At 40.6% G+C, this 243,078-nt stretch overlaps 2 protein-coding genes and 1 long non-coding RNA gene across 3 annotated transcripts; 1 reads left to right on the top strand and 2 right to left on the bottom strand.

Annotated features, from left to right (window-relative positions):
* Positions 1–15,521: 15,521 nt before the first annotated feature.
* zdhhc9 (zDHHC palmitoyltransferase 9) lies at positions 15,522–137,208 on the top strand. The gene is made up of 9 exons (XM_073058252.1): positions 15,522–16,011; positions 92,777–92,937; positions 111,563–111,721; positions 112,684–112,821; positions 120,804–120,852; positions 126,936–127,038; positions 127,791–127,894; positions 130,909–130,996; positions 135,474–137,208. Exons 1-9 carry the CDS (start codon positions 15,833–15,835, stop codon positions 135,693–135,695), a joined length of 1,203 nt encoding a protein of 400 aa, XP_072914353.1. The 5' UTR covers positions 15,522–15,832; the 3' UTR covers positions 135,696–137,208.
* Positions 137,209–151,126: 13,918 nt separating this feature from the next.
* On the bottom strand, positions 151,127–207,463 carry sash3 (SAM and SH3 domain containing 3). Its single transcript, XM_073058250.1, has 8 exons — positions 207,315–207,463; positions 173,601–173,696; positions 172,571–172,717; positions 168,848–168,989; positions 167,060–167,217; positions 161,597–161,803; positions 156,790–156,943; positions 151,127–154,513 (listed from the first exon to the last, which is right to left on the bottom strand). The coding sequence occupies exons 1-8, from the start codon at positions 207,369–207,371 to the stop codon at positions 154,335–154,337; spliced, it is 1,140 nt and encodes a 379-aa protein (XP_072914351.1). The 5' UTR covers positions 207,372–207,463; the 3' UTR covers positions 151,127–154,334.
* A 4,723-nt stretch (positions 207,464–212,186) lies between these two features.
* LOC140734378 (uncharacterized) lies at positions 212,187–227,996 on the bottom strand. The gene is made up of 3 exons (XR_012100531.1): positions 227,899–227,996; positions 221,659–221,743; positions 212,187–212,588 (listed from the first exon to the last, which is right to left on the bottom strand). It is a non-coding gene; the product is annotated as an uncharacterized lncRNA (long non-coding RNA).
* Between the last annotated feature and the right edge of the window lie 15,082 nt (positions 227,997–243,078).

Here is a 243,078-nt window from a genome sequence, read left to right as displayed (position 1 = left end):
TAGACAACACAAATTCAGTTTTGATTCCAGGACGGAAGCGGGCCCTTTAGCCTTCCTAACTTTATTTCCAGTTTTCCCCACAGTCCCTCCGCATGATAACGGAGCAACTTATTAGTGCTCAATTAACCTACGTCATTGGCAATTGTGAGGAGACCAGAGCAGGCATGGAATCAAAGGGAGAACATATGACTTCCACACATAAAACACAAGGGGTGAAAACAGAATTGAACTCTGGTTGCTGGAGGCATGAGGCAGCAGCTCCGCTGACTCTGCAACGTCGCCAGATTTGCCATCCCTAATTTGTCATTGTGCATTCAGATTACTATCAACCACTTGCTAGCCTATGTACTTGGAAGCACAGTGTAGCCCTGTAATAGTTCAGGTAACAGAAATTTGCCCTTTCACAAATCATACAAAAAATATAGAATATATAACATGGCAGAATAAAAATTCACTCATCAAATTTATGCAGACAATTAATAAATGAAAGAAACAACAAATTTTCTCGCTTTTCCATATGTTCAACTTGTATTTCTTGGTGCATGTGGCTTGTGAGAATTCAATTAGCACAGCAGGTTCAGTTTGCTTCCGCCATCTAGTAGGGTTTTTAATATAATTTTCCATATTCACTTGCTTGATGGTGCAAAATACATCACACCACTTGCTGTTCCTCACCCCATTTCCTGACCAGTCAGATCTTCTTGCAATTCATTATGATCTGCTTCACTGTCAATGGGATCCCTAATTAATAGTAAGAGAAAGGAAAATGGAGAAAATTTGGAAATTGAGGTTCAATGGGACTTGGGAACGAGTTCAGGATTTCCTGTGGGTTAACTTGCAAGTGAGATGAAAGAAGGCAAATGGAATGTTTGCATTTATTTCAAGGGTATCAAAGCCAGAATGTATAGAGCTGGTTGGACTGCATTTTGATTCTTGTGAGAAATATTACTACATAAGGAAAGATGCGATGGCCTTGAAGAGTGGCCAGTGATTTCCAGAGTGAAAAGGTTTATGTTTGACCATTTGATATCTCCTCTTCTGTACCCAAAGTAATCACACGAATAGGGGAGGGTCTCATTGTAACCTGCTGGTTATTTGTATAGCACAACATTGTGGGCCGAAGGGCCTGTGAATGTGCTATAGATCTCTGTGTTCTATTTTCCTTCAAAATATCTGAAAAAGAGCAGCAGGTTCAAATTCCCATAATAAACCTGAATAACCTTATAAAGGAATTTCATTGGATATAAAACTTAATTCTTTATAGACCCGAAGTATCCTCTTTATTGCTATCTGTAGATGCTGCCTGACCTGCTGAATTCCTCCAGCATTTTTATGCATTATTTTACAAGGGTTTGATGCTGAAGAAAAAGTTAGTTCAGCAGTTAAAACTTTGGTGCTTGAAACATCTGCAGTGGGAACAATAAAGAGCAACAGAGACAAAACTAACATAAGTGCTGAAGTTGTGACAGCATTGAGAGCTTAAACACTTTATATTTATTGCAGTGATCTGCCTTTTGATGATCACATGTTGTTGGAGCACGAGCAAGCTTCAGAAAAAAAGTCATTGTTTTAGAAACACTGCCTTTCCTATTTCAACCAACAACGAAACTCCTGTCATTAGACATCATATATTGATCAGGTTGTGTCAACCCTAAGCCTTTTTCAAGGATCATCACCTTGTGGTGGACTGGCTTGTCAGTTCCTGAGATCCCTAAGGGCGATGCCTTCTGGAGCTTAGCACCTGGTAGGGTCACCCATGGCAGTAAGGACAAGTTCCAGACAAAGAGCAATACAACCAAGACCTGGAGCTGGTGGAAGCTGATGAGATATCACAATGGAAGTGAAAGAAGAGGAAGGCTGCAGCAGTGAAAGGTCCCCAGTCCCACTAGGCCCAGGCCCCAATCTGTAAAAGAGCATGCGGTGGCCGTCCATGCATCAGCCTCACCATGTTAAATAAAGTCATACACAGGCATTCTCCATTAAGGGAACAACCCCTTAGGAGAACATCATACTCGACTTGAGTGATTGCACTACTACCTCTATCCTTAGTGCTAATGATCCCACCCCTGAATGTAGTCTAAAGGTCAGATATTCACTGCATGATGCCATGAGCTCCTACAAGGAAAGATGCACCACAATTAACCAACAAATCTTAGAAAATTTGTGTTTTTGTTCTAAATTGGAAGTGTTGACAGAATTATGGGTTGTTACCTTGCTTATCTACTTTATTGACACGTTCAAAAACTACCTTGATGCTAGTATTCATAAACTAGGCTACTTGCTGTTTTTGTTTCAACAGTGTACTTTTTTCTATTTCACTTTTGCTTTAGAAAATGTAGTCACTTTAAAATGCAACATTCTTCACAGATTTCCCAAACTGCCAAACAACACAATTAGCACTGGCAGCTTGCTAATCAAATTTAAATGAGACCCAAACATCAAACAAAACAAACAGTATTTTGCTTATGTGGAGCAGAAGTAGCAGTCAATTTGTATTCCTCTTCTTTGTCAATCCCTTAGACTGTAGAATAACTTGCTTTCACTCCATTTGTTTATGTTTGGAAGAGACTGATGTGACCCATATGAAAACTGTGGACTCTTCCACGGGGTAAACGGTGGGTGGTGAGCTCCTCCTGCCAAATGCACAGTGATTTTCTTTGTTCCCAATGTATGGACTTGAGGTTTTTGATATCAACTGTTTCTTTGCTACTCTGAATGGTCAGGGCCAAGGATTCTCAAGAACTAGTGGTGATGTTGCACTTTATTAAGGAAAGTGAGCAAATTCCTTACTTCTATCCTTTGTCAACCTTGTAATCTCTTCCCATAACAGAGCTTGGAATATATTGTGTTGGGGCACTGGTGTTGGGCATAAGAATTACATGACCCAATGGAATGGAGTGTAATTAGGGCATCAGTGAGAGGGATATTCACCTGAGAGACAATACTGATATTGGCTCACTTATTCTTAAATTGAATTTGAAGACTTTTTTGCAGACAGCATAGGTAGTATCTACCCAGTGCTGTAGGAAGACTGGGAACCGAAAAACAGGAAGCCAGGGATCACTACTGCCTAGCAGATGATCAGTTTAGTGTGTGGTTGTAGAGACCAACCTGTTTTGCCTACTCAATATATCACACATGTGAAAGTTGGTCTTATGATACTTGTATAGTATTAATTCTTTAATGTGTCAGATAATTTCTGAAACTGCAGCAAGATCTTCAGTGAATAGAACTTTAAAATGTGCACTTGGAAAGCTACTGATAAATTGTTTCAAAATTAGATGCCCACCCTGACTTTGTCAGATGGATAATGGCATATTCAACAACTTTTATTTATAAAGTAATTCCAAATGCTTCATGATTCCTGATAAACTGGGTTCAAATATAAAGGATTTCACAAAATGATTTAGATAGCTGTCACTACTGATAGGGCAAATAGCAAGTAAAGGCTACTGCAGGCAGAATCACTGATTCTGGCACATCTAAGAAGTCCAAGAGTGAAGAAAGAAAATAAAATGAAGTCAAATGAATATCAGGTCTCAACGAGCTAAAGCTGTTTCATCTTCAACCTTAAACCTTGTGAATTTATGAAAGTCGGCAGCAATGGCAAGAACTGTCGATCAGGAATTTATTTTTTGTCATTCATTTGGTTGCATTACAGGGAAGTAATTGACTTGCCTCACGCCACATCCCTTGAGATCAATGGTACTCAACCTGAACATGCCATGACAATATTCCCTGTTATATTCTCCCTATCCTTTCTACTCGGCTTGCCTGAACAAAAGACCTATCCTTGACACCTTAAGCTGATGTGTAATTACTGCCAGAGGAAAATACTCCCTGACCTCAATTGAACCTTTTACCTTACTCTACCCTATATCAGGATGTACACAGTTTCTAAGAGTCATTCTCCTCATTTGTCATTTACCACTCCCATCACTTTTGGAGATCTGAATCATGATGTTCTTTGTTTTACAGACATTGGCAACTCGAGCAAATGGCCATTCTTTATTAACGAACTTTGGTGGTATTGTTTAACTTTATCTTGAGCCAAAGGATTAAATTATTTTCGAGCAAATGCATGGGCATTCACACACAAACGCCCTCCAGCACAAGAATAATGTTCTCTACAGATCAAAAGTACTGAGATTAGTTATCATGGCTAATTTCTGTTCCATGTACTATCAATTCAATTAATATAAAAATGAAATTGACAGGGGGATTATGCTTCTCTCCCCCCACCCCACCCTTAGCATTGTACTGGACAAAATCTTCATCCATTCATTGACTATATTTCTCCAAATGTTTTCCTGCAATTAGAACTCACCATGTGTTGGAAAATTAATGTGAGAGTTGCATGAGATTTATATCAATTGCTTGCTATAGTCGAAAATTTCACTTACCTCTGAATACTGAACTGTGATCAAAATGATTTAGTTTAATTTCTTGGTGGTCTGATCTATACACAGCTATTAAGATTACAAAGTCAAAAGTACTAAGACTAATAAATACTGGAGATACTTAGCAAGTTAGACAGTATCTATGGACAGAGAAACAAAGTCAATAATTCAGGTTGATGATATTTTATCAGAATCTATAACATTTACTCTAAGCAACACACACAGAGTGCTGGAGGAACTTGGTAGGCCAAGCAGCAACTATGGAAAAGAGTACAGGCGACTTTTCAGGCTGAGACCCTTCAGCCTGGCCTGCTGAGTTCCTCCAGCATTTTGTTTGTGATGCTTGGATTTATAGTATCTGCAGATTCTCATGTTTGTGAACGTTAACTCTATTTGTCTCTATACAGATGCTGAGTGACCTCCGGCATTTTCAGTTTTTTCAGATTTTTAGCATCTGCAATCTTTTTACTGCTAAGATGTAATAGTGAGTTCTTCCAAGTTTTATTGAATGCTATTCACTTAATTTAAGATTCACATTATGAATAACAAAAGATATTCCAAGGGTGGTTTATGACAGAGAGCTTTGAACAAAGTGTTTTACCAGTTAGTTCATGTGGCAAATTATTTAACAGCTACAGTAATACCAATACCAAAACTGTGAATCTCTGTGTTGTGATTAACTTGCCTGAGACTAAGTACTCCTTTTCTCTCATATCAAGAGATCCATTTGATCATTGATAACTTTGAGGAACTAAGAACTTCCATTTTATTAAATCCTCCTATATATAAACAATGTTTTATTTTCCAGTGGCATTTAGTTTCATCTTTAAATATTGAGTTGACAGTGCACCTTTCCCACTTAAGGGGAATAACTTTAAAACAAAATTTCAGTTTGCATATGAACTTTGCCCACAATGGGGTCATCTTCATTCAAGAAATGGGAGTGATAATTGGTTTATATTTGTCTCAGAATGTCACATTAGATACGCAGAGGGTTGTTGTTTCCTTCCATACAGATGCTGCATGACCTACTGAGTATCAACAGCAGTTTCTGTCATTTCAGATTTCCAGCATCTGCATGTTTTAAAATATATTTGTGGGCTAAGTTCTTCTTCTTTCTCCTCAAGGAGCAGTTTTTACAGACAGACAGACAGACATACATACTTCATTGATATATGGAAATAATAATAACACTGATCAGGTGCAACTACAATAGTCTTTGCAATTAAGAAGTCTGTTAACTTGCAATTTGCACTTGTGCATGAGGAAGTTGACTCATCAAGAACATTAATGCTTAGGAAAAAAAGCTGAGGTAAAGGAAGAACGTGCATTAGTGACTTCTCAGACACCAGCGATATAATGTCCAAATCTATCATTATTATAAACCATTTGAATAGATAATTGTACTCTATTTACTGAAGTTTTTTTGGTCTTTTGTGAAGCTAGAATAGATTTGGTCTAATTGCAAAATCTGAAAGCTATTTATAAAATTAATTAGGAGTTTCAACAGTGCATGCTTTTATAGAGAAGTTGACACAGCCCATCTGACTCATTGTAATGGACCAGTCTTAACTACTCCCTTGTTGATTGGAAAAAAGTGAATGTAGCTGGTGGAAGAATTTTCTATCGTGCTGCTCTCTCTTAGACTATTATTATTAAGAACACGTTAATTGAAAATGAGTATTAATATCATAAAGCAGTTCAAAAGCAAGTTTATGTTGGAACACGGAAGATAAACAGCAAATTCACTTCCTGAAGCAACAAGTCTACAGTGGATGCCATTTCATCGGCTCTTCACACAAACCTGGAACATCTGGACAACAAAGATGCATACATCAGGATGCTCTTCATTGATTACAGTGCAGCATTTAATACCACCATCTCCTCAAAACTAATCAATAGACTCCAAGACTGATTGACAAGAGCCTCAACATCCCTTTATGTAATTGAATCCTGGATTTCCTCACTTGCTGACCCCAACCGGTTCGGATTGGCAAAAATATCTCCTCCACAATCTCCATCTGCACAGGAGTACCACAGGGATGTGTGCTTAGCCCCCTGCTCTACTTGCTTTACATCTAGAACTGTGTGGCTAAGTACAGCTCCAAAACCATATATAAGTTTGCTGATGACGCCACTATTGTGGGCCATATCAAAGGTGGTGATCAGTATACAGGAGGGAGATGAAAATTTGGCTGAGTGGTGTAATAATAACAACCCCTCACTCAAGGTTAGTAATACCATGGATCTGAATGTAGACTTCAGGAGAGGGAAACTAGAGGTCCATGACCCAGTACTCATCAGAGGATTGGAGGTGGAGACTGTCAGTAACTTTAAATTCCTGGGTGTAATTATCTCAGAGGACCTGTCCTGGAACCATCATATAAATATAATTGCAAAGAAAGCCCCTACCTCCTCAGGAGTCTGCGGAGAATCGGCATGTCATGAAAACCTTGGCAAATGTCTATAGATGTGTGGTGGAAAGTGCTGATTAGCTGCATTACAGCCTAGTATGGGAACACTAATGCCTTTGAGTGAAAAGTCCTACAAGAGGTAGTAGATTCAGCCCAGTACATCACAGGTAATGCCCTCCCAACTATTGAGTACATATACTTGAAACGTTCCCGTAGAAAAGCAGCTTTCATCATCAATGATCCTCATGATCCAGGCCATCAAGTAGAAGGTACAAGGGCCTCGGGACTTACACCACCAGGCTCAAGAACAGTTACTATCCTCAACCATCAGGTTCTTGAACAAAAGTGGATAACTACACTCATTCTATTTCTGGTGTTCCTACAACCAATGGTCTCACTTTAAGAACTCTTGTTATTTCTTCCTCTTATTATTTATTGCTATTTATTTATATCTGCATTTACATAGTTTGTTGTTCATTGATCCTGTTTATAATTACTGTTTTATAGATTTTCAGGAAAAAGAAATCTCAGGTTTGTATGTGGTAACATGTATGGTTTTGTTGAGTGCCATTGAATCGTCATTGACTAATGGCAACCCTATGGATTGTATAGTTGTCCATAGGGTGTCTGTGGCAAGATACAGAAGAGATTGCCAGGCCTTTCTTCTGTACAGAGACTGCAGCTGCGCAGGTTGGGACCCAGCCAGATTCAAACTCAGGACCATCTACCTGAAAGTCCAGTGCTGATGCCACTACACCACCAGCCGACCCAAATTCAGAGGACATGTATGTATAAATTTTACCTTGAACTTTGCAATGGTTATCAGAACCAACCAAATATGGATTACAGTCAGATGAGTCACATTCTCAAAGACCAAACTTAATTACAAGCCAGGGATAAAAACATAATAAATAGAAGCCTTGTGTCACACAAATGTTGTTAATTTTTAAAGAAATATACATTATTTCTGTTTTTGCACTATTTTTAATCTATTCAATATATACCGGTATATATATACACACACACACACACACACACAACTATAGTTATTTATTTATTTATCTTTCTATATTATCATGTATTGCATTGAACAGCTAAGTTAACAATTTTCACAACATATGCCGGTGATAGTAAACCTTACTCTGATTCTGTTGCTGATCATGGCTAAACTCTTGCATTGGAACCATTTTTTCTCCAAATGCCATATTCTTTGACTGTTCTAATCTTCAAAAAACAATTGGTTGCTTCCTTGAATATGCATAGTGATTAAGCCTCCACATCCATACTGGGCTGTGATCTTCAAAGATTCCCTGTTGTCTGAGTGAGGAATTTCTCATTTTCATGCTACATGGCCAACTTTTTGTTTTCAGGTTGTGATCACTGGTTCTGGACTAGACAGGCAGGAAAACTATCTACTGTGTATCTACCGTGCCATGCCCCTTAAGGTTATGGTATGTTTCAATGACATATGAAGAAATACTGGATATGATCCAGTAATTTTTTTCCATCAATCTTGAAGTGGGACAAATTATTTGATCTCCCTGTGGTGGTCCCATTTAAATGGAATGGCAAGGAACTCCTTTGGTAGTTTACTTTTAACGAAAATAGAAACATCGAGCATTTTTAAAGCTGACACCATGTGCTCAATGGGTGCTAGTGGTTTTCTGAGGCCTAATCAAATTATTATATTGAAGAATCTTGAATTTCAACCAGTATACCTGGTGACTAATTGCAACATGTAACTCTCCCAGTCAGTAGAAAGTATGCATGACTGTAACTGTGTGAAAGCAATGTAAATTGTTTTTTAATTTTTCATCATGAGCGGAATGGATGACAGTGACATCAATGTTGATTTAAAGTCAAAATATGTGACACTATGAAAATCATGCCATCTTCATTACTAGAATGATTTTTATTTATACAACCTTTATGCTACAAATATTATTACAAACTATGAGAAGAAATTACCCTGGAATACTGTCCCTCAAATGGTAATGCTCCATATGCACATAGAAAAATTAATAATGCAATGTTCTGCACCGAGGACAAGTTGCATTGTATGATCATATTTATCATATCTAACCATTAGGATTTAGGGTCATCACGATACCAATATTCCAATTTCAAATAGAGTCTAGCACTACTACAACTCTTACCATTTTGTACACCTCTTATCGAATAGGCATTAACCTTGTGTTCCGAAAGCAGTGAAATTGAATGATTCAAGATTATGCTGAGCTGTGGTCTCCATCGAGGTTGTGGCACAGGCTTAGTTGATTTTTAGGTTTTTTTAATGTTTGTAGGGATGGTTTTTGGACCAGAGAGGGTAGTTAGGGACCAAGTTAGGGTTTAGGAACAGACATGTGGAGGAATTAGAGGATGGGCTGGAGTCTAAGGCTTTGTGCCACATTCAAAGGTCAGCGACATGGTTATGGTCGGGTGTCTGGCTGGCAGACCAGTGAGGATGAGGGGTGGAATTGTTGGTGTGTTCTGGGATCAAAGTTCCACACAGACAGGAGAAATGAGGGCCAGTGACCCTCGGATACGCGAATTGCGAGACTGTAGTTTGAGGCCTAGTGTTCAGGGTCCTGTCATTGGTGAATCTGGAGCTTGAGTGTTGTATTTTGGGTCCTCATTGATTGTCATTGGTGAGTCCTGGGTCAATACTGAGCATCCAGATCAAAGCCCGAAGGTTCAGAAGTCGAGGTGTGATGGCCAGAACCTTGAATCTCCAAGTCTCTGCAAGTCCACAGGGAAGTTGAAGACTGAATGTCTGTGAATCCACAGGTCTGCTGGAGACTGGTGTGAAGGAGGAACGGGGTTTGTTTTGTTATTGTAGCTTTGTTAATTGGTATTTCTGATTTGTTGTGCTCCTTGTTAATCTGCCCTGAAGGGTGAGCTTGTTATGATTGCACAAGAATATGTGGCAACACTTAAGGGCTCCCCACCCCCATGCTTGTCATGACAGCGCCCTGATGACTCCACCAGGAGTTAAGGGGGTGCGTGCACACACACACACACACACACACACACACACACACACACACACACACACACACACACACACACGTGCACATCCTCAGGTTGGTTGTTAACACAAACAAGGTATTAAATCTATATAGGTCATAGTAGTAGAGGTATTTGAATGTGATATGGCACTGATGAAAGGCAACAAACCAGAACAGTGGTCACTCAAACATTATCCCTGTCTCCACGTCTGGATCCCTCACGAAGACAGATAACTACCACGGTATCAGCTTGACCTGCATCTTAGCAAAGCTATACATTCAGATGATCTTGAACAGGATTCGTATCACCATTGACCCTAAGCTAAGATTCAATCAGAATGGTTTTTGGCAGAAGTGCACAACAGTAATGCAAATACTTGCTCTCCGTAGAATCATCGAGGAAGTCAAGAAGAACAACCTACAGCTGTGCTTACTTTCATCGATTTTCACAAAGCTTTTGACTCCATTCACCGACGTAAAATGCTGAAGATCCTGAAAGCTTACAGAGGGCCAGACCATCTACTGAGAGCAATAGAGTCCAGCTATACTGAGACCACGGCAAAAGTTGTATCACCAGACAGAGAAACAGCAGTGTTCAAGCTCCTGGCTGGTGTGCTTCAAGGAGACACTCTGGCACCCTACATCTTTATAATGGTCCTTGATTACTCTCTACGTCAAGCTACCAAAGATCATGACAAGCTTGGTTTACCATAAAACCAGGATGAACCAAAAGGGTCAGACCAGTTATGCTCACAGATCTCGATTTTGCAGATGACATAGTCCTGCTCTCTGACCAGATGGAGGAAGCACAGCAGCTACTGACAAAAGTGGAAATTGAATGCAACAAAGTTGGACTTCACCTAAATGCTAAAAAGAGAGAGTACATGGCATTCAACTGCAACGAAGGTACTCTCAAGACCATAAAGAATGATACCATTAAGAAAATCTTAGACCTTAAGTACCTTGGGTCAAGAATGATGAGTTTGGAGAAGGACGTAAATACAGGGAAGGCGCTGGCATGGAGGCCTATGAATGACATGAGGGAAATCTGGAGGACGAACCTGACCAGAGGGCTCAAAGGAGGATCTTCATAGCAGTCATAGAGTCCATTCTGATGTACGGATGCGAGACGTGGACACTCACCAGGACCATGTGAAGGTCACTAGATGGTTGCTATATATGAATGCTCCGGATGGCTCTGATGTGAGTTGGCAACAGTACATGACGAACGTCGAGCTTTATGATGACCTACTGATGCACACTACTAAAATCGAGGCGAGAAGACTGCAACTAGCGGGGCACTGTCTACGACACCCTGAGCTACCTGCCAGCTTAGTCATCACATGGGAGCCCAAGCGTGGGAGGGTGAACCCCAGGTGCCCTCCCAAGACTATGGTCAACACATTCCTAGAAGATAGTGGTGCAGCTAATGTAGATGAACTGAACACACTGATGAGGGAGAGGGAGGAATGGAGAGTCCGTCATCATGCCCGACGCCAGCCCCCTAGGCCTGAGTCGACATAGTAGTAGTACTTGAATGTGGCTCTGTATTTTATCTGAACATGGCCATTGCCGATGGTATTTTTTTTTTCTCTTCATATTTTGCCAACAAACACACTTTCAGTCCATCTCTGTGTAACTTGGATCTTGGACTTCTTGACAGAAAGACTACAGTCAGTCTGTGTTGACAGCAACATCTTTAGCTCCATCATGCTGAGCTCCAGCGAAGCCCAGGGCCAAGTGCTCAGCCCCCTGGTGACACATCACTGTACTACTAGTTCTAGCTCAAGCTGAATCATGAAGTTTGCTGATGATGAAACAGTGGTTGGCGTCATCAACAACGATGATGAGATGACGTACAGAGAGGAGACAGAGCAGTTGGTAGAATGGTGCGAGCACAGCAGCTTGAATTTCAATGTGGATAAGACTAAAGTGATGATTGTGGACTAGGCAGGTACAGGCTCACCACTCATCACTGCACACACATGGCTCCTCCATGGAGACACAAGCACCAAGTTTCTCAAAGTGCACATAACAGACAATCTTAGCTTGTCCCTGAACACCACCTCTTTAGTCAAGAACGCACAGCAGCATCTCTGTGTGACCTGAGGAGATTGAGGCCAGCAAAGCCCCCCCCCCCCCACCCACCCCCATTCTAACCAATTTTTACAGGACCACCCTTGAAAGTATCCTGACCAGCTGCATCACTATCTGGTACAGGAACTGCAAGGCATCTGACTGCAGAACCTTGCAAAGGTTTGTGAAGTCTGCTGAGAGGATCATTGGGATCTCTCTTCCACCCATCCAAGATATTTATCAGCAGTGCAGGGTATGCAGGATCACTATTGGATACCAAAGGTTGAAGAGGTACAGTAAATCCAATGCATGCTGGTTGTCTCCAACTGCATACTGCACATCTATCAAACTGTGATTGAGACATGCTTTAAGCACAGTCATAGAGAATTTGCTGCCATGAATCTGATACAATTTTAGTTGGGTATGGTGAAAATACTTTAGATGGATATAAATCATCTGTGCGTGCTCTTTTTGCCAAATGCTAAGCCTGTTTATCTGCTTATATATCATGTGCTTATGTAAATGTCAGACACAATTTGGCGTGTATCGTGCAGTTTGACAACTTTGATTAAACTTACTGTATATACCAAAGTAATCAAAATTAGAAATTCCCATTCTGTATAAATTGATACTCCTTTTACTCTTTATGTCAAATTTACTTAAAGCACCAGCAAGATAGGAACAATTACACAGAACTGATTCCAGAATTAAAAGGAAGCAAATTTCACTCAAAATCTCAAAATATCAATATCAAGACTACCAGGATGTTGTACCCTTACAACAGGATTAGAACATTGTAAGCAATGGATAAAATTATCTTGTAGTATTTCTGGTTACTAATGACTTGTAGTTTACATAAAGAAACAAGTTATATTTTGCTTTTGAGAGGATACATACACTGGAAACAAACAGAAAAAGGACCTGCATTGACAGGAATTTAATGCTAACTATGACCAAATGTTTGTTTTAAGGAATAGTCCTCAAAACAAAACTTAAAATTCATCTGGCCCAGATGGTGTCACTGGCCCTGGCCTCAGGTCCTGTCCAGATCAGCTGGCAGGGGTATTTGCATACATTTTTAGCCTTTTGCTTCTATTTGTGGTTCCCACCTGCTTTAAGAAGACCACTGTTATCCTGGTACCTAAGAAAAACAAGATAACATGCCTTGCCAACTGCCATCGAGTAGCTTTGATATCTGTCATGAAGTGCTTTGAGAGGCTGGTCATGGCACACATTAACTCCAGCTTTCCAGACAACCTTGACCCACTGCAAATAACTTAGTACCAAAACAGGTCTATGGTCGACATTATCTCCCTAGTCCTACACGCATGTCTAGAGCATTTGGACAGTAAAGACACCTACATCAAACTATTTATTGACTATAGCTCTGCCTTCAATATTATAATTCCAAACACATTCACGACCAGACTCTGGACCCTGGGAGTCAACGCCTAACCCTGCAGATTGATCCTTGTCTTCTTGACTAACAGTCTGCAATCAGCTCTGCCTCTGCCACAATTACGCTAAAGACTGATGCTCCACAATGCTGCATCCTCAACCTGCTACTCTACTGCCTGTATATTTGTGGCTCTGTGTCTGGATTATGCCAGTTTGCAGATGATACTACCGTAGTGGGTTGTATTGCAAATAACAATGAGTTGGAGTACAGGAAGGAGCTTAGTATCAGGGTGTACGACAACAACTTTTACATCAATGCCAGCAAGACAAGAGAGCTGGTTATTGACTTCATTAAGGGGAGTGGGGCTAGAGTGTGTGGGTGGGTGGGGTGATCTACAGGCTTCTGTCTACATCAATGGGTATTGCAATTGAGAACTTCAGATTCCTGGGAGTGAACAGCACCAACAGCCTGTCCTGGCCCAATCATTTAGATACCATGGCCAAGAAAGCTCATCAACACCTCTACTTCCTCAGAAGGCTAAAGAAATTGGCATGTACCTGTCAAACCTTACCAATGTTTATTGTTATACGTACCATAAAAAGCATCCTACTGGATGCATAACAGCTTGGTATAACAACTGATTTGCATGTGATTGCAAGATACTGCAGAGTTGTGGACGTGGTTCAGCATATCACAGAACTCTTGTCTATAATTCTCACTGCCCCAGTAAAGCAGCCAGGATTATCAACAGCCCTGGAAATTCCCTCTTCTATTGGAAGGAAGATACAAAAGCCCTGAAGCAGCTACCTCCAGGCTCAAGGACAGCTTCTACCCTTCTGTTATAAGACTATTAAATGGTTCTTTTGTACAATAAGAGGAACTCTTGACCTCACAATCTACCTCGTTCATAAAAAAATCAATTGAAAAAACAATCTACCTCGTTATGATCTTGCACATTGTTGTTTACGTCCACTGCATGTTCTCTACACTTTATTTTGCATTGTTATTGTTTACCTTATTTGACCTCAATGCATTGTGTTATGATTTGATCTGTGTTAACAGTAGGCAGGACCAGCTTGTCACTGTATCTCAGTACATATGACCATCATAAACCAATTCCAATTCAATTGATAGAAAATTGGAAAGGGAATTCTGGAACTTCTGATTCTTATTAGAATTTAGTTGAAATTATTTCCCCAAAGCTGCAACATTACCTAATTCAGCTAGCCATAACTATGAGTAACAACGGATTGAGGGGGTAAAAGGACAATTGCGGTCTGAGGTTATCAGTAGCTAAATGATTGATGGTTCCTGGACTGTTTGTGGAAATAAAATGACAGGTGTAAGATAGAATTCGCGTTATAATTTCAATACCAATTCTTGGATATATCGAGAGTGGTTGGATTACGAGGGAGAATAAAGGCAGCTTGAATTGTTAATTTCAGAAACCTACAGTTAAGCAGACAAATTGTTGGTTTCACGCAGATTTCTGACGTCTGATCTCCCTTGATGCGTGTTTTTTTCAACTAACTTTTCTAGAAATTATAAATGCAAAATATAACCAAATTTAAATAATTAAAGCCCTGTATGACTGACGGAGATGCCATAACTTCATCCCGACAATAAATTATCCCCCATGCCTCAGTGCCAGAGCATTAATTGGCCATTACTTTTTTTGGCAACTAATAAATGGTTTCAAAATATACAATTTGCGTCACTTCAGACAAGCTTTTAATGCTACATTTAATTCATAGCTACTGTGCAAATGTGAAAACTTTACGTCATTCAATGGATTCAATGATTAATTCATTTGAAATATTGTTACAGCGAAGATAATGCCTGCATGGTGCAATTCAAACGTCTATTTTATTTCCATGTTTATTCTTAAACTTAACTGGTTCCTTTGACATTTATGTGATTCGTTTTTAACAGTGCTATTTTTAATAAACTTGATGCAGGACTTCTGATTCTGGCTGTGTTAATCCGAACCCAGTAGCTAATAATACCCTAATATTAATAGTCTATCATTCCGCTTCCCTGCCTGCTCCCATCCCCTGTCTGCGCATGACCTGGTTAAAGACGAATTTCTACCAGTCACTGGAGCTTCGAACGATTCGGCAAAACATGAATGGGTAGCGACTCGAAAAGCTGAAGAGGCGTGCGCGCTCACGTCAAGTCGAAGCCATGTATGTGCACGCGGTGAAGGAACCAGCACGGCAGCGGGCACACGCACAACCCTCAGTTGCAAACGGGGGTGGGAAAGGGCGTGGACGGCGGAGGTCTCGCCGAGCTTTCTGCGAGTGGTTCTATTGCTCAGCGATGGAGTAGCGCAGACAGGGAGAGACACACACGGTGCTGGCAGTGATAAGTAGAGTTGCAGGCAGCGTTCGCGGACGAACAAACATTGCAAACCCGCGGACAAAGACAACCTACCTTGCAAGGTGGGTTGCAGCCAGCACATTGCGCGTAGCCATCAAGATCTGGGACTTCAAAATAGCAAATTTATAAGGGATTTTACATATTTTGTTAAACAATATGATCGAAGGAATACATGCGACGAAGGGCGAAAAGAAGCCGACGCGGAAATGGCAGAAACTGCCCGGCAGAAACACGTTCTGTTGCGATGGCAGGATTATGATGGCCCGGCAGAAAGGAGTTTTCTACCTCACCGTCTTCCTCATCGTGGGAACCAGCGCGTTGTTCTTCGCGTTTGAGTAAGTAACAATGACAGATAAATCCAATTGCTGCTTGAAGGCGTTGGAAAGATTATAACGATTTGCACCTTTGAAAGTTGCAGGAATCAGATTATTATTTAAGCTGTAAAATCGTTTATATTTGAGAGGGGAAATTGTATTTAGGGAGTAGCTTCAATCAGTATGCCATTTCACGTTGACCACTTAGCCGCGTGTAGCTTGCGTCTGATCTCCATGAATTTTATATCGTGTGCATACAGAGCATCCTCCGTCCTACTTGCATTGACAACCTGTCATATCTCAGGTTTTGGACGAAAACTACGTAAATAACGAATCTTTAGGGTATTTGGTTCAAGAAGTTAATTATATTTCATTTTTAATGCCTATTGTAAAATTTCACCTGGTAATGCGGTGACCTTGGCTGCAATGGAGTCTTCGCGATGTTTAAAAATATACAAGAGGCACTTGTGCACTCGGTTTCGCAAAGTGTTATTTTAGTTTAATGAAATAATTAAGCCTCAAGGAACACAAAAGGATACAATGTGTATTGGGATTGGAGGACAGAAGGAGAGTTGAAGTAATGCTGATCGTGCTGACGTTTGCGATGAAATGATGCGTTTTAATTTGATTTCCTTCTTGCTGTCGCATTTGGCAAATGCAGATAAGATGGCTTTCTGACTCCTTCAATTTGAAGGAGTTACCTTATAATCGTTTCTTACAAAGCAATAATTATGTGTCTTTCATTTTAAACTTTTAAAACCGTTTCCTCAGTGTTTTAACTATCTACATTATGGTTTAAAAATACAGCTGGGGGTGTGCTGGAAGTCTTTGAATTTATTCTTGGACTATCCCAATTAATCTGGCAGGGCGATAATGAATACCTGACAATTGGCTTTCGTTTTTTAGATATGGGAGTAGGGACATGTCTGCATTTCAGAGTCAGGAATCGCGTCCTTTCTTAACCCTCTCTTCTCCCCCGCCCCACACACAGATAAGGAGCAGTGCAGTTATCTATAGAGGAGCCAGTGGGATTTTCATGAAATATTTCGTAGCTACAAAGCCTAATAACATTTGAAGGGACGGTTGATTTATTAATTGAATGTCGTCGTCTGTGAAATTCGACCAGGTGTTTTCAGGATGGACGAAAGTATTTCTAATATTTGAATTTTTTTTTAAAAAAATGCAACAGGTTCAGATGGGACCAACTTGTGAATCCTGTTGCTTGTTTTGCCAAGAGTACATAAACAGCGTGGTGGTGGAATTATACCAATGTGTTTATTTTATTCATTTGCTTTTTGACTATTACTCAAATTATTGCTGAAAGTGTATATTTTTGTTTTGAAAAATAAAGGTCTGCATTTGATATAAGAAACTTAAGCCAAATTGAGTGATTCTGACTTTCATTGCAATAGTATCCTAGTCTTGATTTCTGTGGATGATGAATGGAATGAAATTATGCATATCTTGATATTTCCCACACCATCAGATTTAGGGACAGTTATTACCTCACAACCATCAGACTCTGGAACCAGAGTGGATATCATCATTCAGCTTCACTGGGAGCATCATTGAACTGCTCCCACAATCTATAGACTCACTAACTCATTTTCAGGTACTCTACAACTCATTTTCTTGACATTAATTGCTCATTTATTATTCTTGTGTTTTTTCTCTCATTTTGTATTTGCACAATTTGTTGTCTTTTACACATTTCTTTCTGTCCCTCCTAATGGGAGCAGTCTTTCATTGACTCTATTGAGTTTCTTGTACCTACTGTGAATTCCCACAAGAAAATGAATCTCAGGCCTGTATATGGTGACATATATATTGTGATAATAAATTTACTTTGAACTTTCCATATGTGGGTCCTAGTACTCATGCTTCTGTGTTACAAAGAAAGCGTAACAGCAGCTATATCTCATTAGGAATTTGAGGAGATTTGGTATGCCACCAAAGATACTGGCAGATTTCTACAGATGTTCCATGGAGAATATTCTCACTGGCTGCATCACTGTCTAATATCGGGAGGGGGGGGGGGGGTGACTACTGCAAAGGTTCAGAGTAAACTGCAGAGAGTTGTAAAGCTAGTCAACTCCATCATGGAGACCAGCCCTTTGGAGCATCCAGGACATCTGCAAGGAGTGGTGCCTCAAAAACACAGGGTCTATCATTAAGGAACTCCATCACTCAGAACGTGCCCTCTTTTCATTGCTACCATCAGGGAGGAGGTACTGGAGCCTGAAGGCACATACTCAACAATTCAGGAATAGCCTCTTCCCCTCTGCCGTCAGATTTCTGAATGTACATTAAACCCATGAACACTACTCATGTTTTTCCCCCTTTTTTGCACTACTTATTTAACTTTTTAAATATATGTACTTCAACTTACAGTGTCTATTAACTACCACAATGTACTGATGCCACTTAACAACAAATTTCATGACATATGCCAGTGATATTAAACCTGATTCTGATTTATAGTTTCTTTTTTGAATAACACATAACAAAAATACGCGAATTGCCAAAGAACTTGAGGATAAACATTGAAAGGTACATCAGCATAGATGAAGTGTGGAGCATTTCCTTTGGGATTGTCAAAATGAAGTGCAACATAGACCTGCTTTTGATGCGTTTGGTGCTGCTACATACACATCTTGAGGGAAGGAATTTAGCCGAAACAAATACGCATTTTGTTTTGTCTGTCTAAAGAGTTAAGAAAACATAAAAACGGGGCCACATAGTGAATATTTTGTTCCTGCCTACATTTGCCAAATAGTAAAAAAGGGAACTAATTTGGACTTGCTCCCAGAGTTGCTTGGAGTGATCGTTCACATTAATTTTTGCATTGCTATTGTGGACTGTAATGTAATACATTTAATAGACTAATAATCAAATATTCTGGGCCTTATGTACATTGATATATTGCTTGAGAAGCATTTGCACCAAGATGCTGTGGAAAGCATTTGTTTAAATTGAGATGAGATAGGTGAGAGGTTATATGCTTGATTAGTATTTATTCAATGGTAGGACTTGTGAATGATGGATAAGTAGGATCTTTAGCTTTGATTACGGTTTTAGTCAGAATTCGATTAACTCCTTTTGCTTAATTGTCATTATGTGCAATATGTTTCTTGGAAAATCCATGGAGAATATTATTTTTCTACTTCCTGTGCATTGTAGTTCCAGTAGACATTATGAAACTGCCTTAACCCCTGTAATTCAGCTGTAAAAGAAAACTATTGTAGTGTATTAACATATCCAATGTAGAGTGTACTGTAAATAGCTTATTTCTTTTTGTTGAGTGAGCTTTAAATTTCGCATTTATGCAGTCTTCTTCATAGAAACATAGAAAATAGGTGCAGGAGTAGGCCATTCGGCCCTTCGAGCCTGCACCGCCATTCAATATGATCATGGCTGATCATCCAACTCAGAACCCTGTACCTGCTTTCTCTCCATACCCCCGATCCCTTTAGCCACAAGGGCCATATCTAACTTCCTCTTAAATATAGCCAGTGAACCGGCCTCAACTATTTCCTGTGGCAGAGAATTCCACAGATTCAGCACTCTCTGTGTGAAGAAGTTTTTCCTTATGTCAGTCCTAAAAGGCTTCCTCTTTATCCTTAAACTGTGACCCCTCGTTCTGGACTTCCCCAACATCGGAAACAATCTTCCTGCATCTAGCCTGTCCAATCCCTTTAGAATTTTATACGTTTCAATAAGATCCCTCCTCAATCTTCTAAATTCCAGTGAGTATAAGCCTAGTCAATCCAGTCTTTCTTCATATGAAAGTCCTGCCATCCCAGGAATCAATCTGGTGAACCTTCTTTGTACTCCCTGTACTGCAAGAATGTCTTTCCTCAGATTAGGGGACCAAAACTGCACACAATATTCTAGGTGCGGTCTCACCAAGGCCTTGTACAACTGCAGTAGAACCTCCCTGCTCCTGTACTCAAATCCTTTTGCCATGAATGCCAACATACCATTTGCCTTTTTCACCGCCTGCTGTACCTTGCGCGTGTACTCATATGCCTTGCGCGTTACATGCTTGAGCGTTCGTGGCTTTCCACATCGAACGATCCCTCGCAGCGTCAATGATATCTCGCACATTTAGATCTGTTAGTTCACAGTGTCCATATATTTTCTTCTTTGCCTTCATCTTCCGTGTTTCCCAGGCATACGGCCTTGTAATGTAAGGCATTCTATTTCTCCCTTTCTGATGACATGGCCCAGGAATTTCCTCTCATTTAATGTTCTCATTAAAAATCTTTTTGTATGGGCACGTTGGAGTACTGTCTCATTATTACCCTATCTCTATATTATATTTTCAGCATTCTTCTAAGAAACCATTTTTCTGTTGCTTCTAAGTTTTTTTTTGGAATTCTGGTGTTATAGTCCATGTTTCGGAAGCATACAGCAAGATTGACCAGATGTAACATCTTAGTAGTCTAAGCCTTGCTGTCATAGAAATGTCTCTGTTGGTCAAAATGGGTTTCATTTTTTTGGAAGTTGGTTTTGGCAGTGGTAATTCTTTTTATTTCTACTTCTAGCATCTTGTGATATAAAGCTAGCAAGGTAATTAAAGCTGGTCTTTTGTTCAGTCTCTTGGTTATTGGTGTACAGTTGGCAGTTGGGAGTATCCTACTGTTTCGATATTACCATACATTTGGTTTTTTTTACACTTGATGGTTAGACCAAAATCTGCACTAGTTTGTACTACTTTGTCTTGGAGGATCTGTAGGTCTTCTGCAGCACTTGCTATCAGGGTGGTATTGTCTGCATATTTTATATTGTTGATGTTAACACCTCCAATTTTTATCCCATCTAGGTCCTTTGTTTCTATAGTGAAATGATTCTCAGATATTAAATAATTCTGGTGAGGCAATGCATCCCTGTCTAACTCCTCTTTGAATTTTAGTCCAACTGCTTATACAGTATTATCATCAATTTTTACCATTGCTGTTTGGTTCCAATATCAATTTTGAAGCAGTTGTTGGTCCCTTCCGTCAATGTTTAGGGAGAATTTGAAATAGTTTTTCATGTAGCACTTTGTCGAATGCTTTAGTGAAATCAGTAAAACATAAAAAGACATCATTTTGATATTCAATTGCCCTTTCTGAAAGCATTCATATTATGAAAATTGTGTTCCTAGTTCCTCTATCTCAATAAACCTATTTTGCAGTTTAGAAATTTCTGGCCTTGTTTTTAATTCGACTCAGAACAATTCTCAACAAAATCTTTATTATGCGACTCATAACACTGATTGTTCTATAATTTTTGCAGTCAATAGTTCCAGGAATTTTTGGCAGAGTTATAAATACTGATTTCAAGAGATCGTCAGGCAATACACCAGACTCATATATGCCATTAAACAGTTCAAAAAGAATATCTAAGCCCAGATCTTCTAGGGCTTGTATCATTGCCGCTGAAATTTCATCAGGTCCAGTGGCTTTACCACGTTTCATGCTTTTCATTGCTTTAGTTATTTCTTCTTTGGTAATAAGTGGGGCAGAATGAGGGTGCTTAATATCTGGGGGTTCCCCTCTATTATCTTCAAAAAGCTGCTCTATATACTGAATCCACCTCTCACATACTTTATCTGGATCTGTTAGGATGGATCCGTCTGCTGATCTTATGCATCCTGTAGTGGAGGTTTTCTTAATTCCAGTAATTTCCTTAATTTTCCTGTGCATTTCTTTGCTGTTGTTAATATGGCCTTTTACTTAATTGCATTTTTGATTCAGCCATTCCTCCTTTGCAATATTGCACAATTGTCTGGTCTGTCTGTCTAGCTCTCTGTTTTGTACTTCATTATTCTTCTCTAACCACCTTTTTTCCATCAGATCTAGAATTTCTTGGGTTATCCATCCCTTGTTGGTGTGTTGGATTTCTTGTACTGGGATTATCTCCTCTGCTGATTGCTGTATAGCATACAGTCGGTCCTCCTTATCTGTGGGGGATTGGTTCCGGGACCCCTGCAGATAGCAAAAAATGTGGATGCTCAAGTCCCTTATATAAAATGGCGTAGTATTTGCATATAACCTACGCAATCCTCCCGTATACTTTAAATCATCTCTAGATTACTTATATAATACCTAATACAATGTAAATGCTATGTACATAGTTGTTGTACCTTATTGTTTACGGAATAATGACAAGAAAAAAAGTCTAAACATGTTCAGTACAGACGCAACCATTGTAGCTCCTCTGGGAACACTGATGCTGCCTTGGCATCAGCCGATCCCGATTCTCTTGTGATCTTTAAGTTCTTGAGACTGTAGTGCTTTACATAGCTAGCCAGCCTTCCCTTACTAGCCTTAAACTCTTCCCTCTTGCCCACAACACAAGTAGCGAACGAACAATGCTCAACTTCCGGGTTTTCCCGATCCACGGATGGTTGAATCGGCACATGCGGAACCCACGGATAAGGAAGGCCAACTGTATTTAAATCTGTCCCAAATAGGTGTTGTTATGTTTTCATTGAGGTGTTCTTCTACAGCTGTTTTGAATTGTTGCTTAAGTATGCTATATTTTTTAAGTTCTCCCAAAATATGCTGCTTTCTCTTTTTTCCACATTTCATTTTCTTTAATTTTGTTTTGATGGTAGTTTTTACTGGATGGTGGTCTGAACCACAGTCTGCTCCTGGATAGGCTTTAGAATTTGTGATATTATTTCTAAAGCGTTCATTGATAGTAATGAAATCTATTTTAATTCCTTGTTCTATCTCCAGGGCTAATCCAAGTACACAATCTACGTGGATGGTTTTTATACCAGGTATTGGTGATCACTTGGTTGTTTCTGACACCCCAATCAGTAAACCTTTCTCCGTTTTCATTTTTCTCCCCTAATCCAAAAGGTCATATGATGTTATCAACCCTTTCCTGTCCAACTTTGGAGTTAAAATCTCCCATGACTAGTTTTATATCCTGAGATTTACACTGCTCATAAGCACTATCGAGATCTTCATAAAACTTGTTGATATCCTCTTCATTCACATCATTTGTTGGCACATAGGCTTGTATTATGCTAATGTTTAAAGGGTTACCCCTTAATTTAACTAAAAGCAGCTGGTCGGATATCGCCCAGTATCCCATTTTGATACTTGTTTGTTTAAAATGATTCCAACTCCATTCATATGCTGTTGACCTCCAGAATACATTATCAGAGAACTATTCTTAGTGAATTTGCCACTGTCGGTCCATCTAATTTCTGACGGGCCTAAGATATCAACTCCCAACCTTTTCATTTAATTTAATGTGTTGTCCAACTTTCCTTTCTGGTGAAGTGTATGGATGTTCCATGTTGCCACCCTTAGCTTTTCCCTATTGCTTACGGTCTCTGGATGACGGTCTGGTGTCACCTGCAGCCCATGACTACCCCTCCCGAGCGAGGTGTTGTTCTGACGATTAGAATCAACCCCATTCACGCTGTTGTCTGGTTTCCTTCTTTTGTTTCTTTCCATGATTGACTAGGCAGAGATTTCAACCGTGGTTTGCCGTTGCCTTCTGTTGCTGCAGTGCTCATCTAACCAGAGCATTTGACCTCTACTGGTGTCCCAATCGGGAGTCGTACACTAGACGTCGCCCAACCTTTGCTGTTGTTGTACAAAGATAATTCTCCACATATTTATGCAGTATGGGTGGGGGGAAGCCTACATTTGCAACTTGTCAGTAGATGCGTAGTTTAGGATTGTAGAGCAATGTGGGAACAAAGTGCGCTATTTTTTTGTGCAGACAATTTGGGCAGAAATTTGAATTACTGAGTAACTAAGAAGTTAACAGCATAAAACAAAATACTATTTTAATTACTAACTGTATCACCCATTCCAAAAGAGGTGCATCTAGAGTTGTTTAGAAAAGTAAAGGCAAACATTGCTGAACCATTGGCTGCAAAATTCCTGCTCTGCCAGATCCCAGGCAGCATGAAGATGCTTCATGGTTGTAACTGCTACACTCTTACTGATGCACCATCAATAACTCTCGGAGACGGGAGGCGAACGATAGGCTTTTATTAGCTGCAAGAGACCACGATTAGTAGCAAGAGACCACCACACAACATCCTGGAGACTGAGGGAGGAGCAGTGCCTCCAACCGCCTTTATACAGGGGTCTGTGGGAGGAGCCACTGGAGCAGTCAGCAGAGGGGCATGTCCAGACAAGTATATGTAGTTTACCACACTTACACAAAAATATAAGGAAGAGATGGTCATCAGCATCATAAACCCGAATTACAGAATGTTAACAATGAATGTTAACAGTAAAGTAGTGTTTTGATAAAGTGAGTGCAAATGAAAATAACTGAGGATAAATGAGGATTACCATAGATGTATTTGTTTTACAAGTGGAAGAGGATCTTTAGTTATATGGATGGAGTGAAGAAACCAGGATTGTTGTGGTTGGAACAGAGGGAGATGTTTGGCAAAAAATGAAAAGTGACATAGTTAAGGTCTGGACTGGGGTACTTGGGCTAATAGCCAAGAAAGATTGAATTGTCTATTTAAAAGTAAGCTGGATTCGTATCGGAAAGAGAAGTCATTTGCAGAGTTGTGGGGAAAGCATTGGGAGCATCTGTGTCGATTTTACATGGAGTCAGTTTGAACTCGACTGGTGATTGGCCACCTTCCTTGTGGTAATCTTTCTGTGATTCTGTGAATTTTGAATTCTCTGTTTGTTACTTACTGGTAAATATTGAAACATTGACAATAGGATCCTGCTGTATAGAATTGATGTTACCTACAAAGGAGGCAAGCAAAATGGAAGGTAGGTTCAGAGGAAAGAAAGTTAGTCAAATAATATTGATCTTAATTTGATTTACATGCCAGTAGACCTTAAACTGTAATGTTAATGTGTGCATGCATTTAACCATCATCCTAAAGTGTAGTTAAGGCCTGTGACGGGTAATTGAAAAGCTAAAAGCTAAAGCAAATTGAGATATAAGATAAGCAAGCAATAAGATGAGCAAATTGTGGTATTGTAAATTGTACTGTATCTAAAAATGTTTCATCAGCTACAGTCCTGCACCTTTCCACTTCTATGTTGTGTGGGAATGGGAGGAGTCTTTTATTGTTGTAAATGCCCACATATAATTGCTAGGTTATACTTGTCTGATGCACAACCAATCTGCAATGGTTGCTCAAAGTTTAAGGGCAGATCGGAGGCATTGGTTAAAGAAATGTTGGTGACAAAAGAAAGAATTAAGATAGGATCAGTATAAATGGGTGTTGATGGTTGGGTATGTGCTTTTTGGGACCATATGTGCTCTCTCTCTCACTAATTTTTGCTCTGAAATGTACAGGATCCTGGGATTTTTAACATTGATAATTGAAGAATTGTGTCCCATGCTGGGACTACATTTTTAAAAAAATGTGAAACCTGTCAGGGATGAGGGACTTGGGTAGATTTACTATTAAGGTTGGAGAATGAGAGGAGATCAGGTAGAGGTATTAAAATTAAAGAAAGGTTTGGGACAGAGAAACTCTATGCATTTGCAGAAAAGTCAAGAACCAGGGGATATAGAATGTATGTGATTAGCAAAATAAATAAAAGTGAGATGAGAAAAATCTATTTTATACAGCAAACTCTGCTTGATTTTTGAAAGAAACTGGAGCTGTCATGCTTTCAAAATATTTGTATAAAATTTGTGCTTTTCACTTAGCTGGACTTTGTGTAGGTAATTTTTTGGATAAACCTGGGTGAAAGTTTACAGGACAGGCTATTATCAAGACCAAAAAAAAATCAGAAATATTGAAATTTAATGCTTTGTACTCGTACCAACTAGTTCAGTATAGTATTCTGAGAGTATAAGGTTACATGAATGATAGAGAACATATTAAGGAGTAGAGTGATTATGAAGAGGCAAGCAGACTTGAGGATAGAATTGAAACATTTAAAAAATAGATTAACATGTATTTTGGAGATGTTCCCAACCTGGGGTCCACCGACTCCTTGGTTAATGGTAAGGGCCCATGGCATAACAAAGTTGGGAACCCTTGGCTCATTTGTATCCATAGTGAAGTGATAGAGTATATAAAGGAAAAATTAATAAAACATGTAGCAAAGACCAATTGGTATGTGTATGCATAGGGAGTTATATAACAATATCTTAAAAAGCATAGAAAAAGAAGTCTGAGATGTTGGTGGCTGGGAGTAATGCAAAGAACATCAAAAGATGAGAAAATAGATGTATTTTAGCTCTAATATTTTTTTAAACAATTAAAGGGGATGGTTAGAAGCGATGTGAACCTCATGTACGAAAATATGTAAAGTCTGCAGAGAGAGATATAGATAGGTTAAGTGAGTGGGTAAGGGTCTGGCAGATGGAGTACAATGTTGGTAAATGTGAGGACATTCACTTTAGAAGGAAAAATGAAAACAGATTATTATTTAAATGGTAAAAGATTGCAGAATACTGCTGTGCAGAGAGACTTGGGAGTGCTTGTGCATGAATCATAAAAGATTGGTTTGCAGGTGCAGCAGGCTATCAAGAAGGCAAATGGAATGTTGTCCTTCGTTGCTAGAGGAATTGAATTTAAGAGCAGGGAGGTTATGTTGCAACTATACAGGGTATTGGTGAGATCACATCTGGAGTACTGTGTGCATTTCTGGTTTCCTTATTTGAAGGATATACTGGATGTGGAGGAGGTGCAGAGGAGGTTCACCAGGTTGATTCCAGAGATGAGGGGGTTAGACGATGAGGAGAAATTGAATTGCTTGGGACTGTAATTGCTGAAATTCAGAAGAATGAGAGATCTTATAGAAACATAAAATTATGAAAGGGATAGATAAGATAGAGGCAGGAAAGTTGTTTCCACTGATAGGTGAGACTAGAACTAGGGGACATAGCCTCAAGATTTGGGGGAGTAGATTTGGGATGGAGATGAGGAGAAACTGCTTTTCTCAGAGAGTGGTGAATCTGTGGAATTCTCTGCCCAATTAAACAGTGGAGGCTACCTCAGTAAATATATTTAAGACAAGATTGGCTAGATTTTTGCATAGTAGGGGAATTAAGAGTTATGGGGAAAAGGCAGGTAGGTGGAAGTGAGTCCATGGCCAGATCAGCCATGATCTTATTGAATGGTGGAGAGGGCTCAGTGGGTTAGATGGCCTACTCCTGCTCCTATCTCTTATGTTTAAATTCAATGGTAATATTCTTAATGAGTGGAAAAATTATATGGTATTGATACAAATTTTGAATATGTGTACAGTATCTTATAGTAAAGGAAGGGCATTGTTGGATATCCTAAGGAAATTACTACACAATGATGAAGATTTGTGAAATTTAAATTAAACAAAATGACAATAGTGAGTAGATTTCTGATCCTAAGAGTGACATCTCTAGAACCAGTTGATGTTCAAACCAAGATTTTAAAGAAGGTTGATGTGTTGTCTTTAAATCCATTGTACAGGATATATCCTGTGTTTTTTAAAAAAAAAAAAAACACACACACACACACACACACACACACTCACACACTCACTCACTCACTCACTCACTCTCTCACTCTCTCACTCTCTCACTCTCTCACTCTCTCACTCTCTCACTCTCTCACTCTCTCACTCTCTCACTCTCTCACTCTCTCACTCTCTCACTCTCTCACTCTCTCACTCTCACTCTCACTCTTTCTAAGGCCACTGCCCCGAGTTGTTTTTAAAATTCTGCCCAATTATCTTCCCATACCTTTCAACAAACTATATTCTGGTAACCATGGGTATAATCTGCTAGGTTGCTTTTCAATCCACCAAATTGTTTATAATCTCAAAAATATTTCTGAACTCTCACCTTCCACATCAATCTTCAAGTGTAGAAATTGTGTCTAATTTCTGCAAGTTTGATTCAGTAAAATGTAGCAACAAAGTAAGTAATTGTCATTGTAGTGAAGCTTGTACTATTTCTACATTTTCTGCCTTCCTCCAGTTTGGAAAACTACGTAACTTCACAGCTCTTTTTTTCTGTTCTGAAGCCTACTTCTGCTTGCTCCTGCAGTTTACTCCTTAGCCAATTATTTATCTATAGAGCTACAGGGTTATTTATTCAATTTTTAAAAATTTTAATTACACTAATACATGTTGCTTAATCAAGCACCTCTTGGAAAAACCACTTTACTCACTCCTCACTTTGACTTTTTGCCATCATAGTCTTTTTTTAAAAAAAGGTTTTGTTTTTACTGTATTGATTTCTACTTGATTGTTAATTTTCTCTTGGATTATGAGGCTTGCAAACATTAAATGGATATAAAGCTCTTGGTTCTTTTAAGTTTACCTTTTACTGTTACCGCCAGATCACCCATTTAGTCCCTAAATATGACTTTCTCTTATGATCCTTTTTTACCATTAATGTGCCTTAAAATAAAAACCATTAGATTACTTTGTTAGAGTCTTGATATAGTATTCTACAATAGCTTCATTATTGTCACTGCCATGGTCTATGGCATTTTGAATAGTTTCCTGTTTTTGTGCATCATAAGCTAATTTTTCAGGTTTTTTTTTAGGTTGCTTTTGAGATTTTTTGTTGAACTTGTTTCTTACTAGTTTTCATACCAATGTGTAAATATGAGGAGAAAGAAAAATCTAAAGCTTCAGTTTCACTGTTCTGGAATTAAAGAATGGTGCTATTTCTTGCTGATTCTAGTGGTACTTGAGAGAAAATGTATGTGGGTCATTGGATTCTTCATTTTGAAGGTCTAATTGTAACAAGTAAGAGATTTCATGTTGTTAGTTGCATTATGTGAGGTTAATTTATGTGCTTGTTATCTCCTTTTATCTTGCCTCTTGAATTGTACGTATAATCAAGGTTGAACTGTTATTGCAGGTATTTTTATAATCTCTAAAGTACTTGTTGACAAGTCCATTGACTTTTGATGGCAACCTGCCAGCTTCATTAATAATTGCCCAATGAACAGTACAAATTGGAAGCTTTGGAGGTTATGGCATTACTTGTAAACAGGCTATAACAATCACCAGTACTGTGTAACATAATGTTTTAATAAGGAATACAACTTGAGGACATTATTATTTTATATGGAGTACAAAGTACCTAGTTAGGATGCTCTTTCTTTTTGGAGAAAAATGCATTTAGAAAATGTCAGGGGCAAATTTTTGCATCTAAATGATTTTGATAGGGTGTCTCCTCAAAACAAGAAGAAAGTCTTCATCTACAAGTGACCAGAGGAGAAGAGAGAATGGATTGGTCAAGAGATGAGTTTAAAACCCAAAGATTTTCTCTTTAGGCTAGATTGCTAATGTTGAATGGGGAATTGCATTGCAAACAATACATTAGTGGTTTTAATTCTGTACAATCTTAAAATTCATATCTGTGGAAATGCAAGTGATTGCTTGATTTAATTTTTAATGTAGAATTTGAAGGGTATTGTGAATTGTTCAGAGGGTGGAAGATATTGTTCAACAGGGAAGTGAAGTGGAAGGATGGTTAAAGCAGATTTAATTGTTCAGGTTTTGAGATAATTCAAAACATTCAGGAAATTAATAATGTCTAAAGTTCTTGCTAAAGGCATGTTACACAGAAATATCAGTGGTGTACTTGTATATTAAAAATCAGCTCTCTTGAAAATCTGTTATTTTTGTGATTTAGCCTTTCATTTATCTTTATCATGCCTCCACACCCTCCAACTCGTGCAATATGCTCCCACTTTGGCTATTGATGGATAATAAATCCATGCCCATTGATAAGCAAAATTCAGGCATGTTTGGCTAAAGCTATCAACTTTTTTTGTTTCTGTTTTTTCGTAATTGATCTGCTCTGTTTATTTTTCATATAGATACTTCAACATCATTGCGCCCTCTTCTTGATGAAAATGGTTCATTGGTTTCACTGACAACTCAACAATTAGTAGATAGGGTTTCATCACATTTGGTGTTATCACTAAACCTTTCTTAATTTCTTCTCTAAGAAGTTCCTTTCCACTTCTTTTCATGTGGATATAAATGCAAGTTGATGTAAGAAATTTGGCAAAATTTCAAACGTAGAATATATGTCAAATCTGAAAAGGCAAAAGAATAGCAGATTTATGGTATTTGTAATAGGTTGTTATTACTTGAGAGAGATTTTTTAAAAAGTTAAATTGTAAAACTTTGTCGGTACAAACTCCTTACAGATAGTGATGGGAATTGAACCTAGTCAGTAATTGCTGGCATTGTAAAGCGACTGTGCAATCTGGGGTGCTTCTGCGCAGTGTTTATGAAGAATTGCGACCACAAACATAACTGTTTATTTCCCTCCAAAGAAGCTGTCTGACCTGCTGAGTTCCTCAAGCATTTTGTACATGATGCTGAAGATTTCTAGCATCTGAGAAATCTCTGGTGTTTGTGAATGTCTGAACCAGGAATGTGTGTAGGCCATTCAGTACCTTGATGCTACTTCACTATTCAATAAGATGATCATTTACCTATTTGTGACCTTAACTCTGCATTCCCACCTGTCTGTGGTAACTTTTTATCTCCTTGCTTATCAACAATCTGTTTACTAATGTACTAATAATTTTTAAAGCCCTACTTCCACTAGCTGCTGAGGAAGAAGTTTCAAAGATTAATAACCTTTTAAGAGAAAGCTTGCCTCATCTATCTTAAATGGCAACCATTTATTTTCAAACATTGTGTTCCCGTTCTGAATTTTCCCACAAAAAATTCACATCCTTCTGTCAACACCTTTTCGGATCTTGTACATTTTAGTCAAGTCACTTCTTCACTCTTCCAAAAATCCAGCCTGTCCAAACTTTCCTCATAAATCAACTCCTTTTTTTAGATATAGGTCTAGTAGCCTTTCTCTAAACCCCTTACTGTGCACTGATATTCTTTGTTAAAATAAGGAGACCAGTATTATCAATGATACTTCACATGTAATCTCACCAATGCCCTATACTGTAACTGAAGCATAATCTCCTGAATTTTGTAATTAGTTCCTCTTGTAGTAAGTAATACCACCCCATTATCTTTCCTATTTAATTGTTGTATCAGCATTTACCTCTGCATAACCATTTAATCTACTGTATCACCTAGTAGTCTCCTGTGTACTCCATCCTGTTATATTACACACATGGCCTTTTTGAGTTTGTTTATTATCATCTGATTGTACATATATACAGCCAAATGATACAGCATTCTTCCAACCATGGTGCACCCACAATATGTGTATCATGCACAGCACATAAACAAAATATTATAATAATTAAGTTAGTAAAATATAATACAATGCATGTGACATGCGCAGCATAGGTAAACAGTACAGTAACAGCTCACTGTCCTAGTGACGAGACCTTGCTGATGGCAAGGTATTCACTAGTGTCACAGCTTGGGGGAAGAAGCTGTTACCCAGCCTGTCAGTGCTAGTCCTGATGCTCCTGTACCACCTCCATGAAGATAGAAGGTCAAAGTGATTGTGGAATGGTTGGTAGGGATCCTCAGCAAAGCTTACGGCCCGATGTAAACACCATAAACACAAAGTAAATGTCATAAATAGAGGAGAGGGAGACCCCAATGATTCTTGTGCATGCATTAAACATTATGCATGTGTTTTGGGTAATAATTTCTAAGCAGAAGAAAACACTAGTGCTGAGCCCTGATTTGATAAATCTTCCCTTTTTTTAAAGTGAGCGTTTGAAGTTTGCAATACAGTGTATTTTTGTATTTTGTTCTATTGCATTAATTTGTGATGCTTAGGAGATATCATGGGTGAGATGAAGCTCTGTTTAACTAGCTTAATGTTACAATATCCATGGAAACTATCTTGAGCAATATAAAGTCTAAAGAAGAACATTGCAGCCCCAAACAGATCTGGGTTCACAATCAGTCTTCCTGAGAATTTGTCTGTTATGTGGATTATATATTTACTTTCATTGCCATTGCATGATTGTATGTGAGGTGAAGAGTGTTTCTCTTCTGTCATCCTTTTCTGCACAGATATTTTTGTTACTGATAATTTGAAAACCCAAGAATTCCACAGACCTCATAAATTGCTAATGAACTTGCCGCATATTGCAGTGTAATTTTTTCTGAAAATGTTAATTAATCAGTTACTAATTGTTACTGATTGCTTTACACAGCCTTGTTTGCTTGCTAATTTGCCTTTTTTTTGAGAAGCCGAAAATTTGTGTTGGAGTCTAATTTCCTAACTGCATTATTTAAAACAAAATTGAAGCTGGATACTGTAATAACATGAAAGCTTGGGCAATTTTACTACAGTCACCTCATGGGCCTGAGGCTGTTGCCTGCAAATGAACAATGGGCATGTGGTTACACCCATGAGCCCATTGATACTGCCAGTGGCTATCTGCCAGCCAAATATAAATAGTCAAATGCTCAGAGAGCCCATCTCACCAGCCCGCCGTGTGGACCGAGTGTCAGCAAGGCCACCCGTATTGCACCAAAGATGCCTCATTCCTAACATTCCCCTGAAACCTTAGATAGCTGGCAAAAAGCCTTGGCCCTGTGTTGCAGGCTGTGTCAACAGATTGAAATGTCGCTGATATCCAGAAATATTTTTTAAAAATAAGCTTAAAAATTAAAGCGTTAACTAAAACACTTTAAGGATATTAAAACTAAAGTTATTTTGAAAACTGGTCTTACTTGCTTTTTTTTCTCTGCAGCTGAACAATTACTGTTAAAAGTTGATGTTGAAATGGGAGTGCAGGGCAGTGAAGAAATGGTACAGGATACAGGAGAGAGGGTTCCAGATTCCTGTGGTGTTCAACTCAGTTTTGTGGAAGGAGGGAATTGTACAGGTTGGCAGATTACATCTCATGGAAAGTTAGTTTACGTGGTGGGGGGTGGAGGTGGGAGAGGGCACTTAAGCTCATTTAGTGGGTTATGGATGAGGCATAAGGTGATTGCACTGTTAAAGAGAAATAAAGATTCAATGATACTGTAAGTATGTTTTTCCATTGTACCTGTGCCTACAAAGTCACTGGAGTGAAGTACTGGTAGACATGAAGCAGTCTCTTTATTTGACAAAATGAGACACAGCAGGCATCATAATTGAGATCCTTTCAGAGGAAGAAGGTCTACTTGACCCAACACGACAGAACACAACATTTTATATGCTAAAGATCAAATGGCAGTTCAGGACAAATTCATATTTACAATTCTCCCTTTGAACTACTGTACACACAAACTTCGCACCTCCTGCTTCACACCTACACGACTGACACCTAAATGACACCTAAATAACAAATTTAATTAGCATTGTCTGGTCTTCATACTAACTATTGTATCTTCCAATTAACTGTGGTTCATGCTGTTAGGAACGTATTGTTCAGAGCTGCATTTTAGAGTTAAATTTACGGTTTGTATTTGCATCTGAAGTCATTTGAAGGAGTTAATTGCTTTATGTGCTAAACCCGAAATTGCTCTAACAGTCCCTCCTCTTGGCCCTCCTGGTCAAAAATAAATTTGTACCCGGAAAGGCAGGCCTTAAGGAGGATCAACTCAAATTGGGCAACAGAAATGCCCTGCCTTAGAATTCCTCCCAGTAACTCTGTGTAACTACATTTACCCTATCACCTGTAATGGCTGGTTGTGTAGTGTAGTGGCATCAGCACTTGACTTGAAGGCAGATGGTCCTGAGTTCAAACCCAGCTGGGTCCCAACCTGGGCAGTAGCAATATTTGCGTGGAAGAATATTTGCCTGTATTTTGCCATGAAAAGGTCATGACGAGTCAGACTCGACTGAACAACACCAACATCTGTAATGGCTACTTACAAGATGCTAAGCAGAGAGATTGTTTCAGGGGAACCAGCTAGCTAAATGTATCAAGATCATAGGCCCTCTCATCGATGTTCGGGAGGGGTTAGGATGGTTTCTATTTGACCTCTCCCCAGTGGCACCCTCTTCCGAACAGTCCACTCGATTGCTGGCCTGACTGCTGAAAGGGCCAAGCTTACTTGTATTCACCTCCTGTTCAGGCTGGGGGTGACTACCCGCCGATGCCATGAGCAATCTTTCTCAGTCTGCCAAACATCAAAGTTGTGGAACCTGATGTCTCTGCTGCAACTCGGATCCCTCTCCATCTATTTCCCCTAAGATCTTTTCTATTCAATGCTATACAGCTAATCATCTACCTTCAGCAACCAGTCTCCATTACAGAGTACCATTACACTTTAACATGCTATTCATGGGTTTCTGTCAGGCTCTCTGTGTCTCGTGCCTTTGCATTTGCTGTGGTCAGCTCTGGAGCAAATGCTGTGGCTGGTACTCATTTCTTGGGTTCTCTCTAATTACATGGTTACTGGATACACTTGATCTCCTGCTCTGTCTGTGGGGGCAACAAGAAGGTGAGTGGTACAATTTAACCTGAGTCCCGTATTTCCACCGGCTGCCTCGCCGAGTCAGCACACACACACAAGTGTCATCTATCTAAAAGTACCATCTGTGGTCCTATCCGTGTGGGAGCACAGCCTGCCTTTTCAGGCAGCACTCTTACCATGCCTTGCTTACCCGGCTGTGGGAGGACTATCTCCTTTCCCGCCGGCTCTCTCTGATCAGCAATGTGCTGCTGTTGTTTTGTTCAGTCAAATTGGTTCCAAAACTCGTTCACATCTCTTTGTAATCTTACTAAATTGGCAGTTGTCGTTTCTTTCTGTACATTTGTAATTTCTGTTGCTTGTTCTTCTGCTGCCCTCTTCGCACTGATGTCCGGCCACTCGTTCCCTTTCTGTACCTTACTATCCCCTTTCTGGTGAGCCTTTACTGTAATCACCTCAGGCAGCTGCACAATTTCTAACAGCTCCTGACTACTTGGCCCCTCCCCTTGGGACCTCCCGACATAATTCCCACACATCGCTCTGTCTCCCTTCCTGTTTGGGGCTGCTGTCTCTCTGTGGGCCATGTTAGCTGCTTTGCAGGTCACTCATGTTCACTGTCCCTGTCTTGACCATGTTATTTCTCCTTTTCCTGAGTCTATGGTAGCACCTGCCTTACTCAGTGTGTCTATTTCCAGGACAGTACCTTCATTAACCATATAACAATTACAGCACGGAAACAGACCATCTCGGCCCTTCTAGTCCATGCCGATGCTTACACTCACCTAGTCCCACTGACCCGCACTCAGCCCATAACCCTCCATTCCTTTCCTATCCATATACCTATCCAATTTTACTTTAAATGACAATACCAAACCTGCCTCTACCACTTCTACTGGAAGCTCATTCCACACAGCTACCACTATCTGAGTAAAGAAATTCCCCCTCGTGTTACCCTTAAACTTTTGCCCCCTAACTCTCAAATCATGTCCTCTTGTTTGAATCTTCCCTACTCTCAATGGAAAAAGCCTATCCACGTCAACTCTATCTATCCCCCTCATAATTTTAAATACCTCTATCAAGTCCCCCCTCAACCTTCTACACGCCAAAGAATAAAGACCTAACTTGTTCAACCTTTCCCTGTAACTTAGGTGCTGAAACCCAGGTAACATTCTAGTAAATCTTCTCTGTACTCTCTCTATTTTGTTGATATCGTTCCTATAATTCGGTGACCAGAACTGTACACAATACACAATACTGTACACAGTACTCATTGTTTGGGCACACTCAAAAATCTACAGGTAGCTGCACTTCCTCAATCTCAAGTACCTGCGGCTGACTTCTCTCCAGCTCCTGCCCTGGGAATGTAAATCACCCCCCCCAGTCAGGGCAAGGGTAGATCAGCTATCGATACTGGCTACCCTGTGTCCACTAACATTTTGCATTGCCGGACCCCAGTAAACCTCTTGTGTACATCTGTGGATGACCACCACTGGTAATAGAGGCTGCTGTCAGCCATTTGTCTGACCTCACCAGCTCTATAATGTGGTCAGCAGTCAAATTGGAAAGAGCGGGTACTGCTGTGGATTCTGCCTGCTTTGGTGAGTGATTTTCACACCTTCCTCGTTTCTCCGAACACTGCCTCCAACCATGGCCTGAGAAGCCACAGCTGTAACAAATCATCTCCTTTACCCTCCCACGTCTGTTCCAGTAGTTCCTTGCTAAGTGCCCCAGCTGCTGGCACACAAGCAAGTTCTCGTGGTGTCATGGCAGCTACATTGACTATAGCCTCTTTACAACTTCTCTTCCCCTTCTCATCAATCTCACTGACCCATGGAGTAGGTCGATCCCACTACAATCCCCAAATCTAAAACTTCCTGCTGGGGTGAGCTCAGGCCTTCCTTCATCATTTTCTGGAAGACTGGATCATCCCTCCCTGGACTATCCAACCCTGAAAACTCCTCATTCACTCGATATTTATGTTCGATATTTTCCATAGCTGGCTCTTCAACTCTGTGAATCACTGCCTTTATCACTCCCCAGTTACTCTCACCTTTCCCCAGTCGCTGCCTCGCTTTCCCTTTAAAAAAGCGATGTCTCTCTTCATTTCTGGCATTCCTTGTAGTTGCCCACATACCATCCTGCACCTCCTGGGCCATACTCTCCCACATATTCCTGGGACACTTCACTTTTACCTACACATGTATATCTTTAGGATGCATCTGGTGAATTTTCAATAATTTCCTCCAGCTTGTGCCAGAATTTTGAATTCTCTCATGTGACTTTAAGTGCGGGCAAAATGCTGTGCTTCTCCCCGGGGGGCGAAGGTTGGAGTCAGGGTCAAGGGCTAGCTCGGATCATCAGGGTACTTGGCCTGACTTTGCCTGACCTCAGTAGGTATCATCCTGACAGATATATCTGGGTAAAGCCTCTTCCTGAAATATCTCCACACCACTTCCCACACAATGCAAAACGTATGTGACAGATACAAGTTAAACAGTACAGACTTAACACCAGAGAGTATGTACTCTGCAATCTGTCACTTATTTGCATCTAAACTCATGATGCCTGCTGTATTCCTTTGCATCTGTTACACCAAGGCACGCACACACTCGCAAGTGCGTATGCTAAAATACAGTTCCCAGAATGAACTGCCCATATACACGCCCCCACTGGCATCCCGAACCTTCAATAACCACCCTTCACAACTGGTGGCCGTCTCACCGTATTAATGCACAAAGTTTAGTCTCTTACATAAAGACACATGCAACTTTTATATCTGCCGTTCGGCTCTCTGCTGTGTTCATGATACCTAGCAATCCCATTGTCACAGGTCCAAGTGTGAGTGCTAATTTTAAAAATACTCACCCACTTAGACCGCTGAGATTGATGGCCACACGATGGGTCACAAAGGCATCCCGGAAAAACCCAAATGTTGTGTAAGCAAAGTCACTGGAGAGAAGTACTGGTAGGTATGAAGCAGTCTTTTTATTCGTGAAAAGGAGACAAAGCAGGCATCATATTTGAGACCCTTTTGGTGGAAGAAGATCTGCTTGACCCAACAATACATGACATCTTATATGCAATATGCACCCTCACAACAGAAACCCAAATAACAAATTTAATCAGCATTGTCTGGTCTTCCAATTAACCGTGGTTCATGTTCTTAGGAATCTATTGTTCAGAGCTGCATTTTTGATATAATCCTCTGATCATATTTGTATTTGAAGACTGGTGGTTGAAATTATTTGCTATATGTGCTAACCCCAAAGAAACACTCTTAACACATGAATATGACAATAAACTTTATTTGATTTTATATGCATGTGCTGCAAACCCAAGGCGTGTGTTAAGTAAGGTCAGTGAATTACAGATGCAATTAACCACTTTGAATAATGATGATGTGGTACTTTGGAAACTACGTATAGGAATATGTTCTTAATATTCTTCAGTACAGACATTCCTTGAGTTAAAAAGGCATGTGTTCCTGGAAAATGTTCTATTAACTGATCTTTAGGTGGTGAATACATCATGGGTATTTTTGGCACAGTATTCCCTGGGCATAGATGCTGTTTGTTGCGGTGAAAAATATCTTTGTAAATCAAAGATACGCACAAAGATTTGTAGCCCAAATTCAGATTTGTAAATCAAAGATATGTAACCTAAAGAGTTTTATTAGTGAAAATTCATACATTAATCTTCTGTAAATTGATTAATAATTGTATAAGATGTTCAGAAAAACTAGGGGAGGAAAGGAGAAGGATTGACTGCGTTGATTAAGGCAAATGTGGCGGTGAGACGACGGCTGTGGAGGCGGTTGTATATTTAAAGCAGAGGTCGACAGATTCTTGATTAGACAGGGTGTTGAAGGTTATGGGGTGAATGCTGGACATCGGGGGTTCAGAGGGATAGTAAATCTGCCACGATGGAATGGTGGAGCAGACTGGATGAGCTGAGCAGTCTAATTCTGTTCCTGTAGTCTTGTGATCTAAATCAGAGATGAGCCTGAAGAGAAGAAATATTACATAGTTAAGGAGGCAGAGGGAATGGCTGAGGTAGTAAATATTGTCATGACAGAAGAAAATGTTGGAATCCCAGCAAAGGAAGATGGAGTTGAGATTCTGAATGGCTAAATATTGAGAATAAGCAGCTGCAATTTAAGTGGACCAAGCACCTGGGAAGCATCCTAGATAATCATGTGGAGGCACTGGTCTGAATCTTCCAAACCTCCATAGATTGAGAAATGGTGTCACAAGACAAGAAAATTGCAGATATCCTGAAAAGGATATGGAAGAAACCTGAAAAGCCATTTTACTCTAGGAGGAGAAAGTTCCAGAATAGTAGTCAGGGACAAATTAGCAATTGCTTGGACAAGTACAGATTGATTAGGGAGAAACCACTTTAACTTGTTAAAGGGAAATCATGTAAAACTATTTTTGTGTCTTTTAATACCAAGTGGGTTTCAAATTAACTGATGGATCCCTAACATTTCAAAAGGCATTGAATTGAAGTGTTACACAACAGGCTGTTTATGGAAGTCGAACCTCTTGGAATAAAATGGGCCTGTAGAGGCATAGTTTGAAAATTGGCTAAGTAAAATGAAACAAAATGGCAGAGAAAGATTTCTTGGACTGGAGAGGACTGTGAGTTTCCCAGGGGTTGGCACTAGGATCACTACTTGATTAGTGACATGGAACTGGGTTATTTGGATGCTATTTCCATATTTGCAGCTATTACAAATCTTGGGAAGGTAGTGAACTGTGAGGAGAATAGTAATAAAATCAAGGAGATATGGACGGCTGGTGGGGTAGGTGGATAGTCTTTAAGACTGAGAAATGCAACACCTACATAATTTGTTGAAAATGGTAGAAGGCCTTGTGAGACCTAGGGCTTTATAAAGAGGCATTGAGTATAAAAAGCAATAAAGTCAAGATAAGCCCTCATGAAGCACTGGTTTGGCCACAAGTTCAGCACACCACACTGCAGGAGAGATGAGAAGGTTTTGGCTGTGAGTGCAGAAGAGGGCTGCCAGAATGATTTTTGAGATGAGGGTATTTAATTTTCAGGGTAAACTGTAGAAGCCATGGAAGAGAGGAGATCTGATGGAACTATTTAAAATTATGAAGCATGGATAGAGAGTGACTTCCCATTGGCAGATGGGTCAGAAGCCAGGGAATGAGGAAATAAAATGATTGACAAAACCAAACTTAACCTAAGAATCAACTTCCGTGTGCATCCAGTGGTTTGAGTCCAAGAATGCAAAGGGAGTAGTGGAGGCAGATTCAACTGTGGTGTTCAAGAGAAAGCTGCTGGATTTAGTATTGGAGGAAAGAGTAGGGGAGTGGAGTGAACTGGGATTGTTTCTGCATGTAACTAATAAGATGGATTAGCCTCCTTCCACGCTGTAAACTTCCTAAAATTTTGTGAATGGATTCCTTAGGGTGGAAGATGTGAGCATTTATTTGTTTTCTCTGTACGCACTGGACTCCATCATTTGGCCAAATTTGGTTACACTTGTGCAAAGTCCAAGCAGTAATTTGACTAGGTAAATTCTGAGGATTCCCTGTTTTGACTGCTATCATCTACCAGCAAATGTAATTTTTCTAGTATACTGTATATTAGATTCAATCGCTCATCCGATGTCTGTCAGAATGGAGATAAAATCTTCTGCCAACAAAGGTACACAAATCATCTAATTTAGGACTTCTGTGGGAATAATTTGGCATAATAGAAATGTTTTTCAGTCATTTGTCTCTTGCTGTTCCCTGAATTGTAAATAATGACAAACACCTGGTAAATGATTTATGATGCGTCAGGCTTTAAATTTCCATTGAAATTCTGGTGAGCCCTTGGCTGTTTAAAGATGTGGCTATTTGCTTAATGAACGGAGCAGCCCCGGTGAGGAAAGTAGTTGCTCACGTAGAGCACTGCCTACGTAGTGAACTCTCACTCAGCATCGGCAATACCCAAGAGCTGATTTTTGACTTCAGGAGGAGGACCCTGGAGGTCCATGAGCCAGTCCTCATTAGGGGGTGGAGAAGGACAGTAACTTTAAATTCCTTGGCATTATCGTTTTGGAGGATCTGTCCTGGGGCCAGCATGCAAGTGCCTTTACAAAGAAAGCACGGCTGCACCTCCACTTTCTTAGAAAGTTGCGTATATCTGGCATGTCTACTAAAACTTTGACAAACACCTGGAGATGCACAATGGAGAGTATCCTAGCCCGTTGCTCTCAGAACGGAAGATCCTGTTAAAAGTTGTGCATACAGCCCAGTCCACGTAGAGTAAAGCCCTCCCACCACTGAGTACATGGAGTGCTGACATAAGGAAGTAGCATTCGTCTTCAAAGACCCTGCTTTCTACTCACTTCTGTCATCAGGAAGGAGGTACAAGACCCTTGGGTCCCATAACTCCAGGATCAGGAATAGTTATTCCCCTTTAACCATCGCCTCTTGGATCAGTGTGGATAACTTCACTCACCTCAACACTGAACAGATTCCACAACCTATGGACTCATTTTCAAGGACTTTACAACTCGTGTTCTCAGTGTTATTTATTGACCAATATATTTATTATTATTGTAAGTTTTGTTTTACCTTTGCACAGCCTGACTTTGGCACGTTGCTTGTTTGTCAGTCTTTGTGTGTAGTTTTTCATTGATTCTATTATATTTCTTCATTCTACTGTGAATGCTTGTAAGAAAATGAATCACAGGGTAGCATATGTGACATGTGTATATATATTTTGATAATTAATTTACTTTGAATGTTGAGGAAGTCATTTCAATTGCTATCATTGCAAATCACTGCCTTGTCTGAAGCTATTGAATGGATTATTAACCTTAACATTGAATTATGCCTGCACCCCACTTATACACACTGAGTGGGTGCCTTATTCGGTTCAGCACCCCCTTGTTATGTGCGGTAACTTGAGTTACTGTTGCCTTATGTTAGCTTGAACCAATTTGACAAATTTCCTCTGTCTTTCATTAACAAGTTAATTTGCTCACAGGACTATCTTTTTTTTCTTTTTCTCACCATTCTCTGTAAACTCTAGAGACTGTTGTACGTGAAAATCCCAGGAGATCAGCAATTTCTGGGATACTCAAACCACCCTGTCTGGCACCAGGAATCATTCTACAGTCAAGGTCATGGAGATCAGTTTTTCCCCGTATTGATGTTTGGTTGGATAAAGAACTGAACCTCTTGACTTTAAGAAATAGGAGCAGAATTAGGCCACTCAGCCCATCGATCATGGTTGATTTACCTCACAACTCTATTCTCTTTCCTTCTCCCTGTAACCTTTGCCCTGACTAACCAAAAACCTAACAACACTGCTTTAAATATACTCAACGATAGCTTCTATAGCAGTCTGTGGCAAGGAACTTCACAGATTCACCACCCTCTAGCTAACGGAATTCCCTCATCTCAGCCTAGATGGGCATCCCTCTATTCTTAGGCTCTGTCCACTGGTTCTAGGCTTGCCCTCTGTAGGAAACATCCTCTCTACAGCCACTCTGTGTAGCCTTTCAAAATTCAATAAGTTTCAATGAGATCTCCCCTCACTCTTATAAACTCCAGTGAGTACAAAGCGTGAGCCATCAAATGCTCCTTATACATTAACACTTTGATTCCGGAAATAATTCTTGTGAACCTCCTCTTGATCCTCTCCAATGCCAGCACATCTTTTAGATAAGGGGCCCAAAACTATTCTCAATGCTCCAATTGCAGCCTGACCAGTGCTTTATCAAGCCTGTGCATTACATCCTTGCTCTTGTATTCTCATCCTCTTGAAATGAAAGTTAACATTTGCCTTCCTCACCATCAACTTAACCTTTAAGGGATCTTGCCACAGGACTCCCAAGTCCTTCTGCACCTCTGATATGTGAATTTTCTCTCCATTTAGAAAATAGTCTACATCTTTATTTTTCTATCAAAGTAATTGGCCATACACTTCCCTACACTATATTCCATCTGTCATTTCTTTGCCCATTCTCCCAAACTGCCCAAGTCCTTCTGCAGATTTCTTGCTTCCTCAACACTACCTGCCCCACCACCTATCTTTGTATCGTCCGCAAACTTGGTCACAAAGCCATCAATTCCGTCATCCAAATCTCTGACGTATAATGTGAAAAGAAGTGGTCCCAATACCGTCTTTTGCTGAACACCAGCAGCCAACTAGAAAAGGCCCCTTTTATTCCCACTCATTGCCTCCTGCCAGTCAGCCAATCATCTATCCATGCTAGTATCTCTCCTGTAATCATATAATCATATATAAGGCCTTCTGAAAATCCAGCGAAGCAACATACACTCACTCTCCTTTGTCTATCCTGCCTGTTATTACCTCAAAGATTTCTAACAGTTTTATCAGGCGAGATTTCCCCTTAAGGAAACCATGGCTACTTTGGCTTACTTTATCATGAGCCTCCAAGTACTCTGAAACCTCATCCTTAATAATGGGCTCCAACATCTTCCTAACCACTGAAATTAGGCTAACTGACCTAATTTCCTTTCTTCTGTCTTCCTCCCTTAAAGAATAAAATGACATTTTCAATTTTACAATCCTGCAGAACTATTCCAGAATCCAGTCATTCTTGAAGAATCATTACTAATGCCTCCACAATCTCTTCAGCCATCCCTTTCAGAACCCTGGAGTGTAGTCCATCTGGTCCGGGTGACTTGCCTAACTTCAGATTTCTCAGCTTCCCAAGCATCTTCAAAGTAATTACAACTACACTCACTTCTGCCCCCGACACTCTTGATCTTCTGTCATATTGCTAGTGTCTTCCACAGTGAAGACTGATGCAAAATTATTATTAAGTTCTAAACACAGTGTAACTCTTGCTTTGGCTAGTGGCTTAATCTAGGGGCAGACAGCCCTCGGCCTGGCCAAACTTAAGAAATCTTGCCTGGGTGGATGCTGCGCGATGTGTCCCTTGTTACAAATCAGTACACACAAATAACAAACAGTACACAATATGAAATTTAAACAATTTAGCTTTATAATTCTTAATTTGACCATATGGTTAGTAAAGAAACAAAAAAGAAAAGGGCCCATTCTTATGAAACAGTCTAATGCACAAAGTTGGAGCTCACAGTTCAGTCCACTGGTTTCCTGTCGACCTCCTCTGAGCATAGCCGATCCTTGGACCCTCACTCCTAGTCCACTCCGTCCGGCGGTCTACCAACTCTCTCCATTCTCATCTTCTCTCCTCATCTCTCTCCGGCAAAAGACCGCAAAATCCCTGCTCCCAGACCCACAAGAAAGAACGGTCATTAAATAGCCCCACATTCCAAAGCCCCATTATCTCTAGTTATAACCCAAACATTGCTGCTACAGAGAAACCATTACATTAGCAGTGAAACCTTATAGCACGCTACACAAGAAATTCTGTAGGAACTGGAAATCCAAAGCAACACACATAAAATATTGGAGGAACTCAGCAGGTCATGCAGTATCTATGGAAATGAATAAGTAGTGAATGGTTTGGGCTAAGAAAGGAGGAAGACATCAAAATGAAAATGGCGAACAAACTTATTAAGTTTATGCCCCAGAAAACTTATCTCTTTGTCTCCCAGAAGGAACTATTTAACACTAGGATGTTTAGCACCAACTTGAAGATTTGGATAATTCTCCAAAGATGATTCTAAGATTATGTTTGGTACTTATCTTCTGTATATTGATATGAAATGTGGGCTATGTGATATCTTAATGCTATCTTCTGCTTAACATGGTAACTCCAAGCAGTCAATGCCAATTGCCCTTTCCCTAGCTGCATTTATGAGAAGAACCCAAAATTTTAACTGCACAGCACCACTCATATCTAGTCCACATCTACTTAAAAGAAGGTGTATTGTGGCTGGGGTGAGCAGGGGAGTGGTTAAGGAAGTGAATCTGATATTTAGTGATACAACATGGAGTAGGTCCTTCTGTCCCTTCAAGCCACACTGTCCCAGCAGCCTCCAACAACCTGATTAACCTTAACCTAGTCATAAGACAATTTACAATGACCAGTTAACCTCTCCAGTATGTCTTTGGTCTGTGGAGAAAACCAGGGGAAATCCCTGCGTTCCACAGGGTGGATATACCGAGGCTCCTTACAGAACAGCACCGGAATTGCACTCTGAACTCCAGGACACCCGGAGATGTAATAGCATCACGCTAACCTCTGTGTTACTGTGGCGCCCAAATTTGACATTTGGCAAATTAATGGCATAACATACACGCAAGTGGGTTACAATGATTAATGGTACTGCATTGTAGGCTGAAGGTGTACTCAAAGGCTCGCATACAATTAGTTTTTCTCTTTTTAACAAGCCCTTCTTTTGAGGTCGTTAAGTACCCTCTCTCTTTGCAGTCTGACATTCACTTTCTCTGTCATACTTATTTGTACGGATTGGCTCCATTTTGGAGTAGCTGGTTTAGATGAATCACTTGAAGACAACAATAGAAGTGTTCAACACCTGCCACACCATTCCCTGAAGACAACAGTGGCAGGCACCCAACGTTTATGGAAATGTACTCAGCTGAAGAAATCAATTTTTCCTAAATAGTTGTAAATAGTTGATGATCCTTTAAGGGAGCTTGGATGGGGATTGCCTCCTGCCACTGAGCAGGCCTGTAGCTGTATAAGATAGTGTGTTCTGCAACTTTAATCGTTTTTTGATCAATCACAACCTTTTTTTGAAATTTTTATTTCCATTTCTAAATTCCTATAGGCCAGCCTTCGGGAGAAAAATCAACAAAAAATACGACCTAGTAATTATTGCAGTGTACGACTTAAACAGCAAAAACAACCACTTCTGAACTATACAGGGAAAGCTAGTTATTGGGAATTAAAATTTCACTCTACATTTAAAGTTTGGGTTTAAACCTACTCAGTTTGACTTGGGTAAAAGGGTTACCAACTGAAGGAAGGTGAAAATTATTATAAGAATTTAATGCCCTCTTTCAGTTTTGCGTAACTAGAGCAACACACAAAGTGCTCCAGGAACTCAGCAGTTCAGACAGCATCAAATGGACGTTTGATGTCTTATCAGGACTGGAAAGGAAGGTGGAAAAAGGTATGAGAAGGGAAGGAGTACAAGCTGGCAGGTGATAGGTGAAACAGGTGAGGGTGAAGGTGAATGCTTGGGTGAGGAGGGCATGAAGCAAGAAACTGGGAGGTGATAGGTGAACGAGGAGAAGGTCTGAAGATGAAAGAGTTTGATAGGAGAGGACAGTGGACCATGGATGAAAGGGTAGGAGGAAGGGCACCAGAGAGAGGTAATGGGCAGATAAGGAGAAGACAAAAGGTAAGGGGGAACCAGAATGGGGAATGGAAAAGGAGTAGGAGGAGGGGGTAAGAAATTACCGGAAGTTAGAGAAATTGATGTTCATGTCATCAGGTTGTAGGCTATCCAGACGAAATATGAGGTCTCATTATGATGATAGAGGAGGCCATGGACTAACATTTTGGATATTGGAATGGGAATGGGAAGTCAAACTGAAATGGATGGCCACCAGGAAATGCCACTTTTTGTTATGAATGAGCAAAGGTGCTTGAGAAAATGGTTCCCCAGTTTACGTCGAGCCTCCTTGATGTAGAGGAGGCTGTGCCTGGAGCAGCAGATAGAGTAATTGAATATCTAGAGCTTCATTTTACTTAGATTAATCATTGTATTTATGAATAATTCATTCAAGCAATGTGTCTTTTCCCTTGGTGGTATGGTGTAAATAAATGAAGTAAGAGTAAATTGCTAAAGTTTGTGGCAGCTTACTGAGAGCTATGTCTCGTGGTTAATCATTATCCCTGTGTTACACCTTAATAAATGTTTTAATTAAATGCTCTTGAAATCCTATTCTGGTGATTTGATGACTTTCAGTACCGACTCCAGTGTGGTTCTGCAGTTCTTTTTTTAACTTGTATTTGCAATGCTGTGAAGGCAGATCATTCTGCCCATTGGGTCAATGCCACTTCTAGGGAACAATTCCATTTTTACTGATATCCCTCGATATTTCTAGATATCCTGCAATTTATTCTCGTATATGCCATCATCTTCCCTATGATCCTTTTCACCATTAGCCTACACCAAGGCGGCATTTACAGTGGAAATTAACTCATCAGCTCAACTTTGCAATGCAGAGCAAGAAGCAGAAGCCCATGGGGTTACTCAGCACAAACTCCAAATAGGTGGCATTTGAAGTCCACATTGAACCTGACTTTTAATTTGCTGAAAATGAATGTGTGCATGTGGAACTTAGAAATGGATGTGTTACAGGGATCGTTTCAGCTTGAGAAAATTTAATATTATTTGATTTCCTCAGCACAATGTTTTTTTATTATATTGATTGATGTAGATATAAAATTATTCATACTGATCCTTTTTGGAAAAAAATGAAGCTCTTAATCAATATTCTAAGCGACTGTCGTTACATGCATTGATGTCTGACACGTACATTATTTTATATCTGTCAAATTAACTTTTACTTTATCCTTTCTAAGACAAAGTATTATGAAATCTTTGTAGGAGAATGCCTTTTGTAATTCAGCTGCAACATTGATGGAATCTGCTCTATTTAGACTATAGGTCGGCAACCCGCGGCTCCGGAGCTGCATGCGGCTCTTTCATCTCTGTGCTGCGGCTCCCTGTGGCTTTGGAAAATAAATGATGAGTATTTAATTAAAATGTATTTTATGTTAGTTCGTTAGTTTTTGAAATGTAATTCTAAATTTGAAGATTATGGTGATCTTGTACAATCTAAATAAAACGTGTTTTTTGTCGCTATTAATATACGTCACCACTGCCAATGCCTGACACCCGCCAGTGCGCGATTTCTTTAATTTTTCGATCCAAGGTAGGCTAACTATGGAGAATTCTAAAAAAGGAAAAGTGACTGAAGAAAACAGAACGTTTAATGATACGTGGGCAGATTCATTTGCTTTCACTGCTGACGAGACTGGTTTACCGGTATGCTTAATATGCAATGAGAAACTAGCAAACAACAAAAAGTCAAATGTCGCAAGACATTTCCAGAATAAACACGCAGCCTTTGCTCAAAAATATCCGGATGGAGATGAGAGAAAAAAAGCCGTTTCGGAACTGATGCGGAAGGTTGATCTGAGCAAAAATCATTTCAAGAAGTGGATGAAGTCTGGAAAATCAACTACATATGCTAGTTTTGTTGCCGCTCAGGAAATAGTCAGGCACGGGAAGCAGTTTACAGATGGTGAATATATAAAATAATCTTTCATTAAGATTTCAGAACATCTATTCACGGACTTTAAAAACAAGAGTGAAATTGTGCAGAAAATCAGGGATATGCCCCTCTCTGCAAAGACTGTCAAAGACAGAACCATAAAAATGGCAGAAGACATCACAAGACAGCAAATTAAAGACATCAATTCAGCTGTGGCCTACTCGATTGCCTGTGACGAGTCTAAAGACAAAGGTGATATTGAACAAATAGCGCTGTTCTGCCGGTATGTAAGCTCTGCCGGGCCACAGGAAGAAATGATTGAGTTGATACCTCTAAAAGGCCAAACATGGGGGGAGGACATCTGTGAGGCTGTCTTGAATTGTTTAAGAGCCAAAGGAATAAAGACCACCCACCTGGTGTCAGTAGCTACTGATGGGGCACCAAGTATGACAGGAGCGCACAAGGGGTTTGTGGCTTTACTGCAGAAGTCGCTGGACAGAAAGCTGCTGACTTTTCACTGCATCTTGCACCAAGAGGCACTGTGCGCTCAAACATTTCCTCCGGAATGCACAGAAGTAATGGATGTTGTCATTCAGATTGTCAATAAAATAATGGCAAAAAGTTTAAATCACCGTCAATTCCGTTTGTTACTGGATGAGCTGGAAAGCGCATATTCTGATCTCCTGCTGCACAACAAAGTCCGGTGGCTGTCCAGAGGGGAGGTGCTGAAACGCTTTGTCGCGTGTCTGGAAGAAGTGAAAACTTTCCTGGGCAGCAAAGGGCTCACCTTTCCTGAGCTGGAACAGCCAGAGTGGCTGGAAAAGCTACACTTCATGGTAGACATGACAGCGCACCTGAACACGCTGAACACAGCTCTTCAGGGGAAAGGACGCACAGCCCTGCACATGTTGGAGGATGTTTTGGCATTCGAGCACAAGTTGACAGTGCTTGCCAGAGATTTACAGAAAGGCACATTGTCTCACTTCCCCAATTTGAGAGTTCAAACAAGCTCACGACATGATAAATTCGGAGTATTTACATTCTGCAATCATCGCAATGCAAACATCATTTGGGAAACGCTTCTGTGAGTTCAGAGAGGAAAAAAACACATTATCCTTCCTGGTCACTCCCCTAAGCATCGATCCATCCCTACTGAATACGACTGCATTGGCAGGTGTGAGTCAACCTGATCTTGAGATGGAACTGGCCGACATAGCCGACAAAGACATATGGGTGTCCAAGTTTAGACGCTTGACAGCAGACCTTGAAGATGTTGCCTGTCAGAAGGCCGTTCTTGCTCAGAATCACAAATGGAGTGATATTGAAAACCTCCCCAAACCGGACAAACTTGTGTTTGAAACATGGAATGCTATCCCCGACATTTATGTAAACATTAAAAAGTATTGCGCTTGGAGTCCTGTCGATCTTTGGATCCACATATGTATGTGAGCAGGTATTCTCCAACATGAACTTTATTAAAAACAAACATCGCGCACGCCTCACAGATGACAGCTTGCGATCCTGTGTAAAGATGAAGGTGACGTCATACAGCCCTGATGTGCAGATGCTGTGCGCTGAGGTCCAGGAGCAGAAATCCCATTAACCAAGTATGATAAATATTTTAATTGCCTATTATTTTACGTATATTCATATTTTTTCATTGTTCAGTGAAATAGTCCTTTTATTTTTCAGGTTGACAGCTGGCTGACGTTATTTTTGGTTTGCTGCTGGTGGACAATTTAAGTTCGGCGTTTTTCATAAATACAAGAAGGACTCAAATAGACATTGAGTATTTTACTTAAAAGTAACCTTCAACCCAACGTCTTTTTTTCGGAGTTCAAAATGTTTTTGTTGCATGTAGAAATGTAATTTCGTTTTCTCTGCAGGAGTTCATCGATTTCATAAATGCAACACATTATAGTTTGTTTATACGTAGCATAAAGACAAAAAAAAAAGTTGTATGCAGTGTTATTTCATTTTAAATGTCAAACAGGTTCTGTGGCTCCCAGTGTTTTCTTTTCTGTGGGAAACAGGTCCAAATGGCTCTTTCAGTGGTAAAGGTTGCCGACCCCTGATTTAGACCGTGGTATTCCTTGAAGTTATGTAGCGCATTGTTCATGTTGAAAGTAGGTTGTACTTGCATGTCTTGCATTTTAGAATTGTGGTAGGAAACCAGGTGGGTTTGTTAGGGAGTATTCTGGATCTAGCAGATATTAATTTAAACAAGAACTACTCTTCAGTTCTTAATGTGGATTGTAAACTGCAAGCAGTAATTTGAAGTTGAAAGCCCACAGACTAAGAGATATGGTTTACAAAATAGTGACCATGAGACGTATGCATTTGCACGAGTCAAACAGTAAGACAATGGAGTTACATTGGCCTGTATCAAACCAGGCAACAAAGGCCAAGTTATTTACACCATTGTAACTTGTTCAAGCTGACAGTCCAGACTGATGACGTCACTTAGCATATCAAACATGGTCACAGTTATAGGCAATCAATAGTTTTTTGTGTATTCAGGATATTTTTGTGCAGCCCTAACAACATTAATTTTAGGTGTCTGGCTCTCTGTCTTAAGAAACTTTTGATGTTTGAACATTCAGAGGTATCTCTCACTGTAGATCTGTAATTCAAATGATGCACTGTCAGCCCAAAATATTGAAATTGTGTTGGATAACTTGCAGTTATCTTTGATCTTTAGGGTATAAAAATGTGATGTACCTTTTGAGTTTGTGATCCTCTTCTGAGAGTGTTTCCAGAATGAAGCCTGCTTGTTATGATGAATAAAGACTTCTCGATCACCAGCTTCAGTATCTCCCTGGTGGCTTTGATCACAGTCAACAGGCTAGTAACCTAAAGGCACACTAGTGAATCTGCAGATGCTGGAAATAAATAAAAACACAAAATGCTGGCAGAACTCAGCAGGCCAGACAGCATCTATGGGAGGAGATAGTGATGACGTTTGGGGCTGAAACCCTTCATCAGGAGTGAAGTAACATGGGATGGTGGAGAGGGGATAAGAAGTGGGGGGAGGGATAAAGTAGAGAGCTAGGAAGTGATAGGCTGGAGGGAAATGGGCTAGGGGGAAGGTGGAGAATTATGGGAAATAAAAGAGAAAGAAAGGTAGGGCTGGGGGGAGAGATTATAGTGAGGGGGGAAAAAGAGAGAGAAAGAGAACCAGACTAAAATAATAGATAGGGATGGGGTGGGGGGGGGGCAGGGGTATCAACAGAGGTCTGTGAATTGAATGTTCATGCCGGCAGGTAGGAGGCTACCTAGGCGGGAGATAAGGTATTGCTCCATCGACCTGCATGTGGCTTCATCTTGACGGTAGAGGAGGCCATGGACAGACATATCGGAGTGGGAGTGGTCTGTGGAATTGAAGTGTGTGGCCACAGGGAGATCCCGCCACTGCTGGAGGACTTTGCGCCGGTGCTCAGCGAAATGGTCTCCCAGTCTGCGGCGGGTCTCCCCAATGTATAAATGGCCACATCGGGAGCACCGGATACAGTATATCACCCCAGTTGACTCGCAGGTGAAGTGGTGCCTCACCTGAAAGGACTGTCTGGGGCCTGGGATGGTGGTGAGGGAAGAAGTGTGGGGGCAGGTGTAGCACTTCTTCCGTTTGCAGGGATGAGTGCCTGGAGAGAGGTCAGTGGGGAGGGATGGGGGGGATGAATGGACAAGGGAGTTGCATAGGGAGCGATCCCTGTGGAAAGCCTAGAGTGGGGGGAGAGGAAGATGTGGCTGGTAGTGGGATCACGTAGTAGGTGGTGGAAGTTACGGAGGATTATACGTTGGATCTGTAGGCTGGTAGGGTGATAGGTGAGGACCAGGGGGACTCTATCCCTGGTGGGCTGGTGGGGGGATGGGGTGAGGGCAGAGGTGCGCGAAATACGGGAGACACGATGGAGGGCAGAGTTGATAGTGGACGAAGGGAAGCCCCTTTCTTTAAAAAAGGAAGACATCTCCTTTGTCCTAGAATGAAAGGCCTCATCCTGAGAGCAGATGCGGCAGAGGCGGAGGAATTGAGAGAAAGGGATAGCATTTTTGCAGGAGACAGGGTGGGAGGAGGAATAGTCTAGGTAGCTGTGGGAGTTAGTAGGTTTGTAGTAGACATTGGTGGATAGGCTGTCTCCAGAGATAGAAACAGAAAGATCTAGAAAGGGGAGGGAGGTGTCGGAAATAGACCAGGTGAATTTGAGGGCGGGGTGAAAGTTGGAGGCGAAGTTAATGAAGTCGACGAGCTCAGCATGTGTGCAGGAAGCAGCACCGATGCAGTCGTCGATATAATGAAAGAAAAAAGGAGGACAGATACCGGTGTAGGCTTGGAACATAGATTGCTCCACATGGCCGACAAAAAGGCAGGCGTAGCTAGGACCCATGCGGGTGCCCATGGCTACACCTTTAGTTTGGAGGAAGTGGGAGGAGCCAAAGGAGAAATTGTTAAGGGTGAGGACTAATTCCGCGAGGCGGAGAAGAGTGGTGGTAGAAGGTGACTGGCTGGGTCTGGAATCCAGGAAGAAACGGAGAGCTTGGAGACCTTCCTGGTGGGGGATCGAGGTATTTAGGGACTGGATGTCCATGGTGAAAATGAGGCGGTGGGGGCCAGGGAACTTGAAATCTTTGAAGAGATGTAAAGCATGGGAAGTATCACGGACATAGGTGGGAAGGGATTGAACAAGGGGAGATAAAACAGAGTCGAGATAGGCAGAAATGAGTTCAGTGGGTCGATGGAGCAATACCTTATCTCCCGCCTAGGTAGCCTCCTGCCTGCCGGCATGATCATACAACTCACAGACCTCCATTGATACCCCTGCCCCCCCTTACCCCCATCCCTATCTATTATTTTAGTCTGGTTCTCTTTCTCTCTCTTTTTTCCCCCCTCACTATAATCTCCCCCCAGCCCTACCTTTCTTTCTCTTTTATTTCCCATAATTCTCCACCTTCCCCCTAGCCCATTTGCCTCCAGCGAATCACTTCCCAGCTCTCTACTTCATCCCTCCCCCCACTTCTTATCCCCCCTCGACCATCCCATGTTACTTCACTCCTGATGAAGGGTTTCGGCCCGAAACGTTGTCACTACCTCCTCCCGTAGATGCTGTCTGGCCTGCTGAGTTCTGCCAGCATTTTGTGTTTTTATTTTTAGTAACCTAAAGCCTGGTTTTTCTTTATGTGTATGAGAGTTTATGAAGAAATATAGAATTAATGATGTGACGGTTTAGCAATTTGCATTTTCCATCCTATATTCTCTTTCTAAGCATCTGTCTTTCTGAAAAGCTGTTCTTTAAGCAGTGATTACAGGGGCACGTAGTCAAAAGATGTATTGGACGTTGATATGAACATATGAATGTTGATGGACACCCCAATCTGTTATCTATTTTTCCCATTCTTGTACACATTTCTGTTAAGAATATGTGGATTGTATTGATAAGATTCCAAGCTATATTTTTTCCATAATCTTTTAACACTGAGTTCCTCAACTGCCTGATATTAGCCAATGGGACATCGGTAATGAATTTTCTTGGTTTAAAAAAAATAATTAAATGTCCTGGTACACCTAATGTTTGCCACCCCATTTGAATTCTTTTCTTTAAATGTAATACTCATTTATTAGACTTGTTACAAGATTTTCAGAATATAGAGTAATACTACTTGAAAATGGGTCCTTTGAACCAAGCTGTCCTGGTCAACCAAGGCGCCATCAAACTAGTCCTATTTGCCTGTTTGTGACCCATGTAACTTTAACCCCTCCTATTCATGTACTTGGCCAAATGTCCTTTAAGTATTATTATTGTACCTGCCTCAACCACTCCCTGTGACTGCTTATTCAGTAAGCGCATCATTCTTTGTGAAGAGCCGCCTCCCAGGTCCCTTTTAAATCAATCATGTCTTAATACCTCTTGTTTTTATTCCCCTTACTCAGAAAAAAGACTCTGCATTCACCTTCTCTACACCCCTCATGATTAAATTCACTATTGTCAGATTTCTGTTTGTAATGGAGTGCTGATACAAGTGGGTCAGTCCAAGTTATAATTATGGTCTGAAAGCTAACTTTAAAATGTTTCATTTCAACAGTGAAATGTTAAGAAGTAAGAATATAGCAAAATTTTGTTATATTGCATCCTGATGTTCAAATTAAAATGTAATTGTTTGGATTACTTTAAGCACTCTACTTTTGTGTGACTGAACTGCCCGGATGGGTTAAGCAGTTTGGTGTTTCAGCCTAACCTGAGTCTTTCCTGGTCTGTAGGTTGTTCACTGAACTAGGGATACTTGCCCACTGAGTCAAATAGGCGGGTTTGAAATGTTAGGAATTTTCTCTGGAGGTGTGCAATACTAATGTGTTACATCTGCTTTTACCTCCTACAGTATATGTTGACAAGAAGTATCTTCTACAGGTTTTTCTCCTTTGTGGTTGAAGAGACTTGCCTTTTAATCACTTCTAAAGTTAACTTCTGAAGTTAAGTTAGTAAGCATGGGAGTAGCTGCATGTGCTTTTTACAGAATATTTCTGTGGCTTGAAAATATCTATGTTGTTTGAATAATGCTGCAAAGCTTCTATTAATTATTTGTTACTGTTCACTTAAGCAAGTAACATGCATAAAGCTACAAGCAAAGCATTCCTTTTATTAAAGTTCAAAATATATTATCAAAGTACTTGTATATCAGCAAATACTACCTTGAGAATCATTTTCTTGCAGTCATTCATTGTAGGACGGAGAAATACAATAGCATCAATGAAACACTACATGCAAACAAAGAGTTATGAACAGTCAGTGCAAACTGCAAATAATACTGAGACCGTGATTTGTGGAATCCTTGAAAGTGACAACATAGGTTATGGAGTGGGCCCATAGGTGTGGAATCGGTTCAGAGTTGAGGTGAGTTAAGTTATCCACGTCACTGCAGGAGCCTGATGATTGAAGGGTAATTCCTGAACCTGGTGGTGTGGGAACTAAGGCTCCTGCACCTCCATCCCAATGGCAGCAGTGAGAAGAGGGCATGGCCTGGATGGTGGTGTCTTTGATGGATGCTGTGTTCTTGTGGTGGTGCTCCTTGTAGATGTACTCAATAGTGGGAACGGCTTTGCCTGTGATAGACTGAGCTGTGCCACCACCTTTTGTAGGCTTCACTGTTCTTGGGCATTTTTATTTCCATATGAGACTGTGATGCAACAAGTCGGGATACTCCCCACTGTGAATCTCTACAAGTTTGTGACATGCCACATCTGCACAAACTTCTAAGAAAGTAGAGGTGCTGTTGTGCCTTCTTTGTACTGGCACTTGCATGTTGGTCCCAGGACAGGTTCCCGAATATGCCAAGGAATTTAAAGTTACCACCCTCCCCACCTCCATTTTCTGATGAAACTCGTGGCTCCCTGGTTTCTTCCTCCTGTGAAGTTGATTAAAGGCAGTCAAATAACATCAGTAATTGGCACAACAAAGTCTTATGTCAGCTAACTGTCAACCAATATTTAATGTTCAAATTTCGAAGTAAACTTATTATCAAAGTACTTGTATGTTACCATATACAACTCTGAGATTCATTTTCTTGCGGGCATGCTCAGTAAATCAATAACCAGAATCAATGAAAGACAGACAACCTGTGTGCAAAAGATAACAAACTGTGCAAATATAAAAGTAAAGAAATAATCACAATAAATAAATAAGCAATAAATATCGAGAACATGAGATGAAAAGTTGTTGAAAGTGAGTCCATAGGTTGTGGGAATATTTCAATAATGGAGGCAATTGAGGTTGAGTGAAGTTATCCCCTCTGGCTCAAGAGCCTGATGGTTGAGGAGTAATAACTGTTCCTGAAACTGGTGGTGTGAGTCCTGAGGCTCCTGTACCACCTTCCTGATGGTAGCATCAAGAAGAGGGTATGATATGAGTGGTGATGATGGATGCTGCTTTCCTGCAACAACACTCCATGTAGATGTGCTTGACGGTTGGGAGGGCTTTACCCCCGATAGACTGGTCGTATCTGCTACTACTTGTAGGTTTTTGGACATTGGTGTTTCCATACCAGTCTGAGGTGCTGCCATATTCTTCACCACACATCTATTGAATTTGCTGAAGTTTTAGATGTCATGACAAATGTTTGAAAACTTCTAAGGAAGTAGAGGTGCTGCTGTGCTTTCTTCGTAATTGCACTTACGTGCTGGCCCAGGACAGGTCCTCTGAAATAATAACACCTCGGAATTATATCCAGTAACATGGAGATGTGATGTAAAGATTTTTACTCCTCGTGTATGTGAAGGATGTAAGAAATAAAGTCAATTCAATTTAAAATTGCTGACCCGCCCCGCTCCTGATTTCACCCCCCCCCCCCCAATGGGGACTGGTTTATGGACCTCTGTATTCCTTCTACTGAAGTCAATAATTAGCTCTTTGGTCATTGAGTGACAGATTGTTGTTATGGGAGTAAAAGGCAAGGTGAGGCACCTTGGTAAGGTCTTTCAGCATTTGTTAAACTGCTGACATTCTGACCATTTGCTTGCAAAGCTGATTCTTTACCACTTCATTCCTGACCTTTGTAGGCAGATGCTTTCCTCATCTTGTCATCAGGGCTCTGCTTAATGGAGAGGACTGAGTGAGACCCTGGGTGGTATTGCAACCTGTGGGCCTGTCTAGGATTTTGGATTGGGGAGGGATAAAACACCAAGAAAGAAGAGAGTAAAGATTTTTCTCACAATAATCATGACATAGTTGGATGGAAGCTACTGGTTGAATGACAAAAGTCAGGAAGCTGGAGCTTGAAAGCACAGAGACTTTTTATCCTGGGACAGAGAACAAAAGGAAATGGTGTTGAACCAAAGCTCAAACAAGAGTTGCCTTATTGCGTAAATTGGTTCAGTGTTTTCTTTGTTCTTTCACAAAAACAAATTTCAGTTGTGTATTTTACAATGTGTAGTAGAACTCCATTAATGGGCATGCATGGTCAGGATTTTGATGCTGTGGGACTAGCAAATTTTCCTGACTATTCAGTGTTATTGCTCTTCATACAATAGCACACATTTAATTCTTTCTAATTCACCTTTTTAAAAAAAAAAGTTACAGAAGTGGAATAATTTTCCCATAAACTTGGTACTTTTCAAGGGACTGTGGGAAACAACTATGTAAGTTTCAAAAGAAAATGCATTCAACCCCCAGATAACAGATGTTGAGCCATTAAGATGTCTGAATATTTTGGAGTTCAGAATCAGGTTAGATATCACCAGTATATGCCATGAAATTTATTGCTATGTGGCAGCATTACATTGGAATACGTAATAAAATCTATAAATTACAATACAGTATATAAACATCAATTTAATAAGTAGTGCAGACAGAGAGGGGGAAATACCGAGCAAGTGTTCATGGATTCATTGTCCATTCAGAAATCTGATGATGGTGGGGAAGAGCCTCTTCTTGAAATTTTGAGTGTGTGTCTTCCGGCTTCTGTACCACCACCTAGATGGTAGCAATGAGCAGAGGGTATGTCCTGGGTGATGGGAGACCTTAATGATGGGTGCCACCTTTTTGAGGCATGGTCTTTTGATGGTGTTCTGGATGCTAGGGAGGCTAGTGCCCGTGAGGGAACTGGCTGAGTTTGCAGCTTTGTCTGATACTGTGCACTGCCCCCCCCACCCCACCACTTACCAGATGTGATGCAACCAGTTAGAATGCTTTCAAAGTAAATAAATTATCTAAGTATTTACTGTATACGTCACCATATACAGCCCCGAGATTCATTTTCTTCTGGCCATCCACAGTAAATACAATAAACTCAACAGAATCAATTTAAGACTGAACTCAACAAGACAGACTAACAACCAGTGTGTAAAAGACAGCAAACTGCAAATACAAAAAGAAAGAAAAAAATAATAATAGTAATAAATAAACAATAAATATTGAGAACAAGAGATGGAGTGTCTTGGAAAGTGAATCCATAGTTCAGTGTGAGTGAACTTGAGTGAAGTTATCCCCTGTGGTTCATGAGCCTGATGGTTGAGGGTAGTGACTGTTCATGAACCTGATCGTGTGAGCCCTGAAGCTCCTGTACCTTCTTCCTAATGACAGGAGCGAGAAGAGAGCATGGCTTGGATGAAAGATCCTTCATATGGAAGCTGCTTTCCTGCAGTAGTACTCCACATAGATGTGTAGGAGAGGGCTTTACCCGTGATGGACTGGGCTGTATCCACTACTTTTGTAGGCTTTTCTGTTCAAGAGCATATTGGTGTTTCCATACCAGGCTATGATACAGCCAGTCAATATACCCCAACACACATCTATAGAAGCTGACATCTAAACCTTTGCAAACTTCAAAGAAAGTAAAGGTGCTGCTGTTTTCTTCATAATGGAACTTGCATGCTGGACCCTGGACAGATCCTCTGAAATGATAACACCAAGGAATTTAATGTTGCTGACTCTGTCTACTTCTGATTCCCTGATGAGGACTGGCTCATGGAGCTCCAGTTTTCTCCTCCTGAAGTCAATAATCAGTTCCTTGGACTTGCTCACATTGAATGAGAGGTTTAAAATCAGCCAGATTTTATATTTCCTCCTATGTGCTGATTTATCATCACCTGATTCAGCCAATGACAGTGCTGTTGTCAGCAAACTTGTAAATGGCATTGGAGCTGTGCTTAGCCTCCCAGTCATAAGCATAAAGTGAGTAGGGCAGAGGATTAAGTGCACAGCTTTGTGGTGTACCTGTGCTGACGGAGATCATGGAGGAGATGTTGTCAAGCTGAACTGACTAGGGTCTCCGAGTGAGAAAATCAAGGATCCAGTGGCACAAGTAGGAATTGAGGCCCGGACTTTGAAGCCTATTAATTATTTTGAGGCAATGATAGTATTGTATGGCGAGCTGTAGTCAATGAACAGCATCCTAATGTATACACCTTTGCTATCTAGTTGTTCCAGGACTGAGTGAAGAGCCAAAGAAATGGCATCTGCTGATGTGACAGTAGGTAAATTGGAGTTGATCCAAGTCGCTTCTTGGGCATGGGTTGATATGTTTCATTGCCAAGCAACAGTGGATGTGCTGTAAGAGCTACTGGATGGTAGTAATTGAGGCAGGTTACACTTTCTTCTTAGTCACTGGTATCATTGAAACCTGCTTGAAGCAGGAGAGTACCTCAGACTGCTGATGCAAGAGGTTAAAAATATTGGTGAACACAGCAAGATCAACACTGGTCTTTAGTACTTGGCCAGGTACCTTGTCTGGGCCAGATGCTTTCCGTGGAGTTACCCTCCTGAAGGATTCTCTTGCGTCAGTGTTAGAGACTGAAATCACAGTACCATTATGAGCTGTGGGAGTTTGTGAATGTTCCTCCATGTTTAGCTGGTCAAAGCGAGCATAAAGGCATTGGCTCATCTGGGAGCAAAACCTTGTTGTCACTTATTTCCTCCATCTCCAAAGGGATCCTACCACTAAACACATCTTTATCCACAACCCACTTTTCTCTTTGCAGGGATCTCTCTCTTCTGTGATTCCCTAGTCCTTCCCACTAACCTCCCTCCTGGAACTTATACTGCTTGTGGCCATAGTGCTAAATACCTGCCCATTTACTTCCTCCCTCACCTCCAGTCAGGACCCCAAACAGTCCTTCCAGGTGAGGCAGCACTTCACCTGCAAATCTGTTGAAATCTTCTCTTGTATCTGGTGCTCCCAATGTGGCTTCCTCTACATTGAGGAAACCTGTTGTTATCTGGGGGACTGCTTTGTCAATCACATTTGCTCTATCTGCCAAGCATTTTAAATCTGCTCCATCTTCTCAGTGGCCAAACATTTTAAATCCGCTTCCCCTTCCCATTCCAATATGTCAGTCCCTGGCCTCCTTTTGTGCCACAATGAGCCAAACTCAGGGTGGAGAAGCAGCACCCTGTGTTCTGTCTGTGTAGCCTCCAACCTGACAGCATGAAGATTCCCTTCTCCTCTCCTCTTCTATTCCGCACTCTGGCCTCTTGCCTGCCAATCACCTCCCCCTGGAGCCCCTCCATCTTCCCTTTCTCCCATGGTCCAGTCTCCTCTCCTATCAGATTCCAGCTTTTTACTTTTCCCACCCACCTGGCTTCACTTATCGTCTTCCTTCCCCTCCCCCCACCATTTTATTTGAGCATCTTCCCACTTCTTTTCCAGTCCTGAAGAAGGGTCTTAGACCAAAACGCTGACTGTTTATTCATTTCCATGGATGCTGCCTGACTCGTTGGGTTCCTCCTGCATTTTGGGTTTGTCACTTTGTAGGAGGTGATAACATTCAAGCCCGGTCACATCTGCTGAGCGTTCTTCAGTGATTCAGGTTTGGTCTGGAATTGCCACTTCACATGTGAGGTGGCTTTCTGGAGCTCATACCTGGATGTCTTGTATATTTTATTTGGTCGCCAGATCTGAATGCTACTCATCATGCAGTCTGCAAATTGTGGATCTCATGGTTCATCCAAAGCTTCTGGTTGGGGAAGACTCAGAATGATTTTGTTGGGACACACTCGTAAATGACTGTTTTTATAAAGTCATGACAATTATGATACATTTGTTCACATCCTCTGAGTCCTTGAGCATGGGCCAGTCCACCACCTCAAAGCAGTTCTGTAGCTGCTTCGCCTGCAACCACCTCTTTGTTGCCCTTATCCCTGGAGCCTTACTTTTTAACCTTTGATAGATTATTGGAGGTTTACTGTAATTGGAAATATTGCAATCTTAATTTTGCCTAAATTGAACAACAGAGCTAAGAGGAAGTTTAATAGTCCATATTAGTTTCCTAATGTAATGTGGCTTTAGTGCTTTCACACAGGAAGGAAGAAAATATTGTATGATTCTTCAAAAAACACAAAATGCTGGCAGAACTCAGCAGGCCAGACAGCATCTATGGGAGGAGGTAGTGACGACGTTTCAGGCAGAAACCGTTTTGGCCCGAAACGTCATCACTACCTCCTCCCATAGATGCTGTCTGGCCTGCTGAGTTCTGCCAGCATTTTGTGTTTTTTTAAATTTATTTCCAGCATCTGCAGATTCACTCGTGTTGTATGATTCTTTGTTACATTTGGGCGTAGTAATCTTCATTGTTGTTTTGCACATACAACCATTGTTAATATAAGCTATCAGATATAAAATTTAATGTAACTAAAAATGATAGTTTCACATTAGTAGATACTTCACGACCATTCTCAAAGGAAGCAAAATTACTGGTGAATTTTAGTTGAAAGTAGGGTACCAGTTATTCTTTTCATGATGGCATAGATGATACAGAAATGTCTTCCTTCCTGTGCAAAAGCACAGAAGGCATCTGAGCTGTCATCATTCCTTCTAAACTCCGCTGATCATTTTTGTTTTTTGGAGGCAAATAGGGACTCCGGTGCATGATGTTAGGAATGCAAACTTCGATATTTTGGGAAACGGATTTGCAATTCACTTGAGTGCCAAAGAAACCAGATGGTTGTCATTAGGTGTGAAGGTTTACTGCTGATGTCATGTCATCAGTATGTGTGAAGGTTTGTCACATGAGAAAGTATAATTTGAAGATGTCATTTATCTAAATTTATGGTAGGTAAAGTATTTACACAGTTCTATGGTTACTGTAGATTTGATTGATTAATGGATTTTACTAACTCCTGAGATCTTTGCAGCAAACCTTTATGCATCCACTCCAGACTATTCTGGTTATTACCATTTCCTTAAGGTGTGTGACATCTATTTAATTGATTCTCCATTCCTTCTCGCTGGACTGCCTGGTAGGATGAGAGGAGGATGGAATTGTAATCAGATCACCCAGCCTCTTAGGCCCCTTTTCCCTGAAAGGCAAGGGGTCCTGTTCAGTTTGTGAGCCAGAACATTGCCTGTGCTAAGCAGTCTTCTTCCCTTTGGGAAGAGCCCAGACTGAGAAACACCCCCACCCTTCACTTCCTGCCTTTTGGTTCTTGTAGAAGTTGTGGAGTAGTACTGATAGCCTCCCTCTCCTCCAAGCTTTCCTATAGAAAGTCTTCATTTGTTCTAATAGCCTGTTGAATATTGTCTGGTGTTGACGGTCTGGGGCAGCTCGGTGCAAAATGTAGACATGGACAATCAAGATGGCAGGAAACAAGTGGAGCCAATGGTGCCGCAGGATGAATTAACTCACCCCACTGTCTGCTAACAACACAAATGTCCCACCAGAAAGATGTTCCTGATCTTTGATTGAAAACTACTCCTTCAAGCCATGTTCCAGTAATTACTTCAGCATCCTGTTTATTTCTCTACCTCTGGCAACTGGCCTCTCAAAGCTTCACCCAGGTTCAATTCCCACCACTGCCCGTGAGGAGTTTGTATGTTCTCCTGGTGACCGCATGGTTTCTGCTGAGTGCTTCGGTTTCCTCTCATAGTAGGTTAATTGGTCATTGTAAATTGTCCCATGATTAGGTTAGGATTAAGTCCGAGGATTGCTGGATGGCACGGCTTGATCGGCTGGATGGGCCAATTATGCAACACATGTCAATAAATAAATAAAAACTTCGAACAGTCATTCAGCAGTTTTTAACCCAGCAGGCTGCAAACATCATTACTTCACTTCAGCTGGGTAAAGTGAGCTTGAAACTCTGCAGAAACTCTAGTCCAAGAAGAATTCTTTTAGACGGAAACATGGTGGAGGATCTGGCAACTAAAACTGCTTTAAGACATTTTGTGATCCTTACGTCCATGTGTGACGATAGCAGTATTCTATGTAGAGGCAGAGATCAGTTGCTCTCAATGAGCAGCACCACTCTTACCGTAAACAATCAAACTCTCCTAGAAACGTTATGAAAGTATGTTATGAACGTACGTTAAGAACGGTATGAAACACCTAGAAAGTAGTAAAATGGATTCAACAGTGGCTGGATGGGAGATGCCAGAGAGTGGTGTATAACTGTTTGTCAGGTTGGAGGCCAGTGACTAGTGGTGTGCCTCAGGGATCTGTACTGGGCCCAATGTTGTTTGTCATATACATTAATGATCTGGATGATGAGTGGTAAATTGGATAAGTATGCAGATGATACTAAGATAGGTGGTGTTGTGGATAATGAAGTAGTTTTTCAAAGCTTGCAGAGAGATTTAGGCCAGTTGGAAGAGTGGGTTGAAAGATGGCAGATGAGTTTAATGCTGATAAATGTGAGGTGCTACATTTTGGTAGTGTTACGTACCTCGTAACTGGGTTACTTACCAGCAAAGATAGAGAGGTCCGTTGAAGTCTGATGGTACTATTTTTAACAGTGTTTATTGATAAAAATACACAAAAATAATATCAATGCAAACATACAGATAATATACATCGTCGATACTAAATCTAAAAGCGCGGGTATAATAATACTCAATAAGAAATAGCTCTATCGTTGTCTAGGGGATAATGTATTGTCCGATGGAAATATAAAAGTCACTTTAGTTCATTCAAGCTGCAGGCTGCAGCCTTTGGTTGGAGTCAAGAGAGAGAGTTTAAAACTTGCCCATTCCTTTTATGATGTCAATCCTTCGAGAGTTGTTGGGGCTGATTTCTCCTTTGTTTTAGCTAAAGCCGTTCTTCCGTGGTAAGGCCCACCAATTCCAAGGCAAATGGAAAAGGACGCACGTGGGCTTTCCACCGGCTTTCACTATTACGCTGTTACAGGAGATCTAGCGTTTCTTCTGGTGCGTCTAGGGACTGTTCCCCAGACCCTCTTTTATCCTGACTCACAGGGTCTCAGATGTCAATCAGGGTGGAATGATGCCATCCCCCAACCAGCCCACGTTGCCTGAGGGCTTCCACGAAGCACAGTACTCAATACACAATTCCGTCTCCAAGAGACAATGACCTTTTCCGTGGCTTTGTATCGCTGAGGGCCAGGACATTCCAAACGTCTCTCTCTCATTTCCTGGGTCTCCTGACCTGACTTAATAGCGATCTTGTGATTCTCAAAAAGGAGGGGAGGCACAGGCGTAACAGTAGGAATAATCAAAATAGGACATACATGGTAAATGTTAGGAATGCAGGAATTGAGGAATGCAGTAGAGCAGAGTGATCTAGGAATAATGGTGTATAGTTCTCTGAAGGTGGAATCTCATGTGGATAGCGTGGTGAAGAAAGCTTTTGGTATGTTGGCCTTTATAAATCAGAGCATTGAGTATAGGGGTTGGGATGTAATGTTAAAATTGTACAAGGCATTAGTGAGGCCAAATTTGGAGAGGAAAGGAATGGAGGGTTATGGGCTGAGTGCCAGTCAGTGGGACTAGATGAGAGTAAGCGTTCAGCATGGACTAGAAGGGCGGAGATGGCCTGTTTCCATGCTGCAATTGTTATATAGTTATGTGGTTACAACGTTATAGAAGTTTATTTTCACCCTGTAACTTGCTGATAGATTTTGCAATTGCAAGTTATTTTTCATTTATTGGAATGTCATATTCAGTGCTGTTTCAGATGCCAGACCAGCTTATTACGTACACAACCTGAAAATCAACATTCTGCTGATGAATGGAACATATAATAATACTTCCTTCTCTGCACAGTCATTTATTAAATTAATGCCTCAGGGAGCTGATGTCCTTTAACAAAAAGGAATCAGATTTCAGAAACTTAAGCAGGAAGTGTATCTGCTACTATATTATACATATACAGAGAACCAGTTCTCTTTCCATAAATGCATCATGAAAAGTGAAGAAGCAGGAGTGGAATCATAATGAGAATACAATGTAATATTTGAAAGAAGAAAGTAGTGGAAAATTAAGGAATTTAAAGCCTTATCACTGGATCCAGTGATGCATAGCACAGGGCTTAAAATTACCAAGATACAGAAATAGTCTATATTTGTCATACATTTTTGCTGATCTTATAAAATTCCCTAGATTTCAGAATAATGGACCAGAAGGTCAAAGATGTAGCAATCCCATTCAAGAAGAGTAAAGTGCAAAGCAAACAAAAGTTACTTAACCTCCTGACATCAGGAAATTGTTGGAATCTATTACGAACATCTTCACGTTATTAAGGAATGTTGTATTTGACAAATCTAATACCTCCTTTACTAAGGATAAAATCAATAGGGTGGGTGAGTGTGGCATACCGCATTTCAAAAGACATTTGATAGGATGTCAGATGTTATACAATGTGAAGTAGGTGGAAGATTAAAGGACAGAAATGTGTAATTTATAACAAAGTTATTACATGTCAGAAAACAAGTTAAAGGTTTAATTGTTCTTAATTAATCCAGAAATATTTCCTTACAATTTTGGGGAAAAAGGAAGGATAAATGGCGATTATATATTTTTCTCTGTATTTTGCTTTTAAATCTTTTAAGTGGAATCCGACATTAAAATTAACCAGAAGCTTGGCTAACATGGAAAATAAAAATGTGCATTACATAGTTCATAATGTCCTTTGAATGTGACTGTACAAGCTCCTGACAGTGCCTTCACGATTATAGCCTAGTTCTCTACCTTGGACTGCACTCCTTTCCACAGATGCTGCCTGGCCTGCTGAGTTCCTCCAGCATTTTGTGTGTGTCGCTTAGCTCTGTACCTAATCCACAGTTTATCATTTAGACTAGAGGAAAATTATTCTATTAGACTATTCTCTCTGAGAAACATCAGGTACTCGGTTTTACTCCTAAAAAATAAACATTATTAACTCTTGAAGGTCAATAATGGTAGAGTATCACAAAAGAGTCTATATCAATTTGAAATTTCTTTTAGCAAGTGTCACTTAATTATAAAGATTGTATAATTTGCAACCTTGTTCTTCATAAATGAACTTGAAGTATTTTAATAATCTGTGTGATAAGTAGATCATTAAACAAATTGTTCTATTGCCTGGCATTAAGTGCTGCAGTTAAGCAACAAATGATCAACTGGTGCTATAATCTTGTTGGCCAGACCATTGGGATCAAGGACGACTTGCTTCCACTCTGGTTTTTTAGGTTCTGAGATGGCTTGTGTTGTCAATGTGGGAACTGCAGGCTATTTTACAGATGTCGTTGATGTGGTGGTGGTTAGTTTGTGAGATGGTACATGCCTTCTGTACCCTGTGCATGGTCTTGAGGTTTTTAAAATAACCCTGAATGTATGTACTTCAGTTTGAGTGGTTATGAGCCAGAGGTTCCCAGAAGAAAGTGGGGAAGTTGCATTTCTTAAGGAGACAGGAAAAAAAGGATCAAGCATGTTTTCAAACTGTTCCCATGACTTAGCTCAGAATTAAGTATCTGCTTTGGGAGTCTGGTGTCAGGCATGTTAACAGTGTGGCCAAACCAAACAATCTGACTAAATATAACTTGATCCATAACATGTTTGTTGGCTTGAGAGAGCATACTGATGTTTGTTTACATATTCTTCAATGAAATGAAAGATTTTGGAGACAGCATTGTTATAGTATCGTCTTAGAGCCTGGTTTATAGTGGTCAAATCTCGGAAGATATCAGAAAGCAGGCAACCTTAAGTTCCAAACGTACACTTTACCTCATTGACCAAAAGCTGGGAAGGCACATTAAAGGCAGTGATGAATTTAGTAACACAAACATGAGAAAATCCACAGATGCTGGAAGCCCCCACATTCTTAGTCTGAATCCTTCCCTCTTCCTTTCCGAGATGAAGGGTCTCGGCCCAAAACGTTAACTATATACACATCTTCATAGATGCTGCCTGGCCTGCTGAGTTCCTCCAGCATTTAAGGTGCGTGCGATGTATTTAGTAATCAGTGCTATAATGACAGTCCCTATTTAGACCAAATCACCATTAAGGTTGATGTCAGCCTTTGATTAACCAGCCTCATCGCCATTGACTGTCTACACATACCACTGCCTCGGAGAAGCAGCTAACATAATCAATAACCCCTTCCACCTTGATCATCCTGTTTTTCCCTTTTCTGCTGGGCAGATCATACAGAAACCCGAGAGCATGAACCACCAGACTTGGACAGCTGTTATCCCAACGTTATTTGACTCATGAATGGACCACTCATAAACTATCATCCATTCCACCATTTATCTGTCTACTTGCGCTGCACTTCCTCTGCAACCACAACACTATATTCTGCAGTTGGTTTAAGATGGTGCTGGTGAACCTCAGTGACTTCTGGCTAGTGGCTAATGAAACAAGGACAGCAAGAAACTACTTTGTAAACCATACTTGTCCTGGCAAAAGATCATCGCAAGTAATAGCCTGCAACTTCCCTTTGGACTTGGAGGCAACTTGATATGGCAGAACGAGGCAAGGCGAGGCGGCAAGCCCGTTGCCAGAAATGTGGAAGAGCATGTAAGTTGGGCACAGGCAAAATTGAAGCTGTGGGATTCAGGTCCTAGAACATATTGATGTGGTTGAATACAATGTTCAGATGGAGATTTACAGGCTGAATCGAGGCAGTGAAGTCCGGCGTGTCCAAGCAGCAGAAACCGTTGTTAGGGTGAAGAGTTAAGCACCAGGTCAAATTGAAAAGGTCAGGGCCCAAGGCCAGGTATGGGCCAGTTAAGATTGCTGCACTACAAGGTTTACTCAACTTTGCGTTGAACTTTGGGACTCTCTTGTGGACTTCAGTTCAGAAACACTATTTGCTTGCGGTTACTGTTTGCATGATTTTTTTTCTTTGCACATTGAGTGTTTGTCTTTTTTTCTGGGTTATTTTATTCTTTTATTTTTATGGGCATGGTGTGGATTTTATTCTCTGCATATTGGGTGTTTTTTATTGGGGGAGTTCTGATTCATGGGGGTCTTTGTGTCATGGCTGAATATATAACATATATAACAATCACAGCACGGAAACAGGCCATCTCGGCCCTCCTAGTCTGTGCCGAACTCTTAATCTCACCTAGTCCCACCTACCCGCACTCAGCCCATAACCCTCCACTCCTTTCCTGTCCATATACCTATCCAATTTTACCTTAAATGACACAACTGAACTGGCCTCTACTATTTCTACAGGAAGCTCATTCCACACAGCTATCACTCTGAGTAAAGAAATACCTCCTCGTGTTTCCCTTAAACTTTTGTCCCCTAACTCTCAAATCATGTCCTCTCGTTTGAATCTCCCCTACTCTCAATGGAAACAGCCTATTCACGTCAACTCTATCTATCCCTCTCAAAATTTTAAATACCTCGATCAAATCCCCCCTCAACCTTCTACGCTCCAATGAATAGAGACCTAACTTGTTCAACCTTTCTCTGTAACTTAAGTGCTGAAACCCAGGTAACATCCTAGTAAATCGTCTCTTTTGAGATTTTTGAGATTCCTACTGTCAATGTTGGACAGATTTCAGGGTTGTATAATGTACACAAACGACTACATTGATAACAAATGTACTTTGATCTTTGAACATTCTGCTTTCTCTCTACTACCTTGTAGAAATTATGAATAGCATTGTCTGTCTGAGTGGCACACAAACCAGAAGCTGGCTATTCATTGTATGTCCATGTATGTGTCAGTAATACCAGGTAGTACAAAAGGGGAGACGTGTATCAAATGGCGTTGATGCCTTTCTGAAGGGCGGGACTAAAATGCCCTACTGTTGGATTACGGTTCTGATTGTTATTTTTATTGTGTCTTTCCTCAAAACTTGAACTTCCTTTTATGTTTGCTTATATGTTGGTATAATCACCTGTTTGCAGACTTTTAGTAACTTGTTATTCTTCACTTTGTCTGCGAAATCTGCAAAGCTGAAGTTGTTGTTCCTCTCTGGGCCATGTAGTGCTTCAGGCAGCAACCTTGCCGTTTCTTTAGCATTTGTCTGTTATTATGAGGCCGAGTTGCTACTGTAGCTCGATGCTTAACCCAGCACGGGTGGAAAGCGCAAAAGGAGCTGGCCGGATTCGAACCTCAGACTACTTGTGTCGAAGTCCATTGCAGACGCTACTACACTACTGGCCAGTATTAAAGCTGAAGTTAGTATCTGACAACTGGTTTCTTATCTAAACTGGACCAAACTGTTTTGTAGTGTTAATGGAAGCTGTGCTTACATTGCTTTGTTAAAGCCATGTAGAGGCCCTTACAGTTTTGTTACAGTTAGTTCCTTTGTTATTTCTCTGCTTTGGCTGCTAGTGCATGCTCACATTGTCATGACCCACCATATGATGCACATCTAACGAAGCAGCTATAACCGAAGGATTTGTGCCTCATTCTTGACTTCCAAAGAACATCCTGAATGTCATCATCTCCAGATTCAACACTGTTCCCTGGGATTCCCAACGAAAAGTAGACATGTGGTACTGAACAAGAAGAGTGGGCTCATAATCTCATATTCACATGAAAAGTGGCTTCTTAATCCAAGTGGCAGCTCACACTTCAGTATTCGTACTTTCAGAAATGGTAGTTTGGGAACAGGATAAAGGGATAAATAAGAATCAAAAAACGCAATTTGACTTATTTATTCAAAGTCTGCTTCTGCATGGTGATATTTTACATAAAAAACTGAAACTGAAAGTTGCACTGTTCGTATTTATTTGCTACCTTCCTCTCAATGAACCACAAGAATTTTGTGTCCGTTCTCACATCATGACCTGCTAATCAAGTTCAGAACAATCGTATCATGAGAATTGCAAACATTAGTAAAGAATCTTTATACCTGAATCATTCTGAATTCCAATACCTTTCATCTATTTGAAGATTAATGGATGAATTTACTCAGCCAAGCAGAATCAGACTATAGAAGGCTGCCAGTGCATTCAATTATTATTCACTCTTCCAACTGTCTATCTTACAACTAAATGGGTTTTGCGAGACTCTGTCTTTGCATTTTTCTAAGCCTTTAAACGTAAAGTGAAAGGTGAGTTGTTTTTCTGAAAGAAAATCTGTTGGAAGAAAACCTCACTCTCACATTTAGTTCAGGTGGAGGTTCCCACCCTGGGGTCCATGGGACCCCTCAGTTAATGGTAGGGGTCTGTCCATGACATAAAAAGATTGGGAACCCCTGAGTTAAGGGGGACCCTGATGAAAATGAGAAGATAAAATGTGTTAATTTATAAAAGAAAATCACCTGAGGCTAGTCAGGCACAAGGCAGCCTTGTACATCAGTAAGCCACTGTCTTGTTATTGTGTGAGCCAAAAGTCAATGAAGTAATGGTCAGCCATTTCTGAAGAATAAAAGAACACTTACTTCAAGTTTTAAAGCATAAGCGTTATGTTGTTGCTCGCGTCTATTGTTTACATGATCTGTGGTTTCTCTCTCCCTTTCTCTGCACATCGGGTGTTGGTCTTTATTTTATATTTTTTCAATTGGGTTCTTTCAGGTTTCTTGCTTTATGAAAGCAAACGAATCTCAAGGTTGTACAATTTATACATTCTTTGATAATAAATGTAGTCTGAACTCAAAATGTCTTGGAATCAAATCTCCAACCACCAGCTAAATACCATGCAAGAATAAAGGAATGTGGATTATTCAAGACACTATATAACAATGAATGCTATCATATTGCACAACATTTCTGATGGAATGACAATAGCACATTATTCATCTCATCCGTACGTCTTTGAGAATGCAAAAGCTTTAGTTATTTCTTTAGGATAAATGAAGGTCAAAGTTGTTCCCTGTGTCAAAAACAAGAAGGAATTTCCTTGGACCTGCTGAAGCCTGCAGGTTAAAATATGAATCCGAGTTGGTAGAGAGGTGGTTGGATTTTACCTAGCTGTTAATTTGGCCTGCTTACATGGGTAGAGTTACAAATGCTTAGTCATCGTGGATAACCTTATTCTGCAAGCACAAGGTGGACAATAATAAGGCTGTTTTCTGCAACGAGTGGTTGGACTGGTCAGCCTTGCTGTATTTCATCACTAACTTTCAATAGTAGAAGCCAGCCGCAGTACTGTGTCGTGCAGATTGTTGTCAAAACAACCTCGTGTAATGAACAGTGACCGTACTTCGTAAGCAAGTGGCAGATGGAGTACAACTCAACCACCATGTCACACACTCCCTACCATGTCTAAAGCAGAGCCAGTAGTTCCCACACAGGGCACTTCAGCCACCTCAGAACCGAAGTGGGAGCAAGACATTCTCCACCCTCAGGGCTGCTTGAGATGGCTTCTTTAGTAGTATGTGCCTTTTAGGCTGAAGTTCTTTGCAGTTCCTGGACATTCTGAAGCTTTATAAATGAAATTTATTTCTCTAAAAGACATTTGATATGAAGTACAGAGAATTTGTTTCAAAAAAGTTGTTTTCTACTGTACCTTAGAGATAGCTGAAGCATTATCAATTTATGATTAAAATTGTTCATTGTGCCAATATGAACATATGAAATGTTATATTTTATCAAAGATGTTTATCCAGCCTCCATTTTATTTTGTTGTTTATACATTCTCTTGCTTGAATTTCCATGACAATGTTTCTCAAACCTTTAAGAATAACTTTTCGCAGTTAGCTACAGCTGAGAGTGAGAACACCACAGGAAACTGCAATGTCTTACTCCTACTTACTAGTGGGAAGTGCATTGTTTACACACTCAGTGGCCAGTTTGTTAGGCATCTCCTGTTACTAATAAAATGGCCAGTGAGTACACATTCATGGTCTTCTGCTACTGTAGCTCATCCACTTCAAGGTTTGAATGTTGTGTGTTCAGAGATACTCTTCTGCACTCCACTGTTGTAACACGTCGTTATTGTCTGGCCATTCTCCTCTGACCTCTCACATTAACAAAGCATTTTCATCTGCTAAACTGCTGCTCACTGGATGCTTTTTTTAATCGGTCTTTGCACCGTACCCTGTATACTCTAGAGACTGTTGTGCATGAAAATCCCAGGAGATCAGTAGCTTCTGAAATGCTCAAACCACTTCATCTGGCACCACAGCCAAAGGCACTTGGATCTCATTTCTTCTCCATTCTGATGTTTGGGTCTGAACAACAATTGAACCTCTTGACCGTGCCTGCTTGCTTTTATGCATTGAGTTGCTGCTGCATGATTGACTGATTAGATATTTGCATTAATGAGCAGGTGTACATAATAAAGTGGCAATTGAGTGTAATTTCTATCTCCACTGATACACAGTAGTGTGGTACTTCTCTAATGACAAGCGTATACAAAATTCTACAACATAATTTTGTGTTATTCATCACTGTACTGATTTATATAATTGTACTGGTCAAGTTCTACATAAATGTAACATTGAGCTACACCCCAAGATCTATTTAAAACACCAAATCATAGTTTATTTGAACATTCATGCACTTTTTCATTTGTGTGCCCTCATCTCTCAAGGCTCTACTCAGTCTGCCAAATATTGCACCTCTGAAAGCTAAAGGGGTGGGGGTATCTTCCAGATCACCTTAAGTGCGAATTCGATGTGGCGCAGCTCGATGGATGTGATTAAATATTTCCGTTTCGGCCTCCTACAGCTGAGAATCACAACTGCATCCAAGGTCTATACAGTTAATAGTGATTTTTCAATGTGATTGAACAATCTTTTGCTGCTTAAAATGGATGGAAATAGTGCCGACTGTGGCCCTAATATCCTTGCTAAGAGGACTCTCGGAAATATGGCTGCCGCTCCGGACTACAAGTGCGTTTTAAAAGAATGAGCTTTTCGACTCCCAGTACCGACTATCTTGCTGGCAAATGTAAATTCTCTGGTAAATAAGATTGAAGATCGTGGAGCTAGGGTGCTGTATCAGAAGGACACTAAGACTGTACCCGTCCTCTGCTTCATGGAATCCTGGTAAACACCTTCCGTACCGGACGCAGTGGTTCAGATTGACGGGTTCACTGTACACCATCAGGATCGGACTGTCCAGTCTCTCAAAAGCTGACGTGGAGGTGTGTGCATCATGATCAACTCCTCTTGGTGGACAAATGTATCAGTGTTGCCTCAATTCTGCTCACCAGACCTGGAATATTTCACAATGATGTGTCAGCCATTTTACTTGCCGTGGGAGATTTCAGCTATCTTTTTGGTAGTGGCATACATTCCACCTTAGGCCAATGTCTAACAGTTGGTAGATGATCTGAGTGATTATGATCAAATAAAACAGCACACATTGACGTCTTCTTTGTCATTTTGGGTGATTTTAACCAGTCCAACTTGGAAAAAGTCACTAAATAATTATCATCAACAAATCACTTGTGGTACCAGAGGAACCAACACACTGGACCATTGTTACATCACCAAAAAGAGCGCTTACCGTGCTACTCCACACCCACAATTTTCAAAGTCTGATCACCTGGCTGTACTTTTGCTCCCTGAGTATCGGCAGAGACTGAAAACTGCAGCACCAGTAGTGAGGACCAAGGAGGTATGGACAAGGGAAGCACAGGAGCATTTCCAGGACTGCTTTGAATCGGTGGACTGGACTGTATTCAGGGACTCATCTTGGTACCTGGATGAGTATGCTGCAGTTATTACTGACTTCATTAAAGCCTGTGTGGATAAGTGTGTGCCTATGAAAACTTACTGTACATTCCCAAACCAAAAGCCAACCCTTCACTCCTGATGAAGGGTTTCGGCCCGAAACGTCGTCACTACCTCCTCCCATAGATGCTGTTTGGCCTGCTGAGTTCTGCCAGCATTTTGTGTTTTTATTTATTTCCAGCATCTGCAGATTCACTCATGTTGCCAAGGATGAACCAGCATGTTTGTTGTCTGCTGAGGGCTAGATCTGCGGCATAGAAGTCTGGCGACCCAGGGTCTGTACAAGAAAGCCAGGTATGGCTACTTCAAGAGCAAAGAAACAATTCTGAGTGAGGTTGGATGCACATCAACTCTGGCAGGGTTTGCAGGACATCACTTCCTACAAAGTGATACACAATAGCATAGTGGTCGCCAACCCGTCGATCGCGATCGACTGGTGGATCTTTGAGACTTTCCCAGTAGATCCCGAAAAAAAAGAAAGAAAGAAAGAAAGAAAGAAAAATAAATACACAAATACTGTTGAGAGATTGTTTCTGGGTTGCGGGGTTTTAGTTCCATTCTTTCTGCCCAGTGCACATGTGTGTAGCTCCCCTGCACTACACAGTGTAATTCAGTGGTCCCCAACCACTGGGCCGCTGAGAAACGTTATGATTCAGCTGCACCTTTCCTCATTCCCTGTCACACCCACTGTTGAACTTGTGATACCCTCATGCCAGGGATCACTAGCGGCCTCGTGCGTCCAGTGGGAAGTGCCGTTGCTACTGGCCTGGAACGCGGACAGATGGGTGCTGCCTCTAAGCCCGTTTAACACACCGAATGTTCGTGGGGAAGCTGATGCTAAAATATTCACAGACGACCAAATTCAGGATCAGGGTTTAGTAAGTAGCAGAGCAGCTACCTCGCTGCGATCTGCTGAAACAAACTTCTGTCGGCCGATAGATCCTACAAGGGGGGCGGGCGCACTCCCTGTCGCACTCCTCGCTCATTTGGTCGCTCTCTCTGGACTGCGACCACTGCGGTCCTGACACGGGGACCTCTGGCCCTGACCTTGTCCTCTCACCCCACTTACGACCGGTCACACTTGGCCAAAGCGTCTGGCAGCGGGCGGGAGGCTGCAGTTTGGGCCGGGAGGCTGTCTAATGAGGCAATGAAGCCCTCAAAACTGCTTTGGTACCCTGAGTCCAAGCACTCCGCACTGAAAGACAAACGCATTGAGATTTTTTAGTGGAAAAAAACGTGAGCAAACGCTGAGCAAGTGCCGAGAGCCGTGAAAACTAAATTGCGGAATAGACTGGACATAAGGAACCTGCTTCGAGTATCACTGTATTCCGGCCGTGTTTAACACCCCCCCCCCCCCCCCCACTCCCCCCCATCGGCCGGTCCGCAAGAATATTGTCAATATTAAACCGGTCCACGGTGCAAAAAAGGGTGGATATCCCTGGTGTTTATACATTATTTCTACTTCCGGGTTGCGGGATTTTACTTCCGAAATTTTCTGCCCCGGTGCGCATGCATGTAACTAATCGATCTGGGGTCGATCTCGCCTTTCACTAAGGCCGAGGTAAGGGATCTTGGGGTTAAAAAGGTTGGCGACCACTCCAATAGCACAATAGCATAATGGCAGCGACGCTTCACTCCCAGATGAGCTCAATGATTTTTATGCCCACGTTCAAAGGGAGAATAGAACTACATTTGTGAAGATCTCTGCTGTACCCGGTGACCCTGTGATCTCTGTTTTGGAGGCTAATGTCAGGCTGTCTTTCAGGAGGGTGAACACTTGCAAGGGGCAGGCCCCAGTGAGTACCTGGTAAGGCTCTGAAAGCTTGTGCCAACCAACTGGCAGGTATATCCAAGGGTTTAAATTCAGAGCCCAACAACAGGCTGGGGACTGTTTTTCTACTGTTGTAACATTCCCATATGATTGTACCTTCTAAGAACTACTATGTGCAATGCATGAAACATTCCTTAATGCTTTGTAAGATGTTGGTCAAATTCCAAAATCTTGCTTTATTGAGCATAAGGGAACTTGGAATCCAAACTTTGTCAGCAAGATTGAAATGTTACTACTTTAGGACATAGGAGGGCAATGAATGTGTGAAATAATAGTGAATGGGGTTCTCTGGGGAAAGCAGTAATGATAATGAACAGTAGGTATGTGCTGTATTTGCAAACTAGCTCTCTGGGAGGTCTCAATCCTTTGCTCTTTATGGGGACATACCTGAGATTGAACACCATCATTGAGGTCTTGTGAAAGAATGCAAGATGGAGAAAACATTGTCATATGTGAAAAGAGGAATTTGATACTACTGTTTGCAACAGAATTTGAGTCAGGTAAGATGTTAATGAGTTTACTAGCACTATGAGCAAGGTTTATTGCCACAACATTCAAAGGAGCTTAACTCATTCCTTCAATGATTTTTGAGAATTATACATTTGACAGGTGCAATCAAGCCCAGAGGAAGTGGAGGGTGAATAACTGGTTGGGATATAGACTGAAAAAGAGGTGCATTTTCTCTTGAATGTTACAATTGAACCTGCATTTACCACTTTTGTTGGTAGTTCATTCCACACTTGCACCACCTTCTGAGCAAAGAAGTTCCCCTCTCACATTCCCATTCATGTTTCACCCAAAACCAATGAACTTTAGTTGTAGTCTCACCCAATTGGGAGACCGGTTGGGAGGGCCTGCATACATTCACCCTATCTGTACCCTCATAATTTTGTATAGCTCGATAAGATCTCCCCTAATTTTCCGACGCTCCAGTGAATAAAGTCCTAACCTGTTCAACCTTTCCCTGTACCTCTGGTCCTCAACTTCCAGCAACATCCTTGTGAATTTTCTCCACACTCTTTAAAGCTTATTGATATTATTCCTGTAGGTAGGTGACTAGAATATTCCAAATTTAGCCTAATGACTTATAAAACTTTATCATAACACATTATGATCCAACACCTGTACATAGTGAAATCACAAACAAGGGAAAATCTGCAGATGCTAGAAATCCAAGCAATGCACACAAAATGCTGTAGGCCAAGTGGAATCTATGGAAAAGAGTATCGTTGGTGTTTTGGGTGAGACCCTTCATCAGGACTGGAGAAAAAAAATGAGGAGTCAGAGTTAGAATCCATGCTCTAAATCAGGGGTTCCCAACCTGCATCCCGAGGGGGTGCGAGATGGAATTTCAGGGGGTGCGACAAAGAGTGGCTTGTGTCCTTGAGTGACGAGTCACGAGTCATCACTCAACCAGCTGCCAGTGTGCCTTGAGAAGTGGTAGTAACGTTTGTCCCAAGCACGCTCCAGTCTCCCGCTGCCCGAGTCGAGAGAGATGTAAACTCACTCCAGTCTCCCGCTGCCCGAGTCGAGAGAGATGTAAACTCACTCCAGTCTCCCGCTGCCCGAGTCGAGAGAGATCTAAACTCACTCCGGTCTCCCGCTGCCCGAGTTGAGAGAGATGTAAACTCACTCCAGTCTCCTGCTGTCCGAGTCAAGAGAGACGTAAACTCACTCCAGTCTCCAGCTCCCCGAGTCGAGAGAGATCTAAACTCACTCCGGTCTCCCGCTGCCCGAGTTGAGAGAGATGTAAACTCACTCCAGTCTCCCGCTGCCCGAGTCAGCGTTGAGGATTTTCATTAATGTTACCTGGAAAGTTACACCTCAGAGTCGAGGATTCTCATTATTGTTAGCTAGAAGGTTACATCTCAGAGTTAAAAATCATCTCATAATGCCAAAATCTTTATATATCCTGAATCAACCATCAAGTAACGACTTCGCGTTAAAACCAAACCCGCAGACAGTAGGTAAATTATTCAATTATAAAATTTTAAAAAGCCGCATTTTGATAAAAAGCAGCTGAAGTCATTCATTCGTATTTGTCTCATTGCATTAAAGAAGTTTTTGAATTTCAAAGGTTTTTTTCTCTCTTAAAAGGTTTTTTTTCTTGAATCGTTGATAATTTTGAATTATGTTAGTTGAGGAGGTATCATGGTTAGGACCGATGATTTTTGAATCGTGATGGGAGTTCATATCTCCAGTAATCATCGGAAATAGGTGTGTAAATTCAATAGAGAGTAGCCTAATAATTCGTGTTGCGTCCCCGTAGCATTTCCACCTGACGATTTATCTTGGCTTAACCGCAGATAATATCGTAATATAATATTCGAAAGCGTATTTCTCATGATACTTTGCTATAGGCGTGTCTGGTTGAGTAAAGCGGTCATCCCTGACTTAGTCAGATAGTTTTTCTCATATTAGCTCATATTTTTCCCTTCATTAACCCTTCATCATGTCAAAAAGAAGGAAATGGAATGATGACTATGTGTGCTTTGGTTTCACTTGCACAACAGGAAATAATGGCTTGCAAAAACCCCAGTGCATTCTTTGTAGCGTCGTGTTTTCCAACTCAAATCTGAAGCCATCCAAGCTTCAAGAGCACTTCAAGAACAAGCATGGCGGAGCTGATGTTGAAGGACATGATGTTGAGTCATTGAAAATCAAAAGAGCTCGTTTTGATTCACAAGGAACTCTTCCAAAATTAGGTTTTGTTTCTGCTGAAAAACCACTACTTCTTGCTTCATACCAAGTGGCATATAAAGTGGCCAAATCCAAGAAGCCCCATACAATTGCGGAAGATCTCATCAAGCCATGTGCACTGGAAATGGCAACAATTATCCTGGGCAAAGAAGCAAGAAAAAAATTTGAACAGGTGCCCCTATCAAATAATGTCATTCACAACTGAATCAGTGATTAGAGTGAAGATATTTTGGACCAAGTCATCTCAGATGTCAGAGCTAGTCCTCTTAAAATCTCTATTCAGTAGGATGAGTCAACTGATGTCTCCAGTTGTAGTTAACTCATCACATGAGTGAGGTATGTCAATGATGGTGCTGTGAAGGAAGATTTCCTGTTTTGTAAAGATCTGAAAACAAACACAACTGCAAAGGATGTGATGCAGCTGGTGAAAGATGTCTTTGCCAAACATGATTTAGATATCAAAGTCATTGGTTCTGTGTGTACTGATGGGGCACCTGCAATGCTTGGAAATAAATCTGGCTTTTCTGCATTGATGAAAAAGGAGATTCCAGACTTGCAAGTTATCCATTGTTTTCTTCATCGGCATGTTTTGGCATCAAAAACATTGCCTCCAAATTTGAAAAAAGTCATTGATACTTGTGTGAAGATCATCAGCTGGATCAGGGGCATGCTTTGGACCATCGCATCTTCAAATCATTTTGTGAGGATCTGAGAAATGAGCATTCAGTTTTGCTTTTCCACACTTTATCTGTTGGTTGTCCGAGGACAAGCTTTAACCCGCTTCTTTGAACTGCGGGAAGAAATCAAAGTTTTTCTGGAGGAGGGTGAATGTGATCTGGTTGAGGCAATGGAATCACAGGATTTCGCCCAAATGCTGGCTTACTTAGCTGACAGTTTCACTCGTATGAATGTCCTCAGTGTTTCTTTTCAAGGAAAAGGGATAAACATATTGAAGGTTTGTGAAAGGTTGAATGCCTTCAAAGAAAAGTTATGCCTTTGGCGTCGAAGGATGGAAAGAGGCAGTCTCTCAAATTTTCCTTCACTAGAAGAGATGGTTTATGATGCGAGATCCATAACTCCTACTGTGCGTGAAGAAATTGTGGCTCATTTGGAAATGCTGTCAGAGTTGTTTGATGGATATTTTGCTGCTGGAGACCTGAAGATTTCCGAAGAATGGATCATGAATCCATATCCCTACAATTTGGAGAAGATGTCAGATAATGAAGAGCTGAAGGAAGATCTTATTGATTTGTGGACAAATCAAGCTCTGGAAATGCAATTTGAAAGCAAGACTTTGGAGGAGTTTTGGTGTGCAGCACTGGATATGTTCCCAAGACTTGGTGGAAAAGCACTCTGTGTCCTCACTCCATTTGCAACAACGTACTTGTGTGAGTCTGGATTCAGTTCTCTTTTGTCAATCAAAACAAAATCTAGGAATTGCCTGAATCCACAGGCAGACCTGCGGATCTCAGTCAGCAAGGAAGTTCCACGTTTTGACAAAATCATGAATGAGAAGCAGGAGCAAAGAAGTCATTGAATTTTATGTTCACAATTGGGATTGATTTTACTGTTTACAATTTTTTTTCTGAATAAATTAGAATCTAATTGCTCAATTTATATTTGCATTTTATGCACTGAATTAAAAGCTTATTTTTTTAAGTTCAATTTGTTCACCCGCAGTATTGTATGTGGTTCAATTTGTGGTTCAAAAATTAGAAATTAGACTTCTTCATCTTCAAATGTGATATTACTTTTGTAGGGGGTGCAAACAATCAAACATTTCCTAGGGGTGTGGGGCATAGAAAAGGTTGGGAACCACTGCTCTAAGTTCACCTGCCTTACCTACGGTACTCACAATGCTGGAGGAACTCAGTAGGCCAGGTAGGTGTCCTGCTGAAGGATCTCTGCCTGAAATATGTCCTGCATCATCTGATTAGCCACGTGTTAAACTGCACCATCTTGTTACTAGTTATCTCATGAGCACATGGCATGGGTATCGGCCCTGAGATCACCAGACTGGAGCACCTTTCTCTCTGAACTTACTTTGCAGGACCTCATTACCTTCTCTGCCTATCTCATTGCTACTGAGGTGGACCACAGCTTGTAGTTGCTCACCTTCCCTCTTAATGCTATGCACTCAGTCTGAGTTATCTATGACCCTGGTACCATTCAAGGATGTCCTCTCCCATAATGCAGTGCTGTTGTTCAGAGAACGGAAATCCTTGACTCACAAGGACCCAGAGGTCTCAGTGATGAGTACAGCTTTGGTGGTCAGCAGCTACTGAGGTACCGAACGGACTGACATGCTGCAAGCACAAGGGCAACCCCAAAAGTTAATGTCAAATCTGAAGTCTTGGCAGTGTCTTCAAATTAAATGGACATTGGCCATAACTTTAGTTGGCATGGGTGCAGATCACTTGTTAATGATATATGCCTTGTTCAATGTGATTCCTTGGTAAGTTGCCAGACCTTTCTGCAAGTGTTCTCTGGGGTGATCCTGTATTCTTGGAATGAGGCTGTGCACTGGTCAGTGCAAGCACATTGTGGGGAAGCTGCAAATGGTTGCGGTTAATTGCGTATAATGGCCATTACTGATGGGGAAGCATCAGGTGCAGACTCTGTATATTGGGTGCATATCTAGTGTTGGAATGACTCATGTAAAATTGTTTAAGGTTTTAGCACATTATGAACTGTTAATTTAAAAGAAATTCAGGATGTGGCTGTTGCTGGCAAAGCTGGTAATTACTGCTCATCGTGTTAAGGCATCACTTTGAACCACTGCTGTCCTTCTGTTATATGTAATCCCATGATGCTTTGGAACTTGGGCCTAGGTATGATAGGTAGATACTTTATTGATCCTAAAGGAAATTACAGTGTCACAGTGGCATTACAAGTGCACAAATATACAAATATTAGAAGAGAAGTGAGAAAGAATATAAAATAAGTTACCTCAAACAGTCTAATATGAAGGGTCCATCACTTCCCTGGCTGTAGATTGACTCGTTATAGCACTTAATGGTTGAGGGTAAGAATGACCTCGTATAGTGCTCTTTGGAGCAGCGCAGTTGTCTTATTTTATTACTAAAAGTGCTCCACTGTTCAGCCAAAGTGGCATGCAGAGGGTGAGAAACATTGTCCAGAATTGCCAGGATTTTCTGTAAGGTCCTTTATTATACCACAGTCTCCAATGTGTCTGGTTTGACTCCTATAGCAGAGCCAGCCTTTCTAATCAGTTTATTGAGCCTGCTGGTATCACCCCTGTTGATGCCATTGCCCCAGCACACCACTGCATAGAAGATTGTACTGACGACAACAGACTGTAGAACATGTGAAGGAGAGGCCTGCGTACTCCAAAGGACCTCAGTCTCCTCAGGAATTAGAAGCAACTCCAGCCCTTCTTGTACACAGCTTCTTTGTTGGTGCTGCACTCAAGTCTGTCATCCAGGTGCACTCCAGGCTCTTGTAGGTCTTCACCACATCCATGTCCTCACCATCAATAGTAACAGGGAGCAGTGCAGGCTTAGTTTTCCTGAAGTCCATCACCGTCTCCTTTGTCTTGATGTTGAGCTGCAGATGATTCAACTTGCACCTTTCACCAAAGTCCTCCACCAGGGCCCTGTATTCATTCTCCCGGCCTCCCTTTACACACCCAACTATTGCTGAGTCATCAGAGAATTTCTGCAGGTGACATGACTCGGTATGCTAAGTATATGGGGTAAGGAGGAAGGGAGCCAATACAGTCCGCTGTGAACATACATTAATAAATTCAAAAGTCAGATTGGTGAATGACTTGGAGGCATCTAAATTCTTAGTGGTAGACATTGTGAGTTTGGGAGATGGTGTTGGGGTAGCTTGGACAAGTAACTGGACTGCAGACTGTAGCCACTCTCTGTCAGTAATGGAAATGTGATGGAGCTGGATCTGGGCTGCCTTCTCCTGAATAGAATCAGACTGATGGAGATGTGCTAGAGCTGCAGCAGCACATTCCTGACTTGTGCCTTGGAGGTAGTGGAAAGATGTTGGCATGTCAGTAAGTGAGTCACTTGCCATAGGGTGACCAGCCCCTTACCTGCTATTGTAGCCAAACTGATTATGTTGTTGGTCCACATGAGTTTCTGATCAGTGGCAACCCCTTAAAATATGAATTCCAGTGGATATCGAGGGAAGGTTATCGTTTGACACTGTTGTCGCATAGATTTCATCCTGAAGGAATCTTGTCTAAATCTGACTGCCTGCAGGTTTCTACTCATTCATTTACTGAGGTGTTATGATGTTGAACACTTGTGCAGTTTTCTCAGATGCAAGATGCAAAATTTGCTAATCATGTGTGAATTATGTTATCTACACATTATTTTTTGTCATAAAAATAGCTTTGAACATATTGCACTTAGCTGCATGAAGTGTTAATGTGTTTTTAAAGTGTGAAGAACATTCAGTCTACCAGTTACTTGTCATCCCCAAGCCTCAAGTCACTGATAACACTTGTGTTCTACTGATAACACAGTATGTACTACGGTGACCAAGATTTTGTATGGATGAAAAATTCGGATATTGTCAGGACTCTTAATGTTGCTGAGAAACAAAGTTTAGGAGATGTATACAAACTTTCAAAGGGCATAGATAAATGGCATACAGTAGACTCATCAATAAGGAATGGTAGGTAGCAGCAGAATTAGAAAACTGGTTAAGTGGCGGGAAAAATGTAAACAGTGGACAGTAACTGCAGTGGATTTTGTAGACAATACATACTACAGCTAATGTGTGCCAGTGGTGGCAAGAGTGATTGTTTAACGTGGGTGATAGGGCATCACTTCAGTGGGCTGCTTCATCCTGAATGGTGACTAATTTCTTAAGAATTGCCAGTGCTGTGCTCATTCAGGCATGTGGTGACTATTCCATTTCACTGCTCGTTTGTGTCCCGTTGAAGGTAGAAGGGTTTTGTGGTGTAAGGAGGTAAATTCTCCGATTCAGGATTCCAATCCTCAGACCTGCACTTGTGTCCATGTGGTTTGTCCAACTGAGTTGATAGTCCATCTTCATTCACAACCGGATGTGACAGGAGTGTGGAAACTTGATCTGATTCATTGGTTATGGGTTTGTTTAGCTTTGTTATTAGCATGCTGTTTTATGCATCACATCCATGTAATACTGCATGGCTTGGGTTAGAAAGGGTTCTAGTTCCTGTGTACATCTGTAGTTTCCCCAATTGTCTCCTGGCTTGATGTCAACACTACTGCAAGCTGCATCCTGTAGTTTTTCTTTAAGGAGCATATTTCCAAGCATTTTAACAAACTAGCAATTTCATGATTTTCAGAAGGACTCAGTGGACTTAACACTCAAGTATGCAGGTATGGCACCTTTAAGCGGACGAAGGTACATCACCACAGCTGAGAGAGGAGGGAGGGAGGGAATAACTAAAATGCCGAGGTATAAGATTTCCTTTACCTAGTGTCTGGTTAGCAAATATATAGTCACTGGAGATCAAGAAGGAGGTTCAAAGGGTAAGATTGCTGTATTGGATGAAAATGAGGAATTGCTGCATTCTGGGTTTCATGAAGACATGGCTCACTCCAGACATGTTGAATACATTGTTAAGACCCGAGTACTTCTAGGTCCACCAAATAGATTGGATTGCTGATTCAGAGAAGGCAAAACGTGGGAGGCTGTGTTTCATGCTAACCTCTTTGTGGTGCTCGGACTCACAAGACTTGTTGCATTCTTATTCCCCAAACCTGGAATATCTAATGATTAAGTCCCAGCTATTCCATTTATGAAGAGAGTTCTCCTTTGTGATCCTGACCACAGTTTACATACTGCCAAAGGGCAACGTTAAGCAAGCATTCAAAGTACTGAATGCTGCCATCAACAAATAAACAAACTACCCCGACATCTTTCACATCATTGTCGGGAACTTCAATTAGGCTTGTTTGAAGAAATCTCTGCCCAATTATCATCAACATATCACCTGCAGTACCAGAGGTCCCAACACATTTGACGCCTGCTTTACTACAATCAGGAGTGCCTACCGTTCCATGCCTATATCTCATTTCGGGAAATTTGATCACTTTGCTCTCCTCCTCTTACCTGCATACAGATAGAGGCTAAAGAGCAATCCGCTCCAATTTGCCCACCGTCACAACTGGACAAGAGCAGATGCCATTTCATTGGCTCTTCAGTCAATCCTGGAACATCTGAACAGTAAAGATGCATATGTTAGGATGCTCTTACAGCTTGGAATTCAATACCATCATCCCCTCAATAATATTTAATAAGCTTCAAAACCTAGGCCTCAATACCTACTTGTGCAACTGTATCCTTGATTTCCTCACTTGTAGACCCCAATCAGTTTGGATTGACAATAGCCTCTCCTTCACAATCTCCATCGGCATGAGTTCACCACAAGACTGTTTGCTTAGCCCACAACCTTGATCACTTTATACCCATGACCGTGAGGCTAAGTACAGCTTCAATGTCATGTTTAAGTTTGCAGATGACAGCTTTGTTGCTCAAATCAAAGGTGGTGATGATTTGGCGTAATTGAGATTGAAAATTTGTCTGAGTGGTGCCACCACAACAACCTCTTACTTAATGTCAGCAAGTCCAAGGTGCTACTTAATGACCATGGAGGAAACCAGAGGTCTCATCGGGGATCAGAGGTGAGGATGCGTCAGCAACATTAAATCATTGATATTGCTTCAGAAGATCTGTCCTGGGTCCAGCATGTAAGTGCCATTATGAAGAAAGCACAGCGTCACTTCTGCTTTTCTTAGAAGTTTGTGAAGATTTGGCATGTTATCTAAAACATTGACAAATCTCTGTAGATGCATGGTTGAGTGTATATTGACTGGTTATATCACAGCCTAGTATTGAAACACCAATGCCCTTGAACGGAAAAACCTACAAAAAATAATGGGTTCAGTCCAGTCCATCACAGGTAAAGCCCTCCCCACCATTGAGCACATCTCCATGAAAAGCTGTCGCAGGAAAGCAGTATCCATCATCAAGGACCCCACCATCCAGGTCATGCTCTCTTCTCACTGCTGCCATTGGGAGGAAGGTACAGGAGCCTTGGGACTCACATCATTGTGTTCAGGGACAGTTAATGCCCCTCACCATCAGCCTCTTGAACCAGAGGGGATAACTTTACTCAACTTCACTCATTGACCTGTTCCCACAACATATGGACTCACTTTCAAGGACTTTTCATTTCATGTTCTCGATATTTATTGCTTATTTATTATTATTATTATTATTATTTCTTTATTTTCTCTCTATTTGCAGAATTTGATGTCTTTTGAACGTTGGTGGTATGTCTGCCTTGTTGGGTGCAGTCATTCATTTATTCTGTTTTTTTCATCGTGTTTACTATGAATGCCCACAAGAAAATAGATCTCAGGGTTGTATATTGTGACATGTATGTTCTTTGACAATGAATTTACTTCAAACTTTGAAAGAATGAGTGAAATCCTCTTCCAGTTTGAGGATGAGTTCAATGGTTCTGCTGGCCTTGGTATCCATGAATGCCTGTTTTTTTCCCCCTGCTGGTTTTGTTTAAAATTTATCCCATTTTTCATGATGTAGTGGTGAAATGGTCTTCAAGTGTGTGGAGCTGTCAAATATTTATTGCCTTAATCTCTGAACCTCATTTGTATTGGTTGGTTGTCTTTAGCTGAACTGCAGGCATGGTGTAACATGATAAAATCAGTCTCTTAATATAATAGCTACCCACCCACCTTCTGGTAACTCTTCCCTTAGTAGCTGACAGACCCACACCAGAACAGTACCATAAAACATGATGATACAGTGCTAAAAAGTTCCTGCTGTTAATTTGGCAGAAATTGCAAGAATTCTGAGCAAAAAACTAATTGCTGAAGGAACTCAGCAGTTTTGCGAAGCACATATGTTGGAGACCTATATAATTGAAAGCAAATTGCCCATCAGCATCTGCCATATCTAAGTCTGTGGGACATTTGAGAAGGCGAAAGTCAATAAACAATGTCGTTATGCTGTGGAATATTGTAAATATGGCAGCTTTGTGTTTTGATTTTTTGAGGACCCTTTTGTCAAAGATGAAGTCATAAACTATAGGGACTTACAAATGCTTGAATTACATACTTAGTATGCAAATATCTTCCTGTTGTTTCTGTTTATTGGTGATCTGGTGGTAAATCATTCAGTATTGTTGACGCTGTTTCCTGTTGCAGTTGCTGCCTGGTCTGCTTTTTCCATAAGACATAGGAGCAGAATGAGGCAGTTTGGCCCATCATATCTACTCCACCATTCCACCATGGCTGATTTATTATCCCTCTTTATCCCAATCTCCTGCCTTCTCCCCATAACCTTTGCTGCCCTGACTAACCAAAAACTTATCGACCTCCACTTTAAATATACTTAACGACAGCCTCCACAGCCATCTGTGACAATGAATTCCACTATCCTCTGCCTAAAGGAAATTCCTGCTCATCTCCTTTCTAAATGAATTTCCCTCTATTCTGAAGCTCTGCCCTCTGGTTCTAGACTCGCCCACTATGGAAAACATTCTCTCCATATCCACTCTATATCTAGGCCATTCAATGTTCAGTAGCTTTCAATGAGATTTCCCCCCCCCCTCATTCTTCTAAACTGCAACTAGTCCAGACCCAGAGCTATAAAACGCTTCTTATGCGTTAACTCTTTCATTCCTGGGATTATGCTTGTTAACCTCCCCTGGACCCTCTCCAATGACAGCACATCTTTTCTTAAATAAGGGACCCAAAACTGCACACAACACTCAAAGTGTGGTCTGACTAATGCCTTATGAAGCCTCAGCATCATATCCTAGTCCTTGCAAAATGAATGCTAACATTGTATTTACCCACTAACACAACCTGCAAGTTGACCTTTAGGGAATCCTACACGAGGATTGTCAACTCCCTTTGTGTTATGTTTTGTAACTCCAAGACATAAACACTAATTGAAAGGAAAACAAGGGAGCTGGGAATGCGAATATGACTTTGTTTTTACTTTAGTGAAGCGCACATGTATGACGTGGTTACGTGATGATGTATGCCATACAGATACTTTTATAGATAATCTATAATAATCACTGTATCTACAATATTACTCAAATATTGCTGAAATAGTAAATACACAACACTTCTCCCTGTTTGGCTATAAACTCCAACTCAATATAGATGTATACACAGTATACTATATAATAGAACTACTATGTAGACATCCACAGGAAAATAAATGTACTTATTATCAGTAAATATATTTAAGGCAAGATTGGATAGATCTTGGCAGAGTAGGGGAATTAAGAGTTATGGGGAAAAGGCAGGTAGGTGGAGATGAGTCCATGGCCAGATCAGCCATGATCTTAATGAATGGAGAACCAGGCTCGACGGGCCAAATGGCCTACTCCTGCTCCTATTTCTTATGTTCTTATAAATTTTAATTTTTTCCCATTTAGGCCTAAAAATTTAATCAATGTGAAGGATTTCTTACTCTTGCAGGATAACGTCTTTCCTGACTGGGGGGGGTGTGTGGGATCACTCGGCTTGGCAGGATAAACTTGTGGCTGTGAAACAATTTCAACTTCTGGGGCTTCCTCCATGGTGGTGTAGGAGTTGACTTTGCGACTGCAAAATGTGTTTCTGACAGCTCTAGATACCTTTCTTCTGGATGTGTTGGCATCCCGAACAGTACATGACAAGTCTCACGGGACAATGTAAATCATAATGTGTTGTGAGTACAGTGCCTGATGACACCGTTTCCTTCTCCTTTTTGAAAGCCATTTCACTCTGCTTTGTCCATTACCATTTCTTCCTGATCTCTAGTAATGAATTCAAGGGGTGGAGCACAGTAGCCAGGTTTGGCAGGAACCTGTTATAGTAACTGATAAATCTTAAAAAGGACCACAACTGTGACATGTCCTTTGGCCATGGGGCATCCACCACAGCTTGAATTTTCTCAGCACACTTGTGTAATTGTGAGTCAGTAGCGTGACCACAGTGGGTGATGCTTGCTCTAAAGAATTCACACTTGTTGCATCATGCTCTGACCCCCATAATCCTCTAATCTTTTTAACAACGTCTTGAGATTTTGGAGATGTTCCTTGTCATTCTTACTGGTAACAGTGAGGTCATCCAGGTAACAGTGCCTGGGCAGCCTTTCAGCACCTGGCCTATAGCTCTCCATCTTGAGGTAAGCTTCAGCTCAGTCCTCTTTGCTGAAATGTTTTCCTCTAAAAAGGTTTGCAAAGATATCTTGTATCCTGGGCATTAGGGTTGGATATTAGGTTGATCTTAAAATCACCAGTGATTCTGGTAGACCCATCCTTCTTGGGTGCTGGGATCACTCGTGTTGCCCATATACTCCATTCAACCTTGGAAAGAATTCCTTCCGCCTGCATGCAGTCAGGCTCACTGCCTACTTTATCACAGATGGTGTAAGGAACTCGGCGGGCTTGGTAAAACATACATGCACGCCTCACTTAAAGTAAAAATTTCAATGCAGCTTGGCATTTTTGTTTTTTTTTTAACCATCATTATCTCTTGGTACTCACTGTTTCTGGAGCCTGAATTTGTCCGTTTCCTGCCTTTTTAAAAAAAAATTTAGTCACCTGAGTCTGTCTCTTCAAAAGGAGCATTTGCTACGCTGTTTTTATTACTCAACTGTTTCTTGTGCACTTCTGTAACTCGAATGTTTTGCTGCACTTCAACAGGTACTTAGTCATCTTGGGTCCTGACGAAGGGTCTCAGCCCGAAACGTTGACAACACTTCTCCCTATAGATGCTGCCTGGCCTGCTGTGTTCCACCAGCATTTTGTGTGTGTTGCTTGAATTTCCAGCATCTGCAGATTTCCTCGTGTTTGCCTAGTCATCTTGTGTTCATTTTAAAACTTAGTTATCACCGCTGTTTAGTTTTGTAACTTTATAAGATAAAAACTAATTGAAAGGAAAACAAGGGAGCTAGGATTATGACTAATTTCATTTGAGGTGTGCATGCATGATGTGGTGTGATAACATTTTTAATGCACATACTTTACATATAATCCATAATTAATTTTTAAACAACAAACAAGTACTGCTTAATCAAACACTGTATATTCAGTTTTACTCAAATATTACTGAAATATTAAATTTCATGCACCTCTGACTTTTGAATTTTCTTCCCATTTAGAAAATAGTCTACACATTTATTCCTTCAACCAAACTGCCTGTCCATACATATCCCTGCACTGTATTCCATCGGCCACCTCTTTGCCCATTCTCCTAATCTGTCTAATTCCTTCTGCAGCCCCCCTGCTTCCTCAGCACTACCTGCCCCTCCACCTATCTTTGAATCATCTGCAAATGTGGCAACAAAGCCATCAATTCCATTATCCAAATCTTTGACACATAATGTGGAAAGAAACAGTCCCAGTACCAACTCCGGTGGAACACCTCCAGTCTTCGGCAGCCAACCAGAATAGGCCCTCTTTGGCTAACTGGCAGGAGGCAATCTTCTGTCCATGCTAGTATCTTTCCTGTAATGCCATGGGCTCTTTTCTTGTTAAGCAGCCCCATATGGATAGCAACTTGTCAAAGGACTTCTTAAAATCCAAAAATATGACGTCCATTGACTCTTTTATCTATCCTGCCTGTTATTTCCTCTAAGAATTCCATCAGATTGGTCAAGCAAAATTTCCCCTTAAGGAATCAATGCTGACTTTGGTCTATTTTATCATGCACCTCTAAGTACTCCAAAACCTCATCCTTAAAAATGGACTCCGGTATTTTCCCAATCACAGAAATCAGGCTCCTATAGTTTCCTTTCTTCTGCCTGCCTTCCTTCTTAAAGAATAGAGTAAAATTTGCAATTTTCTACCTTCCAGAACCATTCCAGAATCTAGTGATTCTTGAAAGATCATTACTAATGCCTCCACAACCTCTTCAGCTGTCTCTTTTAGAATCCTGGGGTGTAGTCCATCTCGTCCAGATGATTTATCTAACTTAAAGATGTTTCAGTTTCCCAAGCACCTTCTCCTTAGTAATAATAGCAATTGCACTCACTTCTGCCCCCTGGCACTCTTGGATGTCTGGTATACTGCTCGTGTCTTCGACAGTGAAGGCTAACACAAAATACTTACTGAGTTCATCTGCCATTACTTTGTTCACCATCACTACCTGTCCAGCATAATTTTCCACTGGTCCGATATTCACTTTCACCTCTCTTTTATTCTTTATTTACTTGAAAAAACATTTGGTATCCTCTTCGATATTATTGGCTAGCTTACCTTCATATTTCATCCCCCCCCCATAGTTTTTTTAGTTGCTTTCTGTTGGTTTTGAAAAGCTTCCCAATCCCCTAACTTCCCACTAATTTTGCTTTATTACATGTCCTCTCTTTTGCTTTTATGCTCTCTTTGACTTCCCCTTGTCAGCCACTGTCATCTCATCCTCCCTCTTAGAATATTTCTTCATCTTTCGGATGCATCTATCCTGTGCCTTCCGAAATGACTGCAGAAACTCTACCCGTTGCTGTTCAGCCATCATGCCTGCTAGTGCCCCTTCCAATCAACTTTGACCAGCTCCTCTCTCATGCCTCTAATTCCCTTTACTCCACTGTAATACTGATACATTTGACTTTATCTTCTCCCTCTCAAACTGCAGAGTGAATTCTATCATATTATGATCGCTGCCTCCCAAGCATTCCTTTACCTTGAGAACCCTAATCAAATCGGGTTCATTTCACAGCACTCGGTGTGTGCCTAGTGTGCTCAACAACAAGTTGCTCTAAAGAGTCATCTTGTAAACATTCTACAAATTCCCTCTGTTGCGATCCAGCACCAACCTGATTTTTCCACCTAGATGCATATTGAAATTCCCCATGACTATCACAGCGTTGTCCTTATTACACGCCTCTCCTGTTTCCCATTGAAATTTATATCCCACATCTAGTATACTGTTCAGGGGCCAGTTTATAACTCCCATCAGGGTCGTTTTACCCTTGCAGTTTCTCAACAAACTGCAAGGCTCAATAAACTGATTAGAAAGGCTGGCTCTGTTATAGGAGACAAACTGGACACACTGGAGACTGTGGTAGAACAAAGGACCCTACGGAAAGTCCTGGCAATTCTGGACAATGTTTCTCACCCTCTGCATGTTACCTTGGCTGAACAGAGGAGTACTTTTAGTAATAGACTAAGAAAATTGCACTACTCCAAAGAGCGCTATATAAGGTCATTCTTACCCTCGGCTGTTAAGCTCTATAATGAGTCAACCTACAGCCAGGGAAGTGATAACCCTTTCCTGTTAGACTGTTTGAAGTAACTATTTTTATTCTTTCTTACTTCTCTTCTAATGTTTGTATATCTGTGCACTTGTAATGCTACTGTGACACTGTAATTTCCTTTGGGATGAATAAAGCCTCGCTTCCCCCCCCCCCGCGCCTCCCAGGATTCTACATCTTCCAATCCTACGTCATCTCATTTTTAGGATCTGATTTCTTTTTTTTCCACAGAACCACCCCACCCTCTCTGTGTACCTGCCTGTGCTTTTGATACAATGTGTACCCTTAGGTGTTAAGCTCCCAAGTATGATCTTCTTTCAACCTGACTCAGTAATGCCCACAACGTCATACCTGCCTACATCTTACTGCACTACAAAATCATCTACCTTATTTTGTATACTGAATGCATTCAAATATAACACCTTCAGTCCTGTATTCATCACCTGTTTTGATTTTGCCATGTTACATTTTAACTCCTCCCACTGACAGCTAATTCATCTGCTTGTCCTTCCTCATAGTCCCACAATGCACTGCACCAGTGTTGCCTCAGTCCTATCAGTCCAGTTCCCAACCCCTGCCAGCTTAGTTTAAACTCTCCCCCACAGCTCTAGCAAACCTGTCCACAAGGATATTGGTCCCCTTTGGGCCAGGTATAAACTATCCTTTTTGAACACGTTATATCTTCCCCTGAAGATATCCCAATGATCCAGAAATCTGAAATTCTGCCTCCTGCAGCACTTCCTCAGTCACTCATCTGTACTGTCATCCTATTCCTGCCCTGAGTAGCATGTGGTATGGGAATAATCTAGAGATCAGTACCTTGGAGGTCCTGCTCTTCAGGATCTTCCCTATACTGACTGTGCACAGGACCTCTTCCTCCTTTATACTTATGTTATTGGTACCAATGTGCACCATGACTTCAGGCTGCTCACCCTTCCTCTTGAGAATCTTCTGCATCCACTGTGAGACATCCTGGACCCTTGCACATGGGAAGCAACACATCATCCTGGCTTCTCTTTGAAAATCTACTGTCTGCCCCCTTAAACATAGTCTCCTAACACTATAACTCTCCCTGACTTTACTCTTCCCTGCTGAGCCTCAGAGCCATCCACAGTGCCCCTGGCCTGGGTGCTGCTCCTGTGCTCTGATAGGCCATAGGCCTCACAGCAGCATCTCCTATTTGTATGTAATTTTTGAACTTTGTTGTCACTGTATGTGAAATTTAAATATCAGCAGAGCCATTTCAACAAATTTTTAAAAAAGTTATGAAGTAATCGGCGTTTCAGGTAATTTCTGTAGAGAAAGATAATTGGAATAAGCATTTGAAATCTGTGATTTCTTATCAAGTTGCTGAAGTTTGTTTTTATAACCAGGCCAACTTTGTGCTCAGCACTTATTTGGGAGCAATTAATTTTTTGTATTCTTTAGATCCTTAATATGACATTGCAGTATGTGACCTAGTATAAGTGCATATTAGTGCCAATTTACTAGTGACATTGACAAAAGAGAACTACAAGTGCAGAAGCAATTGACCAGAAGTATTAAACATCACTGAAGATGATGTAATTAAACAGAAATTATGTCGAGATGGAAGATCTGCACTGAGAATTCTGGAAAGTTAAGCTATTTGTCATGCAGTTTTAAATTGAAACATAAAAATAGATGATTTTATTATCTAGATTTTGTTTGCCTTTGATTATTTTGGCACTGTCATTTATATTTTATTGCATTTATTTTAAACGTTAGCCTTGTATCATCTGTACACATCTTTCAGCTTCAAATTTCCATTTACTTTCCTAGTGGTGATGGGTTATGGAATTACTGAATCAGAATCCATAATTGATTGTGTTTTTATGTAAAATGTTCATCAAATAAATCACCTTGGAGAAATCCTGTTGAGTAAATGGTTACACTGAATTGTACTAAACCCAACTTTTAAAGTCAAAGAGTCCTCTTATCAAAATTCCAAAATTACTGCATTCCAGTAGGAAATACTTTGTGCACATCAACAAAGCATATCACTGCGTTAGATTTAGTGTAGGCGTATCTTAATCTTTATTTACAATTTATAGTGTACATTTACTGTTTGGATTAATGAATGTGCTATTTTTGAGAGGATTGAGGTGGGAGTGGGCATAAAGTGTGTTGGAGTAGGGTTCAGGAGGAGGAGGAGGAGGAGGAGGAGGAAGCAAAGTAATTGTTAACCACTATTGATTCTTTCTAATGACTGTGTAATTGTTGGTTAATATTTAATAACCACTCTAATTCTTTCTCTTCATGTTTGTTCTCCTAAGGTGTCCGTACTTGGCAATTCATCTTTCCCCTGTAATTCCTGTGTTTGCAATTATCCTCTTCATCTTTGTGATGGCCATGCTATTACGTACCAGTTTCAGTGACCCCGGCGTGCTCCCACGTGCTGAACCCGATGAGGCCGCATTTGTGGAGATGGAAATAGGTAAAAAGAAGAACAAGCCTTCATTTTTGACTGGCCTTAACTAGTTTTATTTCATTACCTTCATTAAGCTGTAGGGTAGAAATCAACATTTATAATGTATTGAAGTTCATGTACAGTTCACTGTTTGCCAGGTCAGGGTAACATTTCAGAGTTGACCCATCGTGATACTCTGGGTTCTGAAAGAATGATTTTGGCATAATGAAACTTTAAAAAAAAACTGGTCTGTTTCAGTTATGTAGCTAACAGAAATGAGTACACAGTCCATTTCTAACTGGACTTTAGCACTGTATAAATGCATTATTTGTTATGCTTCAGCTTTATATTGTGGGAAAGAAATGGTGGTGGTGGTGTTAGAAAGTGATAAGATTAGAATGCTGACATTGAAAATTCCATTCATATATACACATGTTAATTCAAGTTGTACTTTTTGTGCTGGGTTCATGTGTTTTTTAAAGTTGTTTAGTGTATTAATGCCCAGTTTTTAGTTAATATGTGTGACTTTGTGCATGCTCACTCAATGTATAAATAACATGTTGAGGAATTAAAGTTTCAGACATTCAGAAATATTCATCAATAAGATAATAGATGTGTAAATTCAAATATATGTGACTACTATTATCATATATAAACTTCCTCTGTGGTTTGGTACAGAAAGACTCTATTATCAGTGGTGGATGTATTAGTTAATGTGTCATATTTAATTGTTTGCATTTTATTTGTCTGCAGTGACTTACCGGTAGTACTGTTTTCAAATAAATTCAACAAGTCTCCAGAAATTTAAACTAAGACTTCATAATCCTAACTTAAAAGACTTGCACTATTTGAAAGGTACTAAACTGAGGCATATATAAAATAACTAGAGTAACTTAATTACTAGTCACTTAATGCATTAAGTAATTCATCAATATAATTAAGAGTCAAATAAATGAAAAACTTATGAATTTGTATTGGAAGATCTAAAGGTTGTTTCTACATTTTGGCTGAATTGCTTGACCTTGGCGGGAATGATAAGTTTCTCACTTTTATTGTCTTTATACTTTGTCCTGGTGGTTGTTGTATTAAGTGGGAAAAGTTCAATCAGATTTCTCATGACTGGTCATAGTTCAGTTATTTATTGAGTAGTGTAGGTATATGGTGAGTACAGAATCAAATTTTGCTGTTGTATCTTGTGATTGAAATTGTAAAACATAAAGTAGAAGTACTGACATGCATCATAACTATTCAGCAAGAGGGCAAAGGTATTGTTTTGTAGCAGCTGGTTATTTGGAGTACTCAAGATGAATTTTTAATTTAAGTCAGGATGACTAATCACTGAGTGAAATAAACTATAGATGCTAGAAATTTGACATAAAAACAAACACTGTTGGAAGTGCTCAGTAGGGCAGGCAGCACTTGTGTTAATGTTTCAATATCAGATCAAACTATCTGGTTTTATCTCACACCTGATCCTGATACAGGGCCTTTGCCTCACATGCCAACTCTTTCTCATTCCGCAGATGCTGCCTGACTGGCAGACTATTTTCTGCATTTTCTATTTCTAATTCCTGAATGTAGTATGGAGTGGCTGTTCTATAATATTCCACTAGCAGACAGATAAGAGAAGCTAACGCTAAATTTATGAAGTCTGCAACTCACATGCTGTGTACGGTCTAATTTCCATACTTGAAAGAAGGGATAAAAGAAACCGATGAAACAAATGACAAGAATAATTTGAGATCTGTGCAGTTACTATAACCAGAAGGGCTAAAGACTCTGGAGCCATTTATTCAAGAAAAGTAAAGAGTGAGGGATAACTTAATTGCTGTTCAGCTTATGAAATGATTTGGTGAGATAAATGTTTCCACTTATAGTGGTTTATAAATACTGAGACTAAATCCACTGTGGAATTCCAATAAAAGCTACTTTATTCAATGAGCATTTATAATGTTATGCCATTAATTAGTTGAGGCAACAAGAAAAGTTGCAGTTCAGGAGAAGGTAAATAAATGTAGAATAAAGAAAATAAAGGAAGGATAAATTGAATTAGGGTGGAAGTATTGAATTTCTGAGTGGCTTGATCCTCCTAAATGGTGCTTCTGTACTCTAAATACTGTGTGGCATTTTCATTCTATACCTGGAATATCTTTTTATTCTATAATTGTCGCAGGTTTCTTGGACAAAGATGGAATGTTTGGATAGATGCAGAGGGATGGGAAAGGAAGCCAAGGCAGAAAATGTGCAATTTGCTTTGAAGGAACCTTGTATTAATTGCACATAATAGTTCCATAATTTAGAACCTGCAGTAGCCATTCTTCGATATTGAAGCTGTTAATATAACTATTCAGTAAGCTAGGAATAATACTCTAGGAAATGCCTTGCCTAAAACTTGTATTTTTGCTACATCCCTATTTTATGAAGTCCAAGTTTTTTGATATCTGGGAGAATTAACAACTTTGACACGTGTATTTCAAGATCAAGAAAATGGTATCTATTTCAGTAAGAATGAGTAATTTACATTTGATGTTAGTTTCTGAAAGAAATGTGTTCCTCTGGTGCCTGTTTGGGGTGTGGGGGTGGGGAACTCTTGCATCCCTACTTAGCTTATACAGCCTGGTTTATTTTTCTGTGGTTACAATCTTGTTATTAACAGATAGGTTAGTATTGCAATTTTAAATGCAATGTAGCAGTAATATGGCAGAATGTTTTAATTTCTTAATTTTTAAAATAGGGTAAATAACTTGGACAAAAAACTTGTTAATTATATTAATTAAGAGAACGTTTTGCATTCTGTACCAAGTAAAGGTGTTAATTTCACAGGCTGCAACATCTGTCCTACTCTTGTCTACATGGAACATTACAGCACAGCAGCCCAGCATGAATGTGCTAACCATGAAGTCCATCTAATTAATCCCATCTGCCTACGCACTTGGTTCATCTCCCTCTATTTTAATTTTAGGACCTTAAAAAGGAATTTTTTCATAATGTATAAATGAGAGCACAGTGAGAGAAAGATTTGAACCAAAGCCTATAAAAGCCTGTTTGCAGAAAGAACATAGGAACATAAAAAAACCTATTGCACAATACAGGCCCTTCAGCCCACAATGCTGTGCTGAGCATGTACTTACTTACTTTAGAAATAAAAATAGCCCTCTATTTTTCTAAGCTCCATGTAGCCATCCAGGAGTTTCTTAAAAGACCCTATCGTTTCCGCCTCCACAACTGTTGCTGGCAGCCCACTCCACACACTCAGCAGTCTCTGCATTAAAAAAAAACTTACCCCTGACATCTCTGTACCTGCTTCCAAGCACCTTAAAACTGTGCCCCCTCATGCTAGCCCTGGAAAAAGTCTCTGACTATCCACACGATCAATGTCTCTCATGATCTTATACACCTCTATCAGGTCACCTCTCATCCTCTGTCGCTCCAAGGAGAAAAGGCCAAGTTTACTCAACCTATTCTCTTAAGGCATGCTCCCCAATCCAGGCAACATCCTTGTAAATCTACTCTGCACCCTTTCTATAGTTTCCACATCCTCCTTGTAGTGAGGTGACCAGAACTGAGCACAGCAAGTGGGGTCTGACCAAGGTCCTGTGTAGCTGTAACATTACCTCTTTGCTCTTGAACTCATTCCCATGGTTGATAAAGGCAAATCCACCATATGCCTTCTTAACCACACAGTCAATCTCCGTAGCAGCTTTGAGAGTCCTATGGACTTGGACCCCAAGATCCCTCTGATCCTCCACACTGCCAAGAGTCTTACCATTAATACAATATTCTGCCATCATATTTGACCTACCAAAATGAACCACCTCACACTTGTCTGGATTGAAATCCATCTGCCACTTCTCAGCCCAGTTTTGCATCCTATTGATGTCCCGCTGTAACCTCTGACAGCCCTCCACACTATCCACAACACCTCCAACCTTTGTGTCATCAGCAAATTTACTAACCCATCCCTCCACTTCCTCATCCAGGTCATTCATAAAAATCACGGGGTCCCAGAACAGATCCCTGAGGGACTGTCACCAACCTCCATGCAGAATATAACCCTTCTACAACCACTCTTTGCCTTCCGTGGGCAAGCCATTTCTGGATCCACAAAACAATGTCCCCTTGGATCCCATGCCTCCTTACTTTCTCAATAAGCCCTGCATGTGGTACTTTTATCAAATGCCTTGCTGAAAACCATATAAACTACATCTTCTGTTCTACCTTCATCAATGTGTTTAGTCACATCCTCAAAAAATTCAATCAGGCTCGTGAGGCGTGACCTGCCTTTGACAAAGCCATGCTGACTATTCCTAATCATATTATGCCTCTCCAAATGTTTGTAAATCTTGCATCTCAGGATCTTCTCCGTCAGCTTACCAACCACTGAAGTAAGACTCACTGGTCTATAATTTCCTGGGCTATCTCCACTCCCTTTTTGGAATAAGAGAACAACATCTACAACCTTCCAATCCTCTGGAACCTTTCCCGTCCCCATTGATGATGCAAAGATCATTGCCAGAGGCTCAGCAATCTCCTCCCTCACCTCCCACAGTAGCTTGGGGTACATCTCGTCTGGTCCCAGTAACTTATCCAACTTGATGCTTTTCAAAAACTCCAGCACATCCTCTTTCATAATGTCTATATGCTCATGCTTTTCAGTCCACTATAAGTCATACCTACAATCGCCAAGATCCTTTTCCACAATGAATAGTGAAGCAAAGTATTCATTAAATACCTCTGCTATCTCCTCCAGTTCCATCCACACTTTTCTACTGTCACACTTGATTGGTTCTATACTCTCATGTCTTATCCTCTTGCTCTTCACATACTTGTAGAATGCCTTTCAGTTTTCCTTAATCCTGCCTGCCAAGGCCTTCTCATGGCCCCTTCTGGCTCTCCTAATTTCATTCTTAAGCTCCTTCCTGCTAGCCTTATAATTTTCTAGATCTACTATTACCTGTTTTTTTGAACCTTTCGTAAGCTTTTCTTTTCTTCTTGACTAGATTTACAACAGCCTTTGTACACCCCAGATCTTGTACCCTACCATCCTTTCCCTTTCTCATTGGAACGTATCTGTGCAGAACTCCACGCAAATATCCCCTGAACATTTGCCATATTTCTGCGGTACATTTCCCTGAGAACATCTGCTCCCAATTTATACTTCCAAGTTATTGCCTGATAGTTTCATATTTCCCCTTACTGCAATTAAATGCTTTCCTAACTTGTCTGTTCCTATCCCCCTCCAATGCTATGGTAAAGGAGATAGAATTGTGATCACTTTCCCAAAATGCTCTCCCACTGAAAGACCTGACATCTGACTAGATTAATTTACCAATACCAGATCAAGTACAGCCTCTCCTCTTGTAGGTTTATCTACATGTTGTGTCAGGAAATCTTCCTGAACATGTCTAACAAACTCCACCCCAGCTAAACCTCTTGCTCTAGAGAGATGCCAATCAATATTTGGGAAATTAAAATCTCCCATCACAACAACCCTGTTATTATTGCACCCTTCCAGAATCTGCCTCCCTTTCTGCTCCTTGATGTCTCTGTTATGATTGGGTGGTCTATAAACCCCCCCCCCCCAGTAGAGTTATTGACCCCTTCCTGTTCCTAACTTCCACCCACAGAGACTCAGTAAACAATCCCTCCATGACTTCCTCCTTTTCTGCAGCCATGACACTATCTCTGATCAGCAGTGCCATGCCCCCACCTCTTTTGCCTCCCTCCCTGTTCTTTCTGAAACATCTAAAGCCTGGCACTCTAACTAACCATTCCTGCCCCTGAGCCATCCAAGTCTCTGTAATGGCCACAACATCATAGCTCCAAGTACTGATCTTTGCTCTAAGCTCATCCACTTTGTTCATTATACTTCTTACATTAAAATAGACACATCTCAAACCATCAGTCTGAGCACATATCTTCTCTATCACCTGCCTATCCTCCCTCTCACACTGTCTACAAGCTTTATCTATTTGTGAGCCAACCGTCCCTTCCTCCGGACCACAAGTGGTCAATGCTTTGAATCTCTAATTCCACCCCCATACTTTCAGTCCATGAAGAATATCCTTTTTCTCCACTTCACACTCCACAGCAGCTCCTTGCCACAAAGTGTGGGGTTGAAAGCTCACCTTGCTTGGTGATTGCAAGCTTTTTTAGTTTGATCTTAATGATATGATATCTAAAGTAAGGAGAAAGGAGTGTGAGTTGGCTGAGAGATAGCTTCCCTTCTTCTTAGATTCCTGCTTCCTCATTCTCCTTTCTTTCTTTCTTTCTCCGCAACTGGCTCTGCTCTTTTTAAGTCAGGTTCAGTCAAAAACGGTCACAGGAATTGTGGGGTGATGAATGTCAAATGAGGATTGATCACCAAAACACTTACCTACTCCTTGCTCATTTGCTCTTAGCATATCTCATCCACAAGAGAAAAATCTATTCTTAGCATGATAGCTTATCTGCAAGTCTAACCAGGCCATTTGATAGCAGGCCATGTGCATGAAAAACAAGATTTAATTAAAGCAAATCAGAAAATAATTTGAACTTGATTAGAATTTTAAATTTTTACATCAAAAGCATATTCTGTGTAGTCTTTAGGGTAAATACAGAATTTCTACCATACCCTTCTGTTCAGCTGGTGCAGTTCAGTTCTAGTACATTCCAATGTGCATGTTGGCCTTGATTGCACTGTACTGCAGCCAGCGGTCAACAGCATTACATGGTTCAGCATGTTCCTTAGCTGCACCTCTGTGCATTGCAATGGAGAAGTCAGGAATGTGCTGGGGTTAATTGACCTCTTCCTTTGCTGCTGAAATTCAGGGACAGAGTTCAGTCATAGTAGGTTGAGGGGTTGGATGCATTTTGTATCTGGTCCTGCAGCTTTATATTAATTTGTGCGAACACAGTGTAACTGTATTCATTAAGACTCAGATTGAAAAGTTAGTGTGAGTAACTGGTTTGTTGTTTTTCTTCATTTAATTAATTTTTTCAGTTAAATATTTTCAATTTAATTTTAACTTTTATTTTTTGGTTGTTTTACCTCTTTTCAACTTTTTAAATATTTCTGATTGTAGACACTTAAAACAGTTGAATCATTTTTGACAGAGTAAGCTTTCAAATGACCATTAGGATGGCCACACCTGATTGCTTCAGGCCTAATTATTGGTAATAGATTGTTCCCCATCCATAACAGCAGCAGGGTTGGGAGTTTGATTTAAATTGCAGGACTCCAAAAGATCTGAATGGCTGCAGATGTAGCATAGAGGATCAATCTCATTCCTTATGTTAAAATCATAGTCATTCTGCATGGAGACTGTCTCTTTAACTCACAGTCTCCATGCTGACTATTGTATCCACAGTATAATCCTGCACAAAACCCACTCCTTTCTCACCACGGTTACCTACCGATTCGACCCAGGAGGAAAAATTAAAATGGTAGGTTAACCATCACATTTGGGATGTAGTAGGAAACTGCAGCTCTCAGAGTGAGCTTGTATGGTCTCAGAGAAAATGTGCGAACTCCACACACACAACACGACAGGTTAGGATGGAAGTTGGGTTGCTGATGCTGTGAGGCAATTCCAAGTCAAGCAAATATTGATAGATTATGTGGATATTAAATAAAATTTGCAATTTTCACAATTAGGAGTGATTTGGTTGAGGGCAACTATATCTTCTAATCAAAATCTGGTTGTAAGAAGTACATCAAAGTAGCAAAAATGGGAAAATGCGCACTGCACCAAATGGGAAAAATAGAAGTTGCTAGTTCACCTGTTGTAGATTATACAGTGGAAATGTAAAACAAAAGGGCATGCTGTTTTGCTGCTGTGATATCACACCAGAAAATTCAAAGACATGCTCGTGTGGTGGGTACAGACATGTTAGTACTTGTTACTCCTTTTGAAATGCCTGGCTGTCTATGTTCTTTTTGGAAGGTCACCAAGATTCTCATCAGTTGACTTTGTCTTTTCCTCATACCACCTCAAAACAATTTTGGACTTGGAGTGTCATAGCAAACAAGGAACAATTCATTGAGAAATTGAAACGTAGGTTGCAGCTTTTAGGGCAATTAGAGGGTGAGGCCGATTCTGAATGGTCATCCTGCAGAACAAGATACATGTATTATTTGTCTGGAATAAGTGTAAAATGCAGTGCCTGTACTGCATCAGTTTGTTTGTTTGTTGCTCCCTCTTTTGGGGCTTTGATATTAAATACTGTTCCTGGATCCAATATATATTAAATTGTTTAAGCTTTAGGTCAGTTGTATATTAAAAAAAAAGAACAAACTTTTAAATCCTGTTTGCTTTACCAGTGTATGGTTGTGTTTTGCCATTCTATTTCTACAATTCTCTTGGGCTCCCTTTGAGGGAAGGTGGGACCTGTACGGATGGGATGGTTTGACATGAACCTATATTCTTGTGGGAAGGTTTGCTAGTGCTGCACTAGAGGAGGGGGGTGGGTGGTAGTTGGAGGAGGGGGAGGGGATTTAAGATAGAGTTGCAAGGGTTGGGAACCAGCATGCCAGAGAAGATGGTGGAGTGGTTCTAGGAAAAGATGTTATTAAGCGTACTTATGAAGTCAGGAATCTAAAGGTTGAGCATGGTGGGACTAACGTTCTGAGTTCTGTATGTCTCAATGCTAAGAGGAAACACGGATAAGCTTAGGGTATTGGCCAACATGTGGAATTATGAGATTGTAGCCATTATTGAGACTCGATTGCAGGAAGGGCAGGGCTGGTGGCTTAGTGTTCTGGGATTCTGTTCTTTTAGATGTGATAGAGCTGAAGGGATTTTTGATGGTATCAGAAAGGATCTAGCAAATGTGGTTTGGTACAGGTTGTTTTCTGGCGAAGGTATACTTAGTAAGTGTGAGGCCTTCAAAAATGAAGTTTTGAGTACAAAGTTTCTATGTTCCTGTCAGAATAAAAGACGAGGATTGACAGGTTTAAGGAACCTGGGTTTTTGAGATATATTGAGGCCCTGATTAAGAGAAGGAGGAGGTGCATAGCAGGTGTAGGCCAGGAAGCAACAAATGATATACTTGAAGAGTATAAGAAATGCAAGAGAACACTTAAGGAAATCAGGAGAGCTAAAAGAAAACATGAGGTTGCTTTGTCAAACAAGATGAAGGAAAATCTGAGGGGTTTCTACAGATATATTAAGAGCAGAAGGATGGCAGGAGTCAAAATGGATCCTAATGAAGATCAGAGTGGTCATCTATCCATTGAGCCAAGAGAGATGAGGGAGATTTTAAATGGATGTTTTATGTCCCTATTTACTCAGGTGATGGGTGCAGAGTCTAGAGAAGAGAGACAATGTAGCAGTGAGGTCATGACTGTATGCAGAATACTGAGGAAGATGTGCTTGCTGTCATGACGCATACTAAGTTGTATAAATCCCCAGGGCCTAACAAAGTGTTCTCTTGGACCTTGTGGGAGGCTACTGTAGAAATTGCAGGGGCCCTAGCAGAGATATTTAAAATGTCATTAGTAATAGATGAGGTGCTGGAGGATTGGAGGATAGTGAATGTTGTTCAATTGTTTAAGAAAGCCTCTAAGAATAAGCCAGGATATTATAGGCTGGTGAGCCTGACATCAGTAGAGGGTAAGTTATTGGAAAGTATTCTAAGGGACTGACTATATACTTATTTGGATAGACAGGGTCTGATTAGGGATAGTCGACATAGCTTCGTGCATGGTTGGTCATGTCTAATCAATCCCAGCAAGGCCGTTGACAATATGGGAGGTTGGTTAAGAAGGATCAGTTGCTTTGCATTCTGGTTGAGATAGTAAATTTGATTAGATATTGGATTTGCGGGAGAAGCCAGAGAGTAATAGTAGATGGTTGCCTCTCTGACTGGAGGCCTGTGACAAGTGCATGGATCGGTGCTGAGTTTGTTGTTCAGTGATTTAGTTGATAATGTAATAAACTGGATCAGCAAATTTGCAGATGACACCAAGACTTTGCATGTAGCAAGAAGGGATATCAATGCTTGCAGTGGGAACTGGACCAGTTAGCAAAAATGGGTTAAAAAATTGCAGGTGAAATTCAGTAAATACAATGGTCAGGTGTTGCACTTTGGGAGGACAAACCACTATCGGGCTTACACCATACACGGTTGGGCACTGAGGAGTGTGGTAGCATGGAGGAATCTGGGAACACAGATCCATAATTCCTTGAAAGTGGCATCTCAGGTAGGTAAGGCCATAAAGAGAAGTTTTGGCACATAGGCTTTCATAAATCAAAGTATTGAATACAGGAGTTGGTTTGCTATGCCACAGTTATATAAGATGTTGGTGAAGACTAATTAGGAGTATTATGTTCAATTCTGGTCACTTACCTACAGGACAGGTATCAATAAATTTGAAAGATTGCAGAGAAGATTTACAAGGATGCTGCCAGGACTTGAAGACCTGAGTTATAGGGAAAAGTTGAAGGAAATAGTTATAGGGAAAAGTTGAATTATTCCCTAGTGTAGAAGAATGAGGGGAGATTTGATAGAGGTATACACATTATGAGGGAGGGTCATTGATATGGTAATGCAAGCAGGCTTTTGCCACTGAGGTTGGATGTGGCTGGAATTGGAGATCATGGGTTAAGGGTGAGAGTTTAAAGGTTTAAGGAGAACATGAAGGAGGACTTCTTCACTCGGTGGTGAGAGTGGAATGATCTGCGAGTGGAGATGGTGACTGTGGTTTCTATTTCACCATTTTAAGAGAAATTTGAATAGTTATGTGGATGAGAGGTGTATTGAGGGCTATAGTCCAAGTGCAGATCAATGTGACGAGAGAGATTAATAGTTCAGGTTGCACTAGGGTGGTAAACTATGTATACCTTTCTGGACACGCCCCTCTGCTGACTGCTCCTGTGGCTCCTCCCACAGACCCCTGTATAAAGGCGATTGGAGGCACTGCTGCTCCCTCAGTCTCCAAGATGCCGTGCTCCCTTTTGCTGCTAATAAAAGCCTATCGTTTACCTCCTGTCTTCGAGAGTTATTGATGATGCATCAACTAGATGGGCAGAAGGTCCTTTTTCTGTGCTGTAGTACTCCATGACTCTACATTTTTCATCTAAAGTTTAGTATATGTTGATAAATATGAATATACAGACATCAAGTAATGGTCTGAAGACTAAATGTTGAATTCTATTGAGCCTAATTTCATTTGTACCAGTGTTGGATGTTTTTAACTCTTTCCAAAGTTTCCAGAAAGTAGAGGGAGATTTTTGCAGTAATTTGATACAGTCTGGCTTAAAATGATTCTGTGGAATGTTTTTTTGACAGGCACTGGCCAAGCCAGGAGCCTGAGTTCAGGCAACACAAATTAATAAACTTGTTTTCTAGAAAGGAACCGCACTTATGCTGCTAATTTACAAGCGAACCCTGCATTTATGGTTCCCTAGCCTACTCCAATTCAATATCCTCTTTCCATTCCAAACTCCCAATGAGTGACAGGATTTTTAAGGTGTCGTTGGCCACAGGGAATAAATTTTCTTCAAACTGCATCAATGCACGTCTGCGTAATATTGGGTGTGCATGCAGAGTTCTTATAAAGGTGGGATGTTCCGTTCCCTTGACAAAGATGTACACATCGAGGGACCTGTATGTTTGATGACAAGAGGTGCTTCTGTCTTTGGTGGCTCAATAATAAATCTGCTTAACCTTTGGCGATGGGTTTCATGAACTAGGGACTCCATAGTGTTGTTTTCTCCATGGTCACAAAAGCTTAAGAGTCTTTGCAAGTGACACTGGTTCTATGCTTGTGAAACTAATGTTTTTTTAAAACATAGCAGAGCGGAGTGCAATTATGATTATTATTTCTAGGTCAAATTAGACCACACTTGTGTCATAGAATCATACAGCATAGAATCAAGCACTTTGGCTCAACTTGTCCCTGTTGACCAAGTTGCCAAACTGAGCTCATCCCATCCCACTAAACCTGTCCTATCCTTCCTCTGGCAGCTTGTTCCATACACCCGCCGTACTCTATGCGGAAAGTGTTGCCTCTTGGGTTCCCTTTAAATTTTTCCCCTCTCAGCTTAAACCTATGCCCTTTAGTTTTAGGCGTCCCTACCCCAGGAAAGGCATACTTTATCTATGCCTCTCATGGTTTTATATACTTCTATAATGTCACTCCTCAGATCCCTACACTGCAAGGAAAATAAACCCGGGCCTGTCCAGTCTCACTTCATAACTCAAACACTCATGGTAAAATCCTTGTGAAGTTCAGCTGGGCATTTATTGTTATGATTAACTTTAGCACTGTTCCGTTGATTTCTGTAACCATGCAACAGGTTGGTGGGGGAAAATTAGTCTTAATTGCTCTGTCCCTACATTCTCTCAGAACGAGGATCAGCAACAAGGTCCAGTTTTATTTGAATTAGGTCGGGATCACTGCAGTTAAAGGTCTTTCCATATCCCTACCTCCACCCAACGAATCACGGACCTCACCTACTCTCTCCAGCTGCTGGTCTCTCAGCCCTTTCACCCCCACTGGATGCAGAGATCTACACCCGGTCTGTTTTATTAACCTGCTTGGGCCCAGGGGACTGCAGAATTGTATAGTACCAGGCTCAAGACACATTGTCATACCTCATAACAAGGAACACAGGTAGTGTGCTCCAGTGGGTACCAGTGAATCTTGGTCCCTCAAGGACTGCCATTGGAAAACAGGAATGAAATTTATCCTAATGTACAGTAAATAATGAGGCTCTGCATATTCTACATAAAGCAGACTGACTGCTTATCATTTATTGAAAGAATGGTACTATGATGAGGGTCATTCTGTTCTGCAAATCTACTAAGCCACCTTTGGCTTAGGTACTTTTACTTAAAAGCAACTTATTTGCAATCTTTTTGTGCTTTAATACAAGTAGGCCACATTTTGTGATTCTGTTCAGAGGAAAAACTAACTTCAACGAAATGCTTCTGTGATTAGAGGTGACTTTCTCAAAATCTGTCATGGAAGTGGGCATCTGTCACCTTGGGCAAGCCAAGATACTGGATCATGTGAATTGCTAGTGCACTTGCTGATATAAGATTTCTTCAAATGCCATTCTGTAAAATGGATTATGATTAATTCACATCCAGCATGTTTGTTTTTGCATTGTGTGTGACAAAATTTTCTTGTGGGAATAATTACTATTTTTTCTTCTTTACTATGTTTACCTTTTGTCATTTTTTGACTCTTCCTGTTCAATTTATTCCTCTGTTGCATGAATTATCTTACCACCATCTGGGTGATAATCCAGTGAAGCAGATTGCCTATCAATTTAGAAAAGAAATCTGGTGTATTTTTGTATGTTAATCTACAAATAGTAGGTCATTTATTCTGCCAGATTGCTGTGTAGCACCTGCCTTATTCCTGTACATTAATTGTCTGGTTAGCCCCTACCATGCGGGTAGAGAAGAGAAACATGCACCCAGTCATCCCATCAGATATTTGTTTTCTCAGTATTTTAAGTGTATTCTAAATTCTCCTTCTCTCGTTGTACTTGTAATGATGATTTGTGGCATTGGTTAAGTAGAGAATGATGCTCTTTGACATCAATATACCAGATGCTTCAAGAAACCTCAATATATCTGAAGTTGAAAGGAACTGAGAGAAGAATTGCATTTGCTGTTGTCAGAGTGAGCGCAAAGAGAGATGTGATTGTTTTACATCAATCATCTTGAAATGTTCTTTACAGGTTCCTCAGGGCAATATTCAATACCTAAGCATCTTCAGCTCCTTTCATCAATGACCTTTCCTCCATTTATAAGGTCAGATGCAATGTTCAATTCCATTGCCAGCTTCTGAGATAATGAAACAATCTGTGCCAGCTTGCAGCAAGGCCTAGACAACCTTCAGGCATTGCTTGATAAATGGGGAGTAGCGTTGACTGACACTTGCATGGAGTAAATAACTTCTCCAACAAGGGAGCTGAACCATCTGCAATATATAAATGACACTGTGATTCCTCTGAGTCCTTTACCATCATATCGCACTTTTGATCAGAAAATGAACAAGATCATTCACAAGGTTAGCTCAAATGCTTGATGTTCTTCATTTAGTGCCTTGCATCCTGATTGTCCTAAGACTTGTGACTCTGCAAGGTTCTGTTCAAGAATGTAATCTAGTAGGGTCCACTAACCTGTATAAGCTGAGTTTCCTGAAGCTTGACATTTTGCACCCAATTCTCAGTAGGCCAGGCAACATCAGTGGAGGTAATGAAATGCAATAGGACTGAGAGTGTGTGAGGTGGGGGGAGTAATGGGCAGCATAAAGAATGTACCTATCCTGCCATTCAGTACATTTCACCCTACACATTTGCTCTCTGCACCAGTGTGTAGCATAGTGCTATGTATAATACCAACAATATCACTACATCTTGCCATAACTGCTTTACCACCATCTCTGAACCTTATGATCTCCACCAGAAAGAAAGAAAAAAGATTCTCTGCAAGCTTCCTTCCTAATTTCATACAATTGTGAATTTAAGCTATCAGCCCTAATGGATATATAAATTCTGGAGCTCTGTATGAAATAGTGCTATAAAGGTATTTTAATCTACTATAGCAACTCAAGGTGATGTGCCATAACTAGTTGACAACATGCAGTGAATGCTGGTCTGCTGACCTTGCGTTGACCTTCATTTCACTTGGTGAAAGTATAGGGTCAGCTCACACCTCTCTTCCGCTGGCAGATCTGTTGGGACCCTAAAACTAATTGCAGAGCCGTTGACTCATTTCTGAGTTCCCTGCTTGGGCTGTGCGAATGAGTTGGAGTTGTTGGTCTTCCATCACTGGACCCAGTACAGAGTCCAGCAGTGGTGAAGAGTGGTCCTGATCAGAATTGTACTGCGGTCAACAAGGTGGAATGGGCTGGCCTTAGAATTCACACAAAATGCTAGAGGAACTCTGCAGGTCAGGCAGCATCTATGGAAATGAATAAACAGTCAACGTTTTAGACCGAGAGCCTTAATCAGGAAAGAAAATGAAGAGGAGGTTGCCAGAATAAGAAGGTGAGGAAGGGGAAGGAGTACCAGCTAGAAGGCTTCAAGCAGGCTTCAATTATACCAGTGCTTATGAAGAACGTGGTAACCTGCCTCAATGACTATCGTCTGATAGATCTTACATCTACTGTGATGAAGTGCTTTGAGAAGTTGATAATGAAGCATATCAACTCTTGTCTGAGAAGAGACTTGATCTGCTCCAGTTTGCCTACTGGCACGTTTGGTCCATAGCAGATGCCATTTCACTGGCTCTTCACTCAACTCTGGAACATCTGCTCAGCAAAGGTGCATATATCAGGATGCTCTTTATCAACTACAATTCAGCATTCAATACTATCATCCCCTCAGAACTAATCAATAAGCTTCAAGACCTTGGCCTCATTCCCTCCTTGTACAATTGGATCCTTGGTTTCCTCATTTGCAGACCGCTGTCAGTTCGGGTTGGCAACAACCTCTCCTCCACAATCTCATTCAGCACAGGTACACCACAATGCTGTGTGCTTAGCCTCCTGCTCTACTCACCTTATACTTATTACTGTGAGCCTAAGTGCAGCTCCAATGCTGTATTCAAGTAGGCAGATGACACCACAGTTGTTGGCCAAGTCAAAGGGGGAATGGGTTGGCCAAATCTCTTCCTATATGCTGATTAGATAGATAGATAGATAGATAGATACTTTATTCATCCCCATGGGGAAATTCAACATTTTTTCCAGTGTCCCATACACTTGTTATAGCAAAAACTCATTACATACAATACTTAACTCAGTAATAATATGATATGCATCTAAATCACTAACTCAAAAAGCATTAATAATAGCTTTAAAAAAAGTTCTTAAGTCCTGGCAGTTGAATTGTAAAGCCTAATGGCATTGGGGAGTATTGACCTCTTCATCCTGTCTGAGGAGAAAGAGATTGAAAATCTGGCTGAGAGGTGCCACAACAGCAATCTCTCACTCAATGTCAGCAAGACTAAGGAGCTGATTATTGACTCCAGGAGGAGGAAACTAGAGGTCCACGAGCAAGTTTTCATTGGGGGATCAGAAGTGGAGAGGGTCAGCAACTTTAAATTCCTCAGTGTTATCATTTCAGAGGACCTGTTCTGGGCCTGGCACAAGTGCAGTTAGAAAGGAAGTACAGCAGCACCTCTCCTTCCTTAGGAGTTTGCAAAGATTTGGCATGACCTCTAAAATTCTCACAAACTTCTATAGAAGTGGTAGAGATTTTATTGATGTGTATCACAGCATGGAATGGAAACACCAATGCCCTTGAGTGGATAATCCACCAAAAAGTAGTTAATATGGCTCGGTCTATCGGGGTAAAGCCCTCCCCACCATTGAGCACATCTACACGGAGCGTTGTTGCAGAAAAGCAGCATCCATTATTAAGGACCCCCGCCATGCAGGTCATGCTCTCTTCTCACTGCTGTTATCAGTAAGAAGGTACAGGAGCCTCAGGACCCATATTACCAGGTTCAAGAGCAATTACTACCCCTCAACCATAAGGGTCTTGATGAAGGATCGGCCTGAAACATTGACTGTTTACTCATTTCCATAGATGCTGCCTGACCTGCTGAGTTCCTCCAGCATTTAGTGTGTGTTGCTGTGAAATTCCAGTACCTGCAGAATCTCTTGTGTTTATGATTTGACCTCAGAATTCACCACCTATATCTAATCACTGCGGTGTAGACTGTTTGCCCTCATGGAAGTGTGTCCATATCAGCAAAACCTCTAGTACGTCAGATCTGCAGGTCTGTAACGAGTGCTGTCGCAATGGCAGTTTTGCAGTTAGCATACAAGAGAGGGTAGAGGAGATGTTTGAGGTGGAGGAGCCAGTTTTGTCAAATTGATAATTTATTCAAAATGTGGAACTTACAATAAATTAGAAATCAGTTAACAAATATGATCTTTCTTTCTGTAATGCTAACGCTTATTCTGTATGTACATTCAACAATGTCATGTTATTATCCCTAATGAATCCAACTTCACATTTGGCTTCTGGCTCCTGTAGCAGTCACACAAGGTATACTGCAGCATTAATTTTATAACCTCATTCTTTAATTGATCCTTAATGCAAAAACAAAATAAATTTTCTACTGATGGCTAATTTTCCTTTTTTCAAAAAAGGAGGTGGGGGACAAGACAGGAAACGACATTTATCGATAGTACTGAAATTATTGGACACAATTTTAAGGGACGGAATTTACATTGACTTGGAAGGGCATGGTCTGATTAGGAGGAATGAACATTGTATTGTGAAGAGGTAATCCAACTTGCGCAAATCTGACTGGGTTTTTTGAGGAGGTGCTAAGAAAACTGATGAAGGCAGTTCAGTAGACTTTGCTTATGTGGAGTTTAGCAAGGACTCTGACAAAGTCAGGCATGGTCTAGAAGTTTAGGGAATAAAGTATACAATGTGCGCTGGCCAGCTGGCTTGGTGATAGGAGGCAGAGGGTTGTAGTCAAGAGGTGTTTGATTGGAGGTTTGTGGTACACCACAGTTCGAAGTTCAAAGTAAATTTATTATCAAAGTACATGTGTCACCATCTAAAACCCTGAGATTTGTTTACTTGTTGTCGTACACAGTAAATCCAGGAAACACAGTAGAATCAATGAAAGATCGCTCCCAATGGGTTAGGTAAACAACCAATGTGCAAAGGACAATAAACTGTGCAAATACAAAAATGAATTTTAAAAATCCAGGGACCAGAGCTGGGACCTTTTGTTGTTTGTCACATTTATAAATGGATGAAAATGTAGAAGGACTGATTAATAAGACACAAAAAATCATTGAAGTAAGTGGAAGTAAGTTGTAAAAGCATTCATTGGGACACTGATTGGTTCGAAAGCTGGGCAGAGTTGTGGCAAGTGGGATTCAATCCAGACATGAGAATTATGTGTATTGGGACATGAAATACTAACAGGGCAGATGCAGTAAATGGCACAGACTTCAGGACTATTGATGTACAGAGGGAACTTGAGCTGAAGTTCTCAGCTCCCTGAAAATGGCAACACAGCTGTATAGTGCAGTGAAGAAGGTATAGTATATGACATGCTTGCCTTCACAAGCCAAAGTGTAGAGTATGAGAGTTGAATATTGTGTTACAGTTGTAGAAAACACTGGTGAAGCCGCTCCTGGAGTATTTTGGTCACCGCACTACAGGAAAGATGCAGTAGCATTAGAAAGAGTGTAGAAGGGATTCATCAAGATGTTGCCTGGAATTGAGGGCTTTACTTATAGGCCTTACTGTGTTTTAGTCTTGCTGAAAAACAAGAAGCTGAGAGGTGACGTTATAGAGGTTTATAAAATTATGGGAGATAGGGAAAGGATAGTCAGAGATATTATCCTACAGTGAGAGTCTGAAACAAGAGGGCATAGGTTTAACGTGAGGGGAGAAATTTAAAAGAAATCTGAAATACAGGTTATATGGGATGAACTGCTAGTGAATGCAAAGAGCTAGATACAAAGTTTTAAAAACTTTTGGACAGGTACTTGGCTGGAAATGAAGAAGAGGGATATGGACCTAATACAGGCAAATGAGATTAGTATCAATGGGTTTCTCAGCTGGTGTGGATGAATTGGGCCATCAAGCCCACTTCTGTGCTATATAATTATGAAATATGTATTTTTAATATTATAAGAGGTTTATTTATCTGCGTTTACTATCATTTCCAGAGGCAGCCAATGGCAACGTCCCAGCAGGTCAACGACCACCACCAAGAATTAAAGATATTCAAATCAACAATCAGATTATCAAATTGAAATATTGCTATACGTGCAAGATATTCCGTCCACCCCGGGCATCCCATTGCAGTGTCTGTGATAACTGTGTGGGTAAGTAAGATGGTCATTCTTTTAAAGTGCTCTTGAAGTAATCCAGAGACCCTGGCTAAAAGTAGACGTATAGTACCTCTCAGTGATGAGCTCTCCCGCTGAAAATCACTCTTTTTCTCAAGACACCAAACTACTCAAAAGCTGTATTGCATTACTTTGAGTGGAAATTTGTGTCCAAGTTCAACAATTGCAGTTTAGAACTTGCATTGAAATTGGCTTTTCCATGGTTTGCCTTCTGAAGGTTTCTAAAATGGAGCAGATAGTTGACAAGCGAACTTGATCTGTTTGCGACTTTCTCTTAGGATCGAGGCACCTTTACAAGAATGATTATTCTGGCATTATCAGGAACATTGATTCAAATATGTGGAATATGGAAACATTTCAGGTTCTACTTTGAAACTTGATGGGATTGAAGTGCTAACAGAATGAGCTGGTGATACTACATGGTGGATAGGCAACTCTTCGGCATGTTAGTTGGAGTTCTAACATTTGTTGAATTTCTGTTCTGTTTTATTTCATTAAACAAGGTCCCAAGTTTCAGGGATGTGCAGTGGCTTTATGCCGAGGTAGATTTCCAGTGTGACGACAATGAGATGAACAGCTCCCCTCTGTGCCGTGCATTTCTATGGTCCTTGTACATTATGTGCAGCGTGCCTGGTATACTATCCTGATCTCTGTACAATCCATTTTATCCCTTTGCTAGTGGCCTTGCTACTTTAAAAATTCTGCCACCTTATTCTGTCCCTTCTCCAAAAGTTACTGTAATCCATAGCAACACACATAAACTGCTGGCAGAACTCAGCAGGTCAGGTAGCATCTATGGAAAAGAATAAACAGTTGATGTTTCGGTCTGAGACACTTCTTCAGGCCAATTTGCTCTACAGTTGATATCCAAGGTGCATAATTTGAATTAGAAAAGAAAAGGTTGCAAATTTTAATTTCCTGTGTTTATTCCTTCACAGAGCGTTTTGATCACCACTGTCCCTGGGTTGGAAATTGTGTTGGAAAGAGGAATTACCGTTTCTTTTACCTCTTTACCATCTCATTGTCATTCCTCACTGTCTACATCTTTGCTTTTGATATTGTGCACGTGGCACTGAGTAAGTAACCAGGGGAGTTTATTAGCTTGTAGTCTAATTATCTCAAAGATTTGACATGTTAGGTTTTCAATGAAATTTGATTAATTAGTACATTTAATGATAGTTCTTTTTGCTATCTTTCTCCGTGTAGGAAGATCAAAAGCAAATAGAACTTAGGATTGTTCTGAGCTTTCAGAAATTATATTGATTTTCAGCATAGCTTGTAGAGTGTATCTTTCTTTCTATGATATCAAATGTTTGTAATAGACAGGCTTGTGTTCTGCCATAATTATGTACATCAGCTTACTTTTAATATGTATCCGCTTACCACATCAGTCCGTCCATCAGCTGAAGAGATCGCCGATTTAAAAATAAAATACAGCTGGAGCTTTGTCCATTAAAACTGGTGACTCATGAAATTAAGTTATTTCAGGCAACGTGAAAGCAAAAGGTTTTCTTTGCCAGATATAAAATGATTTGCCTTTTCATGTTTTGGCTCTTCCCCCTCAAAAATAATCAATTAGATTTAGTAAAGCCACGTCTGTTGAAATATACGCAGAACACTCAATTTGCTTTCTCAGTATAAGTGTGTTGTGGTCTCCATTCCCCACACTGTTCTCTTTCCTCCTCAGGTGCAACAGCATTATGGGGAAGGAGGGTGTTGGCTCTGTGCAGCTGATCCAAATCCACAGGGGTCAGAGTAGAATTTGACTTAAGAGTCATAGAACATTACAGCACAGAAACAGGTCTTTTTTGGCCCAGCTAGTCTGTGCCAGACTATTTAATGTGCCTAGTTCCGTCGACCTTCACCCAGACCCAGAGCCCTCCATACCCCTCCCAGCCATGCACCCATCCAAATTTCTCTTAAATATTCAAATTGAATCCACGTCCACCAACCAGCTGGTAGCTCATTCTACACTCCCACCAGCCTCTGAGTGAAGAGGTTGCCATGCGTGTTCCCCTTAAATGTTTCACTTTTCACCCTTAACCCATGACCTTTAGTTCTAACCCCACCAATCTCAGTAGAAAAAGTCTGCTTGCATTTACTCTGTCTATACCCTTCATAATTTTGTATACCTCTATCAAATTACCCCTCATTCTTCTATGCTCTGGGGAATAAAGTCCTAACCTCTTCAACCTTTCCTTTTAACTCGGGTCCTCAAGTCCTGGCAATGTCCTAGTATATTTCCTCTGTGCTCTTTCAACCTTGCTGATATCTTTCCTTTAGGTAGGTAACCGAAACTGCACATGATTCTCCAAATTAGGCCTCATCAATGTCTTATACAACTTCAACATAACATCCCATCCCCTGTACTTATTACTTAGATTTATGAAGACCAATGTACCAAAAGCTTTCTTTATGGCCCTATCTATCTGTAAAGCCCTTTAAAGGAATTATAGATCTGTATTCCCAGATCCATTTGTTCTACCACAATCCTTAGTGCCCTACCACTGACTGTGAAAGTCCTGCCCTGGTTCTCCTCCAAAAGTGTTGTACCTTACACTTGTCTGCATTAAATTCCATCTGCAATTTTTCAGCCCATTTTTCCAGCTGGTCCAGATCCCTCTGCAAACTTTGATGGTCTTCCATGCTGTCCACTATATCCCCAACCTTGGTGCAATTTGCAAATTTGCTGATCAAGTTTACCACATTATCATCCAGATCATTTATATAGATGACAAATGACATTTGACCCAACATTGATCTCTGCAGCACACTACTAATCAGAGGGGCAACCACTCTACTGCTGTTCTCTGGCTTCTCCCGCGAAGCCAATATCTAATTCAATTTACTACCTCATCTTGCATGCCAAACAACTGAACCGTCTTGACCAACCTGCTGTATTGGACCTTGTCAAAGATCTTGCTAAAGTCTATGTAAATACTTTATAAGATTGGTTAGTCATGGCCTACCACACACAAAGGCATGTTGACAATCCCTAATTAGTCTGTGTCTATCCAAATATTTATATATCCAGTCCTTGGAATACCTTCCAATATTTACTCACTACTAATATCAGACTCACTGGCCTTTAATTTCTTGGCTTATTCTTGGAGCCTTTCTTGAACAATGGAACAACATTAGCTACCCTCCAATCCTCTGGCACCTCACCATGCTAAGGATGTTTTAAATTTCTCTGCTAGGACCTCTGCAATTTATGCACTAGCCTCAAACAGGGTCTTGTCAGGCCCTGGGGATTTCATCCAACCTAACTTGTCTCTAGACAACAAACCCATCCTCCTCTGTAAACTGTATATAGTCCTTGACCTCACTGCAACTTTGCCTTCCATCTATAGACTCTGTGTCCATCTCCCGAGTAAATACAGATGCAAAAGATCTATTTAAGTTCTCCCCCATCTCTTTCAGTTCCATGTATAGATTACCACTCTGATCTTTCAGATGACTAAATTTGTCCCTTGCTATCCTTTTGCTTTTAATATATCTGTGGAAGCCCTTGCGATTCTCCTTCATCTTGCCCACTAGAGCAACCTGATGCCTTTTACCCTCCTGGTTTCCTTCTTGGGTGTGCTCTTGCATTTCTTATACTCCTCAAGTACCTAATTTGCTCCTTTCTGCCTGTATCTGCTATGCATCTCCTCCTTTTTCTTAACCAGGGCTTCAATTCCTCACAAAAACCAAGGTTCCCTAAACCTTATAGCTTTGCCTTTTATTCTGACAAGAATCTGTACTCTCAAAATTTCCCCTTTGAAGATCTCCCACTTACTAAGTACATCTTCACCAAAAAACCTCCAATTTAGAATCTCAACTTGAATATCTATCCTTCTCCATAATTATATTGAAACAACTGCATTATGATTACTCAGAGCAAAGTGTTCCTGTACACAAACTTTTATTTTTCAATCTTTTTATTAATATCAACATGATAAACTTGATACATAATTATTGGGATTACAAAATTACAAAATTAAAATGAGCATAAAAGGATACATAAACAATAAGTACCCTATAGTTAGGTCTTCCCAAACCATACAAGATAATACAAATATATAATATAAACAGGACAAAAAAAACTGGGTATATCAATATGAAAAAAAAACAGAAAAAGAAGAAAAAGAAAAAAAATTATACCCCCCCAAAAAAACAAGAACTAATCTAAGAAAATAGCCACTAACTAATAAAAAAAAAGAGAGGAAAAAAAACACATGGGCTGTTTATAGTATCTAAGAAAAAAACAAAAAAATCAACGGTGTCATCAACTCCGATCCTCTCTAACTATACAAAATCAGAACCAAAGGAAAACTTCTGTTACCTACCCAGTCTTATTCCCTAACTGGAGATCTATTATCACACTCTCTCTAGTTGGGACTTTTATGTCCTGATTAAAGAAGCTTCCCTGAACCTATTTAACAGACTATCCCATCTAGTACTTTTACAGTATGGGAGTCCCAGTCAATATGTAGAAATTTAAAATCACCTTATGGTTTTTACAACTGTCTATGATTTCTTTACTTGTAAAATAAAGGGACCCCTCCCCACTTGAGCTGCTGCATGGGGCATCTACCAAAAATGTTCTCACTGTCCACAATAACTTGTTTCTTGTATTCATCTTTTCTCCTGAAACTTCATGCAGGGTCTTGTCCTGAAAACACTATGGAACAGCGATAAGCTCCATTGCCACTTTTGCCTTACGTTGTCAAGGCTTATCCACACTTGGTTTCAAGTCATCTTTCCTAAATAATAGCCATAACCCTGATTCCAGTATAGTCCAGAAATCCATCTATTACTGTTTTGATAGTACTTAATGATGCAGCACCCAACATATCTCTGTGATAGGTAGACCCAAAGTTCCATTAGCATTCTGGAGAGTAAATTTCTCTTCATTAAATGGGTGACACACTATCCTGAAACTACATCTAGATCTCAGCTTGGGTAATAGCCCTGCTCACATTATCTACCTAATGAAGACTCCTCCCTCAGAATCTAGTATGCATCAGTAGGATCGCCACTCATTCTTCAAATTTGTATTTGTTCGTTTTTTTTCCTCTTAAGATGACCTCTGTGTTCCAGCATTTAGAGTTTTGCTACTGGATATTGTAATTTCCTTCCAGTTAAATCAAAGTTTATTTATTATTCTCAACCAAACTACAATAGTTGGGGGGGATATGCAGGCAGAAAGAGGGAGCGGAGAAAATGTTTCAGCATGGGTAAAAATGCTTTGCTACAGACAGCAGGCACACATGATGTTATAGTTACCAATATGTCATACTTTGTACAAGAATAAAATGCATGCTGTGGTGTTGGGCTGGCTTGCTGTCCACATTATTATTCTGAGCTGCTTCTGACTGCATTGTATGACCTGAAACTTCTAACTGTAGGTTCAGGAATGGTTCATGTGTCTCTTTTCTCTTGTGTTGATCATGTTATAAATCTCTCTGCCTTTCTCCTTTCCATCCTCCCTCATTCACCAACCTGCACTGTCGTACGTAACATTTGTAACAGCCCCATCCTCAAAATGAATGAGGCCAATGTTGGCTTAATTAAAATGAAGTGTGTCTGTTGCCAGTCTCTGTTCACAGGATATTTTGAACTCCAACATTTTATGAAACAACTGCTTCTTTTCTTGGTGCATGTGTTCAGAATTCAGCTTATTCATAAATAGCTTGTGCTCAGTAGCTGTAGGGGAATGCCTTTTACCAAGATTCCAACAAATCACTTTGCTTAAAAAGAAACATTTAAATATCACATTTTTAAAAAAAAAACGTGTTTTAAAATTCTTCCCTTAAAGGTAATGAAAAATGACCTTCAAGATGTCTTAAAATTTGCAATGGTGATGCATCCTTTTTGAATTGCATTGAAAACGACAGTGGCACGGATATCAGAGCTGTTTCTCACAGCTCCAGTGACCCCGATAGCAGCTGGGTGGAGTTTGCAGTGATCTTCTTGTGATTGTGTGGGTTACCTGGTTCCATCCCACATCCCAAAGATATGCACATTGGTAGGGTAATTGGCCACAATAAATTTGGCTGAAGGGCCAATTTCTGTGCAGTGTGACTTTGATTCTTTTCCTTGGATGAAAGTGCAGCAGACACTTACCACACACAGTGAATGGGCAACCAGGCAAGGCATTCTTGTACATCTCTAGCAAGGAGAGGAATTGGACTGGACACCTGGGTAATTTCATCCTTTAGTTAGCAAGAAAGAATTTGAGACATAGGAGGAGTAGTTGAGCGTCAGGCAACTTGAGGCTGCTTTGCTGTTCCACGTAGTTGGGGCTTCAACAATGCTGATCAATTCTTCACTTCTAAGTACACACAACCACTGAGAATTCCAGTTTTTTCCATGTTAAAGAATTTCAAAAATTATATATATACATCCATCTTCATTTGGGTCTGCATAGTTGACTCTTTATGTTGTGTGCATGTCTCCTAATTTCAGAATCTTCAGTTGAGCGTATGACCTAATTTCTATCAGTCTCATTTCAAAAAATTGCATATTTCCACTAAATCATTTCTTATTCTTTGAAACTCCAGTTTGTATAAGCTGGTCTTTCTTGATCTGTCATCATAAAGGAATCTCTTCATTAGACTGATTCCCATGAGTGGACCAAATGAATCTGTTTTTCTGACTTCAAGACAAGTATAATAATCTCCTTTAGCTATGGAAACCCAAAACTGCATAGTTTTCAGGGTGTAGTCTCTTCATAGTGTAACAAAATTTAAGCTACTTCCTTACTTAAGTATTTCAATAATGACCAACTATGTTCCTTCCTAATTGCTTGTAGTCTCTGTTTGCTTATACCTAGTGTTTATTGAGCCAAGGCACTAAAATCCCTCTGTTCACCAGCATTTACTAGCTTCTCAACACTAACAAATATACTCCCTTATTTCATCTCCTCAAATGCATAACCTAACATTTTTATCTTCATCCTTCTGCCACCCAGGTTCATCATTGTGACGTTTAAGAGCCCTTGTGCCTCACTGCATCTTTCTGTCCAGGAGTTGCGTTATTAGTAAACTTGGACATGTTACACATTTTCTCCATCTAAGTCACTAACTTAATAGTGAATAGCTCAGGGCACTGTACTGATCCTTGGGGAGTCCCTCTGATAAGTCCGCTAAATTTATGAAAATTTGTGTATTTCTGTTGTTTTCTGCCTTATATGTAATACGTTGCCTCAAAAGTCTCTGACCGTTTTCCACTTCACAGAGTGCAAATGCTAAACCTGAATTATGTCTGGTATGCATGTGAGGAATACATGTTCCAAACCATCAATAAATTTCATGACAAGAGCCAAATGAATGACTTCACTGTTTATTACATTTTTAGTGAGCTTTTGAGAAGCAATTTGGAGTTGCTGGTGACCTTTCTAGTCACCGTGCCCTCTCAATGGTTTTTAGCATGGAAAGACTAGTTCGTCAACTATATTTATTTAACCAGCCAGACTGGAGGCTCCTTGCTGAGAAATGCAGTTTAAAACAGGAAGCTAAATTAAAGTATTTGATTTAAATACATATAGAAAGATGGGGCTAAAATGAGATATGGGATTCTGAGAAAGAAAATGTCACAGAGAATGTAATTAATCCTTTTTGTTGCATGTATTAAATGTGTGTATTGATCTGTGAAGTTCTATTGATTTCAGTGGAACTGAATTTTATGTGTGCATTATGACATTATAATGAATTTCCTTCTGTAATTTTGAAAATCTGTAATAATTGAATTATGAAGGGATGAAACTTAGCATTTCAAAATGTATATTTGATTATGCGAGAGAATGTATGAATGTTTTGGTGCCCCACCTTGCTCTAACCACAGTGTTAATTCCTTATAATTCCCTCAGTCCTCTCTGTCTCTCTATCTCTCTCTCTCTGCCAAACAGCCCTTCCCAGTCTACAGATTTTTATGGTAATAATCTTGGCACAGCTGCAAGCAGTAGTGGGATGGGCTGAGGTTCACACCAGGTTCCCTGCATAACATTGTGAAGCACAGTGGGAGCAAGATTCATGTCAGTAAACACCCATCAATAATGCATATGAATACCCCATTTTAGTGCTGATTTCATTAGAAATGTTATTGCCAGAAACACATCCTGAGTTATGAGGTACTTAATTAACTCATCACATGTTAAAGATTAACAAAGTAGCTGAATGCATAGATGATAATGATTTGGTCTGTTTTTGGGGGGTAAATCCCACAATGTCATGCTTTGTATCTTTATCTGTATATCAAAATCTGAGGAGGAGAAAGTTAAATCAGAGGACAAGTGTGATTTTCCACTGGTACCTATGCACATGTGGGTGGCTGATCTTGCTGTTCAGTGTGCGCCATAATACACTACTTTGATAGTTTGCCATCAAATCCACACTGCAGTTTTGAGTTCTCAGTTACCTAAAGAGCTTGCATTAAAAAGGTGCAAATATTAATGGTAGTTGGGAAGTATTTTAACCATTATGCTTTTTGACAAGCTGCTGGAAAATAACTTTCATTGATGTAACAACATTTTAAGTTTAGTGTTTGAATTTTACAAATAATGGTAGTTTCACAGAAATGCAAAGTATAAATGGTCATTATTGAATCAACTAATCAAATTTGCAGATCATGTGTTTAATAAAATAATTTACATTGAGATTCAACCTAAATCTCCTCTCGTTGATCAACAATATGGTTCTTTTGGGTGAATACAAATGCAGTCTAATGTCACCATTTCACAACTGTGCTATTTTATTCCTACAGGTTTTCACTGACATTATTTCTTTACTTTAAATGAGACGCTATGTTTTGTTGCTTCTTCCCCAACGTTATTTCCCAATTCAAAGATGTATTGCTTTGAATCTTGCTCCTGTATTTGAAAATGCCATATATATGCATTTTTTGCTGTTATTTTCTGTTGGAAACTCCACCCTGACGGCCCATGTAATATTAACTAGACTTTTGTGTTCTTCCTTTAGCCTTGGGGAGGTGGGGGGGGGGGGGGGGAAGCTGCCTCATTCCATCTATCTGACTTGTATCTTCAACATATTTTCTTATTTTTTTTAATAAACAGGATCAGTGGACAATGGCTTTTTAAACACACTGAAGGACACACCAGGAACATATCCTTTGAGCAGCATCTATGTTTGAAAGTATTAATAGTCATAATCTTTAGACTCACACAGTGGGGAAATAATTCCACAATCCACAGCATTTGTGCAAACCATCAACCATCAGATGCTTACCTATTTTCCAACACTTGGTCTCTAGCCTTCTATGATATTTGAGTTGCTTATCTAAATACTTCTTAAATGTCATGTGAGTACATATTTCCACTACTCCCGCAGTAAGATAATATGTGACCTTTGTCAGCTTTTAGAATATTGAAGATTTTATTATTGGTAACTCACAAGTATTTACTTTTGCTATCTTATATGCAGTTTCTTGTACTTTAAATGCTAAGATGAATAATTGAATATGGTAGAGCTGTAGTTCCTGTTAGACCTTTGTGTTAATTAATTTTCATTGTTGGTGTACTACACAGTAAATGGCCTTCTGTATTGAGAGAGGAATCAATTTTCCATGGTTGACCTACCAGACTCTATTGTTAGGCTAGTTGTGTAGGAAGAGCACTATTGGGTTTGGGAATGGCATCCCAAGGTGGAGTCAGTAGATAAGAACACACAGAATGACTGCCTGAGGTATTAAAGTACATCCCATGCAATTGTAACTTGATCACGAGTCTGCCCAAAGCTTTTCTACCATCTACAAAATTCTGGTCAGGAGTATGATGGAAGATGGATGTCTACAGCTTCAATACACATAAGACTTGAATGCTGAATGAACCACTCTGAACATGTACCACCTTCTCTACCTGGTCACAGTGGCTGCATTGTACAGCATGTCATCTGCAAAATACACTGTATTACCGGCCGACACACACAAAGTGCTGGAGGATCTCAGCGGATGAAGCATAGGTGCTCAGTGAGACCTGCTGTAGATTGGGAGACCACTTTGCCGAGCACCTACGCTGTGTCCACCAGGAAAAGCGGGATCTCCCATTCCTATTCCAACATGACCAGCCATTGGCCACCTCTACTTTTGTGATGAGGCCACACTCAGGTTGGAGGAGCAACACCTTATCTTCCTTCTGGGTATCCTCCAACCTGATGGCTTGAACATTGATTTCTTGAACTTCCAGTAATTCCCCCCGCCCCCCCCACTTCACCATTCCCCATTCCCTTTTCCCTCTCTCACCTTATCTCCTTGCCTGCCCATTGCCTCCCTCTAGTGCTCCTTCCCCTTTTTTTTTCTTCCATGGCTTCTGTCCTCTCCTATTTGATGTCCCCCTTCTCCAGCCCTGTATTTATTTCACTAATCAACATCCCAGCTCTTTACTTCACCCCTCCCCCTCCAAATTTCACCCATCACCTTGAGTTTCTTCCACCCCTCCACCCAGCTTCTAGCTCTGACTCCTCATCTTTTTTTCTCAATAGACAATAGGTGCAGAAGTAGACCATTCAGCCCTTCGAGCCATTCTGAGATCAGGGCTGATCGTCTACTATCAATACCCGGTTCCTGCCTTGTCCCCATATCCCTTGATTCCCCTATCCATAAGATACCTATCTAGCTCCTTCTTGAAAGCATCCAGAGAATTGGCCTCCACTGCCTTCCGAGGCAGTGCATTCCAGACCCCCACAACTCTCTGGGAGAAGAAGTTTTTCCTTAACTCTGTCCTAAATGACCTACCCCTTATTCTCAAACCATGCCCTCTGGTACTGGACTCTCCCAGCATCTGGAACATATTTCCAGCCTCTATCTTGTCTAATCCCTTAATAATCTTATATGTTGCAATCAGATCCCCTCTCAATCTCCTTAATTCCTTAATTCTCCTGTCCTGTTGAAGAGTCTCGGCCCGAAAGGTTGACTGTACCCTTTTCCGTAGATGCTGCCTGGCCTGCTGAGTTCCTCCAGCATTTAGGGTGAGTTGCTTGGGTTTCCAGCGTCTGCAGATTTTCTCTTGTTTGTGATTGATAGATAGATAGATAGATAGATACTTTATTCATCCCCATGGGGAAATTCAACTTTTTTTCCAATGTCCCATACACTTGTTGTAGCAAAACTAATTACATACAATACTTAACTCAGTAAAAAAATATGATATGCATCTAAATCACTATCTCAAAAAGCATTAATAATAGCTTTTAAAAAGTTCTTAAGTCCTGGCGGTTGAATTGTAAAGCCTAATGGCATTGGGGAGTATTGACCTCTTCATCCTGTCTGAGGAGCATTGCATCGATAGTAACCTGTCGCTGAAACTGCTTCTCTGTCTCTGGATGGTGCTATGTAGAGGATGTTCAGAGTAATCCATAATTGACCGTAGCCTACTCAGCGCCCTTCGCTCAGCTACCGATGTTAAACTCTCCAGTACTTTGCCCACGACAGAGCCCGCCTTCCTTACCAGCTTATTAAGACGTGAGGCGTCCCTCTTCTTAATGCTTCCTCCCCAACACGCCACCACAAAGAAGAGGGCGCTCTCCACAACTGACCTATAGAACATCTTCAGCATCTCACTACAGACATTGAATGACGCCAACCTTCTTAGGAAGTACAGTCGACTCTGTGTCTTCCTGCACAAGGCATCTGTGTTGGCAGTCCAGTCTAGCTTCTCGTCTAACTGTACTCCCAGATACTTGTAGGTCTTAACCTGCTCCACACATTCTCCATTAATGATCACTGGCTCCATATGAGGCCTAGATCTCCTAAAGTCCACCACCATCTGCCTGCCAAGCTGTTTCTGTACCACCTCACAAACCTGCCAGAGCAGGCACGTGGGAACGGCACCAGCTAGAAGTTCCACTCCAGGTTACACACCATCCATCACTTTCCCTTAATTAGCGCTGTCACCACACAGACTGCAGCACTTCATGACAGCAGATGTTTTGGACAGGCCATTCTTGCTGGCTTGTTCGTAATGCACCTAGCTCTAAAAATCAAATTGTTCACCACAGAAGTAAAGGCAGCACCCTATAGATTTGGACTATAATGAAATCAAGCATTCTGAGCATCAGGCAAGAGAAAGAAATTGAGGCCAATAACCAGATCAATTAATGAATGATTCACCAGGCAGGGGCAGGTATAATATATATTCTTCTGCAGCTCCTATTTTTTTAAATGGGGAATTCTGGTAGCTAATTTCCAAAAGGTCCATGATATGATTGCTCCAAATAATCTATTTGAGTGAATTTGTTTGTGTCAAATATTATTAATTTTACACACATGGTGAAGATATAAATAAGTTTTCAGATTGGAATTGCTGCTTGTAGCAGCTTATTAAGTATCCAGTATTTTTATATTGCCAAGAAACAGTGTCACCTGCACCCAGGAAAGAAGAGGTTAACAGAAGAGGACTCTCCTATTGGTGCAACTGTTAAAATTCTTTGCATATTTGTTGGGAAGTACTGTGCATTCTTTTACAGGATGGAATTGATTTTTGGAAGGCTCCCTGATGTCCTGGTCTTATTTTTGCCCTTCCCACTCCAACAAACTACTTCTCTCCCTCCCACGTGGTTTGAGTTGCTTTACCACTCTTCCAAATATCCAGTGGCTTTTTGCAGAAGTTCTAGAATACACCTTCTGGTGCTACTTGGACACGCCTTCAGTGATGAACCCGGGGTCGTAAGATGTTTCGGTTCTTTAATCATCAGACAGCTTCGCCCGGGCGATCCAACCGGGGTTGATCAGCCCCCGACTTGTGTCCAAGTGGTACACTAATCCACGGATCCCCCCCTGTGGATCCACAGCCACCACGAGGCCTTTTCAGCAGCCTCTAGAATGTTCTTGGTGGCTCTTCTGCGCTGCAGTCCTTTAACTCCAAGGAGTTTAAGAGTTGTTATTGAGCTTTGCCACTTTTGAGGTGCTCAGTAATGTTGTCACATTTCATTTTTGCCATATGCCTGACAAGAAACAAAAGGGAAAGATGGTAGTTCTTGCCACTTCCTGGCACTGCAGGCACTGTTCTCCACAGCCCCTTCATGCTTGTGTGTTTCAATGAATTTGACCCCAATAATTCTGACTGAAGAGTAGGCAGGTTTCAAGCTTAGAAGAAAACCTTTCTTGCAGTTTCCCTCCCTCCTCCCTACGTTCCAGGAACACTCAACTGAGCTACTTTAAGAACTGTTATTGATTTAGTCTTTTTTTGTTCACCCTGCCTTCTGATGTTAGTGGAACAGTGCATTACAATTATAAAACATTTACAGCACAAAAGTTGGCCACTGTTCCAGCATATCCACATAAGTATCCTCCCATTTCACTTCACCTATCCATTTAGCTCAAGCACTTCTTGAAAGGATGCATTCTGCATTCTGATCAGATGTGTTTACTCCATTTGTTTTTGCCCTTAGTCATGCATGAGTCTATCACTGTGATACTTTTAAAAAGACTCTTGAAAATCCAGATATTTCCTGCTCTGTTATTTTTATCCTCCCCGACGCTTCGTCAAAGAACTTGTTAGAATTCTGGAAAAAACTGAAGTTGTTTTGCACCATTATGAGTAAGCATTGAACACTCACAAAATGCTGGAGGAATTCAGCAGGTCAGGAGCATCTATGGAAATGAATAAACAGTTGACATTTCAGGCCGACACCCTTCTTCAGGACTGGAAAGAAAAGGGGAAGGTGCCACAATAAAAAGGTGACGGGAGGGGAAGGAGGATAGTGAGAAGGTGATAAGTGGAGTCAGGTGGGTAGGAAAGGTAAAGGGCTGGAGAGGAACGAGGCTGATAGGAGAGGAGGGTGGACCATAGGAGAGAGGGAAGGAGGAAGGGACCCAGGGGCAGGTGATAGAAGGGATCTTGGCCCAGATGATAGAATGTTTATTCATTTCCATAGATGCTGCCTGACCCATTGAGTTTCTCAGTATTTTATGTATGTTGGATTTTGGATTTCCAGCACTTGCAGAATTTCCCGTGTTTATGATTGAAGACTTTGTAATCTATGTAGCTTTCCCAGGGCAGCTGTATGATCCTTTCAACAAATAGCATAGCATAAAAAAGGTTTATTCTTCAATCATTTTTACTGCTGGTGGGGCATTCTTGACACGAATGTTGTTTTGGTTGCTTAATCCACTACACTCCATGGAAACCATGAGAAGCAGCAAGGCAAGATACCGTTTAAATGCTACTACACTAAGATTAGCTGTGAATTTAAAAAATATAGGCTTTAATAGGTTTTAAGTTTGTATGTTCAAAGGACCTGAACATTGCTAGAAATACGCACCTATCTTGAAATGAAGAGGCCATAAAGAGTCAACCACATTTGGGGTCTGTTGTAAGTCACCCAGTTCTGATGCAGATGGCAGATTTCCTTCTGTGAAAGATGGGCTTTTACAAAAGTCTTGTGGTTTTGTGGATAATGTTACCGGCACTGCCTTTTTAAAAGTGGATAATTCCACAGTATATGATTACTTTAATTCTCCAGCCATTGTAGTGATTAGATCAATAGACCAGAGCCCTGGCAACTAGTCCACCAACTTAACTACTACAATAGAGTTCTCCACTGTTCTGAGATTAACTGTACTCTTTCAAAGTAACAAGATGCAGAGCTAATTCTGTATATGAGACAGATATGACATATAAAAGATATTGCTCTTTCAGCAAAAGTTTGTGTCTGGAAGGTGGCTTGAGATGTCTAAAATTAAACCTAGGTTCACAAACCTGGGTGTTTGTGATGAATTTTGAATAGCTTATAGACTATACTTGTTGAAAGTTACTGTTGATAAGATGTAACACCACTCGTGTTTGGAAAATATTAACTGTATTTATATTAGATACAAATATCTTTGTAAATAAATGAATTTGGGTCTGCAGTTTCTATCTCTGTCCAAGATACAGTTTTCTGTCCAGTCATTTTTGCACATCTGATTCTGAAGGTCAAATCTGGGGACTTTTAAAATATGCAACATCAAATTTGTATACTTCAAAAATGAAAGTTTTGGCCATTTGTAGGCATCAAGAATCATTCTTTTAATTAAAACTGGTATTACTGGAGTTGAAATACTGTATTAAAGGTTAACTTAAATAACGATGAGCATAATTTTTGTTTTAAATGCTTTCTGACAGTTTGATGTTGAAAAGGGCAACTAAACACGTGTAATAACTGCATGAAATGTTTACTATTGATGTGATATTCTTTAACTCTTCCTCTACTGTGCTGGAAGTAGTGATCTGCTTCTTCACATTATGGTCTGTGATTGGTCTGTCTGGATTTCACACCTATCTTATTGCGCTGAACCAAACCACAAATGAAGATGTAAGTAAAGTTTATAAAACAGAAATCATTATGTAAACTGTTTTTGTGGAATAAACCATAGATAATCAACTGCAAAAGGCACATTTCATAAAAATAGCAACTTTATTGAGTGTAGTCTCCACTTTCCTTCAAGTGGCCTTTTGTAACAGAATAGACCTTGGTTTTGGGGAAGCAACCACAGACAATCAACTGCAACAGATGCATTAAAAATGTTAACTTTTATTGAGTTAGGCTCCACTTTCTGTGTTTTTCTGTAACTTAGAGTAGAGATTGACTATGGAAACGAACTTGGTGATAATTATTAGGATTCATGTTCAGTTGCATTGTGAATATGATAATCTTGCCAATTTACTTAGCTTACTCACATTGTAAACTTTTGCACAGTTCAGGGTTCTTCCTTATTAATGTTATTGATAAAGCAAATTTTCCTGTTTTTCAAGACTAGCTGTTACTTAAGGCACGATAGAATATAAAACTAGCCACATATATATTACTGATTTAAATTGTACAACTCGTATCAATGCCAATTTGCTTCCAGGGTAATGATCAATATCACCTTCACTAGTCTTCAATGCAACAGGAATTTTCCTTTGAGATTTACTTTTTGTAGGCATTACTATCTTTATAAATGGGTATTGTTACTACGAAGAACTACATGTGATGCCTAAGGGCTTGTGTTAGATGTCTAGGATTTGAATGAATTTACTCGTGAAAATTTATTCTGTTCAATCTTTTGAAATTCTTTTACACAGATTAAAGGTTCTTGGTCAGGTAAAAATGGAATTCATAACCCTTACAGCCACGATGGTATAATAAAAAACTGTTGTGAGATCCTTTGTGGGCCAGTGCCACCAAGGTAGGAAATCCATTTATAAAAATAAAAATAAAAATGCTACTGTGCATAATGGAATAACAGAAGTAAAACTCTTTCAATGTCTTGGCTAATAGTCACTTAAGCTTTGAACCTTCAGCATTGAAATGTAAATTGTTCAACTCATTGCTGTTCAATAGACCATAATACAGATTGAGTACCCCTATCCGACATGCTTAGGGCCAGTACTGTTTCAGATTTTGGATTTTTATAAATAGATAACTTGGGATCGCCATAATTTCCGACTCTGGATTTATGCGCTACTGGTAAGCAGCCTTTGTCTTACATTTGTTCATCGCACATGCCTACTTAACAAAAAAAGTTATTACACACCATTAAATAAGGTAAGGTATAAAAACAACCAGTATGTAGATTTGTTTTGGTGTTAGATCTTCACCAGCAATGATTCGTAAACTTACCAATGAATTTCTCTGCTGCTTCATGATCAGTATACACGTTAGCTTTAAATTTTTTTAAATCTTTGAGATTTTCTTAAATTTCTGTAACCATCCTGCTGAGTATTCGCAATTACATTCAATTTTCCGTCCATCGAGACAGATCTTTGCTTGTTTCATGCTCAGCATACAGTTAAGTGGTACCTATTCTTTCAATACATGATTTTTCACTTTATGTGGTGTTTTCCTATATTTCATTAACTTCTGTTCATTACATATGTGAGGTCACTTCTCAGAACTGTCAGTGACGAGCAGGGACCTGCTGATTGCGTTTGAATCTTCCCAGTGTCTTGTGGATTTTCCATTTGTGATGTCATCAGTATTCAAAGAAATTTCGGATTTTGGGAGTTTTCAGATTTTCGAATTTCAGATGAGGGGTACTCAAACTGTATAAGAAATTGACTGCTATATATGTATGTTTAATAACAGTGGCCAATTAAAGTCTTTTATTTAGAAGAATATGGGGATTCTTTTTGAGCATGTAAGAGTTGTTAAGTAAACTTACTTCATGTAGCTTACTTTGCAGCTGTATAATTATCCTCAGTTTTTTGTTGAAATTGATATTTTTGTAGAAATATTTGTTTCTGTGATTATTTTCTTTGAATTTTATTCAGAGTAAAAGCTTGCTAAACTTTGGTTGGATTCAATCAAGTGGTTATCGAAGAGCAAAGACGAATATGTTTCTCTGAATATTTAAAGAAATGCGGGTTATTGCTGTATGCTGATTTACTCTTTTTAAACAATTGATAGCCCCAAAAATAAACTGTTAGTCATTTGATTTCTTCAAGTTAACTGCTGACAGGCTTGAGTTGGGTTTCTGTGCAGGTACCTCTGAGAAACACAAATATTATAACATACTTAAATATTGGGCTAATTTTAAAATGGTTAGTCAAAAAATTGTACAGCAAGGTAACAAGCCCTTTGGCCCAACTGATCCATGTTGACCAAGTTACCCCATCCAAGCTCGTCCTATTTGCCATCAGTTTGCCAATGACCTTCCAAAACATTCCAATCCATGTACCCATCCAATTGTGTTGTTAAAGTTGTTAATGAGTCTGCTTCAAGCACTTCCTCAACGTAAATTACCACCCTGTGCGGGGGGAAAAGTTGTCCCTCAAGTTTCCCTTAAATCCTTCTCCTCTCATCTTAAACCTATGCCAACTAGTTCTTGATTCTCCAACTCTTAGGGGCAGGGTGGAATCTCTGAGTGTATTCATGCCCCTCATGACTTCATACCCCTCTATAAAATACCTCTCTATTCAGCACTTGATGGACTGTGTTATAAGGAGAGGGACTGACAGCACTCTTTAATAACTTGCTTCTTATAACAAGTGACCAAAATTGAACACAATACTCCAAATGTAGCCTCACTACTCTCCTGTACAATTGCACCATGCCATCTCCATACGCAGAAGGCCAATGTGTCACAGGCCGCCTTCACCACCCTGTCTACCTGTGACTCCATTTTCACAAAGCCCTGTACTCTGTTCTACAAGACTCTCCAGGGTTCCACCATTGACTGTGAACGTCCTACTTGCATTTGACTTTCCGAATTGCAACTCGTCGCACTTCTCCAAGTTTAACTCCCATTTGCCATCCTTTGGGCCATTTACTCAGCTGATCAAAATCTCCCTGTAATTTTGACAAACTTCTTCATTATCCATTATACCACCTATTTTAGTGTCATCTGCACACTAACTATGCCTTGAACATTCTTATCCAAATTGTTGATATGGATGACTACAATAGCCCAGCACTGATCTGAGGCACATCTAGTCACGGGCTTCCAGTCCGGGAAATAACCTTTCACTATCACCCTCTGCTTTCTACCATCAAGCCAATCATATTTCCAACTAGCCAGCTCTCTTTATCTTCCTACTGATCCAACTTTACAGAGCACCATACCACATGGAACCTTATCGAAAGCCTTACTGAAGTCCATACGTTATAAACCATGACATCAAGAAACTCTGTCAAGTTTGTAAGACATTGATCTCCCAGGCAGAAAGCCTGGCACACTACCCCTAATTGATCACTTTGGAGAGATACATATATCGCTCCCCTCAGAATCCGTTCCAGTAACTTGCCTATCACAGATGTTAGACTTACCAGCCTATAGTTGCTACATCTTCCTTTGCCGCCTTTTTTAGGTAAAGGTAACACATGCGCTGCCTTTCAATTATCAGCAATTCAAACCATGGCTAATGATCAGCCAGGGCTCCCACACTTCCCTCCCTAGCCTCCCACGAATATAAAGAACTTACCAATGCCAAAGACTCTTGAAGAAATTATTTGTGAATTGCAGCTTTGGACTTTTTAATAAGTGCGCCATTGTGCAAAGAGTGGCTGAAGACTGTAGAATATTGGTGCCAGTAATATGGCTGCAGCTCATTGAAGTTCTGCCATATTGTGTCGCATGTTTTTGATTGCTGAATGGTTCTTTTGCTCAATTTCTTCCTTTTTTTCTTGTTTTAACCCTGCCCACCAACCTGTCTCCCAGATTTAGTTAACTAAGAATTAATCCCAAATACGTTTTTTTTCCAGTGTTCTTGACAGAAGAGGGCTTATTAAAGAAGACACTGGTATTTCAGTCCAAACTAATGGTGTTGCCTGTACAGCACCACAGACAACGGTAAGACTCGTTGGATGGTTTTGAAGCTGAGCTACTCAGAATGTATTTAACACTTGGAGAACTAAAAGTACGATGAAATGTTATGGAAGAACATTTTCATTAATATCACTAAGGTATCGGGGACAGCTATGAAAGAGATCATTTAAATTAGTTAAAGATATAATTCAGTAATGTTTTCTGTGATATGATTTAGTGAGAAGGAATGGGCTACTTGGTTCTCATAACCTGTTTCAGAGCATAAAACTTCTGGATGTTGCATGGAATTCAACTACATTACTGTGCCTACTGCATTGCCCATGTAATCTGGGAAAGCATTTTGATGGTTTACTGAAGAAGTGCTACATTATTAATTGCTATCTTTGATTGAGGGATTTGAGGCTCCTTGTAGCCTTGGGTATGAGTACTAATGATCTACTTACCCTGCTGTACAATAAGGTTCTAAATGATATCCCTCCATTGACCAACACTGCCTAAAATATTTTTTAAAAAACATGAATGTTTTAGGGCAATACTGTTGTTCTTGGAGACGCAGAGTCATACAGCATAGAAGCAGGCCATTTGACCCATTTAAGCCTGCACTGACCATCCAGTATTCATTTATACTAATCTTGTTGTAATTCCATTTTATCTTCCTATACGAACCCCAGATTAACCTGCCAACCTGTTTTGTAATATTGAGGGAAACGGGAGTGCCCAAGTGAGGCCACTGTGGTCATGAATATGTAAACTCCATACACACAGTAGCAGAGGTCAGAGCTGAATCTGAGAGGAACCAGCTCCAGTCACTGTACCATAGTCCGCCTGTATACTTAAACATGCTGTAAATCTTTCTGCTCTGATGTGTTATGTTCCAAGGACCAGATGTGACACATTTGTGTAATTACTTTATTTTTCATTTTATTTTCTTTCTCCCCTTGTTCCTCTTGTTATAAAATTCAGAGTGTGAGTACACGGCTGAGGATTTATTTCTAATCTGCAGTTATCCTGATGATAAGATTTGACAGGAGACCACTGTAGTTCAGACTATGAAGGAATGGCCAGGCTTTTTTGCAAAAAAAATATATAATGACCCATTTGAATCTTTTTATATCAATATCCACTACCTTGCATGGTTATCATGGTAGTTTAGCAGTTAGTGTGACACTTCACTGAGCCAACAATGTGGGTTCAATTCCTGCGCTGTCTGTAAGGAGTTTGAATGTTCTTTCCAAAATGACGGGAGTTTTCTCCAGGTTCTCCAGTGTCCTTCCACATTCCATAGATGTACAGGTCAGGGTTAGTGCGCATGCTATGCTGTCACTGGAAGTGTGGTGATGCTTGTGAGCTGCCTCTAGCACGCCCTCGGACTGTATTGGTTATTGATACAAAACTATGCATTTCATTGTATGTTTTGAAGTTTTGATGGACACGTGTCAAAGCTAAACTTACTCTATCTTCAAAAGCCAGATTTGCACAAGCATGTCCATTCACTGCTTGTGTGTACATTTTTTTTTGTGTGTGATTCCTGTGCGGTACACCTCCTCATTCTTTCTGCCAGTCTGTCTGTCTGCTCCAGGAACATAACCTTCCATTCTTTATTGTCCCTGAAGCTCGTAGTACTGGCACATCCACAATTAATTGCCCCTGAAAATAAGAGTCCAGTTAACTGACCCAAGTCCAGCAAGACACGGGTCAGTGGACTCTTATTTACACAGCCCAGAATTTATCTAGATCAGGAATATTCATTTTGTATTATAGCATACAGCTTGATTGGGTATGGAAAAATTATAGGTCTTGCAGTTGTGTTCAGATCGGCCATGGCCAGATACATTTTAATTTTATGTCCAATCCATCTTCTGCTTATACTGAGGTCCTTGTTAAACATTTATAGTAGGTACAGAATTACAGTATTTTGATCTAGGGATATGAAGAGACTGGACTATTATTTTCAGTCAGGGTTGTGACTTGATATTTTCATGTTTCCCTTGTTCATGTAAGTGGTGGTGGCCATCAGTTTGGGAGGTGCTTTTGAGGGGTGTTAGGCTGCAGATAGAGGACAGTGTGCCCACAGTGGTGGAAGCTCAGCAACAGGGTTGTCATCACTGAAATCTGTTGTTTTGTGGCAATAGTATAGCGCAAAGACATAAAAACGTTGCTATAAATTTCAATAAAATAGAAATAAATTGTCCAAATGGGGAATAGTGAAGTAATGTGCATGGGCTCATGGACCTTTGAGAAATCTAATGGGAGAGGAAAGACACTTATTTTAAAATGTTGAATATGGCTCTTCAGACTTTGACATCTCCTCCCTAACAGTATTAATGAGAAGGGAGATGTTCTGGGCAGTAAGGGTCGTTAATGGTGGATGCCACCTTTTTAAGGCACCACCATTTGAAGGAGACCTTGATGGTGGGAGGCTTAAACCTGTGATGGATCTGGAGTCTCTGCAGTCTCTTTCGATCCTTGTATTGGAATTTCCATGCCAGCTGGTGAGCAAACCAATCAGAATGCCCTCCACTGTAAATCTGTAGAAATTTGGTGAATTATCAAATCTCCTCAAACTCCTGATGAAGCTTGTGAGCCTTTTCCATGAGTACGGCAATGTGTTGGACCCAAGGTTGTTCCTCTGAGGTGTTGACGCCCAGGAACTGGAAATTACTCATCCTTTCCACTGATGAGGCCTCAATGGGGACTGATGTGCATTCTCCCGACTTCCCCTTCCTGAAGTCCTCAATCAGCTCCGTGGTTTTGTTGATATTGATTGCGTGGTTATTGTTTCAGCACCATCAACCAGCTGATTTATCTCCATCTTGTGCACTTCCTCATCGCCATCTGAGATTCTGCCATCAGCAGTGAATTTATAGATGGCATTTGAGTTGTGTCATGAGTGTAGAGGGAGCAGAGCATCCTTGAGATGCATTGCCACAGCATTGCCATTGAACATTAAGGGGAAATGATTTGACTCTCGTTGTACAGGTGTATTCAAGGGGATACCGACTCTATTTACCTCTTCCCCCAGGAATCCCTACTCAGGGTACCATTAACCGAAGGGTCCATGGACCTCAGGTTGGGAACCCATGCCCTACGTTAATGTCCTGAGGCAGGTAATTGGGTTTCTCTTAGTACAACCTTCCTCTTTAGTTGACTCTAGTTAGATGAAGATTTTCACACCAATTCTCTTTGTCCTTGGGGAATTTAGGGATGGATAAGAAATGCTGTATTACCAAAGATGTCTAAATTATCCAAATGAATAAAAAAGGTTAGAACTGTCACGTCTCTTGAGGACAGGACATATGAAAGCAATTTTCCTCTTTACTTGATAAATCTCAGTGTTGTAATGTTATTGGTATGGCACAGCTAATTCTGGATAGTGAGGCTGCAGCCCGAGTATTTTTAGGGCTGACAGTCCTTGTTTAATCCAGTGAACCTGGCCATTACTTTCTTCCATGGAATAAATCGTATTACCTGTATGTATTTTTTTATTGACGGAAACTACAAGAGGATACCAGAATCGATCAGCCACCTGCAGTTTCAGGCTCAAAATGCTTGCAACAAGCTCCACTAGTCTTTTTCTTTCCTGTGCTGAGTTTGACTATTACAGAGAATGGAGATACTCACAGAACCTTTGTTTCCGATGTCCTTTAATTGTCCACCATCTTTGTCAGACACATAGAAAATCTACAGCATGATACAGGCTCTTCGACCCACAAAGTTGTGCCGAACATGTCAGCTTGATATGGCAGCACTGAAGAACTTCATTAGGACAACTAAATAATCTAAACTGTGTGCTTGGCTGTCTTAAAGTCAAAAGCTCTTTCTGTTATGCCGTTTTTTTTTTACACCTCTCAAAAGCTATCGCTTCATCCGTTTATCCTCCTGTGGTATTAAATTCCTTCGTATGGACTACATGTTTTGAACTAAGTATTTTCAGGATATTGAATCATGATCAAATACTTATTTTACATCCTGCCAGCTATTTTATCCAGTCCTTACTAACATAGAAGTTACACCAATCATTGCAACTCATTCATGAAAATATTGTCAGAAGTCATCACTTCAATGACCTCACTTCCACCATTTCTGACTATAATGTATTCAAAGTCACAGACTATTAGGCATAAATGCACGTTTGACAAAAATCTGAACAATTGAGGTCATATTGTTTCTTCTGAAATCAGTGTATGGGAAAGGTAGCATCTGAATAACTGCACCTCTGCATCAGTTGTTACTTTCTCATGTCTTGTAAAAATTCTGTAATTTTCACAAAAAAAAATTGCAAATGGAAAGAAATTGGACTTCATTCCGTCAAATTGACTCTGGGTCAAAGAAGTGAAAGTATGTATTCTGAGCCTTTATTTAATAATGATATTATGCCACATTATTATCAGGGCCTTTTTGAACCCTCTTTTTAATCGTTTTTCTTCTTTGATGAAATTGCATGACAGTATAATGGAAAACTTTTATTAATAACTTATCTCAATGTTCTCTTCTCTATCAGGCAAGTAAAGCTCCTTTGATATCCAATGAGCAGGCACCATTAAAAGTAGTTCCTTTCGTTCCTGGACAAATGGAACCAGAAGCAAGAGAAACAACGTTATCACCTAATACAAACATAGCACTTCCATCCCCACCAACAGTGGACTTGAATATACAGACTGGCACCACAGTCCTGCGAAGAGATGCACTTACAAAAGGAACATATCGAGGACATGCCCTTTAGTAAATTTGCTCCTGAAGGAATTTCAAACAGAAGAAGGGGCACAAAATGTTGGAAGATGGTTCTTCTATCTAAATTAAGGTGCAAAAAGAATTGACACTACAATTTCCATCTGATCAGTATTGTGTGTTTTATATGAAGGTGTTTTGGAAGTTGGATATGCTGTGATGCAGCATCAGATTAGGAACGATAAAGAAAAAGTCAAATTGCTCAGAGACTTTTCAGGGCCAATTTGCATATTTATGGCCAAATTTGTCCAATCATGCATTCACATTTGTTATTTTACTTCAAAAATACAAAAATGCAGTTTGACAAATGAATTTTTCAGAAAGAAGTAACTGCTAATTTCTTAGTTTGTTTCCCACTTCACTTTGTAACTTCATGAAAATAACCGGCAGGACAATATTATATGAATACCTCGTGTAGTAATATGCTGAATTTCATTTAGGTGCTATGCAAAATATTGACATGTTTTGAACTTACCAGGATAATTTCATAATATCACCAATTACTGGCATGTTATGAATGAAACACAAGCTATATAAAGATGGCTATGTGAGAGTTTTCGTGTGTGCGTGTATATGTGTGAGAGAGAAAGGGAATAGGGCTCTTCAGATACATGAATTTGATGTTGGGTAAGTAACATTGAACCTAGACCTAAAATTAGATTTTCCCTATACGAGTTCATGAATGAACTGATGCTGCCATTGGATGTTGTTTTCATGAAATTACAATTTCTTTCCTAATATTATATTGTCGAACTATGTGGCTTTACACAAAATAAATTTACTGTTCAATTTTTGAACCAGGTCACACAATACTATGGAAATATGTGAAATAGCTTACAGCTTAAGATAATTACCTATGAGAAACAGTTCCTGAAAAATTGAACCTCACCATTAAAGCTGGAGTTCCACTGCCTTGTACATTAAAGAACTTTTTGAGCTCAATGTGCAAAATATAGAACTGGGAGAAAGGAAGCAAAAAGTCTGTGTTGATGGGAATTTGTTTTACAGACGTCGTATTTTCAAATTTAACAAATAATTCATTGCTGGGAGAGAGTGAATTATATTAAAAGCAGAAAAATGGGTTGGTGCCACTTTATAATTTAATATAAATGAAGTCTTTTAACAGCAGTAGAGGTATGCATGGAATTGTTTTTCCCTTGTAGTTAATCAGCTAGTGTTTTGAATTGTCCAAAGGCTAGTTTTGCAGTTTCTCAAGACTACTAAATTTCAGCAAGGATCCAAGGACAAACTGTGGCTTAGTTAAAAGGCTTCTAAGTTAGACTCGAACACTGGCTTAAATTTTCAAAGTCCATAACTGAGGCACAAATACAAAGGTTTTAAGACTGAAGAAAATGTTTGTGCTCCCAACCTCTTCTGAACAGGTTATAGTGCCTTTGATGATACTGAATGGAACCATTTGGAAATTTGTAATATCTTGCAGATTGATATGTATGATAATGTGTTAAATGAGGTTAGTCTTATTGAATGAAATGGTGACAACTATGAAATTGATTCATTTGCTTGTGTTTTTGTGCAAAACAACATTGTTATTGTAATTATATTAGTCTCTACATTATTGCACATCCTTACACCAATAACAGAACGTGCTTTGTAATCTGAATAAAGTGACCCTGTCTGTTATTCACTGTATCTAGAAAGACAAATAGTTCTGAAGTTGCACTGACCCAACATTTCCTTTTGCATGATTTTTAATAATAATACTCTGATTATAAACAAGATTCTGAGGAAAAAATGCAGTTTCTTCTGATTTTGAACCCTTCAAAACAGAATGATCCAAATGCGATATCAGGAGTCTGTGGTTGGGTTAAGTATTTATGAACCTTTTAGAGTTTCAACCAAATAACTTGTAGCACAATTGGATTCTGTAGGTGGTAGCTTTAGATACATTAAGTCTTGGGACTGAAACTGCATTTTGCAGCATAGGTTTCCTTACAAAAACTTAGTTACGTAATTTAAGACTTAGTGCAAAAGTTAGGTAATAATTTGTAACAGCTTTTATCTGATAGTTTCATCAACATGAAATTCTGCAGATGCTGGAAATCTTAAGCAACACATACATGATGCTGGAGGAACTCAGCAGTTGGACTGTGTCTATGGAGGGAAATTAACAGTTGCCGTTTCGGGCCTGGAACATCAAACCTCCGTACGTGTGTCTTGACTTGCTGAGTTCTTCCAGCATTTTGTGTGTGTGTGTTGTATCTGATCATTTTGAGTGTTTGAATAAGAAAGCTCAACCTTCTTTCACATCTGAAGCCCATTTCTAATTATTTCACAGCCAACTATAACAACATGCATGCGATCTAAATTAAGTAATCAATAAACTTGCTTGATCTAATAGCTTAAAGGTAGTCCCAAACAGCAGACTTCCCATCTGAAATATTGTAATCTAATAGAGCCATTTTACAGTTGTCTTTTTCCTTGTGTGAGGATGTCACTTTGAAATAGAACCTTATAGGATCATTGCTAACTCATATGCACACTGCTGATCAAAATTATTCTCAAAAATGTTGCAGCCATTGAATTTTATATGTTGTCATTGATCCCTCATTTAATATTAACTGTAGCATGCCAATCAGCAATTTTACAGAATTCAATGCCAAAAGTGATCAAATTTCACAAAATTGAGATGTTGAGTGGATTTTGAAACGTTATAGTGAGAGACAAGTAGTTTAAACAAAAATGGCCCCCAATATCTTTGAATATTCTTTCTATTATTTTATATTCACACTAGTTTAATCAGTCCAATGTAATTTTTTTCACACTAGGTGGAATTGGAAGCTATGGCAAGGTCAGTTTATTAATGGAAGGGCCATTGATATGGATAGTTTTCCTTTTCAAATGATCATACTGTTTGACTCATCTTCAGCAACCCAGGTCATCCTGATCAGAAACTGGTCTCTTTTAAGGTTTAAAATTAGAAGATAAAAGATGTAACAGTTGCAGATATATGGACAGTTGTTTCTCATATTGTAAGGTACCATGGTTTAAGGTAAGTGTATGCATTATCTAAATTGATAATGACCCTATGCATCAGATTTGGGGGAATATTCTCCCTCATCTCTGCTCTTCAACAATTCGACAATCCACCAGCCAGCCAAAAACTTCACTTGCACTACATGTTAGAAGGTCAGTTAGATACGTAAGACCTATGTGGTTGAAGGCAAGGTGCAAAGCCTTTAAATTTGGTCAGCTTACTCGTTATCGTGAATTGTCTTTAATATTAATAAGATACTAGTTGCTTTGACTATGAAAACATGAAATGCATCTTGAAGCAAGTTGGTACATACTTTCCCAGAAAATGTCAAGATTTGACATTTGGAAACTTGGGACAGGTTTCAATAGTTAGCAATATCGAAATGAATCAAACAAATCAATGCATCAAATACTAACATTTGCAGATGTTAATTTTATTGAAAATTCTCACACACTTTGTGATTTTTCTTGTTGAAATTGTCCTTTAGTTGTAACTGATGGTGCAATGCCAAGAGAAAAAGCCTAATGATAACTGTGGAATTCAAAGCAAATTGGAATTAAGGATGATGCAACAATTAAATTTGTGCACACTCCTTCAAATGTTTCATCAAAAGTTGCGTGATCTGATAACCTACTATTTGTACTTCACATTTTTTATCTTGATCAATAAATGTGATATATTTAGCAGTGAAACCCAATTACCATCTCTCTTACACGATTTACCCTTTCATAAGATTCAAAACATTTTTTTTTCCTCGACACAATAGGATCACCTTCTCTCCCTGTTATTTGTTTTCACAAGTTCAGAGATACCCTTCCCTGTCCATTTTAATCCCTTCATGGGCTCACTGTATCCGCCCCACCCCACCCCAACAACCAAAACATCCACTTCATTGGGATGTTCTTTTCCTGCTACAAACCTCCCATTCATTCTGGCCATCTGTCCCAGAGCACATAGAAGAAGAGCCCCTGTTCGTCTAAGGTCAATAGACATACTTTATTTTTGCTCAGGCCGTATCTTTACTTTCTCACATTTGGTTTGTCATTCTTTGTTTCGGTTTCTTCACAAAGTGAAACATGCAGGCTTTTCATTCTGCTGTTAAAAATGAAATTGTACTGCATGTTGTCGGTGCTAGTTGCAGATTGTATGAAAATTCTATATACGGTGTACAGTAGTGTTGGATTGTTTAGAACAAGAAATGATGTATCATTGACTGCACAAGAATTCAGGAGGGACACCAGTTTTCAGCACTGAATGAGAACCAAAAGTGCTTATTTCTATCTGGATATAAAAGTGGTTTTGATTTTGTATGGAAATGTTTACAGTTAGCTTGGATTGCAATCATATTAACCAAATATTATAAAAGTCGCCGTTATAAGAAAAGGCTAATTTCATTTCACAAAGCCTTCATATCAACTATTTCAAATTATGAAAGACTATCTTGAGGGTATTTGTTTTAAACTTGAAGAAAAGCTGTTTTTGTTGGAGGTGACAAGTGGAGGGACAGTTTATATTTCCTTAATCGTGGCGGAACGTTGTACTTTTAGGTGAGTCCAAATGAGAATGTTTGGCTGTACCAAGCAACAAATTTATCTCATCTTAAATTATTATTTACAGTGTTGTTAAATTGCCTCCAAGTTTATTCATTTTTTGGAATTTCAATTTGTTCAGATGATAAAACAAAATTATCCTAGGGAAAAATTTGGTTATATTTGTCAGAATTTTGTTAAATATATTTGAACATCTGTTGGAAAATGCATGGAAGTGTAGTTCTCCCCATCCAAAATTTGCTCCAGTGGAGTTGGTGGACACTGATATTACTATTATGCATATTAATTACTGTGAACTGGGGATAAGTTTCTAATCAACTACGCTTGGAAAGCCTTCATTGTTATTAATTGATTGATGGTGATTCTGTCAAAGAATCATAGAAAATATATGACATAGAGGATGGCCATTGGCTCCACTTCCTAACCCCAACTTCTAGTGCTAGGTCTGATGCTATTTACTATCTAGCCAAAATTTTCCCATTTATTGCTCTCATCTTGTTGCATCCTCCCAAATGCAGTGCTCGGGATAAAAATACCATTTCTTACTTCCCTGCCCAGCTAACCAGGCCATCTGTAGTTTCCTGTAGGCTAAGGCTTTCTTCCTCACTACTAACAATTTAGCCAGTTTTTCTATCATCTACAAGACATTGAAGTCTCAGTTAATAATACGTATTGCAAAAATTCAAAGGCCTGAGCACTTGACCCTGTGGACCTCACTGACAATCATCTTCCAGTCACAAAAGAGGCACATCAGTCATTACCTTTTGCTTCCTACACAGTTAATTTTAGACCAATTTGAAACCCTCCCTTGGATTCCATCCAGATTTTATTTTTCTGTCAAATAGTTGACATAACCTCATTCGATGATTTCTCACCAATCATTTATTCTCAGAGCTGTGATTTTCTGTTTTTAACCAAAATTATCACTATTCCTATCCTCTTTTTTAAATTCTGCCCTCTATCATTTTGAAACACTAACCAGGAATGGTATGCTACCAGTCGTGCATGTTTTCAGTGGTTGTAGTACCGTACTTCAATATGTTGGCCAGTGCTGTCAATTCATCTACCTTGTACTCTGAAATTCATTTCATAACCGTATATATATATATCCTTAAAAACATGCACACAACTTTTTTTGACTAAAAATGTTCTAATTTTTCTCTGTCGTCTAATGACTTGTTTAAGGTTTCTCTTTGACAAAAGGAGTGTTTTTGGTGCAGTTAAGTATGTTTAGAGAAGTTTAATGCATGCTAATAACTCTAGTTATCTAAATCAGTGTCATCACATAAAGCAAATCGCAAAGGTCAATTTGGATTAGAGTACATCAGATGCCAAAAATACAAATTGCTAAAATGTAGCTAATTCTTGATGATAGGAATCTTTATTCCCATCACCCGATACTGGTTTGTAAGCACTGCTATTTCTTGATAGTTTCCTCTTTTTCATGCTGTCACAGGCTCACTGCTGCCTGTGTGTCTCTTTCCCTCCACTGTCCCTCTCTGTCCCTGGCAACTTTCAGATTTTCACAGCATGATTCTGGTGTATTTTAAAAAAACACAGATTCTCTAAATATATAGGAAATTAAATATGGGCCTATTTACCTTGAATGGAATAACTCATTAAATTTTTTTGTAAGAAGGTTGTATGTAATACGCTTCAATGGACAGTTTTGGCAGCAAAATTTGCTAAATTTGATTTTGAAAGACAGTTTTTACGTACAGATTGAATGAAAGATGTGGGCAATTTCTTGACAACAAAGTCAAGTGGGTATATTGTAAATAGAATTGGTTGCAATTTTTTACTGCACACCTTTGTATTTTAAATTGTTCAGAAAACCAGTTTCATTGCCAAATGCGTCATTCCAAAACATTTAAGCAGAGAAACAAATAGTACCTTGAAGGACATGTTTAACAGGAGATCAGAATCTAACATCCCCATCCCCATCACCCTACCCAAGCCAGCAATATTCTTTAAAATAAACTCTCAAGGCAAAAAAGGATCTAGCGCTTATCTTCTTGGGCTTCCAGCCGTTTACAGGTGTCAATTATAATGGATGTTTCAATGACACAAACTACCATCTTCATCAGGGATGATGCCTGGGCATGTCTAGCCTGGTGTATTTATACTCCTGTCATCCTTCCCTCCTGATTGGTTAGTCCCCAGCTAATCAGATTTCCACTGTCCCACCTTGCTTACAATCAAATTCCAGTTCTTACTTAGAGCGAGACCTTTACCTCTGTTAAAATTCTTTTCCTCTAGTTTTATTTCAATGGCTTCTTTCACCGGACGATCCCAAAGCCCATTTGTGTGTCACAGTAGCTTTAACCCGTCAAAGTCAATCCTATGGCCATTTCAAATGCAATCTTCTGCTACCGCTGATTTCTCCAGGTAACCCAAATGGATACACCCCCTGTGCTCCATAATGTGAGTTTGCACAGTGCGTACCGTCTGGCCGATATACACTGCTCCATATTTACAGGGATGTAAATGCTACCCATCCTGAGTCCCGGGTCATATTTGACCAGCATAAGTGGAGAAATTGGCGGTAGCAGAACTTTGCATTTGCAATGGCTGTAGAATTGAGTTCGATGGCATAAAACTATTGTGCTACGCCAATGGCTTTTGGGACTGCCTAGTGAAGGAAACCATTCAAAGAAAACCAGAGAAAAAAAATCTTAACAAAGATGAAGGTCTTGCTCTAACTAAGAACTAGAATTCGATTGTAAACAAGGTGGGACAATGGAAACCTAATTGGGTGAGTACTAATCAATCAGAAGGGACAGATAATGGTGGTATAAATATCACCAAACTAGACATGCCCAGGCATCAACCCTGATGAAGATGGCAGAGTTTGTCATCAAAATGCCAGTTAAAATTGGTACCTGTACCTTGCTGGAAGCCCAAGAAGAGTTTATTCACAATCTCAAGGCATTCTGCATGAAAGGATTGACTTCTCATACACAAATGTCTATCCTTTAGTAGTTCCCATTTTAGTGCCTGGGGACTGAGTGTTCCAAAATACACAGATGGGAGAATGAAAGACTTGAAAAGCAAAGTAAATAAAATTCTTATTCGGAAATGCATGTGCTACGCCACAGGGGCAGGCACAAGTCCTCTTAAGTAGCAAGAAGCAGGCATTGCAGTTTCTTGTCAATACCTTTTGCATATGTTGTGAATGTTAATCAACCTACATACGTTTTAACACCAATGTTACCCACTCAAAAATGTGATCACAATGTGAAGAATTTTTAGGCTGTGATATGATTTATGGAGCACACTTTGGAAGAATTCGTTCATGTAAAAAAATTCCCGTTTGTTTTCAATTTAACACTTTAACCATTGAATAAATACTCATCTATTTTTGAATTGTAGAATTGGATGGTGTAGAGTAGCTCAGTGTTAGATTGACTGAGAATTAGCTTTCTGAATGGCTGTAGTGTCCTGCAATAGCACTTTCTCTGCCTGTCATTTTACAGGGTAGTGGCTTTGCAGTACTGTAGACTGTCATCAAAACTATTCCGTTTTAAAATTTTATTAAATATTAGAAGACAAACTCAAGTTCTTTATTTGTTATCTGTAATTAAACTAAATTTAATTTTACCATTGATGCAATAGTTTGAAACATTATCCTTTCCCAATCTAAGATATGTTCCTGATAGGCAAGTTTTAAGTGACAAGTTTAAGATGTGTGCAGGACTGCACAAGGTGTCTTGCATCTTTAAAAACAAAGCTATAAGTAAATACTTGATTCATAAATCAGTGCTGATATGGTACGTGGGTGTGGTCTAAAGGAGGTTGAAATGGTGCAGAGACAGGATAGTCTATAGAAATTTTGTTTAAAGGATGCAATTATTAGAAATAAGTGAAGTTCAGCAGCACAGTAAGCTGTTCAATTTGTGCTCTGCATCACATAACCTGCATTACCTACTATCAGGTTATATTGAATAAGGTGAAATCTTGTTGGTAAGACATCCCTCCTTCTGCTCCCTGCAGTTATTGCTGATCATTATTTCTACGTTTCTCCAAAGCACTTGAAATAGTTCGGCAGTTACCAAGCTACAAACTACAAATGCTATTTGTGTCCCTATTCTGGTCAGTTGGAGCATGTATGGATTTGCTTGGATGTATTGATAAGAGATGCTCATCCCATTCAAATCAGTCGAGAGTATCTGGCCCAAAGGTTCTACTTGATTATCCATTTTCCGATGTGAAGATCAATTCCAGGTTTAGTTCTCATTCACCATACACAGGAATACAGCCAAATGGAATAGTGTTCCCGTGGGGCCGAGGTGCAAAACACAGAACCAAGTGTTGCAAACAGCACTCAGCACGTATTATGATATTATTAATTATGATAGCAGAAAAATATTAAAAAATAACAATATAGCCCAAGTTCTTGAGTGTCCTGGCCTGTAGACTGATGGTGCATGGATTTTGTTCTGGAGCCGCGTTTCTGCAGGAACAAGCCGCAGCAGTTCTTCACCCACCAACCCCACACTTATCATTCCACGTGACTTTAAAAGCCTTTTACCTCAGGTTTAACCTTTTTGTTCAGTTAGTAATAATATGTGCTGCTGTCTGGATAAAATGTGTGAAACTAAATGCAAAAAAGAAAATCATTTTTGTATTCATTATTTATAAAGAAATTACTGTTTTAGAAAATTGTTCTACGCCTTTTCAATATTCTGATAGTGACTGTTAATTCATGATTTTCATTTATCATGTATTCCTTTTCAGCCAAATTAATGTAACTAAGTACAATGTCTATAAATATGATTCTTGCACATTATTTGTTTCATATGTGTGATTTGATTGTCATTCTGCAGTCGTTATTTAAAGTGGCTACTCTCCATGAGTTTCGTAAATATTTGCACACTCTAACATCTGAAAATGCCATCTGTAGTGGGTTACCAGCTGGCAATGGGTTGGTATCGTGGATCACGATGGAACTTGATAATCCACTGAAACTGTGATTTAAAAACTCTCGTGCAATGTGTTCTCTTTTTTTTCTACTCAGAAGATCTGTATCATTATTGAATTGTGAACAGTTGTGCTGCATTTAGGTGAATAATATCTGTTGTATAGAAGTCATGCTTAAATTTGTTTCAGACTGAGAAGTAGCTTTGTTACAGGGTGATGAGATCGTAGTGCATCAATCCTCCGTGGTTGAAGAGTGCTTGAACACATTCAATTTGCTGTATTTGGAAAACATTTCTGGATATTATTAGCTCACTTCTATCCATTTTAATTTAGTTAAGGTTTTCTCTTCATGACATTCTTTTCATCCAGGATTGTTCCTGGATATTTATTGTGAACCAAAGCAAGGAAGGGTGGCCATACTTAAATTTGGGATTGGTGATACTTGGAGTGAGGGACTTTTCTGAAACATTCTAATCCTCTTACATTGAATATTAGAATGGTTACAGTACATGAGGCAATCAGGCCAATTAAGTCCTCTACCAGTGCAAATCATTAGTTGAAGCTCCTAGCCTCTCTTACTTAATATAAATATTTCCTCCTCGTATTTATCAATTTCCATCTTGAAGGCCACAATGGAACTTGCCTCCAGATTCCAAATGCGTTGTTTAAAAACAAAAATTCCTCACAGCACTCTTAATTCTCTTTTCTTTATGTTATACCTGTAAGCAGTAATCCTTGACCTCTCCATCAAAGGCAACTATTTCCTACTGTACATCACTCCTGGCACCTCTTCCTTTTATATAACTCTCCCCTATCCTCATCATTTTCAAAACAAAATCCTTGTTTCAAAACAAAATCAAGCTATCCTTGTAACTGTAGACTCCCAAGCCAGGAATCATTTTCATAGTTCTGTTATTGTCCTAATGCTTTCACATCATCCTATAGTGTGGTGACTAAATATCTATGTAGCATCTTAGTGAGATCTTTTCCAAAATCAAATTCTGATAATGTTTATAGCCAATATTTTCCTGATATTGCAGTCAGCTCATAAGTGTGTAACTTTGTGATTCAGCCAATTTTCATTCTCATAATGAAGCCTGAAAAGATGATATTTATGCATTCATGCAACACTGAACATGCATGAGGTAAGGTGTGTACTCCATAATGTCAATGCATTACAGAGCAGTGGGACCAGATGGTGTATCCAGACGGGTCCTCAGGGACTGCGATGACCAGCTGGTGGAAATTCTGATGGGTATTTACAACCTTTCGCTGTCCAAGGCTATGACTCAGGCAAGCTTCAAAGCAGCAACAGTCATACTAATCCCCAAGACATCAGCAGCAACATGTGCTAATGACTACAGATGGGTGGCACTCACTCCCATAGTTGTCAAGTGCTTGGAAAGATTGGTCATGTCCCACATCATGGACGTAATCCTGGCTACCTTGGTCCAGCATCAATTTGCCTATAAGGTGAACAGATAAACTGAAGACACCATTTCTAACACTCTTCATACTGCCTTGGAACATCTGGAGCATGAAGACACCTACATAATTTTCACTGATTACAGCCTGACTTTTAACACTATACTACCTAACATGCTGACTATCAAGTTCCACAATCTAGGTCTCAGCAGATCAATTTGTAATTAGATCGTGAACTTCCTCAATAATCGTACGCAGTTAGTGAAACTAGGCCACCCCTACCCTTATGAAGTCCAATTCTCTACTGTCTCTTCACCAATAACAGGTCTCCTACCCCTGCTACAAGCGCAGTCATCAGATTTGTAGATGACACATTTGTGATTGGCCTAATCACAAATAATAATGAATCTACATCAAGAGAAGAGGTACTGAAACTGACCAATAGGTGGTTGTCCTGCACCAATCACTCAACTTCAAGAAGACATAAGAAATGATAATTGACTTCAGGGAGGCAAGAAGGCCTGGACAAGCCCCACTATTCATAAATGGTAAGGTAGGGGAAAGGGTCTGGTTACAAGTTTCTGGGGATGAACATCACTGAGGAGTTCTCATGGCCAGTCAACACAACCTCAATTGTAGGGAAGGCACAACAGCGCCTATACTACCCCAAAAAATAATCTGCCCCAAAAGTTGCTTGCCAACTTTTATCAACATTCGGAATGACAGAGAAGTACCCTAGCTGCAGCAAGACAGATTCCAAAGCACCCCAACAGGTGTATAGGATGGCTCAACATATCACTCTGTCTCAGTACTGGACCCAAAGACCATCTACAACTCTTGATGACTTCAGTGCACTCGTAACATCATTAAAGACCCATCTCGTCCCATCTCGTCCCATCCCATCCCAGACACTGGTCAATCTCCTGGCATCTAGTAGGAGATACAGAAACATCTTAGCCAAGACAGTAAAGATGAAAAACAGCTTCTTCCCAAGGGCTATTGTGCAGCTGAATAATTCCACACCACGGCTTGCTGGTGGCTCTTGAGTGTTATGGACTATCAAAGTCACTTGTTGCATGTAAATATTGGATTTTTAAAATTAAACATACGTTGTAAATGTCTGTTTTGTACAGACTGGTGTGGCCTGCAATCTTCTTGTCTTGAGCAATGACAGTAAAGTTTATTCTAAATCAATTTTCTGCTCAAAACTTGATAACAAAATGTTAATTTTACTTTTCTTCATAAAAGTGTGACCTTTCTAATGAAGGTTTTAAAGTACTTCCCACATGTACTTTGAGCATTCTTGGAGAAACCAGCATCCAATTTGTTGGGAATAGGCAAACACATTCCTCATGTGGTTATGGACTCTAAGTGCACATTTGAGCTGACTACTGGCAAGGCATAGTGAAATTTATGGGTCCTTTAAGTTTGCTTCAATGGGATGTGGATGTTGAGGCAACCAGCAGGAGGAGCTCTCTATTACTTCTACAAATTTTCGGTACTCTGACAATATGGCAAAATGTTAAGGCGTCTATGAATATTTAAAGCTGGATTGAATTTGCTGCAGCTAGCAACTTTTTGACACCTATCATTCTAAAAGCTACATGCAAGAATATTCCAAATGGGAAAATGTCAAATATAATATTTGCATCAAGACACAAGATTAAACACAGAATTTATCAGATTATAACCTAGTGAAACTTGCTCAAAATTTGTGTAGCACAGTATCTCTTTTTAAAAGATCACTATCCTAACCAGCATTTAGACTAATCCATATGAGTTAATTTCCTGTTTTTAACTGATGCTGCTGAGGTGTTTTTGAGAATCCTGAATGTCCAACGTCTAGTTCACACAAGCTAAGTACAACCTCCTAAATTCAATGGAATCTAAGAATAACATTTCCTTTGCATGTTTTTGTTAGCTCTCATCATTTAGGTTTAAAACTGTCAGAGACAATGCTAGCCTTTAATTCCTGGTAACTAGGAACTGATGGTAGTGAACATACTGCAGGATTCATATCCTTGCTAGATATCAGTTCCAAGTGTCTTGTGGAATTTTGAGTCAGACTTCTTTGGTGGAATGAAAGGGGGAGGCATTTAAAGAAGGGAAAGAAGATGTTCAGATTAGTTATGAAAAAATCCCACAATGAACTGTAACAATGGAGATGGATGGGAATTTAGGAAAATGTCTTTTCTCTTATTGTCAGATTACAAGATCATTCAATCTTGCCATTTGAAGCAACAGATGAGTCTCTGGAAGACTAAGAAGTTAGCTTTCATACTGACCTGTGTAGAATTCAGCCCCTTTGTCCATCTTTGTATTACATCCGTAAGACTGAGTGGATCTGATGTCTTTAGAGAGCATCAGTAAGCAGATTATTGTAGGGTTTGCAGCAGTTAATAGCTGAGCTGATGAAGTTACTTCTGACAATGTAACTGAACACGTTGAGGATGAATCTAGCAGGCTGTGAAAGGAAGCAAGTCCTCCACTAATTCGCTTTAATAAAATGAGGGCTCATAGAACTGGTTGTTATGTTTTGTAACTTCAGAAACTACTCTGAAGGAAAACACAGGAGCTGGGATGCATGGTGAGGTGTGCACATGCGGTATGGTGACATAATGACGCATGCCGTTTATGTGCTTCTTACATTTAACCCATAATGGATTACGTAAACCAACAAAGAATGCTGAATTAAACAATATATTTACAATATTATTCAAATATTACTAAAATATTAAATATAATCCCTCCCTCCCTGTTTTAACTATAAACTCCAACTCAATATAAAATGCACCTTAACTCAGCTATATCTTTCCTGACAAGGTGGGGCAGGGTGGTCACTCTGCTTGGCTGGTGAAACTTGTGGCTGCGGAATGACTTCATAATCTGTGGTCTCCTCCTCCGTAGTTGCAAGAGTTGACTCTGGGACTGCAGGAAGTAGCACTCACAGCTCTGCACGCCTTTCTTCTCAACAACTGACTCTGCTCTCCTCAACTGATCAATGTGCCATCTCCAGATGACATCAGATGCAATCTCAACAGTGTAGGAGAATGCTCCAGTTCAGCTTTAATCTTTCCAGTACCAACCTTTGATCGTGTCGGTAGTCCCTCACCAGGACAGCTTGTCCAGGAGTGAAACGTCAAGCCTCTTTGTTTGAAGAGTTCTCAATTTGTCTCACCTGCTTGACCTGTCTATGCCTTCTGAGATTGGGTTTGAGGAGATTCAAGCATGAGGACAAGAATAGCACAGCTGGTGAATTGTTAGTTCTGGAGTGTGCTGCATTGCCACAAACAAGGAGGAAATTGGTGAGCTTCTAATTCAGTTTTCTGCTGGCGTTGCTCACACTGCATTTAGTCCCTGGCCTACTCTTCCACCAAGCCATTTGTACCATAGCTGGATGGTACAGTGCAAATGTAATGTGTCTTATTCATTTTCAGGAATGACTGAAACTGTTACACTACAAACTGTGGTCTATTGTCACCAAGTGTTCTGGAACACCAGTCCTTGAGAAGTGGTTCCTCAACACATCAACAATGTGTGAAGCTGTCGTGGAGGTTATTCAAAACACTTCCGGCCCTTTGTAGCTGCAGCGATTACTATCAAGACATTTGTGCCTATGAATGGCCTGGCAAAATCTACATGAATCCTCCTCCAAGGCAATGCTGGCCATTCCCAGGGATGGAGAGGTGCTGCTCTTAGCATTTTCTGGACATGTTGGCATCCCAAACAGCCACCAGACAAAGCTTTGAGTCAATGCTGTCATTTTGACCACGCCTAGATGACCTGTGTTTAGCTCTTCCAACACTTCAGCTCTCAGCTTGGATGGTACAACATCTTTTAATCTCCACAGAAGGCAACCTCCATCAAGGGCAAGTTCATCCAAGTGCTGGTATAAATGGAAGACCTGGAATTTCTGCTGCACTTTCCAGCCATTCTGGGTGACCATGTTGACCTGAGACAGTGTAGGGTCTTTTCTGATTTCTCTTTGATCAAAGCTGCCAAAAAATGGAGACTTTCAATTTGGAATTGTGTCCCCCAAGAAACTGAGCCCAGTCCTGCATTCATGGGGCTGCTGTTAGTGAAAAACCATTCTGTGGATTGAAAATGGACATGTCGTTGATAGTCAGCTATGAGAGTAAACCCTCTCTCGTACAAGTACCGGTAGAAATGTTTTACACATCCCAAACCAGACGCAAGGCCGCTCTGTCAATCTGTGCATAATTTTTCTCTGTAGTGGTAAGAGAATTAAATGCAAAGGCAGTGGGTGATCTACTTCCCTCACTCATAGCATGTGACATGACTGCACCTGTACCATAAGGTGAGGTATCGTGGGCAAGTCTCACTGAATGAAATGGATCATAATGTGTGAGTACAGTGTCTGATGTCTCCATTTCCTTTGCCTTTTGGAAAGCCAGCTCACACTACTTTGTCCATTGCCATTTCTTCCTGATCTGTAGTAATGAGTTCAAGGGGTGGGGCACAATAGAAAAAATAAGTTTGTTCAAAATACATGTAAATTTATTACCAAAGTACATATATGTCACCATATACAATCATGAGATTTGGTTTCTTGTGGGCATACTCAATAAATTCAATAACGATAATGGAATCACTGAAGAGCTGCATTAGTACAACAAATGTGCAAAAGACAAACTGCAAATACAATAACAAATCAGCAATAAATATTGAGAACATGAGAGGAAGAGACCTTGAAAGTGAGTCCACCGGTTGTGGGAACAGTTTGGTGATGGGCAAGTGTAGTTATCCCCTTTGGCTCAGGAGACTGATGGTTAAACGGTAATAACTGTTCCTAACCTTGGTGGTGTGATTCTTGAGATTCCTGTACCTTCTTTGGCTTAAAAAATTCCCACTTGTTGCATCATGCTCTAAGCCCATAACCATCTAATCTTTAAACAATGTCTTGAGGTTTTGGAGATGTTCCTTGTCATTGTTTCTGGTAACAGTGATGTCATTCAGGCAACACTGAGCACTTGGGCAGTCTTGCAGCACCTAGTCCATAGCTTTCTGCCAGAGTGCAGGTGCAGATGCTACCCCCAAAACATGCCCGTTATACTGATAAACCCTTTGTAAGTGGTTATGGTGAGAAACACATTGAATCTTCTTCCATTTCCATCTGTTGGTAGACCTCAGGTAAGTCCACTTTGCTGAAGTGTTATCCTCCAGAAAGGTTTGCAAAAATGTCTTCTATACTGGGCAGAGGTTATTGACCTACTTTCACTACTGGGTTGATGGTGACCTTAAAATAACCACAGATCCTTGCAGACTTGTCCTTCTTGGCTACTGGGGCCACTGGTGTTGCCCTTGGCCTCCACTCAATCTTGAAAAGAATTTCTTCGGTCTCCATGTGGTCAAGCTCTCTGGCTGCTTTATCATGGATAGAATAAGGAACCAGACAAGCTTTACACTGCTGTGGCATCATCCAGTACCTTTCATAATTCACTTTCAGTTGGCTCTATTGCAGAGGATGCGGCTTCAAATTGTGAATGGACCTTCAATCAAATTGCAGTTGTCTCATCCAGTCATGGCCCCACAATGCCGGCCCTCCTGTTTTAAGCACATACAAGTCCAATATGGCTTGAAAGTTGTTGCTTTTCACAGCTATAAATTCCCCATGGGAGTTATCTTTTCTCCACTATAAGTTCTTAGTTGGCCTCTGCAGGCTTCAGGTCAGTATCTTTTGAAATGCTTTTCAAACTCAATTTGTGCAATGACTGAAACAGCTGAATCAGTGTCCAGTTCTATTTTAATTAATTTGCCATCCAGTTCTGTTGTAAGCCATGTTGCTTGTCTATTGTCATTTGTCATGTGGGGAATCTTTAGGCTATCCAGTCCTGTGTCACTCTATCATTATCAGATTTTTCATCAACAGCATGCAGATTAGTGCTCTGTCTGAAGCTGCAATTAAAATTCTTTTTTTCTCTCTTCCCTGTGCAGTCCAGTTACTTTTGTCTGCCCAACATGCTTTTTGTATTTGGTCTTTCTGTGTTGAATTTTCTGCAAATTTCACCTTTAAACCTGCGTTGCTCTGGTGTATGTGAGCTCCTGTCACGATGGTAACACAATTTGTTTAGCCAGGCAGATTCTGTTCAGACGCTGCAATTTTGTTCATGCCCACTTTTATTCTTGACTGCAACCCAATTGTGTTTCTCAGTGTTGTTTTCATTGATACAGCAATTTCGACTATTCTTAATGTGAATGGCACTTCAGTTTGGAGCTGTTTTTTGCTTGCTTTCCTGTAAGGTTCCATGAACTAAACGATCGCAGTACCTTGTTCAAACAAATCCTTGTTCAGACCAGATCTGGAAGACTGTATGCAGTTTAGGTCTCTATCTAAAGAAGATAATGTACTTTGTCTTAGAAATGGTTTAATGCTGGTTCACTATATTGATTCTTGGAGAGAGAATGATCCAAAGAGAAAACAACAAGCCTGATTGGCCAGATTTTATGCTGTTTATTGGACAAAAATTGCATGAGTTTTCATATGTAAGTCTAATTTACACCAAATTAGAAGAAATGGATGATGTCATTGAAATTATCAAGATATTGAAGAGATTTACAGGGCAGATGTTGTGATAGATTTTCTCAGCCTGATGGGTTTACAAATTAGGATAAAAGTGATAGGTCTTTCAGGACTAAGATGAGGAGAAGTTATCCACCCTATAGCAATTAGGTTCTCTGTCATTGCATACAAGAGGACGTTTTGCATTGGATACTCAAAGGCAGGAGCATGGGAAATGAATAGGTTTAACCATTTTCTCAGAAAATGGCAGAGCAGGTTTGAGAGGCTATATCATCTTTTTCTTCCATTTCTTCCATTCCAACTACTTGCTAATATTTTAAATGGACCAATAATATACTGCAAATTTATCAACATTTAAACATTTTTCCCGATCTTAAGCAAGTAAATGCTTTATTGAAATTAAAGTATACACCAGTTCTAAAAATAAGTAGAAAAATATAAAAATAAGCTAGACTTGTATAAAAAAAATTAAATTTCAGAGTCAGGTTTGCATAAGTACCAAATCTTCACAGAAAACACAATTGAACTTCAAAGTGGAATGAAGTCATTCCTGAACTGTACCTATCCTTGCTAATCTTCTTCATACAATTGCACCTACAACCAAGAGAGCATTTTTTCATCCACAACACCAGATTTATATTATCATTAAGGGAAGAGTTTGTAGAAAACCTGAAGATAGCCATCATAATTTTTCATCCACTAGCTGTGTATATCAAAACATTGTTGGCATTTTACCCATAAATTTCTGATCTATGAACATTAGAAGAATTTTGAAATTATCCTTACAGCTAAGTATTCTATGGATTGAGCTCACTCTAAAGAAATCTCAATGATTATAATATAAGAGTAAATATGTGCAGACAAAGTGCTACCTGGCAATGAAATGGCCACTTCTGTCAGTCCTTTAATCCCCAGAGAACAGGACCCTAATTAGATCCTGGAACATGCATAAGATTTGTATTTTACAAATTCCCACACAATACTCCTTTCCCTAACTTTCTAAAGCTGAATATTCTGCAGGACAGAATAGAATAAACACCAAACAAAAAAAGATGCCTTCCAATTCACAGTATTCATCAATTATGATGTGGCATGTTGCGGCTTGATATAAAAGAGTTATTGCTGTTTTCAAGCTACTGTGCTTTGCATTCTTTAAGGCCTACATGTCAGGAGTCCATTGTACAAACGGTTGAATGATGTGGCTCAGTTTTCAACAGGAGGCAGCTGCTGCGCGGTGACACTTAACTCTGAATCTTCTGGTGTACTCTCCAAGTTCTCAGAACTTTCATAACATCCCGAGTCCCGTGGAATATCACACAGTGGAGCTGAGCTTGAGCATTGTTCATCGGTATTCTCTTCCTGCTCTTCTGTCTCGATTCCTGCTGTAAAGAATACACGGACCATATAAACTATAGTAACTTAGTAGCTAGTCTAAATTGTTGGCTAAAAGGCTAACAAGATCCTTATGGTGTGTAATTTCAACAATGCAAATGTATTTATTGAACAATCTTCTTCTGCACAACTTGTACTGAAGATTTCTCATATAACTGCCTTGTTAAAGACTCTGCAGTACTTTATTGTTGTTCTATCTCATGTTTAAAGAGGTATTCTTTCTCTTAGCTGTAGCCCACTACTGTCATCCTTGATCAAATTGCAGCAGAGTCAGATTTAAGACAATCTGATCTGATTAGCTCCATTAGGCGTCAGATACAAAATGAGCATAATATTTACCACTGATGTGTCAGTTGCAAATGCTTAGAATGTGTCAATACCACACAGGTTAATAGATAAGAAAAAAATGTGATGGCTTCCAAGAGTTCATACATGGCATTTAAAATATTGCTAGTTGGTTTAAAAAGAAAAAAATGTTTTACAATGTTGTGAAAAGAACTCTGATTTTGAAGTGGAACATCAAAGTAACAGATCCTTGTACTTTTGTAATCTAGAAATGCACAAGTATTTGTACGTCCCTTTTTATCTGTAAATTACTGGGCGTTATTCTGGACTAAGTGTGGGGGCTGGACTTAACTTGGCAGATCTTTCAAAGAGACAACATGAAGGCAAAGTCTTCTTGTATTGTGTGTTTCTATTCCCAAACATGCCAGCATCTCGAAAGCACTGGGCAATGTACAATTTAACACTGGCTTTAATTTGGGATGAAACCTGTTCAGGTCTTCTGGATAATGTTTCTTTCATGAAGACATTTAACATGAACTTTGGAATTCAATGCCTACTTTCATGTAAAATTAAGTGTGCATCTATGCCAGATTTGACGAATTTAAACCTATAATAAATCAGTGGCTACTGATATTGTGTGCAAAAATGCTATGCCTGTGCCAGTTTGGCAAAGCTTAGGCTACTTTTGTTCCGGAGCTAATGAATTGTTAGTTTAAGCTTCACTTTAGGAGTTAAGTACACAATTCAAGCTAAGAATTTAATGCAGCACTAAAGAATTAAATTCTGTTACAAATATAAGATGTCAAAACCAGGTCCTGATGGACTAATTTCAGTTGATATAAGGCTACTATGGTTATGTCAGGGAGCTTTGCAATGTTCTGGCCAAAGTTCTTTTCTCAATGAAAGAAAGTGAAGACGGGCCATTCAATTTTTTTGCTGAATGCATGATCCTACTACAGTACTTGGATTTTCCTGATGCATTTAATTTAATGGATGTGAAATATATTAAACTAAAATTCATTTTCCTCCTGTGTTGTTGATCAAGCTAAGATTGGAGAGTTATAGGAAAAAATACGGTATATTTATGAGAGTGTGCAGAATTGTCAATGTGTAAAAGCCAGCAGCATGATTATGGATCCTGCTTCATCTTTACTCCTATCGTTCACTACCTTGATTGTTTCCATAATCTTGCTCATCCTGGACATTATTTGATAATCTGCCTGATGACTTGCATGAGTTGAATATATCTTAATAAGCAGGCTGTCTCCAAGTCATGAACTGTTCTGTTTTAACAGACGTCCATCGATCGATTTTGTCCACAAGTCAAAAAATACATAAAATCACTCAATATGGTAACTATATATACAGCTCTGTATATATTGTAACAAATGGCATCAAACCATACAAGGAAGAACAACTAATAAAATTGGAGGAAGGAATCCATTCACAGGAATTAATGTATGTATTCACTTTAGACTTCTGAATTGAATAATATTATGAATGATTGTTCATATGTAGGGGAGTCTACAAGTTGAATGTTGGTTATGGGATAGCCTGTAACCTGTTAAAATAAGTGTTTTGATTTTTCATCCAATAGGCAAAATGATTGATATGTGGATGAATAAACTTTGCTTGGGTTCACTGCCAAATATTTTGCCTTTGACAAGAAAAGCAAGTACTTGGTTAAAGATGCCAGCCAGGCTTACACTACCAATGTATTTTCAAGAATATTTAATTTTTAAAAGAAAAATGTGCATTTTATTAGCTAAGTCTCTTAATTTGTTTTTTTTTAATTTTAAAATAATTCATCTGAACCAAAACTCTCAATCTTTCTTTTGCCCAGGAGGAGTTGTTGGGAGTGGTGAGAAGCTCTATTTTCTGCAGATTTCCATGGTAGCAGCTAATGGAGCTTCCACAGGTTGGTGTTTTCACCGATTTGCTTTGGCTCTTGGTGTATTAATAGACAAAGAAATCAACCTACTGTCATAGTCCATGAGTAGATCAGCAGCTGTGAGCAATTTGGCTCTCTGCTCAGGGTCCAGGATGTTCAGTTCATTCAGGTGTGTTTCTTTCAGTTCTTTAAAGTCATCCAGAGTCTGGTAGCCATTTAACAGCAAAGTGGACGTAAGCTCTTGCTGTAGAGGGACAAAAGCACTTGTTAATAATACTTAATGCTGTGGAGTGCATCAGCATCCAGACTTTTCAACCAAATATATCTCTGTTAAAAATGATTCGACTTCAAATCACATGACCTGGAGAAATGAACCAATATAACAACATGCTAGTGATTATATGTCGGAATAAAATGTCATTAAAAATCCTAGTGGTTTCAGGATAAGATACTTGCAGCAAAAAGCATCTTTTCATATTGTATTACACAAAATGCTTTGTCAGTGTAATGACTTTTATGCTAAAATAATTTGATGCAAAAGCTGTACACAGTGACTAAAGGAATAGTCTCTTCTTGTTTTGGTTTAGTAAGGGAAGCTGGTTTGCAGACAATCTGTGAACAAAATGACAGGGAAGGGGCCAGTGATGGCTAGGCGAGTATGGGGAGTGATCTGAGACGGTGTGTTGCAGATGGAGTTCCGATGCCCCTACAACAGGCCCGGGTGTGAGGTTGCATCACTCTGGGCAACAAGCTGATTTGAAAAGTTTGAGAGCAGCTTTGGGCTGGGTAGCAAAATTTGGGCACAGAGTGAATCACTGGGCAGTGCGGTTTAGGCCCGGATCCTTTTGCTGCAGCCAGATCCTAGTGCAAGGTACAGTTCACTGTTTACACAATTTAAAAGCCGGCACAGATCAGAGGTGACAGCCAATTTCACTTGCTCTCTGCGATGTTTACTCCTTTCTCCCAGCGAGCTGTGAGAGAGCCCTTCACTGTTCCGTTGTTTGGTCAATTTAAATGCCAGCCCAGATAGATTGAAAGGATAGGGTGTTGGCATCTGGGGTGAGAGCTGATTTTACTCATTCACTCTTCTCTCCATGGCACTGAGGCTATGAAGAATGCCCAGACTGCTGGGCTTTGTGCCCGCTAATATGATAATCTGAAAAGCGAGGTTTTGGGCCTACTACGGGCTGCTCTGTGGTTTGGATCAGAGGACTCCATTTTGGTTTGGAATGGTGTTACTCGCTTCAATTGTTTGCATGATTTGTGTTTTTTTTTCCTCTTGCACATCGGGTTTTGGTGTTTTATTTTTCTTTTTTAATTCTTTTTTTAAACTAGCTTATCTAAAGAAGAACACTTGCTGCACTTTGAACTGAGCCATGGGAGGGAGTAACAGGATAGATAACCAAAGGCTTGACCAAAGAGTTGGACTGCAAGCAACATTTTAAGGGAGAAGTAGAGAGATTTTAGGATGATATTCTCTCAAGGCTGAAAACACAGCCGCATAAACTTAGTAAAGCACAGGTGGAAGTCACTTGGCCTATCATATCAATACTAGCTCTAGCAGAGCAATTCCATCAGTCCATTGGCCCCCTCCTTATGCCATCGACTCATGTCTTTCCTCTTTTCCATGTTTGTGTGTAACAATTTCATTTCTTGCTTGATTCCATTCTTATATCCAGTTGTAGCCAAAGCAATATCACCCACAATATCTCTTCCCATGTTCACCCTTGCCTCTGGAATCTGCAAAGTTCTATCAGTGATCCATTCCGATTTCTTATCTACAAGCTGCCCTGGGTGCCATCTGAATGAAAGTCGAGTTTCACATATTTGATGATGATACGCCAGTTGTTAGTTATCATTTCTCTTAACAATCCACCATCTCTTATTTATTACACTTGATGTGAGATAACCCATACCAGATTGATAGAAATTTCTTTCAATAAATAATGGGAAAACTCAGAGCTTTGAATGTGCTTTGATTTGCCGCATCAATTAATTGCACACTAGACAGTGGCCTGCATCACAAGTTGTATCTTCTCTGTTTAAGAACCACTGAATTGCAACTGATTTGGACTAAATGAGCATGCATTATGAATGCCAGCAAATTAGATTCTTGATAGCCTTTTGTTTTGGCACCCCTTTGAAGCTTATAGGAATGCTTTAAATTTAGAATCTCATTTAAGGTAACTTAATTATTTTTTTCCACTCACAAATCTGGCAAAATTGCCAGACTCTCCTTGAATTTGACAAGTATCTTATTCCACATTCCAGTTTGACACTAAAAGACAATCAGAAGATATGGACAATGATGTGAGTGAAGTCCTAAAATTTGCAACGATATTCTCTGTTTCAATGATACAGAGTGAATTTATAGGCCATCATAAAAATTGGAAAAAAAAATCAGTGATTAATTCTAAATATTTATTGCTATGTATCACTTTGGCATTGATTTATGGATTCTAGCTACCCTTGAAAGCATAATTTTTGGCTGTCACTTAAATATCCGACTGAAGGAGAACCGTCATTGGTGACTGTCTGGTCAATGCAATATTAAATCTCTTGATTCCAGTGGTTTAGTTTGATATTATAAATTCCGTAGAAATTTTCAAAGAAAGTAAGTTCTGCCAGCTTCCTAACCTGAATTCCTCTTTCATTTGATGCCACTAAATTCAGAATCAGTTCTCTCATTATTATTAAAGTAAGTCCATGAATTTTCAGGAGAGTACCTTCTTTAGTCCCCCTCATATTGACCAACTCTTAACTTTTCAGCTGCAGCAATCCCCGCTAATTCCTTTCCCTTGCACTTCCTCATATCCCTTTACATATTCACAAGATCACAAGTTTGAAATATGAACTGTTTCCCTCTCCCCAGATGCTGTTTGGTGTGCAAAATATTTACAGCATTTCCTACTTCATTGTTTAAAAAATTGCATGTTAGAATACTTGGCCTCTTAACTGATTTAAGGTTTTGACCTGAGAAGTTATTTGTTGCAATTTGATTCAGAGGGAAAAATACGTCATTTCCACCTTTTGAAAACCTTGAATCTGAGCTCTTTTTAAAAATGATTGAATATAAAGGGAAAGGCTAATTTATGATCTTTTAAAACTTTGAGCATTTTAATATGATATAATGCTTGATTTACTTTGGGAATAAAAACTGCACGCACAAGAGAAGTACCCCACTCTCAACATGTTGAAAACAAGAAAAGGAACAAAAGGCTCCTGTCATCTTTCCACAACTGTTCTTAGGATAGTACTTCGAAACAGAACGGAGTATCGAGTTCAGATCTAGCAATGAGTATAGACAGGAACTGCGTACCCTGTTTTGAGCTATACACACCAGCATTTCCAGGTTCCATTTCTTATCGTGTAATTTAGAGTGATGGTTGGAATAATGTAACCAGCTTCAGTGCTACTCAGAATGGAAGTTTAATCAACTTTCTCGAGCAGCCACAGCAATGTATTTTCATGTCCACACCAAGAACAGATGCATTTTCAACTAAAACCACCACGTTAAAGAACTGCAATGTGAATATTAATGGGTCAGGTGTCATTGCTTGCACTACCATCATACTCAACTGCCTCCTCACTTGGTAGTTAAATCTGTCACTGGGAGGCAATGAGAATAGTTGATGGTGGGGTCTTCTTGATCTTCAAAAACCCAGGGGTCACTAACCATCAGACCAGAGATCTAAGCTGCCCATCCCAACATTTATTGAAGCCTTAGGTTTCCTCCATATTGAGTCATAAAAATAGAAATGTTTAGTGTTTCCAGATACACAAAGATATCTGTGTGATTATTCAACAGCCTTCTATATTGTTAACTCTTCTTTTCTTTAATAGAATTATACGATTTTTAAAATTTTGTTTCACGTTTTCTGGAGAATACCTGATGCTGGGTAGTAACTTGTTTTAGCTCTGACTGGACAGGATCTGATAGGCACACTTGATGAATGAACAGTTGAAATTGCCTTGCATCAGTATATGGACAGCGTGAGTGACAACCCCCACGTCCACTCAGCATCGGCAGCCGCTGACAATTCACCAGCATGCTGCTTTCTCTGCCGATTGGTGCATGAGCCTCAGGTATTGTTTTTTCTTTCTTTGAATCAAATTGCACCTTGAAGGATCCAGAGGGTGGTGGGCTTTTCGACAATCACTAGTAATGTACGCATGTCTGTCTGGTTGAGCAGAGAGTAGGTGGTCTTCTCAAGGCTATTTTCTGGTGTAGCTGATATGAGAGCCTGGGCCTCCAGTAGCTTGCTGTCAGGTCAAGCTGAGCATACGTCATTACCCAGATTGTGACTATTTCTAGGTCTGTATGCTGTGTGATTTGGATTAGAGCCTGCAGGCAGCGGTGTTCTCATGTGGTAGAAACTGAGAGTTTGCTAGTGCTGTCAGAATAGCCTGGGGAAGTAACTTGCTGTAAGTGCATTTTATCAATGGTTCACAGTGCAGTTATGCTTCACTGCTGAAACATGGGGAAAATGTTGCATCTTCTATTTATAATATGAAGCTCGAGTGTATGACTTTTAATACACGGTTGTGTAGACTACTGTCTAACTTCAATAAAGGATGTCCATTTCTAACTTCTATCCATATTGCCAATGTACGCCACAACTATGAATAATTGATGAGGCAGGTCTAACTTTAAATGAACCATACAATTTACCTTTCATCATTCTCATCTGAGTTTTAATCACAAGATTCAGAAAGTCTATGTATTTGCTGTTAACTTCACAGTATTTGTGGAACATTTAAGTTGCCACTTAAGGGCTGTCTTCTAGAAGTGATAAGATCTATATTTAACTTAGCCTACTAAAATTTTCCCTGGAAATACAGTTCTGTAAAGTTAAACCCATGCATTCTCCAATATTAACAGTGTAACACTTCTCACCTGTAGATTAATTCTGTCCAATAGCTCTTGCAGGTTCTTAGGCTTTGGCCTTTTGCTCTTGTTGAACAACCTTGATTTCCGAGGTTGTTCCTCTTCATTTGGTAGGATATCCACGTAAATAAATTTAAAGGATCCTGCTTTGTTTTTCAACATTCCAGTCCACGTCCCTACTGGAGGTTTCTCAATTATGTCTATAATATCTCCTTTCTGTTAGCAAATAGAAAACAGACAAATAGAATAAGATTTGACATCATACCTGTTTAAACATTCAAGAGAGAATTAGTCCCATCACTTCCAATGATTGTTTATTTTCTGTGTTACAATCTATCTATTCAAATCTTCACACAAGGGTGTACTACTAAATTTCCAAATGAGCAGAGCTGTTCTGAGACGGTCAGGCGTAAAACTGTTGTGTAGTCTGGTCAGGGCAGGTACTTTCCATCTGTGCTCAATCTTAGATATGTTTTCAGATAATCTAAACTATGGACCTTAAAGTAATTGGGACCAAATCTTGATGGACACAAACATAATTGAATAATTGGAGGCATATAAAATGAAGAAACTTCAGCAACAGAATATCTTGACCTCACTAGCTACCTTGTTGTGAACTTGCACCATATTGCTTACCTGCACTGCACTCTCTCTGTAGCTCTGACAGTTTCTTCTGCATTGTTACTGTTTGCCCCGTACTAACTTAATGCATTGTGTGCTCTATGAAGAGGATGCCACACATGCTCCTCATTGTATCGCGGAACGTGTGATAATAATAAATCAATTCCAATGTAATCTGCCTTGGGGGAAGAACAGGGCATTGAAGCTGTACTCAATGAGTAACCAAAAGAGGGAAGAGTAAAAAAAAAACCAAGAAAATGGCCGATGCCAACTTACTGACACTAGACTTTTTAGGGAATATCTGAGGGACAGCTAATAAAGGAAAAAGAAAAACTCAGTGTGTAAAAGAAAGGTAAAAAGGAATCACAATTGTTATATTATAACGTGAATATTTTATTGGAAAAGGGTTTTAAGAAGAGAAATGGGGCCAATCAAAGAAAATTTGAATATGTTGACAAAAAGCATAGCTGAGTCTTCACCAAGGAAGAAGATAAAGCTGGAGTCTCTGCAAAGGATGATATGATTTAGATTCTGAGTGGACTAAAGGAGTCAGAAGAAAACTCAGTAGCACTTAATTTGGATAAACTGGCCTAGATGGGAAACATCCTAGGTTATAGTGGTGAGTAAAGACCATAACATATAGGAGCAGAATTAGGCCATTTGGCCCATTGAGTCTGCTCTGCCTTTCAATCATGGCTGATCCTTTTTTCCCCTCCTCAGCCCTTCTCCCTGCATCCTTTGATGCCATGTCCAATCAAGAAACTATCAAGCTCTGCCTTAAATACACCCGATGACCCAACCTCCATAGCTGTCTGTGGTAACAAATTCCACAAATTCATCACCCTTTGACCAAAGAAATTTCACCACATTTCTGTTTTAAATGGACACCCCTCTATCCTGAGACTGTGCATTCTTGTCCTAGACTCCCCCATCATGGGAAACTTACTTTCCACATCTAATCTGTAAGACCTTTCAACATTCAAAAGGTTTCAATGAGATCCAACATGCAGGTGAATTGGGAGAATCAGGTTGGTGCTGGACCCCAGGGTAGGGAGTTTGTAGAGTGCCTACGGGATGCATTTTTGGAACAGCTTGTACGAGAGCCGACCAGGGACAAGGCTATTCTGGATTTAGTCTTGTGTAATGAACAGGATTTGATAAGCGATCTTGCAGTAAAGGAGCCATTAGGAGGTAGTGACCATAATATGATAAGTTTTTATCTGCAATTTGAGAAGGATAAGGGCAGATCGGAGGTGTCAGTATTGCAGTTGAACAAAGGAGACTATGGAGCCATGAGGGAGGAGCTGGCCAAAGTTAACCGGATGGATATCCTAGCAGAAAAGACAGTGGAACAGCAATGGCAGGTATTCTTGGGAATAATGCACAAGGTGCAAAATCAGTTCATCCCCCAGAGAAGGAAGGATTCAAAGGGGGGAAGGGGCCACAGTGGTTGACAAAGGAAGTCAGAGATTGCATAGCATTTTTAAAAAAAAGTATGACAGAGCTAAGGTGAGTGGGAGGACAGATGATTGGGAAATTTTTAAGGAACAACAGAACTTAACTAAAAAGGCAATATAGGGAGAAAAAAATGAGGTACAAACACAAGCTAGCCAGGAATATAAAGGAGGATAGCAAAAGCTTTTTTAGGTATGTGAAGAGAATGAAGATAGTTAAGAACAATGTTGGGCCCTTGAAGAATGAATTGGGTGAAATTGTTATGGGAAACAGAGAAACGGCAGAAGAATTTAATAAGTACTTTAGATCTGTCTTCACTAGGGAAGACACAAGCAATCTCCCAGATGTATGGATGGGCCAAGGACATAGGGTAACAGAGGAAATGAAACAGATTGACATTAGGAAGGAAACGGTGATGAGTAGACTGATGGGACTGAAGGCTGACAAATCCCCAGGTCCAGATGGTCTGCATCCTAGGGTACTAAAGGAGGTGGCCCTGGAAATTGCGGATGCATTGGTAATCATTTTCCAATGTTCCTTAGATTCAGGATCAGTTCCTGAGGATTGGAGAATGGCTAATGTTATCCCACTTTTTAAGAAAGGAGGGAGGGAGAAAACACAGAACTATCATCCTGTCAGCCTAACATCAGTAGTGGGGAAGATGCTAGAGTCCATTATTAAAGATGAAATAGTGGCATATCTAGATAGCAGTGATAGGATTGGGCCGAGCCAGTACGGATTTACAAAGGGCAAATCATGCTTGCCTAATTTATTGGAGTTTTTCGAGGATGTAACCAAGAAGTTAGACAAGGGAGATCCAGTGGATGTAGTGTACCTCGATTTTCAGAAGGCATTTGATAAGGTCCCACATAGGAGATTGGTGGATAAAATCAGAGCTTATGGCATTGGGGGGAAAATATTGACATGGATAGAAAACTGATTGGCAGATAAAAAGCAAAGGGTAATGGTGAATGGGTGTTTCTCGGAATGGCAGGTGGTGACTAGTGGGGTGCCACAGGGCTCAGTATTGGGACCAAAGCTGTTTACAATTTACATCAATGATTTAGATGAAGGCATTGAGAATAACATCAGCAAGTTTGCTGATGATACTAAGCTGGGTGGCAGTGTGACATGTGATGAGGATGTTAGGAGAATTCAGGGTGACTTGGATAGGCTGAGTGAGTGGGCAGATACTTGACAGATGACGTTTAATGTGAATAAGTGTGAGGTTATCCACTTTGGGAGTAAGAACAGGAAGGCGGATTATTGTCTGAACGGTGTAGAGTTAGGTAAGGGAGAAATACAAAGAGATCTAGGAGTCCTTGTTCATCAGTCACTGAAGGTGAATGAGCAAGTGCAGCAGGCAGTGAAGAAGGCTAATGGAATGTTGGTCTTTATTACAAAGGGAATTGAGTACAAGAGCAAGGAAATTCTGTTGCATTTGTACAGGGCCCTGGTGAGACCACACCTGGAGTATTGTGTACAGTTTTGGTCTCCAGGGTTAAGGAAAGACATCCTGGCTGTAGAGGAAGTGCAGCGTAGATTCACGAGGTTAATTCCTGGGATGTCTGGACTGTCTTACGCAGAGAGGTTAGAGGGACTGGGCTTGTACACGCTGGAATTAAGGAGATTGAGAGGGCATCTGATTGAAACATATAAGATTATTAAGGGATTAGACAAGATAGAGGCTGGAAATATGTTCCAGATGCTAGGAGAGTCCAGTACCAGAGGGCATGGTTTGAGAATAAGGGGTAGGTCATTTAGGACAGAGTTAAGGAAAAACTTCTTCTCCCAGAGAGTTGTGGGGGTCTGGAATGCACTGCCTCGGAAGGTAGTGGAGGCCAATTCTCTGGATGCTTTCAAGAAGGAGCTAGATAGGTATCTTATGGATAGGGGAATCAAGGGATATGGGGACAAGGCAGGAACCGGGTATTGATAGTAGTTGATCAGCCATGATCTCAAAATGGCGGTGCAGGCTCAAAGGGCCAAATGGTCTACTTCTGCACCTATTGTCTATTGTCTATTATGAATAATCTTAACATCTACTGATCAGTCATTTCATCCTCTTGGGGAGAAAGTTCTAGAAACAGTAATTATGCATAGGTGTAGTCATTTGGACAAGTGTGGATTGAATTGACAAAGCCAATGTGAATTTGTTAAAGACAAATTGCATTCAACTAACTAGATCATTTTTTTTGACAGGATCAATGAGGGAGATGTGTTTATGTACATTTTGATTGCCAAAGGTGTTTGAAATGATGCAAACTAATAAATTGGTCATCGTGGTTGAATGCCTTGGAAAAAGAGGGGCCCTAAGAGCATAAAAGGAACATTTGCTAAGTACTAGGGAGCAATGGTAATCAAATAAAAAACACAAAATGCTGGCAGAACTCAGCAGGCCAGACAGCATCTATGGGAGGAGGTAATAACGATGTTTTGGGCCAAAACCCAAAGGTTGTTTATCTGACATCAAAATAATGCAGATGTTTGAATATACTCAAGCTTGGAATCATGACTATTGCTTTTCCAAATATATGCCAATGATTTGGATGTGACTGAATCGGGGGCAATTTCTAAATCTGTAGGTGATACATAACTTGAAGGCATATTAATCTGTGAGGTCCATAGTAATTGACACCAAAGTGTTGACATTTAATGCTGAGGAAGGTAAAGTTTTCCACTGTCGTTCTCGTCGCTTTAATTGGCGCAGAGTAAAGGAGCTGACCATAGGTTTGTATTCCACCATTAGGAATTGACTTAGTGCACAGCCCCAGCAATGACCAAGAGTTGCACTCCAGACGAAGACCCCCGGAGATTGCAGAAACAGCAGATCATTCAGTTGGCCCAAAAATACATTCTTAAAAGGGAAATTACAGGCTACAATCGATCCCAGTTCAGAAGAGTAAGAAGTACTGTACATTAAGAAGAAGTTGTCCAGTAATTCTGTAAGCTGCCTGCAAGATGTTGCCGTTGGTCACTGGCGCCATCTTGCCAGAACCTTGCTAGCCTCAGTGGAGCTTGCTGCTAATCTGCCTGAACTGCTGGAGCTACGGTGGGAATCTATTGGAAAGATTGCATATTTTGTATCTGAGACTGTGAAGCAAGAAATATATGTAACATTAATACTCAATGTTGAAGAGTACATTTAGCTATTTATAACCTTAACACTGCAAAATGGAAACTTCTCCGTTTATTTTTAGCATTAACTCAGTTTTGCTCAGTACTATTTTTGTTAAAAATGGTATGAAGTCAAGCAGTTACTGAACAACTTCTTCATATGCATAAAGCCTTTTGATCATCTATACCAACCATGGACATGGGTATTCTCCTGCAGTATGATTTTTGTGAATACTGTATTCCTGAATATCAAACTATATCTACAAACTAATAACTTACCTTGAGTTTCAAAGATTCAAAATCATATGGACTTGGGGTGAAATCTGTGTGGACCCTGGCACGGCCACAGAACGGTCCTAAGTATGGAGGTGGAACGTTATCTAATTGGACACTGTCTCTACTGCTGGCTTCAGAATCCGGGGTAAATGGGTCTCCACCTGGTTAAGAAATATACACTTGAATACAGTTTCAATACCTGTGGTATTAATATTTTTATTTAAAGGAACTCTCTCAAGCATTAAATTAACTGTTTTGATGAATTTAATGTTTTCTGCTGTCACTCTTCTGTTCTTAGTTGAATCCTTCATGTGTTGTTTTACTGCAAGATCAAAAAATGAGATAGTGTTGGGAGATTGTGTCAAATTATGAAGACTGTACAATAACACTTTGACACTTCCATTTTTTCTCTTCCTGGGTCATGACCAGTGGTCCATGACTTTTCAGACATCATTGCCCCAGGAAATCTACACTCTTTGGTATCCAACCTCATCCCATACTCTTAATCCCAAACTGTCTGCTTCGACCTCTTTCACGAATCATGCGAAGTGCCTGGTGAAATTGCATTTCAGCCCATTTTATGTCTTTTCCATCCATACCTTTTATCTCACCTTGTGCAAAGGTTCTCAATCAACTCAATTATTTTAAAATACTCTGCTGCTATAACAGTTTAGAGTCACAGGGAGACAACCACGGCTTTGGAAACAGGAAGGATAAATGAAGATGGCAAATTGTAATCATTGTTTGATCTTTTGTTGTTCTTAATAGCATAATTATTTGACAGCTCTGATTTTCAATTTATCATTGAAAACAATAAAGATGATTAAATACAGTGGATTCCTACTAAAAGGGCCTTTGGTTAATTAAGGTAGCCACTTATTTGAGACAACTCTTAAAGAACAAAAACTAATCAAAAAGATAACCTTTAGTTTATTTGGGACACTATGCTGCTTAATTGAGACAGGAGACTGTTGCCAAGCAGTTTCTAACTTGCGTTGGTCGTGCGCACGTGTAGCCATTAGATGCTAAAATATGCTTAAAGCAAACAGATTTTAAATAGAGTCAGCTTGTGTTCTAAAGCAATGATTTTTGTCACTGTTAGTTGGTGAGAAATAAGCAGCAAAACTATTCAGTATGGTTTTGCACACTGCAGTTTTAAGCATTGAGGCTTGGTGATGCCAGAAATGGCTGGGAGTGAAAATGAAATGATTTCATAACTTCAAGTTAGGAACGATTAAGAATTTGAAGATATCGACAATCATCTTGAATGTTACAATGAAGATGAAGATTTGGAGGATGCAATTGTTGAAAGCATTGTATGCAGGCAGGTCATGAATTCCATTTGGTGTCTGCTCTGATTTTGTACATTTACGGTCAATCAAAAGAACGTGATTAAGTTCACTGGATGAATTCCTCTGTTGATAACTGTTGGGAACTAATAGAGTTTTATGGTACTGCAGTAGTACTAGTAGTGTTCTAATTTGTTCTATATTTCAGTTAAATACTTAATTTGTTACTCTGTTAAACAGTGTTTTGACTTTTTTATAACTTTTTAACTACTTTTGTGAAACTTTGGCTAATTGAAGCAGTTGTTTAATTGAGTCAAATATACCGGTTATATTGGATTCCACTTAACCAAATCCATTGTATTTAGGATGCAAACTACAACAATACTTCATTTTAGAAACATTTTGGAATGATTCCCATGTTCATTACTAAACACAAACAGAAGGTATTTTTGCACATTCCTGTGGCTCGCAGTTTGTGCTCCATGATTACTGTGGCACTTACTGTTTGATGCCTGTCTGCTGAGAGGACTGTTGACATACTCTTCTGATTCACTGGCTGAGTATGAGGCCCTGTCCCCTAGTCTTAGATGCATGAGATCATCAGGAGTCATTGGAGACATGGGACCTTCTTCTGCATTGTCAGTCTGAAGACAGAAGTTGCAATAAGTTAATATGAGCCACAACTTATAGTTGACTGCCAGTTTAATAGCCAATCTTGATATATGATGTTACCATTAATAACAGGTCATTGTCACTTACATCTTTTCTAAAATTTCCTTGTACAGTCTTCAGCCTCCTATTTCTTGCACAGGCCAGTTCTGCCTGTCCCTAAAGTACTCCTGGTAAGATTGTCCCAAGAGAACCATTGCTTTCACCTCTCTTGCTCTTCAGAATAATTTCTTCCTATCTTAGCTTTATTCTTTTCCTTGAGCAGCCTTTCCTATCGCTTTCCCATTTGTCTGGCTGCATTTGTTATGTTGTAAAACTTCACTTCACTCACTTTCTCCAGGTCAGAAGTATAGATATGGGACCACAAGTGGGGCCAAATATGCCCATCTTTTCATTGGATACAGTACATCCAGTCTTATTCAGGGTGCTTCTCTCTATTCATTTTCCCTGACATTAATGACTATGACAGTACTGCTTCCTACACTTGGACAAAGCAAAACAATTTGCCCCGTTTGCTGCCAATTTGCACCTTGGTCCTGTTCATATGGTTAATATCTGACTCTTCCTTTGACACATCTATCTCCAACTCAGGGATTAAGTTAATTACTAACATCCATCATAAATCCAATGATTCTCACAACTCTTTTGTCTTTGCCTCCTTTATCCCTGCTTCCTGAATGTGGTGTAGCTGGTGTGTCTGCTGTCTCATTACCCCAATGACCTGATTCGTTCCTCATAACCTATCATTCTGTAATGCTCAGTTTGATGCATGTGACCATGTACCAGCAAGGAAAGCCCCCCTTCCCACCACCCACCCATGCCTGGAGGAATAGGCTCTTTGTCGGGCCACAGCTGATGTGAGGAAGATGCTAGCCAGGGTCAATTGATGTCATGCAACAGGGCCTGATAACGTACTTGGTCAGGTGCTGAGGATCTGTGTAGCCCTGTTAACAGAGATTTTAACAGATATCTTCAACATTTCTCTGTCCCCTCAGGCTTCAAGGCAGCCACCAGCATCCCAGCGCCAAAGAGAGGAACCTGCTCAATCACTACCCTCATTGATCCCAACAGTAAAGAAATGCTTTGAGTGGTTGGTTATGGATCTCATTAAATCCCATCTTCCTGCTACATTGGACCCTTTCCAGTTTGCTTATCGCTCAAATTGGTCCACTGATGATGTCATAGCCTCTTCCCTCTTCCCCATCCTGTTCCACCTGGAAAATGGTGCCTCAAAATCCCAGGATGCTGCTTATTGACTAGCTCGGCATTTAATATGTCTATCCCCCAGAAGCTGGATTGCAAGCTGTCCTCATCACCTCTCTCTGTAACTTGGAATGAAATCTGTATGGATCCTGGACTTCCTGCCAGAAGGGCCACAGTTAGTCCATGGTGGCAGAATCATCTCTAGCTCCATCACTCTAAGCACCGGCACTTCCCAGGGCTACGTGCTCAGCCTGCTGCTGTTCACGTTTCTGATGCGTGGCTGCACTGCTTGATCCGGTTCAAAATGAATCATCGAGTTTGCTGATGACACAACAGTGGTTGGCCTCATCAACAACGGTGATGAGATAGCGTGGAGTGAGGGGGTAGCGAGACCACTAGAATGGTGCGAACACAGCTCGAGTCTAAAAAGATGCTTGTGAACTTTAGGAAGGTGCAGGCTCCATTTCCTGAGGAGACAGAGGTGAGCAAGTCTCCCCCCCACAATCCCCATTTTAACCAATTTTTACAGGAGAAACTTTGAGAGTGCCCTGACCAGCTGCATCACCATCTGATAAAAGAATTGCAAGGCATCAAACTGCAAATCCCTACAAAGCAAGGAGAGGACTGCTGGGAGGATCATCAGGGTCTTTATTTCACCCATCAGAGATATTTATCAGGAGCGCTGTGTACATGTACATGCCTTTAGCATTGTCAATGATACCTCCCATCCATCCAACAATCTCTTTGGCCCCTACCATCAGGCAGGAAGTAAAACAGCATTAGGAAAAGAACTGTTACGACACTGAACTGCATCTTCTTCCGGACCATGAGACCATTGAAGCTGCCACCGCCAAGGTCTCATCTTGTCTGAAACACCAGTGGCGTTATATTGTTTACCTTTTAACTCGTATCATATGTGCACCTTATATTTTGTTAATTTATTTGTGGTAAATAACTTTGTGTTATGTGTGTGAGTTATATGTACTGCATTGTGCACCTTGGTCTGGAGGAACATTGTTTCATTTGGCAGTATATGTGAATGGTTGAATGACAATAAACTGAACTTGAACTCTGTTACTGTCTACATGGAATTGGGTTTTCTCCACAAGCTGCAATCTCCTCCCAGGTCACAAAAACATGTATTTTATTTGGACACTCTATACTGTCTCTAGTGTGTAGGTGAGTGATATGCTGTGGGGGGAATTGATGGAAATGTGGAGGGAATAGAATAGGATTAGAGTTAATAAGACCATAAGGTAATAAGACATAGGCCCATTGTGTCTGTTCCACCAATCAATCATGACTGATTTATTTTCCCTCTCAACCCCATTCTCCTGCCTTCTCCCTGTAACCTTTGATGCGTTTACTAATTGTGAACCTATCAACTTCAAATATACCCAATTACCTGTTTTCTACAGCTGTCTGAGGCAATGAATTCTACAGATTCACCATCCTCTGGCTAAATAAATTCCGCGTCTCTGTTATGAAGGGATATCCTTCTATTCTGTGGATGTGCCCTCTGGTCCTAGATTCTCCTTTGAATGTAGTCATCCTTTCCACACCCACACTAGATGGGTCTTTCAATATTCAAAAGGTTTCAGTGAGATCCAGCCCCCTACCCCCGATTCCCCCATTCTTCTAAACTCCAGTGAGTAAAGGCCCAGAGTCATCAAACACCTATATGTACAGTAATGAGCAACTGATAGTTAGCATGAACTTGGTCAGCTGCTGGGCCTGCTTCTACTCTATATTTCCAAGCCTTTGACTTCATTCCATTCGCCTCGTTTCCATTCTTCATCATATCTGCTCTGATGATACAAAATTCCACACTAGAGGTCCTCCTTTCCACATAAAATGTTTTCCCCTCTACTAGCCCACCCCCCTAAATAGAGAATATACTGCTAGCCACATTGTAAGAAGGAACAAGAAAGAAAGTCGCATGTTATTCTCTTTTGAGACATTTCCCCAACTCATTTCTACCATGGAGATGGACTCATAATTCCCCATGTTGCCTTCACATCAATTAACTATATTCGAGACTCTCTTCCCAGAGTGAATGTTTTGAAATTCTGATAGCTAATACTTTACTATTTTAACCCTTATTTTAAAAAATAAATTGATAGACAACCTCTTTTCAACTGGAACTCTCAGGAATTTTATTAAATGTCTAATCTTTTTATTTGACTTTGTTTTAAAACGTGAACTATTTTCTTCTTTGCCGATCAACTCAAACCAGTGTGTATGTAGAAATCCTTTCCTTCCCAGAGGTGCCAGAAATATTTTTCATTTAATGCTAATTCACAGTGTAAGGTGGTGTTGTGGTGACAAGATGAAATTATGAAAGAGATTTTACCTTCTCTTCTGCTAAAGCTTTCACCATCATTCTGCCAGTCTTCCTGTTCATAGTACGTGAAATAACCGCTCTCCATTTCTTTCCTAGTTTGCTTCCAGCTTTGGTGGCCTCTTCTGGACTTGCTGCAATAGTGTCAGCCGCCTCTGTCTGAAAATAAAATGTCAGGTTGAATTTCTATTCTGGGTGTAACAGGCAAATATGTAACACTGACACTGTTTTGACGCTCTTTATTTAATAGTTCTACCAAGGTGTGAAATTATTTAATTCTAAATTGGTTAACGCCTTTTCTAAAATATTGGACAATGTTTTTCATGGGATGGTCTAGCTTTGTGACTTGTGCTGCTAAAACTCAGCAAATTGCTATAAACACCAGCGTGATAATGATTTGAGTATCGGTCAGAGGGAACTTGAGGGGTAAATGTTGTCCGGATTACTTGGGAGAAAATAAAATCACCTGTTCCTTTTTGATATATTAGGTGAAACTCAGTAAACACCTAGAAAAGACATATTAAGTAAATGGAGGCATCCCCTAGATAGCATTAAAATAACTGGGGCTGCCACCTTTCTCTCTTTTGCCACTCAGAAAATCTACTTTACCTGACTTCCAGATAGGTGACATTATGCCTTTGATCATTGTCCCGAGTTGCAATTAGCCTGCAGAATATTATTCATGAGTGGTGATTAAAACATCCCTGGCCTTCCAAAATGGCTTTCCAGCCTGTTTTAAACTGCCTACTGGACTATTTGGTTAGTCAGTAATTTCCCTTAAGTACTGTTTACTTAATCCAATTGCTTCAATGAAACATGTCAAATATGCAAACTCAGCTAGTAGATTGCCAACCTGATTACAACCCATTTCATGATCTTTGTGGTTGGTTGGTGTGAGGGTAAGTCCCACTGAAAATATTGTAATAACAGCAAGATTATAAGGTGACATAAAAGAAATAGTATAGTTCTTGGTAAGAACCTCTCTTCTATTTTAATATAATTTTCTCATTTATTCTGCACCAGAGTTACTCATCAGACTTACATTTTCATTTATGCTGAGCTGTTCATTAACCAAAGGCGAAGATGGAGGCTTTGAGCGATCAAAGTGCTTGAAACTGCTTGACCTTTGTAGAGAGAGCTAACAAGAGAAATGATAAACATTATTGTCATTTTGTATTAATTGAATAATACTCACAAGAATGAATGAATGTTGATATTGATTTGAATATATAGGCACAATGCCTCCATATTGACTTTCCTGACTTCAGTACTTTCAAGTTGTCATCAACATTATTGCTAGATCATAATTCCATGAATTTCCTTTGTCAAGCATAAAATATAAAAATAAATATGTACTTACATAACATATATTAATAAATTATTTATAAATATACTAAACTAATGGCTAAACCAAGCAATTTTACTGCCTTCAATACTTCTGAGTTGCTGTTTATATTATTGTTAGCAATACCAATTCCATGATTGTGCCCTTTTTAAGCATAAAATAAATAATTAAAATAAATGCTTTAAATGCCTCAACCCAACAGTTTAAATCATGGGTCTAAGAAAAAAACTATGACATACTAAAATGTATTAAAATTCTCTCTATATACTTCAGTGGAGGGATTGACCAAATCATATTTAAAGAATGTTAAAATTGCTAATAAAATAGAAAATATGTGAACATTTTAAACTCTCACATGCCATATGAATCTCGAGGGCCATATTGTTTGCATTTTTATTTTGTAAAAATCATGGAAGTAGGTCACGCAAATGCAGGCTGAGCCTCAATAATCCTCAAGCATATAGAACTCAAAATTTTTATCACTCTTTGAATGAAAAGTATACTCCTCATTTCAATCTTAAATAGCCCTATGCATCATTATAAGACTGGGATCCATTTCTAGGTTTCTCAACCAGGTGAACCATCTTCTCTGCATTAACCCTGATGAGTCCTCTTAAAATTCTGCAAGTTTCTTCTACACTCTAAAGAATAGAGGCCCAGCCTACTCAGTCTCTCCTCCTGTTGTCAGATCTACTACCACAAGTATTCTTAGGTTTATAATCCCTTCATTGTTTTATCCCTCCTTATGTTTATAACCTCTCCATCCTTGTGATTACCTTCGAAATTTGTGCTTTCCACTTCTGAACTACTCTTTTTACATCATCATCTAGGAATTGATCTATCTCTCCTTGTCCACCCTCTTCTTTAAGCCATTTCCTAAACCCCACTTCTTCGGACAAGCTGCAATGGTCACTCTTGACATTCCCCTCTGTCTCAGTGAGGAATTTTGCCTGATTACATTTCAGTGTGCAACTTGGGATTTTTTTTTAATTTAAGGAGAAATATCACTTCTGGTTGCGTATCATAAATACAAGAACACAAAGGAAATAGGAATGGGAACAAAATTAGTAAAGGTTGGAAACTCTCAGCAGGTCAGTCAGCATCAGTGGGGTAAAGAAACGAGAGTCAACGTTTCCTTAGAAGTGAAACTGAAACATCAGGAGCTTGTGAGGAGGAGGGTGTCGCTGACGGTAAAACCAGGTTGACCATGGGGAGCAAACACGAGGAAATCTGCAGATGCTGGAAATTCAAACAACAACACACACAAAATGTTGGTGGAACACAGCAGGCCAGGCAGCATCTATAGGGAGAAGCGCTGTCGACACTTCTCCCTATAGATGCTGCCTGGCCTGCTGTGTTCCACCAGCATTTTGTGTGTGTTGTTGACCATGGGGATGAGCTGTAAACAATGTCAGTGTGGAACTGGCAGCAGTTGAAGGGTAAGGAGATCAGCAAACAAACCTGGATAAAATAAAGTTGGAGTTGTGAAAGGCACAGCAGGAGAGGTAAAAAAAAACAAACTGAGCTAATATACAGAGGGATGACTGATACAGACCGAGAAATTATGTTACCTGAGTTTTAGAATTCAGTATTGAGTCAAAAGCCTTAACTCTTTCACATCAGTTCCCCATATCCCTCACTTCTGTAATCTTTAAAAGTTTATCCACTTCCTCTTTAAATACCTCTAATGACCTGATCTGCACATAGATTCATCATTCTCTGTGAGAAGTGCACAGTAACATAGTCATGAAATGAAATGTTATTGCTTTAGTCAGGGGAAATCCAGTTATTTATTATTGAGATACAATGCAGAGCAGGCCCTTCCAGCCCATAGAGCCACGCCACCCAGTAATCCTAACCTAGTTACAGGACAATTTACAACTGGTACAGCTTTGGATTGTGGGAGGAAACACACACAGTTATAGGGAAAATATGCAAACTCCTTACAGGCAGCGGTGGGAATTGAACCTGAGTCGCCTGTACTGTGAAGCGTAATGCTAACCTCGACACTACTGTGCTGCCCCATTTATGCAGGTGGTTGTGATACCTATTTCACTTCAATAAGCAGACTTCACACAAATCATTGTTTGGGTGGCAATGGGGTTGGGAACCCCTGCTCGAAACCTTTCTGTCCATGAGCCTGTCTAAATGTTCTCTAAATTTTATAATTGTATCTGCCTGTTGGTTTCATATTCCCACTATTCTCTGTGTAAAATTATTGCCTCTCACATCGCTAATAAATCTGTCCCCTTCAGAATCAGGTTTAACATCACTGGCATATGTTGTGAAATTTGTTGTCTTGTGGCAGCAGTACATTGCAATAAATAATAATAATAATAAAAATAAATTACAATAAGTATAGATAACAAATTAAATTAAATGGGTAGTGCAAAAAAAGAGGAAAAAGTTGTGGGGTAGTGTTCATGGATTCATTGTCCATTCAGATATCTGATGGCGGAGGGGAAGAAGCTGTTCCTGAAACATTGAGTGTGTGTCTTCAGGCTCCTGTGCCTCCTCTTTGATAGTAGCATGAGAAGAGAGCATGTCCTGGATGATGGAGGTCTTTAATGCTGGATTTCAACTTTTTACGGCATTGCCTTTTGAAAGTGTCCTCAATGCTGGGGAGGTTGGTGCCCATGATGGAACTGGCTGAGCTCACAACTTTCTACAGCTTTTTCTGATCCTGAGCAATGGCCTCTCCATAGCATACGGTGATGTAGCCTGTTAGAATGCTCTCCACAGTACATCTGTACAAATGCGTGAGTATCTTTGGTGAAAAAAAACAAGTTTTCTCAAACTTACAATGAAATATAGCAGCTGGCGTGCCTTCTTCGTAATTACATCAATATGTTGGGCCTAGGATAAACCTTCAGAGATGTTGACATCTAAGAAAATGAAACTGCTCACCCTTTCCACAGCTGATCCCTCATTGAAGACTGGTGTGTGTTCCCTTGACTTCACTTCTGAAGTTCACTATCAAATCCTTGATCTTACTGATGTTGAGTGCAAGGTTGTTGTTGCGACACCACTCTACCAGCTATCTCGCTATTATATGCCTCCCCAACACCATCTGAAATTCTGCCAATGGCAGCTGGCAAAGTTTTAGATGGCACTTGAGCTGTGACACAGTTGTTGGTGTAGAGAGAATAGAATAGTCGGCTAATCACACATCCTTTAGGTGCGCCAGAGTTGATTGTCAGCGAGGAGATGTTATTTCCGATCCACATAGACTGTGGTCTCCCAGTGAAGAATTCAAGGATCCAGTTGCAGAGGGAGGTATAGGGGCCTAGGTTTTGCAGCTTGTTTATTTAGAACTGGAGGACATACTTGTGTTGAATGCTGAGATGTAATCAATAAACAGCAGTCTGCCTTAGGTATTACCATTGTCCTGGTGATCCAAGGCCGAGTGGAGAGCCAGTGAGATTGTGTTTGCTACAGACCTATTGTGGCAATAGACAAGCCATGACCAACCTCTCAAAACACTTCATCACAGTAGATGTGAGTGTCACTGGCTTATAATTGTTGAAGCAACTCACATTGCTCTTGTTGGGCACTGGTACGATTGGTGCCTGTTAGAAGCAGGTCTGACTGTAGCAGCGAGGCATTGAAGATGTCCTTAAACACTCCCTCAGTTGGTTGACACAGGTTTTCAGAGCCCTACCAGGTACACTATAAGAGCTTGAAACCGTGTAAGGGTTCACCCTCTTGAAAGATGTTCTGACGTGGGCCTCCGAGACAGAGATTGCATGGTCACTAGATTACCACAGGGATCTACTCAGATGTAATTTTATTCTTCCATTCAAAGTCTGCATAAAAGGCCTTGAGCTCATCTGAGAGTGAAGCATCACAGCCAGTCATGATGTTAGATTTTGCTTTGTAGGAAGTAATGGCCTGCAAACCCAGCCAGAGCTGATGTGCATCTTATTCCATCTCCAATCTCAATTGGAATAGATTTTTGCTCTTAAAATAGCCTTCCATAGGTCATACGTGGTGTTCTTGTATAGTTACGGATCACTGGTCTTGAATGCCACAGATCCAAGCCCTCAGCAGACCATGGATATCCTGGCTCATCCACGGCTTATGGTTTGGTATGTTCTTGAAGGCACACACTCATCCACACAGGTCTTGATGAAGTTCATGACAACTGTGGCATATTCATTCACACTTGAAGATGAATATTGTCTAGTCCAGTGACTCAAAGCAATCCTCTAAACGTTCATCCACCTCTCCTGTTCATGCATTGTTCATCTTCACCATTATACTTTATTGTCACCAAACAATTGATACTAGAGCGTACAATCATCACAGTGATATTTGTATATTTATATTTACTACTGGTGCTGCAGTCTTCAGTTTCTGCTTATACCCCTTTCATCTTAAACCTATGCCCTCTAGTTTTAGACTTCCCTAACTGGGTAAATTACTGTGACTATTCAAGTCAAGTCAAATCAAGTTTCTTGTCATTTCGACCATAAACTGCTGGTACAGTACACAGTAAAAATGAAACAACGTTCCTCCAGGACCTTGGTGCTACATGAAACAGCACATCTATTCACCTTATCTATTCCTTAAATATTTTCTGTCCTAAAGATTAGTATTTGAACCATGTGTTAATGAAAGATTTGGATATATAGCTATTTCCCTTGAGTTCCACCTTGCATCTTATCATATTCAAATTCTGATTAAAAATATTCAAAAATGATTCCAGCTTTTCTTCACATTTTCATTTTACCAGCATTCTACCCAGCACATGGCTTTTGCTAGGAACCTGCTCCCCTTGTCTCAGTATCTCTGAGTTGTCCTGTTCAAATGGACATTCTTCACATATGTGATTGAGCAATTGATGTCAGTGCTTCTTCATTTACATATGAGCATGATCCTGTTTACGTTAAGTATCCCTACCTGGTACTTTCCAACAGGAGTCATGGGTAGATGTCATGACCCTAGATATTTCTCCCCACCTTACACAGAAGTGCTGATGGCAATAGGAGATCCCCATTTATTCCACCGATAAAGTCAACCAAATGAGCCTGCCAATTAACCCTGGGACTTTCTGTGTGTGTGGTTAAGTGCACATGATACAGTTAATTTGCTCATCAACGTGATAAAAGAAAACTCATATGGAAAATGGATTACAAGTGATGAGTTTAAGCATTATCCCAATGGAAACACTTTCAGCAAGGGCGATCACACCTGTGTCCCATTATAAGCACAAGAGGCATGCTGGAAATAAATCAATGTTTTTACATATACAATTGCATTTATATAATTAATAAAGCAGAAAACACAGTTCAGTTTTGTTCAGTTAAACTACTGGATGCCAGGATACAACCACCATGTCATTAATGGCTGTGATTGCGGTGAAATGGGCCTAAGTAACGATGGTGGTGGATGAGCTGGGGGAGGTATACTCTAAACATCCATCCATCTTTCTGAATCCTTTACTTGAGCTTTGCAATTTTTAACAATTGATTTTTAACAATTTTGAACAATTGAATAAAGATTCCTACAATCAATTCTACTAGAAAACCAGAATTTTAAAAAGTAAAATGACTCAGGAAGGCAATGGTTTAAGATGACTTAAAGGGCAATGGGAATGGGGGAAATTTGTATAAACACCATAGATGGGGTCAGGGATGGGAGGGAGAGGAAGAGAGTGATGAATGCAATTAAATTTTACACAAATCAGGGGAAATCTCCATTGGTTGAAGTCGTATCTACTGCAAATGTAGATTGTTGTGGTTCTTGGAGGTCATTTATCTCAGCCCCAGTCCGTCACTGCAAGAGTAGAGTGTCCTTTTCAAATTTCTTGTGTAGTTTAGTGAATGACCTTCCCACATTCAGCATGGGAGTTCTGCTATATAACTTTGGACTATACAGACTGCTTGACATTACTGAAACAGATTGAGGGATGAAATGTCTTCTGTTTGCACTCAATTCCTCTTCTGATATATGATCCCTTTAAATTCAGTGGAATTACATTCCACCATCAAAGTTCAATGTATGTTTCAAGAGGACTAGAATATAAAGGCTCCAAGGGTAGTCGTAGCCGAAGGGTGGTAGTGGGGACGTGCTCTCACTGCTAAACGAATGTTCTTCATGGCGTGCGTCTCAAACAGCCTCTGACAACCAAGTCCATCTCCTGGCCTTCATGTGTGGCTTAGTTCTTATGCCCGGCAGAGCTGTTCTCACTGACAGGAGAAGGGGCAAAGGCGGGCCACTGGCGCCTTAAAATCAGTTGCTCCAGGCAGATGGGGCTCGTTAACCATGGATGGTAGCTCATCTAGGAGAGGGAAAACTCTGATTTCAAACCTCCGCTGCCTTGCGGTTATACCCGCTCACGGGAAAGGCTTTGGGAGTAAACCCTGAGGGAAAAATCTGGAGTCGGAGTCCCGAAGGCGGCTGACTGCTGTACCCAGCACCGGCACGGCAACTCCTGCGATGCTGCTGGCACCAAACGGTATCGACCTTCATCGTTCCTTTGGACCTGTTATCAGCATGGAGAGGGGGTTCCCACTGCACGGGCAACAGACGGATCTCCATATCAACTCTGCCCTGGCTTGTGCGCTGGAGAAACCACTCCCAGTCACTACCAGAGGCACAGTACCCATGGTCGACCATGACTGACGGAGGCCACACAGAATATAAAAGCAAGGATGTAATACTGAGGTTTTAAAAGGCACTGGTAAGGCTGCACTTGGGGTATTGTGAGCAGTTTTGGGCTCCTTATCTAAGAAAGGATGTGCTGGTATTGGAGAGGGTCCTGAGAATGCATGAGTTAACATATGAGGAATGTTTGATAGCTCTGGGCCTATACTCTCTGGAGTTTAGAAGAATGAGAAGTGATCTCATTAAAACCTGTTGAATATTGAAAAGCCTAGATAGAGTGGATGTGGAAAGGCTGTTTCCTAAACAGAAGTGTCTAGGACCAGAGGGCACAGCTTTAGAATAGAAGGATATCCCTGTAGAACAGCAATGAGGAGGAATTCCTTTTCTAGTGAGTGGTAAATCTGTAGATTTCATTGCCACAGATGGCTGTGGAGCCGAAGTCATTGGGAATATTTAATGCAGAGGTTGGGAGGTTTTTGATTAGTAAGGTTGTCAAAGGCAATAGGGAGAAGGCAGGAAAATGGGGCTGAGAAGGAGAATAATCATCCATGATTGAATGGTGGAGCAGACTCAATGGACTGAATGGCCTAGTTCTGCTCCTATGTCTTATGGTCTTAGATCTTATATGTATTTGTGTGCCATGTGGCAAGTTCCTGAGAATATGCTGTTCACATGTGAAGAAAAGCAAACCAAATTTTGTTTCAATGTCCTTTAAGAGATAGCTAAAGTTCAAAGTACATATATATCACCATATACTGCAATGAGATTCATTTTCTTGCAGGCATTCACAGTAGAACAAAGAAGTACAATAGAATCAATGTAAAACTGCACCCAAAGACTGACAAGCAACCAATTTGCAAAGCAACATAACTGTGAAAAGTGGAAAAAAAAGTATAAATAAATCGTATTGAGAAAATGAGCTGTAGAGTCCTTGAAAATGAGTCCATAGGTTGCATTCAGTTATTCACCTCTCAGTGGTTCATCCCTCTGGGCCCAGTTTTAAAACACCACCAGCCACAACGAAAACCACACAATCCTCCGTTTTAAATTTCCAAATGAAGTCTTTAAAAGCGTTTGTTTCACTGTCAATCCAAATGAAGAAGTATGCATTTAATTACCATGTGTATGTGTGTGTACATATGTATGTGTGTATGTTTCTTGCAGATAGGCCTGCACCAACAAACAACAGCCCATTTGCAACTCCAGAAGAAGGAATGGGGAAAGAATGTCCCAAGAATCCTGATGCCTGGTCTCAACCTGGATCTTTGACTGTCCATTTTCTCCATAGATGCCGCCTGACTCACTGAGTTCCTCCAGAGTTTTGTGTGTTGCTCCAGATTTCCAGCACCCACATTCTTTCTTGTGTCCCAAGAATCTGCCTCACTTTCCCCCAAATTAGTCTGTTAGATCAAAGGGATGTCCAAAACCTAATGCTGGGACCAGTACTGAATGCAGCACAGACTTGAAGTAATGAGGTGGTGTGAGAAACCTTTCAAATGTTGAAGGAAGCCTATGGCAAGAACTTTCTTGTATCACCAATTTAGGATTATTTTTGTCAAATGGACTTGAAGCCACATGGTGTCAGATGGAAAAGATACTGACCTTTTCCCTGCTGCCCGGTAAATCCTCATAGCCATTCCTTCATAAAAGGTGCCAGGTTTATTGCAAGACCAGGCCACAGGATTTTGTGGTTAACACCATGTGACTTCCCTAGTTTAACCAATGCCAGATCACTTTTTTAAAAAAAGGAAACACCTTGTGCGTTGCTGTTGCATTTCCTCACGGTATTGTCTGCTTCTTTTTTTAGGGGTTTATGCAAATTTATTTCATTTCACAGTATAAATTAAATTGGAAGATATTTGTGGGCATAAATGCTGCATTTATGAATATTTGTAATACAATGTTTAAGTGTGTACAGAATCCTGTTTCCTGTGTCAACACCATATTTAATTGGAATGTAATATGGAAAATGGGGCAGGGGAGTGTTGAATGGAAAAACGTTCAGAATGTTTGATGGTGAAAGTTTTGTGGAAATGTAGAGTAATCTGGGTGTCAGAGTTCACAATTTGCCAAGTGCTAGTATGGTGGTCAGCAGATAATTAGGAAAGCTATGTTATCACTTGCAGCTAGGGAATTGAACACAAATATAGGGAGGCTATACTTCAGCTGCATTGTGTATTGTTGAGAACACATGTCGAGTGTTGTGAATGGTATTGCTGTGCTTACATTAAAAATAGCTGTTAATGCATTGGAAGTAGTTCAGAAAATGTTTACTAGTCTGATTACCATGGTAATGCTAGTCTCAACCTATATGAGGTATTATTTTTGTCTCAACCATCCCTCCCCACCCTCTCTGCAGCTTATAACTAACTTGCTTTCTCCCTTTCGCAATTCTAACAGAAGGTCCCTGACTTGAAAGAATAACTCTATTTAATCTTCCACAGATGCTGCCCAACCTGCTGAGAGCTTTGATTAATGGCTCTTCTTTTTAACGTTTTTTATTTATTAGACTATGTAGGTTGCCCTATGAGGAAGAGTTGGAAAGGCTAACTTGCATTTGCTGCAGTTCAGAAAGCTGAAAGCTGATTTTGTTGACCCATACAAAATCTTGTGAGGAGTTGCTATTTAAAAAAAAGTCATCACCTATTTAAAGCAATGATAAATCAATTTATTTGTTCATTGTGAATCTTTGGAACTCTCTTGCTTAAGTTTGAGTGGATTCTTTGTATGTTTTCAAGACCGAGTTAAATAGGTTCCTGATAAGTAGAGGCAGTGGTCAGTGGGTTTGTGTTACCGCAGGTAAGTGGTAATGTAGATGAGGCTAAAACCAGATTAGCTATGGTTTTATTAAACTGTAGAGGATGCTTGAGGGTTGAGTGACTTACTCCTGCTTCTAACTCACATGTTTTTATGTATGTTTGTACCTTTCACATTACATTTTACATTTTGATTTATGGCAGGTGTTTGAAGTTTATGCAATAACAACTAAGTAACATGACATTTGCCTCAGGCAGTCTTACTGTTGTATAACACCTTTCTCATCTTTTGAGAACAATCCAAAGCATTTTACAGCAAATGAACTACTTTCTGATGTGTCGCTGCTTTTGTAAACATGAGAAATATTGCAGTCAATTTGTGAAAGCCAAGGTCCCAGAAACAGCAAATGGAGACCAACCACTTTTTTAAAAGAATTGTTGAATATGTGATAAAGCCTAGCTGGGATACACATGTAACTGAATCATTTTTGTCCATCTGAGAGAAGTGATGTGTTCTTAATGACTCATGTCAATGACACCCAAGATGACATTCATGGACCAAAGTTTATATGAAGATATACATTATGACATATAAATTTATTTGAATTTTCAGTGGTGTTGCTTATTTTATGTTGAAAGAATTTTTATAATATTTTCCCCTCACTTCTTAAAGACAGGACAAGATAGAAAACTGGACATTGAAACTGAAAATTCACTTGTATATTGGGAAAGGGAGCAGAGAATTCTAGCTTTTGCTACATCACATGCTATTAAATTTCAGGAACCCATTAAAGAGTTGCTAAATGCTGAACTCTCCCATGAGTGGAGATCACTGGAAGCAGAGTCCAGCACTGAACAACTCATTAATGGGTTCCTGAAATTTAACAGCACAAGTGTAAATCATGGGGTCAATCTACACTGGGAGTTCTGAAGCTTTAGCAGAACTGCTAGTGTGACATGGAGCAGCAAAAGCAGCACTTATCCTTATTCCTGGAAAGTAAAGAATGTAGCCTCAGATTTTGTCAATTCAATTGCCGCAGCTTAGGCTGAGGGTAGAAATCTCGTACTAAGGCTTGGTATGCTCTGCTATCACCTGCAAAGTTACACTGTTGTCTCCCTGTTCAGCTCAACATGGCATGGCTTGATATTTCTTTTGTAAGGCTGAACCCCCCCCCCCCCCCCCCCCCCGCTTCCACTGATAATCCCCCTTAGATTCTAACATACTTTTGAGCTGAAGGGAAAAATACTTTAATTCAGATGTTGTCTTTGCTGAGAGTCATTTAGTTTTTGGATGCAATATTATTCTTTGGGTGTTGATTAGCTTGATCTTCTAAAGAGTTTGACGTATTTTGGAGGCCTCAATGGAATTCATGTTAGCTCATCTGCTGTGCGTACTGCTGAGAGCTTGCAAGGGTGAATTTGCAGACGTGTGCAGTGAAACTTCTTCCGCAAACTCTTGAGGAAGAGGATGCAGGTGGAATATCTGATTTTAACCTTCTCTACTGTAATTTTGAAACACGACGTCAAATTGGTCTTAATCTATTCTGCCCCAATTTCTAGTTGCACCTTAAACTGAAATCAAATCCTTTTGCCCTCTTTTAATTAGAAAAACATTTTTATCCATTCTACCTGCATACTGTACATCTTTGTACAAATATTGGAACTAGGCTAAATTGAGAATTACAGAGTCAATGTTTTCTTATGGCTACCCATTGTTCCCTTCTCCCCCTGAATTAGTATCTCTCTAACATAGAAAATTAGAACTTGCTTATAGTTATCATGACTAAGAAGATTAAACCTACTGTATTACTATTATCCCTCAGCTGTTGAATTAACGTACTTATTGCTGTAGATAACCCTATTCCTGCTTCAGCATTGACCTCAGTTCTCCATTTTGAACATAATGCAGTTCAAGTTGTGATTGGATCTGTACTCATTCTCCACTTTTAAGATGTTCCTTTCCTACTCAACAAAAGCTCAAAACACCTCTTTTTTGAATTATGATTTTAGAGCATTTGTTCAACTTTGGAATTAATCAATGTCTGGACCCTGGAGGCATTTGATCTGAATCTATGCTCAGCTCTTTGTTGCTTGGTAACAATACCTTCGTTCAGTTAGGCGAGATCAGGCAGAAGTATCAGTCTAATGAAGAGGTTAGCCACTTCCTGCCAGGCGTCCTATTTTCAATTTTCACAGAAAATGCTTCAGTTTCTTTTACTTGCAAGGATGTATACTTGACTAAATTGCAATGAATTTGAAAAAAATGGAAGCTTGTTTTAGAGTTTTAATTTTCATTTAATTTATCTGAATATTAGTAACTTAAAATGTGGTAAGCAAATGTTTGTTGGTCAAGAAGATTATGGGAACATATTGCTAAAATATTGGAGCTGTGGTATATTTGCCTATAAATTTTGATATGACTGTGGGTTTGGCATTGCTTACTCACAATAGTATTGCACATTGTTTCGTGCTAGAACCTCAAGCAACCATTTCATCATTAGCAAATAAGTACTGTAATCTTCAGAAGCAGGCAAACCCTTTTTACGTGGAGGCACTAGAGCCTGCAGATGCTGGAAATCTGGAGCAACACACAAAAAGCAGGAGGAACTCAGTTGGTCAGACAGTATCTGTGGAGAGAAATGGACGTTTCAGCTTCATCTGGTCTAGGAAGGATCCAGCTGTAGAGTCTCAAGCTCCCCATGTATGCTGCTGACTCACTGAGCTCCTCCTGCTCATTGTGTGTTGCTCTATCTTTATGCGAGTGTGTTTTTAAATTAAGAGACTGCTGGGAAACAAGAGCTTTCAGTTTCATCCTAGGTACAATATGATAGTACAAGGAATATGGGTCGTTTCCAAGCATGCAGAAACAGTTCAGTTGGTAAGAAAAGGAGAGGACTTGGCTATGATTTGAAGAGAGAGCATACTGTTATTTAAGATGTGGAAGAGTACTGTACTAAATATAATTCTTTCATTATTCCCAATGTTTCTCCTATTTGTCCTGAGAATGCTGACTTCTGCTGCAGTCTGTTCCTGTGATCATTAGTTCTAATAATTTTGATTCACCTGTGATTTATGATGGCAAGCAAGTTAATCATGTAAGAAAACGTGCTTGCTTAGAAAGTTCCTGCCTTTATTGTTTATCTAGATACACGTAGCTCTAGCAGTTTTCTGCTTTAGAATCAAGAGACTAATTCTAAAATTGGATTGCAATAATATGCAAAGAAACAAGCCCTCCCATTTGGTAATCGGTCTAGACAGTCTGTATATGCAGGTGGGTGTTTATTTTTGTGTATGTTAACAGGAAGAATGGGCCTCAGAATTGTACTTCTTATTTTTTCTGTTAACAGAGAGGAAGGCCATTTGTTCTGTTGAGGCAATACCTGCACTCAGAGCAACTGTGTTAATCCCATTTATTTCTCTGCAGTATATCCTCTCTCATAAGCTCATCCTCTCCATCTTGGCTTTCCATCTGCGAATCTACATTTAGGGTAATTTACAAAGGCCATTTCCCAACCAGCCAGTGTTGCAGAAGATGGCCGGAAACTAGAGCAAACTGCTGAGAACCGCGTGATCACAGAAGGAAGGTGCAAACTTCACACAGTCAGCATCGGAGATCAGGATCAAACCCTGGTCACTGGAACTGTGAGACAGCAACTCTGCAAGCTGCCGGTACTGACCAAACTTCACATCAATAAGGGTATGAAGCTGACCTGCACGCAGGCCTACAAGTCTATTGGTTGGCACAATATCTTTATATGCTATATGACCAAATTTTATCAAAACAAGCAGGGCTGTTCATTAATATTTGCAAATTGCTTCCTTGTCATCCATGCACAAGACATGGTGCTTAACAGAGGTAGTCAGACCTGTGCAGTATATTGATGTCCAATGGTGTTCAGCAGCTTTGATTGCCATGTTTGAGACTTGCTTCAGGGCGCCCATCTGATCCAGGCCAAAATCCTGGAATCCAGTACTTGGATTTACCTACAAATATGTCTTGGCACATTCATTGCCACGTTTGTTCTTCCCCCTAACTCGTTCAAACCTTCCCTCCTCTTTCCACTGATTTTCCCCAACTTGGGACTTCTTCCAATAAACACTCTCTTTATAACTGGCAATAAACTGAGTTTCCTATGAGCACCGCGATGCCAGAACTCCACGTGCATCACAAAATTAACTCACCTTTGCTGGTATAGAAAAGCTATTTAGTCAAGGTCTATATATGATCTACAACCTGGTAATCTGGTCAGCAGTTGCTCTTCAATCAACATCAATCTAATATATTGGTCATTGATAATAGAGCAAACTGGGCCATGATAAATAGTCAATTCTGTTAATTTTCCATTTCATTGTCCACTCAAATCAGATTTAAACATGTCAGCAGGATTGGAAATCTGGGTAGGTGGATCCCCTTATCACTATAAAGTAACTCACAGTGATGAATGTGGGTCAGTTTTGTAAGAAAGATGGAAGGGGTAAGTTTTCATGGCTCATGAAATTACACCTCCCATTGTGGGAAATAAAAGAGCACTCACTCCCCTGGCCTCAGAAAGGAACTTTTTAAACCTGTTTTGAAGGACTTTGTCTTCCTAGGACACTCTTCTCATTCCACACTTTACTATTTTGGGCATAATTTTAATTTCACTTTATAAAATAAGATGAAATGTACTGTCAAGGAAACATTATTTTGTGGGTAAGATATCCTGAATGTGTGGAAGGTCAGAACATATTGATATAAGCATGAGGCTGGCTGGTAGTTCTCCATGAACTGGTCTGGTCCATTTACAACATGGTGAAGATGAGTTCATTGGGGAAGATTGCCTCTGAACATAATTTCAGCCTTGTAATAATTAATGTTAAAAAAACAATCTCATTGGATTCCACAGCATATGCTACATGATGGAAGCTTAATCTGTTATTTCATGATGCAGAAAGAAACAGCCTAAGAAAAATATCCCCCAAAATACATCCTTTTTGTTGCGGACTGTGTAAATTCTGAGAAAATATTTAAATCCTTTCCGCTGCTGAAGATTTAAGACCTCCTGCAAGAGTACCAACAATATGGAAATGTGGGAAACAATGTGAACCATCTCTCTTGGAAACAATCTCAAGAACACATTGCAGACTGAGTGGAATTTGACTCTATGTGGCTTGGTGATCTGTTCCAACTGAGAACCTGTCATTATGAGTGTAGTGGCAAATCTGAACTCAGCTTGGTGACAAGAAGCACAATATTCAGTCACATTATGTCACTCAACCCCTTTTCTCCAGCTACAATGCAAATAAGAATCAAATGAAGTGAATTTTGCACATCAAGTAATATTTACTGGGGGATTTCCTGCTGGTTCTCTCAAGCAATATTTGTTGAATCATATTGCAAAAAGAAGATTGCATGAGGATTTCAAGAGCATACGGCAAGGTGACCTTCAAATTAAAGAGGACAGATAGTTTGAAAATATCCATGTATAAATATCTTTCTTTTAAAGTAAGTCATATTCTGGTTAATAATTTTTCTGACTAAAGGTTGTAAGAGGTTTGGTGGTATATATATTGCAACCAATGTGACATGCGTTGCACTGCAAATGAATTATCTTGCATACTTAAGCACCTTTACAGTGTGAACGTAAAAACATAACTTAAAACCACAAACTGATGTCTAGGGAATGAAGCAAATTCAACACAGGTTAAACTGTGAAATTCTTAATAGTATGATACTTTTCCCCATGAAGGAGAGCAACATGTTGAATTTTATAATCACACTGATGGATACATTCAGTTTTTCAATCTGATCCTCTTTTGCTTTCTGTTGTAATATATTGAGCTCGCACCCTCATATTTCTATAAGCATTGAAAACTGCAAGTATTAAAACTTAGGCTAATGCTGCCATAACTAACATACCTCTTTAACATCAGCAAATCTAATTGTGTATTTATTTCTAATTATTATTTTAATTTTTTCTCATTTTCTATTTGCAGTTTGCACGTTGGTGTTATTTGTCCTTTTGGGTTTGGTGCTTCATTGATTCTATTGTGTTTCTTGTATTTACTCTGAACGCCTGCAAGCAAATGAACCTCGCGGTTGTATGCGACGACAGATATGTACTTCGATAATAAATTTCCTTTGAACTTTAAACTTTTGGTTATCTGCAAACGTATATGATAGCATCATATCATAGCATCATTGTGCTATATTTTCCTTTCATTACTAATCTAGTAATGAGAGAGAGAGAGTATCAAACACTCCCTTAATCAAGTTGTCCACAAGAAAGATATAATGTAGTTTGTTTTCCCTGAAGTATCCCAAAGATATACATCAGATAATATGCTGTTTTAGTACTGATTGTATTTTTGGTTCCAAGATATATTTATGAATTAGCCTTATGTCTTTAGTGCTATTTTGTACCAAAACTAAAATCATTTAATAGCTTTGAGTTATGTTAACTGGATTAGGAGATTTTAGCATTCTTTGATGTTAAGTCAGTCCCCATAAACTGGATTAAGTTTTAATTTACAAGCATGGGAAAGAAGTGCTGATAAAACACTGTTTCACTCCCTAACTTTATTATCAACACCAGCAAAAGAGAAACAGGAATTAACAAAGGAAAAGAATATTGAAGCAATTCAGTAAGATTAAGAGGATATTATACTGAAATTGAATAATACTCAGGACAAATAGTGAAACAAAAAGGTTGTCTACTTTTAGTCATCGGTTTACATGGAAAAATGAACAACCTGCAAGATACACAATTATGAAGAGATTGACCTCTTCTTTGAAGAACAGAATAACGAAAAAAAGCATGTGTTTTTGTTGGCAATCAAAGACAGTAACCTTTTATTTTGTATTCATAAGGCCAGCACATATTGTCATCTCTAATTGCCTTTAAGGAGGTGGCAATGATCTGCCTTCTTTAACCATTGCAGTCCTTCTGTTACTCCCACACAGTAAATTTGGACAGAGTTCCAGGATCTGTCCACAGTGATGATTAGGGATTAGCAATTCATTTTCCAGACAGGTTTGTAAAGGGAACTTGTTACATACACCTGTTAGGGTGCATTCTCCAGATACCTTATGAGGTAATCGTAGCCTTCAGCCAGGAGCAGATGCCATCAGGTGGTTCCCAACCTTCACAGAGTGTTTCAACCCTTAACCACAACACTCTCCAGTTGATGGGCCGACAGTGGTGGCCAAATCACTGCCCATCTGCTCCTGGCTTCCAGCTTCCCTCCTCTCGCCTACTCCAAATCCAACAAGAGGCTCGTTCTGCCTCTTCCCCCATCCTATGAGTTGCTTGTTTCTTGCTCCTTTCATCCAGGCCCAGAGCTGACAACAACCACCATGCTGATTTGGCTGGGAACCCTCTGCAGCCGATCTCCAAAGGGAACATACAATTGGTGATGTTCCCATGCACCTTGGCGGTAGAGATGCAATTGGAGATGCTAATTTAAGGAAATACATTGCAGTTTAGGAGATAGTACACACGGCAGCCATTGTGTGCTGTTGGTGGAGGCAAAGAAAATTTAATGTGGTGGATGTTTGCCAGAAAAGAACAACAATCAATGAACAACAATGGAGGTTAGCCATTTTCTGACACTGTCCTTGCAGCCACCAGTTTGTGAACTATTTGATGAACTGATTCTTGCTCTAGGATAACAATTGAATGTAAACACAAGGGACTTCCTGCTAATGATCTGCTAACCTTGACACTATTCTCAGATGAGAAGCTGTTTAACTGTGTAAAATGGCAGGTTTACAGAAATAACTCAATGTCTGAGCCCTGTGTTTGGGTGATCCTATTTGACTAGCTAGAACCAGTCAGAGTTGAAGGGAACAAAGTAAATCATGAAGTTGAAGACGAAGTCGGTAAAATGATACTAATACTGCTTGCGGCTCTGTGCCACATCCAAAGGGAATCTGACACAGGTCTGTCAGATGACCTCAAACCAACAAAATTGAAACATCATAGATTGACTTGATGAAGAAAAGTATAAAAATAGAGGATTCTGGGAGCTCAGGCAGTGACAACTCTCCAGAGACCAACCACTATGGATGTGGAGGACCCCGCATTGTACACACAGAGATCACATCAGGACACTTGGCCAGCATAGAATCTTCTTCCTGTGTATCACCTTTTCTATTTTTTGGCTGCTTGTTGAGGGTCAGGAAAATTTAGTAGGTGTGCACACAGGTATTCAGTTGTGTAAGTTTATGTGTTTGATAACTGAGCCAATAAGTATACTTATCAGTAAATACTGATTCTCTCTGTGTCTAACTGATCAATACTACTAAGTGGTAAACCTTGTAACAGAATCAGTGTCTCTGTTGAGGGCTCGAGGATCAATCTCTCCATTGAGTCAGCTGGAGACTTGAGTTGGACCACGTTGGAGAGGTACAGACAGATCTGGGGTTGGGTGGTTAGTGGCCCAGAATGAAGAACATGGAGGACATTGATTGTTTTGATTGGAGGGGCCTCCTGAAATACGTATTGGGGAAATGGCCACAATACAGTGAGCATGGTCATCTCATTGGTAGTGAAGGAAAAATCACTGGGGAAGCTCTTTGGAAGATTGTTCGAGGGAAATTGACAGACATGGAATGTGAATGGTTACAGAAAGTTAAAATTAAGTGAGAACGATCAGAAGAGGAAAACCTAGAACATTGGCAGAAAGATTAGAAGAGGAAAACAAAGGCTCCACAATGAGATGGAAAGCCTTAACGAGAAGCTTACTGATTTACAGGGTCAGAGGAGTGTGAATTTGATACATATGTGCCAGTCAGTTCCGATTGGCAACAACATCTCTTATACCATCTTCATCAGCTCTGGTGTACCACAAGGTTGCATGTTTAGTCCTCCGCTCTACTCGCTTTACACTTGTGACTGTGTGGCTAAGCACAGCTCCAATGCTATATTCAAGTTTGCAGAGGACACCACTGTTGTTGGTCAAATCAAAGCTGGCGATGAATCAGCATATAGGAGGGAGACTGAAAATCTGACTGAGTGGTGCCACTTCTTACTCAACGCCAGCAAGACCAAAGAGTTGATCATTGACTTCAGGAGGAAGGACCCAGAGGTCCATGAGTGAGCCCTCATCAGAGGATCAGAGTTGGAGAGTGTCAGCAACTTAGCTCCTCAGTGTTATCATTGCAGAGGATCTGTCCTGTGTAAGTGCAATGACAGCAGCACCTGTACCTTCTTAAAAGTTTGCCAAGATTTGGAATGGCATCTAAAACTTTGAAAAACTACTATAAATGTGTGGAGGAGAGGACAATGACTAGCCTGGTACGGAAACACCAATGGCCTTGAATGGGAAATCCTACAAAAAGTAGTGGATACAACCCAGTCCATCATGGTTACAATACTTCCCACCACTGAGCACATCTACATGGAATGTTGTCACAGGAAAGCAGCATTCATCATTAGGGACCTCCACCACCCAGGTCAAGCTCTCTTCTCATTGCTGCCATCAGGAAGATGGCACAGGAGTCTCAAGACTCACACCATCAGGTTAACACCAACAGTTATTATCCCTCAACTATCAGACTCTCAAGCCCGAGCAGCTAAGATGGAGGCAAAGGGGTTGAGGAAACAGTGCAGTAGTTTAAAGATGGCTGTGCACAAGAAATCTCAGCACCTATATATCTTTGGCGGACAGGTCGAGCTCAGAATCAGCCAGAGACAGACTGAGACCATGACTCTCAAAGTAGAGTCTCCTCCTCCTGTCAAAGCGTATGGCATTGAATTACCCAGCACCAGCAGATTCACCTCCCTGGGCAGCTTCATTTGGCAAGATCTGTTTGCCAATTTGACATCCAGTGCAGACTCAGCAAAACTGGAAACATCTTCAGATCAATGAGCAACATATGAGGATGAACCAAACACAGCGCCCACACCAAGGGGAAGCTGTAGCAGAGCTGTGTTCTGTCCGCACTCTTGTATGAGTCAGAATGCTGGTGCATGACAGAGAGCGACCTTGCAAAGCTGTCTTCGTTCCACACTGCAAGCCTCCAGAAGATCCTCCCAAGAAAAGTCTCCAGCCAAGCTCTACTCTTTCAATGTCTTCAAGAAGGCACGACTTCGGGATTGAAGGACGTCCTTTTAGAACTGAGATGCGGAGAAATTACTTCAGTCAGAGGGTGGTAAATCTGTGGAATTTGTTGCCATGAGCAGCTGTGGAGATCAAGTCATTTGGTGTATTTAAGGCAGAGATAGATAGGTTCTTGATTAGTCAGGGCATTGAAGGGTATGGGGTGAAAGCAGGGGAGTGGGGATGACTGGATGAAGTGGATCAGCCTATGATTGAATGGCGGAGCAGACATGATGGGCCGAATGGCCTACTTCTGCTCCTAAATATTATGGTCTTATCTTAAGAGGACATGGCCACAATCGCCATGAGGAAAAGTTAGATAGATTGGGCATTTGATGAGAAGGGAGACCAAATCCATCATGAAGACAGCACTTTATTGGACCCCTGAAGGGTGGAGGAAATGTGGGAGACCAAAGATAACTTGGCACTGTACCACAGAAGCAGAAATGAGGGCCCTGAACCACACTGGGGCACTATAGAGAAGAGGAACAAGGACAGACAGAGATGGAGAACCTTCATTGCTGCCCTAGTGCCAGTGGTGTAACAGGCAGTATGAGGATGATGAATCCGATATAGGAATCAGTACATCAAAGGAAAAGCAACATTACAGATCATACAAAGTGTCTAAAGCAGATACACAAACTTCAAGGCCAAGCTACAGCTCCAGAAATGAATAATATGTACCTTTGAATCTGAAAGAGGGGAAGAGAATGAATATGGAGATATGGATTAGAGAGGTTTAGCATATAAGGGTTACGATGAGGCGTCTCCTCTTCCGGATCCCCCGCCGATGTGCAGCCTAAAGGAGCTGGTGCTACCATTGGCGAGAGTGACCCACTACCTACTATTAGTGAGGGAGGAGCTGGGACCAGCTCTTCACACTGTAACTAAAGATCAAAGTTGAAAGTAAATTTATGATCAATGTACCTGTACATATACATTATCATATACAGCCCTAACATTCATTTTCTTGTGGGAATACTCAATAAGTCCATAATTGAATAGTAACTATAATAGAATCTATGAATTTGCATCTTTAACCAAAAGACAACAAACTGTGCAAATACAAAAAGAAATAAATAATATTTATAGATAAGTAAGCAATACATAATGAGAACATAAGATGAAGAGTCTTTGAAAGTGAGTCCATAGGTTGTGGGGACATTTCAGTGATAGGGCAAGTTTTTGTAGGTAAGTCTTTCTTTTCCTGTTCGATCCCAGTGATCCTACACTTTCTGAGGCATGGGGTGCTTAGGAAAATAGAGCATGAGATAAGGAAGTGCAGGATTTTGATTCTAACTTTAGGAATACTTCAGGGGCAGCTGAAGTGTTTCGCCTTCAAGAAAATACATTGGGTATCGTGGGGAGAATTGCGGGTCATGGTAAAAGTCAGCAGAGAGATTGCAGAAGAGAACACAGCAATGGAGCCCACCTTCACTGTTAGGTTAACTGTGGTCAGGGGCAAGCATCCCAGTGCTGTACTCAAACCTACGGTTTCAGCTGTGGTAATGTGGGTCATTATGCCTGGAACTGTACAGCAAAGAGTTCATTTAACTTGAATTTTAACATAGATCAGAGATTGGAGTTACAGAAAGGTCAGAAAATCTTGGAAATTTTGTTAATATGGGGTTGCCATGCTTTAAACTTGTTAAATGTTCTTCACTTGTGCATGATGAATAACTTCCAGCATTCCTTTGTTTTAAAGTATTAAAGTAACATATAGCCTCCATTTTGTCTGATGGTAATTTAACATTGTGGAGCAAGACATTTACTGAGATGGTTTAAAGTGCGAGTGGTTTGCATGTTTCAAATGTGTGAAGGATGGCCGTGTGTGTGTGTGTGTGTGTGTGTGCATGCGTGCATGCGTGTGTGTGTGTGTGTGTGTTTGTGTGTGTATGCACATACAAAGGCTGTTATGTGTTTGCTCAATTGATATTGGGAGGAAGTTTGAACTAATCCTAGGCTTCAGAGAAGGTGATCAATTGAAATATTTAGCTACTCTGATGTGAATCTTGTCTTTTAAGAGGTTGTGTGAATGCATAGGGGACCCCACCCAGCAGTGTTTTCTTCCTTTGTGCTTTGAAAAATATGTGAAAGCTTTTCACAGTGGGAATTAACCGTTGACTCTAAATGTTGCAGTTATTTGTGAGGTTTCTGAAGAAACAAAAGCACAATCATAGATTTTTGTTTGTCTTGTCTGTTTTTAGTTTGGTTCTTTATCTGTTTCCCATGGAATTGGGTTTACAGAGATACCCAGATTCCACACTGGCCATGTGGAATCCAGGTTAAGGTGATGGAAATTTTGGAATCTCTGTTTAGGATATGAGATGCCCACATTTCAGAGAGAAATGGGTATTTGGGGAAATTGCTCATTGGTGGACAGTTAAATTGGAAATTTCAAATTAACATTTTGGAATATTGGAGTAGTTGAGGAGCAAACCTAAAAGTTGTTTTCACTAACAAGAGTGCTTTATTTTTACAGAACATAAAAGATGTAGCTCAAGGTTGTTGATATGTTGATTTTGAGATTGAATTTTTCAGGAAAATAGTTTTGATGCAATCATGGTGTATGTCATGTAAATTACAAATTAAGGCATACACTTATCTAGCGGTGGCTGGATGTTCAAATTGAAATGATTTGGTGAGTCTGAATTGACTCTGCAGGGTTGAGATGTAGTTAACAACGGCATTAAGGTTTCTTCCTTCCTTGGAGATAATCTTCGTTGTACTGCGGAATCACGCCGGCATCAGGATATAATAGCAAATGATCCCAAGGGGCATTTATAGCAAAATAGCAAGGAGGTGGGGAAATGGAAAAAGATCAGAAAGCAACATCCAAGAAAAAAGACACAAACAAAGATGGTCCCTCATCTGTACAGGATGGTGTGAAGCGAACCAACTGTGGGATATATGTCAGTGTTAAAAAACACATGCATAATTGTTGAAAGCTCACTCAGAATTACCCAGAGGGGGAATAAAAAGGCTGCCATGTCTTCAAAACAGGGTATTGCAACTGGATGGGGCAGTTGCAGATGGGGGGAATTGGAAGGCAGAAGAAGCAACAGGGGTGGGGGAAGCAGAGTAAAAAGAGTTCACAATGTCATGAAAGGACTTGCATATCCTGAAGTAACTGACCAAAATAGGCTATTGTTATGAATGGTACTGGGAAAAGGATAGAGTTATCAAGATGCCATCAAGGGGAAGACCACTGGGCTTGCCTAGAAGAAATGATAAGACAGAAACTTATAAATTGTGGTTTCAGTAATTATGAAAAATGTTCATAGTCTGTTTTGCCCATAATTAGTCTTTCTTGCAATATCCATTGATTAGAAAGACATGTTACATAGCAACAGTAGCTACATGTTATACCAAGGGATGGAAGCAGTGCTCTTTAGAAAGTCACAATATCACAATTGGGAACATGGTTTTAGATCTGAATATTGGAGGATGAACTTTGTCTCAGCTAGCAGGAGACACAGCAATGAAGGAGAACCTCATGATCTAGTGCACTGATACGGATCAATGTTTGTGGGACTATGTTGTTACCGAGTTGCCATCGATTCCTCACTTGACTGTAGACTGGTCACGTGTTGTGGAGGAGGTAAAGAAGATAGTCAATCAGTGGACTTATCACACTAAAGTAATTAAAAAACATGCTGATAAGGCAAAGGAAGTATTGATGACTCAGATTTTTGGAGTAAGATTTGGAATTGGAGATATAATATTCAAATACATCTATGGCTGAGAATAACATTGCATGCTGCTGTAATACTAATGTAAGTGCATTGATAATTGTAATGCTTAATGTATATTAACTTAGAAGGTGGAAGGCTGAAATTATGCAAAAATTAGAGGATTACGCTCTTATAAATCAGAGGAGATGACCTTTGGTAGAAAAAGTGTGCAAATTCATTAGTAAATATTACTTTTAAATTGATATGATGTAAGTGTTTCACACTTATTGGGGTTCTATGCGGTCCTATGGGCAGTCAACAGAAGGAGAAGAGGATAATGATACTAAGATAAATATCTTTGGATCAAGAAGAGGGAGATGTTGGCCAGAAAGAACTACAATCAATGAACAGGAATGGAGGTGGCCATTTTGTGGGATTGTCCTTGCAGCTGCCATTTTGTGAATTGTCTGATGAATTGATGATTTGCTCTGGGATAACCTAATCAGAGCAATTGATCATCAACACAAGGAGTTTCTGTTAATGATCTGCTAAACTGGAGACCATTCTCAGATAAGAAGCTGTTCAATGTGTAAAATGGCAGGCTTGCAGAAGTAATTTCATCATCTGGATCCAGTGTCTGGATGATCTGATTTGACTGGTTTGAACCAGTCAGAGCTGAAGAGAACAAAAGTCGTGACCATAAGGAATGGGAACAGAATTAGGCCATTTGGCCTATCATTGACATTAATGGCTGATCCATTTCTCTCTCAGTCCCAATCTTCTGTCTTCTCCAGTAAACTTTCATGCCCGGACTAATCAAGAATCTATCAACCTTTGCCGTAAATATACCCAATGACTTGGCCTCCAGCTGCCCATGGCAATGAATTCCACAGATTCTCCACCCGCTGGCTAAAGGTATTGCTCCTCATCTCCATTATAAATGGATGTCCCTTTATTCTGAGTATGTCTCCTCTGGTCCTAGACTCCCCCACTATAGTAAGCATTCTCTCCACAATCTCTCTATTGAGGCCTTTCAACATTTGCTAGGTTTCAATGAGATCCCCCCCCCCACCCCCGTTCTTCTGACGTCCAGTGAGTACAAGCCCAGAGCCATTAAATGCTCCTCATATGATAAGCCTTTCAATCCCAGAATTATTTTCATGAACTTACTCTAACCTCTCCAATATCAGCACATTCGTTCTTAGATAAGCAGCCCAAAAACTGCTCACAATACTTCAGGTGAGGCCTCACCAATGTCTTATAAAGCCTCAACATTATATGTTTGCTGTTATATTCTAGTCCTCTCAAAATGAATACTAACATTGTATTTGCTTTCCTCACCACTACCATTCCCTGCAAATTAACCTTTAGGGAATCCTTGGGAGCATTTCTAAGTCTCTTTGCACCTCAGGTTTTGAATTTTCTCTCTATTTAGAAAATAGTTCATTCTTTTATTTCTTCTACCAAAGTGCTTGACCAATTCCCATACTGTATTCCATCTGCCATTTCTTTGCTCATTCTCCTAATCTGTCTAAATCCTTCTGCAGCCCATCTGCTTCCTCAAAACTACTTGCCCCAAAGCCTATCTTTGTAACATCAGAATACTTGGCCCCAAACCCATCAATTCTGTCATCTAAATCATTAACATATAACATAAAAAGAACCAATTCCAATACAGATACCTGTAGAATGCCACTAGTTACCGGCACCCAACAAAAAAGGCTCCTATCTTCCCCACTCTTTGCCTCCTGCTAATCAGCCAATGCTTTATTCATGCTAGTATCTTTCTTGTAATGCCTTGGGCATTGTTAAGCAGGCTCATGTGTAGCACCTTGTCGAAGGCCTTCTAAAAATCCAAGTACACAACGTCAATTTCCTTTGTTTATCCTGCTTGTTATTTCTTCAAAGAATTCCAAAAGATTTGTCAGGCAAGATTTTGCCTTAAGGAAACCATGTTCCATTATACAGCCTATTCTATCATGTGCCTCCAAGTACCCCAAAACCACATCCTTAACAATCAACTCCAACATCTTCTCAACTGCTAAGGTCAGATTAACTAGCCTGTAATCTCCTTTCTTTAACCCCTCTTCCTTCTTGAAGAGTGGAGTAATATTTGCAATTTTTCAGTCCTCTGGAACCATGACAAAATCTATTGATTCTTGAAAGATAATTACTAATGCCTCTACAATTTCTTCAGCCATCTCTTATAGAACCTTGGGGTGTATACTACCTGGTCTAGGTGACTTATCTATCTTCAGACATTTCAGTTTCCCAAGCACCTTCTTCCTAGTAATGGCAACTTCACTCACTCTTCTCCCTGACACTCTCGAATACCTGGCATATTGCTAGTGCCTTCCACTGTGAAGATTGATGCAAAATACTTATTCAGTTCATATGTCATTTCCTCGTCCCCAATTGCTACATCTCGAGCATCATTTTCCTGTTTTCTGATATCTACTGTCATTTCCCATATACTCTTTATATATCTGAAGAAACGTTTGGTATCCTCTTTAATATTATTTTCTGGCTTACCTTCATATTCCATGTTTTGCCTTGTTATGACTTTTTTAGTTGCCTTTTGTTGGTTTTTAAAAACATCCCAATCCTCTAATTTCTGCTCTGTTATATGCCCTCCCTTTTGCTTTTATATTTACTAAGAATTCTCTTGTCAGCCACGGTTGCATCATCCTGGCTTTAGGATACTTCTTCTTTTGAATATATATATGCTGTGCCTTCTGAATAGCTCCCAGAAATTCACTCTCTCAAATTTCAGGGCAAATTCAATCATATTATGACCATTTACCCCAAAGGGTTCCTTTACCTTAAGCTCTCTAATCAATTCTGGTTCATTGCAAACACCCAATCCAGAAAAGCTGATCCCCTACTGGGCTCAACCACGCGCTGCTCTAAAAAGCCATCTTATAGGTATTCTACAAATTATTCTACCAACCTGATTTTCTCAATCTACTTGCATCCCCCATGACTATCGTAACATTGCCCTTTTGCAGGCATTTTCTGTCTGCCATTGTAATTTGTAGTCCACATCCTTGCTACTGTTTGGAGATTTGTATACAACTCCCATTAGGGTTATTTTTACCTTGCAGTTTCTTAGCACTATCCACAAACATTCTACACCTTCTGATTCTATGTCACCTCTTTCTAAGGATTTGTTTTCATTTTTTACCAACAGAATCACCCAACCCCCTCTGCCTACCTGCCTGAACTTTTGATACAGTATGTATCCTTGGATTGTTAAGCCCACAACTATAATTTTTTTCCACCACAATTCAGTGATGCCAATAACATCATATATGCCAATCTCTAACTGTGCTACAAGTTCACCTCCCTTAATCCATCTACTGCGTGCACTCAAATATACAAAAAAGGCTCCCATTTTCCTCACTCTTTGCCTCCTGCTAATCACCCTTTTAGATTTTGTGCCCCTTTTACATTGTAACTCATCCTGTTAACTGCAGTTTTGCTCTAACATCCTGTCCTTGCCAGCAGTCTCACTACACTCTGTTTGTAAACCAGTGACCCCATCCTCAGCTCTACCACTCTGGTATCCATCCCTCTGTCAAATTACTTTCAACGCTCATGAACAACTCTGGCCAAACTGTCCACAAGAATACTTGTCCCCCTCAGGTTCAGGTGCAGCCCGTCCCTTTTGTACCAGTTGCACCTTCCCCAGAAGAGAGCCCAATGATTGATTTATTTATTTATTGAGCTACAGCATGGAGTTGGCCCTTCTGGTGTTTGAGTTGCACCGACCAGCACTGCCTCAATTTAATGCTGGCCTAATCACGGGACAATTTACAATGACCAATTAACCTACCAACCAGTGGGTCTTAGGTCGCTGAGAGGAAATCGGAGCACCTGGAGGAAACCCATGTGGACACCCGGAGAGCATACAAAACAGAAATCTGAACCCCTACCCCCTGCACCAGTTCCTCAACCATACATTCATCTGCTAAATGCTCCTATTCTTACCCTCACTGGCGTGTGCCACAGGCAGCAATTCAGAGGTTACTACTCTGTAGGTCCTGCTTTTCAGCTTTACACCCAGCTCCCTAAAATTTCACTTCAGGACCTTCTCGCCTTTCCTATCCATATACCAGTATATACCAAGACCTCTGTCTGCTCACCCTCTCCCTTTGGAATGCCATGGACCTGATCTGAGACATCCCTGAGCCTGGCACCATGCCATCTGGGTGTCTCCATTGCATTCACAGAATCTTGTTTCTATTTCTCTAACTACAGAATCTCCTATCACTAGTGCTGTCCACTTCACCTCTCTTCTCTCCTGAGCCACAGTGCCAGACTCTGTGCTAAAGACCCGGTCCCTGTGGCTCCCTCCTCAACAGTATCCAAAATGGTATACTGATTGTTGAGGGGAACAATCACTGGGGTACTCTGTACTGGCTGCCCATATCCCGTTCTTCTGACAGTCATCCAGTCACTTGTCGCTTGCAACCTAGGGGTGACTACCTTCCTATAGTTCTTATCTATCATTTCCTCAATCTCCCATATGAGCCAAAGGTCATCGAGCTGCAGCTCCATTTCCTTACCATTTTCTCTGAGGAGCTGAAGCTTGGTACACCTGGTGCAGATGTGGTTATCCGGAGGCTGGAGGTCTCCCAGAATTCCCACATCTCACACAAAGAACACAAGACTACCACGAAGCCACTTTCACTGCACTAACTGTGCCCTGATCAATGAGGAATGAAGAATAAAGAAGAAGAAGAAGAAGAAGAAACTTACCAGTTAATTATCACATCTAAGCCAAATGAGCATAAGCCAAAGCCGAATCTTCTCTTCTCTAACACTGGTCCATTCATACAAAGGTTGATCCACTTGCTCCTGCCTTAATTTTATATTAAGTTGAAGTCAAAGCCTATGAAACAATATTGCTTGTAGCTCTGGGCTACATACAATGGGAATCTGACACAGGTTAGTCATACACCCTCGAGCCAATGAAATTGAAGCATCATAGATTGACCTGATGAGGAAAAGTATAATAAAGAGGATTTTGGGCGCTCAGGCATTGACAGCTGCCTGGAGACTAACCGTTGCAGATGTAGAGAACCCTACATCGGGCACGTGGAGATCACATCGGGACTATGAGAAAAGCTTGGCTAGCATAGACTCTTCTTTCCAGGTATTTCCTTGTCTATTCTGTGATGGTTCATGGAGGGAAAGGGCAACTGTGCACATAGGTATTTGTGTAAACTTACTTGCTTGCTAACCAAGCCAATACCGGTACTTGTGAGCAAATACAGATTCTCTCTGTGTCTAACTGATCATTTTTACTGAGGCATAATCCCTGTAACGTACCTATCAGGTGGACTGCTTGGTTTTGGGTGGTTTAAGTTCCATGTGTGTTGCTGAAGCTGTACCCACACAAGTAAACTGTGAGTATCCATCACAGTCCTAATTTGTGCCTTGTTTATGGTGAAAACTTTGCAACTGCTGATTTGCTTTGTAGACATGTACTTCTGTAGTTGGTCCAGTTGAGCTTCTGGCCAATGGTGACTATGGTGGTTGTGGGGTACAGAGCAATGATAATGCCAATGAATGTCAAGGGTGGGTAGTTGGGCTCTCCGCTGTTAGAGTAGGTCATTGTCATTACCATTATCATGTCAGTATATAGGAGTATGCATTTGTGTGGTGACAGCACTTCTTATAATTGATCACCCTCATCATTTGCTGATGAACTGTAAATGGGATTGAGCATTGTCTGAACCTGTGAACATACCCAATTCTGACTTCTGCAGTGCTGTCCTGGGTGTTGATGATTGACCCTTAACAAACTTTCTGTAAGATATGATTTCCACCATTGGATTTTATCCAATTTCAAGCCTTTTGACCTCAGTTTACTAGAATTCCTTAATGCCACAATCAGCCAAATGCTGCCAAATTGTCATAGGCAGTCACTCTGGTCTCATCTATGGATTTAATTTTTTTGGTCCAGGTTTGAACAAAGTTATGATAGGGTTTGGAGATGAACAGTCAAACAAAACTCAAATTAGGCATTGATAGGCAGGTTATTGTTGAATAAGTGTCCTTGATGAGATTGTTGATGCCATATATTGACAGTCATTGATCATTATGAGGAGACTGATTGCGCAGTAATTAGCCAGGTTGCACTTGTCCTGCTGTTTTGTGAACAGGACCTACAAGGGCAATTTTCCACAATACCAGTTGATGCCAATGTTGTAATTGTACTGCACCTGAGAGATGGTAAATAGTAGAGAAGAGACAGATGTAATTTGAGATCGTAAAGAATGTCACAGAAGCATCTAATCATATTCACACTCTGATATGTTTGCTTATGCACTGTTACAATGAGGGCCAATGCAAACTTTAGCAATTTACTTCATTTTCTATCTAAGTCTCATTGATGTCTTTAGGTAAATTTTGTTAATGCTGGTATTAGAACTAGCTACTTTGGCCACTTAAAATTTTGGCTCAGTTTTACTCTTTTGTATTAATTTGACTTGTCCCACAACTTTCCAATTAGCAAAACAGAACTCTGACAAAGAAATGTTGGGTGTTTCCAACTGCCATATTAAATCACTTGGTCTTATCCAATCAGAGTTTTTCTCTTTATCCTACCTATTCACCTTCCCAGACTAGTGAAAATCACCATGTTTTCTCTCTTCCTCAGTACTGATGAATGGTCTCAAGCTTGAGACATAAACTGTTATTTTTCCAGCAATGTTGCATGACTAGTTGAGTGTTTCCAGCATTCTCTGTATTTATTCCAGAATCTCGAACTGGGAAAAAGCAATTTTAGAATTCAGGACAGATTCATACAATAAGATGATGACAAATAGAATAAATTTCCAAGCTGTTCACTGGAGATGAAGCTTTTGGGATCTCTTAAAAAAACAATTAAATGCTATGATGAAAGAATCGTTGGTTCATTTGAATGCATTGTTGATTACTGAAAGTTTCATCTGAAGCTTTATGATTTTAAAGATTAAAATGTGTCTGTCAGAATTAAAATCAAAAGTATTAATCAAAGTAACATCTGCTATTGTTCTTTCTATTGCTAAATATTTGAATTATAAATCACAATACACCAAGAAGAAGAAAACCTCATGGAATCTTCTAGATCATTTAGAAAATCCTTTTTCTTGATCTTTCTAAGTAAAATTTCTAATCTAATTCATAAATACATTGAATTAGGAATTCAGTAAAATATAATTCTTATCGTTCTGATGAGTCCTTGCAGGTCTTGATAATTGTGCATTGTAAAGTCTGTATTTTAGCTGTTGAGCACTAATTAAAACAGATATGGGCTGATTTTATGGAATCACTGAATAAGATGCAAGTTTCAAACATGGAGTCCATGAGGAAAATTATAGATCCAGGCCCCACTGTCCCTATGTACACTTTTAACTTCAGCTCATGCTATCATTACAAAAGTGTTTTGTATGAAATTGTCAGCTTTTTGGAGTTCCACTATTCTAATGATTTTACACTTCCATTTTGAAGTTGAGGTGGCTATTGCAAACGTAGTACAAGCAGCTGAGAATTAAGCCTTAATGGTTATCAAAGCCAATCTGCCTTTGAAATGGTAAGTTGCACCCAGTAAACATTAAAATCAGATGGCAATACAACCTAAATTCATGGATACTTACTGTCTATTCAACATACATAAAGAAATTCTAAAACTCTGAACCAAACAGAACAACTTGAAGCAGAAAATCACAAACACGAGAAATTCTGCAGATGCTGAAAATCCAAAGCACCATACACACACAATGCTGAAGGAACTCAGCAGGCCAGGCAGCATCTTTGGAAAAGAGTAAACAGTTGACATTTTGGGCTTAGAACCTTCATCAGGACCCTTCTTCAAAATTATTTCATCACCTTCTTAGCAGAGAATGAGTTGGAGTTCAGTTTAAAAAATGACAATTCTATTTTCCACTCTATTCCTGCTAATTTATCACATGAATGCCCTTGGGTTTAGCTTTAACAAATACTTCTGTTGAATATTGGCAGGACTTGTAAATGCAAATTAGGTGCTAATGACAAACATTGGAGTCCATTGGGACTTTTACCTGTTAGTGACATTCAGATACATTTACCCATGACATTCAATGGCATTACCATCAGCGAAATCCCCCCCCCCCCCCCAATCGTCCCTGACCAATAATATCCTGGGGATTACCACTGGTTAGAAACTTAACTGGATCAACTTCAAAAATACCATGAGTACAAGAGCAGATCAGAGGTTGGGTATCCTGCGGCAATTGTCACACCCTCTGACATCAAAACAGTTCCACATTCTATGTGATATAAATCAAGGACTCTGATGGAATCCTTTCTGCTTGTCTGGACAGGTGCAGCTGCCAATTTCACTCAGCAAGGTCAACCACATCTAGGAGAGGTTGCCCGCTAAATAATTTCCTTCATTAGCGGCAGACAGTAAGTACAAAATGCACTGCAGTTACTCACTAGCAGTCCACCCAAATCCACAACCTGTACTACTAAGAAGGTCACACGAGTGAATCTAAGAAGGTCAATGCTTTCACATGCAGAGAACACCATCACCCGCAGGTTCCTTTCCAAGTTGTACACTGGCCTGAGTTGTATCACCGTACCCTCATTATCAATGGGCCTAAATGTTGGAGCTCCTTTGCAAGCAGGATTGCAATGGCTCCCTACTATCAACCCATGGGTAATTCGGAATGAAGAATTAAGTCAGTGATTTCCAGATCACTAAGATACAAGTTTAATATATAATATAAATCACTTATTATACGTTTCAACAAAATCAATGTTGGTTACATTATTTCTTTACTTCTGCATTGGTGGAAGAGATTTCCCCAGAAAATCTAACTCTCATGTTAGACAGCGTTCTACTCCATAGCAGTAGTGGCATAACTAGCAAAGCTTCTGCCCAGCAGTTCCAGTGACCAGAGTTCAACTGAGACCTTTGGTGTAGTTTGTCCTGCTTTTGGACATTCTTTTTTAATTACCTGGGGCTTCATTTGAGTAGTACAGGTTCCTCCAACATCCTCAGAATAATTCTGATTTAGAGTGAGTCTTGAGGATGTCATTGGATCCTGTTCTGTGCATTAAACCAAAATCTCAAGCTCTTCATGTTTGGCTGCTTCGAAGACTAGTTTAACATTTGGACTTGATGATAAGGCAATGGGGGCAGAAGAATTAACTTATTCCCCTTATTTTAGCGGCATGCCGCTTTTGGTTGCCCTCAAATAAATGGGAGTTGAGATCAGAACACGAATGAATAATGGTAACAACATAAGGAAGACTGTGATAGATAGTTAACATCGTAAACCTGTACCAACATTCCCCCACTAGTGCTCCCTGTAGAAGTCACTTCAGCAGTCAATTGGCAATAATGTCTCTTGCAAATCAGAAAATCTCTTTAAGGAGAATTACTTATTTGAAATAGTTCTCTAAGATTGAGGGAAAAGATGCAGGGTGATTTGAAAGCATATTATTATAAGTCTGGTGCTTTTTCATTTGACAGGACATAATTCAATAAAAAATTAGTTTCCATTAAAAAGTGTATTTAAAAGTAGGAACATTAAATAAATTTGTAAGTCCTGCCTAGTGGTAACAGCCGGCTTGCTGACTTAGAGGAAAGGTAAAGAAAGACAAAAGTAAAGACATTTCTAAGAAACAACACATGGCGAGTTGTAGTTTCAGACTCCAAAATAGTAAGTTGAGTGTCTAATCTTTATGGGCATTCCATTGGAGGACTTAGACACTTTTTGGTTTAAGCTGCTTGATTTAAGACTTTAAAGTCAGATTTCGACCTTGAATTTGGACAGTAGGCCCTCAAAATAGAAGACAATTCAATGCTGTATCTTGAATATATTTATCACTTTAATCTTCATAATAATATATACTAAATAAAACAATAGTTTGATAGCATCAATTTAGGTTCAACACAAATGTGAAAGTATCCGGTATAGACATGTATTCATGAATCATTCGTTCAATGATTAACTGGACAACTTTAATTAGCACTTACTTTATACTATATAAATAGATATTTATACTATATGCATGATACTGTTTTTCACAACAAAGAAATGGACATGCACTAATCTGAACTCAGAATGAGTAATTTCAACTAATCGGAATTTGTTACAAAACTATTAAGAACTGTGATGTACAGAGATACTGCATGGTGTGACTAAAAGACAGCCCCATTGCAATTTTGCGGCACCATGTACCTCATTCACAATCTGTAAAAATTCTTGCGATTGATCGCTATTTCAATCATTTTAGAGATTCTTCCTTACCTTTGGTTTCCGATTTTGCTCCTTCTCTGAGGCATTGGAGGGCTTTCTTCGCAGCATTTTGTAGGAATTAAGTGATATAAATGATTGAGGTTCTGCTTAACTAAAGGAATCTGAGTCACAGGAAGGAGAATCACGTGGTCTTCTTTTACCGCAACAACATGGTGTGGCCAGCACTCTAACGTCAATCTCTAGTATCTAACCAGGAAGGAAGTAACAAGTCTTCCTGAGTTCTGCCTGTTTGCACAGCAACATTATCAAGGTTTAAAATGACAAAAACTCTAATTATTATTTAGGCTCTGCACTCACATGTTAAGGTTTTTGTTTGTAAATTTCAATATATATAATTAAATACGATATATGGTACAATAAACTATGTGTTTAATTAGATGCACATGCTGGATAAGTTTGAGAACTTCATACAAATATTTGAATGTACCAATTATGATTACTGTATGCCAGTAAAATGATGAAATAATTACAATTTTTGTTATAATTGTGAAATTGTCTGATGCTATATTTTTGACGTCACAAACACAAAACATTACAATGACTTTCTGTTCAAAAAATGTTATATCTTGCATTTGTTTTTCAAATGATGCTCCTTTTACTAGTAACTAATTTAGTAGGATGACAGATCTCACCCATTTAACAAGTGATACTAATTTCTGATGGCATTTTACCTCTGTAAAATGTTTGCTTAATATCAAAGCACCTTAGCACCCTTTCTGAAACTGCACATTTTGCAAGGTGTTAACAACAAAATGTTGTAAACTTGTATTTCCAATGTTCGTGTTTCACTTAGCCCGTGGCGGAAGACTAAAGAATGGCTAACTTTGTGCCTTTGTTTAAGAAGGGCTGTACATACAACCCAAGGAACTACAGGCCACTGAGCTTTATATCTGTATTGGAAAAGTTACTGGAAGTTTACACATTGGCTGTTTGTCAGTTTTTCTTTGTGTATAGTTTTTCATTGATTCTATTGTACTTCTTCATTTTACTGTGAATGCCTGCAAGAAAGTGAATCTCAGGGTAGTCATATACATACTTAGATAATAAATTTACTTTGAGCTTTCAATGTTGAGGAACAGGTTATGTTTGCATTCGGAAAGGAATGAGGTGATTGAGAATAGTCAGTATGCCCTTTTTGGGGGGTGATCATGCCATCAAATCTGAAGCAGAATTTTGTCCTTGATGAAGAATGAAGAGAGGCAGTGGTCTTCACGTTCCCTGTCCTTTGTCTTCTTTCCACTAGTACAAACCAACCCCCGCCCCCCCATGCCAACTTCTATGCCACGTAGCAATTATCCTTTAGTTTGGTTTACTATGTTATGTTTGCTGTTCAAAATGACATCTTCTCTACACATGCAAATTAGAATGTAGAACTTTACATACAGCACAGGAACTGGCCTTTCGGGCAATGGTGCATGCAGTGACCTTGGCTAATTTAAATTGCACATCTGCTTGCACATGGAATACAGTATATCTTTCATTTCCCTGACTTTTATTGTGGCTTTCTAAATGCATCTTATGGTCATTACTTTGGTTAAGAAGCATTTGGATAGATGCACAATGCTGAGTTTCAAATTTTAATAATTTTAACCTGCTGCTGCTCTCATTTTTGGTGTAAGTGAGACTCGCAGAACAACAACACTGCCCCAAAATTTTGGGGCATTTAATGGATAATTAAGATTGTCATTATTCAGCTTGCTTATGATCTTTTAGGTCATTGGCTCACTGCTTCCAGTTTCATAAGAACCTGAGCCCGAGGTGGAGAGCCTGCTCTCCAGAGAGATTCATTGGGTCTGCATCTTGAGGAATCAAGATGCCTGAAGACTCAGGAAGTCACTGAGTTGGAATGATCTCTGTCCAACAGATTCTTAGGATAAGATCAGTGAGTGAGCAGTCCAAACACGGGCCAATATGTGGGAGTGGTTAGGGCCACTGTGCAACTGAGGGAATTAGGAGGAAATTATAAATGGCTTGATTCCCAAGGTTTAAAAGATGAGCATGGAAATCACCTTAAGGTGTTCCAGTCCAGGTTACAAAGGCATCATTGTCCTGGGGATGTTAGGTGATGATTACTCCCAGACAACTTGGTCTTAGCACTCTGACAGTCCATCGAAGGGAGAACTGCTTGGGGAATGATGGCATCTATTGAATGCTTAATTCCTGCTGTGATACACATGGGTCAACAATGAAATAACTTTCAACTCATGCAAATCGGCATGAATTTCTGGAGTTACAAAAATTACATGGAATTAGGAGATAATGTAGTTTGCTCTATGGAAGTATCTTTTCAATTATGCACCACCGAAATAAACAATGCTCTGGGGTTTAACTTTCAGTGCTTTATCTTTTCATTAGGCACCATACTGATATGCACCTCCTCTAGATACATAGAGTAATACAGCACAGGAACAGGTCCTCCGGAACACCTAGACTGTGCCGAAACATTTAAACTGCCTACTCTCATCGACCTGCACCCAGACCTTAGCCCTCCATACCCCACCAATCCATGTACCTATCTAAACTTCTAAACGTTGAAATTGAGCTTGCATGTACCACGTGCCCTGGCAGCTCATTCCACGTTCTCATGCCCCATTGAGTGAAGAGATCTCTTCTCCTGTTCCCCTTAAACATTTCATCTTTCCCTCAACTCACAAGTAGGAGGGGTTATCCCCCACAGCTAGACATTTTCTCTAGCTCAACGCAGGGTCATCTACCAGAGACCTCAGCCTTGAAATCACATATTCGTTGCCATTTTTGTTATTATTTGCATTTCTTGGTTTTTATTTGTTCAGGAAATAGATCAATTAAGTTTTATTCTAATTTCAATGGTACATTGACAGATAAATACAGATGGCTAAGGACAAGGTAAAATTCATTTCTTTTAATGTCAATGGGCTATTAAATCCAATCAAATGTAAGAGAATTTTATCCAATTTGGAACAATTTGATTCATACTGGGAAAAATGGTTTAACTACATAATGCCTCATAGGCCTGATTTTATTCTCACAAATCAATGAATCTGTTGTAACAAAAAGATCACTCCCTACTTGTACATAGTTCTTTCCTTTTGCTTGTTTTTTCTTTCCACTCTTTTCTATGAGTGTATACTTCAGATAAATACTTTGTGGAGATTTGTGATATATATGACTATATGATATATAGGCACAATGTCTGAAATACATCTTATGGAAATGTTTGTTTGATGATGAACTTCAATAAAAAAATAAATTACAAAAAAAAACTTTTCACCTTTCACCCTTAGCCCATGATCCCTAGTTGTAGTCCCACCCAACCTCAGTGGAAAAGGTCTGCTTGCGTTTACCCTATCTAAACCCCGCATAATTATGTATACCTCTATCAAATCTCCCCTCAATCTTCTAAATTCCAAGGAATAATTTCCTGACTTATTTAATCTTTCCTTATCACTCAGATCTTCCAGTCCTGTCAACATCCTTGTAAATTTTCTCTGTACTCTTTCAACATTATTTACATCTTTCTTATAGGTATATGGCCAAAACTGCACACAATACTTCAAATTAGGCCTCGTCAACATCTTATACAACTTCAACATAACATCCCATTTCCTGTACTCAGTACTTTGATTTATGATGCCTAACGTGCCAAAAGCTTTCTTTACAATCCCATCCACCTGTGCCGCCACTTTCAATGAATTGTGGATCTGTATTCCCAGATTCCTTTGTTCTACCGCACTCCTCAGTGCCCTACCGTTCACAGCGTAAAACCTACTCTAGTTGGTCCTACTGAAGTGCAACACATCGAACGTCTACATTAAATTCCAACTGCAATTTGTCAGCCCATTTTTCCAGCTGGTCCAGATCCCGCTGCAAGCTCTGATAGTCTTCCTTGCTGTCCACCACACTCCCAATCTTGGTGTCATCTGCATATTTGCTGATCCAGTTAACCACATTATAATCCAGATCATTTATATAGATGCCCAACAGCAGACCCAGTACCGATCCTGCGGCACTCCATTAGTCACAGGCCTCCAGTAAGAGAGGTAACTATCAAGTACCACTCTCTGGATTTTCCCACAAAGCCAATGTCTAATCCAATTCATACTTCATCTTGAATGCCAAGCACTGAACTTTCTTGACCAACCTCCCATGCGGGACTTGACAGATGCCTTGCTAAAGTCCATGTAGACAACATGCACTGCTTTGCCTTCATCAACTCTCCAGGTAACTTCCTTGAAAAATTCTATAAGATTGGTTAGACATGACCTACCATGCATAAAGCTGTGCTGACTATCCCTAATCAGTCCATGTCTAATCTAATATTTATATATCTGGTCTCTTAGAATACCTTCCATAACTTTACCACTACTGATGTCAGGCTCGTCAGCTTATAATTTCCTGGTTTATTTTTAGAGCCTTTCTTGAACAACGGAACAACATGAGCTTTCCTCCAATCCTCCGGTACCTCACCTGTCTCTAAGGATAATTTAAATATCTCTGCTAGGGCCCCTACAGTTTCTGCACTTGCCCCCCACAGGGCCCAGTGGAACACCTCGTTAGGCTTTGGGGATCTGTCCATCCTGATGTGCCCAAAGACAGCAAACACCTCCTTTACATTGATCCATGACCTTGCGCTTAGCCTCACTTCTAAAGAATCTGCGTCCGTCTCCAAAGTAAATACAGATGTAAAAAATCTATTTAAGTTCCTCTCCTTGTCTTTTGGCTCCATGCATAGTTTACACTGGAGAACAAACTTTTTTGAAGGTGGTGCTTCAGAATTTTTTTGGTTATGTTAGACTGCTTGAAGATGAACACAAATATAACTTCAGACTATTTGTATCATGTAGGAATTTGGAGAAACAAGAAAATAACTTTTATTGACAATAATATGTTTAAATTGCATAATGGTGTTGACGCTTTGCAATAGTTCAACTAAGCTAAAAATGATTTTCGTTTTTACTCAGTGTCTGAAGCTTCTTGAAGAGTCCAACACCATTCAGCCAGCGCTGGTGGATTCTAGTTGCCCTGATACTCTTTCTCCGTGACTGTAGTACTCATCACTGACAGCGCCAAGATTTGCAAGGAAGAAGTCTAAATGGGAATGCAGAAAATGAATCTTAAGTGACGTGTTGCACTTCATGGTTTTGTAGGTTTGAAGCATGTTGTCAACGAGCTGCATGTAGTTTGCTCTGTAGCTGCCAAGAAAATTTTCAACAATATTCTTGAATGCCTTCCATGCAATTTTCTCCAGGGCCACTAGGAGTTCTTTGAATTGCAGTCATTGATGACCTGTTTGATATGTGGAGCAACAAAAATCTTGGCATCAGTTATTCTGACTTAAATTATGAATTGAAATAACAAATATTGGTGATTTGAAAAAATTGTGCATGATAGGGAAATTTCATGGTGATTTCATGATCAGTAGCCCAAAATCCATCAGATATACCCAAAGGTATCCAGGAAGCAAAATCTTTGTCCCATGTTACTGTAAGATAATGTATGTACCGTAGATTCCGGACTACAGAGCGCACCTGATTAAAAGCCGCTGGCTCTAATTTTAGAAAGAAAATCAATTTTTTACTTGTACAGGCCGCACCGGATTTTCGGCCGCAGGTGTCCCACGTTGTAATATGAGATATTTACACAGAAAGATATTACACGTGAGGATTTTTTAACTTTTAATTAAATCCATATGGTAACATAAACAAATACATATTGCAAATGCTTTTTTTCGAACCGTGCCTGTAACGCGGCTACTTTTAAATATACGTTGCGTATACTTTTTTACTGAACAACATTCCAATATCTCCTAACGACTGGTAAAAAATATATATACTGCAGCCTACCAGGAAAAGTTATTGATCGCCTTTAACTTAAAAGCAGCGTTCGCTCAGATCCAATGCCGCTCGCGTAATGCCGCTCGCCCCCCTCCTTCCCGTTTATCGCAAACTGGCATTTTTCCCACAAGATGCGGCGAAACCGGGTGTGACGTCATAGCATCCCGCGATGTAGTACAGAAAACAAATATAGTTAAAACACTTCTAACTTTAACTAGAAAATGAATTACTAAGCAAAAATATTATAAACTAAATAACTGCCATAAAGGCAGCACAATGCTTTTCTTCGAGTGTTTTCCATGTTGATGAGGGTGAGTACAAATGACTGATTTACAATAATTTAATTGTGAAAGTGCGCTTGATTTATCGTACAATTTCATTGGACCTCTGTGAACTACTCATCAATTTTATTGGTCTACTGTTACGAGGCAAAATGTTTTTGGCGGCATGAAAAAAATCATGCATTAGCCGCACCGTATTAAAGGCTGCAGTGTTCAAAGCTGTTCAAAATGTGGGAAAAAAGTAGTGGCTTATAATCCGACATCTACGGTAATTCGTAACCACCGCCAGTGAGTTGGGGTTACAATTTAAGAGGCTCTTCTGACGTGATGATGGTGTTAGATAAGGATTTTTAGTACTCTTTTGTGTTTAGGTTTTGATGTTCAATAAAATGTGTTACCGGTTTCATTATGCTTCACTTCATTTTATTTGCGAATACCCACATTACCATTCTGATCTTCCTGAGGATCAATTTTTTCCCTTGAAATCCATTTTCTCTTAACATATCCATAGAATTCCTTCACCTTGTCTGCTATGGCAAACCCATGCATTCTCTTAGCCTTCCTGATTTCTTTCTTAAGTGTTCTCTTGCATTTCTTGTACTCCATAAGTACCTCATTTGTTTCTAGCTGCCTCCATCTGCTATGCCCCTCCTTGTTTTTCTTAACCAGGACCTTAATATCTCTTGAAAACCTGTTATCTTTACCTTTTATCCTGAAAGGCATGTACAAGCTTAGTACTCTCAAAATTGATGGCAGTCCACTTACCAAGTACACCTTTGCCAGAAAACAGCCTGTCTCAATCCATACTTGCTAGATCTTTCTGATACTGTAACCATTGGCCTTTCTCCAACTTAGAATCTCAGCCTGTGGACCAGACTTACCTTTTCCCATGTTTACTTTGAAACTCATTGCAAATTTTTGTTCTTCACATGCACTATTACTAACACTTCTTTCCTTCCACACTCATCCCTTTTGTTGTTTATCTTCCTCATCCTGCATCCACCCTGAGACCTTCCATTTTGTTCTCTAAAATCTACTGTCACCCTCCCCACTTGGCTCTGGCTCTGAATTTACTTAAGATACTGGTACAAAAACAAAACCAGAAAAATCTGTCATCTAAGATTTGATTATGTTTAGGGAAACATGATATAGGAATAGTGCAGAAAACTTATATTGAGGTAGATGATCATATATGATTCTGGTGAGTGGTAGAATAAACTCAAAGAGCCATCAGGTCTTATGTCCTAACTTGTATCGTGAAGAAGAAAGACAGAAAATGTTCAAAATGCTAAGGAAGTCGATATATGTGGAATGAGAAAATTGAATGAACATTTCAGATTGAGGACCTACCATCAGGCTGGGAAAAGATGGAGATAAAACAATGTTAAGCTAAGGAGAAGGAGGAAGGGTGAAAATTAAGATGGAGACAGAACAGACTAAATCATGAAATGATCATATTTTAAGAAGAAAGAGAATAGCATCGTGACGAGACAAAAGCAAGGTTGAGAAAAGATTTAAGCAAAGAACCAAAATTGTTGAACTCAATATTGCATCTACAAGGTTGCAATGTTTCTGGAGCAAGATGAATGATGGAATGTTTTGCTAATTTTACCCTGGGCTTCATTGGAACTATGGAATTGAGGACCAGGAGGTCAGAATGGAGAATTAAACTTACACGTATAAGCAGCAGCAAGCGACAATCCCCTCTCCCCCACCAGCAAAAAAAAAGCATCAGCACCCACCACCAAGCACTCAAGTGTGAGCAAAGCAACAGCAAAGATACAGACTTGCAGCACCCCAAAGACTTTGCATTTCACTCAGCATTTGACATACTGCAGGTCCTCTCTCTCCCTAGTAAGGGAGAAGGAGGTGTCTCCATTTCTTTCCCCCAGTGAGCGGGGAGACATAGCAAACAACTCACTGGTTTACAATGTTTTTCCATAAAATCCTATTGTATTTCCTATAGCTTGCAAGAAAATGAATCACAAAATGGTATTTGGCAGGGGTGGCCAAACTTACTTAATGTAAGAGCCACATAACAATTAACTTCAGATGTTTGAGACCCACAAGACATGAACAAAATTTACACACTCATTTTTATTGTTACATACACATTTTGTTACAAAAATTTTATATAAATGTTAAGAAATACATGTACGCAATAATATTTACTCATGCATGTAGTTTTTTAAACTGTTAATTTGTATTAGTTTCAGTACAGTAATCATATTCTTTACATCATTTTGCATTTTTCCTGCAACATCAGCACTGATCTGGGAGATACGCCTCTCAGTAGTGTGGCCTGAAACTGGTGTTTGTGCTATTAGTCGCAGAAGTTTTGTGTTATTTGGATCTAACACTGCAATAACTTCAGCTATATTAACAAATGCACCATCAGAATATGAACATTTAGCACGAGCAATATTCCATGACATAACGAAAGTAGCTTCAGTCGTCGTATCAGCTTCCTTACTGAACTTTGTCAACAGTGTCTGCTGGCTATTTAGAGATGATTTTAACACAGTTAATTTCTTTTTCCATAATTCAGATTTACGTGGATAATCAGCCGAAAAGCTTTTGTGATTTGTTTCATAATGGCGTTTCAAATTACTGGCTTTGTAATAACTGAGTGACGCATTGCAGATAAGACACAAAAGTTTACCTCCTTTAACAGTGAATGCAAAATCTTCCTCCCACTGTGGCTTAAAATGTCTGTTTCATCTTCATATTTTTGTTTCTTACAATTTGATGACGCCATCTTCCTTCACAAAATTTTCACAGACACTTGTAAACAAAACTTGCATCCCCAGTGTACCAACTAGGTCTGCACAATTCAGCGTCCTGTGTTACACTGCGTTAATGTACATGACGTGAGTGAGGTCGGGCCTAGAGTCACTAACACTTTGAGCGCCAAACGATGTAGATCTTCATCTGCGCTACTTTTGCCTTCAGCGCCCAACGACGTAAATCTATGTTGTGTATTTTGAAACTCGCGCCTCTGTCTTCAAGCTGCCTTCGGCGCCATGTAGCGATTCTCACCAACTCCCAAGCGATGGAATTAAGTCTCAATGGATTTCCAGCGGATCTATTTATCGCCAAAATGCTTTCCCATTCATTTCTACGCAATGGCAGCACCTGGTAAAAAGGAGGTCAACCAACATATTTCCACCAGCCGCACATTGAATGCCAAAGATCTGCAAGTGGCTCGCGAGCCACGGTTTGGCCACCCCTTTTATATGGTAACACTAATGTACTTCGATAATAAATTTACTTTGAACTTTGAACAGAGGGGTTCACTGCATTTTGACTGCCCTCTACAAGATGCTTTTTCACCTGTAGAGTGTTAGCTGCTCTGGGTGGTGGAGAATAAGGATGTAAGAGGGCAAGGTTTACATCTCTTACTGGTATGTGGATACTTTCTGTGGGATCAGGATGACAATTTAGTTGTGAGGAAGAATGAATCAGTGTGTCTTGGGTAGAAATGTTCTTTTGCAATGCTAAAACTCTACGGCAGGATTGATTTGAAGATGTAGGCAATGTGTCCAACAGAAGTTGTTGTCCAAAAGTGTGAGAAAGGATCCTGTCAATGACTGTGGTGGGAAATCCCCTACTGAGGAGAAAGGAAAAGTCATAGGAAGCATTGATATGAAGATGATGCTGTCTGATGAGGTAGATGGAAAATCTTGAGCAGTTACCACAAATATCTTCAGAATACAAGAATAAGGTGGGACTTTCTGTACCAAAAGCTCAGTAAAAATTAAGCTGTCGTTCTTTTGTTACAAGTGCACTCTCTGAACATAACCACATGATTTACAGGAAGAGTGGTAACTGTCAGCTATACAAAGTGTCATTTAATAAAGTACCGCACAGTGAGTAGTACAGAGTTCTTAAGTTGGATTGTTAGCCTGTTGAGATAATCAATTAGAGTGACAGTTAATGTCCTCCTCTGGGACAGAACTACTCCAGAGCCAGCAGCAAGCCGGAGGGCTAGGAAATATTTATTATGGACTTGCAGGGGAGATGGTACCAATGTCTACAATCTAACTACATGACCAGTCATACAATGGCTTTTCAAAGGATGGTAGCTGACTACATTGATTGTGTGTACATTTGTGTAATGTCTTTGGGCATGGGAACATCCTTATCACATTCATACGGATGAGCAAGCTGATGGTTCATAATGGAGAAACACAGAGAAAACACCAGCAAGGTCTTCAATAATGTTAGTGGAAAATACTGGGGATACTCCGAGTCCAGGCATCACCAGTGGAGAAAGAAACTGAATTAATATTTCAAATCTGGTGATGGAAGTTCAATGACCTGAAACACTGACAGGCTGCCCCCCGCAGATCCTCTGTGACCTGTTAAATATTTTGAGCATTTTCTGTTTTCATACTTTCCCAGTGGCCAGGCTCCCAAGCAAATCTACTTCTTCCTTAAAAGGAGAACCAAGTATCCTTCCAAGTAAAATGGGGAATTGTGTACATTTTTCAATTTAGTATTCTGCAATCTGTTTATTTTGACATTTCCCAGGAGCTGGGACACCAAATGGAGATTAGTGAAACTTCTCCATTCAGGCTGTGTTTTCCAGGTTTAGATTTTCTGCTCCACTCCTAAACCTAATACATTTGTCTTGGGTTTTAAAACTTTCCAATAATTTTCAATTTGCTCTCCAGGAGGGCCACTTTAGCTTTAGATCGGGCACTATGCAGCCTTCCAGACAGAACGCTGATTTCACATCACAGCCAAAGCTTTCACATTTGCAGACAATGTCTGCTGGCACTAGCTTGGGTCTCAGAAATGTACAGTTCTGCTCAGAAATGCTGGGTTTTAACACTGAACACACCTACGTGGAGGCCTGTCGCAGGAGAACGCCATCCATCTGCAGGGACACCCACTACCCAGGTCAAGCTCTCTTCTCACTGCTGCCACCAAGAAGAAGGTTCAGGAGCCTCAGGCAATCACCACCTGGTTCAGGAACAATTATTAACCCTCAGCCATCAGAAACAGTGAGGATAACTTTTCTCAACTTCACTTGCCCCACTACTGAACTGTTCCCACAACATTTGAACTTGCTTTCAAGGACCCTTCATCTCGTGTTCTCAATATTTATTGTTTATTTATTTAGTATTATTATTTCTCCTGTTTTGTATTTGTACATTTTGTTGTCTTCTGCACTCTGGTTGAACATCCAGCTGTTGTAGACTTTCACTGATTCTATGATGGTTATTATTCCATTACGGATTTACTGATTTTGGCAGCAAGAAAACAAATCTCAGGGTTGTACATCATGATGTATATGTACTTCCATAATACATTTACTTTGAACTTTGAGCTATCCAAACTGGCAGAATTTAAGACTATCGAACTAAGGTGAAATTCTTAGTTTCTATTTGGCTTACTGGCGATCACAGGACAAACTGAAGCCTGCAGTTTAGACCCTGTGCTATGTCTTGCAGATCTGCTGCAGGACAGCTTTGCAGTGGATGACTGCAGAGACCCTGCTCCAACCAAGAGAGGCTTGACTCACCAAAAGGAGAAGAGCTTGGTCATTGATTCTGGTCTTCCCATTGACTCTTCTCTCCATGCATCTTTTGTTCTCTTTACTTGTGTCATTACCATTCACTTCTTCCCTGCACCCACTTGCTGTTGATCTATATTGCTCACTTTCTTGTTCCTCCCTTTTATTTTATTCCTCTCGTGCCCATTTCTTTATCCCTGGCACATGTGCAGTTGTATTCTTTTTTCCCAGTTTTGAATTGGGGTCTTCAATCTGACACAAAGTTCCCTCCTTAAATAATTGACCAAGTGATTTCTTTCTGTTTGTTTTCCTCACTTTCCCCAGTCACCACAGTACAGTACACAGGGGGTAGCATGGTGGCGTAATGCTTTTACAGCGATCGGGGTCCAATTCCTACCGCTGTCTGGAAGGATTTAGTATGCTCTTCCTGTGAATGTGTGGGTTTCCTCCGGGTGCTCCAGTTTCCTCCCACATTCCAAAGATGTACGGGTTAGGGCTATTGAGCTATGGGAATGCCGTGTTGGTGCTGGAAGCATGTTAACACTTGCGGGCTGCCCCCAGCACATGGACTGTGTGGTCATTGACGCAAATGCCGTATTTCATCATATAGTTCGAGGCGTATATCTGAAACTCAGTGTGGGGCAAGGAATTATGAACACCTGGGTCAAAATCCTGTATGAGAAGCCCAAAATATTTACATTTCCTTTTCCCCCCACAGACGCTGCTCGACCCAGTGAGTTCCTCCAGGTGATTGTACGTTGCTCCAAAATTCCAGTAGATCTCTTATACATCATCCCCAAAGCCTTGTCAAATGTGGCGAGCCAAGTGGGACATAATCTTCAGGCTTCATAAAAATTTAGCAGTCATCCTCTCATAGCACCATCCAGAGACAGAGAAGCAGTTTCAGCGACAGGTTGCTATCGATGCAATGCTCCTCAGACAGGATGAAGAGGTCAATACTCCCCAATGCCATTAGGCTTTACAATTCAACCGCCAGGAGTAAGATATGTTAAAGTGCCGGGGTTGATTGTATTAATGTATTTAAGTAAACTACTTAAGAACTTTTTAAAAGCTATTATTAATGCTTTTTGAGAGAGTGATTTAGATGCATATCATATTTTTACTGAGTTAAGTATTGTATGTAATTAGTTTTGCTACAACAAGTGTATGGGACATTGGAAAAAATGTTGAATTTCCCCATGGGGATGAATAAAGTATCTATCTATCTATCACATTCATCACAGAATTGTTTAGCTCAGCTTAAATTCAAGGAAACGAGAAAATCTGCAGATGCTGGAAATCCCAGCAACACACACAAAATGCTGGAGGAACTCAGCAGGTCAGGCAGCGTTTATGGAAAGGAGTACAGTCGATGTTTCAGGCCGAGGCCGTTCATCAGATGAGCAGTCAGAGTAAGATGGTGGGGGGAGGGAGGAAGAAACACAAGGTGACAGGTGAAACCAGGAGGTGGGGGAGGGGTGAAGTAAAGAGCTGGGAAGTTGATTTGGTGAAAGAGATACATGGCTGGAGAAGGGAGAATCTGATAGGAGAAGATAGAAGTCCACGGAAGAAAGAAAAGGGGGGCAAGGAGCACCAGAGGAAGATGATAGGCAAGAAAGGAGATAAGGTGAGAGAGAGAAATGGGAATGGGGAATGGTGAAGTGGGGAGCATTGTTGGAAGTTTGAGAAATCAATGTTCATGACATCAGGTTGGAGGCTACCCAGACGGAATATAAGGTGTTGCTCCTCCAACCTTATCGCGACAGTAGAGGAGGCCATGGATTGACATGTTGGAGTGGGAATGGGAAGTGGAATTGAAATGGGTGGCCACTGGGAGATCTCGCTTTTTTTTGACAGACGGAGCATAGATGCTGGACGAAGTGGTCTCCCAATCTACGTCGGGTCTCGCCAATGTACAGGACGCCTCACTGGGAGCACCGGACACAGTAGATGACCCCAACAAATTCACAGGTGAAGTGTTGCCTCACCTGGAAGGACTGTTTGGGGCCCTGAATGATAGCGAGGAAGGAGTTTTAGGGTAGCACTTGTTCCTGTTTGCAAGGATAAGTGCCAGGAGGGAGATCAGCAGGGAGGGATGAATGGACAAGGGAGTTGTGTAGGGAACAATCCCTGTGGAAATCAGAAAGTGGGGGAAGGAAACGTGTACTTGGTGGTGGGTTCCTGCTGGAGGTGACGCAAGTTACAGAGAATTACGTGCTGGGCACGGAGGCTGGTGGGGTGGTAGGTGAGGACAAGAGGAACCCTGTGGCTGGAGGATTGGATAAGAGCGGACATGTGCGAAATGGAAGAGATGTGGTTGAGGGCATCGTTGATGGTGGAGGAAGGGAAGCTCCTGTTTTTGAAGAAGGAGGATATTTAAGTTCAAAGTACATTTATTTTCAAAGAATGTATTAATTATACTACCTTGAGTTTTGTTTGCTTACAGGTAGCCACAAAGCAGGACCAACTCTTGATGCACAAGAAAAAGGGAAAAAATAAGCACAAATCATGCAAACAATTGAATTGAGCAACCACATTCTGAACCAAAATTGAGTCCTTAGAACCAAACCCTGGAGCAGATTGGAGTAGGCCCAAAGCCTCGCTGGTCAGTTCACCATTATTAGTGAGCACTGAGCACAGCAGCTGAAGCAGTCTTCAAAGGCTCAGTGCCTTGGACAGAGGGGTAACTATCACAGAGAGCAAGTGAAATCAGTTCTCACCTTCGATCCTGACACCGTCTTTTTAGTCTCTCTGGGCTGGCGTCTAAATTGACCGAACAGTGGAACAGTGAAAGGTTCTGGCACCCTGGAGAGAGGAGTGAACATCATAGACAGTGAGTGAAATCAGCTCTTGCATCTGATCTGGGAAAGAGATTAAATTGCCTAAACAGTAGATCCTATCTCACTCTAGGACCTGGCTACTGCAAAGGGCTCGGGGCCTAGATCACTCTGCCCAGTGACTTGCTTTGGGCCCTGATACACCATCAATAACTCACTCTGAGACGTAAGAAGTGAGATATCGGCTTTTATTGACTGGAAGAATGAACAACACAACATCCTGGAGAATGAGGGCCGGGCTCAGGCCTCAATCACCTTTATACAGGGGTTTGTGGGAGGAGCCACAGGAGCAGTCAGCAGGGGTCTGTTGGGAGCAAGCCACTCTGGTATATGTAGTTCACCACATTCACACCCCCTTTGTTGGAGAAGAGTCCCCAGGTGGCGAAGTTTCTTACAAGTATATTTACAGGTTAAGTCTATCAGGTGGTCGAATCTGTCGCTGCGATCTGCGTAGTTCCGGCTGTGATTGCACAGGTGCCGGAGGTGGTGATTGCATAGATGCCGGAGGTGGTGATAGCTCAGGGGACGGAGGTTGTGCTGGTTCTGGCCTAACTGGAGGTGTCAGTGATCCCTCACGTGTGTGCGAGGCGTCCAGACTATACGCGTACGAGGTATCTGGTACGTGAGTATCGTGAGGAGTCTGTGCTGGGCACGGTGTGCGCGGTATCACCTCGGGTACAGGGTTCATAGTTACCGTGGAGTGTACGGGGTAGTGGTCTGCTGCTCCTGCGGGCGCCAGGTCGCGGACGGGGACCGTGTCCTCCCGCCCATCAGGTAAGACCACGTAGGCATACTGGGGGTTAGCGTGCAGAAGGTGAACCCTCTCGACCAGCGGGGAGTATTTATTACTCCTCACATGTTTTCGGAGCAGCACTGGCCCCGGGGACGTCAGCCAAACTGGTAGGGTGGTCCCAGTGACAGACTTCCTGGGAAAAGAGAATAGGCGTTCGTGAGGGGTGGCATTGGTGGACGTACATAACAGGGAGCGGATAGAGTGGAGAGCCTCAGGGAGGACCTCCTGCCATCGAGAGACCGGCAACCCTTTTGACTTAAGGGCTAAAAGTGTGGCCTTCCACACTGTAGCATTCTCCCTCTCCACCTGTCCATTTCCCCAGGGATTATAACTCGTGGTCCTACTAGTAGCAATGCCCCTAGCCAGCAGGTACCGGTGCAGCTCGTCACTCATAAAGGAGGACCCTCTATCACTGTGGATATAGCAGGGATATCCGAACAGAGTGAAGAGCCGGCGCAGGGCTTTTATGACGGACGCGGTAGAGGTGTCGGGGCAGGGAATGGCAAAGGGGAACCGCGAGTACTCGTCAATAATACTGAGAAAATAGACATTGCGGTCGGTGGAGGGAAGGGGGCCCTTAAAGTCAACACTAAGTCGCTCAAAAGGGCGGGTGGCCTTGACAAGTTGCGCCGTTTCAGGACGGTAGAAGTGCGGTTTACACTCAGCACAGATTTGGCAGTCCCTGGTCATCGTCCTGATGTCCTCCAGGGAGTACGGGAGGTTACGGGCTTTAATGAAATGGTAAAATCGGGTAACCCCTGGATGGCAAAGTTGTGCATGAAGGGCATACAGCTGGTCGAGCTGTGCGCTAGCACACTTTCCCCGGGATAGGGCATCAGGGGGCTCATTGAGTCTGCCAGGCCGGTACAGGATATCATAGTTGTAGGTGGAGAGTTCCATTCTCCACCGCAAAAGTTTATCATTTTTGATTTTGCCCCGCTGTTGGTTGCTGAACATGAACGCAACCGAGCGCTGGTCGGTCAGCAAGGTGAACCTTTTGCCGGCGAGATAGTGCCTCCAGTGCCTAATAGCTTCCATTATGGCCTGGGCTTCTTTCTCCACCGTGGAGTGCCGAATTTCAGAGCCTTGAAGGGTACGAGAAAAGAATGCTACTGGCCGGCCTTCCTGATTGAGGGTAGCGGCAAGCGCGAAATCGGAGGCGTCACACTCTACTTGGAAGGGAATGGTCTCGTCCACCGCATGCATCGTTGCTTTGATAATATCCCCTTTAATGCAGCTGAAAGCCGCGCAGGCCTCAGCAGAGAGGGGAAATATGGTGGACTTGACCAGGGGGCGGGCCTTGTCTATTTAATGGGGGACCCATTGGGCGTAATAGGAAAAAAAACCCAGGCACCGTCTGAGGGCTTTGAGAGTGGTAGGAAGAGGGAGTTCTAACAGGGGGTGCATACGGTCGGGATCAGGGCCAATGACCCCGTTCTCCACGAGATACCCAAGGATAGCGAGTCGGGTGGTTCTGAACACACACTTGTCCCTGTTATAAGTAAGGTTCAAAGCCGCGGCCACCTGGAAAAATCGTTGGAGGTTGGCGTCGTGATCCGATGGTGATGGACCACAGATGGTGATGTTATCCAGATAGGGAAATGTGGCCTTCAGTTTGTACTGGTCCACCATCCGGTCCATTTCCCTCTGGAAGACCGAGACACCATTGGTGACACCAAATGGGACGCGCAGGAAGTGATAGAGCCTGCCGCCCGCCTCGAAGGCGGTGTAGGGGCGGTCCTCTGGGCAGATGGGGAGCTGGTGATAAGCGGATTTCAGATCTATTGTCGATTACACCTTGTACTGAGCGATCTGGTTGACCATATCCGCGATGCGGGGTAGAGGGTACGCGTCAAGCTGCGTGAACCTATTGATGGTTTGACTATAGTCCACAACCATCCTACTTTTCTGCCCCGTCCGAACAACAACCACCTGGGACCGCCAAGGGCTTGTGCTTGGCTGAATGAAGGCCCTGTCCCCCGCGCTGTACCTCCTGCTTTTAGTTGCCACTGGTTTACAGTCGGGGGTCAGGTTGGCGAACAGCGATGGGGGAGGGATCTTGAGGGTTGAGAGACTGCAAGTAGTGTCAGTAGCACAGCTATTGACATGGTGTTGGGCGGGACGTGTGGTTCGGTGTGTATGTGTGTGCAGTAACGGGGTATATGGCGAAGTCCCACCAAACTGAGGATTCCTGACAGTGAGCGGTGGGAGGGGCCCGTCATATGCCATAGTCACACTTTCGAGATGGCTCTGGAAGTCCAGCCCCAATAGCACAGGTGCGCACAGTTGAGGCATGACCAGTAGCGCAAAGTCCCGATATTCTGTGCCCTGCACCACCAATGTCGCTACACAACCCACCCGGATGTCTGCGGAACGCGACCCAGAAGCCAAGGTGATCCTGTGACTTACTGGCCGTGTCACGAGTCCACAGCGTTGCACCGTGTCCGGGTGAATAAAACTCTCAGTGCTGCCCGTGTCAAACAGGCAGCTAGTCCTGTGGCCCTCCACCAGGTGTCCATCATTGACCTGGCAAGCTGGTGTGGGGCGCTTTGGTCGAGGGTTACGGTGGCCAGAGTTGAACTGCCGTCTTGGTGTCCGGTAAACACCGGTGAGTCGGGGGCGGGGCTCGGTGACGCCGGCAAAGATGGCCGTCCACGTCCGGGCATGCAAGATGGCGGCCCCCACGGCTCAAACGCAGCGCAGCTCGACCCCGCTTTCGATTTAGACTTACAGACTCTGGCGAAATGACCCCGTCTTCCACAGCTGGAGCAGGTCGCTTCGCGGGCTGTGCAACGTTTTCGAGGATGTTTCTCCAGTCCACAAAAATAACAGAGCCCCGGCCTCTGCTTGGACGCCGCCACGGACGGGGTCGGGGAGTTCGTGGAATCGTGACTGGCAGCAGCGTTGGCGAATTCGCTCGCGGGAACCGGCGGCGGCGTGGTCTGAGGCGTCCACGAATCCAACGGGGAATCGCGCGGCTGGACGGCGTCAGCATAGTGTAGAGCAGCCTCGAGTGTTTCAGCCGTCTCGATCGCCGAGCGTAAGGTGAGGTTGGGATTTTCCAGCAAACGCTGCCGCACATACACTGACCTCAGTCCCGTCACAAAGGCGTCTCATACCAAGAGTTCCGCATGCTGTTCCGCCGTGAGCGTTTGGCATTCACAAGTCCGCACGAGTGTCTGTAGGGCTCGGAGAAATTCGGCGCACGATTCCGCAGGCCGCTGCCGTCTGGTAGCCAAACGATGTCTTGCGTAGACGGTGTTCACCGGCCGCAGGTACTGTCGTTTGAGGGCGGCCAGAGCCCCGTCGTAGGTCGAGAGGTCCCTGATGAAGGAATAAACTTTTGGGGTGACTCGCGAGAGGAGAATCCTGTGCCTAACAGCAGGGTCAGTTGCACTAACCTCCTCCAAGTATGATTGGAAGCATGCAAGCCAGTGTTCAAAGGCAAGAGCCGCTTCAGGGTCCTGGGGGTCCAAATCCAACCGTTCCGGACGTAAAACGGTTTCCATGCTTAAAAACTTCCAGTCAATAAAATTGATGCACCATCAATAACTCACTCTGAGACGTAAGAAGTGAGATATCGGCTTTTATTGACTGGAAGAATGAACAACACAATATCCTGGAGAATGAGGGCCGGCCTCAGGCCTCATTCGCCTTTATACAGGGGTTTGTGGGAGAAGCCACAGGAGCAGTCAGCAGGGGTCTGTTGGGAGCAAGCCACTCTGGTATATGTAGTTCACCACAGGCCCAGATTTTGCTGCCCAGCCTGAAGCAGGTCTCAAGCTCTTCAAATCAACCCAGTGCTCAGAGCAATCCAACCTTGCACTCGGGCTAGTTGTATGGGCATTGGAACTCCACTGCTGGCTTTCTCCTCCCGGTGCCCAAGAGTGATCCAAACTCAGAGCTGGGTCAGTTGTCCGGGTATCAGTATTCCACTGCCCCGACCTCTCCTCTCCGAATGGCTCACTCCTTCTGCATCGATTCTGCAACACACCGTCTCGGCTCATTCCCCGAACTTGCTTCACCATTGCTCGCTCCCTCACTGTTTGCAGCAACAGGTTAACGCAATTTACCTCAGAAAAAACAATTTTAGTCGAATTTCTTGCCTATTTAACTACCAGTGAGCTGGTGCACGTATTCAGTACCACCACCTTAACCAGAAGTTAACTGGTGCAGAGCCAAAAACATGTCTCTGAATGTGAACAAAAGAGATGGTTGATGACTTCAGGAGGGCACGGATCGACCACTCCCTGCTGAACATCGACGGCTCCTCAGTAGAGATCGTTAAGAGCACCAAGTTTCTTGGTGTTCACCTGGCGGAGAATCTCACCTGGTCCCTCAATACCAGCTCCATAGCAAAGAAAGCCCAGCAGCGTCTCTACTTTCTGCGAAGGCTGAGGAAAGTCCATCTCCCACCCCCCATCCTGATCACATTCTACAGGGGTTGTATTGAGAGCATCCTGAGCAGCTGCATCACTGCCTGGTTCGGAAATTGCGCCATCTTGGATTGCAAGACCCTGCAGCGGATAGTGAGGTCAGTTGAGAAGATCATCGGGGTCTCTCTTCCTGCCATCACGGATATTTACACTACACGCTACATCCGCAAAGCAAACAGCATTATGAAGGACCCCACGCACCCCTCATACAAACTTTTCTCCCTCCTGCCGTCTGGGAAAAGGCACCGAAGCATTTTGGCTCTCAGGATGAGACTATGTAACAGTTTCTTCCCCCAAGCTATCAGACTCCTCAATACCCAGAGCCTGGACTGACACCTTACTGCCTTATTGTCCTGTTTATTATTTATCGTAATGCCTGCACTGTTTTTGTGCACTTTATGCAGTCCTGGGTAGGTCTGTTGTCTAGTGTAGTTGTTTTTTTTTTCTCTCTGTGTTGCTTTTTACGTACTTCAGTCTAGTTTTTGTACTTTGTCATGTAACACCATGGTCCTGAAAAACGTCGTCTCATTTTACTGTGTTCTGTGCCAGCAGTTATGGTCGAAATGACAATAAAAGTGACTTGACTTGACTTGAACTGGAAATATAGCTATTAGTAGATTTTAAAAGAGAACGACATCAAAATTTACACACTGATTTATATTCGAAACATTCACTGCACTGGTATTACACTGAGCGAAGCCTCTGTCAGTCGGGGTCAACCATGGATGTTGTGTCCTAGCTACCTAGATACGCAAGCCTGGGAAGTAACGATATGGAGAGCAAGTTGTTGCCTATGTAGCAAGCCTCTCCCCTCCACGCATCTGATGAACCCACAGGAACAGCAAAGACCAATACAGTTTGGTGTTATATTGAGACTAAGCATAGAGCACTTACCCCACCCTCTAACAACGCTGCTCTGCCAGGCCAACACAGATGTTCCATTCAACTTGAAGAGAAAAGAAATCTTTTGGGAGCGTTGTTTTACATTTGGTTAAGTAGTGTGGACAGTGTTCTGATACATAAATTATGAGAACTGTGAAAGTACAGACATGTTTTTGTAACAATCTACTTAGCACCAAAGTAATTTTTCATTTCCTTCTGTAGTGCTATAGAGTATGCGAGAAATGACGTTGATCTTATTTTTAACATAGGGAACAGCTGCTGTATACTTCCTACTGAAATTCAGTGGGGTTGGATTTAATTTCAAACAGTAGTGGCTCCGAATAATTCCTTTTTATTTTTATCTAAGTTATTTAACTGAATTTGAAGGCAAACCCCTCTATTTATAGACTTCAGGGGATTTTTTCTTGGTGTGAGTGGAGGCTGTGAATATTTATAACTTGGGCCACCACTGAACTGAATTGTGTAAAAGGGATGATAAAGTAAATCAAGGAGCAGTGATTTAAAGTGTCTGTGTATTGCAGGAGAAAGGGGAGAGTGAGGCAGCCAATACATTTTAGTAGACTCCATGATGCCGTTTGCAGCTCCTCTACTTCCTCAGGAGTCTGTGGAGGTTTGGCATGTCATCAAAAACCTTGGCACACTTCTATAGATGTGCGGTGGAAAGTGTGCTGTCCGGCTGCATTACGGCCTGGTATGGGAACGCCAAAGCCTCTGAGCGGAAAATCCTACAAACGGTAACAGGTTCGGCCCAGTACATTGCGGGTAAAGCCCTCCCAACCGTTGAGCACATCTACGTGAAATGTCACCGTAGCTAAGCAGCATCAGTCATCGAAGATCCTCACCACCCAGACCATGCTCTTTACTCGCTGCTGCCATCAGGTAGAAGGTACAAGGGCCTCAGCACTCACACAAACAGGTTCAGGAACAGTTACTAGCCCTCAACAAAAGGGGATAGCTACACTCATTTAAGGGCTCTGTTATATTGTTAGATTATGCTCTTCATTTATTGCTATTTATCTGTATCTGCATTTGCACAGTTTTTTTTAAACAGTTAACTGTCCCTGATGTTTACAGTTTGCAGTTACAGTTTTATAGATTTGCTAAGTATGCCTGCAGAAGAAGAATCTCAGGATTGTATGTGGTGACATGTATGTAGTCTGAAAATAAATTTTACTTTGAACTTTGAATCAGCACTCATTCCAAATTCAGTTATTTTATAAGACCCATTTGAACTTCCCCTTTGCTGAGATTTACCAGTAAGATTTCAAAGTTTGAAATTCAAAATAAATTTAATATCAAGTACACAATGTCAGCTGAGATTTGTTTTCTTGCGGGCATTCACAGTAAATCCAAGAACCATAACAGAATCAATGTAACACCACACCCCACAGGGCAGAAAAACAACTAATGTGTAAAAGACAATGAAGTGTGCAAATTCAAAAGAGAAAAATGATAATAGTAACAATAAATAAATAAGCATTGAATATTGAGAACATGAAATGTAGAGTGCTTGAAAGTGAGTCATAGGTTGTGGGAACCGCTCGATGATGGGGCAAGTGATGCTGAGTGAAATTATCCTCACTGGTTCAAGGGCCTGATGGTTGAGGAGTGATGGTGTGAGCTGGTGTGAGCCCTGAGGACCCTGTGCCTTCTTCCTGATGTAACAGCAAGAAGGGAGCATGGCCTGGGTGGTGGGGCTTCCTGAAGGTGGATGCTGCTTTCCTGTGACCGTGCTCTGTGTACACGTGCTCAATGGTGGGGAAGGCTTTACTCGTGATGGACTGGGCTGTATCCACTGCCTTTTGTAGGATTTTCCATTCAAGGGCATTGGTGTTTCCATACCAGGCTGTGATGCAACCAGTTAATATACTCTCCACCACACATCTATAGAAGGCTGTCAAAATATTAGATGTCATGCTGAATCTTCTAAGGAAGTAGAGGCGCTGCCATGCCTTCTTCATAATTGCACGTGTGCTGGACCCAGGACAGATCATCTGAGGAATTAAAAGTTGCTGACCCTCTCCACCTCTGATCCTCTGATGAGGACTGGCTCAGAGAACTCCGGTTTCCTCCTCCTGAATTCAACAATCAGCTCATTGGTCTTGATGACCTTGAGTGAGAGTTTGCTGTTATGGCACCACTCACCAGATTTAATATCTTCCTTCTACGTGCTGATTCATCACCACCTTTGATTCAGCCTATGACAGTGGTGTCATCAGCAAACTTGAAAATGGCGTTAGCCACACACAGCCATACTACAAGTGTAAAGCGAGTAGGACAGGGGGCTGAGCACACGGCCGTCTGGTGCACCTCTGCTCATGGAGATTGTGAAGGAGGTGTTGATACCAATCTAAACTGACTGGGGTTTGCAAGTGAGGAAATTGAGGATCCAATTGCACAAGGAGTTACTGAGGCAAAGTTCTTGAAACTTGCAAATTAGTTTTGAGGAGATAATGGTATTGAATGCCAAGTTATTGTCAATAAAGAGCATCCCAATGTATGCATCCTTGCTGTCCAGATGTTCCAGGGTTGAGTGAAGAGTCAGTGAGATGGTAAGGCCTGCATGAAGCGGTTGGGTACCTCAGAATGCCGAAGCGAGAGATAAAAGATCTCAGTGAACACTCCAGCACAGGTCTTTAGTACCTGGCCAGGAACCCCATCTGGACTAGATGCTTTCCGTGGTTCACCCTCCTGAAAGGTGCTCTCATGTCAACCTTAAAGACTGAAATCACAGGGTGATTGGGAGCTGTGGGAGTTCGTGAAGATTCCTCCATGTTTGATACAAAAAAATATGAGATAGAATTTTTATTTCAATGATTCTCATGTCCCTGAAAAGGCACAGAACAACTCCTGAATTAAGGAACTGATTTGGCATCATGTACTATTGCACAACAAATGCCAAGAATTCTGCAGAATTCATCTGTAATGAAATTTATTGAGTATGAAGTTTCTGAATGTTCAGGTACATAATAAAACTTTCAGCAGGCCACAAAACCATCAACTTCCAAGCAAGTGTAAGAAAGTGGCTCCATGTCACTCACACAACAGCAACTGTTACCACCAGCCAGGGATGTTCTAGTATGTTAAAGACAGCATATGAAAGCAGACACAATATTGAACAGCAAACCAAGACATTGAAGAAGATCTTCAGGACTTGGTTAAAAAAGGTAGTGTTTGAGCAGGACTTTAAATGAGGAGAGGTGGAGAGGAAGCGAGAGAGAATCTGCAGATGCTGGAAGTCCTGCCGAAGGGTCTCGGCCCGAAATGTCGACTGTACTTTTTTTCCATAGATGCTGCCTGGTCTGCTGAGTTCCTCCAGCATTTTGCATGTGTTGCAGCGGCAGAGAGGAGGAAGGATTAGGGAGAGTGTTACAAGGCCTAGTTTTAGGCAGTTGAAGACAAAACCAACAACAGCAGAGCGATGTAAATCAAAGATGCTCCTGATCCCAGAATAAGAGGAAATGAGAGATCTGTGAAGGTTTGAGATAAGTTGTAATCAAGAAAATTTGATTATAATTTTTTTGAGACTGTGAGAATAAGTAGAGAAAGCATGACTGGGAATATGGAGGCCCTCCCTTCCTGTTGCAAATTTGCATAATACCCAGCATGTGCTGTAGTGGTACAGTAAGAGATGAACCAAAAATGATTGTCTTTTGGTATTTGGAACAGGTCTTTGAGAATACTAGCAAATTGTTTATATTTCATACAAATCCCTTGATTAGCTGACTGATTTGTAAAAATATTACAACTTAATCTTGCAACTTAAAAATTCTCATCATGCTGTAATGGAGAATGCTGGAGACAAGATAATATTTGTAGTTGATTATTTTTTATTAGAACCATGAGCAAGGTTTATTCTGTTTCTCTTTCCACAGATGTTACCGGATGTGCCGAGGATTTCCAGCATGTTTTGTCATTATAATGGATTTCCAATGTCTGCAGCATTTTGTTGGTAAAATTTCTTATGGTATTTGAACTCTGTTGATTCCACCTCACTTAAATTGTGTTGCCTCCAAAAATAAAATGTTGTTGTGAATTGTAAGTGTTAGATGCTGCAACTTGCCACCTTCTTTTCCTCTTAGCAGCACATTAATTTTAATCAAGAGTCTGTTTGAAGTGTTATGATTCTGCCTATTCCCAGTACTGGAGTGTGGGGGAAGTTCCTGAATGCCTGCTGCTTACTGGCAGTAATTAAATTAATGGCTGAACTGAAATGTGTCTGAGCCAAGCTGAAGCTGCATTGGTGATAAGACTTTTAGCAAAATAACCCTATGCGGTCACCTCTTTGCTATGCCAGCACACCACGTTGGGTTATTTACCCATGGAGTTAAAGAACACCAGCTTTGACCTGATGTCAACAGGATGTTTTGGACTTTTTCCCCTTTATTTAATGTTGAATTATTGTCTTGCTTGAGTCCTTTTCTAATATTAAAACGTTGGTTGCACTTTAATGCTGCTTCACTGATGTAAAGTGCTTTGAGCTCTCCTGGGGTAACTATAAAAATTCAATTTGTTAACCTGACTTACAAGAAATGCTACTTTGTTCAACTGCCTCTCCTCTCCTAAAAGTACTGTGATCAACCTTCACAGGCACCGGGTTGCCCTTCAGTGCCTCTCCCATGTAGACCTTTTTGACTCATGACAATGCAATACTCAGATACTGCTGTTCTTTAAGGGTGAAGGGGGTTAACAATATGTCAGCGGCCCAAGTGTGATGCTGAATTACTGATTCCAGTACTAGGGCCTGGCTAGTTTGCTATCCCTCTGTATGGCTTAAACATTTACTGTAAACTTAGCCAATTGCAAAGTGGCTTTGCAGCACTGGATGCGGAAATGCATGACTTCAGTTTGGTTGATCTAACGCAATTCACCGTCAATAGAATAGCCCACTATCGAGATCCTGAATAAGCTTGCACTGATGCTTCATATTAATGTTGGTTGTCCAAGACCCCAGATATGGAAATCAGTTTGTACAAGCAAATCATAGAATGATACAGCACAAAAAAAGTCTGTCAGCCATTTGAATCCATGGGGATCATCAACTACCCATTTATATTAATCCTACGTTAACCTTATTTTTAAAATTGCCTTCACATTCATATCAATTTCCCCCAGATTCTACCATTCACTGAAACAACAAGTGCGATGCACAGCTTTAACCAATCAATCTGCATGTCTTTGGGACATGGGAGGAAACTGGTGAAACGCGGATGCAGTCACAGGGAGAACATGCAGACTCTATGCAGCCATCACAGGAGGTCAGGGTTGAAACCAGGCCTGTGGTGCTGTGTGAGGCAGTGGCTCCAATGGCTGCACCACCATGCCACCCATTGCATTGTACTTATCGTATTGCTAAATTAAATCACCAAACTGGAGTCATGAGCTTCTGTCACATATTAACCACCTGTTTTTGTGGTCAGGAGTGAACCACCTGCTCTGGCACCGTTCTTGGTAGTTCCCACTCACCTTCCTGGGTAATGATGGCTCCAGCCTCAATGCCGCTGGAGCTTCCTGGCCTAAATCCCATCTCCTGCCAGATCAATGTTGACAACATTCAGAAACGCCCAATAACATTTTAAAATTACTTGAACTTAATAAAAATTGTGCATTTGGTTATAAAAATAAGAAAAGTGAAGAAGAATTAAATACTCAAATGAAAAAGTAATAAACTAATTAAATCCTGGAATGTGTTCTCCATTTCACCAGGTTGCAGATTGAAGGCACAGATGTACTGCTGTAACTTTGTTCTTCGTTTAGTGTATACCAAAAGCAGAGGTCAAACGTCTGCCACCTCCAATGGGATCTTACCACGGAGCACATCTATAGCTCCTCCCCCCCCCCCCCCCCCACCTCCATTTTCCATAGGGATCATTTTCTGTGTCAGTTCCTTATCCACTTGCCTGTCCTCACTGATCTCCCTGCTGGCACTCACCCCTGCAAGTGTGACAAGTGCTACACCTGTCCCTACACCTACCGCCTCACCACCATTTGGGTAAGGAACAGCACCTCATATTCTGTCTAGTTAACCTCCACCCTAATGGATAATTTCTCCTTTGTCCCTCTTTATTCCTTCCCCCCTCCACCTTCTTGGTCTGGCTTCCACCCCCTTCCTTTTCAGTCCTGATGAAGGGTCTCAGCCCAAAGCATTGACTGCCCATTTTCCTCCATTGTTGATTCCTCTGGCATCTTGTATGTGTTGTTCTAGATCTGCAGCGTCTGCAGATTCTCTTGTGATAATGCCAGACTTCTGCTTTCAAAGTTCCATTCCAGTGACTACATGAGTACCGGAACCCTGCCCAGAATGAAATGGATTGTAATTGGAAAGGAATTGAAAAGGGAATTAAGGAATCATTCCACGAGGAGAGATTGGACAGAATTAGCCTTTAGACATTTGTGTCAATTCTATGGCTGGTAAATTAATCCTATTAATCCACTTGTAATGTCCTGGTTCACATCTTTACTGTTATGCTGGAGGTATTTCCTTTAGTTGCTGTTCTGATTTCAGCCTTTTTGGGTTATTGTCAAATTTAAGGAATGACGTGGACTCTGTGCCATCCAATTAGTGAGAGGTTTTCTTGGTGAGGGACAATAAAGTTGGGCTTGGGCTTTTACTCAAGAGAAGACGCTGGGGAGAACCATTTGTAGCATAGGATCTGGTGGGAGACCTGCTTGTTCGAAATGGATTGCGAGTGATGTTCAGAAGGCAGTGTGTGCTTTCACATTGACCAAGGGACCAGCACATGAGTGACAGAAAAGTTCAAGATGAGCTCCAACTTGTGCACATTTGACTGTTTAATTAGAATGGGCCCTTTTCTTTTTGTTATTCTTTACTAACCCTTCAGTTAAGATTCATAAATATTGTATAATTCTTTTAATTGTGTGCAGTGTACTGTCTATTATTTCGTGGCATTAGTTTGTAGCAGGGTAACGAATGACACAGCATCCACACAAACCGAGGTTTGGGATGGGATCCAGCATGGCTCAATCTCATGAATTTGACGGGGCCGGAGATTGTCTTCCCCAGATTTACGCAGCCAAGGAAACCAAGGTGGTTTCACACTTAATTCATTTTCTGTTGATGCAGGAAGTCAGGAGAAAACAGGGGTTTTAATCCTAATTTTCTCAATACACTCTTGTAGAAGAAGGAACTAAACATGGTTGTCTCAAATAGATTTTACATGGTTTGTAGACCTCTTAATGATGATACTTTGTCATATTTCATTTCTTTTAGATAGCTCGATCTATGAAGGAAGTTATTGCGATAAATTGTGATGGATATTTACTGCCCTGTGACAGGAGGTCTCATGTTTGCTAACCTTGCTTTCTATACACACAACACCTGCCACTTGTAAGATGAAAAACAGTTTTAAGTAGACTTCCAAATAACAGTTTGTTTATTTTCTGGTTGTAACTTGAAGTCAGTCTTCAGTTCTTAAAATGCAAATGGAAAGCAGTAATCAGCTTGAGGTTAAAACACATCTTGCAAACAAGCTCTGTATGTAGAAGATGCTCTGCCTTTGAAAAGCAAATGCTAGTCACTGCACCTGCTTTATTGCTTGAGAGGTGCAGAATAAAACAACGGGTTGTTTCAAACGACAGACTGACTCTTAAGCTGCTTAGTTCAAAGAAACTTCCAGAACAGCTGAATAATATCATTTAGCATATCAATAGCTGATGTTTATATTTTGAAGGTTTATGTGCTCAGAATTTAGCTTTATAACATTTATAGCATTAATTATGAATCGTGAACATTAAGCTGAGGTCTATGTCTCCAAAAATCCTTCCAGACCTTTTGTTAAAAACATATCTGAGGAAATATCATATGTGTATGGTCTCCTCTGGGAGAAAAAAGGTATAAATGGAGAGAACAGTACAGGCTTATTAGGAATAGGGTAAGGAACATCAAGAACCATGAGGCGAACTAGAATCCATTCCTCCAGCTTCACTTTCTGTGACGACAACTTGTTCATCTGCATCATGGTAAGTCTTTTTCTCTTATAAGAATTGTACCAGTATTTTGGAAATCTTTTGTCATTTGTCTTTTAGAAATGCTTTGAGTCTTGTGATTAGTGCTCTGTGTTTTAGAAATGGTTTGTAATTTGGGAATGTTTAAGATGGAAATCCTCTGATTTGGATGTATTGTTTGGATTTAAATGTGCTTAACTGAAAATAAATGAACTGTTATAAACTACTTTGTTAACTGGAAGTAAGTTCTCCTTCGTGGGGAGAGGGGATCCACCCCTTGAATAATGGGTATCGGCAGCTAACCTCACTGTGGAGAATATACAGGAAAGTGAACTGGTCTTTAAAGATTGGTTAGTTACAGCATAACCTCCCCTTAGTGAGAGTACTCCTGGCTATTTATGTCCAATAAGGCTTAAGGTCTTTGTTTGAGTTTAGAACGTTGTGCTCAGCAAACCCAATACCATCACAAAATGACTGGGATAGACCCAGGATTGTTTTCAGGTCTCGGTGTTGCTTACCATTTGTCAGATTTTGTGTTCTTCTTCTAGAGTGAGAAGCAGTGTGATTCACTGGGATTGAATTGAATTCCATTAATTTAGTCTTTTGTGGCTTTATCAGTTGGAATTGTGGCCATCATGATGACAACATTTGATCCTATCACTCAATTAAGTCAAATATTGAATACGTGGAATTCACAATTCCTTATTCACTACAAGCAAGTTCACAGAAGTTCACTTTTCCTCATCTGTAGTTGCTAAAGGTAGAAACTGATGGTTTCAGTTAAATCAAGAGGGAGAACATACCAGTACTCAACACTGAGCTGTATTGTACATACTATAATTTAATCACTATGGAATATTAACAATGTCAAACACATCATATGAATTCACCAGTTGCTCCTCTAAGCCCTAAACTGGCAAGACATGGTCAAGGGTACAGGAGGATCTTTCAGATCATTTGTGACAAAAAGATCACAGTTACAGCAGAAAACTTTTCTATTGTGAACTGAAGTAGTTCCCACAGACGTGTCTATAGCCCAAGTGAAAATTTCAAGATTGAGAATGTTCTTTCAGAGTTATCCGTGGTGGACAATGGAAGGAACTACATGATCTGAATTTTCCAAATTCCTCAGAAGGAATGGGATCAAGCATGTGCACACACCTCTAGATCACTTGGCTTCTAACAGTTTGGTAGAAAGAGTACCTTAAACTGTGAAAAATCAGCTGATGATCATGAGGTGAAATTGAAAAAGTTGCACACTTCTTATTCCACTAGCTCAATATATCACTGGACAAAACCTGCTTTTTCTGTACTGATGACAGATATAATAGAACTAAATGCATTTAAAGCAGGCAAAGGGGAAGAAGCAATATGATGCCAGAGCTTATCAAAGTAGATGATTTTGTCACTTGAGGAATTTAGTTATTGGGTTATGTCATTGATTGTACTGGAGCGATCCCATTTGTCATTCATCTGAAAGATTATAAAGACCCTGTGACAGTAAATATCCCAGTTATCAATTCACCTGAGGAAAAGGTGGAGGAAACAGGCATTTCCTTATACTGCGACTGAATGAGAGAAGAAGGATGCATCTCAAAAAGAGCTGTTATCAACATCTGGCAATGTTCCTGCATGATCAGAGCTGCATCATTGACAACGGATGAGAAAACATCAGGTAGGTTGAATGTTAGCTTGTTAACACTGTATAAATATTATTTTACTGCATGTATGAAGGGATGTGGGAGAAGATCTGTGTTAATGATTACACATTAGAAGCTGGTAAGTGTGATTTCATGCAGAGATCACCTGTGATTACTATCCTGTGTAAAACACTTTTTATGTTCAATTTGCATACAAAAACCAGCACCAATTATCCAGCTTTTAGATTTTGTCTTAATAGTTTAGGATTTATATCTGACAAAAATCTATTTATGAAACCACAGGCTAAAATATTTAACAGTTCATTTTTAAATTTTGCTTTTGTTATGAATTATAGCAATCTCAACATTTGGATTTTAGTCTTGTTTTCTTGGCTTATTTGATATATTGCAGTAATATCTGGCACAGTGCAAAATAGAGGAATTTCAGGAGCCAGTACAAATCAACTTTTAGAAAATTTTCAATCAATAGGTATATTTAAAGTCAGAGAAATGTATACAATATACATCCTGAAATTCTTTTTCTTTGCAAACACCCACAAAAACAGAGAAGTGCCCCAAACAATGAATGACAATTAATTGTTAGAACCCCAAAGCCCCCCCAGCTCCCCTCCCACATATAAGCAGCAGCAAAGTGATAATGCCCCTCCCCCACCAGCAAAAAAGCATCAGCGCCCCACACTGAGCACTCAAGCGTGCAGCAAAGCATCAATAAAGACACAGATTTGCAGTGCCCCAAAGACTACTCGTTCACCCAGTAATTCAACACACCACAGGCTCTCTCCTTAATAAGGGAAAAGGAGGTGTCCCCGTTTCCCACTGAGAGTGGAGTCATACCAAAACAAATCACTGATTTATGGTGTTAAGAGTCTGCTGCGTCACTTTTTCCAAGCTCTGTGCCCAAAGAACTCGGGCCTCCAGAGCTGCAAGAATCCGGCACCCTGAGGGTGTGCCAGTCTCCTAGGCCGCGTCCTTGGCATGTCGAGAAGCAGCCAGTCATGAGGCCCTGAGAGCTGGTCCCATTACCACAAAGAACCAAAGTCAGCGTGGAACCTCCAGGTCAAGGTCTTCAAAGAACCCTGAAAAGGAAAAAAAAATGGGATAGTAAAGATGAGCTGTTTTTGAAGATGCAGTTAAAGGAGTTGCAATTAGGAACCATTGTCCTAAGCTCCGTCTTCCAATGTTTGCTCAATGTTTAAATTTCCCTACAAATTCCACTACCTTCAAAAAGATTACACCACTGGACTTATCTCCTCTCTCCTTCCACTGGGACCTTTCCCTCCATCACCCCCTGGTGCACTCAGTATTTGCCACCAACCCCCCCCCCCCCCCCCCCATCTTTTTATGGCATCTTCCTTTGTAACTGCATGTGACTAAACGCTTGTCTTTCACCTCTTTCTTTCTGACCATCCAGTGATCCGAACAGTCTTTCCTGATGAAGCAGTGGCTGTACAGCACTTTGTGCAATCTAACGTACAGCATTCAGTGTCCAGATTGTGTCCGCAGTGGAGAGACCAAGCACAGACTGGGCGATCACTTTTCGGAACAGCTGTGTACGGTCCACTGAGGCTTCGTGTTGACTGCCGCTTTAATTCCCCTTCTCACTTACACTATGGCCTCTCTTTCTGTGGCCTTCTGTACTGCCACCATGAGACCTGACACGAGTTTGAGACACAGTACCTTGTTTTTCACCGGGGCACGATGCTGCCTTCTAGATTCAACATCGAATTCTCCAACGTCAAGTAACTTGATTTCTGTCTGTTTACTTGCTCGCGGTGGGTGTGGAGGACCCGCAGAGCCTGTCCTGCCAGGCATGACTTCCTACTCTGCATTTAGCAACTCCTACATTCTTTCGTTTCTCTCCTCTTGTTTGTGTTCTCACTTCTTTGCTGCTCCTATTCACTTGTCGACCAAGTAAACTTATTTACAGCTTATTTTCATGTTTGTCCTGTTCCCATCCCGTCAGAGACATCCCACCTCCTCCACAGCACTCCTTGCTCCACCATACAAGCTTCTTCTGTTTCCTTTTCACTTCTGACAAAAGGTCTCCGAGCTGAAACTTTGACTCTGCCTCTCTTCAAATCGGTGTAGCCTGATTGCCAATACGTTTTGTTTTGTAACCAGAAAGAAGCCTGATTTTGATTCTGCGTCTGTTATTCAAGATTTCCAGCACCTGCAGAAGCTCCTGTTTCAGATTTGATGATGCTTTTTATTCATGCTAATTCCAACAGATTGGAATTCCAACAGGGCCAGGTTAAAATTTTAACTACTGTTGTACTCTATTAGTTACAGAATATATTGAAAATAAAGTTTTGAAACCTTGTTTCTAATTGGAACTTACGTATCAAATTTGCTGCTCAAAACACTTGCTTTGCTTTTAATATTAATAAAATTGCTTTGAATGTTAATAAAAACAATTCATTTCTTTGAATTGCTATTTAAATAAAAATTTAAGTTCAAAATACATATATGTTGTAAGTTTTTGCAAATAAAACCAAATGAGGTGTTTCATGTTTAATGAAACCCATAACATGTTTTATTGAACTCCAAAACCTGCACCAAACACGTGCTAAATCTCTTTACATAATAAAGTCATCACATCAAACCAGCCTGTTAAAGTGAAACCCCAGCTCAGTGTTGGTGGTTGTGAACAATGTACATTTCTCTCAATTACATTAGCCTACACAGGCCCCCACCTCCCCTGGAATTCACTAACACCAGTCTGGAGCTCGGCTCGGGTCACGTGTTCCATGGGTGGAGGAACAGCAGGTGCTTATGGCCCATCCAGAGGTGCATTGACACACTCATGGTCATGTTATGAATCCAGGGGCATGGCAGCAGAATACTCCAAATCTTGGTGGGCTGGCTTAAGGTGATCTACCGAAATATGTTCAAATTTACCCCTCTTATTTATGACAAATGTCTTTTCTACCTGTTCCGAAATGCAGAATGGGCCATCGTGAGGAGATATTGGTGTGTATCATGGTGGATGAAAACAAACTAGGTGGAACATAGGTCAGAAGGGACCCAAGAGTGCGGTACGCTATGATGGGAGGTAGGATAGGTGAAAAGGGACTGAATTTACCGAGGAGGGTGGAACGCAGTTGAGAGGCCGACCAAGCGGTCATGGCATCAGGAAGGAAATCACCTAGCACTCATAATGGCTGCCCGTATACCAGCTCAGCCACAGAGCTGTTCTGAGCCCCAGCAGGACCTGCGGGAGATGATCATACCAAAACTCATCTGTCAGGGAAGCTCTCAGAGCCGCCTTTAAGGAACTATGAAACCACTCGCCCAGGCCATTGGACTGTGGGTGATACACTGTGGTGTGATGTAGCCCAAATGACAAGGTTCTGGGCTATTGCAGCCCAGAGGTCTGAAATGCATTGGGACTGTGGTCAGATGGGGTGCCTAACTGAGCAACCCAGTTACTGATGAGCCACGACCTCTGCCGCCTGGTGATGCACTCCACCATGGTAAGAAGGTGCATGAAACTGCGGGAGGGAGGAAGAGGACCAACAAGGTCCCCATTGACATTAACATGGTCAAACCAACACTTGGGGACCTCAAGAGGTGCCAATGTCGCCTGAACATGATGGTTAATTTTTGCCTGTTGGCTCTCCACACAGGCTGAAGTCCAATCGTGTATGTCCTTTCTGAGGCTGTGCCATACAAACTTCAGTGCAGTCAGTTTCTGTTAGGCCTTCCATCCCGGATGCGAGAGGCCATTACGGAGTCGAAAACAGTCCATTTCCAGTTTGTGGTCACAATGGAACGAGGATGACCAGTTGAGACATTGTACAGGAGAGAAACCCCAGCTTCCCCGAAATTAATGACAGACAACCACGGACATGTGGTTGCTGTTCAGTAGGCCTGGACTTCTGGTAAGCCGATTGGCTGTCATGCTGGTATAGTCTATCTCTGTGTACGGCCTCAACGGCAGGCCATGAAAGGCAATCAACCACAGCATTATTTTTCTTCCTGATATGTTGTATATCAGTTGTGAACTCAGATATGGAGACCAGATGGTGTTGCTGCCGTGCAGATCAAGAGTCTGATTTTTGGCCATTGTGCGCACGAGGGGTTTGTGGTCAACGAATCCTGTGAAACGGTGACCATCTAGAAGAAAAAGAAAATGGCCGACAGCCAGATTGAGACCAAGAAGCTCACGATCAGCCTTGCTGTACTTCCTTTCTGGAGGACGAAGCTGCCGGATGAAGAAGGTGAGCAGCTGACAAATGCCTCGGACTAGCTGTTCGTGCACTGCACCCACAGCGTAGTCTGAAGCGCCAGTTGTAATGGTTACGGGTGCTTTGGGGAGCGGGTCACAATAGAAACAACTCGTTTGGTATCATTAAATGCCCTGGTCATGTCTACTGACCAATCAATCACTTGATTAGGGGTGTTGCCTTTAAGTACACTATACAGGGGGAGCATAGTTCACCGGAAAACAGAATGAAGCGGTGATAGAAATACACCATGCCTAAAAACATGCTGAATTACATGCAATTACATTACAAACTACAGCATGCTTTGTAGTGTGGAGCGGTTGGAAGTCCATAACAGCAGCTACCTTTGATGGGAGAGGTTTCGCACCTTCGCAGGGATGCGACGACCGATAAAGTCGATGGTTGACAGCCCAATCTGGCGTTTAGCAGGGTTAATAATCAACCTGTGTTGGCTTAAGTGCTCAAAGTGCAGAGATGAGAGACCTGTTTGGATTTGGATGCACTGCCGACAAGTGTGTCATCCAGGCAAACAAAAAGGAAATCTAGTTCTTTTAATACAGAGTCGATCAGTCATTGGAAAGTCTGTGCTGCATTTTTCTGCCCAAACGGCATGTGCAGAAACTCAAGAAGACTATCACATGGCTATCACAGCTGTTTTGGGAACGTCCACCAAGCACATAGGCAGCTGATGGTAGCCCCTAACTAGATCGACTTTGGAAAAAATTAAATTTCCATCAAAGTTTTGAATGTGTGGAATTGGGTGAGAGTCAGGACTGGAGACCTTGTTAAGGCATCAGTAATCACCACATGTGCAGCAACTGCCATTGGACGTTGGGACCATATGGAGGAGTGAAGTCCAGGGGCTTTTCGACCGGTGTACAATTCCAAATCTTTCCATGTTGGCAAGCTCAGCCTTAGCAGTTCCCAGCTTTTCTGGGTCCAGTCTACAAATGTGGGCCAGTTGTGGGAATGTGTCCTCGACCCCATGTTTTGTGGCTGTAATGGAGAATGTGGGCTTGGTGAGGTCTGAGAATTCACCCAGTAGTCGAGTAAAATCACATGCGATGGTACAGGTGCTTCTCAGAGTCGTTACGTGGAGCAGGGTAACGACCCAAAGTCCTTGACACCCACAAGCTGGCGACTCGTAAGATCGACCAACAAACCTTGGGCACACAGGAAATCTGCACCAAGAAGGGGTCAAGCCAATTTAGCCAGGACAAAGTCCCATGTGTAACGTCGCCCCTGAAGCAGAGCATCATCCGTCATATCCCATAAGTCTGGATCTTGTTGCCATTGGCAGCCTCTAGCAGGGTTTTGTC

The sequence above is a fragment of the Hemitrygon akajei genome, chromosome 10, assembly GCF_048418815.1.
Source record: "Hemitrygon akajei chromosome 10, sHemAka1.3, whole genome shotgun sequence".
NCBI classification, from domain to species: Eukaryota; Metazoa; Chordata; class Chondrichthyes; order Myliobatiformes; family Dasyatidae; genus Hemitrygon; species Hemitrygon akajei.
The sequence above is the reverse complement of the archived record's forward strand: the minus strand, read 5'-3'. Positions and strand labels throughout refer to the sequence as shown.

What these genes read in the sequence shown, in the direction of transcription:
- zdhhc9 (XM_073058252.1), top strand. Translation starts at nt 15,833, where the DNA reads ATGATCGAAGGAATACATGCGACGAAGGGCGAAAAGAAGCCGACGCGG. An exon ending in TGTCTGTGATAACTGTGTGG is followed by an intron (nt 111,722 to 112,683) that starts GTAAGTAAGATG and finishes ATTCCTTCACAG; the next exon opens with AGCGTTTTGATCACCACTGT. An exon ending in ACCAAACCACAAATGAAGAT is followed by an intron (nt 127,039 to 127,790) that starts GTAAGTAAAGTT and finishes TCTTTTACACAG; the next exon opens with ATTAAAGGTTCTTGGTCAGG.
- sash3 (XM_073058250.1), bottom strand. Translation starts at nt 207,371, where the DNA reads ATGCTGCGAAGAAAGCCCTCCAATGCCTCAGAGAAGGAGCAAAATCGG. An exon ending in AGCAAAATCGGAAACCAAAG is followed by an intron (nt 173,697 to 207,314) that starts GTAAGGAAGAAT and finishes TTCTCTTGTTAG; the next exon opens with CTCTCTCTACAAAGGTCAAG. An exon ending in TCTACTCATGGACTATGACA is followed by an intron (nt 154,514 to 156,789) that starts GTAGGTTGATTT and finishes TATTCTTTACAG; the next exon opens with CAGGAATCGAGACAGAAGAG.